This window comes from Zosterops lateralis (genome assembly GCF_965231275.1).
Source record: "Zosterops lateralis genome assembly, chromosome: 1".
In the NCBI taxonomy this organism is placed as follows: Eukaryota; Metazoa; Chordata; class Aves; order Passeriformes; family Zosteropidae; genus Zosterops; species Zosterops lateralis.
Genome location: NC_139762.1, coordinates 140,169,114 through 140,457,471, shown reverse-complemented (window position 1 = coordinate 140,457,471; position 288,358 = coordinate 140,169,114). Strand labels below are relative to the sequence as shown.

At 40.4% G+C, this 288,358-nt stretch overlaps 4 protein-coding genes across 10 annotated transcripts in view; 1 reads left to right on the top strand and 3 right to left on the bottom strand.

Annotated features, from left to right (window-relative positions):
• The window catches only part of EFR3A (EFR3 homolog A), a 79,730-nt gene extending 33,637 nt beyond the window's left edge, over positions 1–46,093 (top strand). For 2 of the 6 annotated variants that reach the window (XM_083875030.1, XM_083875035.1), the window contains 19 exons: positions 614–735; positions 3,773–3,922; positions 8,390–8,527; positions 13,977–14,055; positions 15,074–15,209; positions 16,416–16,580; positions 18,736–18,850; positions 20,704–20,755; positions 23,915–24,087; positions 24,509–24,584; positions 27,215–27,376; positions 28,614–28,745; positions 29,229–29,296; positions 30,495–30,622; positions 36,835–36,923; positions 40,012–40,060; positions 41,131–41,234; positions 41,840–41,889; positions 44,916–46,093. In XM_083875030.1, coding sequence (XP_083731156.1) covers positions 614–735; positions 3,773–3,922; positions 8,390–8,527; positions 13,977–14,055; positions 15,074–15,209; positions 16,416–16,580; positions 18,736–18,850; positions 20,704–20,755; positions 23,915–24,087; positions 24,509–24,584; positions 27,215–27,376; positions 28,614–28,745; positions 29,229–29,296; positions 30,495–30,622; positions 36,835–36,923; positions 40,012–40,060; positions 41,131–41,234; positions 41,840–41,889; positions 44,916–45,033 — 2,106 coding nt within the window. In that variant the 3' untranslated portion in view covers positions 45,034–46,093. Of the gene's footprint in view, positions 1–613; positions 736–3,772; positions 3,923–8,389; positions 8,528–13,976; positions 14,056–15,073; positions 15,210–16,415; positions 16,581–18,735; positions 18,851–20,703; positions 20,756–23,914; positions 24,088–24,508; positions 24,585–27,214; positions 27,377–28,613; positions 28,746–29,228; positions 29,297–30,494; positions 30,623–36,834; positions 36,924–40,011; positions 40,061–41,130; positions 41,235–41,839; positions 41,890–43,073 lie in introns of all 6 variants that reach the window. The other 4 variants (XM_083875034.1, XM_083875031.1, XM_083875033.1 and 1 more) reach the window with 4 other exon arrangements.
• Positions 46,094–49,476: 3,383 nt separating this feature from the next.
• Positions 49,477–71,570, bottom strand: OC90 (otoconin 90; the record flags this gene model as incomplete). Its single annotated transcript, XM_083861000.1, has 11 exons — positions 49,477–49,787; positions 50,262–50,368; positions 51,382–51,556; positions 53,134–53,223; positions 53,576–53,725; positions 60,434–60,562; positions 61,969–62,081; positions 64,673–64,847; positions 65,100–65,159; positions 65,344–65,409; positions 71,336–71,570. 11 exons carry the CDS (start codon positions 71,568–71,570, stop codon positions 49,477–49,479), a joined length of 1,611 nt encoding a protein of 536 aa, XP_083717126.1.
• A 1,442-nt stretch (positions 71,571–73,012) lies between these two features.
• On the bottom strand, positions 73,013–85,398 carry HHLA1 (HHLA1 neighbor of OC90). The gene is made up of 14 exons (XM_083860868.1): positions 85,295–85,398; positions 84,328–84,387; positions 83,169–83,249; positions 82,624–82,707; positions 82,441–82,524; positions 81,015–81,098; positions 80,397–80,453; positions 80,203–80,289; positions 79,339–79,431; positions 78,087–78,284; positions 77,482–77,553; positions 74,071–74,227; positions 73,305–73,387; positions 73,013–73,087 (listed from the first exon to the last, which is right to left on the bottom strand). Exons 1-14 carry the CDS (start codon positions 85,371–85,373, stop codon positions 73,044–73,046), a joined length of 1,263 nt encoding a protein of 420 aa, XP_083716994.1. The 5' UTR covers positions 85,374–85,398; the 3' UTR covers positions 73,013–73,043.
• Positions 85,399–100,299: 14,901 nt separating this feature from the next.
• On the bottom strand, positions 100,300–287,103 carry KCNQ3 (potassium voltage-gated channel subfamily Q member 3; the record flags this gene model as incomplete). Of its 2 annotated transcripts, XM_083870771.1 has the most annotated exons (16): positions 100,300–101,632; positions 102,508–102,592; positions 104,269–104,367; positions 106,151–106,282; positions 108,622–108,724; positions 109,788–109,975; positions 117,173–117,229; positions 120,904–120,930; positions 122,128–122,222; positions 123,607–123,702; positions 124,567–124,677; positions 126,030–126,185; positions 128,114–128,286; positions 130,015–130,141; positions 131,903–131,993; positions 286,775–287,103. In XM_083870771.1, the coding sequence occupies 16 exons, from the start codon at positions 287,101–287,103 to the stop codon at positions 100,895–100,897; spliced, it is 2,607 nt and encodes an 868-aa protein (XP_083726897.1). In that variant the 3' UTR covers positions 100,300–100,894. The 2 variants fall into 2 exon arrangements, with proteins under 2 accessions (XP_083726897.1, XP_083726898.1); XM_083870772.1 differs by lacking the exon at positions 117,173–117,229.
• Positions 287,104–288,358: the final 1,255 nt, after the last annotated feature.

Here is a 288,358-nt window from a genome sequence, read left to right as displayed (position 1 = left end):
CCTGGTAATGATGGGGTTGTGTTTGACTGATTGGGCTGAGAGAGGGTGTGGCAGGGTGAGTGTCAGGCTCTCCTCTCAGGCTGTGATAGGACAAGAGGAAATGGGCTCAAGTTGTGTCAAGGGAGGTTTAGACTGGATATTAGGGAAAATTTCTTCTCTGAAGGAGTTAACAGCATTGGAACAGGCTGCCTGGGGAAGTGGCTGAGTCACTGTCCCTGGAGTTACATAAAATGGGGTTTAATGGTGGACTTGGCAGTGTTAGGGAAATGGATGGACCTGATGATCCTAAGGGTCTTTCCCAACCTAAATGATTCTGCCTTTTGATGACACTCACTGTTCAAGGGGTAGATGTTTCCATATTATATTATGTATGTTGTATTTCATGCAGTTTCATCCTTCCATAGCCATCTAAATGAAGTTCTTGTGGAAAGACTTTAAAAAGCAAACCCTCCTATTCAGATTTTTCTTCTCTGAAGTTCTAAAGTCTTGTCAAAATTGGGTTCTAACCTTAATGCATTTACTTCATGTTACTTGTTAAATGAAGCTTATTACTCGTTATTCTATTTTAGGAAATTGGTATTAAAAGCTTTTTTTAACGTATTACATTTTCCAGTTTGTCAAATTTGCCAACATTGAAGAGGACACACCTTCATATCACCGACGCTATGACTTCTTTGTGTCCCGGTTCAGTGCCATGTGTCATTCCTGTGACCCTGATCCAGAAATACAAAATGGGTAAGTGTCATTCTGCAGGAATTACTGAAAACTGTTGACACATTAATACTGTCCATAATACAGCTTTTATGAAGGTGTTTAGAGGAGTAGTTCATTCCATATGAAGAAAATTATGGTCTGACTTTTTGAGTAGCACCACATATTGCAAATTTTAGGTAAATAGAACTCCTAGGATATTTAGGTGTAGTTTTACCTTAAAAGTGCATGTAAGATTGTGTGGATTCTCTCCACAAAGGCACCACTTACTACTGTAAATGCACAAGTGCATAACTTACTTGAGATATTAATGAGGTTACTTAGATATCTTGGTTTAGGAGGACAGGTATCTGCCAGAGCAAGCTGGAGTTTCCCTTGGAATGGAGAATGTAAACCCCCACTTTCCAAATTATTATAATTTTGCTTTCAGGCGAAGATTTGGGAATAGGAATAACAGTTCTAGGACTATTAAGAATACAAATGCAGTAGTACAAAAAACAAGCAAACAAAAGAAACAAAAATCCTAGAAACCCTGACAGAGTCAGAAATACAGCCTGACACTGTGTTGGGCCAGGGTATTGGAAGCAGTCCAAAGTAAGTCCTCCTGGAGTGGCAGAAGTGGTCCTGTTGGAGCAGAGATGGTCCTGTAGAAAGAGTCCGATAATGATAAGATGGGTCCAGTCTTCCTTTGGGAATCCAGTGGACAACCAGAATGCCTGGTGTTCTTGGGTCTCAGTTTTTATTTTGGTAGGAACTGGTTGTCTCCCCCCAGTGGGTGGGGCATCTCCTAATGGGATGATGTAATGTGTCATGTCCTTGGTGACCTTTAATGGCCCATTAGCAGGAGATATCACCCAGAGGGAGAACGGGTTGTGGAAAAGATAAAGAACATTGTTACACCTGGTCTTAACAGCTGGCCCATTAACTGAAGGCACCCGCCCTTCCCCCTGGAGTTACAAGAGCTAAAGAAAACAGCTCCTCAGCTGGTTTCAACAGATGGAATAGAATAAATGTTTTTTTGGTTACATAACCCAAGACATTATATGAAAAGCAAAAGCATATATTAAGTCTGCTCTTTGAGAATTACTCATTAAACTGTGTTTTCTTTGATGTCTGAAGTATGCTCATGTGTGCAAAACTCAAGAGCCTCCATGAGCAGGAATTCTATTTTTTCCCATTCTTACATAAGTGCCGCAGTTTGTTTTCCTGTGGCTCCTCCTTGGGAGGATTGAGTCCTCCCAAGTTCTGGTAGTTTGTACATCCCTCTTCTCTCCTGCTTTGTGTGTAATCCTATTGAAACTTTCTCAAAAGATGTAGCATGAAATTGGATTCATATTGAATGTGCAAGACTTTGTTCAGAAATAATTATAATACAAGCAGCTACAGATTTAGGTATTTACCAATTGCAATCTAAACAAAAATAATTACAGAACTTGGTTACCTCTATAGTTCATCTTAGAAATGTTTTAATTCAGTCAATTTGACTGAGCAAGGGCTAGTTAAGTGTTGTCCATACTGAATCAAGATTTTAAAAATGAGGGATGGATTTTAATAGACATAATTAAAAATTTTAATGAGACTTGTGCTTATTTCATTTTATAGCTGTACCAGCTTCTACTTGTTTTCAGGAAGTAAATTCTCATCCTACCATTTATTACAGTAGATAATTTGCTATTATCACTTCAAAAAATAACATTTTGCTATTCATGCACAGATTCTCCTGCAAACTATTTTTATTTATTAAAAAAATTACAATAGTTAGTAGCTAGACTAAGTCTTTTTTTGAACTTAGGGTTTTTTTATTATTATTTCATTGTTGTTGATTAGTTCTCAGTTGATTTCATTCAGATGGTTTTAGAAGGAAAGTGGTGGTTCTTTTAGTCCATTAGGCTTAAGTTGACAGAATTATCTTTTGCTTTTCATTTTGTGAATCTTTTAGAAATCTTTAAAGATTTTTTTCTGACTAATCTGACTAGTCTTAATTACTACTTTTAATGACACAATCACATAGCTGTGCTAGATATTACTTCAGCTGTGTTGTGGTAACTTTTCTTCAGCTCTGGAATAGGCTAAGATTGTGCAAAGTTTCAGCTGATGGGTGATAAATTAGGTATAGTTGATGGTGTTATAAATGCAACGGCAAAAATCGGATTAACAAAGAAACAATTTATTAATAAAACAATCCCAATCACCGATAAAGAGAGAAAACCACAAATAGGATTTGCAGCGCAGCGCTGGGTGGATGAGGGGACCGTACTCTAAGGCACGGTTTTCCCAAATCCACACAGAGCAGGTCGCAGCTCGAGGTTTTATAGGGGTTTTCATGTCCCGAGGCGGAACAGGTGCCCAGGATAGTCCAAATAGTCCAAATAATTTTCGGATGGGCTTCCTGGATTTGTCGGACTCTGCAGACCCTATTCCGGGAAGATCCTTTCACACGCGGATGGAGCTCGCCGGCCCATGTTTATTTCAATGTGTATTCCTCGGCGGAGAATTCTCTTTTTCGTTTGGAGAGGAATTTCTCTGTCTGGGTGCGATGCCGATTCTTATCTGGGTTGGCTAGTGTCTTTGTTCATCCTGATGGCTCCAGTCCTGTTCTTTTGTCCCAGGACTGGGGACGGTGGAAACCTGGCTGGGCAAAAGTTTCTACGGACTATACCCTTTTCACATTTTATATTAACACAAATCTAACATATATTGCTATATTCTTTTATCACTAATTTTTACCCAATGCCACATTTATCACAATGGGGTTTATCCATGGGACTTTGGTCAGAGGCAATGTACAAAGTTTGAGTCTGCATTAAGTAGTGTCAGCTTTGTCCTTACAGGCCATCTTCTATTCAGTTGTTTGTTTTGTCACCTTCCTTACTGTTTTTGAAGGTGTCCAGAGAAAACATGGGCAACCTTAATGGCTGGCCAGTTTTCCCAGTTGCTGCTAGTGAGAACCTACTGGACTTCCTTCCACACTACTGAATTACTGCTGCCCAGTAGATCCAGAGCTCTTCTGGGGGGTGCTGTGTTCTCAGGATCCTCAGTAATTGCTCTTTTCCTTCCTCAGGATCCGAATGGCTGGAATCAGGGGCATTCAGGGAGTGGTTCGAAAAGCCGTTAATGACGAGCTTCGGGCAACGATATGGGAACCTCAGCACATGGACAAGATAGTGCCATCATTGCTTTTCAACATGCACAAAATAGAAGATGTTGACAGGTAATTGTGTTCCTTGTCACTGGTGTGGTTTTTTAAGCAATCTCCAGGCTAAGTTTTTATGATGCATATTCTTTTCTTTTTAGTGGAAGCAACAACTCGCCTTCTAGCTAAGGCTCCTTGAAATTGATAGTATAGGTCTGGATAATGGTTCTTAATGTTTCTTGTCTTAATATCTTTTCAACTACTTTTTTCACTTGCTTGAGATTCTGTTGCCCCAAAAGTTGTTCCAGAAGTTACGTATCCTTATTTTGATGTGATAAAAATTGTAAACTCTGTGTTTTATTGGATCAGATGCAGAGATGAGTAAGCAAAGGCTTTTAGGTGACTCAAATGATTTTGCTGTTTAGATTTGTTAAAAATTGAGGGTTTGATTCCTTTAGCCATTAGTAAGAACTGCTTGTCCTCACTGAAACAGTACTCAGAGTGAGGAATTAGAGTTTTATTTATATATAGACCTCTTTTCTTCTTTGCTTTCAGTGACTCCTAGGCATATTACTTGCCATGTTTGCAAAAGGATATTCAAAAAGATCTCTGTGACAATTAAGGTTGAGGAGATGCCAATCACCTTACAATTGAAAAGTCACTCTTTTTTTGGTCCATGATTAAACACTGTGTGGGTGTAAAAACTGTTTATTGGTAGTGCTGGGAAATTTCCATGAAACCAACTTCAGCAGTGTGATCAAATTAAATATTCATTCTGTGTCCAATTCTGGCTGCTTCAAAACTTTCCTGCTTAGAGGCTCAGCAGCCTTCCTATAACAACAAGCTTTTCATGCTTTCACTCAGCTTCCTAGATCTGTCAGTTTCCCTTTTTTGGTTTGAGTTTTGGCATTTGTTTTTCAATTCCTCAGCTTTATTTTTGTTCTGTTACTTTTGACTGCCAGTACCTGTCTCATCTCTAAAACAATTTTTCAGACTAAATAACTAAAATCAATAATTGTCTCTGTCCATGCCTTATCTATTTACTGCATATAACTAAGGGCCCACACAATATGTACAGAAATATCCACTTGAATTTTCCATCTGAAGAGTCATCTGAGTGAGAGAGAATGGTTTCTGAAGCTGCTGTTTGAGCAAGGAGAGTCTGGTTTGCCTTTGCTCACTCTTACAGGGCTTCTATCTGCAGGTGAGCCCTTTCCTTTGATACTCTTTACAGTGCCCTCAGGCATCCACTTTGCTTTTAACTTAAATTAACTACTGTTAGAGAAACTGACTGAAGTAGGGTTTGGATTAACCACTTAAAGTGGATCAGTTTCTATGTACTGCAGGAGTGTTTTTTATCATCTATGGAGCAAGGCAGTAGTAGTGGTAGTGTAGAAAAACAAATATGTCAAAAAGCAACTTTCATTTCTGAACTGTTGTGCTTGAAACATGTCCTATAATGCACATTGAATATGAAAAAAAAGACTAATGATTTTCCAAGTGGTGAGTAGTGGCCTTTGATGATGTGCATATGACAGAAAAGCTGAAAACAGTGTTTGTAAATTGTTACCTGCTGTCTTAAATAATGTTACAGACAATTTCTCGTTTTATTTTATGTGTGACTTCATATTTGTGGAGCAGAGAGACATCTTGAAGAGTAGGAGTAAGAAGCATATTGTTCTGGCAGATGGAGTCAAAGCATTATTTGAGAAAGAGCAGAAATTCCAGAAACTACTCCCAATTTAAGTCCATAGAAGAAAAACCATTTTTGGTTAAAGCTGAAGTACCTGTAGGTACTTACCTTAAAAGTCAGTGTAATTTTAGCTTGTGGCACTTTACAGCTAAATTCAAGATTATTTTGAGTGCATACCAGGTGAGACACTTCTTAGAGTTAAGAATTTACTATTTAAATAATATTTTAAAAATATGATTGTATTTGTGGATGCCGTTATTTGTTCATATATCTGTGTGCGCATTCTAGTTACGTTCCTATGTGTTTATCTATTTATGTGCATCTGCAAAATAGGGAAGGGATGTAGGAAATTGGTAATGCCCTTACTTTGTGGCATATTGTTCATAACTGTGGAGCTAAACCTGCCAGCCTTATTTCAGGCAGAGGGGACACTCTAGCACTTAATGTAAACTTGACTTCAAATCCTGCTGGTACATCTCTAATGTTCATACAAATTCTGTTTTAGAGGAAGGTTAGATTTATTTCTTTCTCAGGCTGAGTGAATCATAGTCAAACTCTCCTGTACCTCCTCTGCTCAAAAGTGGTGGTGAAGTCTTACTTTATGTGTCCTGTCATATCTTTGGATTTTGTGGCATTTAAGAAGTCTCATGCTTTAGCTGCTGACTTGCTGTGAGCTAGTTGAAGTTTGTGATGAGGTATTTGCTATGGAAACTGCTGTACTTCAACACATCCTCCTTCCAGTTCCTTGTTGCCACTTGTGATAGAGATTGCCCACAAAAAAGCCAGTAGAGCAGCTAGAGGGAGTTGTCCCTGCCCATTTCATTGTAAAGCACGGTTTTCAGTCCCCTTGTGGTAGTACAAAAGGTCTGGATGCAGAGGGATACTACTGTTCTTTCTTAACTGTTGCAGTTGGATATCTCAGAGGTTTTCTGATATTTCTGTAAAAACCAAGTCAGTGAAACAAAATGAGTATGAGTTACTCATTTGAATCTAGAATCTTAAGAGGCTGTACAAAGCTTTCCTATAAAACTAAGGAGAGTATTCAATATTCATTGTCTATTATCTGACAAAGCCAAGGAAAATTTACTGAGAAACACTTTGAGGTAGGTGCTGTTGAAGTTCAAATAAAATGTTATTCCTACAGACAACACAAGATAATTTTAGACATTCTGATGCAAAGAGTAACATTTTATACTAGCAAGATTGATCTATAAAAGGACTCCCAAGCAGTGCTGAGAAGTCACCTTCTGTAGGTTTGCATATACAAGCACTTAAAACATAACTTATTTTACTTCATTTTAACTGGAATTCTTTCAGACAGACTTAGCTCTGGGTGCTATGCAGCCTGATTTCTTCTTTCCTCCCCCCACACCCACCTTTGCAATGCTGGTGTATTTTAGGGAATCTATGTCAAAGCAGCAATGGAAATGACAGTCCTACACTATCTCTTGTACCTTCTCTGTGCTGAGAAGGGTGCCCATCTTCCTAGATCAGAATCCAGGCAGTGCAGGGGAAGGAAAAAAGGGGGAAGTTGGGTGGCACAGCAGTTGGATAAAGCTGGAGTTTTGTGGTACTCATGGTGGATTATATACAAGTTGTCATGCCTTTTAAAATTCTAATCATGCTGCACTTGTAAAACTATTTCTCCTTATCTATATCAGGGTTCAGGAGGCTCTTCTGTTGGTAAAATCTGACAAGCTAGCACTGTTGTGGTAACTCAAACACTGATGTTTCCAGAAGCAACAGGATTTTCATATTGACAGTTTTGGATTGCAGTAGTATTGAAACACTAGAAAGTCTTTTGCCATCAAAAGATATATTACAACTATGATGTTAACATGTTCATTTGACTAGTGATATTTCAATTTTCAACTTTCTGTGATGCTCTAAAGCTTTTATGATGCTTAACTGAACTGAATGCTCTTGGTTGACACTTTCAAACATATTTAACACACGAGCTTGCACTGCAGAACTGAAATTATGTTTAAGGGTTTCGGGTACTGGTTTCCGCATCTAAAATTAAAGATGCATCATGTTAATGTAAGTGGATGAATCCTCACTTAAGTTCTTATAATGTGTTTTGTGAGAGGAAAAAAAGATTGCTACTTGCAGGTCCAGTGACTCTTGGTAAGTAATGGAGGTACCCTGGGGGAGCTTTTGTTCTCTTTGTGAAACCTGTGTTCACCACAGTGCCCACAGCCAAGGGCTCAGCAGTGCCCTGTCCATGGTAATGGTGGAAGACACTCAGGTAGAAGGTGACAACTTCTGCACTATCTGTTTAGAGGTTACTGTGTGGGTGGTAATGTTCTGATCAGTTCATGCAGACTTTTTTTTTCAACTCACAAGCCATCTGTTTGTGCAGAAGTACTGGAGTTTCATTTAATGCTTTTCATTTCATTTAAAGTTTCATGGAGTTTCATTTAAAGTCCATACCCACACAGTATGGACTCAGTAGAGGGCAGGTGATTGAGATCATTACTCTGAACAATATTATTAAGATCATGTCTAATTTTTTTAGTGGTTTTGCAGCCTTCATTCATTATTAGCAACACATAGTGTTTTGTCAAAATGTGATAGGTAACAAGTTAACTGGATATTAGCAGCTTTTGTGTTTGCCATAGAAATATTTATTAATACAATGGTCAGTACTGAGTGAACAGATGGTACTCTATGGTCCTGCTATAAGAGAATAAAATATTTTATTCAGAATTCTGGTTTGATGCATCTTTGAAATACAGTTCTTGCCTAGTTCAAGAGTGTGACTCATGAATGTTTTAATCCAAGAGTGGATACAGTACAGAAAAATGGAATATTAGTCAATGATATAATCAATGCATTTTGTCTTATTTCAGCAGAATAGGCCCCCCATCCTCTCCTGCAGCAGGAGTGAAAGAAGAAAATCCTTCTGTGCTGGCTGAAAATTGTTTCAGGGAACTGCTGGGACGAGCAACGTATGGAAATATGAATAATGCTGTCAGACCCGTTTTTGCGTAAGTTGAAAATTCATGGAAGATCCTAAGAGATTTTCTTTATTTCCTCCTCAATACTGTTGCATTAAATTTCTTCCTACTTTTCAGCTCAAAAGTTTCCATTCACATTTCTTAAAAAAATTGTCCCTCTTTTAAACCTCTGCTGCCTGTCTGTAAACTTGAAGGCAGTTATAAAGGAATGCATGTCCTGCTTTACTGATTTTTAGAAGTGAAATACAGTAATTCATATGAGTTGTTGCTTCAGCTGGCCTTTTGTTTTTTCAATGCGAAACTTCATCCAAGCTATTAATGTCCCATAGATGAGCATTACAGTCAGTGGAGAATCAAACCAAGTAAAATACAAGTAGCACAAAGAAATACAGTGCCCCATAAAGTTACAATTTATGTTTTCCTGCCACTTTATTCCAGGACCTGTTTCAATATTCTTTGAGGAATATCTTTAACAGCTCATTTAGGAGTAAGTGACAGATATGCACACGGTATGCACATAATGCACAAAAACACACAGTACAAATTATACCTCATCAGGTATAATATAGTAACACTCAGTGATACAACTTTCAAACCCTGGCTTTTCCTGGTCATGAGGAGAGACCTGCTTACTTCTTCCTGTAGATTTTTCAAAGTATATCCTTGGTACAGGATTACCTTCTCTCAGATGGCCTAGTTTTTCCCACCTAGCTTAAGTATTTTATTTATGCACTGAAAGACCTTCAAGCTACCAAAAGCCATTTTCAAGTTACTAGTCTTAAGAACAGAAATTACAAAGATAGAGTTGGTGTTAAAGGCAGAAAACTTTTGTAACACATTATTTATCCTGAAGAAGCATTGACTACTAAGCAGTGTACCACTCCCTTATTTTCTGTATGTGTCTGTTATACCATCCTGATAGGAGTTTCTGTTGCAAAATTGAGTGTTAAAAAAAACCTCATTCTTTCCTAGATTTAAAGTTTTCATCTCTCCAAAATACCTGTGATCACAGTGAACACCTAGGTACTAAACACTTTGGATGGACTACTTTGGTGCTATGTTGCAGTTGGTTTCTTACCACTTCTCAATTCTTTTGGGGAGTTTATCTCAAAACTTTTATCATCATTTGCAGTGATTTCAGTCTTTTGAATCATTTTAGTATCTGGGAAGTTTCCTACTAATAATTCCTGATAACACAGACGGGAGGTAGTGCTTGGTTTGGGTTTTGAGAATGATCATAGCTGCTTTTCCTGTGGCTAATTTACATCTCTAAAGTATTATTTCCAGCCTATTTTCATGTCTTACATGCTATGATTGTGAGGAGCCAGTTGACTCTGTGCACCTCAGCTTGACACATGCTGCATTTATGCACCAAAATGAGTAGATAATGACCAGTTACTCAGAATATGTTATCTCCTCTATGAATAGAGATTCTTTGTTGTCACTGTTTTTGTATTCCACTTTGAGGACAAATTGCCAAATGTGTCTTTTTAGAAATGACTGCTGTAAAGGTTTAGTATTTTTGAAGAACAAGAGATGCAGAAAATGCAATTTCAAGCTCGTTTTCCTAAACAAAATGGGAGTGCTCTATCTAATCAGCTTCACTTTGTGAATGACAGAACAGTTAGAATGAAAGTTCGAGATAGTCTATTGTCCTTTATCAGATTGAAAAAGCTGACTTAGCTTCTGACTGGAAAACAGTTTCTTTGAACAATGTTCAGCTATTTCACAACTTTTAATGAAACTCTGGAAATACAGATAAGGCCTCTTATTACAATGCTGACATAAAGGTGCAGATTCAGTTCCCCACCTGAAGGTTTGCTTCCTGTGGCACTGCAATATCAGGCAACATGCTGCCACTTCTTTGCAAAACTGAGAGAGCAGTGCTGCTTGCATCATGAGGCAGGGTTTATTCAGTGATAGAGGGGTTTAAATATAAGGAAGATAGTAGAAATCTGAATTCAGTCTCCTGGTATAGGTTTGAATTGATACTAATTTTCCTTGCCTTAGCAGAAAATCTCCATGGTTATAGGTGTCTACATACAGTAGCTAGAAACTCTCAAGTAATAATTTGTAATAAAATCTTACAGATCAATCTCACTAATTGTTTAATGAAAGTAAAAAAATGTTACATGAACATTACATGAAAAAGATTTTTATGTTGTGTCAACAGTCAGAAGGTGTTGAGACATACTTAGCTTGGATTTGCAATGGTGAATAGATTAGACAGATTCAGAGAGATCCAGAAATCTGCTGAAGCTTCCCAAGTGTAACAAGTGCATTTCCATTCTTGTCAGCTACCACATCAGTTGTGCAGGGGTTTGGAATATTAACAGACTGGTGTTCAATATTCTTTCAGCAAACATGATGCATGAGCAGAATATTTTATGTATTCCCATACATGGATGCCTCAGTTTTGCTTTCTGATCCTTGGTATCAATTTATCATCTATTACTTACAGGATTACTTGCATGTATGGCACAGAGAAAGAATTCAGGGGTCATTAGTGGCTCTCTCCCCAGAAACTTGCATTATTGCTTTTGCTATGCCTTTGAAACTGAGAGACCTAATTGTGCACATTTGCTACATATATGCACCAGATCTCAGTGGAAGGCAGAGTTTGGCATTTGTTAATCCAGCAATAGAACGTTTTGCAATCTTTATTAGATATTCTTTATTGGAAGAAATGTTATTTGGAAAAAAAAAAAAGAGGAGTTAATTGATTTTAACTGAAGTAAATGCACCATACCAAAAATACCCTTTACTGTCTTTTGCAAAAACAAAACTACATTGAATACACTTGTTATGATTGGTAAAATACGTCACCTACAGGAATCTAGTCCTGCTGTCCTCGGGAGGAAAATTCCAGTATACAAAGTATGCTGCCCATTGAGCTGTTACACAAAGTCCACTTGTTTAACCAAGTCTGTTGTCTTCCCCCAGCTGACTCCCAGCAGATCATCTACCTGAAGCAGCTAATACTTGGCCTTCCTGGCACAATAAAACTGCATGTCTTGTTTAGAGAGGAAATTTTTGGTTGTGGTTTGTTTGTTGGTTTGTTTGTTTGTTTGTTGGTTTGGTGTGTGTGTGAGGGGTTTTTTGTTGTTGTTTTTGTTTGGGTTTTTTGGTTTTGTTTTGTTTTTTGTTAACATGGTATGGGATGCAGTTGACCTGCATAATGGATAATCTGCCTGAATGGATCTTTGGGGCACATGAATAGGAACTGTCAAGGTGTTGTGGTTTGAAAGCAAAACAAATGAGAGGTTCCAAGTCAGAGATATAATTTAATAAGAAGAAAGGTAAAAAGGTAAAAATAAAATAAAATAAATGCAATAACAAAAAGGATCACTGACAGAGTCAGAATACAACCTGAGCAGGATGGTGGAAGCAGTCCAGGTGAAGTGCTCTTCCTGAAGCAGTGATCCTGTAGAAAGGTCTGGAAGCTCTGGTCCTCTGGGAATCCAGTGGGTAAGGGCTGCTTGTACTGTCCCACATACCAGCTTATATCCAGGTGAGAAGGCTTGGCTCCTCCCCCTGGGCAGAGCATCTCACAATAGGATGAGTGTGAAATGTGTCCTTGATGGCCCATTAACAGAGATAACCCCTGGAGGGAGTTACCTGTGACTCATAGGCCAGGTGTTAATGGGCCATTAGCAGAAGACACTCCAAAGGCCATTAGCAGAAGAGGCAGGGGGCTTGGGAAAACACTGCCCCACCTGGTTTCAACAGTTCATGAAGATGGTGATAGAATAAATACTTTGTGTACATCCTACACTGCAACCCAGGACTCAAGGGTAACAGAGAACATATACAGCCCTGAAAGATGAAAGGATCAGTTCCAATCAGGAGGAGATAGTGGAGACTATGATTTTCCATTTGATGAGGCAAATAAAATATATCAGCTAAAATAAGCTATCATGTACAAGATGTGATGGACTGTACTGAAATGATATTAAAAGAGGAAGAAGACATGAATAAATACGTTATGAGCCACAAAGCCTTGAAGGATTTAAAGATGTAATTTTGTTTGGTTTTCTGTCCCAAGGCAGGATTAAATACACCTGTGCACAGGAAAGGCAGCTATCCCCAACAGGTACTCAAGTTGGATATTTAGTAATGCAAATCTGCTGCTTTATTGGCAGGCAAACGCCTTTAAAATTCCTGAAATTCTTTCCTCTAGGGATTTCTGTTAAAGGTATGTGGTGTGTCAAAATGGCAGAACCTTTTTTTAATCTCTGCAATGGAGTGCAAGATTATGTAGGGCACAGGAAATGCTTTGTCATCTGGTTTAATCAACCGTGAAGGAAATCTGTGTATGTGGGTGACTGGGCTGGGAGCAGCTAGCCCAGTGAGGGAATTGAGATCTCCAGATTCTGGGTAGAGTAAGTTACAGCATCCACCCAGTCCTGTGTTCACAGTGCTGACTTCATTCACCTCTAGGGCTTTCCTGTTTGTTGTTTCAAGCAACTTTATATGTTTCCTAAGTTCTTTGAGAAAAGGGAGAGCAGTAATGATTCTGTAGCTGAGATACCTGTTTAGGAGCAGAACTTAAATTCCATTTCTGTTACAAAGTTTTTTTGTCGATTTGGCATGATTGCTGTTCATTGATGAATTTGTTTTTGGATTTGTTTTGATTTTTTTAAAACCTAAATCATACCAATTAAAATGCATCCAAAATTACCTTTTCTTCAGTCTTCTAGACTGAAAAACACAGTTATTTTTATCATGTTTTTTTGGGGACTCAGATCTCCTTTTTGCAAAAATCTGTGTGCCCTATTCATAGCTGTCAACATTTCTGCTTAAGCAGAATTCTTTGTATTTGCTTGAAACTCTGATGCATTTCCTTCATTTGTGGTTCCTATTCCATTTAAAGAGAAACTGATGCATTTATTATTTGGATTTTGATTTGATATTTCTTGCGGTAAGTGTTGAAATACTTCAGAGCATAAAGGCACATACAGACAAAGAGCAGCTCTTTTTTGTTTTCCATATATTTTATTTATGAAACCACCATGAAAGCAAAAATATTTCTTAGAGTTTCTGTTCTGGATGGAGCATTCAGCCCTAATTATTTTGCAGCTTGTAATTCAAAACAACTTATTTATCTTCTATAGAGTAGAAATTTTCAAGGTGTTAAAACCTTCAGCAGATCTCTTCCATGTAAATAAGCATCTAATGTCATAGCACTCTGTGTGGAAACAGTATATCCTTAAATATGTATGTTTGGTGTAACTAGGTTCCTTAAATTTCTGGAACAGGAATTTCTGTTCAGCCAAATGTTTTGTGATCACATCCTAAACCTAGAAAATAAGTGCTTCTGTGAAGTTCTAAATTTCTCACCTAGTTCCTCAGTCATTGTGTAGAAGTTTTATGTAAATAAATAATCCCTTTGAGGCGAATTTTGAGAAGATTCTTAAGATATCATTTATTATATCTGCAGAATGTAATTATTTCATTATGTCTTAATTTTTGCTTACAGGCATTTGGACCATCACAGACTATGGGATCCTAATGAATTTGCTGTTTCCTGCTTTAAAATCATCATGTATTCTATACAGGTAGGATTGTTTCATGGATTTTTTTTCCTTGCATACATGTTTTGAGCACATGAGAGAAGTTTCAATGCTCATCTCACCATGCTAGTGGCAGACAGTAGATGAAGTCAAAGAATCCAAAAGATCCAAGGGAAAGTAGTGGGGTGGTCCTTCTCCAGAACAAGGAGCAGGGTAACCATGCTGGTGTGACATTGTGCTTGACAAGGAAATCTCTCAGGTTGGTTATTTCTGTGTGCCAATACAGCTGTGCTGCTTTTGCAACCCAAGAAACCACCTGTAACTGTTGTGTTGAGGATTTTTAATAGTGGACAGCCTGTATTGTGGCCTTAAGCTGAAGAAGGGAAGGTAGAGATTGGATATTAGGAAGAAATTTTTAGAGTAGTGAAGCTCTGCAACAGGTTGTACAGGGAAGCTGTGGCTGCCCTGTCCCTCGAAATGTTCAAGGCCAGGTTGAACAGGGCTCTGAGCAGCCTAGTCTGCTGGAAGGTGGCCCTGCCCCTGGCAGGGGGCTTGGAATGAGCTGATCTTTAAGGTACCTCACAACTCAAGCCATTTTGTGATTCTGTGATTGTCTGTTGTAAACATCAAGGGTTTGTTTTTTTTTTTTTGTCTTTGATTGCATCAAACACAGATAGATGCCCAGAAGATAAAAGTGTAAAATTCTGGGTTTGTGGGAGAAAGCTGATTTTTCTCAGCATTTACATCAATGGTGCCGAATTCTTTGAACTGAAGTTAGCTGAGTGAAGGACCACTTCATGCTTTGTCTGTGCTTGTAGATGTTCCTGGATATTTTAAGACCCTAAGCTTTTGTACACTGGGCTGGCTGAATAAACCTGTATAGCTTCATCACTTATGGCAGTTTTTTGAATCCATATTTAGTCGTGAATTGATTGTCATTTTGATAAATTTCTGAATGAAAATGTTGCAGAATGGGAACATAGTCTTGACCACAGTTCAGTGGAGTATGAGCTTATTCTTGTTAAAGTCACAGATGAAGATTTTCTGTCTGGTTTTTTAACAGGCACAATATTCTCATCATGTAATACAAGAAATCCTGGGACACCTTGATGTCCGCAAAAGGGATTCACCACGAGTTCGTGCTGGCATTATTCAGGTTCTCCTGGAAGCAGTTGCAATAGCAGCTAAAGGATCAATAGGTAAATTGTATTAAATTAAAAGCATCAGGACAAAGGATAAATTTGCAAAGTGGTGCTTATTTTCACTTTGGTTTCAGACTGATTGAAAACATTTTGAGAAGGTTTTATATATTATTTTCTTTTTCTTTTGTGCTGATAAAATGCTTGCACTCTTACTTGGTTTACAGTTACTCCAAGCATATGTACTTGGTTTTTGACTCTTATATAATCCTTTGCATTGAAAAAATGAGTAGAAAAAAATTTTAAAGGCAGGTATTCCTGTTTGGAAAGAAATCATAAAGTCTGAGAGAACTGTGTGTCACTGCAAAATGTCAAGAGCACTGTCGCTTTGTGATACAGCTGTGACCTGAGTATTGCAGGAGTAGAATGACCTTTGAGAAATTTTACCTTATTGACTGTGAAGCAGCTGAAATAAGGTGAAACATGTCATTTAATATTAGGATGGATCCTTGAAATAAGAGTAGTTATGAAGAGATGTCCAGTCTAGTGCTCTGTTCCTGATGTTCTTTGGTGTCCAGCTGAAATACTGTTTTGCTTCATTAGCTTAACTCTGAACCTATCCTTCCTCTTGATATAAGATCCACTTGTATACACAGACTTGTGAAATCTTCTGCCATAGGATGAAAAGAACTCATCACTTGATCTAATGTATAGAACTGAATTTTAGTAGCAGGTTTTGAAATAACTGAAGTTCAGGGGCAAGTACCTGCAGTTTAATCCATTACTAATGCTTAATTTCAGCAACCACTCCTATTTTGTATCTGAAACTTGTGTGGTGAATCAACTCTGGGCCCATTTTCATTCACCTTTTTCCACAGGATAGGGACAATGTAGAAAGAAGATGAGAAGTTCCATGGATCAAGATAAACACAGTTTGATGGAAATTGATGGATGAAGCAAAAGTTGCATGAACAGGGAAAAATCAGATTACCTCCATCCTGGCCAGACCCAGTAGTGGGTCATAATGGATTATGCATATATGCCTGATTGTATTTCCTGATTCCAAGTTAATTTCTAAAATATCAAGGTGTAGGCATACCTCAGAAGTCTATCTCTAAATGTGATGCTTCAAACACTATATTTCACTTGGTTCTCTTCATCATCTTACTCTCATTACTTGTAAAAATGGATTGAGAAGCCCAGTTTTTATTTTCTTCAGACATCTCCCCCTTGACAGGTGCTATCACTGTTACTTGTTGTTTCCAGGCCCAACAGTTCTGGAGGTTTTTAACACCTTGTTGAAGCACCTGCGCATCAGCGTTGACTTTGAGCTGGGTGACAGACGCAGTTCAGTAGGAAGTGGCACTTTAAGCACCAGCTCCAAGGAGAGTGATGAGAGGATTGTCCAGAATGCAATTATTCAAACAATTGGTGAGTAATACAATTGACACAGGCTCACTTAAAATTCCTCCCCTTTTCCCTATTCCCCAATGAAATGATATTGGACCAGCTTGAATCATGAAGGAATACTACCGATTGTGGTTTCTCTGATTGTGTTTGCCTCTCATTCTCAGTCTTGCTTTATGTGTTTAATTTCTGAAAGGTTTTTCTTTCAAATGTTAACTGAACACATTGCCAGAAACCTTATGAAAACTAAAAATGCTGGTGGACTTAAAATTAATTTTAATTATATTATTTTGTGGCCCTTGAAATGTAGAAATCTCTACCTTTGGTACAGAACTTCTAATAGTTCTTTTATGAAAATCACTGCAAACAGTTGTATGCAGTAATACCTATTTTAGTAGGTACTACTTTAAAATTGATAGAAATGAATATTAGACATAGTAGCAACAATGACACCTAATGGCCAGCTGTGCTACCCTCACTTAACTGAAGTATTTCAATACACAGCACTGGAAATGATTTTCTTAATAGTGTCTCTCCCTTTCTCAGATTTTCCCTTTATGATAGTGATGTTATATATTGGGGTGCATTTATGATATGTGATCCTTTTCTTAAAGAACAAGGGGGATGTAGCTTAAATGTTCTTCACTGATCTGTACCTTCACTTGCTTTGAAACTTTTTAGAGCAGTAACAAGTATGCAGATTTTTTCTCATGACTTCAGTAAAGCTCCCAAGTTAAACTGTTAAACCCTTACCAAAAAAAATTCCAGAAACCCCACATACCAACCTTTTAAAGTGAAGCTTCTCTCTACTGAAGTTAACATTATACTATTGCACAGTAATAAAATAGAATATCTGGAGTTGGAAGGGACACGTTAAGGATCATTGAGTCCAACTGTCTGCTCCTCCCAGAACTGCTTCAACCTAAACCATGTGCCTGGGAGCATTGTCCAGATACTGCTTGAGCTCTGCCAGGCTTGATACTGTGATCACTTCCCTGGGAACCTGATCTAGTGGCCAGCCTTCTTTTCAGTGAAGAACCTTTTCCTAATGTCCCGTCTGAGCTTCCCCTGATGCAATTCCATCCCATTTCCTCACGTCCTGTCACTGGTCATCAGAGAGAGATCAGCTCCTCCTGTTTCACTGCTCCTCCTGAAGGTATTTGATGTTCTTAGATCAAAGCACAGACTTGAGGAGGGGCTGCAGCAGTGCAGATGGGACAGTCACATCCTCAACCAACTGGTGATGCTGTGCTTGGTTCACCACAGGGCACAGTTGGCTCTTTTGGCTGTCAGGGCACACTTGATTCACACTGGGCTTGCCATTAACCCCTAATCTCTTTCCATGGGGAATTTTGGGAATAATGGTGTTATCTCAGTTCCCTGGGAGCACTGCCACAGCTGTGCCCACTGTGCGACTGTGCTGCTGTCAGAGCAGGGCCTGTTCCCACTGGAGCTGTGTCTGGGCAGGTGCAGAGCTGGGAGAGGACAGGGTCTTCTGCCAGTGGAAACCATTTCTCCCTAGTTGAGCCGGTGGAGCTGCAGTGCCCTTCCTGCCAACTGATGCTAGCACTCCCTAAGAGACGCTTTGAAGGCATGGGAGGTGTGTTTTGTGCCTGACATTTCTCCTGGCCCTGCCCAGGTTCCCTCAGCATTGTGGCTCTTTCTGCTGCTGTTAGGTTCCCCTGGTCCAGGAACCCTCCATGTAGCCTCCCTGTGCTGGAGTGCTCCTCTTCCCATGGTGCTGGCACAGAAGCTGCTCACTTCGTCACTCCCCAAGAGCAGCAACAGTCATAAAATACTTGTATGCCTCTGGGATTTCTGTCCCCTTACTTGTAGTATTTATTGGAGACTTAACAGACAAAAATAACAATACTGTGTGCCATGAGAAACACTTCCAATTCTTCACTTAAAAAACTCTAGATATTTAATTTTTAAATTGTATATTTGGAGGAGGGTAAAATTAGAAGGTTTTAGTATTCAAAGATGAAAGTGAGTATCATGAAAAAGACTCACTAAAATCATTCAGCAAAAATAAATATGAGATTATGCCCTAAAACAAGTCATACGTTTATTCTTCATCTATTTTGACCTGTTAATATATTCCTTGTATTTTAAAGGTTCTGTTATAAAGAGAAGTGCCCTATATCACTTTTTCTTCTTTGATTCCATTCTGTTTTAGGATTTTTTGGAAGCAATCTCCCAGATTACCAGAGATCAGAGATTATGATGTTCATTATGAGCAAAGTACCTGTTTTGGGGACAACTTCAAAATCACTGGATCCCAGTAACCTTGGGTTTGTATATTCCTACATTTTTAAATTTCTAATTAAAAACCTAGATTTTAAAATCCTGATAAATTAGTAAGTGAAAACATTAAGAAAAGTGAAATGCAAACTCTCACTCCTTAGAGGCTGTATTAAATACTATGCCAAACTAAGGCAGGCTCAGTGTCAGCAATATGAAATCAACCTACAGACCATTATGTTACTGATAAAAATTACCTGATTGGAAGGCAGTTTATTTTTCACTAAACATTCTTTTTCTCTATATCTGTACAATTTTTTCTGAAACTATGTACTTTATGGTTGTTAGTTCTATAACTTTTTATACGTGAGTTGTGAGAATGAGAGGAATTCAGTTATAAATACATTTTTTCAAATAGCTGCATAATTTACAAACTATTTCAAGGGGTTTTTGTTGTTGTTGTTGTTTTTTTTAAATTTTGTACAAGTTGACTTCTGTTGAAGAAATAACTGCAGAAATTCCAGTGAATTTGGGGTTTTCCCTATGTATTTTGAAATAGGAAAAAGCTGTAAGTGGGCAGACTTAATAAACCCACAATTTGAAAGTTCCCCTATGCTGAGTACTTTTCCATGTAACAGGAATAATTTTGTTTAAAAGACTGCATTTCGTCAGTATGGGGGAGTCACTGAAAAGGCTGCAGCTTTCTTTCCAGATGTGCACAGACACTTTGCTCCACATAAGTGATCCCCTACTAGATTAAATAGGAAGTCCTAGTCATTCTCCAGCTTCTTGATAGCTTTTCATACAGTATCCCTGCAGCATGGGATGCTATTCCATGGAAGATACAAATCTGTGCCAGGCAGTTATCACTGGTTATGGAGGTATTTCAAGAACAAATCCATATGAAATTCTCTACTTGGATTAACAGTTGGGGGTGGTGGTGTGTTTTTTAACTGTATAGTTTTCCATTTATGAGATTCTGTGTAAACATGTGCCTGAGCAGTGTGTAAGTATGATGTGCATATGTCACTCTGAGCAAAGAAGGCTTTCTGATTGCTGATAAAGTCTTGCATTACTTAGAATTTTTGTTTCAGCTACCCAAGACATTTGAATGATACAAACAGGCAGGATTGTAGGCCATTAAGGTAGAGGTTTCCACTGTTATGTAGAGGCCAACTTCGGTGAAGAAGGTTAAGCTTCCTTTGCACTATTTAATGGACAAAATGGCTTGTAGCTTTTTTACTTTCCTGAAAGAATCTCTTTGAATGGAGCAATTTATTCCAAGTGCACTTTTATCTCCTAAAATCTTTCAAGAATGGTGACTGTATACCTTTAGCTATTTGGCTACTTTTAGTATCTGCAGGAGGGAAATGAGAACAGATTATAAACAGGTCAAGTAGTGTTTCATGTACCTTCCTGTGATATGAAAGCTGAGGAGTCTTTCAGTGCTTCTTACTGATTTTGCCAATAACATTTTCCAGTCTCACAGTTTTGGGGTCTGACTTAGAGAAGAAATGTTCACATTTCTTAAAAGACTCAATTGCATTTTAATCCAGAAGAAATTTTCAGTGCTGATGCTTGTGAAAATAACATCAAGCTCATGATGATCAAACATTTTAGAGATTTCTGATTTCTAAAGATTTATATCTGCTTCACATATACAATTTATTTTTTTCTTCAACTGCATGTGCTCTAGCTTTTAAGCCTTTCTGTAAATGTGTCTTTCAAAAACATTTTGTTATTGCAGCTCCATTGGAGATATTTTCCTTTATCTGTGATCATCCAGCATCCGTTTCAAGACTGCTGTATTCACTTGTCAAAAATGAGAATAATGTTTACAGTAGAATAATATTTCAAAGATATGCAAGAAAACCTAATTTGCCTTTTTTTTCCCCAATTGCAGAGATCTGGGAACCAGGAGGATTCAAATCATGTTATTGAGATCTTTACTTATGGTAAGCCTACTGTGATCAGCATACTATGTTATAAACACACTGTGGTTCCCTTTATGTATATATTTACATATAAAAGTACAGTATAACAACACTGGATTATGAAAATAAACATACATTCTTATTGCATGGACCTGTAATGCTATTGTGTAATATTGTGAAAGCATTTTTCCAACTTAAATTACAAACAGCACAAGAAATACGCCTCCACCTCTTAGAGCACTTCAGTGAATGTCAGTTATAATTGGATCTGCAGATCCAAAAGAACATCCTGAGTAAGTTGAGTTCTGCCAGCAATACTGGCAACATCAAAGTGAAATCACTTTTATCTCTGAGCCTGGAAAAGTGGTATTTAGTAGAATGGCCAATATTTTTAAAACCATAGGAATGGATACCTCAGACACTTGTTCTTTTCTTCCTAATGTTTCCCAAGTTTCTTGTAAAGTCTGATTTAATCTTTTATCACAAATACGTTTTTCAACTGTAAATCTTCAGAGTATTTCTGGAAACAGACCCAGATGGTAAAAATCAGAAAGTGGGTAGTAAAGGAGGTTCTTGCCAGTAGAATCCTGGCCTGTTTTGTTGCAGAAGCTGAAAATTGTTTAGTGACTCAAACAGAGGAATGATTTCACAAACCAAAACAGAAGAATGTCCTCCTGGAAAATGAGTTTCTATCCCTGCTTTGACATGAAACTCTCGTATGGGGTTAGGCCAATAGGCTAAGCCATTCTTGGCTTGTCCAGGTCTGAAATATTAGACTCTGGTTTGCAAAGGAGCTGGGCATTCAGAGTTGCAACTTCAGGATAGAAAACTTGTTAGGAAGGCCCTCAGGTGGTCATTTTGCATATTGCCTTCATTAAACGTAGACTCAGGTATGTCTAAACTGTTCCTGAAAATATTCATCTCACAAGTATTAAAATTCCATTAAAACAGGTAATGATTGTAATGATTTTGAGTGCTACATAGCCTGTGAGTATACTTTAAGGGAGTCAGAGTGTACATGTGCTAGGGATTTAACATTTTGGACACTGAATTTTGGTTTGCATCCCTTTTAGAATATGGAAATAAAATCCCATCATGGCACAAGGGTGTAAAAGTCATTTTTCTGATGCTTAATAAATTAGTCATTGATAAATATTATGGAAAAAATCCAGCATTGTACATCATATATTCTATACAAAAGAATAATATTTCATAAGATAATTAGTCTGTTGTCATACATACACAGGCAGACAAGTTAATGCTGTATAGGCAGTTGAAATCTGGCACTTCATTAAAAGTGTGCACTTAGATTTGCAGCCTTGCTGCTTGTGATATCAGTGATTTTCCATTTTCAGAATGATTGATCAGCTATTTCCTGTTCCCTGGTGCTCCTGTGAACCCCTCAGTTGAGCTGTGGGCACTGTGCTCACTCCGTGTCCTAGAGGCACCAGGGACCACCCAGTCACTCACTCTGCCCCAGGGGGATGGGGAGAGAACCAGTGTTACAGTTCTGGTTTCTTTATCTCTGCCAAGGTCAGGATGAAAGACACAGGAAACATAGATTGGAGTTTGGACTTGGATATTTATTATATCTTACCTATTTACAGTATTTACAGACTCATGAACCATGAGCTTCACTAGCAAGCTAGAGAAATGAGGTAAAATTCTAGCTTCTAGCTAGAGTGCTTCTAGCTCTTTCCAAGGTTACTTAAGTGATAATTACCCAATACCAAGGTGACACCTCTATTATTTATACTTTTGACCCAATAATGAACACACAAGGCCTGCAGTGTGGACCTTTTTCACCCAAATTACACAAAACTGCCTAAACCTGTGAGGAAGAAGGAAGAAGAAGGTGAAGCTTCTAGACTTAGACAACACCCAAAATCCTCAATCTTAACTCACATGTATTACTATATATGAAAATCTTAAATTTCTAGCATTCCAACAAACCAAGACAGTACCAGTGAGAAAAGTGGGTTGAGATGAAGACAGTTTAGTAAGTAAAAAAAGGAAACCAAGAAACAAAAAAAGAAGTAATAATAAAATAAAACAAAACCCCCACCTAAAAAAAGAAAACCCAGTTGCTCACCACAAGCCAACTGATAGCCAGCCAGCCAGTCCCTGAGCAGTGGCAGCCCTCACAAACTGCCTCCTGTTCTGACACAGTTTAGTTTGAGATATCCCTCTGGAGGTGTGTAAGCCCCACTCAGCAGTAGCCAGGTTGTCACTGTGTTACCAGCACTGGTTTGGTCACAAAGCCAGAACACTGTAGCACATCTGCTGCTATCAAGAATATGACCTATCCCAGCCAAAATTAGTACAACACAGTCCACATGTAAAATCTGTAAGAGTATGGAATATACATAAAGAAGATACAATTATTATGTAAGTCTTAGATGAAAATACTATTGTATTTGGAATATTTTTGCTCCTCTCATTCTCAACAAGTTATATATGCTTAATAATATATTTTGAGATTGTAGTATTCTGTAACCACCATTTTAAGGGATGGTAAATTTTAAATATTTCCAAATACTGTAGATGTTCAGCTAATTAAAATTTGAATTAATAGTTAGGTAGAAGTTTTTATTCTTTGTGTACCTGCAGAGTTGGCTTTGATTAAAAGTAATTGAATGAGACAGATCAGATGTAGTATTAATTTTTAAAATAATGCTATGGTACCAGATTTCTGAGAAAGTGATATTTGCTTACTTCATGTTTTGCAATAAAGTAGTGTCCATAAATCTTTAAAGGGTACATATAGGCCCTGATTTCTCATTTTTTATTTCACGTGAGCTTGCTCTACCATATGGGAACAGCTCATAACCTGAAATGGAAAAATCTCTATTGTAATTATTGACTATCATCTATCATCCTCAATTTATGCCCTGCAACTTTTCATGGGCCATATTAAAAAAAAAAAATCATAAATCATACCTTTATTTTTTGATTTGAAGTGCATCTGAAAAATCCTTTTAGCATGAGGAACCTAATTTGAAAATGTATGCTAAAGTCCTTCCAAATTCATACTGAGGTCAGGAATTTTCAAAATTAATACAATGCTTCAATTTGAATCCACCTTGCAGATGCCAAAGCAAATCCACTAAAAAGTGTCTGGTGCAGTTAATTTTTATAATGCAGTAATGACACATTAATTTTATTTCCAACAATGAACAGGTGACTTCAGGATACAAAGGCACAACGATAAGTAATGCACTTCCTGCCCCCTTTCTGGACCCATTGCTGTCTCCTTCCCTCATGGAGGACTCTGAGCTGAGGCAGCTGGTCCTGGAAATCCTGCACAACCTCATTGATCGACACGACAACAGAGCCAAGCTGAGAGGGATAAGGTAGTGCTTTTTATTTATTGCCTACTTGAAATTCCAGTTCATTACCTGGATGACAAGCACTGTTGATTTTTAAATGTTTTTACTAATATGAATTATTAATGTATTGTTTTGGTAACTGCACAGTGCTCGGTATCATTTATTCATTGCAAGTGTTTTACAGGTAAGCCTCAGAGCACAGTACCTTAAAAAACTATTACAAATATCATAGTTTAGCTGTGTAGAAGACAGAATTTTATTTTTTTATTTTATGTAGATAAAAAATTACATGATTGTCATAATTATCTTTCTGGTTCTCCCTCTTCAACTAAAATTTGAATATCCTTGTTAAGCATGGATGTAATTAAAATGAGAATTGGGTCAAGATCTGTTTGAATAGTTCCTGTTGTTTTTCCTTTCTAAAACATGTTTCTTTCATTTGTAGAATAATACCAGATGTTTCTGATCTAAAGATAAAACGAGACAAGATTTCAAGGCAAGATGTGAGCTTCATGAAAAAGGTAATAGGATGAAACATCACTTTTCTCTCTGGAAATAACTGAACCAGTGGTTTTGCTTTTCTTCTACAGCTGTGGTTTTGCAACAAGTCACAAAGATCAGTTTCAAATTATTGTAATCAAGTTACAGTGATTTCAGTGTTGAAGTGCTCTAGATACTTGATAAATTATTCCATGCAATAAAATTTTGATTTATGTCTTCAGTTAAAACCTTTATATGCATGAAATTAGAACAGCATTTGTCAAAACCATGATTCTGGAAAGATCCCCCTGTTGTTAGATCCCTATGCAGCATTTTATTTTTGCTCAGTAGCAGTTTTTCACTTGTATGGCTTTTATTTTTGCTGTATTTTTAGACAATTTGGTATTTAGAAATCTTTTTATAGTTGTGGTACAAGGACTTCTGTCTTGTTTTTGGTAAAGGTGTCTAAGAAAGAAAGTTAACTTTGTACAAAACAGTTATCTTCCTAAAAGATTGTTTTCACAGGACTTTGTACCAGATATACATATACCTTTCTACCAGGTATACATATATATGACTTCTCAGTAGATATAGTTCTAAAGAAAACCAGATTTTTTTAGATGATACTTACATGGAGTGAAAGTGCTTACAGTAGAAATGCATAAAGCTGTTTCTGCGCTTTGTCATTCCTGACTGTGGTTTATCTGTGTAGGTATGTAAACAAACAACAGAAAATAGTGAAGTAGGCCAAAATACTGCATATATAATAATATGCAAAGTAGAGTTGTACAGCATTCAAATAATACTGCAAGATAAATGTTCTTGCTAAGTTAGTCCAGTTAATATTCTTTCCAGTACATGTACAACTGCAATAATACAGTTATAAAAAGTAGTCCAATGTTGGTAATTATTAGTAATGCGTCTTTTAAATTTTGAATTAAATTTTAGTTCATTAATTTAATATTTATGATTTAAAGTAGTTTGTTAAGATGCATTTTGCTAGATTAAAATTGTAGCTGGCAAAATAAATATTTGAATTGTTAATATCGATCCGAAAAAAAGGGTAGAAGAGGAAAAGAGATTGTTCACAGGTAAAGAAAAGATCATACAGGTTTCTAAAAAATATATTAACCCTGGGAAATGAAGTAAGTCAACGATTATCTGTGTGGTACTCTTTCAGGTGCATATCATAGGTGTAATGTTACTCACCTGGTGTAGGTGTGCAGGTTACCAGCCTGTTCTTCCCAGGTGCTCTGCATAATCAAAGGAAAGGGATGAGGCATCTCCAGAAGTTCATTAATATCAGGACAACCATTAAGGCTGGTTTGATTTTACATGGGGATCCTGAGGCAATTGTGTATCATACCCAGGTGGAATGGAACCAAACATAGGCACCAAACTCTTCATTCTCAGACCACTTGCTCAGTGTATATCTACCCTTACTTTGAAGGGAAATATTTAACTTCTTGCATTTTCCAGTCTTCTAGAAAGATATATATTAAGAAAATCCACATAATTTATTTTCCTATTTGAGTGCAATTCTTTATCAGTGGGATAAAAAATTAATTACTTTTATTTTCCAAATATCCTGGGTCTTGAAACAGCTAAACTTTATTTTGTAGTAGCTTCTGTGCTTTTCTAATAACAAAGCTCTGTTTCCCTCTTTTCTAAATACAGAATGTATTTGAACAACTCTTTGATTTTAGAAGTAATGAAAAGACCAACAATGTCATCATTATTTCTTAAGCAAATATGTCCTATTTGAAAAAGGGAGGTTGAAAATCACTTTTTTTCCTCCTTCCAGAGCTGAATTAATATGTCCAGAGTCAGTCTTTAGATCTTGAAAATCATTTGTGTCAGCTGTTACAGACTTCTATCCTCCACAGATTAAGAATGCTGGGGTGGTACTGAGCTCTGTGTTCCATACAACACCTGCTGCTTATCCTGTGTTTCTTGTGATGGCATTCTTCTTTTGTGTTGAGGTGATAGTTTCTTTACAGAGATTTGGTTAGGCACAGTCTTACAAGGAGAAGAAGGTCACTTTTGAAGTAGAGAGTATTTCATTAAATGACATGTGTTCTTCACTAGAGCTGCAGCCTCCCTACACATGTTAGTAAATGATCCCTGCTCACCTTCTCAAACACCTTCTAGCAGGATTTTTTCTTGGTTTGCTGTTTGAGGAGAGTTGCTTAAACAAATTTGATGTCTTCACAAGGGTAAGACTTGGAGTTCACCAGTTACTCAAAGGTTCTTGAGAACATTTCAGGATTACGTTTTAGTTTCTCCTTTTCATAAATGGGCAAATATTTTTTTCTAATGTTTCAATAGGAAATGAATTTCAACATCTGATACTGTGCAGTAATCATGCAATTCTCTGTATCATCTTCTCTATCTGTACATTTGTGCATAAAATAGAACAGTGCCATATTTATAAAGAAGCTGTTGTTAGAAATTTGAGGTCTACTTGATTAATCATGTATTTGTTGGTGTATATATGTATACACATGTATTTTATCCATTTTATTTTTTAAAATTCTCTATTTCAATTGATCTGACATCAAAGTTGGCCCTGTTTGGAGTAGAGAGTTGGACTAGAGGACCTTCAAATATCCTTTCTAACCTAAATTAGTCTATTATTTTATACCCATTTCTCCTTTTATGTCTTTTATAGCATGGTCAGCAGTTGTACAGACACATCTACTTAGGCTGCAAAGAAGAAGACAACGTCCAGAAAAATTTTGAACTCCTGTTTACATCGCTAGCTCTTACCACGATTGAACTGGCCAATGAAGAAGTGGTTATTGACCTCATTCGATTGGCTATTGCCTTGCAGGTATGGCTTGGGCTGGGTTCATTGACAGACAATTTATGTGTGTAATTGGAGAAACTTGGGGGGTTTGGATATTCAGCTTCAAATTGGAAATCTCATCATTCTGTCTGAACTTGATTGGTCACTAAGGAAGTGCACTTTGTATGTGCCACTTACTGATGGGGAAACTTCATCTGATCAGTTTTGGAACAAACTTCCACAGCATGTGCTGTTCAGGAAAAACAGCAGATGTGGAAATTTGTTGAAACATTTCTTAGCATCACTGATACTCATTAGCAGATTGCCAGAGTGTTCTTTCAACCCATGATCTTGTGTTCTGTATAAAATGTATGGACCTGTCTGCACACAGGATGAAAAATATATAATATATATGTATATAATATTCTGTATTCTAATCTGTATAATTGGTTGGTTGGGAATAGTTACTAAACCAGGCTATTTAATCTTACCTTAGAGTAAAATTCTGTTAGTGTCTTAGGCTTTATTCTTTAACATTTCCTTAATAAGTTCAAATATTAACTCACACTTGCATACAGTCCTCAGGGAAACTGGATAAATTACTAAGTCTATCTGTGTTTAAATCAAAAATAAAGTAGTGCTAACATGTGCCCTGGAAATCTGATGAAATCAGGCCTGGTATTCCCAGTTCACTGTGTCATTAACCTTATTCCCAAATATACAGCTGCATTATAAAGCATCTGAAATGCAGTGTGCATCCTTAATTTTAAAATATGTCATTGAACCAAATCCTTACTTGATAGAAATTACATTAGGAGTTTTACCAGAGCAAAAATAATGCAATCTGCATAAACATAGAAGTGTTAATATGCATTAAATAATTCCCTCTGTTGTGCTGTATCTGATTCACACTGGTGATCTTTATTATCAAACTGCTGTTTCTGATTTTCCTGAGAAAATGTTATGATCAACAGGTGGTCAGGACAAGAGACAACCAGTCATTAACCTGTACTTCCTGTCTGAGAAACAAAATTTTGAGTTGAGTAAATTTATTTCTCTTTATAATGGTTGAATCTTTTAAGGTCTCTAACTTCAGATCAATAAATTCCTACTTCAGGAGTGAGCTAAAAGATTAGAATTTTATGATGAGAGATACCAAATGCTAAGTAACAGCAAATAAACATGGTATGTCAGGTAGTGTCGCCAATGATAATTTTGACTTCTGTATATTCAGGAGAGCCTGCTAACTTTGGAAAACATAATTCTACCTTTTATATTTCAGGACATTGCCATCATCAATGAGGATAATCTCCCAATGTTTAATCGTTGTGGTGTCATGGCATTGGTTGCAGCATATCTAAACTTCCTGAGTCAGATGATTGCAGTTCCCGCCTTTTGTCAGCATGTCAGCAAGGTAACACGTGGTTAAATAATTCAGGTCATTTAGAATAATACACAGTCTACAGTAAAATCAGTAAATAACTTGTGTCAGGTACTTGCTTGTGATGTTGATCTCCCATATTTGTGTCTACTGACCTTTTTCTTGATCTTCAGTCTCTCATGGTATTATATGCTGACTCAAAATTATAAACAAAATAATCTCTCAAGGTATAGCATTTTTATTTTGCGTATGGTACCATATATAAAGGGCCAAGTCTCCATCTGGTATAGGACTTTACAGCCCTACTGTCTTTAGTAAAACAGTATTGACGTGCACAAGACCATGAGAACCAGATTTTTAGTCTAAACAGTGAGAGCCACAGTCTCCTTCCCTGGTTAAAAAAAAATCTCAGTTGTCTTATTTGTGTTGAGGTGGATGTTAACAAAGGTTAGTTATTGAAGAAAACAGCTATGGAACTACTCCATTTGTACTATTTGACTTGGGGGTTTTTTTCAGGTCATTGAAACCAGAAGTGTGGAAGCAGCTTATTTTCTACCAGAAACAATTTTCAAAGACAAATGCGAGTAAGTAGATACAAAATGGGAATTAGTGGACAGTGAAATCCACTGATCATTAAAATCATACATCATTGAAAAATGTTCCATATGTAAAAAAAAAAAATCAGAGGCTTTATGGTGTTCTGGACAGTCAAGAGAAACCCAAGCATTAAAAGCATGTACACTTACAGATTAAAAAAATCAGGTTTCAGACTTTTTTATTATAGTCAGAGGCATTTATGCACAATAATATACTCAGTGTGCTAACACAGCAAAATAAATTTTCACTGAATCACAGAATGGGTGAGGCTGGAAGGGATCTCAGGTCATCTGGTCCAAGCTCCCCGCTTAAGCAGGGTCACCTACAACAGGCTGTGCACAACCACATCCAGATGCTTTGGAATATCTCCAAGGATGGAGATTCCACAACCTCTCTGGGTAACCTGCGGCAGTGGTTGATCACGTTCACCTTGGCACAAAAAAGTGTTTCTTGATGTTCAAACAAAACCTTCTGTGTGTCAGTTTGTGCTCATTGCCTCTGGTTCTGTCACAAAGCTGCACTGAGAGGTGCCTAGTCCTGAGGCCTTTCCATCCTCCTTCCCTTAAGGGAGCTGTAACACACCTTTGAGATTCACCTCCTCCCCATGCTGAACTGGCCCAGCTCTCTCAGTCTTCATTGAAGAGGTGCTCCAGCCTCATAATCTGCCTGTGGTGGGCTCCCTGCATGTCCTGGCTAGCCCAGTCCTGACTCAGAACTCCAGGTGTGGCCTTCTGGAGCTGAATAAAGGGCAACAAGGATCTCCTCCCTCAACCTCCTGATGTGCTCCTCCTGATGCAGCCCAGCATACCCTCAGTCTTTTTTGCCACAAGAGCACACTGCTGGCAAAGGACAAATATTACAATTAATAAATTATTATTAGTATTACTGTTGCTATGCAGGATTTTTTAAATTATTATTTAACAGAGATCATATTCTCTCAAGATGTAGCAGAATAAGAGTATATTTCAGATAAACAAGAAGTGTTAAAGTAATCTAAAATACTGCAAAGGTTTTCAATGGACTAATTTTAGGTGTATATTCATTCCTGAAAAACTGACTAAGCTTTATTTCCATCAAATCATTACCATTGATGCTTCTTGGTTGCTCACAGGCATTAGAAAAATATTTTACTTAACCAACAAATATCTATTGGTAGACAATAACTTCAAATATATGTTTTGACAGTCTTCCAAAATCCTTAGAGAAGGATGAAAAAGATTTATTTTTCCTGACGAACAAGATTGCAGAATCATTAGGAGGCAGTGGATACAACGTGGAAAGATTGTCAGTTCCATATGTGCCCCAGGTAACAGGTAAGTGGTGATTAGTAGCAACACCATTTTGTATCAGTTATTAAGAATGTTTTCCTGATGTGTTGTGTGCCAATGAAATGTAATGTTACTGCTTGCCAACAAAACCTGATCAGATCATTTTGTCTACTCAAGGTGTTGGTTTTTTTTTCTCATTAGCTACTGTATTATTGCTAAGAAGTTTCAACTATTTGTCCTTTTAAGATTTTTTTTACCTTAAAAAATGGAAGTGAGGCAGAAACTCCTAGAAGCCACTTTGACTCTTTTTAATGAAGTCTTTGCTTCAAAAGAATAGCTGTGCTGATTTGATCTAGAAAATGCGGAAGGAATAGACAAGTCATCTTAATTTACCCTTTTCATGTAAACATTGGTTGAAAGATACTTCATATGGTCTTGTGCTGCCTTAGTTAAATTCTCAATGAGCAGATGTTAATTTAAGCAAGAATGAGATGTTTTCCTCTCTTAGATACCTATGCAAGCTTAGTGTCAGGTAACAGTGTGTGATGGTTTCAGCTCAAAACCAGGCAGATACACCAATTCCTGTAGTGGTTTCAAGTTTGCCTATTTCTGTTTCCCAGCCAATGCACCAATTAGCATAGTGGTTTGAGTGCTCAGTAGAATTATTTATTCTTTTTCTGCTGTGAGATAGGATTAGGAGAAAAGCAAAGCAGGCTTAAGACTTAAAAGGGTGTAAAGAGAGGTTTATTAACAAAACTACCAGAGAAAAAAAATTATAAGAATCAGAATAAGCCTTTCAAAACACTCCCCTCTCCTCCAACAACTTCTTTTTTTTTCTTACTGACAACGTATAAAGACAACACTTGGAACCTTAGGTCAGTTTCTCACATATAAAATAGTCTTTCATCAGTTCTTGTAGAGAGAGAAGTCTCCTTTTGTCTGCTATGGAAACTTCCCCACAAGAAAGAAGAGTTCTCTTGTGGCTTCTAATTCTCACAAAGCAGCTGCCCAAGAATCTGCAGTTGTGAAGTCCCTCCCATATCACACAGCCTTCCCACAGCTGTATTGAGCCATGTAAACTCATGTGGTACCATTTTAAAGATCAGTTAAAAGGCAAAGGTTTTTTTCATCTCTAGGAACAGAAATATTTTCTCATTTTGGGGGGAGATCATCTTCATCTCATTTCTCTCTCTGTTCAAGCTTCTCATAAAATCACAGCTGTTTCAGTATTTACTTAGTCCACCACAAATGCCTTTGCTTATATCTGTAATCTGAACATTTTTTTCATCTCCCCATACATATTTTCCATTACTTAAAAGATATTTTAGCATATTACAGTCCATTACCATGGCTTCATGGAAGAATTTCAGCCTAAAACCAAGGCATCTTCTCACTCTCTTTCCATCTAAGACTAAACTCCTCTTTCACTCACTTTGTTATCTTTATATTGTCTCTCTACATGTATATTTATATTGTCTCTCTGCGTAAGAGAGATTAGTGCTTTGCAAGTTTAATCTATCAAGGAAAGAGTTTATATCCCAGGTCTGCAGAGGGTCATGATGGTCTTTTTCCGGGGCAGTGGCTGAAGGTGGTAAAATGAGGCTGTGCTGGGGCTGGGGCAGGGGCAGGATCTCGGGGGTTCTGTCTGCTCTCAGTTCTCAGCTGCAGAGCCGCCCTTGTCCCAGCCCGGTGATCTCTGGCGTGGCTGCCTCCTCCTCCTCAGCCAGGTGCCTGGGCAGCGCAGGCCGGACCTATTTATAGTGAAGGAATCCTCAAAAGCTGCGCTGGGAGGGCCTGGAGCTGTTTGTACTGAAGAACCCTCCAAGAGCCGCTCTCGGGGGGGCTTCCCCCCCTTTGATCTACCTGGCAACCGCTTCAGCCCCAGCCCAGCCCTCCCGGGGCCGCCATGGGGGCCCAGCACAGCGGCAGGATGGGCACAGCGGCTGGGCCCGAGCCTGAGCCCGCCGGGACGGGGCTCTCCCTCCTCCCCGGCCACAACACGGCACCCGGCAGCATCCCTGAGAAGGGGTCTGGCCCTAACCTGGGACCCGGCAGTCTTCCCGGGAAGGGGCCCGGTCCCAAGCCGGGCGCCGGCCCCCACGGTAAGGAGGGAGCCGGACCCGCTTGTTACCTCTTCTCACTCCAGAAGAAAAGAGAACTTCTTCTCTGTGTTCCTCTGGTTTTAACTTGCGAGTTCACAGAGATGTGTCACCTTTCTAGTGGCTTCACCAGATGTCAGTATTTAACCCTAATAGCTGATTGGTTTTGTCAGAAGTTTTCTTCAAAATAAATCACTTCCGTGCAAAACCAGCACACAGTGGAAATAAAGTGTTGCCTGAGGAAGGTTTGAGAGTTCATGCTGGACAGACTGAGTCAATAATGTGACAAGGATTAGCTAGTATGTGACATTTGTGTGCTCTTGGCTTTTTAATGCATTTTCAACAGCCAATTGAGCAATTTACTAAAAAAAATTGAAGAATTGATTCTTAACCATGTATATTTTGTGGCTGTATATAACTGGTTGCTATTGTAAGAGACATGGGGATACCCCAGCCCAAGGCATGGCCTTTTTAAAGTATCTAGCATCTGTATTCTCTAGCTCACACATAGAAAGAACCAAAGTGAATGCCAGATATGTTGCTCTTGCAGTCTGGTTCAGAAACATTGCTGCCCGCTCTTGAGTATCTCTTTTGGATAGTTACTGTGGGAGGAATCAAGTTCTCCAGAAAACAGGTGTGGTTTTGTCCCACATGCAAGCAGACACATGAGTGAAATGTTCCAGCACAGCCACGGTGTGTTTTTTGTTGCTGGTTGTTTTCTTCTAAAAAGGATAATGTTCCTATACTTCTTCTGTCATCTAAAAAAACAGTTAATGTTACATTTTACCATTGGCAGAAGAGGTGGGCAGCAAGTGAGGAAATGTTACAGGCTTTGAGTGAATGACAGTGGAGTGAGGAAGATAGCCTGGCTTGAAATTTATGTTAAGCCTCTTTTAGAAACTCAGATATATTTGTACCCAAATGCCCTCACTAAAGTTTTCTCGTATACTTTGCTAAAAATGCATCCCCACACAGGAAGAGACGTAAGTTCTGACATCAGCATTAATTGAGTTTAGCTGAAAGTGTGTGATTATCTGCCTCTGCAGGTGATGAGAAATTGCCAAATTTAATCCGGAGTCTTAGCATATGTGAATCAGATGGCTTTGGGGATTTTGTAATTTTTTTATAAAGAAGAGCAACCAAAACTTGTTCCTTGTTGCCATAGCTAGTTAAGTTCATTAATCTCTGATCCTGTGGGATATCGAGTTCCCCAAGCTTTTCATTTAACTAAATCAAGACCAAGTGAATATTTTGGAATTCTTAAGCTTTTCACTTTTACTGCAGTGAAATCTTGGATTTCTGCTATTAATGTTAGAATGTTAGAATGTAGTGTTTCAAAAAAGATCATTAATCTTTATTAAAAAAAATCCATTTTTTGTATATTCCTGTGAAACCAAGGGTTGAATCCAAAAAGCCAGTAAATATTTCATCCTATCTATTTCTGCTATTTCCAGATATCAGTGATATGATGCTTAACATTGACTTAAAGACATAATTTTGTGGTCTTGTCTTTGTTTCATGTCTTGATACTTTTAACAACTAGAAAGACATTCATTTTTGTGAAGTTTTATACTTTTCTTACTTGAGGGAGGGAGAAAACAATTTAAAAGACTTTCAATATTTTTTTGTCTATACATATATATATATATTTAATTCAACTCTATTCCCATCAGGCAAAAAACCTCATAAATGCAAACACAAGTCGAAAGGTAAAAATGAGCTGTAGGTCAGCCTGCTCTCCTGCCTGTGGTGTCTCCCTATAGGATGTGCAGTCAAAACTTGCTTTTAGAAGGCCTAAAGACCTTTAGGCCAGAAACTGTGTTGTATTTAGTGGATTTAGTGTTTCCTTATGCTTTTTTTGTTTGTTTGTTTCTCTCCTTGACATGCCTGTAGCAATGTTAGCTGCTGTGGGGTTTGCTGTTGTGTTTACTCATGGTTTTCTACTCTACCAAATGGTAGTTTCCTGTTTTGTTTTCCTGAGCAGGCGGTAGAGCCATAGGTATCATTTTTGTGATGGTACTAATTACCTCCTTGAGTGACATGACAAAAACCTGTAGAAAGTTGGAAGAAGCTCTCAGTTGTTCAAAGGTGATTCATCTTAGTCACTCACCATTCAGGATAATGACTGCACAAGGAATAGAGTCCCTCAACCAGAAAATGAGGCACCTTAAAGGGCATCTTGTTCCAAGCCCCATTCAACCTGGCCTTGAAAGCTGCCGGGGATGGGGCAGCCACAGCTTCTTTGGGCAACCTGTACCAGTGCCTCACCACCCTCATGGGAAAGAATTTCTTCCTGATAACTAATCTAAATCTACCCTCTTTTAGTTTAAAGCCATTGTCCCTTGTCAGAAGTGATGAATCCTGCATCAGTCAGTGAGGTCACACCCAGAGCTCTCCCATTGCCCCTGGGCAGTGGGGCCAGGGCTTCTGGGACAGCCTTGGCAGGAGCTGAGGCAGTGGTCTTGGGGCTCTATCACTGTCCTCAAGCCCCTGGGCTCTCTCATGTGTGTGCATGAACACTGTATCTTAAAAGAGAAAATATAGTAATTCTCGCAAATTTTTTTACCCATTTAATATGTTGAAATTAAAGATAAATGGGCATATTGCATATGCAAGTGTAGTGGAGCATCCATTACAAAAATGAATTCTATCCAAAGTAGCGCCTAAAATGTATTTCCTGGTGTTTATGTGTCAGTTATAGAGAGAGCAGCAAGATGGCAGCAGAGATGTGATTTTGTTGGGTGTTTTCTCCTGGGGCTGAGGAGCTTTCATGAGATTTAGAATGTACTGGGTCATGTTCCAGTGAGCCATCAGGGATTATAAATTCAGTAAATCCTTCAGAATGCCATTTCAAATGCTCAGGGTCTCTGACAATCTGGCAAATATTAGTAAAATTCAGGTGCTTTTCACTAATCTTGTTCTTTCACTGCCTCTTGATCTTAAAATGACATTTCATTTATGTGACTTCTGAAAGTTATTTCTTGGTTTTTAAAAGCTGAGCATGTTCAGCTCTGCTGGAATGAGTTCTGTTTGTTCATGCTCAATATTTGCACTGCAAAAGCTCTTTGCTTGGCTAGAAGTGGTTTAAACAAAAGTTGCAGAAGAACCAGCATAAATTACTTTGTCATGGGAGAGTTTTACAGTCCTTCTCCTTTTTTTAGTATCAAGTGCCTGTAGCTGTTTCTAACTGTGCAGTGCAAGTCATCAAATAATGATAGCAAGGTCCAAATGGCTTGATCATGTCTAAAATCTAAAATGTGACATTGCAATTCATGGTTTTATAAATGAGATACACAAAAGTCAGGCCACTCAAGTGTCTGTTTATCAGAGGATCCTCGTGAAAAGTCTTAAAATGTATTTTTACTTTTCATTAAATCTTTTGTTAATCTATTAAATGTCAAAAATGAGAAGACACTGGTGATGCATTGTCCTAGGACTGCAGTCACAGGAGATTCCATCAACTGATGGATCATTTGATCATAATCTCCTTATGCATTAATTAAATTGTTATGCTTCTTTAAGTATCAGCACAGTTGGTCTTATTCTGACAACTTTTTAGGCCAGCTGGACCTGCTAAAATATTTGTAGGAAGTGAGAAATGGAGAGAATTTTTTTCACCCAGTAAATTTTTAGACTTGCTGAATATGGTACTTGTAGCAACAAGAATAAAGAAGGATTGTTGTTCATTTCCATTCAGAAATCTTTGTTTCTTCTGTCAATGAATCATCTTCCAAGAAGCTCTTAAATACCTCAAAATTAAGACCTTAATTTCAATTTGTTTGTGAAATTCCAATTTCATAACCAAAAAACAAGTTCAGGCTTTTGTAAAGGATTTTACAGTTATGTGTCATCATGTGCTAGGTTATTTATTATTCATTTGAATAAGACTTCAATTTTTAAAATTCTGGACTTTCAAGGGGAAGTTGAAAATATTTGAAATGAGAGGAGGGAGGGCCTATAAAAAGTTGTTTTTCCTCATATTTAGTAATTTAAAGCAGTAACTCTAAATGTATAATTTTTCACAATTCAGATGATAAAATAGATGATCTTGAGTTAAACAGGCATATGGAAATTAATCTGCATCTGATGAGTAGAAATTTGACTGATCATGTTTTGAGAGTGTTATGCAAAAAGTGCGATAATTTCTCCTTCTGCTAGATGAGGACAGACTCTCCAGGAGGAAGAGTATGGTGGACACAGTGTCGATTCAGGTGGATATTCTGTCTGGAAATGGCACAGAGGATAAGGTATGAGAACCACAGATTATTTTAAAGCAGCATCTTGAGTGGACGGAAGTGGGTATATGCAAGTGAAGTTTTCCCAGGAAGTTGGATATCTGATTATTCTAGCAATGTTAAATACTTCAAGGGGTTGATTTTTTAAGTTACATGTTTGCAGAAATCTGTTGTCACGGACACTGGTGATCTTATTGTATAAAAGAGTCAAGTATTTTGTCTCTACAGTTTTTACAGATAGCACTGCAGATTATGGTGTAGCAATACAGTTGTTTACATGCTGAACAACTGATATTTTATGAGTAAATATTCTAAAATGTTTTCTTTGCCTTCTGAGGGATACAGTGAATTTCTGTATCCCTGTATCATTTGAAGTATTAGAGAGACTTATTTAACAACCTGGGGCTGTGTGATACAAGCCTAGAGAAACAGAAGCCTGGTGGGAGACCTGCAGTCTCTGAGTGGGACAGGTGAAGACTGGGCAGGCTGTGGGCACTAGTGACACTGTTCCCCTCCAGAAGAGTTTGGCATGCAGCATGTTAAAGTCACAGGAAGGATAAAGTAGTAACAGAAAGTTCATATGTAGGGTACAGGAGCTGATGCTAATTATCCCTTTGGAAGGCTGCATTATAATTAAAATTATCCCACATCGACTGATGCTTCATTTGAAGTATTTCTTAAAATAAATTTCTACTTCTACTGAATATTTTGCAAGGTTCTGCTGATTTTTATTAACTATATTCTGCTGGCTGCAATGGAGATTAGCTGTTGAAATTGAGGTGTTTGTACCTCAGATGAGGTACAGATGATTTCTGCATTTGAGAACTTCAAGCACAAACTGCCTGGAGACATGAAGCAAAATGTGTGGACTGAGTCAAGCTGAGTGTTAGTTAAAAAAATCAGTATTAAGCTATAGCAAAGGAGCAAGCTTTACTTTAGACAGAAATGATGTATTTTATTATTATTATTACTATTACTATTCCTTTCTGCTTTGTGCTGATGATCAGATGATCTTCAGTGTTCATTTCTTGCTTAGGTGCTTTAACAAGGATACAGATAAAAGTTCATGAGAAAGAATAAAAAAGTGTTTGAGAAATAAGTGAGACAATCAGATCTTTAGATTTCTGAAGCAGGTAAATGCTCTTCACAGGACTGAGGCTGTTTGACTTTAGTATTCTTTTTTAAAATCACACATTATATGTGGTTACATATAATTGAGCAACTTCCTTGAAAGTAGAATGAAATGAGAGAAGTTGCAATTTCAGATTTCCAGTTTTTATGCTGATATTGAAATGGACCTTTTTGAAATGGATGTAGTGGTTGTAGACAAAATCTTTCTATGGGTTCTCAGCTGACTGTGGTCCTTACGTGGTCCAGTGTCTTGGATAATTGATTACTTTTTATCTCTTAAAAACAAGAATTTTATTAATCAGGAACACAGGAAGCAAATATCCTCCTTTACTTGCTTTATGAGGTTTGTTTACAAGGCAAAGGAGAAAACAGTATTTTCCAGTTAGCTGACTGCGTCTTCATACCTCTACATGAAATCTGGTTTTCTTGCTGTGTAGATTAGTCAGTATAGCAATCCATAAACATTAGTAGACTTAAACTGCAAAAAAACAAGCGTAATCTTTATGATTGAGAGGATTACCTCCTTAATTAATGGAAGTTTTAGGACATAATGATGAATGGTATAATGTCTGCCCTGAGATAGAAGAGTGTTTATCCATAAAATAGCTGTTATTATAAACAATACAAATGAAGTTCTTCTGTCAGTGGATGCAAAATTTTTTGTACTGCCAAGTCTAACCTGTTCAGGAAGGTGAGTTATTCCATAGTTATCTCCATTTGTAAGATGAAAGTACTTGGAAATGCAGGTAATGCCTCTGTGATGTTAATAACCATGTATAATGCTGGATAATATCAGGAACTCATATGGAGGTTAACTAGTACTATGAAAGGCAGCCATAAATAATTAACATCTACCAAATGTGAGTTGTATATAAAGTGATTTCAGAACCTGAATACTCTTGATCTGTAGCCATATCCATGAATATTTGAAAAAAAAAGGTGTTTCACTGTTTATTTATTAATTTTATTTATTCAGAGGTAGAGAATACATGCTTATTAAATAAAACCTGTTAGAAAAATATCATTTACAGCTGCAGCTTATGAAATAGCTGCTTCCTTTTTATATGAGAGTTACTTCCTTTTCCCTTAACAGTAGTTCAAGCTAATGAATTAAGAAAGAGTTAGTGTTTATCAGGAAAAATAATAACGCTGCCTGTTGGAAGGATTGAAGTGGGGAAGTTCAAGCCAAGAAAACCGTGTTATGTTCAGGTGAAGACTGTTATGCCATTTAAGAATTCTCCCCTAGTGCCATAAGGGTGGCTTCACTATAAATATATTTACTGGTATAGAAACTAGTCTATAATGAATTGAAACACTTTGGTAATATTGCATCCTCATGCAATTCCTGGTGAAGTACATCTGCAGCAGAAAATAGATATTCATATCAGTAGATGAACAAATTTTCTCAGGGCATCAGACGTAGCTTGTTATGAAGAGCCCTTTAATTCCAGTGTTTATGATGTAAGCACCAAATTCTTTGGATCCATCATGGTACAAAGTTAGTCTAAAGCAGTAACCATTTTCCACTCTGCACTCCACTGTCATCTCCTATTTTAGCATCACATTGCTGGCAGCTCAGTGACTCTCAGGAAGCAGTTGATGTTACTGGCAAAAGCTCTCTAAATCCAGTACTGTCATTTTACAGTATAGAAACACTGCGGCTTATTCCTGACCTAAAGGACTCTTCTGCCAAAATCCAAATCCATTTATAAAGTATTGTTGCCCTAGAGCATCTTGACTGCAATTTGGAAAGTGTTCCTTGATCTCATTTGATAAAAATTTCCTCACTAATTTCTTAGTGAATTAGTGATCTGTTGCCTGCCACAGAAAGTCCAAATAAAGATATTAGAGACTTGTAAGGCAGAAAAGTTCTGGCTGTTTTGGCCTTCTGTGTTTATCATATTCCTTCATTTTTAGAAGCTTATATGTTATATGTGATGATTAAGGAGTTTTATTTCTATGTGTTTAGATTGATAATACTGAAGAAATAACCTTTGAAGCTTTGAAGAAAGCCATTGGTAAGATTTATTACAGTTTGTGTTTGTGCAGCATAGTTCTTGATTACTATGGAATTGCTGAAGAAAAAGGAGAGGCCAGAATAACATAAAATGTTACTTTTGTTGCTTTTCAGCTAGTAAATTTATTTAGAACTTCAGTTATTTATTTCTAAATCTCTGAAATTGTATCTTGATAATGTTAGTGAATTCATTTTCAGAAGTTAATGGGATTGAATGAAAAGCATCTGGAAATGCCTGTCATCTATTACATTTGCTATACAGACAAAGCTATAAATGTGAGATATTCAAGTTACACTGAGTGCTTACTTATGGAGTAACTTGAGCATTTTTTATGTATTAAGATTTTCAGATCTTCAGTGCATTCAAAAAATAGGTTGTTAATTACACATTGTGGATTTTAAAATGCTAAGATTTTTTAAAAGAATATTTTTCTGACAAGTGACCTGGCTATGAGAACACAGAATTATCCAGATTCCTTATTTCATAATACTATAAGTAATTGCTAATTAATGCTTTGCGGTCTACCAAAATCCTGTTTAAAATATGGATTAAATCGATGTTTAGAACAGTAGACACATTCTAAACATGAATTTAATCTGAAAGTATTCCAAGTGTGCCTAATCCCTGAGGTGCTTAAATTCATTAGATGCTGTAAAGTCCCAGCTGCTTTGTAAGTTCAGTTAGCTCATGGAGGTTGAACTGGCTTTTCCCAAACTGTGTTAGAAAACTCTGGCCACCTGTCAGCATGACACTGGGAGATTCTTGTTTCCTCTGGAATCTGAACCTGTGTGCAGTAAGCAAGAACTGCAGGCAGTAAAGCAAAAGGGAGCCTGAATGTTGTAATTAAAGACTTAGTGAGAAAGGGGGAAAATTGGGTCCTCAAACCATCTCCTTGAAATATTATCTGCCTTTTACTTTAGGAGCAATGCCCGATGACAGCTCACTTGAGAATGGTTGCATCCCTTCAAGCACAATCCTTGTTCGCTTCTGCAGTGCGCATTTGATATCTCTTGTACTTCATAGGCAAAGATTGCATTTGTCCTTATTTTCCTTCCCATTATTCTTTTAAGATAACAATGGACTTGAAGAACAGGAGAAGGAAAAAAGGCGTCTTGTGATTGAAAAGTTCCAGAAGGCTCCGTTTGAAGAAATTGCAGCTCAATGTGAAACCAAAGTGAGTTTCTGCAAAATGTTGGCACTGAGAGTATCAGTGTAGGCATTAGTGGGCTGTGCTGACTGAAGGTGATTTCAGTTGATGTGTCACTGCTGCTTTTACTTCTTTAGAAGTTCAGTTCTTTGTTTTGTCTACACTGATATCAATGCTGGGAGATTCCAGTAATATGAAGTGTGGTTTTGTTTTTTCCAAGACCATTTGGAAGGTAATGGATAACTGGTACATTCTTCACCTTAATATTTTCCTTGCTGTCTTTGAAATCCAGGTTCATAGTCCGTTCCTGTTTCATTCTGGGATAACTGGAACAGCATTTAACCCACTATGTATTTTAAATAACTAAATGTATTTCAGGTTTGTTAAACTCCTGTCTGCAAAAGAAGAATTTGTTGTATAATCCTTGGCGCTCAAGGACAGGCTCACTTCATCTCAAATACATCTTTAAGGCTCAGAATCCTTGCAGCAGTGAGAAAGGAAATTAAGAAATGTTGCCTAGATTTACATGTGGCAGTGTGGAACACACTCACATGAGTATGGCCTGGCACACCCATTGTAGCTCAGTTCAATATCTGGGAGGTAATAATTCAATTTTAATTTTTTTCCTCTAGGCAAATATGCTTCACGATAGACTGGCACAGATACTGGAACTCACCATCCGGTAAGCCTTAAGCAAAAAGAATATTGTAATTGAAAAATTACTTATAAAACAATTGTGGCTATTTTGAGATGGTTATGTCATAGTGTTCTCAAACACATGTAATAGGAAGAAAATAATTGCCTTAACTGAATGTTGTGGTTTAATCCTGATAGGCCCCATGTAGCCACTGGCTTAACCCTCCTCAGCAGGATGAGGAAGAGAATTAGAGGGGTAAAAGTGAGAAAAACCATGTGTTGAGACAAGAAAAATTTAATAGGTAAAGCAAAAATCACACATACTAGCAAAGCAATATAAGAAACTCATTCACTTCCCATAGGCAGGCAGGAGTTCAGCCATCTGCAGCTAAGCAGGGCTTTTTGGGGAGGCAAATCACGCCGAGTGTCTGGTTTTTCCTACTTCTTCCCTTAAAGCGGTTACTGCTTACAGTGACACTGTATGATATGGGGTATCCTATGGGTCAGCTGGGGTCAGCTGTCCCATCTGTGTCCCCTCCCAACTTCCTGGCCCCCTGCAGCCTGGCAGTGTGAGGAGCAGAAAAGACCTTGACTCTGTGTAAGCTCTGCTCAGCGGTAACAAAGACATCCCTGAGTTACCAACGCTGTTTCCAGGACAAATCCAAAACACAGCCCTATACCAGCTACTGTAAAAAAAAAAAAAAAAAAAATCCAAAGCCAAAACCAGCACAATGAAAAATAATACTTTTCATCCCTTCAGTTTTCTTATTACTTTGAATCTTCTTGATCATGGAGAATATCCAGAAGCCATGTCATTGTGTCTTACAGTATCTCTGTGTCTATCAATAGTATTGCAGCATACTGCAAGATTATGAGAAAGTAATTGGGTTTTGAGCACCTCAAGTAGTACATGGTGTTATTATAGAGAGTTGTGCACATCATTATGGAGGAAAATTGTATTTATTAGCAGTAAGATGCATTTTGATAGTTCTGTAATATCAGGGAAATCGATGATATAGACGAGAATATAAAAATCCTCAGGGCATGATAATTTTGTTAGAATTTCAGGACTAGGATAAAATGCTGTTGGTATTTTATGATATGCTGTTGGTATATATATGTATATATGGGGGGGTAGTTTACTCTTGTTTCTCGCCTGTGTGTGTAAAGTTATAAAAAAGCAATCCATATAACTATAAATTCTGTATATTGGTTGTGCTTCTCACACAGTCCTCCGCCTAGCCCCTCAGGAACGATGACCATTACTTCTGGACATGCTCATTACCATTCTGTTCCAGTCTATGAGATGAAGTTTCCAGATCTTTGTGTGTATTAAGTGTCTTCTGAAGTCTGCTGGACATTATTTAGAGTAGAGTACAATAGAAAGAACAAGATGAGTTTTCAAATTTTATTGTTTATTGTATCTAACTTTAATATAATGATGGACATGAACCAAATACAGATTACTTTAGCCAAATTCATGAAGCTGTCTTGAATTGTTTTATTCTGTAATATATTTTGAGTTAAGTTTTTCACAGACCATGTTTCTTCATTTTCCTATTTGAGTACATGTAAAAGTCAAATTTAAAATTTGTCTTGCCACATAGGTAAATATTTCAGTTACTGTAGGAATTTGTATAGCTTCAAATTCCTTTAATTTGTGATATTGTAACTGAAAAACCTATTAAAGCCTTTTTTTTTGTTTGGGTTTTTTTGTTGGTTTGGTTGTTTGTTTATTTTTATTTTTATTTTTTGGTTTGTTGGTTGGTTGTGTTTTTTTTACTCCTCCCCACCTCAGTTCTATGTCAAACTAGAATGCTTTTGACTTGCTTCATCTCATTCAATGTAACCAGTGGAGCACTACCTGAGTTCCCTCTTGTTCATGCTGTCATAGCTACTCAACTTATTTGGTTTGGAGTAGATGGAAAAAACCAATAGCTTACACGTGTTCAAATACAGTGAATGAATTAATGGACACTTGTTAAGTATATTTTGATGCATCACATAACATGCTTTTTAGATAGATACATCCAGTATATGTCCTGTGTTTCTTGCTAAAAGTTTAATGTCAAGCTTTGCATAAGAGAGGAAAAATCTCCTCTTGATGCACGGAATTGTGCAATATATTTCATGTCTTAAGATGTATGGTTTACAAACTGTACTTTTGAAAACACTGTAGTATTTTACTGTCTGCTTTAGTATAAATACAGGAGAGATATATTTAGTATAGCGGAAAATAAACTGAGGGCATTTTGAATCATAAATACTGAAACTATATTCTATGAGACATTTCTCTGTAGTTTATAACAGCTTTTTAGTGATATTTTAGAAAATGAAAGAAAACTCAAACCATTTAGAGATCAAGAATTTATTACATATATTTTCAAGCAAAAGCATTTTTAGAGATGCATCTCTGTGTTTGTTTTTGTTTCATTTCTCAAACCTTTAAGGTAACTTTCATAGGTTTATGTATCTGAGCATATACTATTCAAATGTAAATAAAGTAAAACTGATAGAGTAAATCATGGACATTTGGTTATAATTGTCAAGATTCTTTGACTCGCTAAATCATTAGCAAAAAAAGAAAACAGCATTTATTGATGCCATGAATAGTAAGTTTAAAGTCCCTTAATCTGTCTGAATCTGACTGGGGCAGTGCAAATATGAACAAATGCTCTCAAATATCTATAATAAATGTAGACATTTAGTTGAATGATTTGGATGAACAGTGAACATGAACAGTAACCTAACTTCAGTTAACCCTGCTTTGAGCAGGAACTTGGTTTAGATGACTTTCAGAAGTCCCAATCTAAATTAATTTTTGATTGCATAACTTAAGATCTAAAGGATTATTAGCCCTGCCAATTTGCTGACTGGAGCATTTGGAAACCCACTGTAAAAAGGATTTAAAATTTTTTGAACCGTAGAACAGTATTCTACTGGACTTCATTTAAAAGCCTGATGTGGCATGACATCAGAGAAATATCAGCTACTTAAACCTATGAGATGACATGCTGAGACTTTCAGAAGGCATTCACAAAGCTCAAAAGGTAATTGAGACCTTCTTTTCAGTTTAACAGTGCAATCACAGCTGTTAGTGGATGACGAAACAGCCCCTTATCTACAGCATTCCGTTGTGATTTTTACTGCTGCAGCGTATCAGCCTGATCAGACCACAGTCTACACATAAATAGGACTCTTTAGCTTTTAGTTTTCACTTTTTTTTTTTTTTTACTTTTTTTTAAGGTAAGACTATTATTTTTTTGGCCTGTATAAAGAGTGTAATTTTTTAAAAAATTACCAAGGGATACAATGTAAAACACTTACCCACTCTGTCAATTTTTTAAGAATATCACTCAGCACTTTTGTACAAAAAGAAGGAGTCTAAGTAGTAAAGAATGTACTTCTGTTTGCACTTGTGCAGTATGGAGACTGTGCTGTAAATACAGGATTGTTTCTGTGACTGAATTCTGTTGCATGAATGCTGCATGTGAAAAAACTAGATTCAGCATTTCATTTTCTGTTCTGTTGATGAAGTATTTTTCCTTTATGGTGATGGTAGGTTTCCATGTTTCCAATGTTCAGTTTGGGAAATGCAGGTGTTGTGCAGGTGTAGTGAGGGAGTGAAGAGCTTGTAACACTCTGTGTGTTCACATGATTCTTAGTTTCTTCCTTAATGGAAATTCAGGGACTCTGTAAGTTGATCGGTTCACTCTGGCCTTTCTAGACACATGGGAGATGGGAGTGACTGTAAAATGTATTGTTTTGGTAGTTATTGTTATATGAGCCAATGAATGAAACCAAAAGAATTAAGAATGCTGTTTGTTATACAGTACAAAGCTGCTTTGTTTCACTTATCTCCTCATGTTCTTCAGACAAGCTGCAGAACTTAAAAGCTCCTTATGCAAACTGGCCCTGTGTTATCTGCAACACACTGAGCACTGTCTTAATGGTTATAATTGGTACCCAGTTTAAATGTATTCCAGCTGTTGCTTGGGGTTCTCTTTCCTATTATGTCATCTTGGAAAAAATATAGTTTTTGGTAGTGAGTCACTTTAAGATAAATTAAATTCATGGTAATTTTAAAAGGTAGAAATAGCCTGTTGTCCAAAATCAGAGTAGGGCTAATTTGTCTGTTGTTCCAATGGTCATATATTCTGTACTGTACGTAATGAACCAGTTTCAATAAATGTAAGAACACACTGTGCAATCTATATTTAAGCAATAAAATAAACCAGAATTTAAAAAATCATCTTTTTTAAGGTGTCTGTTAATTTTTTATTGCTCACAATTTATATGTCAGTTACTAAGTTTTTAGCATTTAAAATACCCTTTAGTTTACACACCTTTTTTTGTTTGTTTGTTTGTTTGTTTGTTTTCAGATATTACAGCATTGCATCATTATTAAACTACTGCATTTATTTACTATTAAACCTGGACAGGCTTGAAAGGTGGGGCTGTGAGAATCTCATGAGGTTCAACAAGGCCAAGTGCAAGGTCCTGCAGCTGAGGTCAGGGCAATCACAAGCACAAACACAGACTGGGAGAAAAATAGATTAGGAGCAGCCATGGGGAGAGACTTGAGGGTCTTGATGGGTGAGAAACTCAACGTGTCCCAGCAATGTTCTCTGGCAGCCCAGAAACCAGACATGTCCTGGGCTGCACCCAATGCCCCATGGGCAGCAGGTGAGGGAGGGGATTGTCCCCCTCTGCCCTGCCCTCGTGAGACCCCAGCTGAGGTCCTGCATCTAGCTCTGGAGATCCCAAAACAAGAAAGATGTTGGCTTGTCCAGAGGAAGCCACAAAGTTGACAAGGGGCTGGAGCATCTCTGTTGTGGAGACAGACTCAGCTGGGGCTGTTCATCCTAGAGGAACATCCTGGATTTCCCATGGCTCTGGGGAGACCTTTGTAGTACCCGAAGATGATTCAGGAGAGCTGAAGAGGGACTTTGAGCAAGGGCATGCATGATAAGACAAGGAGGAATGGCTTCAAACTGAAAGAGTAGGTTTACATTAAATGTTAGGAAGAAATTCTTTCCTGTGAGGGTGGTGAGGCACTGGAACAGGCTGCCCAGAGAAGCTGTGGATGCCCCATCCCTGGAAGTGTTCATGCCCGGGTTGGAAGAAGTTTTGAACAACCTTGTATAACGAAGGGTGTCCCTGCTCATGGGACAGGCAAAGAATTCAATGCTTAAAAAGTTAAAATATTTGAAATACTTGTAGATTAGTAGTTAATAAATTAGTTGTTTGCTTTTGGGAAATAGCTAGGTTTTGGCCAACTATGCCCCAAATCTGTGAAAAATATTGTATAAAGTGATTATGAGAATGAGAGAAGAAGGAAAAAAGCTATGCTCAATGTTTCTTTTTGATCTGTCATTTTTAAAATTATTTTAGCACTGATCACTGATTATGACTAAATGTAGCTAATCATTACTAGATTATTTAAGACTTCACTTTATCAACACAATTCATGTGGCAGTAATTAGGCACAACCTGGGTGTTAAACTCTTCCTGAAATAAGAGATACTGGGGAAAAAAATCTCAAAGGAATTAATGACAGCATTGCCTGAACAACAACATATTTATTATGTTATTTCTCTTTTATGTGATTGATTATATGATCCATCTGTTTCTCTGCAGTCAGAAAATTCAGCATCATTGAGTGAATGTTTGCATAAACATAAAGGTAGTAATAATTAGCAGAAAGGAATGGGATTTTATTTTAAGGTGGAGTGTTCAGAGCAGCAGCACCACACTTGTCAAAGAGATGATGTTATTGTTACTCTGCAGTGCAATTCATTGGCCTGTTTATAGGCCAGTTTTCCACATTTCAGCTCATTATTTGTCTCACTCTCTCACTGCAATATTTATTTATAAGTTCTGTGAAATGTAAAATAATTTTTCATCCCTATAATAAAAGTTGATAAAAATTGCAGTGTAATGCAGATCTCATCCTCAGCAGAGGACAAAAATGGGCATTTTTCAGTTTTAGCATTTAGCTTCAGTGCTGAGATGTTATTTTTCTGTACAGCATAAAGGGAGAGTTAATTAATACCTTGTCTGAAAATAGAATTTCTCACATCACTTATCTGACCTCTTTTCCTTTCCTTAAAGAAAGTAATTTTGTTCTGTTGGTTTTTTTCACTAGTGCTGATGGTGTAGCCACTGGGATCCAGAGGGATTCATGTGACTGAATAGTTTTGGGGTTTATTTTGGGATTTTGTGTGGTGGGATTTTTGGTTTGTTTGCACTTTGCAGAGGGGGGGGAGCGGTTGGTAGTGTTTGGTTTTTTGTTTGTTTGTTTGTTTGTTCGGGGAGTTTTTGCGCTGTGGTATTCCTTTGCACTTTTAATGTAGGAAAAATACTGAAGGGGCCATATCACCAGAAGTTTATAGAAAATAAACTGCTCATCCAAGAACATTCAGAGGCATTTTCACCTGCTGTTCTCACACTGTTCAGCTCACACAGGATCAGATGCTGGGGTTTGGTGAGCTGCTGCAGGATCTGGAAGAACACAGGCACCATCTCTGCACCCACCATGAGGATACAGTCATTGGTCTGTAGGAATGAACTTTGGTGACAAAGTTCAGCTTGTAGAACAAGATGATGGAGAAGAAATTCATTCCTTTCAGAGCAGCTGAATCACTGGGAAGCTTTTAGCAACTTTTTTTTGTTCTAGGAAGTGTTGGTGAGTTATAGACTCATAGAATGTGTTGGGTTGGGGGGATCTTTAGAGATTTGTCATGGCCTGCTATTACACCTCTCTCCCTTTAAATCTGTTTTAAAGCCTGTCAGTCAGCCCTGATTGCTCTTGCCCATATGGGCAGTCTGAATCTCATCTGACACAAACAGGTCCGGTTTTCTGCTGATCATCCCATTGCCAAAAAACCCCAAATTCTGGCTGTGACCCCAGCCAGGGAGCCAGTCATGGATAGACTGGGTCTGTCCCTGCAAGGATAGGGGAAAAAATGATCTGTGCTCCACATTTCCTTGATTCCAAGGTGCTGAAGTCTCTTTTGATCGCCCTTGGACTGCACATTGTGATTTCATCACCCCCAACGTGGAAGAGCAATAACGAGTAACAGTCCAAGACCTGTACCAGGCTGGGAAGTTTCCTGCTCATGTCCTTAACTTGGGAAGGAAGAGGCTTCACTAAGATCCTGTCCAGCATTTTGGACCCTCAGAAGGGAGGGTCCCTCAGAAGGGAATCACACACAGCTACAGACAGAAATGAAAAGAGGAACTAATTTTCATGTAATTACTTTAGCTTTGCTTCTGGGTGTTTCCTGCTAAACTCAGTAAAGGAAGAATGTCTGCAGTAGGAGTTGAAGTAGTTGCAGGTTGGTTTAATTAAAAGCCTGGAATACTTGGCCACCATCAGCAAGATCCAGTCTGAACCACGTGCACAGTTAACAAAAGTCAGTCTGATCATAACAGTTTCTACATAAAAAATCAAGTGAAATTATATAGAACACTGTCAAGCAGTGATTTAAGGAAATATCCGACCTAGACAGGTGGTACATAGTGCTGACCTTGCTACAGTAAGGAGTTAATACAGCCTAACACCTAATCCTAGTCTATGGTTACATCATTTGAGTGCTGGGATGTGTGAGGCAGCCTTGGGGGTGGGTGGTTATCTGCCCTTGTGTCCCACAGTTCTGGAGTCCCCAATGCGATGCTGTGTCCCTCTCTTAGCTCTTCGGGATCTGCTCTGCAGGGCTCCTTCCTCCTCACTGCTCTCCTCGGAGCTGGAGCCCCCTGTGCCTGTTTCTGTGCCTGTTGGGGGCCTTGCAGCAGGGTCTCCAGGGCAGGAGACCTTCTCCCCTCGGCACTGCTGCCCCTGAGGACGCTTCAGGCTCTCGTTGAAGGAGGCAGAAGCCATGCACTCGGCTGCAGCCTTGTCACAGGCACACAGGAGCTTCTCACACGAGCTCTGCCCAATGCCTGGAAGAGAACTTTCACAATTAATGTTTGAAAGCTGTTTAACTTACTTCATGTATAATTTGCCATGGATAGATGAGCTTTTGAAAATAAAATTTGCAAATCTGCCATGAATTTTAGCCTCCAAAGTCACCATTAATTACCTCAACAAAAGCCTGACACCAAAGTGCTGGGCAGTGGAAGGTTCTACTGGCTTTAGTTGAATTTGTGAAAGTAAATACACAAATGCCTGACTTCTGTCCACAATTATAAAATGTCTCAATGTAATTTTCTCAGCCTGACCTGGTCACATACACAGCAGTGTAATAACCTTTGTCTCAACTAGGAAAAAGTTCAAGTTTATAGATGCTAATTTTTTGTAAGCTAAATATTTTTGTCTCCGTACTCAGCTCTAGCAGCTCTGTCACTGTGTCACTCAGTCTATCATGTTGATACACTGTCATCAGGACATGAGAATTTCCTCTCACACAGGCTTACATTTTGGCATGTGATCAAAACACACAACTTCAGATCTCGAATTTCTTTCTGCATGACATCCAAGTTTCTTAACTTGCTCCAAACAGCAGTGATGAGAGAAGCAGCATCTAAAATAAACAGTAGAAGTAAATGGAAAACACTATTCTTGTATCTCAGAATGCTCACAATTATTTATCTGTCTTTATTGTCAATGCTCATTAAAACTAAAAAAATTAGTTTTCATACCCTGGATTTTTTTTTTCTATGAAGAACAAAAAACAACCCAAGCTGTTCCTACCTTCTTCCTATACTTGTTCCTACTTTCACTTCCCTCTTCCTAATTCCTTTTGTGTCATGTGTTTATGTGTCTTAAAATTAAAACACAACTCTGTTAATTACAGTTGTAACCATGATCTAATCTGCCATGAGAAGTGTCTTCCAGTGTTCAGTTCTTGGCTGGAAAACTGAAAATTGTGTCATGATACCCAGATCATGCCATCATCTAATCCAGTATTTCATGCATGGGCTCTTGTTTGTGTGTGAGTGCAGGAAAAAGGTGTGTGCTCTAGTTAGACCTGATGTGCCCTAACTGTTACCAACTTCCACAGAGGAAGAGATTTTATCTGTAAATACAACACTCCAAGAGGTGCTTTCATTTGTGGAATTCTCTGCATTGCCCCTCGTCATCAGCCGTGCTGGCTTTTGGCTGCAGCTCCAACAGAACTTTGCTCCAGCTCTGCTCCCTTCTGAAGGACAGTGTACCCTGGGTGGATGTCAATTCTTCTCTTCATAAGTCACTTTCCAAGGCACCACTTAGCCAAGTTTCACTGTAACCCTTATCTTCCACCATTTGATGTACTCCTCCTTCTGCTCTGCTTACCTCCCATTGTTCTCCTTATTTTGAGTTAGTAAGTCCTCTCCAAAACATTGACACAACAATAGAAAGTGGTTTAGAGTATTATATATTACAGTATTTTGTGGCTTTTAATTTAAGCAGATTTTTTTTTTACCCAAAATGTGACTTGACTAACTGCTACCTAGCTGTGCAATGCCCCCCAAAAAAGAGATACTGGTTTTCCTTGGTCCATGGGCACCACAGTAACACCCACAATTAGTTAATGGCACATAGAGGAGCCCAGACCTGTCCAGTGCATCGATGGGATCACCTCTTCCCTGTTGGCCACAATAGCAGCCATAGGACTCAAACTCCTCTGGGCATCTCTCAGTCAGGCAGAAGAGCATTTCTCCAAGCTGGGGCAGCTCCCTCTCCACTCCTCCACGTCCTCTCTCTTGCAGAAAGGTCAATCTATCACACACTACAAAGCAAAGTTGTTATTTGACGCATGTTTTCACTGGTTGACGGCTCTCTTATGAGGATAGAAGTGTTTCCAGAGCTATCAGAAACTTTGAAGAACAAAATTTTACCATCTCTAAATTATTACTCCAGTCCATGTATTACAGCTCTTAGAATAGAGCTGACTGAGCAAGACAGCAAAAGGGCGAGGCAGTATTTGAAGGGGAGAGAGATCCCTGTGAAGATAGAGCATACAAGTCAAATTGGGCTGCAGTGAGAATACTTAGCAGTCTTTTGAAATCTTTTCATAAATAAATTTTTATTTTGGAATATTCAAACTCAGCTGAGTATTCAACTGTTTCTGTCTTAGTAATTCAGAGAATACAGTCCTAACCTCTTGTTCTTCCACAGTGATAGCTAGGAAATGACCATGTTTTGCTGAAGGAAATAATATTTTTTTGTTGTTGTTCTCATTTGAAATATAATCCAATTTGAGCTGTGGTGCCCCTAGACCAAATGCAAGAGTGATCTGCTCTTATGGCTATTGTACTGCTGAGGTTTTGGCATCACCAAATCCCAATCCTAATGCCTCTATGGCTCCCTCTACTCAGGCAGAACTGATATTTTGAGAATTATTCATAAGATTTGAAAGAACACAGTGTTCCATATCAGGAAAAAGACATCAAAGGGGCCTCTTCTGGGACTTTGCTGGGGAAAGGATGGAAGGGGCTGATGGCTGGATAGCAGGAGAAGGAGGGAGGGAGGGCTTTTGTTCCCTCTGCATCCTCCTTTCTCCCATGAGTAATCTCATCTTCCCCTCTGCAGCTCTAGACTGTTTCTCTGCTCCTGTCAACTTCCTGTGTTCCCATGTGCCTTCTTGGGTCTTGACTCTTTCATATTAACTCACAGAACAAACCACAGGTTCAGGGAATTGATCTGTGCTCTCTAAAATCTGGTATTTTAAAATCAATTTTTCCAGTTTGGTGAAAAGTGGGTTTGATTCTTCTGCTCTTTTCCAGTTTCAGGGCTGCTTCTCTCTATTGGGAAGCCTAAAAAGATGGATGGGACAGTCCTTGAGTGTGGATTTATAGCAGTGACAGGTCTGAAATGTCTTAGGATCTCTGGGATCTCTGAGCAGAAATTGGAACAGAATCAGAAATGGTGAGAAAAAGCCTGACTGGCAAGACTGTGGCAAAAGGTCACAATGAAGAAGAGCAAGAAAGTTCCTGTTGTTGCAGCTGCTGCTGCTTATAAAACAAAGTAATTTAAAGATGTGATTATATTACTTCCAACAAACAAAAGCAGGGGAAAACATTCCCTGAGCTCATTTTCAATACTGCATTATATGAAAAATGTACTTACAAGGTTATACTAAGTAGTTTTTATAAGTGTTACTGACAGCATATTGGCAGAAGAGGTGAAAGTGATGGAAGCTTTTGTAGGTGTCTCCACCTCCTGTTTTTCTTAATACCAATACATGTGTGCTTATCTAACTGGTTTAAAATAACTATAATATTTTTAAATAATATAGACCCAATTTTAATATAGAGGTTCCTGAATATTTCATCAGATGTAATGGGGAAAAACCCCTTTATTTACCTTTTCTTGCAGGTCCTCTCTCAGACAGTCCCAGGTCCAGAGCTATTCCAAAAGCAGCTGTGCTCAGGCCACCCTTTGCTGGGCTTGTCTCTGAAGAAGACAAATGCATACATTAGATTTGTGCAGGTGGAATAAACTCTTCTTTCAGGACTGTGTCCAAAAAATGCATATTCTAAACTATTATCAACTGCAGTCTTCTAAAATTTATTCATTCTTAGTAGGAGGCTGTTTATTAATGTTTAGTTGAGCTTTCCTGGTCAGTGAGCTGCCCTTTCCAGGCCAGTCAGTGTTGCACATCCTGTATTGTATGCAACCTCCAGATTTAAATAACAAAACAGTTTAATGCTATATGTATATCCATGAAAAATGCTCTTCAGATAGCTGTGAACAGGAATAGGGGAGTGCTCTCAATTAGAAAAGGTGTAATTCCTTTTTCACTTGCCTTTTCCTTTTGTCCTTGCAGGTGTGCCTTCAGGACTCTTGTTGGTGGGGACAGTTTTGACTTGCATCGAGTTACTGTCTCCTGGGAATGAGGCAGGGGAGGTGGTTATCTCTTCCACTGGGACCAAGGCTTCCATAAATCCATCTTCTTCTGAATAAGCAGGAAAAAAGAAAGCAGAAGAAGAAATAGAAAATAAACAGCAAGATTTTAATTTTAGATAGCTGGTGAGAGTAATATCCTCAGGCAGAATGAGTGTGAATTGATGGTCATAGAGAAGGAATATCTAAGGAAAATTGGAAAAGCAGAGTATTCACACTGGTCATTTATACACATCTCTTGCCTTTCAGAAGAAATGACTGTGGTTAACTATGAGCAGTTTAACTGCTGATTTTTTTTTTTTTTTAATTCTCTATGTATTGAGAGAAAGAGCTGGGTCAGGTGCTGAAAGTCATGTTGGTTGTTGCTTAGCTGTATTGAGAGATAAAGTACAGGTGAGATGTCATGAGATGTTATTTTCTGAATAAATTGCTTTAAAAAGTGTCTGTTCAACTGAAATTTCTAAAACTGAGAGTAACATCAATAAAAGGAGAAAATTATTTAACTGATGCAGAGCTGAGTGACTGAAGGGTTTACTGGGTTGTAACCACAAAGAAATATTGAGGGGAAAATAAGTTGACAAATAATTGTTTTCAGGAGATTCTTTATCCTACAAATTGATTAGTATTTGATTTTGGATCTGTTGTTGATTAGGAATGTTTTGTTGAATTTGGAGGTACTTAAAATATTTTTCTTACTTCTTAAACCTTTTTTATATAAACTAATTTGTAAATGAAAACACTTATCAAATAGTTTCATTTTTTCTAAATGTCAATGTGAACAATGTGGCATTTCACAAAATAAACATGTTGAAAATAGCAACGGGCATGTATTTTCATATTTTTAAAGCTTCCCTTTTGAATTCTTTGGCTGAATTTATTAATTAGACTAAACTCAAATTCATTAAACTTGTCACTCTGATCTTCTGGGTTTAGCATGTGTTGAAAATAACCTGTCAGAGGATAAGAGAATAGTTTAAAAGAAATAAAAGCACTGCTAAGAACACAGCAAAGCCCATTAAAGGTGGCAGAAAGGAATCAATAGTCACACACTGGTTTTGATACCTCAGCAAGGTGCACATTTTATGCCACTTTGTTTGGCAGTGGAATGTTGAAAAAATGAAAGTGATTCATGCTGGATGTAGAAAATAAAACCAGAGTCTGGGAAATTCTACACTTAGCTAAGAATAGATATCACAAAAAATCTCCTGGGAGCTGTGCAGACCTGCAGCACAATACACAGATTTTCTGATACATTCAAGTTAATGCAGGAGAGCATTTAGTGATTTTGACCAGTGTTTAGTACAGCAATGCCCAATTCATTGGGGTTGGAGACAGGGATATTGTTCAGAGGGTGTAATCAGAGTCAAAAACTGACTGCTTTCTACTCTCCATATGCAGTTTGCTCTGACATTTTTCTGGTGGATTTCAGCCCACCTGGATAATCCTTTCTACCCAAAAGGGGCCACAGGAAACTTCCAGATCTACCAAGATGCTTCATTTTCAGCTGTACCTACTGGTGAGGCTGTGCTCCAAGCACACCTGTGAAAGCTGGAACAGGTTTTAGACTGGGAGAGAGTTTCATGAAATCATCTATAATAAAGGAGGAGGCAAAATCAAAATGAATGCTTCTGGCAGAAGATGCTGTGAATGTAATTTACAGAAACAACCATTATATCATAAAACCTTATGTGGAGAGGCTTTCAGAAATACTTGGATGAAGAGTGAAAATGAGTGGCTGGAGGCAAGGAACAGCTAATGCTTCTCAGCCAGGTTTTGTTGTTTGTGTATCTGCTATCTGACCCTGATCTAAATTTGATTCTCCAGCAGCCCTGTTGCTACCATGCAGAGTTTTAACTGTGATGCTTTTGGATGAAGAATTGCTGTGTCAGTCAAAGAAAGGAAAACTGAGGGTCACTGACCTTTTGCGGAGAGGATGGGGGGAACAGGAGCTGTGCCTCTGTGGTCCTTTGAGGTAACTGAACAAAAAACAGAGGCATCATGGTAGTTACCTTCCAGCTGAATTTCTTCCATGCATTTCTGAAATTACTTTTACTTAAAGCATTATAAAGCTTAACCAAACAGCCTGGATTTATAAAGATGGTAATTAGGAGAAGCAAAGTGTTTTGCTGAAGGATGTGCAAGTCAGCAGAAGAAATATTATCCAGAAATCCTGTGCTGAAGATTTTCGACTGCAACACCACAGAACTTCATAACAGAAAATCCATCTTGACCTGGAGTCAAGAGTCTCAAATTTGTCAACAAAAGTTTAATGACTCTTACCTCTGGCTTTGGAAGTTGCCAAGACTATGTCATGGGGCTCAAAAGAAAACACTGTTGAAAATAGATAATATAAACTCAGGAAACACATTGCCAGCAGTTATGAACAGTCAGTTTGCTGAAAAGAGCATTTCTGAAAGCAGGAAGATACAGACATATCATGGATAGGCATTTGCCTGTTTTTCTCAGTGGCATATTGATGGTTGTAGACAGATACTGATAAATCAATCTCCCTGCATGAAAATAATGTACCTAGCACTCACACAGGATTCTATGATTCTATGAAAGAAGCAGCATAAATATGACTGAATTGGGAAATTCAGTATTAAGTCCATTTGACAGGCAAATAGACTAAACAGGATTAGGTCTGGAATTCCAGTGTTGTGCACAGAAGGATTCCTTGTGAACACCTTGTGTTTGCCTGCACTGAAAATCAGGTATGGATGGGCAGCCATAGGTCCAAATAGCTCCCTAATGTCTAACTTATTTCTTTACCTGATAAAATTACTTTCATTTGTCAGCTGCCTTTTGATAAATTATAAACATAGTTATCAACTTATCTAAAAAATCATCTCCACTTTTTTTCTGTGTTAGGATGTTGTGATGTGAATTAAAACTAGTTTGCCTTTGAATGAGTTTCTCAGTGATGCTTAGCTTTGGTTTAATGAAGATTCCACTGTTGTTGATGTTGAAGCTTCTTTGGACTTAAACAGGGAGACAACTGGTTAAATAGTAAATGGTTCTCCAAATGTTTTGGTTTTGCTTCAAAGACTGATTAGAATTATTATCTGTGCTGTTTTCAGCTTTCTGAAATACCTAATACCGGTTTTTATTCCTTGGTAATACTTGGAGTCTTATAATGGACTGTGCCTCATTAGGGAACAGGAGTAGCTGTTTTTTCAGGAAGTAAAAGATTGCTACAGAAGTGCAAATACAGGTGCTCTCACTCCTTCAGGAGTTCCATTTTCTATTACAAAGTGTCCCAGAAGCAGATAGAAAAACGTGAACCAACACTGGAACTGCTGCTAGGCCAGAATGAAAAATATGGTAAAAAACTACTTTGATAATACAGGAGCGATATGAAGGAACAGCCAGCACTACATTCAGCATAAAGCCTTTTCAGGCACCTACACTTGTGCATGTGCTGCTATAAAAAAAAAAAAAAAAAAAAAAAAAAAAAAAAAAAAAAAAAAAAAAAAAACCAACCAAACAAAAAAACTACAAATAAATCCACAAACCTTTAAATGTCAGAAACATTGTTTTTTAAAAAAGAAAAAAAAAAATCCATATGGTTTTCATATTCCAGATTCACATTTAGGGCAATGGCACACACAGAGGACACATTAAATCTTGAACTCAGGTTCTCAAAAAAATTCAACTTTTGACATCTCCCCATGCAAGCTGGTCTAGTGGAAAGTGTTCCTGCCCATAGCAGGGGGTTGGAATGAGATAAGGCCCCTTCCAACACAAAACCACTCTGTGAATTTCTGGGTTAAGCAGTGGCCTGGTTGCACATGTCCAGTGCATGCTGCTTGTGTGCTTGGCAGACATGGGGTCTATGAACAGAGAATCATGGAATTGTCAAGACAGGAAGAGACCTTCAGATCACCCAGTCCCACTGTCAGCCCAGCACTGCCCCTGTACCCCTAAACCACTAAACCAACATCACCCAGTGTTCCTGACACCTCCTAAACACCTCCAGGAGTGGTGACTCCACCACCTCTCTGGGCAGCCCATTCCAATGTCTGAGCACCTGAACAGTGAAAACATTCTTTCAATATCTAATCTGACTCTCCCCTGTCTCATCTTAAGGACGTTTCCTCTGATTGTTTCCCTGCAGGCACAGTAGAAGAGACCAACTACACCCACCTCACCACACCCTCCTGTCAGGTGGTTGTAGAGGGCAGTGAGCCCACCCTGAGCCTTCTCTTGAGACTAAACAAACCACCTGCCTCAGCCACTCTTCATCAGACATGTTCTCTAGTCCTCTCATGAGACTTGCTGCCCTTCTCTGGACACACTACAGCACCTCAAGGACCTTTTTAAAATGAGGGACCTAGAACTGAGCACTGCACTCGAGGTGCAGCCTCATGACGCTGAGGGGTGCTCACAGCCCTGCTCCTGCTGGTCACACTATTGCTGACACGGGCCAAGGTGCCATTGTCCTTCTGGGCCACCTGGGCACACGTGGGCTCCTATTGAGGCAACTGTGGACCAGCACTCCCAGTCCATTTTCCAAAAAGCTGTGATGCCACTCCTCCCTTAACAGCAGTGTGGCTTTGCTTGTGATGGAGCCACAAAACAAGAGTTCAGCAGCCAAACTGGGTAATAGTCTAGGGCTGGTCTCACTCTCTACATCATATCTTGGCCCTCTATTACAAGTTGTCCTCTCCCAGAGCTACCAAGGGCTTTGGGTACTTCTGTCCCTGGCCTCTCGTGTTGCAGTGCTCACCATGCAGGCTAGAGAAAAGATTCTCACACTGCAGCACTGAGGTTTTGCAAGTACCCATTCCTCATAAGAAAACCACTGATTGTAGCAAAGAAAAAGAAGACTGTCATGAGAACTACTTGGTCTTGTGGTTTAGAGACTCACCAAGGAGGCTCCAGAGTGAGGAGGTTTCAGCCTGACTCTCTTCCTAAATAAACCACCAAACTGGAGGCTGTTGGCACAAACCATGCTCAGAATTTCCTCGTGCTACTGCTTGACCTTAATTAATTCAGTATTTTTTAAAGACAAGAAATATGTAATTGACTCTGGGTCCAGTGGTTGGCAACCACAGAGAGCACCTCTGCCAAACAGCTCACCTGCTCCAACCTGTGTTCCCAAGGAAAAAAGGCTGTTTTGATGAAAACAGGTTTTTGTTGCAGAGTGCTCATTCTCAGCCCTTGGGAAACTTACTGTAAACACTGGTTAAACATATTAGATGCACAAATTGGAAAATTGCACCTTCCCATTCAATCTTGAATCCATCACCAAAACATTACATCTACTCTTACATCAGTCCTTTTAGAAGGGCAGAAAGGAAGGAAACATCTTGTATTCTCTCAGCTTTTGGAAGCTGAAATCAGGGGTTTTTTTCTCTCTAATTTGCAAACCTTCCTCTGCAGATGCAGTCACAGCTTCTCTTTCCTCAGTCCTTTGTTGAACCAACTCTGAAAAAAAAAAAATTACTCCAGAAACTCATGGCTTAGGGTGCTCCTTAGACTGTATCACAGCATAATATGATCAGAGTCATCAGAAGAGAATTTATTTCTAAATATTATTATAATTACAGGAGTAGTATTAAAATCACTTTTGTATTTATATCTGGATACTAAATTCTACTGAAATATAATCAGGCACCTAAAATTAACAGAGGCGCTCAGTGAACTAAAATTGAATCTGCCTTTATCAGCAGTGATAAAATCAGCATTATTTTCCTGTTGCACCAGACAATTTCCCCTTTATTTTTAGTGTATTGGATCTACCATTCTGTATATTAGGTCCATCTAATCCCAGTGAAAGCTTACTGGTCTTAAAAGAAGACAACTACCTGGCTTTGATGCAAACCTTCCTGGGGCATTTTCTTGTCCCTTGATGCATTCAGGAGGGTGTGCACACATCCAGGGTGTGATACAGGTGTGTGTGTGTGTGTCTTCCTCAGCACTGGAGGCTGTGACTGTGAGCCAAAGTATCAGAAAAGCTAATGCTGCTTTTCCACATCTCCCTCAGCCTGGGACCCCAGAGGTCCTGCCCCTGCCATGCTCTGATTACAATCCATATTGATGAAGTTTTTAATCCAGGCCTGATCCCACGGGGTAGGCATTTGGTCTTGCAAAGCTGTAATTTCAGCTACAGAGCATGGATCAGTGTGTGACCATGGGGATAAACAATTCCCTTCATCCTTAGCAGGGATTTCTTCCTTCCAGAATAGAAACCAAGTAACTGAACAGAGTAAGCCTGGTTTTGCTTTTCAGACAGTTTTTGAATGGTTTAAGGGAAGATTTGGGTTAGCAATATTTTCAGCATTTCCTGCTAGTGACCTCATCAGAGGTATCACTCATACATTCCAAGTAGAAGAAGCTTCCTGAATAAAAAAGTTTCTTCACATCTAACTGGAATTTCCCTGTTGCAGTTGTATTCCTTGCCTCTTGTCCTGTCCCTGTGCACCTCTAGGAAGAGTCTGGCTCCATCTTCTCTTCACATCCCATTCAGTACTTAGAACAGCAAAAAGATCTCCCCTAAACCTTTGTATCTTTCCTCCTGGGCTCCAGCCCCCTTCCCCAGATCAGAAGCCACTCCTGGCCCTCCTCCAGGATAGTAATCAGTCTTCTAGCACCTTCTCTCCTGGTGTTCACCCAAGCAGCAGTAGATGGACGGGACATATGAAACCAGATTTATGGCAGGAAAGCACTCAGCTCCTGCTTCATTCTCCCTGGGTCACATTTGATGCCAGCAGGAAATCTGGCAGGAGGGGGCAGTCGATCAGACCCCTATTATTACCTGTAACTGGAGATGGGCAGGAGGAGACATCCAGCCCATTCAAGGAGGAGTTAATCTGTGCATTCACAAAGCATTCAATGGCATCTTTGTCACAGGTGCAGAGGAACTGTACACAGGGATCCACAGACTCTGGAAATAAAACAAAAATCCAAACAAGGTGCTTTTGAAAAATATTTTTCCACCTTCTGCTTTTTCCTCCCTGAAAGGTTTGTATTTTGTTAGTGCAAACCTATTTATACTGTTCTTTTCCATACAAAACATGGTCAAGTTTCATAGTCCAATTCTTGTTTTAAACATCATTTGATGCAGCCTGGCATGGCTGTCAATAAATTATTTCCTGTTTGGTTGTGTCTGCAGAGTATTGAGGACTACAAAGCCATGCTCTAACTTTTCCATGGAAAACTAATCCAGTTGATATTTCATTTAACATTTCACAGACTTCATTAAAATATTCCTCCTAACTCCAAGAAGTCACAGTCCACAATCCAAGCCTTTCATGTGAGATGTGATTTGCTCCTTATAAAGAATCAGAGAACCTTAGAACAGCTGGGATTGGAAGGTGTGTTAAACCTCATGTCATTCCACCCCCTGGGACACCTTCCATACGACAGGTTGCTCAAAGCCCCATCCAACCCTGGCCTTGAACACTTTCAGGGTTGGGGCACCTACAACTTCTCTGGACAACCTGTGCCAGTGCCTCACCACCCTCAAAGTTAAGAATTTCTTCCTAACAAGGAAGGATGTGAAACAGTTTCCCAGGAAATACTATTTTCCCTCTTCAAAATCTCCTACCTTTCAGAGTTTAAACAAATATTGACTTTTCCTAGCTGTCACACTTCTGTTTTGTGTTTGTGATGGGGACTTTATGGAAGGAGCTTAAAAAGCATTTTTAATGTTTAAATGCACCTGGACTATTCGAGATTTGCCTAAATAGTAAAAAATGGTTTTAATTTGAAACAAGAAATGGAAATTGGATCAGATTGTTATGTAAATAGGACATAAGGGTATTACTTTGGGGATTCTGCTCCTCTTTTCTCCTCAAAACATGTTCTAGCATATACTCTTTTCTGAGAGCCAATACTTGATGAAAAATTATATTAAATGTTATTAGGCTTTAAAGAATCCCACTGCATTCTTGTGGGCCTGTACCAGCAGCATTGCATGGAAAAGTTCCTGTTATGATCTCTGCCCTCACTGGTGATAGTGCTGCAGCTGAGGAGTGTGTGACCCACTGAACAAAAAACTTAATCTCTCAAAGTGCAGAAAAATCAGGCCTTGTTGCCACAAAATAAGGTTGTTTTTCAGGTCTCTCCTCAGCATCTGCTGCATTTCTGAGGTGTGGAGACACCTCAAGCAATGCTTAGTGGTCCTGCAGAGTAAGGGAAACCCCAGGAAGAGGCTGCCTGTTGGAGGAGCTCTGGGAAGTGGAGATGGTTTCTGATTAATTTGTCTGTATCTCTTGGTAAGTAGACTAAAACAAACTTCTGGTCACAGTGAGGCTCCGGTGTTAAGCTCTTTTAGCAGGTCAATCTCACCACAAGTCAGGTTTTTAGTAGAGCAGGTGGCATCTGCAGAGATCTTTGCTGGGTCCCAGGTGCACTCCATCTCCAGCGCCTCCTCGTAGCATTTGCGGTGCTGGAAACAGCATCTTAAAAAGGAAATCACAGAGAGCTCAAACAATTCCATTTCAGCTCAAGGTCAGACTGATGCCAGGTAGCTCTTATGCAAAACTAGAAAAGATGCCAAAGGAGAAAAGGTGTGATCCCCAAACAAAAGAAAGGCTGAGTGGGTCAGAGTGGTGGGATAATCACAGCCACATGCAAAACTGAGTGGTGGGAGCAGGTCTTACCAGACATTTCTGTCCTTCTGTGCTACCCAGGTGCTTGCAAGGGCTTTGCAGACACTTTAAATGAGAAATCCACTACCAGTGCACAAATACTTCCCCTCAGTCCTGTCAGATCACTGACAAGCAAAACCTCACAAGTCAGCTCTGCAGATCTCAGATCCAGTCCTGTCCCAACCTTTGTCACTGCAAATTTGACCAACTACACTGAACCTGGCACCCATGGAGGGTTAATGGCTCTGCAATGTGAATTCATGTGTCTCATTTAGACTATACAAATATATGTAGTTTTATCCTCTATTTCTTGTACTTGGATGCAACAACCGCAATTGAAATGCATCATTTAGCCATGGGAAAGGGCCACAAAATATTTTTCTCACACTGGAGAAAAGCAATTTTCTCCTGCCACTATACAACACAGGCAGTCAGAAACCTTGTGTTTTCCTGCACCCCTGCTGTCCTGCCAACCTCAAACTGCCTGCAGGGCCATTTAAGCTTTGAATAAGAATAAAAAGTCAACTAAATCAACAAGCTCTTCTTCAATCCTCTCCTCTCTTCAGCTCTTTGTGCAGATAAATACAACACCTCTGCATTGACATCAGCTGTAAATGAAATACCAGTAAAACAGTCATCATTTTCCCCAGGTAAAATTGTTACATAGATTAAAGGGTCTTGCTGTTAGATTCAGATTGAAATACCCTCATTTCAGAGAAATGGACTCAAAACACAGCTCTGTTATTGAGTTGCATTTGGCCTGGACAATGCTGAAGGCAAGGACAACACGAGCATCCAGACCCAGCACCTGCTGCCAGGAAGGCTGACATCTGCTCCTTGCCAGAGTTCCTTCTAGGGAGCTTTTCTAGGCTGCACATGCCCTTTTTCACCTCCTATGTTTAGAAAGAATTTCATATCAAATCACTGACTGCATTAATAAATAATGTTCACACTATTTAATTTGTCTTCAAAACCAGAGAAGGTGTCAAAGGAATCAATCTAAAAAAAGTGAGGGCAAATAGCATTCAGCAGAAAGGTCTGATGGCTCCTCTGCACCACAAATCCTACTGTGCCTTGTTCCAGAGATGAGGCAGAAATCTGTGAGCTCCATCAGGAATGGGGTTTTGAACACCTAATGGTGATGTCTCAACACTCTCCTGACTCTACCTGAGGTCTAGTGAGGTGTTAGCATCTAAAAGCTCCTCTAACTGCAAAAGAAATCTAACACAAACTCTCTGTGCCTCTTGTTTGTTCAGAGATTCACAATTACATGAACATTTACTGTAACAGTTAATCTAAAAAATTGCTTTGTTTCCCTTTGCAAGCAGGACATTGTAAGACATGGATTGTCTTCTGAGCCTGCTTCTTTTTCACAAGGTCTGTGGAGGTAGACTTGGCTCCTAATTTAAATATGACAATGAACTACTCTGGGAAATGGGAAATGGATCTCACAGGGACTTTTCAATGCCTTAAAAACCTGCAGTGAGGCATTGAGCCCTTTTGTGTGGAACAGAAATGGCACAAACAAGCCCCAAGATTTGCAAAACTAATTTCTAAGATATAAAATCAGTGAAAAACAATTGCAACACTGTGGGAACTGTCTCTGGGAAAGACACACAAACCACTGGTTTGGAGGCTCCCTTGAATGCAGAGCACATCTCTGTCAGTGGCAAGGCAATAATCAGTCTCTGTTTGCTGCACACGGCAGTAGGAATTCTGTGCTGGTAAGGAAACCTCACCCCAGGGCTGCAAAACAATTTGTAAATACAAACTGGCTTTGTGGATGATTCTCAGGACAAACGTGCTGATGGATGTTTCTGCAGTTTCTGGGTTTGTGCTGCTCTGCATTAAAATGAAGCTGAGTAAAGCAAAAGCCCAGGTGCTCAGCTCTTGAGTATCAATCCATTGAACCAACTCGAGCTCCCATTTCAGGGTGTCATCACAATTGTTCAGAAAACCTTTCACAAAGAAGTTCTGTGGCTCTTTTCCAGTAGCAGGGTTAGATCTCCATTTTCCCAGCCATCCCATGCTGCAGAGTGGATGGATTAATTTCCACCTGTCTATAGGCTTAGCATTTTCTGAGCCATTGCTATCTTCGCTCAGGGAATTAATATATTACATTGCTGTAAAACTAATTTTCTCTGCAGACATGGATGTATCTTGATTCTCTTTGAATTTCCTTTCCCATCTCCTGCCGATTTAATTGAACAACCATTTGATTGTCCTGGCCTGAGATTACATTTTCTCTCAGATGGTGTGGGTCTTACTTACCCCTAAATAAATCTATCTTTCTATTACTATTTTTAAATCATTTATACAGGTGTTAAGCTTTGGATAATCAAAGCATGAGGGCATTTATTACCATTCAGGGAAGAAAAGGACCTCTCACAGATATGACTTACTCATCAGCTTCATCCACAGGGAGCCCTTCCATCTCAAACCGGCAAGAGCAGCCATAGTCTTCAAAATCCCTGGGACAAAACCCAGTGACACACTTCAGTTTGTTCACAAAGTTGAGAAGGGCAGGGAAGTTAGTGAAGATGGACTGTAACCAGGTGAAGTGAGAACCCAGGCAGTCTGGAAAGAGAACAGCCATAAAGCACCTGGTAAGTGGAGGTGAGGCAGGTGTGGGACACACACATTTGCAGGAACATGGAGACCAGGCAAGGCAGTGACATTGGGCAGTGCTTGGCAGCACTGTTTAGTGTTACAGCGGTCTTTGGGGAGATCTGCATCCACAAAAATCCTGTTTCATCTTAGTAAATATATAAAAACAAACCCCACAGGGTTTCTATTCCATGCTCAAGTACAATTGGAACAAGTACATACCAAAAAATAATGCAACACTTTCCACATTTTGAAAGACTCCGTTGAAGAGTGTGTCATTGTCTAAATGAAAAAAATAAACAAAGAAGCTTACTTGTAAAAAAATAAATGACCATAAGTGTCCCCAGATTTCCCCTGGTCTCACTTCAGTGGTTAAACCATTTTGAGATGAGTTCTTAGCTTCTGCAGTACAAGGATTCCCACTGCCATGCAATATTGCAGAAAGTAAAGCTTAAACCTTTCTTACTCAAGATTCTCTCAGGTGTGTTAAGCAGCTCTGGCAGGAATGCTGGCGGCTTCAGTTCTTGGCCACCTACCTCAGCAAATAAATTTGAGAAGAAAAAGGTTTAAAAGTAAAAAAAAAAAGAAAAAGCCAAAAAGCAAAACCCACAAGATCACAATAAACCAGCAACACATATTTCATTATGACACACTGAAAATATTTTGAATATCTTCCTACACAGGTAAGCTGATTTATCAAAACATGAAATACTTGCTCAGCTCTACACTCACCCTGGGAAGCCCAAAATTGGACTGGTATGGACTGGTGTGGACTGGTGTGGACTGGTAATTCACATTCACTTCAGCTCCAAACCCAGTCTCTGTTAAATGAGTATTGCTGCTGAGGATGAGCTAACCCTTGTCTTGCTGTTCTCATCTGAACAGTAACATTTACTGGGACAATTCAGTAGAATTATATAAAATTGGTTTAGTGCCCACCTATGTCTCAAAGATTCTGTAACCCTGTGCTGGAATGTGAAGCAAGGTTATTTGAAGTGATTTGGTTGTTCTGAGTCCATCTTGGTTATTGCCTTATTGCCTCATTGTCTCTCTTCCTATAACTCTTTATATTTTAAGTTAATTTTTTTGTCTTCCTTTTGAAGATGACATTGTGGATTTGGTGTATTTTCAACACTTCCATTTTTTTTTTCTGTTGGACAAGTCCTGAATTAGAGTAAAATCTAATATTTGTTCTCTCCCTTCCCATTTTTTAACCTGTTCTTTTCCTCTGCATGATTTCAAAAGTCAGTATATTACTTTGGATTTATTTAACCTTGGCTTTTTTTAAAAAAAAGTAGTAAGTAAAGGGTATTTACTGTCTCAAGAATCTAAATATTTAAAACCAAAAAAGCCCATAACGTTAAATTCATGGCATCACTTATGTCTCAGAATAACTGGCCTTAGGAAAGCTGTCCTTTCTCTCTGTAAGAACTCTGGAAAAGAGCTGACAAGTTGTCTTGCTCATCTGTTACATTTTCCTGCAATAAATATAGGTGTAAAAGTAAAGCAGAGCAGTGGGGATTTTAGATAGGAGGCTTAACTCTATGTTTAGCAAAAGATTAGGAAAAATAGGATTTGTTTCTCTTTTTTGAGATCATATATAAGTGCTTTCTCAAGATGTCCACAACTTTGGTGGTGTGAACAAGATTTTCATGGTAACAGTCATATGCTCCCAGCAATTAATTTCTCAAGTTCAGTTGCAGAATATGGATACAGGATTGAGTCAGGAAGAGGTGCTTCCTCTTGTGTTATTCTTTTTCCTGAAATACTTGGTCACAATGAGAAGCTATTAAATAAACAGTAATCCATCAAAAGCATCCTTCTCTGCAGCAGGACTAAGGAGAGCAAATTGCTTTCCACAAACCAGAAAAAGTCTCCCAACAAATGCTGGTCTTTTCACAGAACTGAAACAAATCTGTTGAAAGCTTCATGGCCATGAGGAATTCAGCTTCAGGTGAAATAATGGTGCAAAAAAACCAGCATTGAATGCTATATTTGTACACATGCTTGCTAAAGAAAAACTAACCCCTATTTTCTGGCTTAAAGCCTGTATTTCCTCTGCAGTGACAAACATCACCTGGGCCAGGTTCTGCCAAGTGCAACTGGAGCCAGGTTTGGCACACTGCATAACACCATAGCTCAAACTAAGTCTGGAGGAACAGCCACTAATCATTTGGTTCTTTCAGCAAAATATTTGGGATACATGGAAATCCCAATAGAGTTGAAATGCATCAGAGGAGAAAATTGACAAAACCATAATTCAGAGGTACTGGAAGCTGTGATTGCTCCAGTACCTCCACTTGCAATTAGTTCTTCTGAGCAAACTGAACTGTGTACATCCAATTAACACATAAATATTTGAAGCTCCCCTGGATAGGAGTGTCTGCTCAGCATTTTGGTAAATCATTGGCTCTTCTAATCCTCTCATTACAAGGAAAAACTTTTCTAATTGTCACCAAGTCAAGATCGATGAACCAATATTTGCTAACAAGATTGCTTACTTTTGTTTTAATTGGGGGTGGGAGGAACAAGGAGAAAATACTTTCTGGAGTAATTACTCTCTTTTTGTCTTTTGGTATCATGTATTTGGAACTACTGGTCCTATGTCATTGCCTGCAGAGACAGTGAAAGATTTCACTACAAAAATCAATCCTTTAAAACTCAGATGACCCTGGGGATGCCAGCTGGTCTCAGCTATCTCTAAAACCTATTAAAAAATTCCGTAAATTTTGAGAAGACTTTTATGACACATCAGCTCTTGGGTTTTCCCATTGTACACCTCATCCATGGAATTTCTTTTAATGTTAAGTTACATATAGAATTGCTTATGGATTGCATCTGTGACTTTCCTACCTGACAACAGTTTTCTGAAATGTTGGCTAAAAAGAGGCCATCAAAAAAACATAATTCCCCTTCCAGTTGTCTTTTTTAGCCATGGCTCAGTAAAATGTCCTAATGCAGGACACATATATAATGGACACGCTCATTATAATCCTTGGGAAGCAAAAACCTCAACTATGCCAGGAAAAGTCAGTGTGCAGCAAACCCAAACCATTTGATTTATTCAAGGTAATTCACATTAATTCCTCTCAAAGATGCTACTTCATGCACAGATATTTGCTTCAGTCTCAAAGCAGGGATCAGCTGAATAAATCTCACAGAAATATGAATCGATAATCCTCCCCAAATCTAAATGTGGTAACACTTTAAATCTTCATGTTCTGATTGCATTTGCTAGGGGGAAAGAATCTAAACACTTGCACAGGCTTTTAATAAACATTAAAAGGAGGAATTTTTCTTCAAATATTTTGTCATAAAAATGTATGAATGTCCAGATATTTTTAAGTGCATTATCAATATAAATATAAATATAAATATAAATATTTATTTAATAAATAGTGCAGGTATTTTGGCATTTGATGTCACTACAGTGGAAAATGTGAATATTCTTTCTGATTTCTCTCTCTATAGTTGGAGTCTTAAGGTTCAGCCTCATCATTTCAGCCTGTATATTTTGTGTTAGCCCTGTTTCTTTTCTGAACTGCAATGCAAGCAACCCCTCAAAAGAGGAACAACTGGTGAAGTTTATGAAGGTCAGTGCAGAATTTTTCTGTGCCAGGGTCCTGAGTTTTCTCTTCCCTTTAGAAATGTCCCCATGGATTGACCAGAAATGGTGATAGACCTTCTAAGAGTCCTTCTCTTCACTTCACATCATAACCCTTACTTACACTCCTACACAATGCAGAGACTGCAGAAATTTGAGGTGTTTTCCCATCCCTGACTCTGGGAAGTTCATTCACTCATGACAATAAAACCTAAAGAGTTTTATGAAGAAAAACCCTATTCACACTAAAATTCAAAAGAGGAGCTTTAACTTGACATGGGTTACATTTCAAGATGGACTGAATGGTTTGGAAAATTAAGACAATGAAATGTATTTAATGAATAGAATCTCTTTATATAAAACTTATAAATTTGGAGTTTTAATGACTTAAATAATGACAAAATGCTAGCAAAAATAAGTTACAATTTTTTGGTTGTATTTTTCACCCCACTACATGTTTTGCTGCTCCACTACAAGTCCTGAGAAAAATATTTTATAAGAACTTAATAAAGAAATATCTTCAAGTGGATTTAGGTTTTGAACACCAAAATTTGAGGAGAGAGAAGGTGTATTTCTAAGGGGTTGTTACCAAATGCTCATACTTAAAATAGAATTTGGACATAATGTCTAATAACAATAAAATACATTGTCACTTACCACTGGACACCACCATGGACATTGACACCAGCAGAAATACAATCATTTTTTTGTTTAATCCAAAGACAAGAAAAAAGTCACACAGCAGACTGGTGTGCCTGGTAAATTTAAGTAAAATATTAGACAGGATGTTATCTCTTCAGTCTGGAACTGGGAAGACACCAGCTTGGGAATTCATTCTTTTTGTAGCCTGGATCTATTTCTGCTTGATAAAATTCAGTTTTTACCCGTATCATAGTAGATGCACATAGTATAGGAATGATAAGCCTTATATATCCCTATTTTACCAATGTTGTCTAAAAGTCTGACTAACAATATTTATTTTGGTATTGTTTTGAGTCAACAGAATCTATGAAACTGCCATGTAGGAATAAAATGGTGCACTTGCAGTTTCTTTTGTTTTGCAAACAGTTTTCACATCTTCCTTCATCCCACAGAATGTTCAAACAATTCTTATGTTTAAATGATGATATTGTGAAACACTGTGCAAATGAAGAATTATTCTGATATTACATCTATGGAACACAGTTTATCTGGAATCCATTATATTTGTTCCATATCACAAAAATTTATAGTCAAACATTTATTCTAATCTCTGTTGAGACTGGTTTAATATATCATAAACTTTTCTAATGAGAAATATGATGTTATTTGGAGATCTTCAAGAAATGTGTGTAAAAAAATCTTCTAAATGTATTGCACAAATGATAGATTGGTTTTTAACTAGTCACAAATTACTTCAAATTTAGAACAATTTTCCAAGTAAAGTCAGGCATAGGGCTTTTTACAGCCAAATAAATGAACATATATATACATATATCAGTTTTCAAATATGTCCCTACTGATTATTACCTGCTTTTCTGAGCTCAAATATGGAATTCATTTCTATTAGAAAATCTTATAATATTTCATCAGGAAGTAAGATTATAAATCTCAGGAAGTGAGATTATAAATCTAACAGCTCTAAATATTTATGGTCTGTTTTCCCAAATTTCTTGCCTATATTTTTGTCTATTACTTGTAAGTCACAAATAGCTTATTCTACATTGTTTTCTTCCTGCTCCCCTTGTTATAGAGAACATCCAGAAAGACTTACCTTGAGGGATATTATCCCAAAGCAGATGGATGGAACACAAATGAATATCAGCAAAGCTAGTACTAAGTTATTTATACCAACTTGGATATAGACCTCACCCATGTGATCACTTCCTTTATCAAACCCACTTCAACATTTATTAATTAATTCTTCCACGAGATTCCTTAGAGTCATTGTGCCCACAGTGTATCTGGTGATATGGCTCCAGCCATGTAAAGGATCTATACCAAAAAGTCTGTCCTGCAGGTGCTTTCACCATTTAATAACTTTCCCTAATACCCTTGGCTGTAATTAAATAACAGTCATCCCATTGTTATTAATCACTCACAAAATCTCTCAGGCATGTGAATATGGCTTTAATAGCTTAGCAAGAGGTAGTGTTCAGTGATGAAAGATGAGTGAGAGTTTACACAGCTTTAAACACTGGCATTCCTCAGGGCTGGGAAGTCTTCTTTAATCTATCCACGGTGGCTGTGATCCAAGGCTGAGTGAAATCCAGGAGAAGGTTGATTCGGTGAGCTTTGGGAAGGCTGCTTTTCATCAGGAACCTGTGCTTTCTGCCAGGGCCAGGCACAGCTACCCTTCAAAGAGTCCATCAACAGAGGCAAACTGTCCACTGAACTGTAGCATGGAGAAGTGAGAAGTCTAACGATTGGGAATTGTAAAAATACTTACATGAGCAAAAGGCCCTTTGACTCTGTGACCTACAAGGTTTTCAGGAAGGCTTTAGACATGGTCACCTCTTAGATCCTTGTGGAGCAGCTGTTGATATCTGAGCTGGATGCGCCTCGGGAAGTGGGTTAAAAACTGACTGGTGGGGCCCCAAGGGCAGTGGCCAGTGGCAAAAAGTCTCTTGTGAAGCCAGAGGCTGGTGGTGCCTTCCAGCAGTCAGTGCTGGGTCCAGCCCTGCTCAGTGTCTCCATTAATTATCTGGATGATGGGGCAGAATGGACCTTCGAGGGCTGGCAGGTGGCACTGAACTGGGATGAGAGACTGGGATTTCAAAGGGTCACACTTTCTGCCATCCAGAAGGACCTCAGCAGGAACTCCATGAAGCTCAGCAAGAAGTGCCTTGCAAGTCCTGCACCTGGAGCCTCATACCCCAGTATGTGCTGGGGGCCACCCAGCTGGGGAGTAGCTCAGGAGAAAAGGGCCTGGGGTCCTGCTGCACACAGGGTTGAACAGGAGTAAGAGGTGTGCACCTGCAGCAGAGAAAGTTCAGGATCTCCTTGGCTGCATTGGCAAAGTGCTGCCTGCAGATTGAAGGAGGAGCCTTGTCCCTCCACTCTGCACTGGTGAGGCCACACCTGCAGGCCTGTGTCCAGTTCTGGGACATCGGCATAGGACAGACAAGGAAAAACTTGAGACAGTTCAGAGAAGGGGCACAGAGAGGATGAAGGGACTGGGATATCCCTCATGGGCAGAGAGCAAGAGAGCTGGGGCTCTTCACTAGAGGAGACTATTGATGGGCATCTCATCAACCCAATAAACCCCTGAGGGGAGGAGGGTGCAAAGAGGACAGAGCCAGTCTCTGTGCAGTGACCTGACAAGAGGCAATGGTCACAGCTTTAGAGCTGCTGCAACAGGGGGAGATCTCCCACAGCATGGCAGTGCCATGGCCATGTTACAGCACTTCTTGGACTTCACTAAGTTCCTATTGGCCCATTTCTGCAGCCTGTTGAGGTCCTTCTGGATAGAGCATGTCTTATTCCCAGGATATACTCACTGTATCGACATTCCTATTTATTCCATTGGCCTAAATTTGAGAATCTGCTGTAATTGGTGCTTTTCCAAACTATCCTGCTCTTTGACATGACAGAAGTTCTTCTCTCACGCTATTGTGCACAACAGTGAAATGTATTTTGGAAGAGAACTACTGCATCCCACCTCTCCCTGTGGTCAGCATTGCTTATATTGCCACTTTTCTCCTTGGTTTTGCCTTTGAACACTCCCTTTTTCAGTGAAGTATCAATGTGCAGCAGTTATAATGCAAATAAACTTCTTATTTAAAAACAATATTAATGGCTTGGTGACACACTCTGGGTAGATAGTAGCATAATGTTGTCACAGCATAGAAAAATATGGGATCGTGTAATTGATTTGGTTATTCTTTCGTTTTTTTAGAACTGATTTTTAGTTTACCAGACTTGCATATAAAGGACATGAAAGCTGGGTTGGAAGGGGCTCTGAGCAACCTGATCTAGTGGGGTTGGCGGTAAATAATCTTTAAGGTCCCTTGCAACCCAAACCATTCCTATAATTCCATGTTTCTATGAATCCTGGTGAGCTCACACAAATATATCTCAAAATACAAGAGATTCTGTCACTTCTTGAGTTGACACTGCACAACAGGTATTGCTAAAGTAATGGAAATTTTTGATTTAGAACATAATCTGCATGTGTTTAACACCAGAGAGTCCTTCTTGCCTTCAGTATTTCAGGTTGCTTTTAAATTACTTTGCGTTTGTTAATTTTGATTGCTATGTCTCAAATGTCAATAAAATAGAAAGAAACTATTTGCATTCACTAGTCAACCATGTAAATATCCTTTATAAAATAAGATTTTTAAAAGCCTTTAAATGCTTTTATTGCAGTTACATCACTTGTATAAAATACCTCTGGTTTTTACACATTATTTTTACAATGCCTTGGAGGAGAAGACATTTCTAGCTTAACATCTGCTTAATAGTTTGTCTGATTTCAAATATTTGCAAATAACATGTTGCTTTCCGATTTTTACACTGAGAAATCAAAAAGAAAACTAAAACTGGCACCAGTCTTCCACTTGCAGTAAAATTTCTCAGTGTCTCTAAACTGATGTACAGATGTTTTTAAGGCATTTTTGCTTTAATGCTGGAAGAACACAAGAAAATATTAGTTAGAAGAGGTTCTACAAGGAAATATTTAAACATGCATGAGGGTGAAATAATACTTTTTAAAAATCCTTTAAAAATCAGTATGAGATAAAATAGCAATCTGATGAAAGAGAAAATATTCTGTGGATATACAAAAATCTTTGTCATGCCTTCATAATAATGTATGTAGAGATATAAAGTGAAAATGTACTTACTGTGGGAGTAAGCAACTCTTTTGACTCTTTCACAGACATAACTTGCATTTTTCACAAACCAGGAATAGTATTCAACACAGTACCTGAAGATGTAGTTACAGATAGGAGATGCAGTTAAAGATTAGAGGCTTGTTATCTTTCATAAGGAGAGAGACTTTGGACAAGGGCATGTGGTGATAAGATGAGGAGGAATGGCTTCAAATTGAAAGAGGGCAGGTTTAGATTAAATATCAGGCAGAAATTCTTTACTGTGAGGGTGGTGAGACAGTGGCACAGGTTGCCCAGAGAAGCTGTGGATGCCCATCCCTGGAAGTGTTCCAGGTTAGGTTGGATGGGGCTTGGAAGGTGGAAGGTGTCCCTGCCCATGGCAGCAGAATTCCAACTAAATTGTCTTCAGATTCCTTCCATCTCAAACCAATCTATGACTCTATGATAAGCACAGTATATCATGATGCTATTGCTAAGTATGGAAATGAAAAGCTAGATTCCAACCTCAATGATGTCATTAGATGTTTGGAAGAATGTAGCTGAGCTTTTTTCACTTAGCTGGAATACTGAAGTCAGATCAGGCACTGATTGGTGTGCTGGGACACATTTGGGTCTCAGCAAGTGGCCACAGACCCTCCAAAACAATCACTGGTGGTTGAAAATTGTCATTTGGGAAAAAAAGAAAAAAAAAAAAAAAAGAAAAAAAAAAAAAAAAAAAAAAAGCCTGAAGGAGTATTTTAAGGAGACAGAGGGAAGAAAAACTAGTACCAGGTTTTACCTCATGGCTTCCTTTCTGGAATATCTCCTCTGACCAACACAGAGGCACAGCTGAAAGAACCTGCAGAGCTCCATCACACAGGGGTTGATCTTCTGCACTATGACAGTGACAGGAGGGGAGGTCACTCGGGGCTCTCTGAGCATGGCCTGTGGGCACCCTGGGGAAAAAAACACAACCTGAACTAGTCCAAAGGCTTGTCCCACTAAGTCTCTTGCTCTACCTTATCTGAGCTATGGTCTCCAAAGCAAGATCTTCCCTACTCCAACAAATAAGGGATGTCCCTGCAAATGCCATCCTGGGGTTCTGGGAAGGAAGGAAGACAGGGAAGGAAGACAGGGAAGGAAGGAAGGAAGACAGGGAAGGAAGGAAGGAAGGAAGACAGGGAAGGAAGGAAGGAAGGAAGGAAGGAAGGAAGGAAGGAAGGAAGGAAGGAAGGAAGGAAGGAAGGAAGGAAGGAAGGAAGGAAGGAAGGAAGGAAGGAAGGAAGGAAGGAAGGAAGGAAGGAAGGAAGGAAGGAAGGAAGGAAGGAAGGAAGGAAGGAAGGAAGGAAGGGCAAAGCAAGGGCAGCTGTGCTGTGATTGTCAACTGTTTTTTCCATGTGTGTAACTAGCAGCAGGCTTTGGATAAACTGCCTTACCTGCTGAGTATAATCCCCTCAGACAGTGTAATTGCATTTCCAGGTTCACATGTCTCACACACTCTCTAGCTCTGGGCAAAAGCTATGTTATGTGATAGCAGAGGTTATGAAGGTTAAATTTGGACTAATGAAGTTCTGTTGAAATAAGCTTGAGTTATCTAGCACTGACAAGAAATTTAATATAAAATGGCATTCTTGGGCAGGAGGAAAATCAAGGCTCTGCCAGCCTGAAAGAGATTGCTATGAAACTACTTCCCTCCTGGCAAGGCTTGACTGAGATAGCAGGAGTATGTGAGGAGTAAGGCACAGACACTGGCAGCTCCCAAACTCACAGGCTGCTCTGAAAACCAGTTGTTTGTCAAAGGCACTACACAAATATCAGGTGTAATTAGCCAGGGATGGGCAAGAGGGAGACCCATTTCTCTTCACCCCAGCAATTCCACATAAATGGCATTAGGCTTTGTCCACTTAACAGCATTTGACACACCTTGATATTTTCCTACATAGAGTAAATTAAAAGTTAATAATTCCTTGCTTAAGTAAACACATTCCATGTTAATAACCAAGCATCAGAGCATGGGGCAATGAGATTTTAATATAAGTTGTCCCTGAAAAGTAATGTTAAAATTGATGAGAAATAATAAAGTTGATGAATAATTAAAACTTGCTGGAGGCCACCCTCTTATGAATTTCAACCTCCACAGAAGTGAGTCCTCCTATCCTGCCAACCAGATGTTAAATGCTTTACTCAAGTGATGTGTTTTGCCAGCAGAAATTCATTTTTATCTAGCTGCAAATTGAACGATGGCAATTTCAATTTGGAGTCATCTATTTGGGAAAGAGAAGTTAAACAAAAATGCTGAAAGCTAAAGAAATTGATTTGGTTTTCCTTTTTGCCAATCATTTTAATGCTGTATTTGCATAATACTATATTTGTTTAATGATGAAATTACTTTTCAATTAATTTTCTATTTCATTTTTTTGATTGCATAGTATATTCACATCCCATCATTGAAATTTAAATTTTCACCCATTCATAGTAATGCTTTATACCTCTTCTGTAATAAATTTCTACTGGGAAAAGTATTTTTTGTGTTCAGTATGTAGTTCACAAAGATAATTAAAAATAGGAATTTATTTCAGAACTTTCTTTTCTAAGAATCCTCTTTCTTAAGAAATTGAATTATTCAAGAGACTAGAAAAGGCAAGAACCACAGCTCCTGTGCAGAGATTTCCTCTCATGTATTTCAAATTGCCACGCTATTGTCAGGGGCAGTGAAGTGACCAACTTTTGCAGTAAATAGACAGCTCTTTTATTAAATCAATATCACATCCCTGTGACACTGAGATCAAATTTTGCTGCCAGTGAAGAGCATTGTTATGGTTACTGTGAATGATTCAGACTCAAAATATCCTCCCTGTGCACTCTAACATGCACATTGACGTGTTTTATTAGTCAGCACCCAGTTCTGTGATTTAATAAATGAACTACTGGAATAATGAGTTGTCCCTCAGAACAACGTGCATGCCCTTTCTTACTTTGGGATCCCACTGTTGGATTTATATCCCCAAATATGTGATTGTTAGAATCAGGCAGGCAGCCTCTGCCATTGTGGTTTCATAGAGAGGTATTTGGTGACTCCAATTTGCCCATCTCACTGAAATCCATGTTTCCCAGCCTTTTCAAAAGGCTCTCCAGGGTCTGCAGTGCTGCACACCAGAGAAGGACTCTGGTATTTGGAGCACTTTAAACAGAAGTAAGATGAGAGAAGACTAAATCTGATTTCAGAATTAAATAGCATTGTAAGAGCTAAAAAGATGACCATGAAAACCAAAGTTATTTGACCCAGCATTTTAGTTCCTTAGATTCCTCTGGTCTTATCTAAAATATCAATAAAGGATATTGAAGACCCCTGCAGGTTAGGCTGATATGATATCTTTGCACTACCCAGTATCTATTCTTCCCTTAGACAGTCACCACACATAAACACAAGCAGATGAGAACTGAGCATCCATAAAAATCTAGTTGAAGATGATCCTTTCTTAGCTGAGGAAGTAATTTGCAGTATTGTAACTTCAGAACAGTTCTGGAGGTTTCATGTGGCATGAGCTGGTTTCATTGTTATATTTATGATGAGATTTAAAGCATGATATTTTCTTTTGGAATGACTTATAAGAATGAATTCTCCTGTAAACAATCAATGCTAAAATTGCCACACAGAAACCTGTGTTAATTCTATTACCACAATATGACCTATGCTTAGAATTTGCAGTTGTGTACAATTCACAAACAAATGGGAAGCAGTCCCATGGACATTTTGAGTGGTTTACATACCTAAACAGATACAAAAAAAATTAACCATGTATGTTTTTTCTGCTTGGGAATGTTTCTATCTTGCAGTGCTTTCAAATTTTAAAAAAAACATTGCTATTTCTGCTGCATGAGCTGCATTTACTTACTGGTAGCTGAGTAAAGTTTCAGTGTCACACCAGGTCGGTAGGAAGGTGGCATAGACAGAACTGTGGAAGGCAAATCTAGGGGGGAGGGAAAAGAATAGAACTTGCTTTAATACCTTAAAAGAAAAAGTCAGGTTGATTGAAGGAACAGCAGAAAGGAATAAATAAAACTAACCCATAACTGACAATTCATTAATAAACACTTACATAGGCAGTGATGTATAAATATATTATCAGTCATCTATTTCTATATATTACTTTCTATTTCATAAATGTGCCAACTGACACACTTTGTTGCTATCCCAGACCAGTCTTACCTGGCTCTGTTTGCATCAGTTTGCTGGCTTCTTGTGGAGACACTGTCTGCATCCAAATCATGGACATGTCAGCTGTGGGAACACAGAGACACTTCCTGTTATTTATTATTTATCTGTCTACTGAGAAGAATTGCTACGTGTGAGAGCTCAGCAGCCAGAGTCCCTCACCCAGTACTGCCAGTGACATAAAGATGCCAGGATGAAATGGGAAGAACAAAATCTGTACTTGACTGGAATTTGAAAAGCCTGTGGACTAGGGAAGGGCAGGATTTCAAGAAGGCATGTGTAGGGGACACCAAAATGAGAATCTCTATTTTGCTTTTTCACAGATCTGCTTACCAAATTTGGAGGAAAATGTGAAAAAAGATCCAAGTGGCCAGAAGTGTTTGTGGGAAGCAAGATCAAGTTATTCCCCTAAAGATAAGAAACCACAGGATAGAAGTTCTACTGTAGCTGATTTTGACATTTCTGCAATAAAGCAATCAACTCATGGTAACCCAGAGTGGGTCTCCCTGATGGTCTCTCCAACCTCCCCCTCAGAGACACTTGTCGAAGCTCCAGAGCAGTGGGGTGGGGCAGATTCCAGGGCTCCTGGCCATACTCACTGGGGCTGGGCTGTGGGGCTGGCAGTGGGGCCAAGCTCGCCCCAGGGCTCAGAGGGGGTCTGGCCGTGCCCTGAGATCTGGGAGCCTCCACGTGGGGTGATGGAAACCAGGACCCTTTGGCTCCAACTGTCCTTGGCCATGGTGGGAGCTTTGTGGTGAGAATTTCCCCCCCTTTCTGAGCAAGAGGCATCCTGGTAGCTGGAGAAGGTAGAGAGACAGAAAGGACTTCAGCACACTGGGGGTGCTGGTGCCCCATGGCAACACACTGGGATTACATATTATTTAGAATAATATCTAAAATACACCCAGAAAATCCCATCTACCCCTTGAGGGCTTCTCTGGCACTTGAGCAGCCTCTTCTCCGTTGCATTTTAAATACAGAAACACAGGGAGCTCCTGTTTGAAATTTCAGCTGAGAACATTTAATTGTGTGAGTTTTCATAAACAAACAAAAAAAAGAAACCAAAATGTTCCTGCAGGCTTTTGGTTTTTTTCTTCACATAATTTGTGCATAATTTCCTGAACTGCCTCACTACAGTAGAAAGAGAGAAAGGTCTTGTCTGTTTGAAGGGGAGCAGGCAGGTACTGGAGGGCAGATGCTGCAGTTTGAGAACTGGCACCCGTGGCTGTAAGAGATAACAAAGGATGGAATGTGGTTAAGGAAATTTAAAAAATTATAAAAGGCAGTAGGCTGACTACAGGAAATGCAGGCATTTTGTAGGAGAGAGATGCAGCTGCAAGGAGGTATGAAGTCAAGGTCAGAATTTTGATGGATTTCTACTACAAGCAAGGAGGTGAAAGGCTTTGTTTTTTGCCTTCCAAAATGGGGCAGATCAGCATTTTTTCTGTCTTGTAGCCCTGTAGCAAAGTTAAATGTACTAAAGTTTATGAAATGCTCAAGTACAACTGAATGTCATATAAAGAAATAGATAGCGAGTAATATAGGAAAAAATTACCACAGAAAATAAGAGGAAATAATCTTATTTTTTGGTTTGAAACTAACAACCAGTTTTTCTCTTCTTCTCTGCCTCTTTAGGAAACTTATTTTTTCTAGTAAAATGGCTTTTAACAGAGGCTTTTTTATAATCCGGCTCTTCAATGCATTACTGACATCATCTGCTGATTCAGAGAAATTTTATGCTATCCTTTATTTGGAGTTAACATCCCAGTTAATTGTGCAGCAAACATACATGATCACTTGTCAAGATGTTAATCAAAGGGAACACAAACAGGTGTGACAATATTTGCTCACATTTGAGTGTCCCCACATATTCTGCTGAGGAATCCAGTGTCTTGTTTGGGTCTTCCTGCAATTTCACGAAACTTGAGAAGATAGAATCTAGGTCTTTGAGGTGTAAAAACACAAGGTTAGAGAACTCATTGCCCACTACATATTGTGTGAGAAAAAGGAAAGAAATCAGATTCTGCTACCACAGAAGCAGATGTTTTTTCTAATAAAGGGGATTTTGGCCAAGTGTCATCTTGTTTTTGTTGTTTGTTTTTAAAAGGAGAGAAACATCCCACAGCTTTCAGCACACACAACTTGCCACTGATTTCAGTCTCCCTCCATTAATCTGTCATTGAAAATGGAGATGGGGATGGGCAACAATGAAAGGTGAGCACCTGAAGTGCGGCTCAAACTGGCAAAGGAGTTTTGGGTGGAGGAACCACACAGGACAATGACTGACATTCACCTCCACTCTGAAGGTAACTCATGTAAAGGTAAGAGGTCGTTTGTGCTGAAAGATATGGAAGGCACCCAGTTAGATTTAAGAGCACTGGAGACCCTCCCCAGCCCAATGCTGAATTCTTTAAAAGCTCTCAGCCCAGCAGGTTTTGTTTGTTCCTCCACCAGAAGACCTTGTAACAAATAATTTAAAAGTTTGTAAAATTTACTGAAATTTATGATATGATTACAGTATTAAATTTTCAACAATATAACATATTATTCTAACTATAATCAAATACATAATACTATGCAAATATATAAGCAATAATAAAAAATAAAATAACATTTATAGTAGTAGTAATGAGAATGGAGTACTCATTGCAAGAGCTATCTGGACATGATTTTCACTCTGGTTCCTGTTCCTTTCGTTCCCCAGGATGTACTTACCCAGGTCAGATGATGTGTTACTGGAAAATGTGTAATTCATAATAGGAGACTTCTCTAGTATTTCCAAAAAATCAGACAGATTTTTCCCTGCAAATAGAAATGCTTACAAGTATCAAGAAAGGCATGTTTTCAGAATAAATCATCACTGAGGAAAACCAGGGCAATATTTCTGGGTGGAGTGACTTTAATTTTACCTGTCTGCCCTGCCATTACACAGATGTAGATACAATCAGAGTCATTACTCTGACGCACTGAAAGGCAAAAAACCATAAAAGAGATAATTGTTATCAGATTTCCTTACATGGAATTATTTTAAACAGTTGAAAACACAAACAAAAAATGGCATTTGGCTATGGCAGCTGACCAAGTATGTTCCTTCTGATCTAATTTTTTGACAAAAATATCAGACCACCATCAAATCTAAATGTTAGTGTCTTCAGGGAAATAAGTTTCTATCTTAATAAAATTCTAAGTTATAAGTATTTTATATGGAAAAAAAATCTTCAGATAAAATAGCCCATACTTATTCTCTGTGAATCAGAATTGCTCAAAATTCTGCAATAATAATTCTCAAACCCACCAATTTTTAGTAATTAATTATAAAACATTCAAACAACATCACTGGTCATAGAAAGATGTGCATCTCTATATTACACACATACGCATTATATATGTATCTTATTCCATGTGTTGCAGGAAAAATGCTGTTGAGTAAGAGCAACAGGCTTTTATCCACATTTTTATTGTCGTTTTCATGACAGGAGTAAATGAGACAGATAAGACAATGATAAATATTCAAAGGAAATACAAACCTGAGAGAATAGAAGTAGATTTGAAAATTTCTGTGAGATAACTGGTGGAGTTTCCAATGATATCAACAAGTAGAGCTGTAAAATCTAGACAACAAATAAAGTTTGTTATTGAAAACACATATCCCATCATGTATGTCAAGTCAAAACTTCACTTCTATATGTGATGATATTTTAGATATATGCTCATACATGACAAAGTTTAAAATCCTTCAAGGGTTAAAATATTTTGCTGGAGTGATCTGAAGAAACCACAAGAATACTTTCAGAAGTATATTTCAAAGATGACACCCAAAACTACATCAGTGCATCTAAAAGCAAACTTAAGTGGAATTTATCTGCTCAAGAGAACACTTTAAAGTAATGCTTTACTTAGTCTGCTTAAATGTAGAAGGAGATCTAAAGCCTGCAGGCTTTGCCTGCTGTAATTGCCTGTCTGCTGTGTAAGACCTTCCAATAGGCATTGGATTTTTTTTCCTCTGGGATCTGCTTCAGACATACTGATGATTCAGATGTCAGCCCATGAAATGGCTGGGGGTGTTGTGGTGATCCTTTCTAGCAGTAAAAGGTCACTGATCTCACTCAGGGAGTGATGGACCCGAGCCCTGAATTTTTACTGCTTTGGAGAATGCTCCAATTCCCAAAATATTCTGGAATTCCAGCAGAAAGATTAAAGTTTCTCTGTTATTTGCCAACAGTGAACTGGGTAATTTTCCATAAAGGCTTGTGAGATGTGTGGGTCCAGAGAAAGCCATGAAAGCCACTGTGGCTTGTGCAGGGCCACCACGTGTGCCATAGAGGGTTTGGAGTCTGGTCTGTAGCTGCTGATCTACTCTTGATGTCCTACATTAACCTGTCATAGAATCCAAACACTCAGATGCATCCTGAAATGTTAAATTCTGTGAAACCAGAGGTGTGAATGAGGATTTCACATGAAGGATTTGCACAACAGCATATGGTGATTTGTTCAGCAGTTCTATGAAGATGTTAGTCCTTGCTTTTCACTTCTCTTGGGCTCATTGAAGCTGCTGGAGCCCATTGGTGGAGCATCTTTGTCCGTCTCCTGTGGGTTATCTCAGGAGAGAAAAAGTTACCAAGGTGCTATATCACATATTGCTGGTTGTTTCTCCAAATACAAATTGTGCTGCAATTTGTATTCCAAGGAGGAAAGGGAGGCCTTTTGCCAGTCAAACCACACCAGTCACTTGACTGATGGCTCCATCCCAGACTGGCTGGCTGGGTGCAGCCACCTGAGACTGAGGTCATGGAGTTAAGAGCAGCCACTCATCATGAGTTATGCTTGTTGACCTCTGTGTGGTGGTGAAAATCATAAGGATGAAGTCTGCAGAATTCAGACTACAGCCTGCAGCTCCAAAGGAAAAAATTCAGCTTAAGCGCATGCAATTGCCAACCTCGTTTGTGTACCCACCTGTCAAGTCATTTGTCACATTATTCAGACAGTAGCAGTAGTGCAGAGGGAACTTGCCAGGGTCAATATTTTTTGCATTAGAGACTGGAGGGAGAGAGAAAAAAAAAAAAAAAAATCAGTGCCTTGTTGCACAGGCTGTGGGAGAGAAACTGCTCCTGAGCTGAGCAAAACACCAACACTCACTGTTATAAATGGTGACTGACACTTTGTGGAAGGCAAACGAGCTGTAAGAGGTGACACTCAGCAAAGAGAAGAGTTTCTTGGTACCTGCAGAAACACAGGCCCATGCCATTAGTGCTTGGAACAAATTGTGAGAACAACGTGTTTTGACTCTGTTCATTTAGTGTCTAAAGGATTCCCGAGGTGCCAGTATGATACAGCTGCCTCACACTCAGCCTGTTCTCATTTCCACTGAAAGATCATTTGTATTGCTTCTTCCTTTTTATTTTGTTTTTCTTTTAATTGAAATGTACACTGGATTAGAAAGTGCTTTTGAAAGGCATCCCACAAGTCATTATATTGTGTCTATATGAAAACCCGCACTAATTCCAAAATTCTGTGGGGCAGACAGCCATCTGCATTATAAATGCGTGAAGGTAACATTCCTCTAGAAGTAAATCTGGAGGCTGACAGCGCATGTTTACAGCTTCTCCTGCTAACACTTGTATTGCCTTTTCTCCAGCACTGCTGGGCTGGCAGCTGTGACTTGCCCAGCCATGTCCCATTACCTCTGAGAGCAGTGCTCAGCATCCCGTTCACCAGCTCTGTCAGGTTAATAGCAGCCAGGTCCAGGGACTTTGCAGGCAGCTCTGAAAGAAAAGGGGTGCATGAGGGCACAAGGAAACAGCTGTGCATCCACTGCTTATATGTGTTAGAAATCTTCCAGAGAGGGAAAACCAAAAGGAGCAGATTATATACTGGAGCACACCAAAAAAAAAAACACAAAAAAACCAAAAACCACCGATGGGAAAATAAAGTTTCAGGACCACGGAGATGAGTCTAGAAAATAGCAAGTTATAGCAACAGTAGAATGATGGGCCAAAAAATTCAGGTCTACCAGCTGTGCCCTTGAGCATGCCCTTGAGCAGCTGCAGGACCCAGCCAGCCCTGGCATGCTGGTGCCCTCTCCTGCTGGATGATGGGGGTTTGCTGCCAGCAGATCTCACCATGCTGGTCACAAAAGGCAGATAAAGTGCCTAAGAAATATTCCCCCTTCCCCAAACTTATATGAAAATACAGATTTTTGTTTTTCAGCTACATTGATGGCTATACTGCTTGCTACAACAGAATAATTTTGCTGTAGGCAAATCACACTTTTTATCTTAACATGTTTTATTTTTGTTGATGTTGCTTATTTATTTTCCCCAAGTAAAAAATTTCAAAGATTTTTTTTGCTTCCCTCCCACAAAGTCATGCTGAAGCAGAGCAGTACAGTGTCTGTGTGAGGGAGGAAGGTGTGTGAGCATGACAGAGAGAAGAAGAACAGAGCAGGACTGAAAAAGAAGCACAGAAAGCTGAGATGAGAACAAAATTGAGTTTGGGGAGAAATGCAATTTTCCAATGACATCAGCACTATTTATAACCAATGTGAAGCCAAGCTGCACCCCAGGGCTGAAAGCAGTCCACAGTATAGAAAAGAGAAAAGAAAAAACAAACTGGAATGAAGAGCTGAGAAGGAGAGAAAGGACAAAGAGAAGAGTAGATTTTGAGAAGGACAGTTGTTAGCCTGGCCAGGGGGATGGGTTGGGTGGCCTTAACAGCAGGGGTGGGCTGGGGCTCACAGACTCTGCAGGAGCAGGACCCATCTGCTGCCACCTCCATCCCCAACACAGCACCTCCCACTCTCATTTACACCCTGGCTGGGGCTCCTAAAGTGCTGCCTGTTACCTGCAGTAGCCAGCACTGCCACTTGCTTCTCTTTCTTATTTTCTTTCCTTATGCACGAAGCTGAAAAGTGAAGAAAAAGACTGAGAAATTGTTTTCTCTGTTGGGTTTGCCCCTCAATAATCACAATAAAAATATAATAGTAAATATTTGTAGATACCTTTACTAGGCTTGGACACAGAATTTGCTGCAATGTGCAGAGTAAAGTAAGGCCAAATACAAACAAATTTTCCCTTCTCTGTGTGTGTTTGTTATTCAGAGTAGTCGTGCAACTGAGAACTGTCCTCAAGAGCTGTGTTGCAGGAGGAATGTGCTGAAACTGGGCTCAGGAGATTGGACTGGGTTTCTGGGATTCACTCAGTGACCGGCTGAGGTGCACAGCAGTAAATGAGAGATTGCAGGACCAGTTGAAGATTTTTAGGCTTGATATTTAGGTTTCCTATCCCACCAGAGGAGAGCTGAGTGCCTCCCAAGGGTAATCCAAAAGGCTCTCCAAAGGAATCAGTGTAGAAAATCATAAATCATAACCTGCCGTGTTCCTATGAAGCTTCAGCTTCTCAGCCCGTCCAAATTCCCCTTTATATATGTTTATATAAGATAAATACCCAGAGACAGTGTATAATCCAGGGCTTATAAATTGTGATACGGTGTTAATTAGCTGTATTAACAACCCTCAATTAGTCAGAGCTAAATTTGGATTGACAATCTAGGTGGTAGGAGCTCTTCTAACCCTTCTCTCCCTTTCCTTATGAACCTTTCTGATTCCACATTCTTGGCATGGGGTCCAGGAACAGGCAGCACCTGCTCTGCTCTGCTGAATGACACCAGCCCTGCAGCTCCAGCCCATCAGCCTTGCCTGCACAGGGTGAAAGCATCAAACCTGCCACAGAAGTGGGGATGGGGCTCTGGGAGCAGCTGGGAAAGAGGCACCTGGGTTATTCCCTGGGGAGCACCAGACCATTGTCCTTACCTGTGCTGAAAACCAGAAAAAGACATAGAAATCCCAGGCTCATCTTGGCTGCCACATGCCAGCAGAACCCCTGCATCATGGATGCTGACTTCCAGCAGGTTTGGCTGCTCTAGGAGAGAGAAATGCTCTTTTGGTGGTGGGAAAATTCTCAGCATTGAGCAGTTTTGTCCAGCCCTTGTCTCAGAATGGTTTGACCACAGGAGAAATTGGATTTCTGTAGTGCAGAGAAAGATTGGTATTGGAAATGACAAAGAAACAGAGATCCCACAATCAGTACTTCCTCTGTGCCTGTGGGTGCTGTGAGTTTAGCATATGCCTCTTGATTTTTGAGTCTTACCTAACTGGCTTTTTTGGGGACTTGGTAAGGTTGTCAACACAACCCTCTTCTCTGGCAGGATGAACTGTGCCTAAAAGGCATCTGGCACATCAAGTGCCTAAAGCCTTTCCTGTTAAAACAAGATAAAATTTGCTTATGTTTAGTTTCAAACCAGAAATGTCAACTGAGGTTCTCTTCCACAGAAATGTTGCTTTTCTGGTCATTCTTTGTCTTGTATTTCTGTAGTTACTATCACCAGGTTGTGTCCTGTGCTGCCTTGCCTACCTGCTTGGTAATGATTAACAGTGCTTTGCCTTTCAGACCATGAGCTGCTTTCCAGGTTTCAAAGATTTAATTAGATGTGGTTAGAGAGGAGAAAAAAACCCAAACTTTCTTTTAATGTTTTTCCTCCTTTTGCAATATGAGGACATGTCAAATAACTCTGTAGTTGTTAGAAAATGAGGGACTATATGAAAATCAACAAAAAAAAAGTCCAAAAATTTTAATATCCTCCTGGAGCAGCTAATCTTTCAAGTATGCAGTAAATCATGATCTTGAAGATACTGTTTGATTGATTACTGTTTTATCATCATATTTAAAGTATTTTTCATATTGAAGTTACTAGACGATTAACACAGTCAAAAAATGGCTTGTTTGTATATAGTGGTTCTAAAGAGACTCTTCCTTGGGATGGTGAAACAATACTAATTATTTCTGGTTTGGAATTGTCTGTGTTTGCTGGTCTGGTGAGTCAAAAGTGTGTAAGTGCCAGCTCTGCTAATTCAAGCAAAGCTCTAAGAGCTTTCAAGCAATTAATCCTACCTATTCAGGCCATCTGCCCAAACCTTTTCACTCAGTCCCAGGCCTGGACTCATCCACAGTTTCTTCACAGCATGAGCAGAAGAAAAGAACTGAGGCAGAAAAGAACTTCATACTCTATCACCTTTCCATGGAGTAATTATGCATGGACAGAGCCCAGTATCCCATGAACAAGCCTAGCACCAAAAATACTAAACCTGGCTTTTCTTGCAACAGTACTTGGGATCTGGCAAATTGCTAGACTATGGACCATGAAAGTGTTGCTGTCGTGAAAATCACAGGGCCTGAATCCCTGGCAAGGCCATTCCCACTTCCATTCTCTGGTGTTATGAAGCTCCCTGGGACTTGTAAGATAACAGCTTATTATAGGAGTCTGTGGACTCTGTAACTAGGGGAGAGCAGTGTGTTAGCTCAAGCCTGCTCACAGGCTGATGTGATGGGAGCAGTGGAGGTGTAGTTTGCATGGAGATGGGTATAAATCCAATCCACATCTCTGGATTCTGATAATTTTTTTGTTGTCTTTGGTTTGGTTCAATGAAGTAGAGAGGGTTTAGTGAGAGATGCTCCTCAGTGGAGCTGCATATAAGCAACTGGTGTTTTGCAAAGCTGCAGGGAGATGGATGTTGGGGAGAGAAGGCTTTGGGAGGTGGAGAGTTGGGTGATCATGTGAAGAGAGGTTTGTAACTACAAGTGACTTGGAGCAGGGATCTGTGGTGGCTGGTGCCTCTAGAAAATCAAGCCTGTTATTAAAGGGGAACTGTTGGGTTGTGTCTTTGTTGAGGTGAGAAGTGAGGTGATTTGCTGCTTTTTTAATAGAATGTTATGAATTTTGGTTGTGCTATGAGAAGTATCACCTTAGCTCTGCAAAATCTGCATTAGGATAGGTTGTGATTTGTGATGATGGTTTGGTGTTTATGGGTCCCAGACCCTCTGAGCACATTCCCCATGACACAGGAGTGACCAGGCTGCACAGCCAGTGCTGTCCCTGTGCACAGCAACCCAAGGGACATCAGCAGGACACACAGACAACAGAAGTGCTGCCGCTGAAATGTCCCTGAGGTGCAAGGCTGGTCAGCTGGAGGGTCTCTGCAGCCCTGACTGGTGACACCCCACACCTCTGCCCTTCACAAGGATTTTGGCTGCAGGGTGGGTGAAAGACCCAGACCCAGGAGGTGGGAAAAGAGGGGATGCCCTGCCCCATTTTCAATCTGTCCCTACAGATCAATGGCCAATGTTTACCCACCATGAAGAAACTTGATTTCCAGGACCTGTTTTGAGGAGTATGGGCTCTCCTGGGTCACCAGTGAATCACAACTAACACTGACATCCTGGGCAAGTGCATTTCATAGACTGATGTGAAAGCACAACTGTTTTACAAAGGTTCATAAGTAAAAGGGTAGATAGCAGATAATTTCCTATCAGAGATTTAACTTAGTACTGATTTATTTAAACTGGCCAGAGTGGTTCATGGTAGCAGGACAGAGGAAAATAATTTAACAGAGGACTTGGTGTAGCGAGAGCAGGGTCTAGAGAGACCAACCACTTTCCTAAAAGACAGGGGAGAGGCAAGAGGATTAACATATGAAGGGATCATCTATTTTAGGACAGTGAGAAAAGCTGTAAAAGCACAAACAAAATAGAGCAAGATAAATTGTGCTTGGAAGCCTTCCCCACACACTGGGTGAAGCTTTCTTGCTCACCTGAATTGTCGGTTCCCTGCTGTCCTCCCCACTGAGCTGCTCCTCTGTGCTAATCAACACACACAGTTTTCTCCACACACAGTGCTGATTTCCAGCAGGAATTCAGAGAAGGCATTAACCTGGCCATATCACACTACAGACTCAACCAAGCAAAACATCTAATGATAAGGACAACAGGCAAACATGTAAGGATAGATCAGAGTAAGAGAAATCCTGTTCTACTTCTAGCAAAGAAATATTGAGTATTGTTGGAATAAAATGATGGAAAATCCTCCATTCATCAAAGTGCTTGTTTTGCTTGAATGCCAGATTTAGCACTGGCGTGTTCCCTGACCAGCAGAAAATGTTTAAAAAGAAATTGCAGCTAAATCTTATTACTAGGGATATCACTCCAAAATGGACTACTCTTGCTCCTTATCTGGTAGAGACTTTGATCTAAATTTGAAGCATTAGCTTTTAGCTGCTTCCCAAAATCCTTTCCCAGCATTAATTCTTTGAAATTTATACTATCCAATGAACTTTCAAAGCCATGTGTGACAACTATTCCTAGAACTGTTGCCTGAAATATCTTATCTCTCAGTAATGTGAATATTAGCAGTATTAACTCTTGCAAGACGCGTCACATTTGCGTTACCCTGGTTATTCGATATCCAAGTTTTATTTATAAGGGACAAGTCTTTATTACTTTGCAACTGTATCTCTCTTGAAGTGACTCCACTGCGATGACTGAAATACATGTCCAGACTGCAAATATGAAACCCTCATTGTTCTCCAGATCAAAATCACCATTTCCATTTCAGACTAAACCGAGATTCACAGGCACTGAAGGCACAGGTGCCCCACAGCCACAGGCAGGCAGACAAGTCCCACAAACTGACTCAGAAAAGGTTTTCCTTCCAAACATTTATCTGATAAAAGCTGGGGGTCAAGCCTTTGGTTACAAATCCTCCTTCACCTCTGCTGGCTGTAACAATCCTACTCTGTTTATTTTAAGCTGAATGATATTAGTAGAATCTATTTTATTTAGAACTGTTGATCCAGAGTTCCCTGAACTGCTGAATTGGAGATTTTAATCCAGTTCAAATTACTTTTATACACACATGAAGACCTCTTATTAAACCCTTCTCTGTTACTCTAGGTTAGCAGCAATCTTAAACCAATGTGTTTATTAGCTATGCGTCAGTAGAACTCCTTTTAATGTGGCAGGTAACCATGAAGTTTGAATTGTTTTCATTTTTCCTGTGCAAACGTAGTGCATTCCAGTATCAAGCAGTTCCCTCTTGTCTTCACGCTTAACAGAGTGAAACAGAAATTAAGAAAACAAAGAAATAAAAGAGGAAAGTCCTTGAGTACGAATTTCCTTACCTTCATTCAGTTGCAACATCTAAAGGTCATGTCTCATTTCAAGCACACGATCATCCACCAAGTCTAAAGAGATATTTCAAGTTAATGTGAAAATATGCCCGTGTTACGACTGCACGCTTCATTACATTGATACAATTACTTTTTAAGGTCAGATTTATTTGTGTGAGAATGCAATAAAATGCAATAAATATACACTTAATAAAAAATCATTCAGTTTCCTACATTTCCACTGAGCATTAATAGCACAGCTGAAATGGTTTCCTCCAAGTACAAGCAAAAACCACCAAGATCTTGAATAGTTAATATCAACTTACCTGATTTCTCATGGCAAAAATTATTATCTTCAGAGCCTATATAAAACTGGAAGTTATTTCCAGGTCTTAATAAACACTTTGTGAAAAGCTTTGAGCAGACAGGCTTGATAATCTTTCCTTAAAATCCTGTGAAAAGAGTTATCCTAATCCCTGATGGAAAAACTAGAGGTAACACAATTGTAAGCACACAAAGTGCTTGTTGAATCCTGCATGGAAAGGTTCTGTGGCAGGTCAGGTGGGGATTGGAAGCTCTTTTTGGCAGTAGAATTGAATTGTGGATGATTTTTTTTTTCCCCTTTTAAAGGAACAGCTCTGCTTACTGTAATTAGACCAATGCCATCTTTGATGGTGACAATTAGACAAGGGGTGAGCCCCTCTGGTAAAGCTTTAGCCATCCTTCAGTTCATAAAAGGGACATTGTCAAGAGAGCAGAGAGGACACCTGAAGTGTATCTTAAGTGTGGAAACTCAAAAGGAATGAAATGTCAGTTAAAACAGGAAAAAAATGCCTGGAATCATGGTTAAGTGGTGAGGAAGGAAGAGAGGTCTGGGCAAAGCAATGACATAAGGCAGTTTCAGTGATGCTGAGTGATGTTTAGTAATATCCAAGGGAAGATCACTGTTAGAAACAGTTGGCAAAATTCTGCTCCCATTTACTCCAATGGGCTGGAAATAATTCCTCTGAAATCAGTGAGCTCAGATGCAGCACAGTTAAAAGCCAATGATCACCCATTCAGCAATTTTATCACAATCCACCAAATATTTCAACTCCTGAAATCACTCAAAACGTTGTAGCAATTAATAAATGAAATTTAAATGGATTATGAGACAAAAAAATGCTTTAGAGACCATTTTACATGTGTGGTTGAGCTGTGTGTCTGTCTGTCTAACAATCCTGCCTTCACCAAGAACTTCAGATGCTGCAAGGCAACTGCAGCCACATTTAACAGAGGTTAAATGGTAGCTGGTCAATAAGATGCTCACACATCTGTGCACATTCATGCAGAATTTCTCCTTGTTTTTGTTCACTCTGTCTTTCACAAAAAAACATCATATGGTGGGGTGTCACTGCATCTAATATTATTTACTTCTATATGGAATTTACTGTTGTGAAAAAAAAGGAAATTTTTGAGACTTGTGACTGAATGCTGCAGCTGGAGGAATATGGAATCACCTTTTCTTTAACAAGATCTTGCTCTTACTGACTTAATTACTAGTTGCTCAATATCACATCAAGAAGGCTGGGATGAAAGTCCTCTCTGTAACAGCTGACAAAACCAGGTATAGCCAGGAAAATGTGTGCTCTGGGATCAGTTCCAGCCGTTTGATGTTTGCCTATGAGGATAATTAGACTTTCAGCAGGTTTTGCCTCATGCTGTGCTTTACCCTGGGACTCTGTAATTTTAACTTTCCTCAGCTGCTGAGCAATGCTCAGGTGACCCGGGAGGGGGCTTTTGTTCAGCCCCAACTCTGACTCTTGGGGACAATGCTGTGTTCTCACTCAGAACATCCCTCTGAGCAAGTAGCTTTCTCAGGAGTATAGTCTTTACATGCCTCCTTTTTCCAGCATCCCTTTGTGTGGCAGCACTGTGTCCATAACTAGCATCCCAAAACCCAGAACAGGAAAATAAGACATTTTTAGTGTCTCTTAGTAACACAGTATAGACACACAATTCATATAAATTACCTCGTAAATGCATCCATTTGCTGAAGGTTGCACAGGGTAAGGCCCTGCTAATGCAATTTAAATAATCACAAATTCAAGGAAATGCATGTGATTTATCTGTAAGAGGCAGTGTGGTGTGAGGTAAAGATGGAGAAAATGAAGTCTGGCTGTTGGAGCTCTACCTCTCTGTGGGCTGAGAGCACAGAGTGAAAGCAATGCACAACTTCTTCCTTCTGGCTTTTTCTTAGGCCTTGAGACATGATTAAAAGCACACATTTCTCTATAGAAATTGCAGTGTGTGTAAGTGACTGCAAGAGCTTCAGCCATACACTCCAGTGGCATGAGGCAGCTGCCCCCTCCCCACCTGCCCTGTCCTGGTGTGACCAGGTTTGACCACCCTCAGGTATGACCTGGTCAGTGTCCCCAGGTATGACCACCCTCCACCCCGGCTGGGCTATGAACCATCTCTGCCCTAAAAGATGAGCTGTGGCACCTGGAGCTCTGTAGTACCTAAAGCATCTCCCAAACCTGCCTGATTTACCTGGTTAGAAAATATAAATCCAGCTGTGCCTCTTTCTCACCAGATGCTGACATGCAAAAGAGAAGAAAATGCTGTTTTGAAATAAAGTGCAAAGAAGCAAACTTAATCCAAGTTTACTCCAGAGCATTGAAGTTTTAATTTCAGTTATACTTCATTTTACTGTGGCAAACGTTTCCATGAAAACATCTTTGAGTGATTGTTAAACACATTTTGTTTATAAAAGTATCAATTGAGTAAATTTCATTTGTTCTGAAAAAAACTAATTGTACTTCAATATTTTTCTGTTAGTCCTGTACCATTGCAATTTTACAGAACATTTAGTTTATTTTATCAAGATATGTAATAACTATATGAAGGTTTAATTTCAGATTTTACCAATATCCTTCTACTATATTTATTTTTGGCACAGGTTTTATTAAGGACAATTCTCTAAATGTATTACTGTTTCTTTGTCAAACTTTTTTTTTTTTTTTTTCAGAAGAATAACATTTCATCTCCTAAAAGAAAAATTATATAAATAAACAGAATTATTGGATCATTGAATGCAACCATTAGCCCAGCACTGTCAATTCCACCACTAAATCACATCCCCAAGTGCCACAACTACACATTTTTTACATACCTCAAGGAATGGTGATTCCCTGGACACTTCCTGGATATCCTGTTCCAGTGCTTGACAACCCTTCCATTGCAGGAATTGTTCCTAATATCCAATCTAAACCTCCCCTGGCACAGCTTGAGGACATTTCCTCTTGTCCTGTCTCTTCTTACCTGGGAGAAGGGACCGACCGAGCCTCCTTTTGGGCAGATGTAGAGAGTGATGAGGTTCCCCTGAGCCTCCTTATCTACAGGCTGAACATCCCCAGCTCCCTCAGCTGTTCCTGCTCAGATCCTTCCCCAGCTCCTCTGCCCTTCTCTGGACACCCTCCAGCCTCTTGATGTGTTTCTTGTCATGGGGGGCCCAAAACTGGACACAGGATTTGAGGTTTGGCCTCACCAGTGCCCAGCACACAGAGAGAATCACTGCCCTGGTCTTGCTGGTCACACTATTGCTGACACAGGCCAGGTGCCATTGACCTCCTTGGCCACCTGGGCACACTCTGGCTCACGTTCAGCTGCTGTCAGCCAGATCCCAGGGCCTTTCCCACTTGGATCTTTTCAGTCACTCTGTCCCTAGCCTGGAGCACTGCAGGAGGTTGTTTTGACTCAAGTGCAGAACCAATCACTTTGCTTTGTAGAACCACAAATGTATAGTTATATATATAAACATGTACTTATTCCCATCCATAGAATTTCTTTCCCATTTCAGAACATGTATTTAGAACTGCAAATGGTTTCTGTCCTTTATATATTTTTTCTTTATTTTTTCTTATCAATGTTTGAAGATTGCTAAGATTATTACTGACACCACAAGACATCTTGAACAGAATGCACATTAAACTCTACAAACTGTTTTCAGTAAGAATGTTTTGTATATTTACGAGTCTAAAGTAGGGAAGACTTTCTTTTGAAGTGTCTGATATTGTGAAACTTTTTTTGAATTCAAATGCACTCTTGAGGGAGTAAAAGGAGAGAAAGTTTAAAAAAAAAGAGCCATGGAGATTGTGAAAATGTGTAGTGGCAAGAGACATGAAGTCCTAGTGGTTTTCTTATCTGTGTGTGAGTTACAATACATGAGATTTTTACACAATTCTATGCACTGCTCCTTGGAGGTTTCCAAAGATGTTAGTTCGTGATCAAGCACTTGGCGTTTTTAAACATAGATCCTCATAAAGCCTTGATTAGATATCATGAAATTTCAGCAGTCTGGAACTTAGAAAAATATTCAATTACTTACCCAATGATTTAATTTCTGATAGGATATGTGTCAAAGATGTAACTGATCCCATCAAATCTGACAAAGCATACATATTACACCTTCTTTCCTGATCTCTGGTCTGTATGCTGCTGCCCATCTGCACATGGCACAAAGCAGGAGAAAAGCTGTGCTGCTGCCCCCAACCCACTGGGCTGCCAGCCAGTATCTTAGAGGACAATTTCTTTAAATAATGTCTAGCTCTCCTGCTGCTCTCTGCCATGGGACTTGGCTTTCCTGATCCCATCCCTTCTCTGTAGCCCAAGAGGATGTTCTGTGTTCCAAGAGTTAATCAAGCAACCCTTTTACCCTGGCAAGTCTTAAAAATAAAAGCATCCTGCAAAGAAACAGAAGGATACATGGAGAAAATTCCATTCTTGCCACTTTTGCTTGAGCCATACTGGACTAAATTTTTGCCCTTTCTAAACTGCTGACCCTCAGTCTTATTCTGCTTAGGTGGGGGACAATTGTGTAAGAGCCCCAAAGTCTCATAAAGAGGTAAGCACAGGCTGAGAACAGGTATCACACCTTCCTGCCATTTTAGACCCTAGGACAGAATCCATTTCTTAAAAGATCAGCCCTAATGCCTTACTGAAATCCAGTGATTTGTCAGGCTCCAGTCTTTGGGTGACAGCCAAGGGGAAATTTTAATGCAATACCTTTCAGTGCAGGTGAACAAGAGATGAGTGGTTCACCTGTGAAATCCTCAGGTAAATGTCATTGCTGTGCCTGGCAGCTGCAGGGCTCAGTTCATCCCTCCAGTTCAAGCTGGGACAGTCACTGCTACGGCAGGAATGATAATACAGGGTAAAATTATCTCTTAAAGTGAAGACACTTGAGAAAGCCCTGAACCACAAAAGATTCAGAATTCCACAATCTGGTGCATTAGTTTTTAAAAACACAAATTGTCAATCTTTTGAAAAAAATGGAACTTGGCTGTGAAAGCCTGACATTCACCCTATTTCTTATTTAGTTATTACTTTTATTTAAATAGAATAATTTAAACCAAAAAACTCAAAAGCACTACAATTTTTTTATCTACCACAAAAAATTAAAACCCCTTTTTTAGGTTGCATTTCAAGTGCTCAGCAGAGCTGATTCCTTGGTGACAGCCATGAAACTGAAGCCACAGAGAATGCCTTAAAAATACCTCTCTGTGTCCAGCTAAATTTTTGGGAAGAGTTTATGTTTCACCTTTTTCTATTCCTGTCTCATTCAGACACAGGAATACACAGAAATGCAGCAACAGAACCAGGGGTAGAATTCAAGCAAATTCCCTGCAGGGGATATTCTGATCATGCTTGTGCCATTACTGTGTTCTTTCTATATTTTGTTTGCAATTTCATAATACTTTAGCACAATGATGTCTCCAATATGAATGTATTTTCCCCCACTAAATTAAATTTTCAAAGCCACTGAATTATAGCCATTACATGGCCACTAAATCAAAAGATGTCACAAATAATGGGATCTACTCTATGTTGACAGAACTGGCTGTGGAAGCCACATAAAACCTACTTGTTGTTGAGTTTAGTCCTGCCTACATGAAGTCAAAAGCATCTTTTCTAATGTCTCTTCTGGGGGTACATTTGATGATGAATTCTTTGCATATGTGTGAAGATATTAAGATTTAAATGAAAATAAATTCATCCACAACATAATTGAAATTTCTATTTATTAATAAGTGGTGCAGTTTTTAAAGACAGAACATAAAAAAATCAGTTTAAGAAGTATTGTTTGCATAATATATTGAAATAAACATATTAAATTTGTTCAAATATTGGACAGTGCCAGAATAGAAATTACACATACAGTTTAAAAATTACAATAAATAATATTATAAAGAGCACTAAAGGCCACTTGTATAAAAGTTGTGTTCCCTTGTCAGCCAGAATCTGAAAAGCATCTTTGTAGCATGGAGAAGATTTCAGTGAGCAAGGCACAAATACTAGTAATAATAAGATGCCATAACTAGAAAACAAAATGCAGTTAGCTATGTAACCTTCAGTCTCAGCACGTTCTTCTTGATGGAAATAGGATCCCATTATTAGTATTTTGCTTCAGTTAACTTCAGAGGGAAGCTACTCAAAGCTGAGTTGGGAAAGATCAAATCTTACAGCCTGAAAAACCACAAGGAAAAGTGATACCCAGGATCTTCATTCCCAGAGTGCCCAATAAAAACACTAGAAAATGCTCCTTTTTCCTCTGCACCTCTTAAAAAAATCTTCAAATCAAGCACTCACATCCAACTGGGGTCTTGAAAAAGTGACATCCCACCAAATTCATGAGGTGCTGTAGGAAATTTAGGTTTGCAGCTCTTAGGCACCCAGAGCTTAGCGGTGAGGGCTGTGGGGGGCAAGGAATCCAGATCCAGCTCTTCCTCCACATGCTCTGCAGGAATCAAGATGGATTTAATTCTCACCTAAGCAGATGTGACACCTCTGCAGCAGCTGGGCTCCCAGCAGGGATGGGGGTGCTCTTAATCTGCATTTTCTAATGGCTGTAGGCTGTGATCTTGCAAACTGGCTGGACCTTGGTGCTGTGTGAAGGCCACAAGGCAGCTGCCCCCAGGTTTGGGTGGGATTTAGTTTACAGTGCTCGTGGGCCACCATTTGAAGCAGAAAAATTTTAAACTATTTCCACTCTGGACCAGGATAATGCAGCAACATTACAGATAAAAACAGAGCAAATATAGCCAAAGTCTGTTTGGGGACGTTTTAATCAATCTCTCCATGGGTCGAATTCCTTTTTATTTTGATACAAGCCAGATAAATCCAGGGGCAGGGAAAAGCCAAGGCAAGGACAACAGCCATTACCTGACTATATATGTTTGGTTTTTTTTTTTAAGTGCCAGCTCCTTAAGTACAACATAACCCACATTTATCATACCTTCATACTTCAACTAAACATTCACTTTTACCTTAATCAAAAAGTTCCAGTTTGCATCTAAAATCAGGAAGCTTAACTGATAATAAAGCTGCAAAGAGAGGCACACAATGTAAACATAGATTCACCTTTTTGAAAACTTCCAGACATGTGGCATTTTTTAGGGACTGAAAATCACTCTCAAAATGTAGCCAAGAAAAAATGTCTCCAGATCAGTGCTGTCCTTCACAAGGAAATTTATAAATAAAAGCAGATTAGAACCCTGCCCTGCTCCCAGTGCATCGCTGTGAGAAGGTTTCTAACTTACTTCAAGGAGAGCAGAGAAAAGCTCCACAGGTTCAAATTACAAAAAAAACTCAAGGCCTGAAATGAGATGAGAGTCACCAAAGTCATTAATACTTTTTAATGTTAAGCACATGCAAACAAAGTGCTAGTGTCACTCAAGATGCTAGAAAGATCTGACCCAAAGAGAATTGATAACTCTTTAACTGAAACACCATACAGAAGAAGATATAAACCTAATTAATTCCTATCACAAGGACTATTAGTGGCCCAGATGCCTTTCTCAATTGAAATTGTGAATAGGGATTCCTTGGGTGTGGGAACAGGTCTTGACCTTCTTAATGTTACTGGGATCACACATAGTTTATTTTGCTTTGTCCAGTATCTATGGCCAGCACATAAACTGCATTCCAAGGTGGATGCACTGCCTGGACTCACCCTGATTGGAGCCTGATGAAGTTTGTGTGCACACCCCAGGTCTGGGATGGTCTCCAGATCTCACCTTGGTGACACCTTGACATGTATCTGTGGTGAGCACAGACAGCAGAACTGATGGATGCCCTATTTTTAATCCTGATGATGTAAAGGTCAGAGATCTTCTAAGAACAGCACCCTTATGAACAGAGCAGTGACAGATTTCAGCGCTAAGAAGGAAAAATAGATATTAAAATAAGCTAATCATATCTGCCTGTCTCATTTCTTGGATCTCCTTCACAGAACCCGCAGATGTGGGTCCTTAGGACCTTGCTGAGTTTATCACCAGTGCTTTTTAAGAAGAGGCAGATCTTATCTGACATCACTAAATATTTCATGGTGTGGCTACAAATACCTGACCTGACATCTTCAAGATGCATATTGCAAATTGGTGATTTCAGGCCAGAGAAAATACTAACTTCGAGACAGTTCAGCTGCTAAGTGTGCAGAGCATAGAACAGCCCAAATCCTGCTTTCTCTGGGGCTGTACTCTGTGCAGGTGAATATTCATCCAAGTCTCTGCCCTTGCTTGGATTTTCTCTTGGAAAAACATAGCTTTATAAGGAGGCTATTTATGGATTTTCAGCTGGGTTTAATACTGAGAAAAGATTCCTTTTATATAACCTGCCATGGAAGAGAACAGAAACCTGAAGTGAAGGATTTCAGTGGGAATTGGACAGGGAGCTGCATGGCATAGCCCCTGTCAAAGACAGTCACAAACAAATTGATCAGACTGCATGTGCTTTTTGGCTACCCTGATTTTTGATTGCTTAGATCCAGAAAGCATTTAAAGGACCAAACTCAGATAAAATCAGTAGGAATGACAGGCCCTTGACATACAAGAAAACTGAAGCAGGCTTGTCTAGCACACACTTTCATCAACTTCAGGAGTTGTAGCAATGTTAAAATAATTTCTCATTCTTTTCCATTCTCTTGTCATGTGAGGGTTAAATCTCAGAAGTTGCCACAGATATTACTATTTTTGAAATTCTGCAACAGGTACAACAAAGGTACTTCCAAAAATTGCAAAGGCCAAAGAATTCTTCTCAATATGCCAAATTATAACAAATTACACTTTGGCAATTTAGTTTTCATCTTTGCAAATTTAGCCACAAAATTGTGCCAAACACAGATTATCTTTCAGGTCAATGCTGTTTTGTAAATTAAGTAATTACCAAAATTATGCCTCATACCATCATAGTCACTGGCTTCAGAACAGTTCCATGGACTCAGCCCAGTCTTCAAAGGCTGTAACTGGTCTGCAGTATTTAATCCAGTAACAACAGTAATTTGTTCTCCCTGAAGATCCATCCCAGAAAGATGAATCACAATTTAGCTGAAGAATCAGACAAAGTAAGAAGATCCTAATCCTTTAGATGTCTCTTCCAATAGAGAACAAACAATGAAGACGAAGGCAATGCCCACATCTGGGAAAGAACTGAAGGTCCCTGGATGGAATGACTGTTATGAGATGTCAACAATACTGAGAAATTAAACCAAAAGCTTATTATAGTCAGAAAAGCCCAGCAAAAATATGGTCCATTGGAGTGGTTTCTATCCAGGGCTGTGCAAAACCCAGCCAGCACTGGCAAGCCCAGTAAGGTGTCCTTGGCTCTGACTGGACATGCCAAGGATGCTCAGTTGTGCAGCTGCAGTGTCATACAAGCAACTCTATAGAAAGTCCCTCTTCTAACATCTTATTTGGGCCAAATCTTTGCATCCTTGTTGGTGAGTGCCCTGGCCACAGTGGGGAAGTGGTTGTGTGGGGTTGTTCTGGGCATGAGGTGGGGATGAGCCAAGGCAGAGAGGCTGCACCTTGAGTCAGTAGGGGAGAGGTGAGAGCCCTAACACTGACTCTGTGGTCTCTGATCATCTGACACCTAAGCAAGTCACCCTCTGCTCTCTTTGAAGTTGGTAGAAATTTAGTCATTATAGATAACTGAGTTAAAGATGAGAATAATTTCATCCTAAAGCTGATGTGTGCCTTGGTTCCTGTACCCTGTGCTCACTGACTGTACTCCTTTATTTCCCACCAGCTGTATGTACAGCCATCAAGCTGGACATCACTTGGATGCTATTTCATGGACACATTGACTAAAATCTGATTTTCCTGGTCTTCTCCTTTTCAATAATTTCCAACTTCCATTAAAAAATATTTGGCTGAGGCCTAGGGAGCACACTTATCTCTCTGTTGCTCAGGGATACATGACAAAAATGGTGATTCTTTATTCATACATTAATCTTAAATATAGCACACATTCATGGATTTGGAGCACTCCAGAGAAAAGGTAAACAGAGAGAAACAGATCCTGGCAGCATCTCACACTGTAGGACTTGCAGGGAAGAGAACAGCAATTTTCTGCACATCTGAGGAGCTCAAAGCACTTGGCAAATATTACAGAATTGAGCCTTTCAATCTGTGAGCATGTGTGGAAGTGTAACTCCCAATTAACAGATTGGGAAACTGAGGCTGAGTTTTACATTATGCATCTTACTTAGCAGCACCTAAGTCAACAGAATAGTAGAGTGTATAAACCTGGAGTTCCGTACACTGAACAACCTTATTTTTGTAACAAAGAAAATTTTGCCCCCTAAGTAGCAAGTAGACTTAGCAAAAGATTTTCTAAAAAAAAAAGCATTATAATCCTACTTTGAACAATTTTATAAACACTAGTGAAGATTTTCAAAGTAGTTTGAGGGATTTCTATTTACATTTTACAATAAATAAATATATACTTATGATCGATCCCAGGAGGTGGCTTTGATGATTTAAAATTCTATCCTTAATTTCATTTCAACATTGTATTTCAGGGGTAATTATATAAGAGATCACATGAGAAACATTTAGTTCACAAAAACACTTCAATAAAGTCATACTTTAACTCAGCTTTATCCCTGCTTTTGATATTAGAAATTTTTGGCTTGGTTGATTAGAGATTGATTTGGTTAAATTGGAAAATGATTCAGATATTAAGTTTCCACAAAGGGATCTTGTTCCTGAAAATCTTTTTTTATTTTGCTGCTCTGTTAACAAAATGTAGCAAGGACCACTGTATCTTGTCTGTTATCAATTCACCATTGCTGTACCAAAGAGTACCAGATAGATATGTACCATGGAAGAAATCAGCTGTACCATTTATATAGGGCAAAGTCATGCAAACCATGCTCAAAACTAAGCTCCTTAGTTTTGGTAGCATGAAAAAAACTGCATCAGTAAATTGTATGAAATGGTGCAGAATGACTACCACTAATATCACATGCATCTTATGCAGCCATTGGTGTTTTTGAACTAGTTAAGCTTTGGGTGTAGAGTAAGTGAGATATACAAAGTATGCTTACATTACAAGGAGAAGCCAACCAGTGACCACCCCCCACACGCGCTTTCAAACTGGCTTGTTCGACGGGGTCCATATGGAATCCGAAATCCCATCTCCCGTGGAGGACAAAGGCATGGAGCCACTGGGTGTGAAGGGGTCTGTGTCTGTGTCTGTCTCCCCCTCTGCCAGGTAGCGTTTCTCCCTCATCCAGGCCGAGCCCCCGTTGGGGCCAAAGGGGAAGTCGTCCCTCTCCTGGGAGATGCTGAAGCCGCTCGGGGAGCGCTCCAGCTCCTCGTGGTTGACGGAGAGAAGGGACAAGGGAGTGTCGCTGTCTCTCGTCAGGCTCCTCCTCTGCCTCGGAGACACCTTATCTGAGTAAGGGCTTTGCAGGTCCCCTTGGGAGTGGTAGCTAACCTGGGAGTCCATCAATGTAAATATAGGCAAAACCGTTGGCCTTTCTGCATATGAAGTTGAGGAAGGTGCGGCTTGCAGTTTGCCAGAGTTTTGCCCACCTATGGATAAAGGTTGTGAGTGAGCCGTGTGACCCCGCGCTGAGAAACCATAGGGGCTGACTTTGTTGACTGGAACCTGCTGGAAGTTGTAAGGAGTTTCACGAGAACATTGCTCAGTGTATTTATATATTATTGTTTTTAATTCAGAATATTTGTTTTCTTCTCTCTTCTCCCTCGCAGGAGAAGCAGTATCTTTCAAAGGACTTATCTCAGCAACTTGTATCTGCAGCTGCTCCATGTGATGCATATGCATATCAACAAGAAAATCCAGTTTCTTCCCCATGTCATTTACCTGAAAAATACCAATGTCATGATATTGCCTCAAGTCAGTAGTTCAAAAAGAGTCCATGATTCCATAGGTGCACTACCCCTAGCAATGGTGTGCTGCCACGTTTATTGGTCATGGAGATACATACAATAATCATGACCTTTGCCCAGAAACTGGGCTGAAATTGATGTCAGTTTATCCTCTAACTGCTTCAGAATAAGAGGCATCCCTATGAACTGCGCCAAAAAAATTATTAGTCTTGCTGGATATTTAACAGTACAGTATCCAACAGGACTCTATAAAGTTATGACAAAGTTTTGATACCATTGGTAAATAGCTACTACCAAAATACAATATATGGAATTACCTCTGCATGCAGTCCTGCTCTCTAACTGTGAATCACAGAATCATTTAGGTTGGAAAAGACTTTTGAGGTCATTGAGTCCAACCTATGACCTAACACCACCTGATAGTCCCACAGCATCAGGCTTACGTATCAGAACTAGTTTCCTTTCTCTTTTGGATAGGGCCCAAGAGTGGACAGGCATTTTGAGACCAGACCCTGCAGGAAAAGGGCTTGCTCACACCAAACGCCAGATGTGATGGGTGCTGAAATTACAGGAGTGGAAAAGTCCCCACTTCAACACTGTGGTTAGGATCTTCTGCCATACCCAGTGACACTGATTACACAAGTTTCAAAAGGCACATTTCCCATGCAAGTAACTTCTTTCATGAAAAACTAGCAACATAGGTTTTTGATCATTAGAACAAGATCTCTTTGAGTCTTCACCACCAGCAGCACAATTCTGCCTGTCAGCCAGAATCATGCAGAATTTATGTCAGCTCTGTCATTTCTGAACTAGCACCCCAGCCTCTGTCATTGCCATGAAATTACTTACCTGCCTCTCAACTTTAACAAATTTTCCCATCATACTTTGGTCTTCAGTGTCAGCTGTAGATGCTTTGGCTACATATGGTTCATTTCTATGAAGAATTAATAACTCTATTAGTGTCCAATATTTATTTGCATCAAAATAAGCAATTTATATCAGAAAACAGAATTGCCATCTTGTTGGTTTATTCATATAGATCCTTGGAGCCCCTTTAGCTGTTTACACAAACAGGAATGAAAGTCTATTCTTTGTGATGTTAATGTATTCCTAAAAAATATAGATAATCTTGATTTTTTTTCAAGTTTAAGATAAAGATTAAAAAAACCCAGAAGTTCAAAATAAAATTTAAATTGATCCCCAGCTTGTTGGAATAATTTCAGGTTTGTAAAAATTATTGAGATAGTGCATTTAGTGGCTCTACAGATGGCCATGTGTTTTTAAATCTAATTCTTTATGATTAGTGTCTTTGGAGACTGAATCTGAGTTTCATGGCTGAGTGTGGGTTTTTCTCAATTTCATTATATCAAATAGTAAGTGTCAGAGATTGGAAATGCTGAAAAGAGAGAGTCTGGTCTGGAGATTTAAAGCTGATTCCAGAATAAGTCTTCATCTATGCAATTTCCTCCTGCCTGTCATCAGATGGACCAAATTCATTAGGAAAGAAGATGATCTTTAACTAAAGAGCTTGATTTATAAATTTCGTGGGATCTTGCATTCTCATGATCAAGTTAAACCTTTATCAAATGGTTTCCAAACCAATGTCAAAGGATTCAATACTGTCCCATAACAAAGTCAAGAAAAACCATTTCTGAGCACTTGCTCTTTGACATGATTTGGAACAAATATGCTCTAAAACTTTTAACATGGCCAGTTCTTCTCTTTCCTGAAAAAATCCAAAATATAGCTGTGAATAAATAGCACTAGAGCAAAATCTATACCTAAATCATGTCAGATTTTCCACACTGTGTTACTGGTATTATGGGATCATGCAGTTTTTGCAATCTGCTTTCCTCCCCAAATGATCCCTGTCTCTTCCCTATACTTAGGTCTCTGTCTTCACATTTATGTGGATTCAATTTTTTCCCTGTTTGGGATAATGCATTTTCTGTAAGATTGCTTTTGTTCAGAGCAACCATGACAGCTTTGGGGACAGACTGCTGATGGTCTTGTGTGGTTCTTGATGGATATTTATTGACAGATTGATAGTTGTAAACAACAGAAGAAATGTCATTTTTTATTGATTTTTTTTTTCTATGTGGAATGCAGCAATACAATAATATGGTGCAACTTCCACACCCAGAAATCTGTTATTACAATTTATTTTGAGTATCTCTCACCAATGACTGGTTTAAAAGCAGCAGTATTAGAAACATCTGCTTGCCATTTGGTGGGCACTTAAGGAAGATAACTAATTTACTTTCAAACTGTTAGTGATTTTTATTGAGCTTTTAAGTGGGTTTATAAGTTAAATCTTAGAAAATGATCACATCAACAATCAAATGCATGCATTTAATTTAAAACCATATTTTTGAACTGCGGAGAAGCTGAGCTGGACAATTAAGAAGCCATTGTTTAAATTTCCATCACACATTGTTCTTAGGGAAGCTCATTTCTGGTTCTATGTTTATCCACATGTATCTCATGGCAACATATCCTCTCAGTCTCATTACTCCAATAGTGGATGAACAAAGATCATGCTTATTGGAATGAATTAACTTTTTATTTCTGTGTTCGGCTGTGCTAAATACTAGGTATAAAAGAATTCACCTGGGAGACTGTTGTGAAGGGTAAGAAAAAGCTCCTCCCTTTTGGGATTTCTTATGCTTGGGAGTAGATGGAGGTCCAGGTGTAAAAATCATATCTACTCTGAAAAAAAGAAAAATGCAACTGTGTAAGTCCATCTCCAAAGGCTAACACCTGACAGAACATGCTGTGCATCTCTGAAGCAAAGATTCAAAAAGGAAGCACATGTTGATTTTGTAATATATTGAGGGTTGTGATGTGTCTGCTCTCTTTTGGGTCACAATCAATGCACTGAACTGCAATTACCTGCTAGTTTTATGGTAATTAAGTAATGCTCTAGCCCACTGTTTTTAAACTTCAACATTTGAAACACAACTTCCTTTCCTTCAAAGGAACCAAACAGCATGGTTGTCGAAAAATATCCAATAGCAGCTGCTCTTAAAAATATCAGGAGACCCGTCAGATTTTGTGCAGGATGATGAAAATCAGAACTTGGCAAAAGGTAGAATTTCTGACATTTCTAATAAACCAATAGCGTTCCATCAGTTGTTTCTAATTGTCAGCAATATTTTAGTCTTTACTAATTATTCTTTTGGCTGGAAAAACATAACTTTAAATGAGGTTGCATAAGGAAGTCCACTAGATTTTTTTTATTTGGCATAAAAGCAGAAAGATTGTTTGGAATGCTTCAACATGTGTAATTATACACTTTTACTATATCAAATATTCTTTCATTTGTCATATCCAACTGCTCAGGTGCAAGTAAGTCTCTGTTTATTCACTCTTCCCCCCCAAAATGGCCACATACCAATCATCACTAGTCCACAGACAAGTTATCTGTGCTATTGGACAATCCTTGCATGGTTTCACAGTGCCCCACAGAGTTTTGGAAGTGGAACTTGAAAAAGCTCCAGGCAAGGCTCACAAAGCTAGCTACATATTGGCTTGATCCCCAGGCACTGCTGACAGGCATGTTATACACTTGAAAAAGAGACAGCCCAGTGCATGGAAAATCACTTTGAAATAAGAAATTACAAAGTTCAGCAGCAAGTTCAGAGCAAAGCCAAGGTGAGCCCAGGTAAGGTACAAATGTGCAGCAACAGTTGCCCTCCCTCAGCCTGTTCTTGAGAGCAATGAGGGTGTTTGTGAGGTATTTTGCTGTTCAGATCACTGAGGGCCCCAGGGAATGTGCTGAGCAGATACTGAGCACAGGCAGCTCCACACATCTGCACACACATCTGCACACACATCTGCACACACATCTGCACACACATGCACCCAAGCTCACACACATTTACAGCCCCAAGCTCTGACCTGGGCTCAAGGCTCAGGGGATGAGCAGCACAAAGTTTTGTAGATGTGCCTCAGAACCACATTGCAATGAACCACTTCTGTGAGGAAACAGCTGTGGATGCAGATTGCACCTGAACACTCACAGAGGCCTGAAACTCCAACAATTTTTTCATATAGGTCAACTACACTTGAGTGAAACTTTCTGTGCTAATGTATTTTTGCACTTTTAATGGGATGTTTCATTAAGCACAGGTCATCAGAGAATCCAGCCCAAAGAAAAGTCAATGGAGAGCAACTATTGCTTTTATTTCTCATCTGTCAAATGGGGAGAAGCAGAGAAATTTTATCCTGATCAAATAAGGCAATGGTCAAGCAAACTCACAGGATTTTTTAACTCTCATGTTTTTGTTCTAAATCTGAGTCAGTGGTCTCTCCCTGCAGTTATCCCTGCCAGCCACTCACTTGCCTTTTGTCTTTGGGAAAAGGTTTTCTCATGGACCAGCTACCTTGTACAAAGGTGTAGCTTCTGGGTGCCCTTGTACACAAATAGGCCAATTGTTTTTATTTTGCCAGCAAAGCCACATATTTCCCCCATTTACCAGAAGATTCTTACCTTGCCTGAAGGTATTTTATTCTGGAAAGCATATCAAGATGCCCTGCTGAGTATTGCTCTATCACATCCTTTACATCATAAGGCCTCAAAGTCTCCTTGAATTTTTTTTTGTAGAGACGAAACTGTAGTATTCTGCATAATAAACAGAAATATATATATATATATATATATATATATATAAATTCCACTATGAAAATTTCCATCTTAATCAAAATATAGATGAATTCTTTGGGTGTTTGTAGATTGAGCATATTATTTCTAAACAAGGAAATAAAGTATAAACAAAGAATCTATAAAATCATACCATATTTTAAAATTCCTAATAGTTGGCTTTGCATAATTAATAGTCTAAAACAAATGGTCTAAAGCTTCAGAATCACAGTTGGAGCTTGACTTTGAACAACAGAAGTCACAGGAGATTTTGAAGCTATGAAGATGAAGCTGAAGCTGCTTCTTTTATGCTTCAGCCCATTATGAAGCTAATTTATAGGATATGCAATGCTGAATCATTTTTATCTTGGTTTTAATTTTGCACCTGGGAAAGTTTTGGATAGGAAATGCTAATTAGACATAAATGTGGAAGTTAAGAAGTTAGCAGCAGTTCAGGTTGTGAAGAGGCAAAAACTTTTTAGAATTGACTGAAGTATCCTTGAAGAAAACAGCAGTGTCACATTATTGTTGTTGCTGCAATGATAATAATATGATTGGTGTTGTTATTGTTATTGTTATAAAATTACCTAGTAATTAGTAACAGAATACTTATAACAGGGAACACTGCTGGCCAGAGCACTTGAAAAATGTTTGGCATTCTTTTTTTCTTTTAATCCTTTTCTACATTACTTTAAATCTATATATCTGGGTAGATTAAGCAAAAAGAAGAATATATTTAAATAATTAAATCCTTATCTTCACCTGGTTTAGACTATAATTCTGGATGTTTGCTTTCTCAGTAGAGTCTCCAGGTCCTTGTTGGTCTGAACTGGGAAATTGCTGTCATCTGTTAAGATCCTAACTTGCTTTTTTATTCCAGTTTGGTGGGTTTTTAAATGTTTTTAAAGTCTGTATAAACTTTAATTTAGCAAAGATAATTCTATTACAACTTTTTAAGGGCTGCTGATTCTTTAACTCTATTGTTTATAAATATTTCAAGGTTTCAAAATTATTCCTGTGCCTATTTTAGCCAAATTATATCTGGTAACAGCAAAACTACATATTCAAAGGCTTAAATGAAAAAAATAGGGATCACAGTGTTAGCAATTTTAATTTAAAATCTCCTTGGTCATGACCTTGAAATCCATTAAGTGGTTTGGTCTGAAAGAATTAGTCACAATTTATGTTCAGGATCTGGGTACACTACACAAGGAAAAAAAAACATCTTGGCTCCTGATTGAGTTTAAATGGAAATTGCATGAATCAATTAGATTTGGACAGGATGTGGGGAAGAAGTTTTTCAAAAGTTATTATAACATGTTTGAAAGCAAGCAGGTATCAGGGAAAGAAAGGGAATACGGAGGACAGAGATGAAGAAGATTGGGAGGGAAAAAGTCATGGGTAACATGAGCCAAGCCTGTGTCACTTGGCTTTAAGCAGCCTTAAAAAAACCTGGAATTTTTAGAAACTGAAAATTCTCCTGCACCCAATTTAAAAAAGCCATGAGAGCACATATCTTGGCTTTATACATATAAATACATGGTTATACTTTTATTACCATCTTCCCTTAAGTTCTTCTAAGATAAATGTGAGACACTTCAGACTTGCAGTATTTCACCTGGAAGGTGGTAAGTCCTTGGCCCAAAAATTAACAACTTCTGGAATAAACAGCAATTGTAATGAAAGCACAGTATTTTCCCATGGGGGCATTTTTCAAGGGAGGAGAGTAAAAAGTACTGCATCAAAGAGTAACAGAGCATCAGTGAATGAATTCTTCTTGCCTGATGTGCTAAACACATGACCAAGGCTTACTAGGAGTTTTCTAACCCTAGGGAATATCTCTTGTGACATGAAAATAGAGGTGACACGTGTCACAAGCCAAAAAATTCTGAAATGGAGACCTCAGCATGCATTAAAATATGACAGCTGAAAAGTAGGTTGCACACTTATACAATTGTGAATAAAGAGTTGAGTCAGCTCAGTTTTTTGTCAAGCAAAAGTTCCAGTTTCATATAAATATTAGTCACTAAATTGAGAAAGATATATTTATATAACATTTTAACAAGGAACAGTACACAATATTATTTTATAATAAAAACACTGTGGAGTATCTCACAAAGTGACATGGCAAATATTACTGAAAAATTTTCTCCCTTCTGAATACTTTCAACAGACTGAGTAGGGTCTGTCTCATGTTTCTGAAAACATTAGAATTATCTCATCCATTGTATCTAAAAAAAGCAATAGCAGAAACAGTGAATCAACATGTAGCAATATGATAATGTTATTTTCTGAAGCATAATCCTTCAAAAGGCATTTACCTGACAGCTCGGATGGCTGTCTTGAACGTGGGGATCATATCTTCCATAGGGAAATCATTACTGTCACCTCTTTCTTCTGCCATGGGTTCCCCTGTTCCTGCATCTGCAAAGCAGGTCAAAAAACAAGATGTGTGAATATCTCACCACACAATATTTAGAAGGATGTCTGGCTGAATAAAGCACTACAAAAAGTAAGTGCAATTTAATACAGAAATATCTCTTACAGCTTCTTTCACCGGTCAGGTCTCAAAAGGGATGCAACTATTTTGGGGCAGCTGTAAGACACTTTATTGCAGGATCTCCTCTCAGATTCCAGAATTTCTGAAACACTGGGAATTTTTCCTCCTCTCCAATGGATCTTTGTCTGAATTATTTTACATAAAGGCTAAAAAAGGTTGTAGAAGCCACAGGCCAAGTTCTCCTCTTACTGGCACCACCTGGAGCTCATGTACCTTCATGAATGAGGAGATCAAGCTCCTGATGTGGACACCCAGGCTACATCCATGGTAGCATGCCCAGCATCCACTGGTGCCAGCTGGCACAAGAAAGGGGAAATTGTTATTTAAAGACCATTTAGATGTTATGGGCAAGAAGAGGAAAATGTGTGCTCAGGGAAGCTGAGAGGAAAATTCCCTATAATGTTACATGGAGACCCAATGGAAACCTGTGAGGGGAAGCAGGCTCTCTGAGGGGAGAGAGGGAGAGGGAAGAAGATATCAACTCTATAAACAAGGTTTAATGAGATGGCAGTGAGGGTATATTTGAGATGCCTGGACATAGGCTATTGCAGGACTGGATTCAGCCCAGGAGGGAGCTACCTTAGCATTTCATCCTTGTTTTTAAACCAAGCCACAATGGCTTATGTTTTTTGGGGGATATAGACTGACTGCCCAGTGTGCCCACTTTTTCCAGGTCAAATAGGCTGAATAGGCTTTATCGTGAATCAATTGCTGGTCTTAAGAAGGGCTGTTGTTTGATTTCAAGTACTATGCTGTCTGGACTCCAGGACACTTTTTTTCTTGAGCTTCTCCAAAATACTACATAAAACCAGGTACCAGACATGCTTGTCCCAGAAAGTCACAAACCTTCAACAGAATATGCAGAAGAACAAAGTAAAATGGGGAGAACAGGGGGTGCATAGAAAGAAATCAACACAGATGGGCTACCTTCTGAGCTTTGCCAAAAAGCGTACGCTTTCATTCGGAATGCAGTGCGAAAACGCTCCTTATTATTCAAGACAACATTCTTAGGCTCTTTTGAAGGACTTTCTTCAATGGCATCTACATTCAGAGGGGTAAATAGCTTTCCTTTAGTATTGGTACCACGAACCCGATCCAAGAGACCCAGCTTTTGGCTACAAAATAAGCAAAAGTAATCATTTTCTTCCTTTGTACACTATGTAGTTGTTTTCATGATGCTTTAAGTATATAATGGGCTAAATAATTGTTTTATATACAAGGACACTGCTGGGGCTACCATAATTAATCAATGTCTTTGTAAGCAGCAGTTCGGCTCCACAGATAATTAGCTGCTTTTTATGAGCATTTTTTGGTATCAATGTTGAAAATGTTACCAGAGGGTCATGCTCTCCTCTCTATGCAAGGTATCACAATGCTTCAGCTCACATAGCACACCTGAAGCAGTAGTTTTATTATTAAGACAAGAAACAACACTACTGCCATGGGCAGGGATGTCATTCACTAGACCAAGTTGCTCAGAGCTCCATTCAGCTTGGCCTTAAAACACTTCCAAGGATGGAGCATCCACAGTGTCTCTGGGCAACCTGTTCCAGTGGTTCAGTGAGGGATTTCCTCCTAATGTCTAATCTAAACCTGCACTCTTTCAGTTTGAGGCCACTCTTCCTCATCCTGTCACTGCACATCTTGGTTAAAAGTACTTCTCCCATTTTCTTGCAGTCCTCCTTTAGGTACTAGAAGGTGCTCTAAAGTCTCCTCAGAGCCTTCTCTTATCCAAACATAACAGCCTCAGCTCCCTCAGTCAGGAATAAAATAAAGTCAGATGTGCTGTGAACCAAAAAAATCACCAGCAAAACTCTGTCAAGGCTTTGCCAAGCAATGATTAGGGATGTGGTAGGGCAGGATACCCTATTTTCTCTTCACCAGGACCTACAGGAGTTGTAGTGAAGAGACAAGTTTTATTCCTCTTACGATTCCTTGCACTGTCTGTCCTCTTAGAGATTTACTGTCCAAATACATTTGTCCTTCAGTGACCATACAGAGACAGAATTTCATCTATTTGCCATTTTACCAGCGTTATTAACCCTCCTGACAGTCTGATGACTATAATGATCTTAAAGGTAATCACTAATACCACTAAAACAACAACAGGAATAGGAGTTTGCAAGTGAGTTTATCAGCTTATATATGTTCTGAACACTTTGTAGGTGATGGTATAAATATTTGATTTCCTTGTTCACTTTGCTGCTCAAGTATTTGTTAATTGCACATTTGTTAAAAATAAATAAATAAATAAATAAATAAATAAATGAAGGCAAAAATTAGCAGGGCTAAGCCATGGGAAGAAAGCCTGCTTTTTAACACATTCCTGGGCCAGCTCTAGAGAGAGGTAAATTGTGCACACATGAACAAAAGGCAGTTCTGTGTGGGACAACAGATTAAGTTGGGTATGGGGAGGGAAGAAGGTATTATAGCTGGCAGGTTTCTGAGAGCCACAGATGAGAGCAGAGCTGAAGGATGAACAGCCACAGTTACCAGCAGGAAGAGTTAACAGATTTTCAGTGAGGGATCATTGCAGGAGGCTCAGCTGCAGCCACTAAACCTGCTGGCAGGAGAAGCAAGCATGGGGAGGGTCCACTGTGCAAGGACATAGTGGACAAAGATGGACCTTGCAAGTGTGAAAGAAGGACCTATTTCTATCTCAGAGCTCTGTCTGTTGCAGTAGCCCACCACAATGGATGTTATCTGAGCATTGAGCATCACAGCTGTTCCAGGTTTTTGTGCTGCTTCTGTGGTTTTTTTTGTTTTGTTTTACATTAATTACTTGGGTTCTCATCTCTACTGTCTGTTTCTGATTAATATATCTTTGACCCAGGGAGTAATGAAATGTGGTCTTCCCTATCAGAAAAGATCCAAGCACTAAACCTTTAGGTGTAGGAAGTTTTTCCAACCCTTCTGATTTTTCTTTTTGATATGAAAATACATGTGAATGTAATTTCTGCAGCCTAGGAAATCCAGACACTTGGCTTGTCATTGCATGTATGAAATGCATGTGTGTGTGTGTGTGACTACTGAAGTGGCAACTGAGGGGGAGTTGGGTATGGAGACACAGATTTAGTCCTGATATATCAGCATTTCCAAGAGATAAAAGCATGGATTTGAGAGAAGAATTAGAACAGTGTAAATTAATGATATTGATATTACTTAGACTTTGCCCTAATGTAATTTCCTGAAGAATTCATGGCATAGGGGAAAGATGCACAAAGTGCAGACAAATGTGTGGAGTAAAAATTGGGGATTTCTTCCTTCTTTGTAGAAAAACATGAGATGTTGCTTGTTGAAATCTGTGACAAAATATGTTTTGAGCAGTCTCACATTTGGGCTTAAGAACCTGTTATAAGAATGCTTTCCATAGTTCTTGCTTTTGGGGTAGAATCTTGATCTGCTTTGCCCACCAAGGTTCTGTCAACACTGAAGTGAGAGTGGGTGCAGAGTCCCAGCAAGTGATTTCTGTTCTACTGACTTGGGGAGATCCTGCACCCTCCTTTCTGCATCACTTTCACTTCTCTCTTTGACCAAATATTAGAGCAGTACTGCTTTACAAGACAGATATTTCAATTCTCTGTGAAATCTGGATTCTTCAAGCACTCAACTGTCATACATAGGGCAAATACATACAGGAGAAGACAGCTAATGATCAAGTTTGAACAGAGCATGAAATATAAAGGTGAGGAAGTAAAAGTAAATAGAATGATTTGTATGTGAGACTTTTGGGCAGGTAAAGTAGGGAAAATAAATTCTCTTGTCTCATTAATAATAAAATCAAAGTTTAAAGGAACAATTAAGTTTGAGAAGTATGGTCAAGAAAAGTCTAGAATCATGGCACATCACTAAATAGAATTTTAATGCAAGGAAATCCACCAAAAATCTAGTTAAGTGATAACAGAGTAAGCCAGATAATATAATCTGATGGGCCTGAAGGTGTTAGAGAGAGTGAGCTTGTTAGAGTGAGAATTTCTTTAATATAAAGAAAAAAGAGCAATGAGGCATAGACACTCTGGTGGTGATCTTTGCAGACTGAAGGAGACTGTGGAATAAGATACAAGATGGGAGAAAGCAAAGCAGTTTTAGGATGAGGAGATCTGTTCCATGATAATAAAATGACACTGTTTGTTTCTAGGTCTGAAAAAAATGTGCAACAGGCTTGTTGTGGAGATCATCTTTTTCCAGGTAGGGGGATCTATTCTGACGATAGATGATTGATAGATGAATCTCAAGTGAAAGGAAGTCAAGTGGTCACACACTGGCTTTGAGCAATATACTAAATGTCACAAGTCTGAATTAGCAACACTACAGAGAAGCTAGAAGTTCTCAAGAGAGAAATATCTTTAAGGAACAGAATCTGAAAGGCAAAGAAGCAGAAAAATATGTAAGGTAAAAGACTTCTGTTATTTATAAAAAGCCATCAAGTACTACATTAAAATAATATATTTGTCATTGCATGTGGACTCTGTCTGTCTCTCCAGAAACTTGCTTAGTTCTTCAAAATACATATCCAGTTGTCCCAAGGTTTGCCCCTTAAAACTCCTGTTGATAACTGCCTTGCATATCAGAAAAAAAGGAAGTATAAAGTGAGGAGAGGGTCTGTAGCGATTAGATCAGAAAGAAACGTGTCAGTCGATGATGTAAAGTATCCAAAAATATTAATCTAGTGATTTGTTTTTTAAGTATAGGACAGCAATATAAGCAAGATGTGCAGAAATCTGTCACAGAGCTGTGCAAGACTGGGAGTGAGTGAGATTTTATATCCTTCTCATAGATAAAATCAGAACAAAGTATTCCTCTGCATTCAGCACAAAACTCTACTTATTTGCAGTGACATTTTCCACTGCATATGTTGGCACACTCATTTGTGGGGTGAGTTTTTTTCCAAAATTTTTTTTTTCAGTGGGGTGGGACTTAAGGTAGACAATACAAACTGAAAGCATTCCCAGATTTTCTTTTCAGAGAGTTTTGCAGCTAACCCTGCTAATAAGTGTTAATTTAGGAAGAAACTCCAAAGTTCTCCAAAAACTGCTGCTTGAGCATCTTAAGTTTATGAGCTGGAATTCATCTGATCTGCTCTAAGCTGTTAAAAAAAAGTTAAACTTCCTGTCTAAGACTACTCTTTAGACCTATTTCTATAATCAGTGGGAAGTCAGCAACTCTAACCAGTGAGTGGGGAGAGTGTGTTTAATTTTTGGATGACTTTACACTTGGGGAACTTGACTCTTGTCATTGACTATGGAAAGGTCTAGATGGGAAGTCACATAAAAATCAGGTCTCTAGTTTAAGTTAAAGTTACCTGAGCTGAAGCCTTCCTCATTAATTGAATCCTGAAGATTAACCCTTGAAGTAACATTCAGATTCATAACAGTATGTTTATGCAACAAATATAGATAATTGTGTTCATATCCGGCAGCCAGAGCAGTTAAGTCAACAGAAAATAATTCATCAGCTTCACATCAAAATATACAACTGTCTGTTGTATACAAAAGAACCCAAAACCAAACCCAAGCTTCTTTCCAGATAACCACTATCTGTCATCAGGGAAAAAAAAAAATGGACTTTATTCACATTTCCAAGAAATGAAATCTGGATCTGCTGGGGTTTTAGTTTTCATTGATCTTTTTAAAAGTGCTGAGGAGTGGTTTGTTGTCGTGGCACAGTCTCCTCCAGTGAAGCAGCATGCGCAGGGCTCGGTCCCGGGGCACGCAGCATGCGCAGCTCACACCACCCTGCCCCAGGGGCCAGCACAGTGGTTCCCACCCACAGGGACAGGCACTGCTGGACCAGCACAGTGGTTCCCACCCACAGGGACAGGCACTGCTGCTCCTCTTCCTCACTCCTCCTTCTGGTGTTAGCCACTTTTCCTCCCCTGGGAACAGTGGTCCCACTTCGTTTGGCTTCCTTATGGTCAATAAAATACAATTGTCAACTTCCAGCACAGTTCCAGAAGCTGGGCAGATAAATATCCATCCCAAACATGCTGACAAATATGAAGGGTAGTTTCTCTGACTGCTTGGATAAATCACCATCTGTCTTGCATGCTATTGCATCCTCTCTCTCATGGGTTCCAAAACCTGTGTCTTTGAAATGGGACCCAGGAATTCCTTAACCCTGTGGTAGATACAGATCACCAGAAAGGGAGGAAAGTGAAAGCAGTGCAGTTTCTTTCTACTCAAAAAAAAATTCAACTCTTAAATTTTTGTTCCCCCAGAGCAGCAGGAATTATTTTGGACCACTTAAAAGATTCTTTTGGTGGCTTGATATACAAGAGATGTCTGGATTCTGCAGCACGTGTTTTACCCTTGCTCAGAATAAAGAGTGGGAACCACTGAACTAGAAGTATTTTCCAGAAACAGTCATGCAAAGAAATAATGCATTTACATCCCATCATGCAAACCAAATACTCTCCTCTCTATCCTTTTCCTAGTATTGGAGTTTCATAAACAAATAGTATGTGTATGAGGAGAAAAATAGTGAATTCATTCTAAGAGTGAATCAAACAGCCCTCTGCCATGGATTTACCACTTTCACCTAACAAGGACAAATGATAATCAGGAATTTATTCCCTATTTTTCACAGTTTAGAATCACTAGATGTAATTAGTCTCAGGTAACTGGAAGCAGAAGGAAGTAATATTTAATCCAGCATTTTTGTACTTTATCAGCTGAACTTGAATGGGCGAATTTGGCTTTGGAAAACCAAACTTTCTGAATGAGGTTTCCAGAAGTATTCTGTATTCTGCTTTGAATACTTCCCAATAAAAATTGCCAACCAATTAATGTTATGACAGACATGAATTCTGCAGTGAACCTGTTCAACTGACCTCAGACAGTCTGTGAGATTTCTTCGGATAAAACAAAGAACATTCCACACTTCCAAGGTAGTTCTAAACTTTAGCCAATCAACCTTTCCTTTTATTGAGTAGCATTCCTTCCTTCAGAGACGATCTCACAAAAATGTTCTGTCTCAAAATAGTTGATTACAGCTTCTTGAAAACTGAAGGCTTCACTTTGCACCCTGAACCTTGAGGTCTAAATTTGCAAGTTTCTAATGTGTGAAGAGGAAACATCCCTTCTAAGTCAACAAATTTCCACACTCCTTGGTGGTGTACAAACTCACTGGTATTTAAGGGTGGGTATGACTCAAAATCCAGACTCACCTACCATCCAGATTATCTGCCCATAAACATGAGCACAAGCCAAAACCAGCTCAAATTTGGTGATCATCAGAAAAAGAGCCTTTACATACACTAAAGGCCTTTGCTCAGCCCCTTCTTTCATCCACACTTTCTAAAGGGATTTGAGATGGATGAAAATAAATGATGTTACATAAATCCATGGGAAGAATAATCCAAATGGAATTCATTATGAAAACAGGATGGGTATTTTCCACCAATGGATGCAGCCATTGTAGGTAGAAACCGTATAGATACTGACCCACTTTTTGCTTCAAAGTGAACATATCATGTATCAAGCACTAAAAAGCAAATTGAACTACAAAATCGAAGTCTCTTGACTATTTTGCATGGGCCAACCATCAAATGAAAAAATGGAGTGCTTTACTTGCTGCTCTCCAAAAGCTGAAGAGTTCCAGCTAGAAAAGCTGAGTTGCATGTTGATGATTTCGTGTTTGTGGAATGAAGTTGGAATGAGAACAACCAGCTAAAGTTGAATGACAGCAAGGTGTGGAATAGAGTGAAATACTTTGTAATTCAGTCAAAATATTATTTCTAATGATGTGTCTTTAATAGTCCTGAAATACCACAAACTATTTCTGTCTCTTTGCAGGAAGGTAAAATTCTTGTCCCACAGTTCAGCAAGGTATTTATTCATGTCACTAACTTTATTCACTTGTTTTCCATTTGCTGAAACAACCTGCAAATACACATGCAAAGATGTTGTTCCACTAACTCAAGTAACTTGCATGAATTGTGTTGGCAGGGTTGGGACCACATAAGGAACAGTATTTAGCTCTTACAGTGTATTTTTCTCACAGTAAATTTCAAAATTATTTGCAGATTAGGCTAGTTTCATTTCCATTTTATAGGAACAGAGAAAAGCACCTGTTTCTAAGCAGATCATCGGGAGAGCCAGTATAATATCCCATGTTTTCTGAACAGCAGAACAATTAACTATTTGCAAAGTCATGCAACTTTCTTTTTATGCTTAATAACTTTTCTGTCTTACTGTCCCTTACTTTTGATGGTGGATAGTTGAGCTACTGTAGTAAAAACAGAAAGTGCAGGCAGAATGGCATGCAAGAAATATGAAAAGAATAAGGCTCAACTGTTACTTGAATGTATATACCTAAGTTTTCTTGTGAGGCTTGATCCAAAGAATGACTCCCTACTAAACATGACATTACTGTAAAGTGAAGAAAAGTTATTAAGATGAGACGTTAATGATTACCCATGAAAAGCTCTGTGAAAAAGAATGGGAGCCTTTCATTTGTAGTTAATGCAGTGTGAAGATCGGAGTGGCTTTTTTCTCCTTCCTGTTTTGGGCAGATGTATCAGGATGAAATGCTTACAGTGAAATTTTACACCTTGCAAAGTAGGATTTTATTTTCATTTTGTTGTCAGCATTGGAAATACAAAAATGCACCACATTTCATGAATTCTTTCATACTCATGTACTAGGAAGGACAGGTACTGATTATGCCAGTTTAAAAAATGAAATCAACTTTCCAAAGGCACAGAAATATTATTTATCTTGCAGAGATAAGAAAACAGGAGAAAATTACTTTTCTGCAACCATATAATAATAGGTCTAAGAATGAACATGCTCTCCTGATGTCTATTTCTTAAGCTGGACAATGAGGATCAGACCTAGGAGACCCTAGGAGAAAGTTCAAAATTCTTCACTGAAGTTCCTGTACATGCAAGTTTCAACACTGGTCAAAGTCAGTGGAACAGCTGTTAACAACAGCACTCAAAAATCAGGCCCCAATATTCATTCCCAAAATACAGACATAAAAAATTGGCTCAGAATAAAACTATGCCCAGCAAGCAAACACCCATCCTAAATGTAGGTCAGGCTCCCAAATGTTTGCTGAATAGTTTGCTGCACACCAGCAGAAATGAGCATTTTTATCTCTTCCTCAGAAATCTCCCTTCTTGGGAGCTGAGCAGATGAAAAGGCTTTGCAATACAGGGAAAAAAGCAATTGCTGTCTGAGATTTCATGGGGCTGTGAGGTTTAGGCATTGATTAAGAAAAAGCTAGTGGCACCTCTGGCATGAAGTCAGCAAACTCACCATCAGTGAGCCACAGAGAGCACAGCCCTGGTTCCTCCTGGGCTGGGGGACTGTACAGGGCCTATAGCTCCATTAAACAGCAATATCAGAGCTCCCACTTCCCTTCACTGTTTACAGGACAGAGCTGAGCTCCAGTCCAATGTCCTCTTCATCAAATCTCGTATCTTCAGTTTCATTTTAAAGGGAGCGTCAATAAAGCCTTGGATTGCTGCCAAAATTTACTTGATTTTCCACTATGAAAAGTCCTTCCCTGCAGCCTTGCCTTGGGATTCAACTTCTGAAATGGACTTTTCCACTCAGTTTTGACTCCTGTATTCTTCCCAAATGGTTTAAGAACAAGGTTCTGTATCTATCTGTGACTTTGTCATTATGACAGCTTCTGCTTCTCTCCTAATCTAATTCTCTCCTAATCTAGGTAAGATCCTAAAAGGATCTGTCACACACTTAGACTCTAGAACTGTGGAGTTCCTAAAAAGTTTTCACACTACTCAGTAGAAACTCTGCCACTTAAAGCACTTCCCACCCTCAAATTTTGACACAGCCAGGCCCCATTTTTAGTTTATTAAACTGTGAAAACTTTGGACCAATTCTTCTCTTTTTTGTCAACTACCCATCAGACAATGCAATTGATTACTACAGCAGCATTGCTTACTTACTTTCTTATTAAGTGATTAACTGATGGAAGAACCTGGAGACTTATGGGCTGTTCTCCCCATTAGGATCACATTCCCTTATTGCTCATTTATGTCAATACAGTCAAAGCACAAACTTCAGTTTAGTATGAGTAATAATTTCTGTACTAAATCACTGCAGGAGGCAGAAGACTTTTTTTTTTAATTATCTGGTTTGTAAATAAGAGTTTTATGAGACATGGGATGTGGTACTGTCGAAACAACCAGATTTTATAGCTCCATCCCTTTTCTACTGAAGTCAGTGGATGTTCCATCACATGTCTGTTTACCTGGAGGGTTTCCAATCCCTTTAACTGAATGCTTCATTCCATAAACACATTTCTGCTAGCAGGAAGGCTCCCATGCAGGTGTATTGATGATTTAGCTGAGGGTTATTATATATATATAATAAAATAAAACCAAGTTATATCTAGCTAGAATGAGGAGCCTTGGTATTATAGTTTTAAAGATTTTCAGCTGTGAGTCATACTTTTCCATTTTTAATTCAGTGTGTCAACAAAAAATGATTTCACTGGGCTGAAAGCTACAGTAACTCAGGACTGCTGCAGGTGCAGGAGCTTCTTGAACAGGGCTGTGACCAACACTGAACTGCAGCAGTCATTCTCTTACCCAAATTTAATCTGCTGCTGCATCTCAGCCAGAACGTTTTGACTCAAGATATGGAATTACATACTCAGAAGGATTTCAGCTCCTAAGATCTTCCCTACATATTAAAGACCAAAATTCAGCTGTTACCAGCACTGGAGATGTCTAAAATCTCCAGACTTCTGCATTAATGTAACTGAGCTTGCTCATGACTGCTGAGCCTGGGGAGGGCCATGGTTGGAAAGTACTGAAGGTCCATGGGGGTTCATGGACTGGGTACCTCCCACCCAGTCTTCTTCGAGGAGGGAAAGGTGAGCTCATGGTTTTGGAGGCAAGAGGAGGAAGACATCCTTTCCCAATAATTTATCACTAGAGCACTTGCCTGTATTGTAAGAAAACTTGAGATAGGTTTTTCTTCTCTGATAAATGAAGCTTGAACCCCCAAAATTTCTAGGAGAACAGCAAGTGATTTTTTTTTTTTTGTCAACTTCCTTTATTGAAGTTGTCATGTGCTGCATGAAATATTAAAAAAAAAAAAAAATCACAAAACAAAAAGAAAAACATAATGTTTCACCAGGCCAGGGGCAGGAACTCAGACTGCCCTCTGCCTTACAGTTTTCAAATATAGCTACAATTCTTGTTCTTTTTCTCTGCACTGTAAATGAGGATGCAAACTGAAGTAGCTTCAGCACGAGTCTATGGAGCTATTGATCCTTTAATTGCTATTGGATTTCATTCTGGGTGATCCATGGATAGCAGTTTAACATTAAGTTTTGACTTACAATTATTGTATGTGCATTTGACTCTTCTACTTCCCTGAAGAGGGTTATAAATACATCATTTCCATTTGAGACCTTGCAGGTTGACTGACAGGGGCTGCTCTGCTGCAATCTTCAGTGACTGACCAGTGTTGGGATTGATGATTCCTTTATTCTGTTTGCTTGTAAATATCCCAGCATGATGGGGAGCTTTCCCCTTTTTCTTCAGCATGGGTGGCAGGCCCTCAAACCTAATCTGCCAGAGAGATTGACTGTCCTGGTGTTCCATCTTAGACACCCATCTCTGTATTTATTGCCAACAAATCTTTGCATATGATGAACTGTCACTGACTCACACCACGATATTGCTCTGTGCAAGACTGTGGAGCAATAACTGCAACCCAGAGTCTTAAATTCCCCCCAGAACAGCCTGGATGCTAAATCCTGCCTCTGCAGCATGGATCAGGAGAAATCTAGACTGTGATTAGTCATAACAAACAATAAAGCTGTTTACAGACAACCAGCAAGCAGCACTGCCTTTGTACAATTAGCATTTTAGCTGTGTTGTTAAACTAGGAGAAAAAGCAAGCAGTTAGGAAATGGATTTGTTAATCATTTTTAATGATTACTTGTGGTGTTAGTAGTGTGATTTAGTTAACAGCTCATGAATCCACAAAGAACAATTTAGCTTACATCCTCCAACAGCTGTATTAAACCATATATATATATAATAATGACATCTACATACCTGGCAGTACCATCCAATTGCTCTTTCCTTTTATAGAAGAGAGGATGCATTACAAGAAAGCAAGGAGAGAAGAATCACATCATAAATTCAGCATACTTTTAAAATATAGTTTAATAATCTATTGGAAATATCTTATACCTCTTTTGTTCTGTGACCATAACTGACAGAAAAAGCAGAATAAAAGCCATATTGTCAACTAGCCAGAAAGAAAAAAAAAAAAAAAAAGGGTCATATAGATTCCTGAAACCAATCTGTGCTGCTTAGATTGACAATCCCATCTTTGGTGAGAAGTGATCTCCTCTGCCCTCTCTCCCCAGATCTTATTTGTAAAACACCTATTAAATTTCTGGTTGCACTTGAATCACAGAACAACCTACACACAACAATCAAGCTTGAAGTCACAGTAATGAGTCCAGACTCCTCATGAATCTGAGAATTATTCTCTGAAAAACCCTGCAGTCAAGAAATCCCAAAGAAATTACTCTGTAATGGAAAATGTGGGAATAGACAGAGTGAGAAGAGATGAAGAAAAGGGAAGAAATATACTGAGCCTTAATTAAACACTTTTGGTGTTACAGTTTTTTTGTAGAGGTTTTCTTTTTGGAGCACATGAAATTGATTCTAAAAATGTATTGTGACTAAAACAAAAAAGGGTGGGTGTTTGTAACTTGCCCTTTGTGAAACAGAAGTCTTAAACATTTCAAGTCAGTCTTGAGTGAAAACTGGAGCTTCAGTATCAGTGTAGTGAGCACAACTACACAGGGAGACCTCTGAGTTGAGCAGTAGATTAAGGGCACAACAGCAAGGCCAGGAGGAAAGTTTAAATCACTAATTTAGGTACATAATGGCCAATAGCAGCTGATCATCTGTAGCAAAAAGTCTTGGCTTTTCATAGGGCTATATAGCTTAAAAAAAAAAGTTAAAATATAAATAGGAGAAAGATGCCTCTGTGACAGTCAAGGAGAGTGAGGATCAATCCAACAGTCATAAGCATACATTTTATCTGAATGTCTTTATGTATGGAATACTTTCACTGAACTCAGAAGTGGTGACTGAAATTAAACCACTACATCAGAAAAGATTCCCCTTCTTCAGAAGAGTTTTCTGGGAACCATCTCTTACCTAAAAAAGCCTCATTGATATATATATATTTAAAGTCTGTGTTCTCTGTCCTGACTGATACTTTACAGACAATGATGATGGAGAGGTGGACAATGCACTTACCTGAAAAATGGAAATGATACAATTGATTCATAAAACCTCCAGGTAGCAACTAAATCAATCCTGTTGGGGTTAGTAGCATAGTATCTCCAGGCAGCCTAAATTACAAGGGAGAAGAAATAATTAGTGTTAGTTAGATGAAGTTATTTCCCAGCTGACTGAAGCCAGGCTCTTTCAAAGAACATAACAATACACCTGAGTGACTACCTGGAAATTAATTATTAATCAGCCATATCAAATGAATGTCACTATATGGAAAAGCTATTGACACTGAATTTAATTTGGGAGGGCTGTTAAAGGAGGCAGGACATGGAGAGAACCACTAACAGAACATGACATTACATCAGACTAAACTGGTTTTATTGTCCTGTCTGGTATGTCTAAAAGAGCTTCAAGCACTGCTGGACTTGTTCAGTAATTCTGGAAGTACTTATGATAGTTTGCTTCCTAATGTATCATCAAAGAAATTTTGCTGAGCAATTTTCTACTTCAGCAATTAGTTCAAATTAAAATTCTCCAAAAAAGTTCTCCAACCTAAAACCCACTAGATAAATAGGCCACCTGATCAGGGGAGATGGTTTAATTAAAAATTAAATTCCATTAAATTCCATTCACAACTCATGCCTGCAGGCCCCTCTGTTTGTTAAAGTGTGTTTCTAATGAGAACAGCCATGAATTTTAATGCCATTCAGCCTGTTTCTCCTGAGGACTGGTTTGATCCTGAGCACCAGTGTTTCCATTTGTTATCACAGAAACTTTCTCTGTCTCTCTGTGAAAATGCTGTCATTTACTTAACTGCTATCAGGATGTGCTCCATACCTAGTAAGAATAAATGATTTCAAATTTGTCAGCACATGGATTAATGATTTTAAGCTTAATATCCCAAATTCATAACAAAGGCCATAACTGATGTCCAAGTGAGGTCAGGGCTCTCTTCCCATTGAAGAGTGACATCCAGTGACATAACAGAGGATACAGGGTGTGTTTTAGTTTTTAAACCCCACATATCCTATTTATGTTATTTGCCTTGATTGAAATTGTCAGTCTATTATGTTAATTTCTTTGGCTCTTTTCACATCAATAACAACATAATTGTTTGCACAGAAAACCATTTTCTCAAGGGAACTGAAAAAAAAGTCTGTTTTTTGCAAAGAATGTGTTTTCGACAGCTTGTTTTCTGTTATTTTGTGGCAGTGATGCAGAAGCCAGTTGGTTTACAGAAGCCAGTTGGTTTACAGAAGCTAGCAGATGAGATCCTTTCTTCGAAAGACGCTGTTGTTCTGAAAGATATTCTGAGAGTTGAAAGATTCCTCAAAACTGCAAGGGCCTCTGGATTATCCAGTTCAGTGTGAAAAACCAACAAACACCTCCTGCAATTGGAGGTGAGAATTTGGGCAGGGGAGGAGTGGTGGCCCTTGCTAACATGATGCAGCAGTCTCCATGCACAACACTTTTTCAAGGAAGAGGAAATGGGCTGCAAACCTGAATGAGCTCAGCTGCTGGCTTTCTTCTTTTCTCAAAATGCTTTTGACGATGCTGCTCCTGGACCTTCAGTGCCAGCCCTGACCCCAAAATGCCCTGGAAGCAGAGTGGTACAAGATTTTAGACATTTTGTACTCAGAACAAAAGAGATTAATGATGAGAGGATGCAGGTCTGTGGATGGAGATGGAGATGGCTACATGGAATCCTTGTGCAGTTCCCATGCCTTTCCTGCTGCTCCACTCATGTCATGATCCTCTCAAGGACCACAGGCCACACCAAATCATTTAAAGGTCAACAGGTTTCTTGAATGTCTACTGCCTTTCCAAGCTGGAGGTGTCCAGGTGCTGGGTTACTTTCCATTTCCACTGGAATTCTGTTTGCATGATACAAGAGCTGTGCTAAACCATACTTTGGAGCTGGGAATGCAGGACTTTTCATCCTCTGTGACATGCTTTCCAAGTCTGGATCCAGAGGAAAAATATCCTAAAATCTGGGCTTAGGACAGTTTCTGTTGCTATTCAGCCCCAGCTAAGTCAGATTTTGTCTCATTCTTATCTGAGGACGTTGCAGACAAAGGAAATAAAGGGCTGGGTAAGATGGCCAAATTCCAATCATTACAATAGTGAACCCTGAAATCCTTTGAAAATATGTCTTGTGAGAGTTATGTAAATTACCATGTGCCAGTGTACAGTCTCATGAACTGCCTTGTGGTTTCCCAGATTGTTCACTTGCTGGATTAATTTTGTCCTGTGCCAACTAGCCCTGTGATTTGAAGAGTATTGGGGTGGTATATTATTCCCAATAGTGCAAAGAAGAAACAAGTTCCATTTATTGATACAGACCCTTTCAAGTCTCTGGACTTCTTTAAAAGGGATTTGGTTTCAGTGGTGATTTTATTAACTTTACCTTCTTTTTGCAAGTGCTCAGTGCTGTCTGACAGAGGAGGGGAAGGTACTTACTGCAGGAAGAGCAAAGAAAGACACTCCAATGAGAGAGAAGGTGGCTGCAATCAGCCTCCCCTCCCATGTTTTGGGGGTCTTGTCGCCGTATCCAATTGTAGCAAGAGTGATCTGTGGGCAGAAGGACCAGGGCTTGATGTAAGAAAAACAAAGCAAACAGCTCTGGGTAAATGTCACCATGAAAGTTGCACAACTCACTTGGTCCTATGGGTGCTTGTGCACAGCTTTGTGAAATAGGGTCTTGAGGGTGGGCCAGCTAATTTCTGGTGGCATCATAGTCCCAAGGCACTGCATGGAGAATGGCTTTAGTCCCAAAGCAGCTGCCTCTTTCAGATGTGTTTGCTGTAAGTGAACTCCACATGAATCTCCTGCCCACCATCAGTGTGCAGTTGGGAATGGGATTTGGCAGTTAACAGCTGGCAGACCCTTAACAACCGACTCAGAACTAGCTCTACCTGAAGTCCTGGTCCTTTTAAAACAAAGATGTCTTAGTGAAAACTTTCTCCTTTCTGGCACATTTTTTTATTTCCAACTGTGTATATTTTCTCACCACTGAGTCTATACCTAAGTGTCCTGGATATAAAAGGACATGGAAACATCCAGGTGTTCTATGCAACACTTGGTATCTTTTGACTACTAATAGGGGGAGGGGAGTAGCTTATATTTATGAGTGAACGACATTAAATAAAAATATGCTGCAGAATTTAAGTTACAGCATGACATAGACTTCCTTGACTATCAGTAACAAAGCAACTTGGATTCTGGAATAGCAGGAATATTCTGTGATTGAATGAGTAATGATGCAAACCAATACTCCTCTCTTCATCAGAAGACTCAAGAATAGATGTATCAAAGGCCCCTCTTGTTCAGCATCCTACCACCAATGGCCTTCCCTGATCTCTGGGGAATCCATGTAAGACAGGAGAATTATTAAGTTAACCTTTCCAGAAATATTTTTTTACTTCTTCCATCTGAACCCAGAGACATCTTCAGTCCCTGGCTCCATAAGAACCAAAACACCATGAGTGTCTACCTCAGCTGCCCAAATGCTTGATGCTCTTTGTTAACCCAGCAAAACTATCCATTGGCAAGCTCTGGTTCTGCCATTTTCTGTAAGATGCAGTTCCCACAGGCAGGACAGTGCTGGGATGACAGCTCAGTCTCCCATAGTGCAGTCACACTTGAAGAGATGCTCCTCTAAAGGAGAAACTCTCCAGACACAGGAACACAGTTTGATTTCTGAAGGAGGTTTAAGCACCTAAGGGCCTTTGTTTGAAAATCAACATGGTTGTAGGTTCTGCTAATTGGTTCTGTTAATTGGGGCACCCCTACTTTGGTAATGTTACTGGGTAATGTGCCTTTCACACAAATATAGCAGCACTTGCACTGTAATTCCTAAAACTTTATCCTTCTTTGATATGAAGCTTTTAAGAAAGGTATAAGTTATTTTTGGAGTCACTTACCAGCCCCCACCACAGTGCATCTGCATAGGTTTCAAACTCCTCTTTCATCTCCACCCCATTAGCATCTTTTTCAGGAACATCTTTTTCAACCAGATAAACAAGAAACGAGGATAAGATGAGTGTCAGGAACCCGATGTACCAAGCAGTAATGAGTTCCTGCAAAAGAAACAGATGAATATGGAGGGGCTGAAAGAAGCCTCAATATCCACAATGGCAGAGTAAACATCAGGAGGAGAGAGAAGCACAGAAGGTACTGCTGGGTTTGGTCACATTCATGACCAGCCCTGCTCAGCAGTTAGTGGGAAATAATGCAGAGATTTATAGGAATTGGCCCTTACACAGAATCTTCTTTAGAAGCCTGGAGGAATCTGCAGTTGTAGTTCTGCATAAAGCTGGGCTAAGGTCTTAGCTGCACCCAGTTTAGCTGCAGGGCTCTGACCCTGACCGTGACTCTTTCCTTCTGCCCCTGTTGGTCAGTCTTGGCAAGCAAATCAACAGCTCTGCCCCCTCCCTACCTCCAGAGAGCCAAGGCTGCAGGATGCACTTCCATCTCTTCAGCCTTATCAAAGCAGATCTCATCATGAATGATGTTTTCAAAATGAATTTATGCAATAGGAACAGACCTTGAAAATATTCTGTGTGCAAACAAAGCCTGAACTTTGCTGTTTTAGAGAGAATGACTAAAGTGGAGTGAGTGTCTAATCTCACTGAGGTAGGGGCATGCAGCCACCCCAGTTAAAATCCCAGCAATGTCTGGAAAAAGGCAGAAACATTTTTTTTAAGGTCTTCAAAAGTGAGTAAAAAAAATCAATATTCCAAATCACTCTATGTGGACTTTATTTGGACACAAAAAACAAGAAATGTTGTGGCTGAGAAGTTTGTGCCTGAATCTTGAGACAAGTGAACAATATTCTTGGCTAATTTCTGGTGTGCAGTCACAGAAGGAAATTGTTAGCAAAATTGTTTTGTTATTGTCTCCAGTAAAGCAAAGTTCTCACAACCCCTTCTTATCTCCCTCAGTCAGCTGAGGTCTAAAAGTGCATGGTGGGGAACTAAACAAGTAATATTTGAATTAAATCCCACACAATGAAGCCTTTGACAATTTCTAAACCATGTTTTTGGTGTATATAGACTTCTTCCATGATCTGTTTCCTGAGAAACATTTTTGACATAAGTGTTTATCTGCCACCTGTCTTGCAGCAAGTTTATTTGAGAAAGAAGCAGAAGTTGGTAAGAAATGAGGCATGGTGGGCATCCCCATCAGCCCCTACACAGAACCAAAGTCTAAATATGCTATGCCAGCTGGCATTTTAACTTTCAAAACCCCCTAAAATGTCAGTATTGTCACTCATGAGTAAGAAAAAGCAGTATGTATTGGAGTATATGTAATTTTTCTACATCCTGTGCAGATGAGAAATCTCATCTAGAGGAATTTTAAACAGATAGTTTTTAACTTGTAACAACGTTTTGTGAAAATGCAAGAACACAAGTACCTGTCTGGTGCAAGACAGGGTGTGCCTGACTACAGCAAAAAGTTATAACAAGCAAAGATGACTTTTAGAAATTTTTGCCTGGGCTCCCACTGTGTCCGTCTCTGTATTGTCTGACCTAAGCTTCCAAAGAGAAATTTCACTAGTAGTTCCCTCATAAATCACAATTCTGTGCACATTTCTCAGGCTAATCAGCCTCTTCCCATCCCTTCAGAGTCCTGCTCCATCTGTTGGCCGGACAAGTCTGAGCAGCCACTGCAAACATGTTGCAACTTCACAGGTGTTTTTGTCAAAGTTTTCAGCATCCTTCACTATAAACGGGATGCTTCCATTCAGAGTAAAGGCAAAATTCCTGTTGTAACTATGGGAATAAACATGCTCTCACTTCCCAGCACCACTATGGAGCACAGAAAGGTAAAAACAAGGGGCAGAAATGGTTCCGAGAATGGAAAGCGGAATAAAGCTGCAAGAACAAAACTGCATTTTGAACCGGTGAACATAACCCCAAATCACTGCTGGATCTGTGCATCCTCTCCCTTTCCTTTTAACCTTTCTCCCAAAGACCCAGCCGAGCCCTGCAAGCTCCTCACTTACTTTGCTATGTGCACAAATAGCTGATCCTAAAAGTTTCCAGGTGCCGCCCCGCCTGTCCATGCGGAGCATCCGTAGGATCTGCAGGAACCGGAGGCTCCTGAGAGACGTTGCCAGAACATTGCCCTGGTTCCCAACAGCAACCACTGGCACTGAAGCAATCAGCACAAAGATATCTGCAAGGCAAAAAAGAACAAAGCCTGCCAACAGAAGTGGCCCCATCACCTGCTTCTTAATCCCATCTGGTTGTGCTGCAAATTTCCCTGGGCGAGTTTCGATGCTGCCTGAAAATGCCTTCTCTTGCCAATTAATCAGATATCTGCACCTGCCACACAGTCAGTATCAGGCACAGAACCTCCTGGAAAGCCTTGGCATCTATTTACAGATCAATGCACTGGACTTGAGACACTGAGCTTGCTTAGGGAAGCATGGAAACAGTGTCTAATGCTTACAGAAAATCAGGCTAAACTTCATCTGTGCCACTGGAACACCATAGTGAACAGGTCAGCAGATGAGAAATTCAGATTTGATGGTACAATTTACATTTTATTATTTTGGGTGAGTTTTCCCAGTAAAATCTTGAAGTCAGTACTACTATTTTTTCGTAAATGCTCACAGGACCAATTTGCTGATAACTGTAGAGGTTTGAAATGTGAAAAAATTATTTTTGTTTTGTTTCTTTTCCTTGTTTCCCCCTGCTTTTTGATCCTATATACACATACAAGAAGAAAGTGGTACCAAACAGCTTCAGACATTCTCTGGGCACTCAATCTTTAATTTGTCTTTATATTCTCTTTTAAGCCAAAAAGAGTAGATTTCAGATTTATTCACTTCCAATCATTCTCAAAACAAACTTGTACCAGTGAAAAATGAGAGAATGAGAGATGATTTTAATAAATCCAGGATATCTTCTGTTTTTTACCCAGATATCAATGAAGATTCATACTCAGAAGTGAGATGACACTTCTACTGAGAAGGAATGAGACAGTTTCAATCCCACTTGCTCACACTCTGCTGCCTTCACAAACCCACTAGAAGTAAAAGAAGTATCTGTACAACAGTGGCACCCAAAGGAGCACTACTAAATCGAGGATAGCACAGATGCACAAAGAAAATCTGTCACAATTTTGTCTACCATTTAGATCCATGAGCTGAACAAAAGGAGAGGAAAGAGAGGTTTGTATTCATGCAGCACCATGGCTCCCAGAGTGCTTTGTGTTGTACAGATAAAGAAAAAAAACAAAACAAAAAAACAGTGCTTGGCCTGAAGAAAATCTAAACAAGTGAGGATATCCTAAAATCAGTGAACAAATGGGGATGACAGGTGCTCAAGGCGGAGTGAGCTCCTAAATGTTGGCTGTTTGGTTTGTGGATATAATGAATAGTTGCAGGAGGGTATTCAAACATGGATAATGAGTAATTTTGTGGGTAATTATAGGCAGTGCCTTTCAAGCCTGAAAGACAACATGGGTGAAATCACAAAGATACTTGTTTGCAAATACAGATCAACAATACAATTGTAAAACAAAACACAGTTACGAAAGGGGAAGATGGCACAGAGTTGGGTTCTCAAGTGGTTTCAAACCGAAGGCAGAGAGAGTCTTCCTGAGGATGAGCTTAAGAAAAGTGCAGTGGGGCCCAGGACAAGAAAAATGTATTTGAAGAATAGAAGGATTTTTTTTTTTTTCTCACTGTCTATATAGCCAAGTGTCTCTTAATTACAAATTATTGCTGGCTACATCAAATAATTACTCCAAGCAGGACACAGGTCCTGGCATAAAGGGCAGATCTGAATTCAGTGCTCTTTGCACTGCCAATCACCAGTTCTTTGACATCCCCCAAACTGGCTTAAAAGGAAAAAAGGACATTAATGAGGAAAACAGTAGTAGAGAGCATGTGCCTACCCAGCATGCACAAAGGCTTCCTGGCAAATTTGAGTCTCCCCCTCCATCCTTTGTAGCGACAGCAACAGCCAGCAGCCCAGATCCTTAAGGCAAACTCTGCTCCAAAGATGAAAATGGCAAAAGTCTCCTGTATCAAGACACAAACTACACCGTTAGTCTCACAAGAAGTTTTGCAGTAATTCTGGACACAAGGATACAGCTGAAGGAAATAGATGAGGTGCAAGTGTTGGGATATGTGTAAGTGAGAGGAAAAAAGTGGAGGAGAATTGAGATTGATGACAGAGGCAAGGCAAAGTGGGACATATTTTTCCAGCCTGCTAAGTACCGTGCAGGAAGGATTTGCCCCTGCTGTTGGGTAAATGTGAAGTGCTTACCCTGCCTTAATGGAAGGACAATTACTTCACAGAAAGACCTCCTTCTCCACAAAAAAAATGAGCTGACATACGTGAGGGGTGACTGCAAAGTCCCCAGGGCACTCTGTACCCACCCCCAGGGTCACCCACCAGCAGCTCCTTCATGCAGCCACATCTGTTGAGGCAGGGGCAGGATACAGGACACTCACATGGCCATAATTTTAAAGCAATGATAAAGACATAGATAAGACAAATTTAAGGCATATATTGTTCCCTTAAATTTCTGGTGGACAAAAGAATGGGACTTTGCACCTTGCTCCAGACCCTTTCTAAGCATGGGGAGGGAATGGGGAGCAAAGAGCTTTTCTGAGGTGCTCAGCAGAGATAGACCAAGGGCAGCCTGGGGCACAGGGTTACTTTTCCTCTCTGTGACTTGCTGGCAAGAGGGAAAAGGGGATTTTTCTCCATGCTCATTACCCACAGCTTCCAAAAACTGCTGAGAGCCACATAAAAACAAACACAGGAGAAGGGAAGATAACCTCAGGCTTTTTCAAATGTGAAAGGTGGGCCTAAGCAGGGTAACACAGACCAAAAGCGAGTTTCACACTCCCTGAGGGATGGAAGGTGTTTTTTTATACAGGCACTTTTGAGAAAGAACATGCAAGCGGAATTCACCTTTCATTCCTTTTGGCATTTAGCTCTTGCTCGGATCTATATGTCTCTGGAGGTACAAGGGGAAATGGAAATTGAGGTCTTGGAACTAATTTTGCTGTGCAGTTTCCCTAGGGATACTTTAAACAAGGCCAAGTTAAGCAAGACATTGTGCCCTGTATTTTATGATACCTATAGGAGCAAGGGAAGTTCATTTTTAGGGTCATTTTCATAAAATGTTGAATTTGCCATTTTATATTTAGTAAGGGGTGTTTTTTTGCTATTTTTTAATTCTTCTGCTAAATGGGAGGTCTTACTGAAACAAAGTCTTGAGCATGAACTTCAGCATTTATAGAACAAGCAATCTGGAATGGTTTTTTCTGTGAATATATTTTCTCTCAAATGCACTGCCTGCAGCAATTTCTCTTATGCTGCTATTGGACACCAGCATGAGTCCAACTGAGATGATTTTCCTTGAAAGAAATACCAGGATTAGTAGAATTCTATAGAATGAATCAAAACTGTTGAAAGATTCCCTCAAAAAATAGTTTTCAAGTATGCTTATGTCTGGTATGGTCAAGAGGACATTTACTGACAATCTGATGGAAGGACTGTTAGACAAATGCTGAAAAGCCATTGTTTGAAAGCCTCAGGCCAGGGTCTTTCATTTTCTTATTACTCAGGAGCCTCATTTACTTTTTACTCAGTTGGTGTTGACAATGGATTGAGAACTCTCCAATATGTAAGTGTACAGTCACTGCTCCAGGACCAAGAGCAGAAACCTCACAGCATGCAGAGCTGGGAGTAAGTTTCCATCCCTGCTGATGGGCTGATTTAAATTCCAGGACCTTACCAGGGTGATGCAGCAGCCACAGTTCACTTACCAGCAAGAGGAGCCAGTCTCCAGAAACTGTTTCATACTCCTTGAAAGTTGTCAGGACAGCTAAGATCAAACACCCCAAGACAATCAGAAACCTGGAATGAAATAAAAGGAAAAAAAAAAAAAAAAAAAAAAAAAGGCAGAATTTTAATCCTCTCTGTGTTTGCACTGGGGATGTTGCATGTAAAATTGTGAGTGGAGACTTCCATGGGATGGCTGCTCCCTGTTGGTGAGAATGAGAAGGGTTTTTTAATGAAGATCAGAAGTTTTCAACCAGGTTGGAGCAGGGGGAACTGGCAGCCATGACAAGATCCAGAGTCAGAATGTTCCTGGGACAGACATCTTCAATCAACTCACATTCTTCAAGAATGAAATGAGTGATAGTGCATTTTCAGAAGGGATTGTATGATATGGCAGAGGACTGTATTGCTCCATCCCAAGCTGTGTGCTGCCCAGAATGGCACTGCAGCTCCAGTGCAATGGATCTCCCTGGCACATCCTGAGCCCTGGGAAACAGTGAACGCTTCACTACAAGGCAGCACTGGGACAAACCTTCCCTTGAAAACTGCATTGCATTTCTATTTTTTTCCTTCTTCTCTTTTTGCACTCATTTCTATGCAGATGAAAAGATGAAAAGGTTTGAAAGAGTAACGAGAGAGGGTAAATTTCTCTCTCCAGTAAACAAAGCGTGTCTAAAATCCCCACTCCTGTGTTATTTTCTTTCTGTGAAGCTCTAGAACACAGAGATTTGACTAAAAATTTAACTACCACTGCTGGCAAATCCAATTCAGTCTAATTGATCTGCTTTGCAAAACTATTCCCAGGTTCAAGCTATTCAAAATCTTTTATAGAAGTGATTACTGTGAAGCAAAGAGGGGCAAGCTCATATTCTGGTACTTCATGTACCCAGATCATGGGCATTTTTCTGTATTTCCAAAACTTGATCCACAGGAACAGAGGGGCAGATGGCCATGGAAATATTTTGAGTTTAATGAATAAATCAGAAAGAAGTCTTTGTAAAAGCTCTGGATCCCCTGTTTTTATAGTTAGGGTACATCAAAGAAATGATAGGCATTGGGTACTGAAATCACACAGGGAAAAAAAGCTTGTGAAGAATCAAGCTGTGTTTATGTCTACTACCTGTTTTGAATTTTAATCTGGTTCCTGTAGTGTGATTTCATCTCTTGCTGAGTAAAACTCCACTTTGTTTCACTGGGTGAAATGAGCAGAGCCAGAGCCTGCAGAGGAGGCAGTGACAAGGGACTCAGCTCAGCTCAGCAACATGTGTCTTCTAACCCGCCTTGGGTTTTCATTTCCTTCATGTCTGAGAAAACCTAGGGCTAAGGAATGGCATTCTGAGAATGAAGAAATTATTTGCAGCTGGAGCGAAAGGACAGAGGTGAGCTCCAGATAGCTCCTGCTGGGGAGGGGAATTTCCTCCAAGCAGAGTCCACTAGCACCCTGTATGCGAGGAAAAAACAAAGTGAAATGCTTCATAGCAAACCCTGAAGGATTCATTTACCTTGGCTTTTCTGAAAGTTGCTGTTCTTAGAACAGAAGTAAATGTGTTTGCTCATGCTAAATAATTTCGGATTTCTTCGGCAAGTTTCACCTTTTCCCACTCCCCGTCCCTGCTCTAGAGCATGGGTTATGTAGTTGGTAGGAAACAGACCAAAATATGTCTTTTTACATCTATCTATAACCACATTCCTGCTACTCAAGACATTTAGCAGTTCACTTAGCAATTTTGTGGTGCTCCTGCCATACCCTTGAGCTTTGCTACACCATATGTTCTTCTCCTCACCTTGCAGTTACAAAACTAGTGGCTCCCCGGCTTCCCAAGACCCATGATCCAGTTTTCCTAAACCTCCAAGAGCAAACAGGTGAAAACTAAACAATGTCAACATGATTCCTTTGATTAATTATAAGCCACCTATGTTCTGCCACACTACAGCCTTTAGAGTGGTACCATCCCCACGCTCCATTTAAAGCCTTGAGCAGCTGCTGCTTGGTACTTCCCATGACAGCCACTTCTTTATACCGTGTGAAAATTCGGTCACCCATCAGCTCATAAGTATCATTTTAATGATTTAATGAAAGGTGAAACACACTGAAAGCAGTCCAAGGAAATCACATCATTGCATTACATCACAAGCTACTTAGACTAAAGACATGAATTTACGATATAATTTTAAGAAACACCGCTGTCAGTTAAAGATGACGTACAGACATTTGTCCAAAAGGAAGACAGAAGATAAGTTAGTAGTGAAATCATCTTCTTTTTTTTTGCCTAAAAATGCCTGCGGTTTTACCACTAGAGGGTACCGGTGCTCCACAGAGCGAGGTGTTTACAGCTCCCTCCTTTGGAAACAGACTCAAAGCAGGGGATGTTCACGTGATCGCAGCCACGTATTTCATATAAGGAAAGGGGTCTTACAGTGATGAAAGAGTTTGGTCAATAAAAATCCCAGATGTTGACCCCAAGGGAGGACTGGTCAGTGCTGTTAGGGGTGCTGCTTGTTCAGTCCCTCCTTGGGGCACAGAGCACGCTGCAAGTCCCAGCCCCAAGTGAGAGCCCTCCCATGAGAAGAATAGATCATGCAGGACAAACCACCCACTAAAAGCAGGGTGACAGGGTCATACGGAAGATCGCGAGTCATTGTGAATATTCTTGAGGGTCAATCTGAGAAGAGATTGTGGCCTGAAGCCCTCACTGCAAGAAGTGCATGGAAGCACCTCAGAGGTGCCATTGCTGGGTGGGAAGTGCAGTTCCCAAAACCAGGGAGCCCACAGAGCCACGCTCCCTCCCACAGGACACTGGAGTATGAAGGGATTAAAAGCCTGTGGTAGTAGCCATAACCACAACCCCTCCTGGAAGGGTTGGCTTTCCTCCTGCTGCACCATATCCCAAGGATAAACACCACCTGCAAACACCCACAAGTTAATCAACTCCCATCTCCTCAGCATCTGCAATAATTATGACTGCAGCTCAGAGCACGCCATCAATTTTAATCTGCATTGATGCTGTGTAACCCAGCCTCTTCTGGTCTGGATCTTGGTGGGTTTGAAGCCTGCAAGTCTTCTTGTGTCCTCTTTCTATGGAAGATGTCACTCAGATTCCACCCTTCCTACATCAGTCTCCCTTGCTCAGCAAGGATGATAAGAAGTTTCATCTTCCCCTTGCTGCTACTGCCCATGTTGTGGGCACACCTGTGCCCATATGGTGGCCGTGCAAACATAAAGAGAGTTGGCAACAGGACAATGCCTGAGTCTAAACTGCCTGATTTCATTTTGTACAGGCAGCAGTGTGGGCTGAGTGGTTGAGTCTGGCTGTAAAATCGTAACAGGAAAATCACGGGGTAAGAAACTGCTGAAATCACAGAGGATGAGCAGGAGGAAAACTCCCACTGACCTGGGGAATCAAGGGACAGAAGGGGAGGAAATCTGAAATTTACTCACATAATGATTCATGAGACATAGAGCACTAAGGGTTAGAAGAAAGAAGCAGGGTGAAAATCAAGGTTTAAAATGAAAACTGAGTCCTATTAAGTCAAAGCTTTCTGTTAAACAGTGTTTCAGCAGGCAGCATTCCAGACTTCAAGAATGTATATCACATATGTAAATGAGAATGTGTTCTTCAGCATTTTAGAATAATTTTTGCCATTATTTTACATTATTTTTCACAGCATATTAAGTGGTTCCTATTTGTACCCTTATTTGTACCCTTTATGACTTAAAAATCTGATTTGTTTGTTGTATACATAATTTCCAGACCACCAAACGGCAGTGCTTGTTTGTCACTGTCACAAATAATATATTGTTCAGGTCAATATATTTTCTTAGTTTTAGAAATTACAGGTTTAATACTCATATTTTCTAACTGCACTACTTCAGTGAATTAAAAAGAAAAAGTAATGCATGATCATGAATCTCTAGAATGTCTAATGTTTCTTGTATGAACATCACAGACTGTTTTGTTTGGTAAATCATTACTTATTTTAATACTCCCCATTCTTTGAGTTTTTCCTCTATATCTGTTTTCATTTGAAGCCAACAGAATGCAGATCTAGCTGAGAACCTTTATGTGTTCTATATATATGTCTGCTCATCATGCTTCCTGTTCACCATCCCTTCGTTCAAAATTGTAGGAGCAGATCCTGTCAGAATTTGCCTGTAATCTATTCCAAAACAGCTTCCCTATGAAACTGTTTTAAGCACTAGATCTGCCATAGGCAGGCCAAACTACATTTGCACCTGGTAACATTTTGACAAATTTTTGTGCAGTGGGATAAAATGTTAAGTCTCAGTGAGGTTTAGTTAACAGAGAGGAAAGTGTGCTTCTAGTGCTCAGCTCAGGTTGATGTAAAGCAAATAGGTCAAGCTGGTCAGGATCACCCACAGAGGATATTTCTTCTCTTTAACTGTAAGGACAGGCTGATGATGAGCTCTTATGGAGAGGTTTACTGTGTAAATTAGCTGAATGACACCCCTTATGTTTACCCCTGGTTTGGATATAATTATGAACACCACCTCTTCATAATGTTTATGTATTTTTTCTACTGAATTAATTAGCCAGCCAGCCATAGCAGTCCTACATGACTTTTTTTTTTTTTTTTTTTTTTTTTCTGAAATCCCTTGCTGTAAATTTAGGTATCACATCTACATATGGTCAAGGATCCTGGTTACAAAATTATAATCCAGGCTTTGGGTAAGAAAGCCTGGAGTCTCTGACTGAACAGTTACTAGTAACAAATCAACCCAGTCCAACAGTGCACAGATTTCTTTTTGCTCTCTCATCTTCAATACCACTTCTTGCAAGACATTGAGACTTTTCTGTCTCCAAATGTTCTCATGAATCTTAGATTTTTCTGCTTTACTTCATTTTGTATTTTATTTTTTTCCCTTAAAGCTTGTGCTCTGGTTTCATTATGCTCTGCCACCTGGTAAATGCTAATGGAATTCTCTAAGATTGTGATAAGTAAGGAAAATCTGGCAGTGTTCTGCTAAATTTGTGGTTTAGAGTATCCAAAGCAATATGGTTCTAAACCATGATTCCCACACAGTTTCCCAAATTTCATATTGGAACAACCTAATTTTCTTCAGCTATTGGCTTTTACCCATAAGGATTAAAAATGCATCTTTTCTCACAGTTCTTTCAGTTTCTCTATATTCCTACCCACCATCTTTTTCTCTTCTTCCAAACTTCATTTTTCACAGAACATCTGCAGTATCTTGCACTGATCTCTTTATGGTTGCTAATGAGAAACTTGAGTCAGGGTTTTTAACACTAAAAAAAAAAAAAATTACATTACCAAATATTTGAGAACAGCTCTTCAGAGAGAAGGGAATGCATGCCTGATTTCCACAGACTCAGGAATACTCACTGTTTAATATGTAGATTCTTGAATCTCTGCACTTCCAAGCAATAGGCCAGAGATCAGTACTGAGATTAGAGTGACAGGAAAAATCCAAATATTTTGTGGGGCTACAAAAGGGCAGGGAATGCAGGGAAAAGCACTGAGAAACTTAGTGGAAGTCCTGGAAGAGAAGAGAAAAAGCAACAAGTCCTGCAGAAGGGACATTCTAAGGTTCCTCTTTCTTTGCATCCATGGATTTCCCTGAGTGCACACACACAGCTCCATGTACAAATTTCTGTCCCAGTGCCATTATACATCAAGGCCAGGGCAGAAATGCCAAGCTCAGTAAGCTGTATTGCACTCTTGCTCTGCTGCAATGGCAGAGGCAGAAAAATGTCCTCCATTGATGCTGAAGGAAATCCTAGGATGAAAGGAAAGATCCCTGAAAGAGTCCTGGTCTAACTGGCACACAAGCTGACCTGGCAGATGATGAGGTGGCAGCCCAGAATGACACTTGTCCATTGGTGACAGAAGTGACAGACATTGTCCCTGGTACAGCAGGAAGCTGAGGCAGAAAAGCCCAAACCTGTACTCATGCCAGGTTTTTATGGTCTTGGGCTCTCATTGGCAGGAATGCCTCTGAATGGGCTTCACTGCTGTTTCCATGAATCTGGAAAGCTTTTAAAACCAAGACCTGGAAGAGGAAAGCTGTGTTTCATAGCAGGGCATTTAGGGTGTAAAAGAACAGCTTTTGTATCAGATGGTTCCTCTTTCCTCTCCTCTATGTACTAGACAAACCAGGTTAAAGCTCCCTTGTTTTGGTGTGGTGTTTTTTTTTTTTTTTTTTTTTGTTTGGTGGTTTTTTTTTTTTTTTTTTTTTTTTTTTTTTTTTGGTTGTTTGTTTTGGTTTGGTTTTTTTTGTTTGTTTGTTGGGTTTTTTTTTTTTTGGTTTTTTTTTGTTTTTTTTTTTCAGGCTCAGTCCTAAAAATCTTTTTCTTCTGAGCCCTGTTGACCACCATTGCCATTTTTCAAAGGGTGTCTGGTATGCTGGTACATTTTGGGTCAGCAGTGTCAGACAGCACAGACACCATCAATCTGTATTTTCTGCTTAAGGGCACATTTCAGAAGAATGAGCCGACAACATTTCCCAGGTTTACTGGTATGAGACTGCAAAACAGCCCAGCGCACTACATTTCCCTGCTTGTTTTTTCTCAGCTTAGAAGACAAGAGTCGTATACCAAGATCCTATTTTCCTCCTGGGACAAGTGTTAAAAGTGCTCCAAAATTCTTGGCACATGTAAGTTACTGGGAGAACCCAAGGCATCTTCTCACATGGGTGACTGAGTGGGGAACAGATGGCAGAAACAAAGGAGAGGCAAAGACAGCATTAGCTATCAAGGGGTTAGATGTCTCCTTGAATAAGGGTGGCAAAGCTTCTGACTTGCAACTAAATATCCTGAACTGCTTCATTAGTGGTTTTAAATTCTATTTTTATATTTAAGTGAAGGACATCAGACTGAACTATTGTTTTGGGGCTTTTATCTGCCATGGCCAGAATGCCTATCCATGGGCTTATCTCTGGCTGGCAGCAGCTGCTGATTGAGTTGACACAGACAGACTGTGGAACATGGTGAGCCATGCAGTGCAGCAGAGCAGGGAGAGCACGGAGCAAAACCGCATCACTCAGCAGCCCCAGCTGCAAAAATCAAAAATCAAATGAGTTTCAGAAATGCTTATGTCAGGGCTTTCTCCAAAAGACATTAAAAAATTTGCACAAAGCCATTTGAAGGTAAACTTTAGGATTGTTACATTGGTTTCTGCTAAATTTTGTGGAATGAAAATGCTGGACCTTTGAAAGCCAGCCTGTAAGTGAGTAGTCAAGTGCCCAGACTTCAGCAAAATCTGTAAAGAAGTTAATTTAGTTGATAGAAAAAGACTAAGGTAAGACTAGCAATCATCCATATCAATTGTTACACATCTGGAGAAAAATTTCTAGGAAGCTACCTTTTAAATGTCACCAACACTGCTGTGCCCAGAGGGACAAAAGATCTAGGAGTCTACTTCCAAACATGACAAAATCTCAGGGGTAACAAGATTTAGGATGTCTCATAGGCACACACACTGATCTCCCCCACAAACCCTTCCTTGTTTCTTTAGAAAGGGGAGGGGTGGGTTATACCCTCTGAATAAAGTTTTAGAAATCTCAAAAAAATGCAGACGAGAGTAACTTTTGAAGCCACAGTTGTAACTTCTGCCTTGATTGAACACAGTGTTGTGGTATTTTCTCCCTTCCCAGTTGAAATCAATAAAGATCAAAAGACTGTAGCAGATAGAGAAAACAAACAGAAAAACCCAGTCAAAGAGCCCACCCACTCATCCTTCCACCTGACCAAACACCCTTTACTTGTAGGCACACACACCAAATATAGTAGGTCCTCCAAAGGTGACATAACTGAAAGTGAATTTCTAATATGTCCAGAAAAAGCCTCTGTAGTCTCTAATACAGAGTTACTAGGTAGGAAATTGATAATAATAATTTGGTGGTCAGACAGATTCTTACAATGAACTGAAAAGAGAATCTTTGCTCTTAATTCAAGACTTCAACCCATTTGGGAGTATTGATAGTTGGGTTTTTTTCCTATTTTTGACCATACATTGCAAACCTCATACTTTCAAAAATGCCAATAATTCCAATCCAATATAGCACTTCAGCCATGTGGGACTGCCAATTGAAAAAACAATTTCCAGCTGAAACTGTGCTTCTGAAACTCATCACATAGTCGCCCTTACGTGAGAACATGACCACTTTCTACAAGGATCTCAGTTCTCTCTTGGAGTGGGACCCTCAGAAGAAAATCTGCATGGTGCCATTCCTGATGGACTTTTTACCCTGGTCAAAGATTTGCAGCAGTGCAAGGAAGAGATGCATGGCTCCATACGACCTGCATCTCACAACACTGCCAGTACTCCAGGTTCAGGTAACATTCCATTATGGGCAGTGAAGGGTGTCCTGATAATGCAGCTCCTGTGGAGCCAGACATATGGCTCAGTTCTCTCAGATTAGCATGGATCTCTGGATTTTCTGGCATTGACTCCACAGTGAGCTCTATCAATTTGCACCTGAGGTGGTCACAGTTTTGCTTGTGACACAGGGCACTTCACTTAGTCTTTCCCAGCTAAAAGCATGAAGTATTGCAGCTATAATGGAAGATACATCTTTTCCACATAGTTTTTAATCACTGCCTGACCTGGAGGAAAACAGACAATGGTCTCAGATCTTTGCTTTGAACCATCCAGTTGTTAGAGTATTTTTAAATCCAGAAAGACTTTCTGTATTTTTTTCTGTAATTTAAGAGTTCAGAGTCATTACTGCAACTTAGATTATTTAACACTGCACATCAGCTTTTCTTAACAATCTGATCTGTAGGCCATGATCCATTCACAGATCCAGTGGTGCTGCAAAACAAACTCATGTCAGTCAGGGAAGGATTTCTTACTGTGCAGAATGCAAAGAGCTGCCCTCACTTTACCCACAGGGAGAGAAGAAGACGAGAAAGGATCTGTGCTAAAAGATGCAAGGGCTAAACTTCATGTCACAGGAGCTGTGAATAAAAAAGAGGATTGGTGGTGTATAGGAATGCTTTTTCTTGGAATACACAGATTGACAGAGGCAAAATACTCTGTTAATAGACCAAATTTCACTGGAAAATAAACCAGATTTTTAGTCCAGTTTGTTTTGATGCTGTTCCCATAAAACTTTTTTTGCACCACTCTTCACCTTTCCTTTTGTTCCACAGCAGGTTGTAGTTTGGCATTTATGATCAGTCAGACCACAAGGATTCACAGATCTGTCTCATTTCCAGAATAATACCCAAAAAAATGGAGTTAGCTGGAAGCCAGAGGAAGGCAACTGAATGCAGAATATTCTGAAGTATCTCCCTAGAATAGAACTGGGAATGTCTCAGAGTCTCTAGATTATCTCAGATAAAATAGCCATTTTTTAACATATCAGTGTAGGAGCCTTATCTCAGTCTGATCCCAAGGGATGAGCTTTTATCCAGTAATGATGGACACCACAATCCAACTCCACTCTCTTGCTGCTTCTCCATGGGGAAGCAGATGTTCCTCCCCTAGGTTCTGTTGCATACTTCCAGCCCTATATGGAGTGCATATGGTGGACGTGACCCAAGCCCCAAATTTTTTGTGTTTTTGAAGGAAATGGCTCCATTACACCAACCAAGAGTAGTGTCAAAGTCCTGGCCCTGAGCACAGTGTCACATGGAAGAAAATCCCTTTGGGATGGGAGCCTGAGTGCAGTCTCCCAACCACACCTTCCCCAGATGGCCAAATGCTTGATGGCCTTTCTCTCAGTGCAGAAATTAAACCACTCCCTGTAACTCAGCCTCACACCAATCAAACCACTGCCACAGGTCTTCTGTCTTTTAATATCTGCCTTTCAAAATGTATTTGAGGCTTTCTCTTCTCTAGTAGTTCTATATGAACACTAGGAAGGTTTTTTTTTAATATCTACTTGTTGAGAAGATAAAAGAGGGACAAAAAGTGGATTTTGACCCTAAAATGTCCCATGACAAGATATGGGGTCTGGATATAAATGTGAGGGAAATGATCAGTCATTTAAAGGCAAATCCCTTTATAATAATGTTTTTTTCAACATCTTGCCTTTAAACTGATGAGAATATGTCAATAACTTTCAAGTGTTTCAGCAAAGATGCCTACAGAAGCTGTGTTATATGGAATTTCTGTAAGATTTCCCTATCCATAGGAAAAAGATGGTGCTGATGGAGCATTGAGGCCAACACAGCAACAGCTGAAGTGTGGGGTGCAGATAGGTTATTTGTGCTCCTTTCCCATCTCCAGTTCACATTCATTAGCAAATGATGAGTTGTGTTAGCATGGCAAATGGATCACAGCCTCACTGGTGGTGAACTTTGGATAAGCTCTTTGGAGGTCATTGTATCCTCAGGACTCTAATTTACACCACAGAATGGTATCATTAGCACACAGTATTTTTACCTATGTAAATCTGATGTTTTAAAGTATTTCTGTTGGTTTGCGTTACGATAAACGATTAATCAGCATTCAAAATTCAGAAGGGTCATCTGTAAGCATGTAACATTTCATTTGATGCCTGAAGTTGAAGCCTTTGGAGGAGGTTATCAGTCTTTTCCAGACCTGTCCAATTTTATTCCTGAAATGTTTCACCAGCATCTGCAACAATGCTTCTCAACACAATGTATGATGGCCCTTTTGCTCAACTGACTTGTTAATGTCTCAGATTGTATTATCCCTGTTTAACGTGACAGATTCAAACAATGACAACTCTATCAAAGCCTCAGGGAAAAATGGCAATATGGAAGGAGTTATTTTTGTTTTAATTTGAAGAAAGAAATCTATTGAGTTGAATAAGTAATTTGGAATGGCAGAGATTTCAGCATATATAAAGTACATTTAGAAAAATAAATTTAGAAAAAAATGCAATAATGAGAAGTCCTGCATGCAGAATACAATCCAGCTAAGCAGTTAAGTCTGTGCTAAGACACCCTGTTAGGACTAACCATGAATATTTTGTGTCTCCTAGATGAAACAGCTGGTTTTACAGAAGGAAAGTTGTCTGTAATAGAAGACTACTGGGCACAGTGAGACACAGTCTTGACATAACTTTCGTATTCTTACTTAACATCCATGTGAACAGGAATTTCTATTCTTAATTCAAGCTTTGCCACCTTCTCCTGTTGTGGTATCAGTGCAGATAGTGGCTGGAATTTCAACATAATCATGAATCCATAAGGGTGGAGAGTTAAATCTATCTTCAGGTAGAGCATGACAGATGTGACCAGCCAGACAGCCAGTAAAGCTCACCCAGTGAGCTCAACAACCCCCAGAGCTCCACCAGCTACATTAGTGGGACAGGAGACACTTAAATCATCTGTACACACAAAGATATTTGGGTGTCCAAATTCAATATTCAAATCATGTCTTGAATCTCATCCCATGCAGGTGAACAGAAACAAAGTCTGGAGCAGAAAGTAACAATATTGGTGCTCTGATCACCAGGTTTGCAGTGCCTCTGCCAATTCTAAATACTGGGGTGATGGAGAAGGTTTGCATCAGGCATGTAGAGCTTTTTTTCTTATCTGTAAAATTAAGACTGTTGCAGAGGAATGAATTTCAGGCCTAGGTTTTTATTGACATCCCAGACAACCATGATGGTTGACACAGTTTTCTAAAGGGTGTGAAAAGTCAGGTTTTTCTCCCTTCCAGGGATAGGGTGTTACACTTGCCATGTAGCTACAGAAAACACTACTAAGTGAGCACCAGGCTGTAACCATTTCCTGTGTGAAAGACCTACTGACTCAGACAGTCCCTCCAGTACCTCAGTTCTGTGATTAAATAGGAATCTTAGCCATGGCTATCTACAGCACTGGCTATACATTTGTATTTGGTATAATGTGGCTTGAAGTTGTTCTCAACACTGGTTAATTTTTTATCTCATAGGCTCTAACTGTTTCAGGTGTGTTTTCTGAGTGGTCTTGATCAAGATGTTCTTGACTGATTGTGTATTGATTGTTCTATTGCTTACCAGCAGCAGTAGTCCCAAAAAGCTTCAGAATTTGGGTCTATACTCAAAGTAGTCCATATTCTTTTTAAACAGGAAATTAAGGAGCCAGTCCAAGGCAGTCCATTGGGGGACCAAGAATTAATAATGAATTGTTCTTAGAAATACGTCCCCGTACCATTTTTACACTCGAGTGTGGATAACTTCTACTGTTTTTCCACAGAAAAAACAAGTATAAAAATAAGAGTTTCCAAAGGAAAAAAGCTTCGTTATTATTAAATTAAAATTTAAAAAACCCAACTACTGAAATGCTGGTAACATTATAAGGCCTGGTAAATACTAATTTTCAAGTCATTTGAATTCTGAGGATGCCATAGTAAGTCTAATGATAAAGCTAATTACCCACAAGAACAAAATTTGAAAGGGTTTCATGGTGAATGCTTCACATTGAATTACCAGCACTATTTTGGTCACTGTAACATTTTTAAAAAAGCACATGGTTGTACTCAGATGCTTGTGAAGTTATTAGACACATCTCAAGGTGCCTGCTTTAGGTGTACACTAAAGAGATGTAATGTGGCTGTGGATATGTGGCTGTGTTTATCTAACACAAGTGATTCAACATCCCCACAATAGAAAGCAGTAATTAAGTTCTGCACACATCATTACTGGAGTTATGGGGCAGGCTAAGAAATATTTCACTCTTCAGACTCCTGAGGGAACTTACGCTCCTTCTTCCAGCATGGATCATTATGTTCTTTCCTTCACAGGACAGAAGAGTACAAAAGTGCGTGAAATGCTTCAAGCACAAGTATTGTTTTGCCAGGAATTTTGAGTCACTGTCTTTATCCAAGAAATGTCACACTGTGCACAAAAGCAGGAGCAGCTTTTTCCTTTGAGCCTGCCCAATAGAAATTAATAGTGCAGTCATAATTTTGTGCATTCTGTTGCATCTTTCAACCTTGCTCCACTGCCTAAACTCACAACAGTTTTATTCTTCCTGTAATTATTTAACATGAGGAAGTTTTTTACGTTGGAAAATACAGTAATAATAGAAATGTTTTCTCACCTTCAGAAAGTAGTTCGGGTTTTTCTGTTCTATTTATTTGAATATGTTTATTTGTTTATTTGTTTATTTGTTTATTTATTTATTTAAATCTGTTTGTTTATTTCCAGCACAGTCTTTTATTAGTCTCCTATTTTACAGAGCAGAGAATAAATTGCACATGTCTGTCTCTTCATCCTTTATTACAGCATTAACCTTTCCATTATCTGCTCAAAAGCAGGGTTTAAATTGCAGCCATTAGATCCAGCAATGACTTCATTGGCTAATTTAGCAGCAATCCCAATCAGTCAGTTGATGGCCCACAGATCCAAACTTCATGAGTTAGATGATAAAAGAAGAAAAAACAAGAAATAACAGCTAAAACCAGATTGAATTCGGGGGTTGTTGGCTCCTCTCCACTTGCTTTTATGGTACAGCAAGTTAGCTAGATTGGAGTCGCACAATGCTCCTAATTGATAAGGTAGCTGTGCATCAGATCAGAGATTTTTTTGCATGCATGAATTTCCATAATTACCTCCATTCAGCTGGGAACACATAAAGTATAGATTAATTTTCTAGGATTCACACATAAAAATCCACATTTATTTCATAGGTATATATGAAACATATCACTATGCTTTTAGGAGCTACCAGTTCCTATATTAGTCAGCATGCATTGGTGTGGTTTGTATGTTTCTGCCTGCCCCCTCAGGTTCTCCTCTCCCCTTCGTCCACTCCACCTGCAAGAAGACAAGTTCTTTGTCCCCATTTGGTACACAATGGGAAGTGAGAAAATTTGAAATATTAAACTGGAAAGATTCAGATAACCTTAGCTCTACCCCACCCTCAGCCTTGTGGGCTGGATCTCATCACCTTGGCAATACGGAGTTCAGGGAGAGATCAGGCCAAGTGACTCTATTGCCCTATTTTCACCAAGCTGTCAAATTTACATTGACATCCCTCTAGTTACTCTGTGATGGGATTTCAATCCCAGTGAGTAAAAAATAAATTAACTGTTCATCCCTGATTACAAGTTTGTGCAAACACACCCTTAAAACCTTACCTTAAAGCTGGAGAACCAGATGTAGTAAAACAGAAAGCCATACTATTACAGTTACTTGTTAGTACCTCTAACTTAATTGTGTTTCAGTATAAGAGTTTCAGAATCAATGAGTCTATCAAGGGCATTAAAACAAATGTAGCTGAAGTGGAATGGGTTAATATTTCATACTAAGAAACAATTAATTATTATGAGGGCACAAAATTCTGTGTTTTCACAGTTAATCTGCTCCCATTATCATTGCAGCCTGGTTAAAGAAGGCTCAGGTATTTCTACATCCCACTGAAACCTGTTCCATATCTGTATTTTTTGTTTCTTAGAAGCAATGCATATATAAAGGCCACCATTTACAGAAAGTAATGAGCAGAAGTGCAATAAAATCGAGGAAGTCTTTGATGCACAGGATGACACACTTCTTACATCTTTCGCAGTCTGATTTAAACCAAGCACCAGATTTGGCATCAGGGAGGGATATATCTTAATTTCACTCTGGCATCAAGCACTGGCTTAAGCCTGGGTATGTTCTTTTCTATTTCCTAGACCATAATGCATTGTCCATTTCTTAGGTTAATCTGGGAGTTATTATAGTAAGAAATAGTTCATGTCTCACTCTTGAAACATTTGGTCTTCAGTACAGGCTTTTTTTTTCACTGTTTCAGGCTCATTGTAGAGGTAACTGTCATAGTTCTGGTGAATACAGTGCATAAGTAGATTGTCTCTGGCATCATCTGTAGAAAATACTTAAGTAACTGCATGCAACTGAAGCTGTTGGTCCTTGTAGCTTCTTCAGTGAAACATAGGACCTACAACTTAATATCCTGGACCCTGACTATGAAGGGTTAGAGGCTGTAATAGAGGTCAAAGGGGTTCTAAGTCCTGCACATGCAGTGGAAGACCATTTAAGTAAATCCAGAAAGATCAGAGAATTGTAGAAAATGCTGAGTTGGAAAGGACTCATCAGCATCACAGAATCCAGCTCCTGGTCTTGCACAGGGCACCATGAGAATCACACCATGTGCCTGAGAGAATTGTCCCAGTGCTTCTTGAACTCTGCCAGGCTTGGTGCTGTTATCACTTCCCTCGGGAGCCTGTTCCAGTGACCAACCACCCTCTGGGTGAAGAATCTTTTCCTATTATCCAGCTTAAACCTCCCCTGGCACAGCCTCATTTACTCAGGCCATTCACTCCGGTCCTGTCACTTGGGTCACCAGAGAGAAGTGGTCAGTGTCTGCCCCTCCTTTTCCCCTCATGAGGAACTTGTAACTACAATGAGGTCTCCCCTCAGACTCCTCCAGGAGGTGATCTCAGCTATATCTTTTATGGTTTCACCTCAAGGCCCTTCATCACCTCATGGCATCCTCTGATGCTCTCTAATAGCTTAATATGTTTGGTTTTTTTTTTATTGTGGTGACCAAAACTGCACACAAGACTTGAGGTGAAGCTCCAGTGCAGAGCAGAGCAGGACAATCCCCTCCCTTGCCCAGCTGGAGACAGATGCTGTGCCTGATGTCCCCAAGAACAGGGATGTCTCTCCTGGTTGCCAGGGCACTGTTGGCTTGTGTTCAACTTTCTGTAAACCAGGACCTCCAGGTCCCTTCCCACAGCTCTGCTCTCTAGCCTCTCATTCCCCAGTCTGTTCACATCACCAGGGGTGCCTTGTCCCAGGTGCAGTGTTGTAGTCCAGAGCATCCCTCTGGGCACCCTGGATGGTCACAGACCTTGGCAGAGAGGCCTGGGACCCGAGAAAGAGGGTCTGGGGTCTGTGCAGGGGGGTTTGCCTGGCACAGAGCCCAGGAAGATACAGGCTTTGATTTTGGTCCATGTGAAAAACTTCCAAGCAGAGAAGAATTTCAAGTCACAAATGTGTAACAGAGTGTAGTTATCACCAGGTAGAAAGTTTTGTAGTTTTGGGATTTTTAGAATGTAGGTGCAAGGGGACAAGATGGAGGAATTAGGGTGGAACCTTGAGTTCTTCTTCTTCTCCCCTGGCATCATTTTCTGCAGTGACGTGGGCACAAAGTAGTTTGACAGGATTGGGTCAAAGTAGAAATGACCCTTCTTGTATAAGTATTAGGCATTGGCACAGAATTGTAAATAAGAGACACGTAGTTATCTGAATAAAAGCAGAGACCTCCCATCATAGGGGGAGTCACATCATGTCCGAGCTGCTGTGAACACCTTGGCTGGGCACAAAGAATTTGTAGGATAAGAACTAATAAACGTGAGAAACCAAGAAAACCGAGACCTTGAGACTCCACTTCATTCTCGTGCCGAGCACAGACCCAGACTCAAAGCCTTCAGAGGTCAAAGAGAGCAGAGACAGAAAAAGACCCACTCGAACCACAAGCCTGAAATCTCAGGTCAGAGAGAAACTAAAGCCTGAGAGTGCAGCATCCAGAAACTGCTCTTGCTAAACTTCATTTGGTGGGTGATTGCCCGTGTCTCTGATTTGTTGAGGTCTCTTTGTCCTCAGAGGAATCTACAGCTCCTTCCAATTCAGTACTATCAAACTTACTCAATATAACTTCAGGTCCAAGATGCACATCTGTCTCCTTATGCTATCTTCCTACAATCTGTACAATTTTGCTGACCAGCTCTTCTCCCCAGTTCCTGGAACCGATGTAAGAAACTGATGTGAGAGCACAGGATGTAAGTGAAAAGTACTAAATAAAGGAAGCAGACATCAGTAACTTCATTTTCCTCCTGTCAGGTTTAAAATAATTTTTGATGAATAGGGAGAACATCTTTTCATGTGAGCTAAAAATATTACAGGAAATTAAATAGGGTTGTGAAGATGTTAAATCTGGAAAGTGTATTCAATCATTATAACATCAGTTTTAGCTCTGATTTGAGCTCAAAACCTCAAACTAAACTTAACTCTGGAGCCCTCACAGCATCTCTGGAGTGTATTCTGGTTGCTATATTTATAGACAGTGTTATATGAATGTTCTCTCTTTATGTGCAGCTATTCAGGAGGTATTGAGGCAGTGAGTAGTACTCCGGAACACATCTGCTTGATTTACCAGCATTATGGAGTCAGGAAGGTTTAATTTAGCAGCTTTAACTGCATACATTGTTCACAGGGCTTGGATGCAAGCAACCAGAAATTATTTAATTATTTCTAAACATGAATACCAAATTGCTTTAGGGGAAGTTTGTATGTGGGAGTGAGCATGTGCATGTGTATTCTGAATTTATTTTCTGGCAACTAAACATCCTAGAGACATTGGTTTGCTATTTCAAGGAGAGATGAAATCTAAACTACCTTGATCCTCATCCCTATCCTAAAGAGAATTTCCCAGAATTCTTGAGGAAATCTGGCAAATCAAATTATTACTTGATTTTCTTAAGTGTTTTTACTCTTAAGCCAAAAAAGGCAAAAGAACACCTGTGCTTTGGGAAATGAAACCTAGAAAGAAACATCTGGGAAACTTAAGAAAGAGTATGAAAGAAAATTAAGAGCTTGATTTTATGCTTATAGAAATTACTGGCAAAACTCTTGGTGACTTTAATAGTGAAAAGGCCAGAGCTCAAAGCATGAGCCCAAGAAGGGAAGAAAAGAACAGGGCAATGATGAAAGACAGAAGCACAGAGAAATGGTGACAGTCAGAGAGCAAAGCCCAAAGCCAAACTCTTTCATGTGAAAATCTCCACACTTCAATGACCTAAGCACATTTGATGTCTGGTAATTTCCATCTTTGGGGAAGATGGCCACAAACCTATTGTCACTGTGCACTGAACTCAAGATGTTCAAAGTTGATGATTATTCTTCTTTCAAGTTTTCTTCTATTTTTATTTTTTTTCAGCCTATCTGCTGTCAGCTCAGGAATTTTTACTCCACCAATTCTGAGTGCCTATGTCTCTGGTGATTGGGCAAAGTCTTAAAGAGAGACCTTACAACTGTCAGAAAACCCTTTTCATTGTAATGGCTTGGAATTTAGGCAATAAATTGAGGTGCCTTTAGCTAATGCTGTAGTTTTATGTTTTCAAACAGAACAGGAGAAACCTACTAGAGCAATGAAAGGCTCAGGGAAGGGAAGCAGACAGGATTTAGCTATGGTTTTATTAGAAGAATTATTTTTTGAATTTTACAGTGTCTGTTCCAAAGGCCTGGGGCTTTAATCCTGCACAGATTTTACCATGCAATCTGTGCTGGATGCTGCACCATGATACATCATTCCCTGTTTGCAGCACAAATTCTTTTCCAATTGAGATTTCTGAAAACTTTGAAAAACATAAAGCATATGATTCAGCTCCATTGATCAGCTGAACTACACCAAGCTGCAGAGCTTGTGAGGATGTAATCTTTTGGGGGAGTTAAATTTTAACAGACTGCTGGGGATATTTTTGGTTTGTCATGTGCAATCTGCCTGTAATCTCATTGGTACCCACTGAGAAGTCAGAAAGGATGATGTCTGTGCTAGAGCTGCTGGTGAAAGGTTATTCTTAATTTTGATCTGGCAGGCGAGTTATCAGCCATCATGAATGACAAGATTCCTTCTCCCACTCAGCCAGTGATGATGAGCAGACTTTAAAATCCACTGTCTTAAGAAGGCATAATTACAGAGCCATTTCAAAGTCAAGGTTAAAAACCTAAGATGCTTCATTGCTCCTTTGGAGGAGAACATAAAATAGCACTGTACACTTTTCTCCCTGCCTCCATTAACTAATTCTCTGAAAAAAATCAGCAGTTGTTGTTCTAGGAGGCAACTGACAGCTAAAGACTAGAAAGAATATTTTGCTTTAAACTGGAGAGAGAAAATTGTTAGAAAAATAAGAGGTTTCAGGCTATTTTTGGTAAAATCAAGCTCTGGATCAAACTGTCTGGCAACACAGTGTAGGTTTTACCACGAAGCAACAATGAAGGAGGCCACTAACTGCTGAAAAGAGCTACTTATAAGTGGATGAAACTTTATGTTAATTTAAAATGTGGTGATTCAATAATTAATTAAAATGCAATAATTCAATAAACAATGGGGATCATTTCATGAGTTTGTGGGACAGCATCCCACCACGAACTAATGGAGTAAAGTTTTCCATCAGTTATCAGAGCTGATTTGAAATTGTGTCTGTTTTCAAAGCTAGAGCAAACTAAGGGAAAAATAAACAACAAAATTATTTCTAAAGTAAAACCCTCCATTCACCCCCAAGGATATGTTAAAGAGAGGATCATTTGATCTAATCATATAATGTGAGCAAATCCCTGAATAACAGCTGCAGCATGAGGGGGGCATCAGTGTTAACTCTCCAGCATGGGCACCAACATCTGATGATCAGCACTCATGAAAAGCACTTTGTTGCACATGCAAAACCCAGTTGCTAAGGGGACCTGAAAACTATTTAAAGCCAGAAAGTGGCAGGCATCCTTATGCAAGCTCTGTGTTATTCTGTCTCTGCAATCCTCTTCAATGCAAGTATTTGTGGTGAGAAGTTTCAAGCTGAGTAAGCTCTCTATTGTCTTGCAGGTAATGCTGGAAGAAAGGAAGAAGAGTGGTGTACAGCCAGTAGATGGGTCTACACTCAGAGTGAGCCCCTCGTTTTTGTAGAGCCTGATGCCAAAATGAAACAATTGCATTTATTCAACATGTCCACATTCAAAATATCCAAACCCTACTGCTGATGAAGACATACATGTGCTGCTGCTTTCCACAGACTGACAGAAGGTTGCTTCACCCGCCTGATGTTTGCTTGCTGATGACAAGGAAGAGACCTCAAGCAGGTCATCCCACACAAATACAGACCAGAAGCTTTACAGTTACACTTTTCTATCTTATGAGATATTTTCCACACAATTGAATATAAAATAATTCAAAGAAGCTGCTTGACGCTAATCACATTTCTTAAAATTCTGAATTTTTTTTTTTTTTTTTTTTTTTTTTTTTTTTTTTTTTCTTTTTTTTTTTTTTTCTTTCTGGTGTCAGTCTGATGTCTGACTGGAAGCATACTTAAAAGCACTGTGCCTCAGTAATTTATTCTAGCAGACAGAGAGCTGAGGGGTAACTTCATGCACAGCCTCTAAGTGCAGTCTGGCAGTGGTCTTGTGATTCCCACAATTCTGAAACACTCCACAGAGGCAGGATCCAAAATAAGGGAGGTAACATTTCTATTATGAGGTTTCTATTGGAGCTGTGTTAGCAGTAGCCCAGTAAATTAACTCTGCTATCTTCACAATTCTCCTGGGTGATGTCAGACCACACCTAGAGCTGCTTTCCCCTGAGTTACACAGGTTACCACAGCATGCAGCACAAATCCAGAGTTTGGCTGAAGGAGATAAATTTACAAAGATTACAGGTCCAATATTTTCTGGAAATTTCAAGGATCCCTTGTGCTAACAAAACTTTAATTAAGGGAGGATTGTTGAGACACTGCTGAACTGTGAGGCTACTACTGAAAATTCATTAAGAAAATAAATGCCTGTTCAGTGCCATTAAGAAACAATGTCTTGGTAATTTCCTTTGCAGGGCATATTATTGAGTCTGGAACAGGTTTACAATCTTGGAATAATAATTACCTTTCACTAATGTTATCAATACCAAACACACACTGGTGGGCTTTCACAGAGCAAGTGGTCTCTTTATGCAACCTAAACTGAAGCCATCCATTGCTTTCCCACGTTTCCACCTTAGTCTGTGATTGCAGCCAAAGTCTGACAGCCAAAAGCAGGAATTGAGTAGGAGATGAATGTTATTTGGTGACAACCATGGTGGATTTATTAACTCTGCTGATAATAGCTCATTAATCACAAATGAAATCCTGCCATAGAGCAGCCACTGGCTCACAGCACAAGGAGGAAGTGTATGCACAGGAAGGGAAATGACCCCTCTCCCCCTGCTCCCTCCCCAAATGTCACCTGGCCCAAATGGTGTACACCAACACAGCCCATTTGGATGATCACAGCTCCTGTCCCACTTCCAGGAGCACTTATCCTCCCAAGAAATGGGGTAAAATCATCTCTGGGACACGTGACATGGCAGTCAGACAGAGCAGAAAGATCTCCTTGGGCAGAAGTTCATTTCTCCAGAGCTGTGAGTATGTAAAGGGGAACACTGACAACAACATCACAGGTAATTTCATCACAAGAAAAGTTCAGTTACTTTTGGTTATGTGGGATCACATCAAAAACAGCCACCCTTGGGTGCCAAAGTGTTCTGAGCCTGATCTTTCCCCACCCCACCAAAGTGATTTTGGCACAATGAATACAGAGGTAAAACAACTTCAACTAGTGTACAGTGGCTGCTGTGACCTTGCTGGAGGAATGAGATCAGTTTCTGCCTCCCTGAAAGCTGTGACTTCTCCCTCTCCTCTTCTCCATGACAGTCTGGGACCCACTTTCATCAGTCTCCAAGCCCCCATGAGCTCCAGTCCATAGCCAAGGTTTTAACACAGCAGGGCAGGATGACCTTTGCAAGGTGATAGCCTACATTTTTAATCTTGTTCCTCTGGATGTTTTCTCTTCAATTCCTCATTACTTGTTGTGTTTCTCTAGCGGTCTCCTAGCCTGACTCTGTTGGTGGGTTTCTCTAAATCCCTTTAGCCTTGGCTTTGTCCAGAAGCTGCAGAGCATAAAACATTACATCCCATCACAACCACAACCCAGAAGTGATGACAGCTCTAGAGAGCATCTCAGCCTGTAAACCTATATCTGGCATTTAGGATTCATTTTATGTTATCTTTACACTGCAGACCAAGCAGCAATTTTAATACATGAGTAAACACACAGATTCAACACACCAAAGGAGAAAACATTCTCCTGGGATGTACACAAAAGACAGTTTAATGTTGGTTTTTTTTTTTTTTCTTTTTTTCCCTCTAAGGCTTTTCAGTGCCAAAAGACCTTAAAATTTATCTTGTAACTGCCCACTGCTTTTTTTTTTTCTTAATCTTTTGCTTGTGCCATCCCACCCTGAGGACACACTGTACACTACAAAGAGATACAGAGTTTTTCCTAGAAAAAAAAACCAAAACAAACCCAAACAAAATATTTTGCTGGGGAAAAAAAAACAAACCAAGAAGATTTCTCTCCAGCAACTCCTTTCTCATCTTAGCAAAACATTGCTACCACTTTGAAACCATCTAAATGAATCCTTCCTAGTCTTCTTTAAATATTTATCCATTTACCTTTCATTTTAATATACAGCCTTCTGGCTCTGAGAGATTAAACACTTAAAAGGATGAAGTCTGCCCTCACATACCAGTTCTTTTGGGATAACCACCCTTCCAATCCCATTGGGAAAGATACACCACTGTGGTTTCTGGTGGACTGATTCAGACCCTCGAATGTGCAAGTTCCCTCCCTCCTCAGGTTGCAGCATTTTATTGACTTTTGGTGGTTAGCTGAACAGGCTGAATATCTGTGCATCTCACTGAAAGCTAAATCCAAGAATATAGAGTGAGTGAAGGTCTAATACATTAATAAATAATAGCTGTGCAGAGGAAAGTAGGAATTCAACACCTTCTTGCAATCACTCACAAGGGTAAAAGCAGTGCCACCAGGATGACAGGCTGCAGAGCCAAGGGCACAAAGGCACAAAGAAATGACCAGTGCTGCCCAATGACAGAAACTCACCCTTAGTTTAATGAAATTTTATGGCTGAAACAGGTGTTTTAAAGGCATTTTTGTTGTCTTATGTGTCTCTCGAGGGGGCTCCAGAAGTGTGTTAATGATAAGATAGCATGAGCCAAGTAAATGTCAAAGTGAAATGCTTAGGAGTTGTCACTTGCAGGGGTGGATTGCCTCCAAGAGATGATACAGCTGGACCTGCCTTGGCTCCTGCAGGCAGTGCCTGGTGCTATGTGAGATTGGCAAAACCAAGAGTCCCCAAACCAGACCGCTAAAAATAGAACTGCAACTATCCTCCAAATCCATTCCTAGCACTGTAAAGGCCAAAGGCTTTGAAATGATGAAATTCCTTTCCAGTCTCAGCACTACTTTCTGTCTCAGCCATCTGTTACTCTCCTGCTTATCCCAGGGAGTTGTGCCAGATGCCTGTGCTGCACAGCTCCCCACTGAAGGGCTGCAGGCCAGGGAATGGCCTGTGCTGGAGCAGGGAGAAGGGAGAGGCAGCAGGAGCAGCCCAGAGGGGCTGCGAGACCAACTACAGCCCCATCCTCAAGGTGGGGGAAGTGCGGCTGCTATGACTGGTAAACCAATTTATACATTCTGGATTTTTTTTTTTTTTTTTTTTTTTTTTTTTTTTTGTTACTTAATCCAAAGTTTAAAAAAAGATCAAAAAGGGAAGCAACAAAAAAAAAGAAACCATATTATTTGGACACCCATTCTAGAGGATTTGATTTGCTCTGGGGCAGCCTCACCTCTGGTATTGGGCACCACAATATGAATACATTGAGCAATTAGAGAGTAGCCAAAGGGAGCCATAAGGCCAGTGAAGGAGGGACCACATGAAAGATGTGGAGGGGAATCTGTATGAGGAGCAGTTGAGGTCACTTGGATTGTTACTCCTGGAGAAGAGGAGACTGAGGGGAGATCTCACTGCAGTTGCAACTTCTTCATGAGGGAAAAAGGAGAGGCAGGCACTGATCTCTTCTCTCTGGTGGCCAGTGACAGGACCCAAGGGAATGGCCTGAAGCTGTCCCAAGGGAGATTTAGGTTGGATATTAGAAGAAGGTTCTTCCACCCAGAGGGTGTTTGGGCACTGCAACAGGCTCCTGAGGGAAGTGGTCACAGCACCGAGCTTGATAGAGTACAAGAAGTGCTTGGACAATGCTCTCAGGGACATGGTGACACTCTTGGGGTGCCCTGTGCAAGGCCAGGAGCTGGATTCTGTGATGCTGATGAGTCCCTTCCAACTCAGCATATTCAATTATTCTGTGATTCTATCTGATTTTTGATGAACAGTTAGTGTTGTTCACATGCTACTGACCACTGTCACTGTGTTCTTCACCTTAAAAAAAAAATATTTCATTGTTTTCACTGTAACCCAATTACACCCCATGTCAGAGCAGAGCAAAAGCAAATGTGATTTTGGCTTTGAGCCTGCCAACATCGTTCAGTGCTTCAGTGATTTTATTTCCCCTAAGTCAGCAGTATTTAAATTTGTCTGTACATAATTCCTTGTCGCTTATTCATATCTCAACAGCTGGATTGTGGCACTGTGCCCTCCATTGTATCAGTGTAGGCTGAGCAGCACAGAGGCCCTGTGCCTCAGAGACCAGCCACTGATTTATAGCTCACTCGCGCAGAATTTATTTTGGGATGACACACAGTGGAAGATCCATTGCCAGTGGCCATCTGACAGGAGCAGGAAAGCAGCCACTGCCTAGTGCTTATGTGGGACAGCAAAAACTCCACTTACACTGAGAAAAAACCTGGTAGATGAAGGTGACTTTAATGTAGCCAAAATTCAGACCAGAGTTCTAAACAATGGCTTAAGCCAAAGCAATCAGTGCACCACTGTATGACAGGTATCAGCTGGGAAGGGTAAATGGTCATGCATCCATAGCCCTCTGCACCTGGGAAATAAACCATTCTAGCTCAGAGCAGGAACTTCTGAACCATGGTACCATTAGTGATTTCAGCCATAGCTTTGGCTTTGGTAATAGCTTTGCCTAGGCTGGCAATTAGGGTAATTATCTTTGTTGTTCTCTGGATTAGACAGTGTCTTTATTGTCAGTCTACAGGGTAATATCTCAGCAGATTAATCTGAATTTTTAACATACATGTATGTAAAACTTCCCTGTAGCCACCAAAGGAAAGTTGTCCAGTGTGTCAGTAAAGGATTTCTGGTTCTTAATTCTACTACAGATGCACTTCCTTAGCCTCCATTTACTCATCTGTGAAATGGAAATTCTATGATTTAACTACATTTCAGACCAGTGAAATGATTGTAATTTCAGCAACTTGAAATCAGGAAACATAACAATATTATTGTTGCTGTTAACAATGCAGGATAAACAAAAACAAAACTAAAATTCCCTACACTTTTTCCTAACTGGAGGACTGTGGCACCAGAAATTAAGAAGTTGCTGGAAAAAGGAGTCCTGCTTATTCCCCTTCCATACTGAACTCACACACTGTTTAAAATCATTCATCAGCCCAGAGGAATCCTCTTCACAGCACCTGTAGGAGCTCTCTGGGGTATTCCCAGCATCTAAGCATATGGGCTGAGAGTGTGTTTGTGCTGCAGCTCCTGAGGGCAGCAGGCACAGAGACAAGGGGAGCTGAGACTCAGCACCATCTGTAGCAAACACTGCTCAGGCAACTCCCCAGTTTCCTCTTCCTGTGTATATTCAGCAGCAGCAGCAGAATAGCATCCTCTGGGTACCACTTTCCAATTCCCATTCTGACTCACTGCCTGACCCCAGCCAGTTAACCTCACTTTGCCATTTTGTGCCTGAGTGTTAAAAGAATGCAGCAGTTACCCTCCTCATCTCAAGCTTTGGTAATTAGTACTTGTGAACTGCTTTGGGATCCTTAGACAAAAGGAGCTAAAGGATCAATATTAATATTTGTGAGAAAACCAAACCTAGAACATAATGCATGCAAGCTGAATGCAGCACTTTGCTGGACACTGGGCTTATTTCTCTTCACTTTTTACAGGAGCATGATTGCAACAGCATCCTTGAGGGGTTATGTCATTTAACGAGAATTATACTTGGCAGTGGTTGCATTTTTTACAAAAAAGAAATGATTACCTTGATATTAATGGTACCCCAAATGTTGCCCAAATTATTGCATGCGACATTTTGCAGAGGCACCTGGACAGCTTGACATCCCTGAAATATATAATCCCTTAGCTTCTTCCCCATCCTTTACAGTAAGTCTTTCCTTCTTTGATCCGAAACACTATTAGTCAACTTCTTATTGTGTTAAGAAAAGTCCTATTTTCACAAGACTTTGTGCAGTGTTCAGTGCTGCTTAATGACTGATTGCAAGGTATGGACAATTACCTAGAGGGCTAATTACATACATTATGATTCCAGCTTTATAGGGCAAATTTCTGCTTGACTGCAGGAGAACCATGTCTCCTTGAGTGTCTCTTTTTATAAGAGAAGCCAACAGGAATGTATCAGAGATTTCTTTCAATAAATCAGTCAATAAAGAGAGATCTGTAAGAGTTGCTTGCTGGAGTCAGAGGGCAGACAGAGAGTTATGCTCCTGTTGGCTTCAAGGAGCACTGTGAGCTTCAGAGAATTGTCTCTCTGCCCTCCACCACGGCTGCAGTACTACAGCTGCTAGGTACAAACACCTGGCTATTTGCCTTTGCAGATTTCCTTTGTAGCTGGGCTTGTGCCCAGCCAACCTTCCTTAAACAGGCTAGGAGCAAAGAAGGTGTCAAACATCAAAAATAGGCTTTTGTAAGTAGGAAAAAAACCCTGTGAACTCATCAGACTGAGACATGACTCCATGGGCTTTTTACAGTCTGGTCACATTCTCCAATTGGTCTGGTGATTTGTACTTAATCACAGCCATTCTCCTTTGCTTCCCATTCCACTCCCCTCTCTGGCCCCGGGATGAAATCACAGGCTAAGCCTGTGATGATGACAGCCAATGACATAGTTATAGGGAGTATTTTGGTCTGACTGTAATGATGGCAGATCTTCATTTTTGCTGCAGGATCAAACAGGAGAAACTGAGCAGGGTACAGGAGGGAAAACTTATATATTTTAAGGAAACCAGCTCTTTTATATCATGTTAGATGATAAATGTTGAAAATACAGAAAAATTAGAGGGAAACACTAGGGAGAAAGACATTTCTGAGTGTGGGGTATAATGTGTTTTGGGGATTTATGGGAAGCTAGAGCCCATTCCCCCATTCCTCCAGGCAGTCTTTTTCAATCTAATTAAGCATAAAGAAAAGTACATGCAACTTCAGGATGATGTAACGCATCTGCGTAACTGAGCACTGCATTGTGAAAGAGCATTCAGTGCACTGTTATGGATATTTGATGGAACCATTGCCACTATTAATATTCACTAAGGATTCCTAGAATTAACTATAATTACTGAGGGAAAGGGCCTGAATATGGCTGAGCACAGCTCAAAGAAAACATCTGTTCAGTGCTCTGTGCTGGGCAACCACAAGGAGGGTGTTAGGCTGCATTAGGAAAGGACAAGGCCACAAAATATGAAAAGAAGCAATATAAAGAGAGCTGAAATAATGAATGGCATCCGATTAAAGCGCAGTTATGAATTCTACTGCTGACCCCTAGAGAGAGGAAACATGCAGAGTATTCATCCAGAGTTACCTGACTCTGTATGATTCTAGAGGATCTTGTAAATCAAGACCAGTGTCTATTTTTATCCCAGAAAAATTCCCAGAATTTTGGTAATAAGGAGGAAATGTATCTTGTGAACAAACTGATGTCACCATGTAGCTGTTTTGAAAAACTCAGACCCCTAAAAGTAAACACCTCACACAAAGGAGGAGTGTGAGAGATTGCGGAATGTTCTTTAATTTATTACAAGGAACCACACAGCAACACTTTTTGATTCATTAACAGATTAGGTCACAGCAATGTTAAAAATGCTGGAAAGGGGACTGATGAACTTCCCATTATCTAGTTTGCTGTTTATTCTGGCCCTGCACCAAACAAAACTCCCTTTCTAGGATGGAAGGCAAGTCTACTGGTTCTGGCTGAATAATTACATCTTTTTAGGATTTCTGGTGGCTTGGATGCATAACAGGTCTAACAGTCTCAGGAGGCCTCACCTACACATCTGTGACATCTACCAATGCCCAAAGCATTCTAGAGTGACATGGTTTAGCCCTGTATTCCTGCTTCTAAACTGGTTGGGAAATTTCTTAACCTTGATGGTCCTGGGATTTTCCAATCTGACAGGTTATGGGATTAAAAGACCAGTGAGCAGTGAGTCAAATTACAGAAAAACAAAACCACTGAGGGAAATAAATCCTTTGGGTCATTACATCCCTCCTACCATAGGATGTCACATAATCCTGTGCAAAAGCAGGTCAGGCTGCATCTCCATTGCTGTGATCATCTCTCCTCTTACTCCTCAGCTAGTCATAATCCTTATTGTGTTCAGCCTAAAATAATCATGAGTGATACATTCACACTGGGTTCTGCCAGCACTGTCCTCTCTGCTAACAATTGTGTTTGCCTCCCCAGTGATCACACACTGATGTATTGATGGACAACATATATTTCTGCAGCCTCCACTTTGTTGAAGTTAAACAAGCTGACTCACTGTGTCTCCTCATAAGAAAATAATCTCCTGGTTTTGTCATTATCCCCTGGTCCACCTCTGCATCTGATCTAGATTAAACTTCTCTGCTCTGAATATGGCCAGATTCTCACACAGATATGGACTGTCGCTTTCTCAGTCTCTATCTCTCTGGAAATTTTTTTAATGAAGTTGGGCATCTTTTCCAAGTGCCTGCAGGGCTCTGACAAGCAAAGCTGATTTTCTGACCTGCCTTTTGTTCAATTTCTGCAAGTTCTCCCTGGACCTCCAATAAAAAAAACATGTTTGCAGTGGTTTAGATCTCAGTATCTCAGCAATACTTCCCCTCCCCAGGACAAAAACTTCTGACGTATCCTAAAAGTACATTTACTCTTTCATAGCCACACAACATTTTCTGTTTACCTGTCTTTTAAGAGAAAGGAACTCCTAAAGCTCTGTCTGCTCCTAAGGCTGGGGTGCCAGCTGGTGTCTGCACACACCATTTGACCATTTCTCACCATTTGACTACAGGTAACATGCTGGCTATTCCTCTAACCCTTTGATAGATTTACTGAAAACATTCATATGACCATCAATATGCCAGTTTTTCAGGACAAAGAGTATGATGTTCTCCCAGATGTCTCTCTTAGTGTTCTTTGAATTTTGTTTCCAATATTAAGTCTGATAGCTTCTTCTATCATGCTTTTATTTTGTATTTCCTTTTGGCTTTTTGTGGCTCTGTGCTCAGTAATTCAGTAAGAAATTGGAATTTGGTGCAAAAAGATACTGACAGAGAAATGGGATAAGAACCTGGTGTTTTCAGCCAATAATAATATGTAAAAAGAGAATATTATTCTGGTACCTCAAAGCTGATGGGTTATTTCAAGACTTGTGAGGAAGCATAATTGTCATCTTGTATCTGTTCCAAATTGGAACAGATCATCAGTAATAATCCAGTGATGAAGAGAGCCACAGAACTGTGGCCTTTGGAGTGCGTTAGAAATTAATTTTAATTAAACTTTTCCTCAGGGACAGTTCTGGTTCCCTTGGATCTAAGATGGGGTCGAGAGTCAGGATTTGTAGTCCCTGTTTCAGTTTCTGAGAGTGAATCAAGCATTCTCTGAAAACCCTGTGAGCCCAAAGTACCAATTTAGAAGCAAAATAAATTATCTAAGGTATTCAAATTATTAAATGAATTTTGGTTATAAAAGACAAAACAGATTTATTTCCTGTTTACTTCTTTTATACTGGGAGTACTGGATATTCCTTCACAGAATTTAGTGAAAAATGAAATATTCTTTCTAATAAAGATGCTCTGAAAAAAAAACCAAAATTCACTGAATTCTTCCATGGATGAAGAATGACATTGTGAGCCTTCTTGTCATTATAGGAGCTGATTATACTGCTGGTCCGAAGGATCCTTTCTTCATTAAAAAATGAAGGAATTCAAGTATGAGAACATGTAAGTTTCCAGTGAAGGGTGAACCAGAAATGTAATATACTCACAGAACAGTACATTCAGTACTGTTCTGTGAAACCTGTTTAGCAGTGTTCAGAAAGAGCAAAAACTTAAAGTTGCTTTTTACCCATCTTCCCCAGTACATAAAGGAGAGCAGCTCTGTTGTATTTCAACAATTAGATGGCTCTGTTCAACCAAAATGTTTTATATTTGTTGACATATCTTTGAAACGCAGTGTACACACCTTCCACAGGGAGGAGCATTTCATTGGGAGGTTCTCCCATTTTGCCTTCTGTGCTGGTTTCAGCTGCAGTGGAGTTAATTTTCTTCACAGTGGCTGGTGTGGGGCTGTGTTTTGGGTTTGTGCTGAGCACAGGGTTGACACTAAAGTGATGTTTTTGTTATTGCTGAGCAGGTGCTACACAGATCCAAAGCCTTTTCTGCTTTTCCTGTGTCCATTCTGGTGAGGAAGGTGGGGATCAGGGGAGGTTGGGAGGGCACACAGCCAGGACAGGTGACCCCAACTGCCCAGAGGGAAATTCCAGACCACGTGACACCATGATCAGTATATAAAGTGAGGGGAAGGAAGAGGAAGGGGAGACATTTGGAGTGATGACATTTGTCTCCCCAAATCACCATTCTATGTGATGGGGGCCCTGCTCTCCTGGAGATGGCTGCCTGTGGGAAGAGAGACAATTCATTCCTTGGTTTTCTGGGATTTTTTTTGTGTGCTTGGCTTTTGCCTTCCCTTTTAATCTGTCTTTATCAAGCCTGTGAGTTTTCCAGCTTTTACCCTTCTGACTCTCTCCCCAGTGCTGCTGGTGGGGGAGTGAGCAAGTGGCTGTGTGGGGCTGGGCCGTTGGCTGGGGTTACACCACAGAGACTTCTCAGCCTTCTTCCCACCTCCTTCCTTAATAGGAACAGACTTCTGTGCAGGCTTGAGGTTCAAACCACATCTCTGAGCCTGCCCACAGTATTCTCAATTGTTGCTGTGATTTATCCAATTGATAATATCCGCTTTCATTTTGGGAAGGAAAGCTGAATGGGGTTAGATTGCTCAGGATAACTGAAGTGTCTTTTCTAGTGTGGGTCATTTTGACAGAAACAGGACAGGAATTTATCCCACATATTTTTCCACCAGCCCTGCAAGCATGGTAATTTCCAGGTCAAGGAGGGAGGGAGGAATTCAGTTGAGGTGGGGGAAAAGCCATTAACCTCCTTATCTGCTACATCTCCTTACAATGTGTGTTGTCTGCAATTTGAGAAGCCAAAAACTTTTTCCCTTACCATTTTTCAGGTAAGCTGCATGACCTATCTAAATACACAAGAGTCTGGAAAAGAGATGTCATGGAAGTGTCCACCAGCTGAAACTAGTGGTCCATCCAGGTGTTCTTTTTCCAGAAATAGAGTAGGAGCTGTGCAGGAGCAATACTAAGAGTGTAATGTTTCTTAGTCTGCTCTCTGCACCCTTCCAACACACACAGCTGCTGTATTAGCAACGTTGGATCTCTCCACTCTGAGGAGCAAAACACAATCTGAGCATGAAAACTGGAGAATTGATCAAACTGAGAGTGGGAAGGGAAAAAAGTGGCACATGCAAAAGTTTTCTGAGAAGAGAAAAAGATCAATAGATAGTAGGGGCAATGTTGTAATGTCAATGGAGATAGGAGGTGACCTAGAGCAGAGACTCATGTTTTGGGCCATGGTCCTGATGAAGAAACAAGGGTTTACAATCCCAGGAATGAGTGGTTTGGGCTGCATAAGCTGTGCCACAGAGATTGCATAGTAGCCTACACATTTTTCCTGGCCTCCAAGTTTCTCCCGAAACAGGAACAAGATGCAAACAGCCTATGGTGGTGGAGGTGGCTCTCTGCTTTGCCTCTGGAGAGAGGCCAAGCTTTGCACATGTTTCAATTCAGTCTAAATGCCAGCAGATAAAGTTGTCAAGTGTTTGGAGGTTGGCATCCATGGTTGAAGAGATTGTCTAGGATGTTGTCTAGAAGCTAAAAGAGGAAAACTGAACAGTTGCACAATGTTCAAGCATGGCCACAGCATAAGTCTCCTGTGTTGTGACAGCACTAAAACAGGAGAACTGGCAGTGAGGAGGAGCCCATGAAAGTCACTCATCACTGTTTACCTGTTCACAGTAGTAGCCCAGCTGTTATGAGAGCTGTAAGTAAGAAAATGATCAATCTTTCTTTGAAATAATAATCCCAAACAAAATAAAAATATCAACTTAGGGTTACTCTCAGACTTAACACAGGCTGTGCTCCTGTGTATACACCTATGTGTAGGCAAGGTGCCTACACTTCCCCTTATCATCACTGGAGATCTAGGGCTTGGTTTATTTACACAGACAGGGTGCTGTAATGGAAGATTTTCTCTGTGTCCTACTTAGGATCTCATACTGATACTTTGGGTCATCTCAAATGTCACCAGTTGTTTACACATGGACAATAAATTGAAATAAAATTCTCCCCCCTCCTCTAAAGTCCTGTGTCCCCCTGCCCCAATCCAGTCCTCCCAAAATGAAAGAAAAACAAAACCAAAAAGTCCTTGAGCAATGCATTTCCTCATTCATAAAATGAAGACAATATATTGACATCTTGCACCCATTTTTTGTTTCAAGTTCAGGCAACCTCAGTCTCCTGAAGGTTGGGAAATTGAGTGTTTAGTAGTTGCTCACATAACCTTAAGTGATGGATGCCTTGAAAGTACAGATGGTGCCATTCTGGCTAAGATCTGCACAGATACAAGGTATAATTGTATGTGTGTGTTGTGCATGAGCTGTTAATCAAGTTCTGGAGATTAAATTCTTCTATTCTTGCTTTCTCATCCAGTGTCTAGTTTCTGTTTTTAAAGGATGCCTCAGACTCAAGTTTCTTTTCAAGAAAGCTTAAAAATATCTTCTACCCAGAAGTGCCAGTTTTCTTTCTGTAAACAATAATTTGATTACATTATTTCTTGAGCAGGCCATAGCATGCCATTCTGACCCCCTTTCACATTATTGTCCTCATATAAATACATCCACAGCTCATTTGTTCAAATCCCACTGTTTACAATCCCAGCAGGAGCTGGAAAATAATGAGTTTGATCACACAGTAAGGTAAGGAGGCTAGCCTAGCTAACAGAGAGACTTTCTAAGTACAATGCTTCCATTAAGCCCCTAATGACATTCTCAATTGAATGTTTTTAAGCCAGAGCATAAATATAGCAGCAGCAGGCCTTTGCTTGCTGGAAACAGGGTTTTCTCACAATATTCACTTAACTTCCCATGTGATGTAAGTTAGGATTCTGTTTCCTGCCTAGTGGGGTCCTAAGACCTGCAAAGAGAGGAGTTAACACTGAGAGAGCTCATCAGAGTCAGTGAAATGCCTGAGCTTGTTAGCTGAGCTGGCTTTGGAGAGAAACAGGTGCCTCCACAGGAAGAGTCAGCGGATCTGAGATGTTCCTCACAGGGTGAAATGAATTGCTGTATTGCAGCAATTTTAATTTGGAAGCCTCAAATTAATTCAAACTCACAACAGCCCCCTGGTGTGCAGCTGAGAAGTGGTTTCTTTGAAAACAGAAACAGAGGAAAAAGAAAGTTAAGCTGCTTGTCTTGGACATCTTGTGAGTCACCAGCAGCCAGCAATGGATTTGACAAGTCTTGGCTCCCCACTGCAGTGATGTGAGCACTCTTTGGATATAAATCCTCCCCTTTGGAAACACAAAGGTCCTGGCAGGCAGTTAAATGAGTTTCTGCTGATTGGTGAGGCTCCCCATGATGGCAGTAGGGACTCCCTGGGCTCCCTCTGTCTGGTCAGGGGGGATCTGGGTGGGGAGGGTGGACCAAGTATTCAGCTGTGCAGCTGGAAACAGTGCTGGGATTGCACAGAAAGAGGCTGATTTCCCATTACATGAAGGGGTTTTCCACTGATCTGACAGGATAAAAGATGGTTAACGCAGAGTGGAAGGGGCCCTGTGTAATGTTCAGTGTCAGAGCCTGGGCTTCAAACACCCCTCTGCAACTGCTCCCCAGTTCCAGATTTAGGCTCTGCCTAACACAGATATTGCAGGTATAGAAAAGAGCCAAAGGTGATCACTCTGTACACCCACTGAGACTGTCTCAGAAAACACAGTATTTATTTGTTGCACACATTTCAACTGCTGCAGGCAACTGTGCACCCACAATCCCCGTGAAACCCAGCTCAGGGCTGGGGAGAATCTCTGCAAAGGAATTAACTGATTGCTGGATAGAGCTGAGTGAGGCTGCATGCAGGGACAAGGGCAAAGGAAGGGAAATCCTACTTAAGGTTGTCCCAAAACACTAATCATGCAGCTATTCTTTTGGATTGTCAGTCAAGAGACAATTTATTCTGGATAATCTAAAATGAACCTTGTAGGTCTCAATAGCTTGGAGAAGCAATTCTTCTGAGAAATTGCAACAGTATAACATAATATTCAGCATTTTTCTAAAGCCCCAGCTCCTTGAGTTATATGATTACACAAGAATCTCTGCTTTGGGCAAAATAAAGAGAAAAAAATGATCTGTTGATATGACAGCTATACAGAAAAATCTGAGAGAATCAGGCACAAAGGCTCCAACTTCAGGAAACTGGTAACTTTGCTTAGGTTTAGATTTTAAATTCAGAAGGATTTCGAATCTGTAGCCCTAAAGTTAACCAGCATTTTACCCACTCCCAGGGGCTAGGGTGGAAAGGAGGTAAGCAATGATTCTGCCATCTCCTGGTGTGGCAAACATCTGCAGTGAAATGATCTCGGGTTTTGTTCTGGGGGGATTTTTTTATTTTTGGGGAGGTGGTGTTCCTTTAAACCTGTCTATGCAAAGAGCCTGAGACCTTTTCTCAAGAGCAAATACTATTAAATTGCAGTGCCTTAGACAAACAGTTGGGACACTGGTGGCCTGATCCAATAAGTGTTGGACAGTTTTGCATGCACAGGCATGACTAAAACCTGTGTGCTTTAATTATATAATGCTTCTCTGTTTGAATTGCAAATACTTTTTATTCTGGATGCTTGTGCCTTTACCTGATGAAGAATTTGTCACTTCCAGACTTGGCATATTCATGCAGCTTTTCTGTGTTTTGTAAACAAATCCCTTGTTTGTAAAGCTCTTAAAAAAATTCAATCTAAATATTTTTGCTAAGTTATTTATGGCTGCACCAGATACAGCCGTGTGAAATGTGGCTTCTGATGCCACCTGTGCCCTATGAAATGCATTGTCCATAAATCATTTTAAGCTCCACTGGAATGAAAATTCCTACATAAGCAAAAGATGGTATTTCAGAGCTTTGAGTTCAAATTCATTAATGAACTTCTCTCAATTTACTGTGGAGAAGGAAGTAGGATTTTTTTTTCCCTTTTTTTTACTGGCTATATAAAATGACAGGAAAGTCTTAGAGAGGTTCAAAAGTTTAATTCCACTAACTGTCTACAGCCCAGGTACTTTGTTATTCCTTTGATCTAAAATTGTATTAACACTGAACAGATTTCCTCTGAAGTTTACTACACCGCACATTTGACCATAATGACCTTCCAAACCTCCTGATGTTTTTTCTTGTAATAATTCCTTCTTTCCTGGTAGCTTCCAACTATTTTACTTTTTGAAGGTCCAATTTTATTTTCAGGGGCATAGCTATTGTACAGGGATTTAGTACCTCAATTTGCTTTTCCTAGTTCTTTTTCATACTTTCCTCTTCTTACAAGTAACCCTGAGGGTTTGCAAACCCCCAGGCTGGAAACTGCAGTTCTGCATTCAAAATAAAACAATTTTTCCTTCTGCACAGGCTGCTGAGTGACACAAAGGGAGAGAAAGACATGGGAAGAGAGAAATGGGAGGAAAGGGAGGAAGAGGAGAAGGGAAAGGGAGGAAGAAGGCAAGAAAAGATGGGAGGGAGGGAGGGAGGGAGGGAGGGAGGGAAGGAAGGAAGGAAGGAAGGAAGGAAGGAAGGAAGGAAGGAAGGAAGGAAGGAAGGAAGGAAGGAAGGAAGGAAGGAAGGAAGGAAGGAAGGAAGGAAGGAAGGAAGGAAGGAAGGAAGGAAGGAAGGAAGGAAGGAAGGAAGGAAGGAAGGAAGGAAGGAAGGAAGGAAGGAAGGAAGGAAGGAAGGAAGGAAGTCCCAGCCCAATATATTTTATGAGGTACTGGGACACTGTACTGCCAAACAATGTTATTTTAATTAGACCTTTAATGAATAAGCCTGAAGAAATTTTGCAGTAATTTAATTCCATAGTGTTTCTGAGGTTCATTTACTTCATTTGAGGCAGATCTTCAAATTAATTTGCTCTGGGTAAATTCTTACTGTGCTTTTCTAACCTCCTATCCCACCCTTGTGAGTTTGGTTCTGCTTTGAATCAATTCTGAATTGTCTTTACTTAAAAAAAAAACCCAAACAAATTAAAAAGGAGAAAATCAAAAAGGGAGAAGAATAGGTCTGGAGCACAGGTTTCTGCAAGACAGACGTTATTTCTTATGTAAAAAACACTTTCCCAGCTGGGACAAGAGGCAGGAAAGACAGGAGTATATTGAGAGAGTTTTCCTTGCCACGAGCCTCATTACAGTTCAAGGAGAGAAACCAAGAGAGATTATCCCTGGAGTGTTCCATTGTGTTAGACGTGCACAAAAGTGCTAACACATGGAGCCTCACACTGTTACCCATGAAAAACCAGAGAAATAAACATTTTCTGGTCATGCCAGATGATTAGGACCTATTTCAAAAGCAAACTCACTCATGCCACATGGATCTCAGGAGCAGTGTCGTGGTGCTTTTTGTCTTCTGAGCAGATTGTCTCATTTCATTAAATAAAATTGTTTGGGAAACATCCCAGGAGTTGGGAAAAACCCTGTCATTAAAAGAATTCACCTTGGATGGCTTGGCTGTGCAAGAAAAGCTGTGACAATTATGTAGTGATTTGCTACAAATACTCCAAGAATTAGGCTGCAGTCATTTCCCTGTCCCAGTACAAGGGCTGTACTGTTTAAAAATGTGTAAGAAATTGTACAACATATAACGAAGGGCAGTGAAAGCAAAACTACACAGTGCCAGAATGACATCTCCAGTCAGAAATGAAGGTCGAGGCTGCACTGGCAGAGTTTAAGCAAGGATGCTCAAAGGGACTTTTGAAACAAACTCTGATTCTTTGCTTGTAGGGTGGGTATGTAGGTACACTGGGAACACAGGATGGGTGAGATCAGCTGGGCCTGTACTCCGTCTTTGCAATTGCAGGTAATTCTGGAAACATTTTATCTGGAAGTGCCCACAAAACCTCACTCAAGTCTTCTTGGGAGACCACAGCAATGTAAATGTACAAAGGATCAAAAATGACCAGAACTACACAATGAAGGAGAAGAGAACGGGAGAGGTCAAGGAAATCATTCCTTCAATTGCAAAAACACTCAAGTGAAAATACCCTCTCCTTCCAGGATGTGGATTGCAATCTAAACAACAGAAGAGAAAAAAAAAAAACAGCACCCAAGGTTTTGATCATCAAAAATAGAAAAAAAAAATCCTCCAAACCGTATGCGTGATAGTCATTTTTAACCCGTGTTGAATGAATAAAACTCTGAAACAAGACATGTAGCACCTGTAGGAGCAGCAGTATGGTTCTGGCCATCAGCCCATCTCTTGCCATAGCCAATCTCTGTAGTTTCACATAATGGTGATAATCAATTTTTTCTATGAAGGCAAATGACATGCCAAGTATGTGAGACCAAGGGTGAAAGATATCCATAGGACTTGTCATAGGCAACCAGCCAGATATGGGTATGGAACAAAATAAATGTTGTAAATAAAATAAAAGCTGGTTGAGACTCAGTTGTCTGAGGACTATTCACAGCACTGGGCTGCATCCTGACCGTGATTTGTATAAATGGATTCTGGTGATGGCAGGACCTTTGCCAGTACAAGATGCAGACTGTGCCAACACTGGGCAATGGAAAGAGCAAAAGAAAATCAATAAACCTCCCAGTTTCCTGCAAATTCTCAATGTATACCAGAACAAGCAAGATGCAGGATAACCCCAGTCCTTACTCTATTATCAAATAATGCAGCCTTGTTTTCACTAACAAATCTGCTTAGTGGCAATTAGTCTGATTTGACCTTGGTAAGAAAGCTGTTCATTACCACAGAACTCGCGTATTCAAGCAGCCAAAATAGATTTTTAAAACCTCTTCAGCTGAAGTGTTTTGCTGTACCAAGACACAGAGCAAGGATACTGCCATCCATCAGAACACCAGACAATGCTGAAAAATTTTCACTATTAACACTTTGTGTTCTCTCCTGCAGAAATTCAGGAACTCTGAGGCAGAAAAAAGCCAAAGGTAATGACCTCTCAACCCTGAAAAATGAACTCCAGAAGCCTGGAAAAAAGTCAGTCATTCTCAGGGTGCAACACATGGCAGTCAAATTCAGTAAAGTGCAGTGAAAAGGAACAGGTTCTCAAAGATACTTCAAACTTCTATAATTCAAAACATTCTTGAGCACAAGACACCCAGGAATATGCAGACAACACTCTAGTATCAGCAAGATGGAGAAAATCAACTTCCATACAGTAGAAGAGTGAAAAGGGGTGAAGTTTTAGTAAGTATTTAGGAATGGTAGTTTTGTGATTATAGAATAAAGAAGAAATTCTGCTGCTGTGGGTTCAGGTGTCATTTTACCAAAGATATCTTGTCTCTTTGGCCATTTACATGGCTGAAACACTGGCTCAATTTACCTGCTTTCCTGCAGGCATACTCAGCAGTTTGGGTATGTGCCTGAGTTAACTTCAAGGATACGCTTAGGATTGTACAAGAATTTAAGATCTCTGCTAATTAGGAAAAGGCTGAGACATGCAATTAAGTGCTTTGCTGAATCATCCTTAACACGTTCAAATTACCTTGCTGGAAGAGGGTTTTAAGAAAATTTTTCACTCTCATGAGGAAAAGGCACATCTGATGGGTAAGGATTTGAGGTACAGTGGTGCTGGGTCATACTGGTAAGCTGGTCCTAATCTGGTAGGTTGCCTCAAAATCACTAATTTTCCTTGGCTCTTCTAACAGTGAATGAAGACACAAGAAGTGCTTTGTGGGGTATATTCTGCCCATTTACTGGGGAACCTGCCCACTTTTTGCTCATTCTTGCAGACTCTAGAGGTATCTTTATCTCTCCTCTGACTAATAAAGAGAGCTCAAAGCAAAATAGTTCTTTCCATACCCACCTTCTAAGCTTTAATTTAGAGAGAATAAATTCTGGCTGAACAGGCAAGAAGATAAACAAACTTATCCACCATCTCACATTTTGTCAGACATGATCTGCTTGTGATTAGCAGACTGTCTATTGCCTTTTTCGTTGAACTAACTCTGGTATAATCAACAGCCAGTTTAAATTCCTTATTTCTCAGTGGCGCTTGATTACTCCCTAATTTCCCCCCTCTCCCGCCCATCAAATCACTCCTTTTCTTCAGGCTTTCCATACATATGTGTATTTTTATAGCTTTCTCCTCGTTTACCCATCATTTCACAAGTGAGTAAAACAGGAATTCTTTTTCAGATCAACTTCTGTAATACGCAAAAGCATTTCCAAAGCAAGTCGTTTACTCCAAGGGCAAAACCCTGCTAAAATCACTTAGGAAAGAACACATCTGTAGGGTGAACATGGAATCTGGTACAGGAACAATCAATGTACCTTTAGAGAGACATGTCACTGGGATGGGAGGACAAATCCAAGAAGAGAAAACTTCTACTTGAGAAAAAAGCTTTTTAAGGTCTGTGGAGGGTATTTCAGAAGAAAAGGATCTGGCAGAAGGAATAATTGTCACTTGTAAGCTATGAGCAAAGAAACTTCTGTCATATCTGGTGATCCAGTGTCCAACAACAGGAACAGTTCTACATTAGGCTTACCAGGTGTGTATCCAGCAATACAAGCCCCAAAGATCTACCCCTTTGATGTTTCAGAGAATCACAAAATGTGTCAGGTTGGAAGGGACAACATCTGGTCCAACCTCCCTGCTCACAGCACATGGTCCAGGATTGTGTCCAGGCAGTTCTGGAATATCTCCAGTGAGGGGAACTCCACACCCTCCTCTGGTCAATCTGTTGCAATGCACAGTCATCCACACAGTAAACATGTTCTTACTCATATTCATGTGGAATTTTCTGTGCATCAGTTTCTGCCCTCTTGTCTGATTGCTTGGCATCACCCAGGGCAGCAAATACTAAAGAGATTTTACTGGCTAATAATTCTGTAAATTAAGGCTACTTCTGTTCTTTTTGAAACTAATTAGTGTTATTCTTAGTGGTTGGACCACGGAGGCCATTGGCCTGATTCCCAAAAGAGTAATTTCTTCCCTGCATAACCCTAAAAATTATTTTGGTAGAGATACATAGATTGTGTTATGACAGAGAGAATGACAGCAAACATCTGCCCATCAGCAGAGATGTCCAATACCAGGAATATACAGGTACCAATCTGCTTCATAGACAGTGACCATCTCTGTCACTGCTAAGGACAAATCAAAAATAGTTTCTGTGATGCTAAGCTTTCCTTCAGGCATAACACTGCCAAAGCAACATCTGGGCTGATCTTATACCTGCTTTTGGGGTAGGAGGATGCAAGCTGGAGCTCTGACAGCCAGGACTTTTCACAAGCCTATAAAAAGCTCAGTTAAGCAACTGCAATGGGTTCTGTAAAAGAAGCATTTTGAAACTGAAGTAGACAATGCCCAGATGTGAAGAGCCTACATAAATCTGTCAAAAGCCCCTAAAGTACTAATTTTGTGAATATTAATTTCACTTACTTTCACATAGGTGTTTGATCTTTCTCTCTACTTCTAAATGAATCAACTTTTGTAGCAATCATATAGAAAGAAAAAAATGCTAACTCATGGCTCGAGGTAAAGAGGAAGCATCTCTGCTTTGTTGCATCTTCTCAGCTATCACCAGTGATCATGATAATTCACTAGAGAAATGAAAACTATTTGAAAACTTGGAGCAGGGAGAAGTGATGAAGCACCAAATGGGACATCAACTACATTAAGAGATGGAACTGTAAAATAAGCCTTCCTAGACAGGAACTATAAAGAACTGATTTGATAACAAATTATTTGCCCATGTGAAATATTTCTTCCAGAATGAAATTTTATAACTGAACACTCCCTTGGAAAATTTCACCGTACTAAATAAGAACAAAAAAGTGCTGATCCTCTCCTCGCTGTCTCACTCCAGTCTCTCTCTCTAGCTCTCCAAACATCTGAACTGTTCATATTCACTAATGCTTTTTGACTCCTCTGCTAAGGTAGTTATAAGGTACTAGCCTTATTTCACTGAAGAAGAACTGAACCATAAAGTAGATTAAGTGAGACACCTGAGAGTGCACAGAACTTTGCCTCACAGGTTCATTTGATAGATATCCAGCAAAACCTGAACTGAGAATTAATCCTAGATGTCCTGAATCCAATTTACCAGAATAAATTTTATCAAAACTTCTACTGGGACTTCAGGACTGAGGGATAGTCACATTCCATTTATCTGTCTGTAAGGCAGATGCAAGTCCAGGGCAATGCCTTGGCAATAGAAAAAATGCCACTGTCATCAGTGCTTGAATGTGGTAGATCTGATCAACCTGGCCCTGCTCTAAATTCTTTTCAGAAAATACTGTTAATCACTAAAGGAATATAAGTTACTCTCTATGGCATAAAAGACCTCTGCTTATTTAAGTGAAAAGTGCTTTGGGTATGACTAGAACAACTGCATAAAATATTACAGCAACAAAATCAGTCATAACTCCCAAGAAAACTCAGGCAGAACAATTGGTTATGTGACACCTGTGCTTGCACTAGGGTGCTGGATTGACCTGTGACAGTTACTCTCAAAGGAGGAAATCCTAGTCTTCATGCTAAGGAGTTAAATCCACAAGGAAAATCCCTCCTTGTGGCCCTGGGAGCCTCCTGCTGCAGCCTGGCTCTTACCCAAGGTGTTAGAGAGGTGTTAGAGCTACTCAGACCTTTGCCAGAGCACAGCAACCCTAGGTATCCTTCTGCAAATCCACAAGGAGTAGCCAGGGCTCACTACCCAGGGATAATATTCCATCCCTAAATCCCACAGTTTAGTGCAGTAAACAGGTAGATCATTTAGCCTGGAGCAAAAACAGCCTTAGCAACTGCCTAGCAACACTACTGCAGAGCAAGGCAGGAGCTGCAGGTTATCTGATGCAGTAACTCACAAGGAAGAGCCAGCCCCAGCCAGAGCTCAGCAGCTCTAGAGCACAGACTGAGTCTCAGCCTTGCCTCCCTCTGCCCTAGAAAGGTAGGAACTTTCTGTCAATAAAGCAATGAACACTCAAAATAGATTAAAACCTTTCCTTAAAGATCTGCTTGTTTCAGTCTTCAGCCTCAGCAGGTTGATAAACTTGCCAGGTAGACAAATTAGCAGTTAAGTCAAAGGTTACTGCTCACCCCCAAGACTGAGAGGGTTTTTTAATCTTCAGAACATACCATCATGGTTTTGATTTTTCTTTCTTGTTTACCAAAATGACTGATGGATTGTGGAACTGTCATGGCCATTTCAAATTCCTCACTGAAACCTTGCATAGTTGGAACTCTCCCCCCCTTGCAGTTTATAGCTTCCATGGTTGCTTTATTAACACTGCTGCAAAAGAGAAATATGGCTTGGGCAGTATATTGGTGCCCATTAGTATTGCAGACTCAATGTTATGCATCACACTGTAATGCCTCTGATACCACAGACAAAATGGTTACAGGGTGAACGAGGCTATTAACTCCAGGAACTGTGAGCAGTTTAAATTCAAAGGCTGCTCCACCTTAAAAAAACAGTCTTTCTTGCAAACCTTAAGTTAGAGCGTTCCAGGTGGCAAATCTTTCATATGAAAAGCAGACTAAAAAAGAAACAAACTTAGAAATTGAAGAAAAGTGTTCACTTCGGCTGTCCAGCTGTGAGGTCTTTTTGTGTAACTGAAATTCTTTGTGAAAGAATGGAATGGAATGGAATGGAATGGAATGGAATGGAATGGAACGGAATAGAATGGAGTAGATAGAATGGTTCAGTTGAAAGAGGACTTACAATACCCATCTAGTCCAACTGCTTGACCAGAAGTAAAGCGTATTAACTCCATTTTATTAACTCCATTGTCCAAATATCTCTTAAAGAGTGATGAGCCTGGGGTATTGTCCACCTCTCTAGAAAGTTTGTTCCAGTGTTTGACCACACCTCAGTAAACAAATACTTTCCAATATCAACACTGAGCCTCTGTTGATGCAGTTTTGGATCATTCCCACATGTCCTATCACTGAACACCAGAGAGAAGTACCTCCCATTCCCTTTAGAGAACCACAAGGTCACCCCTCAGCTTCCTCTTCTCCAAACCAGATAAGCCCAGAGCCCTCAGCTGCTCCTCACAAGACATCACATCCAGCCCTCTCACTGGCTTTGCTGCCCTCCTTGGGACAATTCCAGGACCTTCACATCCTCCCTAAGTGGTGGGGCCCAGCCCTGCACACAGGGCTCCAAGGCTGAGCACAGTGAGAGAACCACCTCTGCTGCCTGTCTGGTCGTGCTGGGTTTGGTGCAGCCCAGGATGGGGTTTGCCCTTTTGCCTGCCATATTTTTGGAAAACTGAATGTAGTTATAAATAAATCCATGAGGTAATGACTAACAGTTCATCTTCTTTTACTCAACATCAGCTTTGAAATTTTGGTTTTAGAACTAAATTGGCAGGATGCCAATGTGACAGTAGGGTCATTTGAATTATAGATACAAGACTGTAATAATTCACTTTTACATTACTACCTACTGAAATACTTTGATGCAATTTCACGCCATCTCTGCCTTCCCTTCTTTGCCTATTTTTTTTTCTTTTCCATAATAAATATGTTTTGAAAGAACATGCTTTTAATTCCAAGTTAGCTCATGCTAATGGGTTTTTAAAGCACAAATCTGTTGTCATTCAAATGGCGAACTCCAGAAACACTTGTCAAGAATCAGAATCATAACATCTGTCTTAAAAAGCTCTTCACAGGAACAGCTGGGATTTTACATCATATCATGGTGAAGGACTCCATTGGCTTCTCTAAGAGCCTTGGTTTCCACTTGGATGATTGTTGGAGCATGGGTAGATTTTTGCAGATATCACTCTGGAGGTTTTTCTGGGTGTTTGTTTGTGTGCTCATTTGCAGACTAAATCTCCCTCAAAGCCCCATAAAATAGCAAATTTAAATTGACACTTTTGTTTAATTGCTCAGTGCAGTTTAAGCAGTGAAAAACAAGTCTGAGCAGATAATTTATCCCTGATAAAATCCACTGTAATTGACTTCCATTTTTTTTCTCAACAAATGTAGGAATTAAGCACCCACTGGTCTGCATGGAAGGCACAATGTCCATCAGGATATTTAGTCCAGTTCCCACAGTGACACACAACCATGTAACAGAAATGAAACACAAAAAACCTGCCCTTTATGTCATCCTGAAATATAACTCCCACAGCCTGTACAGGATTTGTTTTTGGATGGCAGTCTCCAGACCTTATTTCATTTATCAGTTTAATGCAGATATTTCTAGTTTCAATTGCTTTCTGTAGAAATTATTTCTTCCAAACCCCACCATATGCAAAGGCACGAGTGACTTTTCACTGTACATCCAAGTACTGGAATGAATCTGTCAAACATTTCTGTTTTAATCTAAACTACATTACATTGGAACATAAGCTGTCAAAAGCTGAAAGTGGTGAAACCTATTTAACAGAGTTGAATGCAAAATGTTTTTCCTGCTTTATAGAAAATGAAGAATATAACATCAATACTTGCAATTTTTAGATCATCCCTTACTCTTTTCACATTTGGATCTGAAATGCTTTTCGCTTTCTTAAAACTGCACAGATGCTAATGCTCAGTATTTCACATCCCCACCAGGATCTCTCTGTTTTGCCTTGTCTTGGTAACCCCATTCTGATAGAAGGTATCAGGCAATATCCATCTACTCATAACTAGAATAATTCCTTGTATGATTCTGCCTTGAATAGAGCAAAGTAATGGAAGATTTAATAATTGCTGGCAGCAGAGTTTGCAATTTCTGTAACCACCAAGCTTGCCTTATAAAATCCCTAATTTAAAATACAATTCTTGCAGACTTTTGTATATATTTAATTCTTGGATTGCTTTTCCTAAATACCAAACTGCCAGGTAGTTTTCACCAGAGTGTTATTTGGAAGCAATGATAAGGATTAACCAAGCTTAGCTCATATTGTGGGTGAAAAGGGCTGTGGATGTAGCAATGTGTGAGGAGGAAGATAAAGTGCTTATCTAAAAATCACAACTGTAAATGCTGCAATCTCAGTCCTTTAAAAACTGCAATACCAAATTGTTCTTTCAGAAGCACAGGTAGTTCACTGATGGTATTTCCCTTTAACACCTAAATCAGAAATTATAATAATTCTTTATGCTATTTAAGGACTCTGCACTGTTGTTTTCTCACCTCTTCTTATAGAAAGGAGGCAAGTTATAGCACAACCTGAGACCTCCAGATCTGTCTCTTCTCTTAGGCCCAGCATGAACTAAGTCTTAAATCATGGAATTTACTAAAAGAGCTGAAGAAACTAAAATGAGCACCTTCAGCACTCATTGCAGAGAAGCAGACAGGCCTGTGGCAGTCCCATGAGTTTGTAGGGATGAAAGAGGCTGCTCCCATCCTCCCACTTGGGAAATCAGAGTCTGTACTTGTTGGATAAGCACAAACTAAGAGAAGAGCAGGATCAGAACTCACTGTTAAAACACACTTGTTTGCTGTCTTGCTCCAGTGGGGCAGGGACTCAGTGGGAAAAAGTATTTAATACTTGAGTAGGTTGGACTCTCGGTCCTGCTCCTGCCTTGGTATGACAAAATCCAGTGTAAATCTAGACAGGATTTAACTATAAAGCTGCACCTTATAAAAGTGCATCCCTCGTGTTACCAAAGAAAACAAACAGCATGGTGAGTGAATGAAAAGCCAGAGAAAACAACATATATGAGACAAAAAACGTGGAATGAAAATCAGGAAAAGATCTGCTGTGCTGTGAATCAGACTCATATTTAACCAGTGCACTCTGAACAGGTAGTTGGTAGTTAGTCTGTACGAGATAAAATATGATAAGGAATACATCTGTGAAGAGCATAGAAATGGCTAAAGGACAGACAATTCTGATGTCAGCAAGCTGTTGATTTATGTCCCTATGAACTGGCATAGCTACCAGACATACTGACTCCAGATTTTGCTGCTCCCAGAACTGCAGAGACAACAAACATCATCACAGGCTTCTCTGCATAATGGAAAGGAATTTTTTCTTTTTAAGTCATGAGTGATTATTGATACTTTTATCTTAAAAAAGTATCAATTTTAACTTGATCCTATTAAAACTTTTAGAAATGCCTTCTAAAATAACCCAAAAATTTTGTTTCCAGGTTTTTTTTTGTTTTGTTTTTGTTTTTGTTTTTGTTTTTGTTTTTTTGGTTTTTTTTTTGTTTGTTTGTTGGTTTGGTTTGGGTTGGGTTTTTTGTTTGGTTTTGTTTGGGTTTTTTGGTGGGTTTTTTTTGTTTGTTTGGTTGGTTGGTTGGTTAGTTTTAATATGAGTGCATTTTTAAGTAACTTAACATGCTGAATCATTAGATTTGCACCTGAAACTGGAATCTTTCTGTTCTTCATTCTAACTCTGGAATACAGAGCGAAAATGACACATGATTATAATTTTAATTCTTCCATAGAGATACATGTTTGTGCTTCTTTCTTCAATGTTAATAAATTAATATTTTTAAATATTGCCCTATTTTAAAATGTATATTGCAACATTAAGGGAGAACATTGGATTTATAATAACACAAACTAGGAAAAAATAATCCTTAATAACAAAACTGCCAGTTTCTTTAGTAAATAAATACCAGAATGTGGGCTCAAAAGACCAGACATTGTTCTAGCAGCAGCGTCACAGTATATAAGGAAGAATATTCAACCAACAGTCCAGTTCTCTGGGTCCTTTTTATCAATGAACTTTCACTGATAAACTTTCTCTGAATGCAGGTTTCCAAAGGCTCTGGGATAAATTAATTAGTTTCCTTTGTCTTATTCTAAAACTCATTTAAATATATGGTAAGAGTTCCATTTATTCTAGGGCACATTGAGCCTGACCCTATGTCATTTAAAAATTGGCTTTTCTGCAGACTGCTTCTAACATGCTGATATTCTGAGCCAACCACAGCCCTAGGGTGGTGGCAAGGCATGTTGCCAATGCAAAGAAGTTGTCCTGATTTTCTCACTGGGCTGCTAAAATACATGGAAATATTGTTCCTGCTGTGATGGTTAAAAAGGATTCCCCTATGATCTGCTTTCCAGGCTGTGAAATGCTGGAGCCATGGCTTTATGTTTCTGTTCTTTCACCTTTGATTGTGTCATTCTCATGTGGTTTGTCCCCACTGCAAGACTGGGATAGGAATGAAGTCATGTCATGCACTACTTCAGGCTCAGGCCATATATTGCCATGAATGATGTTCACCTGTTTGGAAATTCAAAGTGATTTGTAGATTTTGGCACTAAATCAAGGATTATTTTTTAATCCCAGAACCTCTGTGCTCACTAGGAAACAGCCAGTAAAAACTGGGCATGCTACAGCATTAAAGCACAGTGTCACTGGGGGGAAAAAACCCAGCAGAACAAAGGGCTGGGAAGGCTTTTATATTCATCCCTAGTTACAACAATCTCAGATGATTTTTCTGTCCTGTCCTGTTGCCTCTGCCCTGACACTTCAAAATTAGACTCTCCCCTTTGTCAGTGGTCAGCCAGCTCTTGCTGGTTTTAGCAAATATATTTTCTTTTGAAATCCAGTCTGTCTTGCAGCTACACAGTGCAATATGCAGTACATCTGGCTCTGCCTGTGCAGCTCCTCAGATCCTCCCTTGTAAAAAGACACCTACACAGCTTCCAGCCCCCTCACTCCACTGCTGAGCAAGTCTTTCTCACAGCCACCTACACCACTTTCAATGCTCTGACCTCACACCACTTTTCTTCCCTTTTGTGCAGCACTGAGTTTGATCAATACTTCCACTCTTCTCTGTCTGCTATGGAGGTTCCCTAAAACTATCAAGTTAGTTTGGCTTTTTTGGATGTTTGTTTTGCCTAACCTACTCATGGTACTTGTATTAACTGCCTTTAGACACTCCATCTTATCCAAATTAGTAACAACACTAAAGGCCAGTAGTAGTTACTAATTTCTGATGTTTCCATTCCCTGGCATTTAAAATAAAACCTCCTAGACTTTCTGTACTGCAGAGGGATGCCTCCAGACCCAAATTAGCACAGGCATGTCTACAAACAGTCACACAACCACTAAGATTAGAAAAGACCTCCAAGATTGTTCAGTCCAACCTTTGACCACCACCACTGTGCCCACTAAACCACTCTGCAAAGTGCCATGTCTGCTCATTCTTAGGGCACTTCCAGGGATGGTGACTCCACCACTGCCCTGGGCAGCCTGTTCCAATGCTTAACCACTCTTATAGTGAAGAAATTCTTCTTAATATCCAGCCTGAACCTCCTCTGGTGCAATTTGAGGCTATTTCTCTTTATCCTACTTCCAGTTGCCTGAGAAGAAGAGGGTGACCCCCACCTTACCACACTCTTTAGGAAAACAAGACCCAAAGGCAAAGCTTACACAGCTCAGCCCAAGAGCCTCTATACCATACAGGGCACTGGCAGCAGACAGAAATTATTATAAAGCAGAAAGAATCATAGGTTTTTATCCTTTCCCACAGGGACTTGAAATCAGTGGGTAGAATGGGGATGTAGTGTAATATTCCTCAGCAGAGGAAAGGAAATAAAGAGGAATATTGATACTGTAAAGTTTACTTCAACTATCAAGGTGAACAGTTATTGCAGAAAGAACCCTGAAGAAGCAAAGATTCCCTCTCCTGTAGCTTGCCTTTCTGTCTGGCCTTGCAACAGCATTTCTTATACTCTGCATATAAAAGATGATCCAGGCCCATTAAAGAATTAATGTTCAATTCTCCTTAACAGGATAACTCTGGTCATTTCAATGTCAAGGCTTAATTTTTTTTGGCAGTGATTTGATCTGGAACATCCAGATAATGTTTATCTACAGCAAATGGATTTTTTTTTTTTTGAAAGAATGAGAAAGTTTTCAACAAGCATATAAGTGAGAGGTCAGTCAGATTAAATAGTTATTTCTGTCTGTGTATTTAAATATTATTGTTCTTTTCTCATCTGTTCTCTCTGCCAGGTGTGAGGACAGAAAGCTTTCTGCCTGAAGAAGTAATATATATGGAAAAAAAGAGATCTGTGACGTTTGGAAAATCCTTTGGCAGTGAATGTGAGTAGGCCTAAAAAAGGCCAAGTTTAGATGTATTTTTAAAGACAAAATTGGCTGAAATCAGCTCCATTGGCTTCACTTCAAACTCTTCAGGCAGATTCCTCGTAGCATGAAGCCCCTTAGAGAGTCCTGGAATTTTGCTTAGAGACTTTTCTGATGTCTCTATTTCCAGACTCTAAATGTTTTGATGTGATTGGGTAGGGCTGGTCCATCAGGCAATCACTGCAGGGCACTGTAATGATTTTTGTTGTGTTTAAAAGTTGCTACTTCAGCTGGAAAGCAGCACATCTTCCACCAGCCTTCTAAGAAGCAGGATGTTAATACCCCAGGTAATTCAAAGGCAGCTCAGGTATTTCCAGTGCCATGCTGTAGTCTCCTCTATCACTTAGTGTGGACTTTCCCTTGGTGTTCTTGTGTTTAGTAAAGCCCATGCTGGGCACCATGGAAAAATAAGCAACCTTATGTCTCTAGGGATACTGGCATTGTGAAAACTCATTTCTGATGCTGGAATTCCTAGAGAGCTTTCAAAAGCTTGAAGAATGTTTCATTTATTGGGATTCAGATTCTAAATCATGCCTGCTGCTGTAAAAGTGATACATGTTTAAGCTCCAGAGTGTTCATGTGGAGCTTTTTTAATATTTCTATTTAATTATTTGCTTGCTTGCCTGGACCAATTTCTTTTCTCTTAATAAGAACAAAATGAAGTTAAAGTCTATGCATTATTAAATTTAATAGGAAGTTACAATTGAATTATAAAATAGTAGATACTTCTCTTATTTATTATGATGTACTGGTCTCTCTCTTTCACTCACAATGGATCTTCTTTTTCTGCTTGTAAGATATAGGGGAAATGGCCTAATAAGCTGTCTTTTACAGCTGAGATTTCCACAGCAAACTTCAGATGTCTGAATGCCCTCATCCCATTCAATTTAATGAGGACTGAGAATCAAATCCCTTAAGTGACAAGGAAAACTTCAGAAGGGAGGGAGGATATTCCAGCAGCCAGGGCCTTGTGTGCTGAGGCTGCCTGGTCCATGGGGAACTCCCTCTGTGCCTCCAGACTTCACCTTCCTTTCCCTCTGCAAAGTGGGCAATGCACTCAGTCACCTCCGGTGGGGACAGAAGGGCTGGGTGGGGATGAAAACATTCCAGACAGAATTTTTGGACTGCACAGAGGCAGGGCTGTGCACCTAACACATGAAAGCACCAAATTTCAGAACTTTTTCCTTGCCTTGACACTGCAGTCTTGTCATTTCATAAATGTCAACGTGATGGAGCCTGCATTGTTTGATACAAGAAACCTCCCTGAGCAAAGGAGATGAAAACAATGATTCAGGTAGAAACAATGATAAGAAAAAGAAGCTGTTTGGGGTAAGAGATCATCCTCTCCAAATGACTGGGGAAAAAAAGTGTATTTTGGCCATGAAAATTTTAGGCTACAGAATACCTAACAATGATCTGGCAGCAGCTCTCATACAGCCTTACAAAACAGGTCATGGAGTCAAAAACATGGGGCATGCCTATGATTTGGAGTGCAAAAAGTGCAGTATCAAATTATTCAGTATAAAAACCAAGGTCTCTTTCAGTCCCATTGTACTGAAACTCCTTCTTCCAGAGTAAAGGACATTTTATAACCATAGTTATGTCTCTTATGTAACTGCAATGTGATTGAGAGAAGTGGAGTAAGTGTGCATTGGTTTCCAAGGCATAGTGGAACTAACTGAGGACATAAGAAAGAAAGAAAGAAAAGAGAAAAAGGAAATGTTAATAATGAGAAAAATGCAAGAGGGCTTCTAAAGCTGGGCAGAAAGTTTTGACTGGAAATAATACACAAATATCTCAATATGAAGGAGGGGCATAGATCACTAACATAGGTGGACTGGATTTCCCTCTGCAGAAAGACCGATCTCTTTCTGCCTCTGTAGAAAGTTTCAGAGGATCCTTTCAGATCTTGAAATTCACACCTGTGCATATGAGGAAAAATATAGTAATGATAGAGTAACTCTTATTTAATTTTTTCTCTTATCTTCTCCAAGGAATACAGAGATTCAAAGTGATGCTAGATTAATGGATGTAACATTAATTTAACAGTGTCTCATAAATTAGAAAATAAAAAAAAAAATAGACGAGATTAAAAATGTAACTGCTATGAATCTGGAATGAAATTGGTTTTCCACTAAACTTGAGAAAACGAGGAGGAGATAAAAAAGGGAAGGGGAGGGGAGGGATCATGGCTCAGTTACCTGATCCATAAGGGGAGATGGAGCAAGTAGATATGACTAGAAACCAAAATTAGCTTGTGAACTAGGGCAGATTCAAGCCTTCACTAAGATATAAATGGCAAAGATCAAACTTTGATACAGCAGTGCAAAGCTCTGACATTGTGTGCCTGCAAACTCTGAGATTTGGATCACAGAGTGTTCTGTAGCATCCTGAATTTACCTGACACAGATATGCTACTCTTCCTGAAAGACCTGACTCTGGTCCCTGCTTCTTCTCAGAGCAACCTCACAACCTTCAACAAGTATTAGCCTTGTCATAAAATTCTTCTTCTCTGAATTTATTTCCAGGATTAAGGACTGTAAATCCACTGCAGTAGGGAATGTTTGGCTCATGCTCAGCAATAGATATAGATGTTTTCCCATGTAGGTAATTTGAGCTGGATCTGCTCCAGGTCAGTAGTGGCCAAAGGTAAATGTAGTTTCATTACAAAAATCTAAAGTGGACCTCAATAAAACTTTAAATGAGCAATTACTATTTCACCTAATTTCTTTATGTTAAGTCTAAAATGTCTTGAAAATGCCATGGTACAGAGGTTATTATCTTAAAGACCAACCCTCATTTATCCAGGGTAATGGTGGGTTCAGATAATTGCATTAACAGAAGGAACTGGTGATAGGGATACAAGTTGCAAAGGCATCCATTTGGCTCTGCACAGAGTCAGGCTGGGTCCTGCAGGGCTCATTAGCTCTCAGCTGCAGCTCTGCAAGATTTGGGTTATTCCTTGTAAAGCCACTGGTCACTCCAGCCCCCTGCAGTCCCAAAGAATGGTGAAGGGTGTATGTACCACTGCACAAATGTACAGAGCCTGGTCCTTTGCAATGTCACCCTGCTTTCCCAGAGGAAGAAACACTGGGAAGGCAGTGCAGAAGGACCTCTGCTGCTCAGCATTTGACCTGTCTCTGTACAAACCCAGCCTGGATGAAGCACTGGAGATCGTCTTGTTCTCCCTCACATGTGCAGGTGCCTGCAGCAGACCCTGCAAGGAGTATGGCTGTCCTTGGGCAGGCTGAGGGACCTGGCAAGGGACTGTCATTGCCAACATCACTGATGAGCAGCCCAGGGAGGTGACCCTGGAAGGGGCATTTGGCCATATGACGGCAGCAGAATGTGATTTAGTGACCACAAACCCATTTGCAATGGATGAACCACTGCCACCATCACTCTTAGCAACAGTTTTTCTCCCTAGCTGGTCCACAAAAGTTGTTTTGATGGCAGAAAGGCATCCAGTTTTCACCAACATTTATTGATTATCATATTTCCAAAAGTGGACAGGCCTCCCATCTTGAGATGTGAACAGCATGGCACAAGGAAGGGAGTCTGTGTGGTTCAGTGCTCTCCTACCTTAATCCACAACCCCTGGCTGCTGACAAGATAGGCCATTACAGCTCCTTTAGAGCTCTTCAGTGTGCCTGTGCCAGTTCCTTATCCATGGATCATTGATATGATGGAGCATAACAGCAGCCTCAGAGCCCCTTATATTTTCACTTGTCAGACTGAATACAGGGAGATGCTCAGCAGCAGAAAGTCACTGTAGTGCTACTTTTATGCATGTTCATGAAACCTTTATAATCTTTCATAAGAGAAAGGTACAAAATACACTGCTCTAGATTCTTCTAATTGCAAAGGCCAAATTACCAAGTATAATGGAGTAAAATTATTTCATTTTTGTCTCATTTCTGAGCTAAAATGTTACAATTACAAGACCATCAGAGATTCAAAATACTATTTTTGTTCCTTGTCTTGATGTCTCATTAGAAAATACATTTTTAAAGGCTGCTAACCATTGCTATGCACCATTACAACTTTCCTGACAGATCTCACTTCTATGCACATTATTGTTTAGAGATGAAGAGTTACAAAATAGAATCCAGACGGGCATTTGAACAGCATCCTGTCCAAGATGCAGCTTAAAAGGGCAGCAGCCAGAGCAATAAATTAAATCATGCTTGCTTCCACATTAAAAATTTCTGCAGTAAATTTCAGATCTCTACACTGCTCTTCACATGTGCAACAGAGGAATGGGTAAAAGTTGTCAGCTCTGTTATGAAATGAGTGGCAAGGTGAAATCTGATTTATGACCTGGCAGGTAACAACAAAAAATTCTAAGCAGGGTTTTATTGTGAAAACGTTGATGGGGTTGCCTTGTTTCTGGCTAAAAGAAAAGAGTCTTCCCTACTTTTCTTCCACTTAAAAAAGTTCAGAAGGGGAAGGCTGTAGCTTTTTCCTCAGCAGACAGAAATTGAAATGGAGAACTTTTATGGAGGTCAAGATGACTGCACAAGCTCAATGAAATGAACTCAGCCACCACCAGTGTCTGATTCACTTTAGCTTATTTCTCTTGTGGCTGAGCTTGTCCCTTAGGATGACAGTCTTGATGACAATATCTTGAGAGCCACTCCAAAATAATTTAAAGCGATATATAATTATTGTGGGGCTGAAAGCTCCCAGTTTACAAAGCAATAGCAGCTGTATGAGTTCTGGCTCATCTAACAGGATGATAGCTCTGCAAGCTCCTCCAGCCTCTTTTGCAAGCTTACCCACTGGATCACAAAACAATTCATTTGGGCTCCACAGGATCTGGGGCTCAGCTGTGCCTGAGGAACTGCAGGATTTCTCCAAGGACAAGGAGCTGGCAGTCAGTGCTGCCAAAACAAGCAGTGAAAGGCACAGGATGGGCACTAGCAGGGTGTGTTGGGAGCAGCCAGAAGGCACAGCACAGGCTCCTTGCACTATGGAAAACCTGGTGTTGGAATGATCAGCTCAGTGAGGGGAGATTGCTCAGTCTCTCACTTTGCTGAGGGGATTGTCACACTCCAGAGGCTTTGCCAGACATTCACAAGTGGTTCAGGCCAACAGCAAGATCCAGACATTCACCTTTATGCGCCTCTGGATGTACGGTTCACCAACACTGCCAACTACACCATGTGCTTAATGCCAGAATTTGGATCCATCTCAGTATGTGCCACACAGTCCATTAGAAAACAACAACCTTTGGCCACCATGTCTTTAATCAGGCTTCAGTTCCCTGATGGAGTTTGGAATTCTCTGGATTCTCTTCTTTGTGATAATGCGAGAAGCACAAATTACTGGAGATGTGCTTTGAAGTGGTGGTGATAAATAGTGATTACTTTTGTGGCCCCTACCTAATTAACTCTGAAAATTGTTTTGTTATTGCTTGACTTTATCTATTCTCTCCCTCAAAACTCTCTTCCAATATATACCTAACAAACCTTCCTCCATGCATGTACATTACTCAAATAAGTTTTAACAAGTACTCAGTATTGGAAAGTTAAGAGGTGACTACTGATTAATAAGCAAACAGATGGCTTTTCTCCAGAAGTTAGATCCAGAATTACATAACTTTGGAAGAGAAGCAGATTTAATGATCATGCAAATTATTAGAACTGGAAAACTAATCACCACAAAAGCCCACTCACTTGTTAAAGGTTTCAGAAAACTCAATGAAGTCTTGTTCCCATATCCTGTTTCTGTACTCTAAGCTGATTTTCATGTTTTGCTAACATTCATCTGTGGTAGCTCTGAGCTGTGGAGGAGAACACCTCCAGGCTCAGGAAGCCATACATGCTGCACTTGCTAAATCTGACTCCCTGTACTGTCACTGGCCAAAACAATGGGGGTCCAATCACTGCCTTCAGCAGGAGCAAAGCCATCCTGGTTGGATTTGTCTTACACAAAAAGCAAACCCAAACTACACAGTCAGCCTTACAATGTAAGAAATCCCAGTCTGTAAACACAGTTACGTATCTCTGATCTTTAAATATCATAGGATAAAAACAGTAAGATTTTTTTTTTTAATCTATTTGGTTATTTTGATTCACAGAATTGCTGTCCAAGGCAGGTGCCTCACAACCACAGAGCTCAGTGTGGTCTGTCTGGGCTGTGCCTGCATGGATGGAAGGGATTGTGCCATCGTATGCAAAAAATGCCTGTGCCTGTGTCACTGTTTCCAATCACTGACAAAACAACACAGTTCCTACCTGTACCCTGTAATTCAAGGGAAAGCCCCCTATTATGCTGGTGAGACCTCACATTGATGGGGAAAATGTCAGGGTAAAATAACAGTGAAGCTCTTTGATGCTCTTCAATGAGCTATAATTACCACATTGTCTAGAAAAGCAGATCAATTAACAGAGATACATGCATGGGGGATTATTGTGGTAAAGAACACTCTCCTTCTAATGACTTTCTACTGAAATTTTTACTCAGAGGGCATTTTAAACATAATAAATGCTGGGCAAAGAGAGCACTGCAGGTAAGGTTCAGCTGCGTTACTGATTTTTGAAAGAAAATTTTATATTACTGAAGCATTTAGGAACAATTCATGCAGAGATAATAAATGCTTAATGACTGTCAATAAATTGTTGGTCAGTGGTTATCACAGTTAAGAATCTAAGAGGTCCACAGGAATGTGATGGGATTGTACCAGGCATAAAATACAGCTACTTCTATTATGAATATGCTTTTAACACCTCTTTATTTTTATTTAACCTTTTTCGATTATTTATAAAGATGGACAGAATATTAATTAAAAAAAATAAAAACAAAAACAAAAAAACTATTGGATCCTGTTGGATCTACTGTAAAGGTACAATGTTTTTGAACTCCTGCCATTCACTTCTAGCCACAGAGAAAGTCCAGAGGCCAGAGTCACACCAGTGATGTACTGGTCTGGTGTGTCAGGAAGAAGGGCAGCTGAAGCAGACACTGGTTATTAATTCTCTGATGAACTTTTCAGTTTGCTTTTGCCTGTTTACATCTGTAGTCCCTCAAGAGCAGTCCAAGATATTCCTACCTGCCTCTGCAGCATTATGGTCCTCTCTACAAGCCACTTTCTCCTCCCTGCACATTCCACCCTCCTTCCTTGCAGGCGAAGTCACAGCCACCCTCCACTATTGCAAGGATGGATTCACAATCAATCCCCACCAAAGCAATACATCCAGGGCTACCACATTCTTTCATGGCTGGGAAGCACCATTCCATGGTCATTGTCAGCCTTTATTTAGCTATAAAAGTGATTCACTCTCTCTGCTATGCTGCTGACCTTTTCAGAATTACACCCACAGCTCACCCTGAAGCCAATAAACTCTTGGTGCAAAGGGAAATAAACCTGCCTTAGCCTATTGCAGGACTTTCTAATTATTTCTGAAATGTCTTTGCTCTTACAGCAGATTTTGGGGCGGGGGGGGGGGGGGAGGGGGGGGGTCACTGTGCAATGCAGTTGACACACACAAAAGATCCTCCCCATGTCTGTGAGAGCTAAAGTCTGTTCTGGAACAGGCTGACAATGTCAGGTTCATTACTGAGGTCAGGGAAATGCAGATGCCATTTCTCCACATAACAGGTTCACAATTCCTACAGCCTCACTGCTGGGAAATACAAACACAGCAAATACAGACACAAGATCTCCCAGCTTTGTTACACCTGAGCTTTTGCCCAGATCCCTAGCACTGAATCAGAACCCAAGCCAATGGAGCCAGCAGGGACCAAGTGTAGGAAACTTAGGAAAAGGCAAATTGGATCCTAAACTCTGCTGATGTCACTGACCAGCTCTTTCCCTGGATACAATGAGGAGCAGGGACATTTGCTCAGGTATAGGTGTTGTAGATAACCACCTTACTCAAGTGAATTTCACTCTTGTTTACTATCAATGGAATAGAAAAAGAGAATTCCCACTCCAATTTCAGCCTGCTTAGAAAGGTCGTGTTGACTTCTGAAGTTTAATTGCCCAGTGCTGTATAAAATGCTGCCATTTCATGAGCTCTACACTGGGCAATGGTTTCATAAGTGTTTTATACCTGCAGAGCCCCATAAAACCTGAAGCAAAGATTTTTAGCTGTATTTTTCTTCTTTTTCTTTGCAACAGTAGTGTTTGTTGTAACAAAAGCTAATTAAGAAAAGAAAAGATATTGTTAGGAAGATTCAATTTTTAACAGAGCAGGCAACATACTGGTTAACAAAAGTCAGTCCAAAAATCATGCAATTGCTAAAGCCTTTTCCTTAGTTGCCTATAAAGATAGGTGTTCATTCCATCCCCTCCAGTCACTGATATACCTGTAGCTGGATGTAGCTTATTTTGAGGTGACTCCAAATTTACCCAGTACACACAGTGACAGTCCTGCAAGACTGGGACAGAAGTAAATTTTGTTTAGCTCCTGTCTGAATGACCAACCATGCCAATTTTAAAACATCTGGTTTTTTGCCTCCTGCAGGTCATAGACAATAGTTTCCAAACTATTTTCAGACAAATTGAGCCATGTTCCCTATATTCCTTTGTTAAAGACTCTGTACTATTTTGTTGGAATGAAAAATTGCACAAAATGACTGACCATAAGTCAGGAACTGTAATAATTTCATGTTCTAGTGCATGATCCCCCTTATGTGGTGCTGAAGAGATGTATTGGCTGGTGTTATCTGCTGTGTACAGGAAAGCCAAAAATGAAAGCTGGGACTGAGAGGAAAACAGTCCTGCTTCCGCTGCCTGTCATGCTTATGGGCAGGAGAGAGGGATCAGTCCTACAGCACTCCAGGTTTCAATAACCCTCCTCTGCATGGATGTCAGAGGTAGTTTTCTACTCACATAAGAAAAGTCTCCCTTTGAGGTGAGAAGGTTATTATTGAGAAGATCTGGGCAGACATTCACTGTTTCTGACTCCATCTCCCCGTTGTGAAGGAAATCTCTGTTCCCAGGGCAGTCGGATGTCCTCAGTTTCTCAAGGACTTTATTTCCTTTAGGATCCCACTTGGGATTCCATTTGATCTGTCTTGAGATCCAGAAAGCCTGAGTGGCATTCCCAGTGGTTTTAGTCACTCTGGGTGTAGGTGGCCACTGCAGGACTGTCACCCTAGAGAGAAAAAGGCTCACACCAGTATGGGAGGAAGGGAACAGATACAGGAATTAACCTGGGTAGCTTTAAGCACTCATCTACATAATGTGAAATAAGCCTCTTGTCACTTTAGGCTCTCTTATCAGCCCATACCATCCATTTGGGTTGGTTTTAGTTCCTTCACACTCTGGCAAAGACCACAAAGAAAACATAGATGGACTCTCAGTTTCACTGACTCTCAGTGTTTCAGTTGGGGTGATTTAGGCTTGAGACACATGGCAGGAGCTTAGAAATACACCTCTCCAAGTTCAGTTCCTGACCCATGAGAACCTTACCCTGTGTTTTTTTAAATGAGAGCTGAATGTGGCCCAGGCAAGGACTCTTGAAAGGTAAAGCAAACAGCTGGAAATCATTTCACCAAAGCTTTATTGCTAAAAGGCTCTATTACTGGCCTGAGCTCAAGATTATGGGTGCATTATTCTTGCCAGTCAGAGATTGTCTGTTCAAAACAGTCAAAACTGAAGATAAAGCAGATCTGGGGAAAATATTAAGTTTTTTTCCTGATACTTATTTGGTTTTTCAGCCTTTCTGTCCCTTCCCACTAGGAAGTGACTAAAAGGCAGATCCATGAACACAGCCTCTAATGAACCTGTGGGAGTGACAAGAGACGGCAAGATAATTAAACTCCATGGCCTGCTTGAACTAGAACCTGCTTATCAGGTCGTTAATTTGGCCAATACTCAGTCTTGTGTTAGTTTAGTTACATTAAGTTAAATGTAGGTAAAAGTCTGGCTGGGAGTGGGTGTCTGGCTCATGGTGTCAGCCATCCCATGGCAATGCCCAGCAGAGCTAACATTGGGTGAGACACCAAAAACTTCAGCAGAGACTGGCTCCCTACACAGCCTCATTCAGCCTCTGAGCTGCCCCCACTGACAACAGGGTTTTCCTCAGTCCAGGCAGAGTGCAGGCAACACCTGCAGCTGTATGTCCTCAACTCTCTTGGAAAGGACTAACATGACAGTCACAAGAAACCAAAGGGTGAATAACCAGTGGGAAACCAGCCTGTGAGACACAACAGAACTGTACTTCATGGATCATCCTGCTTAGACATAAAACAAAAGTAAATAGAAAATGAAATTTAATGGAAAACAAATGCATGTTCCTTAAAGCTTTCAGCCCTTTTCAGAATTATTTACTGAATTTCCCATATACAGGGAAACCCTTGGGCTGCCTGTGATATTTTGCCACCTTAATGGGCTGTCAAGTTCCACTGATGAACATGCATCAAGCTGTTCTACCATCCCTGTGTTACAGCACTGTGGAATCCGAGTGAAATGAGGCTGGAGGGGGCACACAGCTGGCAGTCCCAGGCTGGAATCTATTCTGGATAGACAGCTGTCAAATGCTACACCTCCTGAAAGAGACCTTTCCTTGCCTCCCACATTCTTTTGCTTAATTAGCTAGATTCACTGCTAAAAACATTCTTCTAATTCCCAAATGAAATCTTCTCTTTGAGGTATTTCCTCATTGCATCACATCCCACATGGAATGAACATGGAGAACAGATGATTTTTGCAGAGATTTGTTGTATATTGACCCCTGTTTCTTGACACCTCTCAGTCTTCCCCAGACTGAGCAACCCCAGTCCTGTCCACCTTCCAAGGAATGTCTTCAGCACAGTGTCTCTAACTGACACATAAATCTTCCCTGGGCTTTCCCCAGATAGCCCAAACTCTGTTTCCATGTGGTGCTCACCAAACCTCAGACTGAGGTCTTGCTCAGAATGATGATTTTTGTTCTCCTGTGTCTGCCTTTGCTGTAGAAGCAGGAGATTGGTTACTTAGTCAAGACCAGCTTTGCACTCACTGCAATTTCCAGAACTTCTCCTGCAGCTCTGTTGTTTTTTTTTTTTTCCACTTTTATTTGCATAATTGAGACTTTCTGTCTAGGGGCTATGTCTGAAACCTTTGCTGCACTGTAATTTCTCTGTTTTCCTAAAAAGTTCTCAGATAACTTCTACTGAATGTCTCCCACCCATGAGCGTGTTTAATCAGACCCCACTTAGTGGTACCAGCAAATTACCTAAGTAGGTTTCCTATTCCAAGATCTAGGGAAAATAATAATAGGCCAGACAGTCCAGTGCAGACTTCCATTCATAATAAACCATTTTTGTAGGTTTCTCCAGGCTATTATGCAGAGGTGTTCAAGCAGTTTTCCTCAAATCAATTATCTCTAGATCTCACATTATTTTATTATAGCACCAGGAGCTTGAGAGTGGTGTCATGCCATGCTTGAAAATTAAAACTTTTCTTTCCCTCCAGGTGCATACAAGGCTCTCCTGTTAATCCATACCCTGCCTAGAAACACAGCCTTTAGTTTCCCATTTTGCCAGACTGACTTCCCAACACCATCTTTCCTTTCCTTCTGTTGTTTGTTTTTGATGTGGGCTGTCAAGTCTTTGGGTTGGTGTTACTCTCTCACCTAGTCAACAAGAAAGTCCTTATTCCTTGACTTAACACTTCCAAAAGAGGAATTATGGAATCATGCTCCCAAATAAGGTGCTTGCACTAAAATCAAATGAGAATCCAGAAAAAAAAAAAAAAAAAAAAAAAAAAAAAGTGTTGATTGAAGGAACCTTTGGGGTTTTTTTTAATATATTATAAGTGGGATAAAGCAGTATAAATACCTGTCCTATACAGAAAACTAAGTTCTTGGCATGGATTTTTTCCTCCTCTTTTTTTTTTTTTTCTCTTTGTGCCCATAGCTGAAATTTTGCCTGTGATTTGAACTCAACCATTCACCCTGGAAAAAAGCCAATGCTGTCTTGGGTGGAAGAGAGTTCAAGAGTAAAGGAACACATTTTTCTCCTCGTAGGTGCCTGTCTAAATGCTGGCTATTTTAAGTTATTATCTTTTTGCAGCAAAGACCTTTATCAATCCAGCCAATGAGGCCTGAGGAGTGACCCAGCCATGCAGACACCAGCTGCCTGCTCCAGGGTGAGCTGAATTACTCTCTGAGCTGCATCAGCTTCACTGACTGCACATCCAGAGACAAGAGGGGGATCCTGAGGCTCAATGGACTTATTTCAGTAGTCCATGTGGGCCTTTATCCAGTGTCATTTGGGATGACCCAGGGTATCTTTGCTTCTCCTTGGAGTGTCTCACAGAGCAGTAAGCTACTGCATCACCTCTCTACATGCTGCCCTACACAGGTAAAAGCTCTCCAGTCTTCCTTCAGTCTGAAGGACCTAAGGTGGGCCAGCTGAACCAGGAAGAGAAAATCCTGTTGCTGGCAGCTCTTCTCTGGGATTTATTTTACATTTCTACACTGACTCAGGGATAGAAAACCAGGCAGAGCTGATGCAGAGATGAAAGAACATGGAATTGCTACCCAGTTTACACCTGTCCCTGCTAAAATGGCTGTAACAAGGTGGGAGAAAAGCCCTGGGTTACATCCAGGTCCCAGACTCCTTGCTCATAAGTTTACCCAGATGCTTCCTTCTTTGATGCACACCTTAAGATATCACCCTGCTGTGTACTGGTCTTGCTTCACTACACAGTGAGACAACTGCACAGAGAAACCTTCTGTATGTGTCATGCATCAACAGAAATTATGAAATCTAATAGGAAGGGGCATCTGAGAAATATGTCAATCACAGAGACCCTTCTCTCCCACTATAAGGCAAGGTGCACTCATGGAAGGCCACTGGCCTTGGGAGCATAAGGGTAACTAATGATGCTGTGTAGGAATGTGAGGAGTCCTGGGTTTCAGCCTCACTCTGCTGATCAGTTCACCTAAATGACTACCTGAAGGTCAAAAAGAAAGGGAAACCCTTAAAAAACCCAGCTTCCAGAAGTACATGTGCTGTGGGAGTCTATGAATAGGTCTCCTGCCAAGATGGCTCTTCACCTGTCACCTTGCCTTGCTTTGACCTTCCCCTTCTGAGATCTGACCTATATTTTTTGCCAAAGGCCAAGCTCTTTGCTTTTAACAGGGGGGTCAGCAATGGTATCTAAAGACCCCTGATACCAGGAAGAAGGCATGTGTCCATTAATCCCATTAATTTGTGCACTAGCCATAGGAGAGAAAGATTGGCTTTGACAAACAAATAGAATGACCCACAGTCTCTGAGGACAGTGTGTGCTAAATAAGCTTCCTCAAATTTTCAAATTTCTTGGAATGATGGCCCAGATTTATGAAGTTATTTCACTGCCTGAGTCCCATTCAAATTCATGGGAGAGCAGAGCAATGGTGCTTTGTGGATCTTGGCCAATGTGCCTGAACTCCAGTCCAGCAGCCAAGGACTAGAGGCAATGGCAAACTTCCCACAAAGATCAGTGGAACAGGCTTCAACAGACTGTCACTGTTAATATCTAATGTTAAGGTAACTCCTCAGCTGAATTTAATCATTCCGGGCTTGTAGAAGTCAGTGGATATTGTACATCTGAAACTAGCAGGGTCTCATCCTATTTCTCTCATTGTTTTGTGAATGTCTCTCATGGTTTTTTGGGGGTTTTTTTAACAGGAGTTGCTGGCAGAGACTACAGAAGTGGTCTGTTGGACTATTCCTGAGAAGAGTGAGATAGGTGGAATAATCTTGGTGCATTTTCCTCATCACAACACATTCCCATGAAAATGGAAATGCCACTAGGTGATCTTTAAGGTCCCTTCCAACTGAAGCAGGAGGATAGCGAGCTACAGAGTCTGAGATACCCTCACATTTGCTGAAGTCTCCAAGACATTAGACATTATTCCCACAGATGTTTTGTAAAAGTGGATAAGTAAGTAAGAAGCTAAAAATTCAGCTAAACATGGTGCCAGGTTGTAGCATGCCTCCCCATCAGTCTCCCTGCAGAAGATTAGGTAATCAGCTTTTAAATATTTTATTTTCTGTGAATTTCAAGCATTTCCTCAGCATGCTGAAATGTGCCAAGGATTGTGGCTTTTGATATTTAAGCCAAAGCCCAATAATCTGTTGACCTGTCAAATATGATATTCCTAGTGTTTAATAATAATTTTTAAAATCCTGTAAAAGTCAGTTCAGAAAATATTCCTGTTAAACAGACACTGGTGACTGCTTTAAATCCTTCTCTTAATGCCTGTGTGGAAGAGAGTAAGAGATAAGACCAAAGCCAACATATCCTTTGAGCACTGTGATCAAAGTACATAAAAGATACTTCAATAGCAGAATTTTGCTGTCAAAATGCAGCTTCTACCCTAAAGCTCTCACAGTGCACACTGCAGAAACTACTGAAGCATTAGTTTCTTTCAGACAGCAGCCTCTTGTGAAGAAACACACCCCAAAACCCCACAAACACTAGCAGAAGTCTCACCAGCCAGTATCAGGGGGTTGTAGATCAGATTGCTTATGGCCTTATTTCACTCTTCATTTAAAATTTTTATAAGGAAGGAATGTGTCACTAGTCCCATCAATAAGAACAGACCTGTCCTGGCACAGTGATGTGCCTACACTCACTTAGAGAAGAATCAGATTGTGTCACAAGTCAATGGTGTTGAGCTGCACCAGCAGTCCCAGGGATTGACTGCACTTTTCAGACCTGAGTTGCAGGACAGATGAACTTCAAAGGACTTCTAAACTGCTGTTCCCATCACCAGTTGTATCTGTGGATATATGCCCACAGGATATGGATATGTGATGGTGACAAATCTTCTCATCTCCCCAACTAAACTGGATTTTTTGGGGTGTGTGATTTTTTTTAAGATCTAAACACATTGGAGCTGAATTCAGGACTAAAGAAATTGGAGTATTTTAAAAGTCTACACTGATAGGCAGCAGAATAATATTTTCAGTTTGCTGAGTCCTCTAGAAAGGATGATAGGCCTTAGGTAACAGTCCCCATCATTGCTGAAATCATGAACACAACCATATGATCCTGTTGAAGAGGTAATTAGGAAGGAAAAATGATAACACAACATAACATTAAAAATGATAACATACAATATGAGCTTGATTAATTGAGGGATGTTGACCAAATTTTGTATTTCAAACTCAGTTAACAAACAAATTTAAATGACCTGTCTATCTGGCAGCAGATGACGTCTTAAATTATTTCCACTTTGATTAATCAAGGTAGCAATTAGTAAAACTGGTGTCTTGTTGAATTAGTAGAGATTTAGAATGAGTTACCTTTGTGTTGGGAAAGTGTTTATGATTAGAGCATTTTGAATAAATTGGAAAAGAAGTTCCTGAGGGATCCAATGAGGGCTAAACTCTATGTCTGTGTACTAGAAAAGCAAATCAAGTCCTAAGCCAAGAACATGGACCAGTGTGCTACTGTCTTCTGCCAAATGCAATAAAGCTTGGACAGAAAAACATCCTAAAACTGTCCACATTTTGAACTGTGGTTACGTTTGAGATCTGTAATGTCCACATGTGTGCCCAGAATAGCCTGAATTGAGGGAGGAAGGCAGGTTAAGAGAGATGTTTGAAGTGTGTTCTTCATTTTGTTTGGTTTCCTTATCTTCATTGTGTGGTGGCTCAGAACTGTCTGGACACTGTTTCTCTCCAGACTGGTTCAGTCTCTCTGCACAGGTGGTGTGTGACATTCCAGCCCCCAGAGAGGAGCCTTGCCCTTGGCTCAGCAGACAACCACATTGCTGTCCAACAAGAAACCTGGCTTAGAGTACATGGTCGATGGACACGTAGGACCTTCCCCTAAAATAAGGGCTCTAAAACATGAGCATTTGCTTTCCTCCAGCATATCAGTGCTGTTAGTGTCAAGATGGAAAACAAAAAGACAATAAGATTAATGCTCCTTATAATGTCTAGCTGAGGGGAGAATAAGGTTGTTTATCTCTGAGAGCAGCACACCAAAAAGAAAGCACCCCTGTGAGCAGTGCACCAGTTTTAAACTTCTTGCCTTTTCTCATGCTGTTTGAAGTCCCTGAGAGGGAAGAACAGGGCAAAATTAATAAGGAAATGCTGATCATTCTCCATTTTGGCTAGGGGTGTTCCTTCACACCCGGTCTTGTTTTTCTGGTGCTTTCAGGTCCCAGACTTCATTCAGCACCTCTTGAAGTGATTCAAGCACAGTCCAACCAGCCAACCCTCAATCACTGCAACACTTTAAACACCTCTCACATCTACCTTGCCCACTGGTAGAGGGAGACTTCTGAAGCACTCTGACAAGTTTCCAGTGCTGAGTACCATGACCTTGAGCTCCCACCCTCATCCAGCCCTTTCTGTGACACAACTGAGCCTCCTGGCTCCTCAGTCTTGGTCACTGAACTCAAAGTCACCTCACTTTGTCTTAACTCTAGCAGGAGGTTGTAAAGCTGCTCTGGAATAAGACATGGCCCATAAGAATAGATGAATAATCAATAATCCCTTGCTGTTCAATGGAATAAAATCAACAAGGGGGGGGGGGGGGGGGTGGGGTGGGTTTGGAAGCCTTCTTCTGTCTGCCAATCACAGAGCAAAGTCCCTCAGTGACCAAAAAGGCATTAATGATGTGTTCAACTCAGCAGGAGCCACTTAGCAGTTCCTCTCTGTGATCTGTACTTTGGTTGCTCCTCCAGTTTGTCCTTTTGATAGTCTCTCAGGGTTTTCATCAGTAGAAGTTCAGAGATGCTGCTGCCATTAGACAGCTGTTTTCTTCAGACAGTTCCTGAGGATCCACTAGCTACATCTACAGGAGTCTACAAAAGGACCGGGACTCATTAGCTGCCCCTCGTGTAAGAACTTAAAGAGCACAGTTGACTGTCTCAAACACCATCAAGGACACAGAAGGAACCTGGCATAAGACAAGCAGGAACTTGAGATAAGCACAGAAGGGAGAAAATTCTGACAGTGAGATGCAAATTCCAGGCCTGGGGAAGCGGAGATCTGGTGAGTGCATCCTGTCTAACATATCCAGATAGAAATTCCCACTGTGGCAAATTGTGGGAAAGGAATCAACTGCTCCTATACATATCACCCCAAGTTATAAGAACAGCTTCTATAACCATCCCAGCAAAACCCATATCCTGAACTGCATAAAGGTGGTAGCCTCAGAATAACGACTTTGGGACCCTCACCACTAGAAAGCCCAGGGTGAAGAAGGACTAATGGGATGCTGCTGGATCCATGCATGGGGACAATATTTTGCTTGATTTCTCTCGCTCTCTTCTCTTTTCTATCTCTTTCCATCTCTTTATCTCACACTCATAGTAAAAAAAAAATCCATATTGTTTTAGTGTATGGTCCTGTTTGCACTTTAACTGGGGCTGAGGCATCTCTCACTAATGCGACCTTGGCATAGCATTGCATGGTTACAGCACTGCATTACAGGCTGCTCAGAGAGGGTGTGGAGTGTCTCTCTCTCTCCAGAGATATTCCAGAACTGTCTGGACACAATCCTGTGCCATGTGCTCTGGGCTGCACAAGGTGACCCACTGCACTTCCTTCCAACCGTGCCCATCCTGGGATTCTGTGATTCTATGCCCTACATGGTCATTTCTCTCCCCCCCTGCCACAGGCTGGCCTCATCCCTGCTCCTTCTTGGGAATCATGCTTGCCTGTACTGTCCTGGAGGTGTGGTCCTTGAGGAACCTGCCCTGGTCACAACCATCCCGAGGAGCAAGGTAATGCTGCACAGTCTGGACAGTTCTTGCACCCATGTCATACCCTGGTTTAGTTTATTAGTTCAGATATTATTACTTATTCCAGCTTAAGCTACTGAGGGCAGGATTCTCTAGGCTTAATGTCTAGGATAAGATTTAAACACTTTTCTACTTACCATAAACTTCCAATATGTCAACATATTTTTGTATTTCCTGCATCATAGATAAGTCCATGGATATGATCACAAAAATAACCATGGGATGTACAAGTGAATACAGCAGAAAACTGTGAAATGATCTCTTATATTTCCATTTCAGAACAAACGTCCAGCAACATTATTTTTTAAATTTTTTAAAGTTTTTCAAATGCTGACATATCAGTACTTGAAAACTTCATTCTGTATGAGGGTCAAGAAAGTTATTTCTCCATTGCTCTGTGATAAAACTTGCCAGAACATTAGAATATTTTTCCATATATTCAAGATTCACTGGCCTTCTGGACCCTCACAATTCTGTTAGTGAAAATATGAGCATCACCACTTACTTGAGGTGAGATAAGAAAGTTGTGTGCAAGAAAGAGAGAGAGCTCCTGTTCTCTGAAGGGACATTTCTCAGATCTACAGCTTCTTACTGAACATTCCCCTTGCTGTAAATGGTGCTGTTGCATCCAAAATAACAGCAATTTCATTGGCGGTCAACTGTCAGGCACACAAATACTGACAAGCTTTGGTCAAACTGATGTTGTCAAGTAAGTTCTCCTTGAAATAGGTAATAAGAGACCAGCCACACTGGCTCAGAGCATGTGTGCAAATAGGGAACAAGAGTTTGATATTGTACTTGGATTTCATACAGGCGCAGGGAATATCACATGGCCACAGGCAGCTAATGAGATAAGGGACTATATTCAAGACTTCAGAACAGCAGTGAGAATGACAGTCAATATGAAAGGTTTTAGTCGATTTACTAAAGGCTTATTCATGTCAGAGGATCAGGTTCCCAGCGTACACTTGCAGAGAATGCTGAAGACAACCACCATGTAAAACATGTAATAAAAATGAGAGTATAATAAAAAATAATAGAAAAGAGGTTCTTTCTAGCTTAATCAGGAGAAATGTTCCATCCTTAGCTGTGATGTCAGATCAGGTTTTTATTCCCACATTGAGTCAGAAGAGAGCAGTCAGACAGGTACATCTGTCCCACACTCCTCCTCATGAACCTGAGCATAATTCACTGCTGAGGAACAGCCCAGCATGCTGTGCCTCAGATTTATGCACTAGGTAAAACTACAAGGTAGAAACAACACCATGAAATCACTTCACATCTAGATATATTTGTGCCCTTTCCTGGGTTTGTGTTTTATGGCTGTTGATTTTGATCTTCCCAAAGGACATCAGCCAGATGGGGCTGTGGATGTCTGTAGTGTCACAACCCTTTACATCTGACCCAAAGTGAAGTGTAGTGAAGTCAGTGACAGATTTTCTTTCTTTCCTGTGGCACTGGATCAGGTTTTTGAAACTCAGACTTGCCATGGGAGAGAAGAGCCTTTACAGGTGACTACCCCTGAATGGAAAACACATCGCTTTTACCTTTCTGATTTTAGAAGTAGCTGAACAAGTTTTTTCAATCTAAAATGATGCTTTCACCTCAGAAACTTGGAGACAGAGACACCCTTATATATACAGTCTGACCAGGACATGCCAGCCTGGGGCAGTGATGCATTAGTCACAAGTATTAACATCTCCATTGCTGCAAAAAGCAGAGGGATGGCTCAGGAAGTTTGAAATCTTATTACTTCTAAGTCAGCAGCAGATTTCACTGATTGTGAATCATTCTTGTTTGTCCATGTGGTTGGATTCTGCCTGCAGCTTGTTTTCTTGTGAAATCTGGTGATTGAAGGAGGACAATCTCAGGTTTGGGAAGGTTGAAGATGGAAGTGCCAAGTCACATCAGCATTATTACTCTTTGATTCCAGTGGTGCCTTCATTACAGACTACAATCACCAAATTGCTAAAATTTACAGGACTGATAGTTTGGTTCAGAGCTATGCTGGCCCTCAGGAGAATGAGGAAGCAGAGAATGAAGGGGAGGAGGAAAGCAGTGCAAATATTTAATTACAAAATATTGCCAGATTTTGAAATTTCTTCTTTGGAAAGACAGCATCCCTCTTTTTTTCTTTTTTTTTTTTTCCTGCAGGCAATAGCTAGAAAGAGCCTTTGACCTCAAATAAAACTACATTTAGGGAAGAAAAAGTAAGAGAAGATAAGAATTATTTCTGTTGCACTTATTTGAGTTGTAAGCAGTTTCCTTGGACAGAGTAAAAACAGGATGCACACAGGGGAGAGAAAAGAACAGCAAAGATAAAACCTGCCATTTCTGATTTTGGTGCTAACTCTTGTAAACATACTCACTGTAGGAGACAGACAGACACAACATACTTTCAGGCCACCTGGAGACCTGGCAAACTTATGTCATTGTGGTGCTCTTTAGAACATTGCTATTTAGCTGCCTTTTTGGTGATGAGTTCACAGCCAAATGTTCTCTGAGCATGATCCATTTTTAAGCACATGGCAAGAAAAAATGGGGAAGAGAAAAAGTAAGTGTGGAAACGGAAAGAAAAGATAAGATAGAGATTGTATAACCTTGAATTGGTTAAGCTTTAAGCTTTAGCAAAAGCCAATTCACAAAGAAGGAAAAAAAGCTAAATGGATTTCTTCACATCCAATTTGCCCAGTCATCTCTCAAAGTGAATATATGAAAGTTCAGCAACATCAATGATTTTTGGAGTTCAGCAGATGGCAGGAATGACTCTGATCCTTTTCACTCTTCTTTAATGTCAAAAAAATTAGCCCAAAAATCCTTGTTAGGTGAGGCACTGGAACAGCTTGCCCAGGAATGCTGGAATGTCCCATCCAAGAAGTGTTCACAGCCAGGCTGGATGGGGCCCTGGGTAACCTCATCTCATGGGTGGCATCCCTTTCCATGGTAGGGGGGTTGGAACTAAATGATCTTATAGGCTCCTCTCAACCCAAAATATTCTATGTTTCCATGATTCGGTGAAAAAATGTTGTGAGTTCCATTGACGCATCTTCTTCTTTGTTAGTTAGGCCTAATTCCCAATACACCAGTTTAATCTGCTGATTTCCAGCTCTACATTTCTCTTGTTTACAAACAGGGTCTCAGCACTGTCTCTGATTGGCATCCATAGACCTTTCATTTCCATTGACCCTCTTCCATCATCACAGATAATCTGTCTTTAGCTCTTGCTGACATTTGAACAATCTCTTGGCATCAATCTGAATCCATCTGTATTTACCTTGGGTGATGTTAAATTTAGACCTTTACAGAAGCATTCTGTTCTACCTTCCTCCAAGGTCTAGGAAACCATCTGAACCCTATGGTATCATTTTCTATATGAAAATTTGGGATATATACAGAAGTCCTACCTGCTCCAGGAATTATGGTAGGGAGCAGAAGAGGGATAGCAAGAAAAGACAGATTTCAAATCTCTTCTGAAGTATCTGTTCTCATCAGGAAGCAGACGGTTCACAATCTGGCTGTAGTCTTGAAGATCAACTTGATTTAGTCTGGTTTGGTATCTAATTTAAGACACCGCGGTTCTATCCCTGAAAAAACCCTCTGGAAAAATCTGTTTGACCCTGCAAGCTTTGGATACCTCCTTGTTTCTTGCTGTTATGAGATAATCATCCCAGGGAACAGTTTGCATACCTTAATAATGGGTGAAGTCCCTTAGATCCAGATCACAGCTCAAACCCGAGCTGAGGCCAGGGATTGACTTTTAAATATCTTTTTGTTTAATTAATCTCACAGGAACTTGCCCTTCCCAAGACTCCTCAGATCCAAGGTGAGAGAGGTGATCTGGATCTTCTGAGACAAGAAAAAAGCAGTTTGGGTTTGGAAGCTGCTCCTGAGCTGCCCCAGGAAGTCTGCCACCAAGTGACCCCAGCCATGAGATCTCCATCTCCAGCACAGCTGGTCTCTCCTGCCAGTTGGTCAATAAATCCATGACCACTATTAAAAGGATAGAGGGACCCGCAGTCAGGCACAGGATGACTGAAACTCCTGCCTGTCTTATGGCATAAAGCTGGTGAGTGAAAAGGTGCATTGGGTTCAAGTGTGGGTTTCTGATATTATGGGGTCATACTCTCATCACCAATATTGCTTCAGTATTGAAATATTTTACCAATGTTAAGGAGAAATACTATGTTCCTTATAAAAAAAAAAAAAAAAAAACAAACCAAACCAAACCAAACCAAACCAAAAAAAACAAAAACAAAAACAAAAAAAAAAAAAAAAAAAAAAAAAAAAAAAAAAAAAAAAAAAACAAAACAAAACAAAAAAAAAAAAAAAAAAAAAAAAAAAAAAACTTCTCACAATAGTTCAGGGGATTTTCAACTCATTTTAGTAATGCTTTAAGAAAATAATTAAAAGCTCAGGGAAGGGGTTCACCATTCTTATTTTGGGATATAATTTTTAGCATATAATTTTCTTTTATGTTCTGTCACTGCACATTTTTCCTGAAATATTTCTATTTTAAATAGCCAAATTATTTCATTGGTGTTATAATTGTCTCTGTTAAGAAATCAACTTTCTTTACTTTTCAGGTACGCAGTGAGGAACAAGTAGATAATGATAGCAAAGGTTATTGAAGATGGAAATGCCAAGGCATATCAGTATTACTGTTTAATTCTATTCATGCACTGGTAAGAGACTATACACCTTAGATTACTAAAATTTCCTTGAGTCTCAACAAAAATGGTTTCCACCTGTTTGTTCCTCCCTTGTAAGGATGGAATCTTGCTCTAGAAGCTGTTTCAATATATTATGTTAGGTACTAGTTCTCAGTTTTTGTTGTGTTTGCAGACTGGTGTGGAACTGGTGCAGTTGCCTCTGAAACATTATGTCTAGGTGGGGTCACTGGTGTTCAAGAGAAAGCAGTCCATGCTAAAGTGAGTCATAGACCAAAGGCATGGAGAAAAGAATGGAGGCTCATCTAACAAGAGAGTATTAGGTAAAAATCTGGTCAGTTTTGCTAAATTCACAGTTTTGAATTCATCAGGGAAGTAAATAGTGGAGAGCAAGATGAAGTGTTCAAGCCATAAACCAAAACTCATAAAAGCTAGGGGAAATAAGAGCATATAGATAAAGATTATTAAATATCAAGTACTTCCCTAACTAACATTCATTTTGGACTTGTGACTTAAATCTTTTCAGACTGAGCTTGATATCTTCAATTAAGTGTTTGTAAAAAATGACAGCACTGGTATTGGCCTTGGGTAATTCTCTTTGGCCCCTCCAATCCATAAATGTAATCCTTATTCTGAGAAGGACTGAATGAGATGGACAAGAAGATGTAGGAAAGAGGCAGACATAAGGAGAATCCGTCAATAAATATGCTAAATTTGCAAGTGAAATGATCCCCACACACATGCACCAAATGCCAGCCTTTTAGATGTAATTGGAGATCTGAAAGTCAAATTGTGACCTTTCTGCCTAGTTCCCCTTCACTAAGAATAAAGATATTTGTGATCAGAATTTAGCTGTTTTGAAGGGTATTTCTGGTAGTAATGCATGTGGCTGAATATCATTGCTTCCTTTATTGAGAGACAAGTTCACTCTGTGAAAATCAGACTCAAAATGTGGCAGACAAGAAATGTGCCTGAATCACACAGAAAAGCCAGATCTAATGACTCACAAAATACTATATTCACCCAGATCCCTGGGTTCTTCTTTTGTGTCTACAGCCACTTATTGTGTGATTTATGTTCAAATCCACTACAAGGTAGCTCAGAAAGGCAATACGGGTCAAATCAGAGGCTCAGATGATTCAAGGCAGAGGCACCTAGCAGAGAGCAGGGGATGGAAAACAGTCTGATTAGCTCTGCCCCGTGATGTGAATTCACTGCTGAACATCCTGACACATCCTTGCTACAGAAATGCCCCCAATGATGCCTCCATGTGTTACCTACACAGCAGCTTTACCGATGACTAAAGTTGTCCTACATGACCTAATACAGATTTTTCAAATGCAGACTCCATGAACCTAAGTTGAAACTACTAATCAGAGACAGAGAAAAAAAATTACTGAAATAGAAAGAGGGCAGGATGGGTCACAAGAAGTAAATTAAAAGAATGATCTCAGTGCTGCCTATAAAGTGTTCTAGTAATAAATTAATCAACTGCATGATAAAAATCTCTAGGGAATTCTGTTAATAAACTAGGCAAAATCTAACTTTGAATGTCTTTCATAGAGCAATTTCCCAGGTTAGTATGTAGGTCAAATGACACACTGAAGCTCAGCATTCACAAGAATGGCGAAATGAATCATACAGCATCTCCAGGCTCTTTTAGTCAATAATCCATTAATGGGGAGAAGCTATGTTTGATTCATAGCTACAGACAACTGGGGGCCTGATTCTGCTGTCATTGGAAGCATGGCACATAACTCACAGAAAGTTGAAGGAAAATGCAGCAGCTGACGCCTCTGTGAGATAATGTCTGCAAGGAAAGTGGAAAGCTGTAGTTCTTCCTGAAATTGTCAATCACAGACAAAGAAAAAAAAAAATTTAAACATATTTCTGGCGCTTCCAAAAGACAAAATTCTGAAAGCCATGAAACATCTGGCCTCTCAGTATGGTTTGACAATAACTTCACTTCCAGAAAAAAACATGGACCATTTCTCAATATCAATAAACCTCAGGGTTTGGATGAGATGCAGGTAAAGATGGACAGGTTGGTTATCATTAACAGGAAGATAAAATAAATTTTACCAACACATCTTAGCTATTTCAACTAAAGAAAAAAAAAATGATCAAAGCAAACAACAAGTCAAAAAGACCCAACAACAAAAAAAAACCCTAAACCATATTATTATTATTATTATTAAATAATGACATCCATTATTGCTTTGTTCTTCTCAGGGAATTGTAGGAAATTTTTATTTTCAAGTTTTAGAAGGATAATGTAGGGTAGATACTTGATGACTTTTATAGTTGTGGAAAACAGACTTGGAATTTAGGTAGCTAAACTGGTCTATATTCATTCTATCTCAATCCCAGATTCAGGGGAATTTGTTTTCCAGTGTGGTCCAAATTTATATGTCTAGGGACATGGTAAAAAAAATGACCTTCAGAAAGTTTGGAGGTGTATGCAAGTCTTCAGATTCCTTACATACTTTTCAAATGATTCTATGGGGAGAATAACAGAAAATAGGACAGCAAAGATCTTTAAAGGATCATCTTGTGTACACTCAGGCACCAACATCCACTCTTATCCAAACTTCTTCCAACTACAGCATTAGGGTGTAAAATATATAATTTAGATGAGTCAGCTGCTCCTGCTAGGCTACTTTACCTTCCAAAGCAATCCTCCCAAGGTCCTCACCTTCAGTTGAACTTTAAAATAATAACTCAACATATTTACTGAATTTAAAATGTCTTACTGAAATGTTTTTGCACGTTGAATTCTCCTCATTTCAGAACAGAGGACATGAACCTCATGTACTTTTATACAGACTATAAAAACTCTAAACAGCAAACTTGGAAAGGACCTGTGAGAAACCAAAGCAGCATTATTGACACTACTCAGAACTTAAACAGAATAAGGAACTCCACATCAAGGTTTTGTATATTAATCCTTTTATCCCTGTCTTTACTTTCTCACTGAAGAGAGACAGATATTTGTGGAAGAATTCTCATTTAGACCTTGCAGATGAGACAAAAAAAAAAAAAACAAACAAAAACCAACAAACTAACTATCCAGGCAATAAAGCAACGAGTTTGTCTTCACAGGATTTGCAACTAAATTATATTTTCAACCTGAAATAGGCATCAATACACACAAAACATAAAGCTTAAAGATTTCTTCAAAGCCCAGCAAATAAAAAAAGAAGTAATAAAGGATAAAAAAAAATAAATAAACCCCAAAACCACTTTTAAAATAAATCTCCATCTTTCAATGCAGATTTCCACAGTCTCCCTTGCCTGCATTGCTGTTTGGATGGACATCAGTGGCTGTATTTCCTTTCAAACAAGGAGGCTGTTGATAGGTCACACGGCCCCCCACAGTAAGAGTGCCCTATTTTCTGACTACAAAACCTGCTGCTATTCACCTGTCCTGGGGCAGCCAAAAATCTACGGTTCAGTAGTCCTGGTGCCTGCTGTGTCTGCCCTACTTTGTGGTATCAGGGTATGCTGTTACCAACCTCATCTACTGTGATTCAAAGGAATAATGTCAGCACCTTTCGTTTCTAACCACAGTGCCAGCAGCATCTCTGGGATCTGACTGAGATTCCCTTAACAGCTCTTGGATCATACTTGAATCCTTACTATAGCAAAGGTTTTCTTTCAGTACCAGGTCCTGATCCTTTGTTATTGAAAGAGATTTTCTTTTCTCTCTCTGCATTTCCAGACCCCTGAATGAAATTAAACTTCCTAGGCAAAATTAGATACCCAGTAGCCTTAAAATCAAGGGGTAATGAATACTATATTTGTGATGTAAAAATGAAAAAAAATCATGGGTTTATGTTCTCAGGTCTTGATGTTTGCATGCACTATGACAACCATTCTATCTCTCTATGAGAAAATGGCAATCCAAACTTTTTCACTACTGAGTGATCAACGTTTTTCTTGATAAAAACTTTAGATCAATTGTGAGATAACATTTCTCTTAATGCACAAGAAGATCAGTAGTTGGGAATGTCTGTATCTGAGCAAGTCACCAGAGGCTTCCTTGTAGTCAGTCAGAGACCTAACCAGGGTGTTCAGTGGAATTTAGGATGAGATTCAGTAAATTATTATTATTATTCATACAAACTATGAGTTATAGGAATAATCTCCACACAGGCTGAGATGATCTCAAGCAAAACTCAGATGATTGTCACATTCTACTTCCCTTGACTATAACAAAAGCCTCAATTAAATCTTCAAAGCAGATCATAAATACCTAATGATTTTGTCAAGCAAGTTTACCCTGGATATCTAATAGTCTCCTTGTACACCATTAATTGCATCTCATGGAGAAAGGCATCTCCAGAAGTGAATATGTTTAACTGTGTTAGACCCCTGTCCTGAGATCACAGCCCTCTAAAAGCACTGGCCTTTCTCCAGGCTTATTCCAGGGGCCTAAATGAGCTGTGCACAGTGGGGACCTACCCATCGATAGGGCTGAAGAGGGGGGAGATGAGATCTGATGTTCTGTGACTTTAATGGAAAAAGACATCAAATGGGGTAAAAATAATGCAGTTAACAAACAGTTATGCACAGTCAATCAGCCATAGTGTAGTTCCAACTCCAAGATATGCTGGTTCCTCAATAAATAAACTGTGCCAAGTTTTTCCATTATCATTCCTCTTTTCTTTTTAATTCTGGTGGTCACCCTATTTTCAAATGATCACTGAACTGAGCAGCTTCTAGTGTCAACACTGTGATTCAATGTCTGCCTTCTTAAAATAATGAGAGGGGCATGGACAGCTAGAAAATCTGGAAATAGACTCTCTTGGCTCATCTCTTTGCAGAAAAAGACTTCACACTCCTCTCTCCTTGCCCAGTATATATGCAAGCCTCTCTTCAGGCTTCTTAACATTGCTGCCTGCTCTGGCAGTTCTGTCTGTCTGCCATTCTGCTCTGAATTTAAAACAGGAGACAACCATGGCGAATCATAACAACCTCAGTCCTACCAAAGGCAAAAGAATTAGTACACAGCCAATACTGCATTTCCAAGAGCTGTTTTCACAGGTTGAGAATGGAAAAGATTATGCAATGATATCCTTTTATTTTGTATGAAGAACTAAAACAGGATTTTCAGGCTTTGTTTCAGCTTATCTCATATTTAGTTCCAAAATCCATACTCTGTTATTGCTGCTTTTCTAACCTGAATGACAGTAAGTACTTGTAATGTCTCACATCTAGTAGGTGCACAATACTTCCATCTAATTAGTCTGCAAAGTTTGCACAAGAAACTTCATAGAATCACAGAATGTTTTGGGTTGGAAGGGACCTTAAAAATCACTCAGTTCTAAATTTCTGCCATGGACAGGGACACCTTCCACTAGACCAGCTTGATGAAAACCCCATCCAGCCTGGCCTTGAACACTGTCAGGGATGTGGCAAAGGGATTCTGTTATGGAAACCGAGGATTTCAAACAACATGGAAGAAATAAGGGCCCAGCTTGGCATGGTGTTGAAAGGTGCTGGATGTGGTTTCCTGACTCTCTGTTCCAAGCTCAGATCAGAGCAGGCAGCTCTGCACACCCACGGAGAGAGCCAGAGAGTAAAACAGCGCTGTGGCAGCTTCTCCCTGCACAGCAACAGGAGCACCAGCTAGCCTGGCACAGCAGCTATTGGGGAGCTTGGCATGCTGCTCTGGAGAGCAGACTGTGTGGGAGCATCTGTCCCTGAAAGCAGGCGAGAAGAAATGAGAATGAGGATAATGCAGACACGCTCTTGGACGGAGCAGAGAATCCTACTGATGCAAGCACAGGCATGAACAAAGGGTCATTCTGCTCCATCCCTTGTAATCCAATCAGTTAATATCCCTTTTTAATTAGCTACAATCAAGTTAGCATAATGAGTGCCTTGTCTGTTTACAAGCTTCATCTGTCCTTTTCCACTCTTGCATCCAAATCTGCAGTGCAGTTGTGGCTGGGTTTTGATGATATTTGCTGAACAGCTTGACCGAGGGCTGTCCCAAACTTCCCATTAACCTCAGGGGCACTGAAATGCATCATTCTTAACTATTAGCAATTAATGGAGAATATCCTGCTATTCCTACTTTTACCCTCCAACGAAAATCCCCCCCTTTTCAGCAGGAATATTTTTGTATTGTCAATAATCTGATCTAATGCATCAGGGTTAAGAGAGCTTTGCACATCCCCTGTACCTGTGCACAAGTAGAAGTATGAAGGACAGTCAAGAGCATTGAGGGGACAGCCAAGAAGAGAAGCTGTCCTTGACACCTAATGTGTCCCTTACATTTATTTGTACATAAAAGGCATTAAATATACAATACATTTACAAGACTTAAAAGACATTTGTAACCATAGTCCGGGACAAAGTCTGCTTTATAAGAATTTGCTATGGTTTCTCACATTAATGCAACAAAATAATTCTTTCATTTCACAGCTCATGATTCTCTGTCAGATTATTGCACAGACTGCTTTTTTTTACTGCTCAGTGGCTTTTAATTGGTGTACATTGTAGGAAAGGAAATATCAATTCAAGAATGACTTAGAAATGCAAAATAACTAGGTTATTATCCTATTTTACAGTAAGCCTTCTTTTAATAGCCACTCATTTCTGCTGTTCAAGCAGACTCTGAAAAGGGATTTTGTCCTTCAGCCAGAATAAAAGACATCTTGATGCTAAAAATAAAAGAAATGGGAATCACTTTCCGGAGCTGGAATCCTCCCCTGCAAGAAGCCTCTGACAGCACTGAGGCTGGCAGAGGAGCATTGTGATGGAACAAAGGCAACAACAGCCCCAAGACATCTCCCCTGCACAGCAGGAGAAAAAAATTGATAAGGGTCTGTATTTCTTAGAAAACATCCAGTGATGCTGTGTCTGCTCTCAGACTCACTAAAATAAGGCAAACTTTTCCATCAGCTTCAGCAAGCTTGGCCAAGGATTTTCCAATCACTGCCTGTAAGCTGTTAGCACTGTCCAGCTACAGAAGTACAAATGGGGCCAAAGTAATGTTCTGGGGGTTGAAAAGTGAAGCTAATTAAAACAACAAACTGCCAGAATTTGTCCTTTACTTTTCACTTTCCCTGTTCTCTCTTTTGTTTTATTGTTTTCCCCCTGTTTTCCTGAGGAGATCGTATCTGCTGCTGAAATAAATCAGAACAACTCCTGGCTTCAACAACACGGTATTGGTGTGCAGTATCTCAAGGTCTGGTACATACAAAATTTAACATTCCTATTGTAAGAAATATTTACCTACAGAGAGTCTGCACCTGCCCAAAGAAAATTAATAAAATAAGAAAATCCTCCCTGTAAAGTATATCTTCAAAGCTTTTTAAAATCTAGCTAAAAACCCCCTGCTTTATGTCACTGCTCAGCCACCCAGTGCACAGCAGCTAATTAAAATGTGCAGCTCCAGCTAGGAAGTTTATTCTGACTCCTGGCTATAACTGGCAGGCTTCAGCCTGCCTAGATAAAGGGTGATGGGGACATGCAATGTCAGCCAGCTCCCTCTCCTCTGCTTTGTTCTTTTTCCTGCACTCATCAGCAGCCAACCTGCAAAGAAGGGCTGAAAGAAAGGCTGCAGCTACCCAGTCGTTCCCTTTTCACACAGGGCACAGCCCTCCTGATCCTTGGCACTTGGCCTAACAAGCCAGCCTAGTTCAGATCAGGGAAAACTAGTTTAATTAGGTGATGCAAGAAAGCCAGAGAGGGATTCTTTACATGAGCATGTAGTTACAGGACAAGGGGCAATGGCTTCAAATCGAAAGAGAATAGGTTTAGATCAGATGTTAGGAAGAAATTCTTTCCTTTGAGGGTGGTGAGGAACTTGAACAGGTTGCCCAGAGAAGCTGTGGATGCCCCATCCTTGGAAGTGTCCAAAGCCAGGCTGGATGAGGCTTTGATCAGTCTGGTCTAGTGGAAGGTGTCCCTGCCATGGCAAGGAGGTTGGAATTGGGTGATCTTTAAAGTCCCTTCCAACCCAAAAGATTCTGGGGTTCTATGAATGATATTTCCAGGGGAAAGAACCTACTGAGGACCAGGTACTTGTCTGTGTTGGCTGGCATTGGAGCATGAATGGAGGAGAAAACTCCCTCTATCAAACCAATGACATGAAGCTTTAAAAGGTGAACCTACTTCTAGCCAGGCATCTCTGGGAGCCAGTATGACCACAATGAACCCAACTGCTGGGTCTAAACTCAGCAGCTGATAGAAGCTGCTGCCCAGCAAGGGCTCACTCCCATTGTGTGATTGATGATGGGCAAAGAACATCACCAGTCTCAGAGGTATCTTGTACAGGGACACACCACTTATAAAATGCCTGGTCTTTAATTTCTCTGCAGTCTTCTCTGAGGTAAACAGAGCTGGAAACAGCAGAAGCACAGAAAGGTCTTTCTCTGAGATGCTCTTCACTTCAGCCACGGCTGGGCTGCCTGTGCAGGAACGCACATTCCTGCTGGTGCCCTGAAGTGCAGGTGAAAAACAGGGTCACTGCTGTGTTTCACAAGCACCCACAGCACGACAAGAAGTGCTCAGCTGCCATTGTAGAGTTTAATGAAAGAACCTATGTAACATAATTACACAGCAAGGACAATACATCCCCTCCTGTCTTTCAGGATTAATTGTAAAACACAGGCAAACTGTAACTCATGACTAATACAGCATTATTTACAAATATCTCATTGTTAATCCTGAACTCTGCAATTACAAAATGCTCATTACTATCTGGGAAGTTCCTACTTTTTCCTCACACTGACAGTAACTTACAGGCTATGGACTGCTTTATGCCTACTCAAGGTGGATATGTCCACTTGATTCTTAAATTGAACTTGCCATTAGCATCACTTTGTAGTTTGAGTTTTCATAAGGGATTTTCGATGGTTTGTTAATATTTATTTAAATGTAGTTGTTGCAGAGATATCAGTTCAGATAAAATGTTGCCAAAGTAAATCTAAAAGCATGGGGTAACTCGGACAAATACAGAAATACATCAAGACACTCCGAGTCACACTGAATGAAGGAAGATAGAAATTAGCTCAGAAAAAAAGAATTATCTGAATCCACAAGAAAAAACTAATCTACATTTTAGTGAGATGTCTGCCCTGGTTCTTCTCTAAGGAACTCTGAAGTTCCCTAATCCCTTTCTTGGCAACTCTTCTATGCTGGTATGCTGTTAGCACACTGCAGGGACACAGATTTCCATGATGCAATTTGCTTGTTTTTCCTTAGTCCTCCACTTTGTTTAACTTTGCCTATATGCTTCCCATGGAAATCTCAGCTTTGCTGACAGAATTATTAACAGTGGTGAGGGCTGATGGGGAGTCTCAAGCAGAGTAAACACAAACACATCCTGGTGTAGCACAGTGTTTGTTATTGCATGTGTCGTGATAAAACTTTATGGAAAGAAAAAGAAATGTTCCACTTCTTATAAAGCCAGTCTCATGGGAAGCAAACTATTCCATCAAGAAGTTCTAAGGGAATATGGTAAATAAGCTTTTTGGCCCTAATGAACTGATTTTTATTACCACTCATGTCCAGAAATGTATATGACACAAGAGCAAGATTTACGGTCAAAGCATTCAGCAGTCAAGAAAATACCAAAAATGGAACAGCCATGTAACTTTCCATTCCTTTTTATTAATTCCTCATGGGTACTGTGAAAGTCTTTAATGACCTAAGCACAGACAAGTTTTCCACTGGGCCCCTACCCCATTCATTGCACATCAGACACAATGGGCACTGACCAGGTACATATTCAAAACTCCAACTCAATGCCCCTGTTCAATGGCAACTCTACACCATTTTTGTCATGACTTATTCAAACTCTGCAGTTTCAATTCATTGGCGACTTTTTTTCTGAGTGCATCATGATTGTCCTTAAGTGTTTCGAGAGGGATCTGTTTTCATTAGAAAAGAATTTTATTATTCAAGAATATTAATATCCTCATTTGAAATATAAGGAACTGATTTGAGAGACATACTGTTAAACACCCCATTAGCTTTGAGAGCCCAGCATGTTATTATGCCCAAGGATTGATCTTTCTGGATATTTAACATTTTTGCAGCACCTCTGTCCACATTTTGTTACACAGACACTCATGGACAGAGTGTTTGTTGAAGAGAAGAACAGTTTTTTGGGATCTTGACCCAGGACAGCACATGTGAGGAGTCAAATCTCTCAGACAGAGTTTCTTGTTGCCACTGGTGATGGGAATCTATTGTGAATATCTTTGCAATGACATCTTCATCTGGATTGGGTAAGGCTCTTCTTCTCAGTTCCCATATTCCTGCTGGCCTACAGCTTCATGCAAACACCCCAGCAAACAATTTATCATTACTTATATATCATAATGTTATATAAGACATTTACAAAATAAATACACTAAAAGGACTGGCCCATATAATCAATTCTGCACTTGCAAGAATAATTTCAGTTTACTATTTACTAGTGCCTTATCTAAGCATAATTTGATCACTTCCAGGAATCTCCTGTCTTGCCTCTCCTGCCACCCAGGAACATTGAATGACAGCCAATTATAACAAAAAACTTGATTTTCATACATTTAACTCACCAGTAACTTCAGGTCCATAAATCTTGTCACCAGTTCCCACAGATTTCAGCTGAAGATCCCAGTGCTTGACCTTTCTTCTTCTGAACCTCAAGCCCCAAACGTTACATACCTCATGAAAGAAGACCCCTTTGGTCAAATTACAATTTGCCACTCTTAAATAAAGATATAATTCAAGGCTCAGTGAGAATCAGGTTTGTGCAGGTGGCCCTCTGGTTAACCAGGTAACCTTGTTATACAACTTAATTATTTTACAACCTTTCCTAACACCCAGCCCTCCCAGGGGTGAGACAGAGCTCCTTTCCCTCTTCCTCTGCACTGTGTTGGTAACAAAATAAGAGGTCCTGGGAACACTAACAATTGTCATTCTGCTTTGGAGTATTTACAATCAAATAGCAGTGTCAAAGATCAGGAACCAAGAGGCCTCTTCTCTGGCACTTAGTAGCCTGGGGAACAGGCTGAATGCAAATCACTACGACACAGCAGAGGAAGCAGAGGAAGGACAAATTTTAACATAATTTGAACCTGTGGGAGAATTCATCTCCTCAGTCTCCAGGGGGGCCACAGAAATTAAGATCTCAGATCTTTGACAGATTCAAATTTTTTAGAGATGAAACACCCCAACAGGAGCCAAGTACCACAGCTGACACCTGCCTTTCAAGGCAGGAAAGCCTCCTTCTGTGATCTGCTTCTTTAGAAAACTTCTCAGGGTGACACATAACAAAGTACCCTCATTCTGTGGGCTTAATCTTTTTCACATTTGCAGCTGACAAGGGCAGAGCTCCTCACAAACTCACTCAGGAGAAAAGAATATTTAGCACTTGAATAGCTGCTTACCTTTCCCTCTGCATAATTGCATATAGTGGAATCTGGATCACTACAAACTGTTTGTTTAAGCACACAGAACCTTGGGCTCAGCTCCCTGCTTTTCCACAGCCTTCCATGCATGACATTGAGAAGTTTCCCAGGCTCAAAACTTTCAAGTTAGTTAAGAATCTCATAGTTTGAATGACTGCTTTCCTCTGGATCCCATCTCACCTTTGAAGATCAAGGCTTTACCCACTCTACTTCAGCTTCCTCTCAAAGATAAAGGCACTGTTTCCTGATCTTAAGGCAGGTTAGGGAAAATAAATGCACCATGACTGGTAGCATGCTTGGTAAGCTAACAGACAGCCAGCAGACTGAGGGAGTTCTGCATATTATTTTTAACAAGCATTTTATTTTACATGTATGCATTACTGCCCAAGATGTCTGAGTAAATTGGAAAAAAAAAAAAAAAAAAAAAAAAAAAAAAAAAAAAAAAAAAAAAAATTAAATTAGCAACTATCAATTGCTGGAAAAACAAGGGGGTGTAGTTCATGGAATGGTATTTGCTGTCCTTCACAGTCTGCTCTTCCCAAGCTTTCTGCAGGGATCTGGGGATTGTTTTACCACAGCTGCCCTGTGGTGAAAATTCTATAGTGTTGATGGATGCTCTGCAGGCACATGGACCCTGTGGGACATGCAAAAGAGGGAAGAATATGTCACTACAAACTCTCATGCATTGAAATAGAGTTTCCTTGACTTACTGGGATTTATGAGAATTCATTGGGGCATTTATGGTTGGCAATAGCCAAATCCACACACAGCTGTGTGCCCCTTTCCTTGTTATTCAATTTTTCATGGGTGAAAAGGAAATTATTTGTTTTGAAGAGGCTGTCACAGGATAAAAAGGACTTTTAGTCACCAAGTGAAGACAGACCATGGCTGAAAAGTGCACAGAGACAGAGACAGTGTCTGAGATGGAGGGATCCTGTGATGAAGCACAAACATCATGAACCCAGACCTGGTGTCTTCAGGCTACAAGAGAGTGAGTGCAAGGTGAGCTGCCCTCTTAGACAAGGACAATACATTTGCACAGCATCAAATGAAAATTAGAAATGAAGGTTAATGTGGCATTTTGCATTTTTCCATGTTAAAACCTTTCTCCTACAGGTCTAGGTTGTCCTCAGTTTTTCATGATAGGAGCTGTTGTGAATTGTTGGAATGTACTGTTCCCATGGCAGGGGGTCCTGCTCTCCAGTATGGAGTCAGGTACTACTTTAATTAACAGCAGTGGTCACTGTGACTGCCAAAAGAGGAGAAGGCCAGCTCAGAGCACCATTTACCATAAAAATGCATTAGACCTCAGGAAATGAGACCACAAGTACATAATACTTTATGGACAGATGCTCCTAAGCAGACAGCTCCCCTGACCAGGGGAGATTAATTTAATGCATGTACATGGCACTCCCCTTTTAAAGCATCACTCATATGAGCACAGTGCTCTTCTCTATTCTTTTGACTTTGTGCCAGAGGGAGAGGACAGCCAAGTTGCCCAACTTTAAGAAAAATAGACCTTCAAACACACTATCACCAGATTTCTCCACTAACATGTTTTGTAGCAGGGCTGGTAAACCTTAAACCCATGGGCCAATTTGTGTTTTAATTCATACAGAAATTGCCCTGTGACAAACTCAGTATTAACTCATTTATCATCTTTTTTTTCTGCTCAGCTCACCAGCTACAGCTTTATTTGCCTCCTAAATGCTGAACTATAGATAGCTTGAGAGGCAGAATTTGAAATGAAAAATGAATGCACCTTACACACTTAGCACCTTGAGCAGTGATCTTGTCAAGCTTTACAAACTAAGCAGAATTGGGTTAGACCTGCACTGAAAGGAGAGCTATGAAGAGGAGAGGCAAGAGAAAGCAGAAGGTGACATTCAGCTTTACTTTCACCAGGACTGCAGGGAGAAGGTTCCCTTGTGTAGCCTTGGTGGGTGTTGAAGAAAAGCCATCAGCTGGAGCATGTTAATCTTATTAACTTTGGCTTGAAGGCATTAGAGGAAAGTTTTGCCTTGATGGTGTCTATGATTCCATGGTTTGTTTGGTTTTTTTACCAGATCATGGATTCACATTGCGTCCTCCTTTTGCAGTATTTGCAGTCAGCCTTGCAGCTTCTGAAGAAGGAAGCAGGAGGAGTCATGTCTATGGCAGAGACCAGTACTGTCCAAGCATCTTGGAATCACAGAATTATTTGGGTTGGAAGGGACATTTCAATTCCCAGTCTAAAAAGTCCAAACCTCCCTGCAAAGTGCAGGGACATGTTTCACTAGACGGATTGCCCAGAGCCCCATCCAACCTGACCTTGAACATTTTCAGAAATGAAGCATCCATCACCTCTCTGGGCAACCTCTTCCAGGGTTTCATCATTGTAAGAAACATCTTCCTTTTATCTAAGCTAAGTTCACCCTCCTTCCATCTAAACCCATTACCCCTTGGCCTATTTAATGCAGCAGACCCTGCTAAAAAGTTTGTTCCCATCTCTGCAATTGTGTGCCTGTTTTCTGATAAAATAAATTAATAATACAGCTGCTGCAAAGGTGAGACACTAGGAACCCACTAGGCTTAAAAAATAAATGAGCTTGAGGCAAGGAAAAAAGCAAAAAGAAAGAAAAATAAGTACTGTAAAAATGCTGTGATGTCTGCAAGCATATACAAGACTGAAAAGAAAAATGTACTATTTTTGGACAATTATCTTTTCTAATCTATTTATATTTTTAATATTTAGATTTTTTTTTACATCGAAATCAGCCTCTTTGCTGTCATTATCATTCTCACATCTTAGTCCAATTCCCTCTGCCCTTTTCACCTTCATTTCATTTCAACCTTCTTCCAACACTATAGAGATGGGAGAGAAAACCTTAAAGACAGAAATTCCCACAAGATTCCTAATTGCTGATGTCTAGAATGAGGAAGAAGAACTAAATGAGTTTCTTCAGTGAGGAAAACTTGTGATGGGAATCAACCTGCTGAAATTGTATTGCACAATTCCAAAATTCTCAAACCTGTCAGTGTCCAGGAATCAGACAGGTTGCATGTGCCAAAAGCCAGATCACTAACTCTGACAATCAGACTCCTCTTCTCTTGTAAGAATAACCCCAAGACTTTTATCTGGTAGGCACTTTGTCATGACTGTTTGGGTACTCTCCACCAACCAGTTCAGCATCAGAAGGTGCTCTTTTATTTCTTTAGAGTTTTGTTGCTGTTAGAAATTAAACTTCAAATTGTAGGGATTTTTCACTCATTGTGCAATGAACTTTCATGCCTATTAATGCTATGCCATGAAAGCAGGTTTTCCCATAATTTCCTGCTCTTCTTTATGATTAATTTCCTCTGCTAATCAGCAGAAAAAACAACAAAACATCTTTACAAGGGAAGAGCTCTGAAAGGCTAAAACCTCAAAAGTCCCCAGCTTTCACTTGAAGCGCTATGCCATCCCCAAAGTCTCGTTTCCATTTCCACAAAACTCAAGAGGTCTTTAAATCCCCTGTTGTAATCCATACCAAGCTGACCTCCTTGGCATGCAAACTCTTACATAACAAGAAAATGCTACTGCACGCAAAATTAAAAAGGATGGATGGTCTCAGTAAAAGACATGACTCCCACTTCTTACCAGCTCCCTCAGCAAATCAAGTTATGTCACTGAGGTAACTTTTCAGCATTTGCCACTAGCAGGAACAGCAAAGTCCTCAGAGAGCTGATCTGACATAACAGCTGACACAAAACACATGGGACAATTCATCACAATAAAAAACTGCACACAGGTAAATTGCTTTCTCAAACGTCTTGGGACAGTCCTCAGAATAGCACAGAACTCAAGAGAGAAAAAAAAATGCTGAAATACAGACATTGAATCATTGCCTCTCCCATCTCAGAAATTTGTAATAGAGCAAACAAGGGAATCCCTCAGTGCACCTCACCCCAGTGAAGGCACTTATGAAAGTTTGCAAATGCTGAGCTTTTTGGCTAAAGAGTGAACCTCAGCAAAAAGAAGGACATTAATTTTTAGAGGTGCAGTGAGTTGAATGGGACACAGAGGTGTGAGGGGTGCTATGGGAAGCAGCAAGAGAAGATTTCTGGGTGGCAAAGGCAGGAGGGAGCCTGAAGAAAGGGAATGGGACCATCCCAGCTATTCGCTTAAGCAGCTTTCCCCACAGCAGCAAATTCATCCATTTTACCCCAGAGCTGCTGCTGAAGCACTTCATGGTGGGGAGACCCCAGACAATGCTGTGAACTTTCTTAGAACCCAACAGTGCTGTTAAAATACCATATATTTTATCTTGACACAACTGCTCCCCTGTGTAAGAGATGCTGACACCATCATGGGAGGCACAGAAAAGTATCTGATGGCACAATGAGCCCAGAGAGAGAAAGGGAAAGAACGAAGTAATTGCTTTGTAAGCTGTTAAATGCAGCCTTTGCAGAGTATAGGGTTTCCTGGGTGAATACTTGTCATTTTTCAGTTTTTACCATCCAGATGTTGGAAAAACATAAATATATTTTAAAAAATTAATAATTTTGACTTGACAAAACATGGTTTTGAACAAATACAAATTCTTCTCAGGTATGCTTTGTCCCTATCATTTGACTTGGCAGATAATTACAAACTAAGCCCTCTTGCCTACAGATTTGCATCTTAATGGTGAAATTTTGAAGAGCTCTTTGCCTTTTTTTATTATTATCTTTCAAAGCAATCTCAAAGAATCAGATCCTTGTCCATTGAATACAATATATATCTAAAATCTGATTCCACTTTGGAGATCTCAGCCATTTTTTTTTTTTTATTATCATTATTTTTGTCAGGATTGTGGTATTTTACAGTTATAAGTCTGTAATTTTCTTCTGGACACAAGTCAGATTTTCTTGTAACTGTGGTTATCTCCTTAGTACACAAGATATACTGAGATAACAGATGTTTATATATTTTTAAAAGAAAAACAATTGGTTTTGGAAAGGGATCAATTTGGTTTGGGTTTACCTATGAAATACCTAAAATAATTACGTGGAGTAACAAATTTGGCTTATGGGATATGGCTTGAAGTACAGAGAAAAGGGAGGGGAAATTTGTGCCATGTTGAGTCCAGGTAACATCCCAATTCATAGAACTGTAGAATCGTTTTGTTCTATCCGTCAAGCTGATGAAACAAAATAGAATAAAACAAAAACCCCAACAGATTCAGGGAGGTACCAGGTGACTTTTTCAAAACAATCACTGTACATGGTATGGAAGAAAATCCCTGAGAAAGCCTGGTATGAGCCAAGCACGGATTGGAACCAGGTCACTTCTGCTGTCAGTGAACAAAGGCCTTGAATGAAAGCTCTTGGTAGCACAAGGTCAGATCCTCACTAAGCAACAGTGTGTCCTGCAAATATCAGGCATTTTGTACAGCTCAGAGAAGACCTGCAAACCACTTTGCAAAACACAGATGAAGCCCCATCATGTTCAAAAGGGCAATCAGTGGAATCCAAAGAGGAAAAAGCTGTTGAGATCTGGAGTTTCTTGGCAGTGGTCACACATTACCATCAGTCAGGAGTTCTCTGCTATATCATGACTGGTTTCCTGAACCCTTTGGAAGCAGGAACTGTGAAGATTCATGCTCTTACCCTACCATGTTTCTCCTCCAATGAAGCCTTTCCATACAAACTTTGGGAGACATGCAGGACAGGCTCTTGCATTCACTGCACACCCACCACAACACCAAGTCTGCCTTTGCAGACCAGTGGGAATCCCCAGCATCTCCAGAAGAGGTCACACAGCCTTCACTGCTGAACTGCTCCCAGAACCACAGAATATTCTGGGTTTGAAGGGACTCACAAGGATCATCAAGTCCAGCTCTTACAGAGATCAACCCTCAACCATGGCATTATATACACCATGCTCTAACCAACTGCTAATCGAACAAAAGCTATTTAATTTAATCTCTTAATCAATACTTCAGAAATACAAAACTCCAGTTAACTAACCAACATAGGGAGGGTTTACAGAAGCACTAAGTTTTAAATATGAATATTAAACAACTAGTCTCTTCCTTGAATCAGAATTTAGACCCCAGTCCCTCAAAAGATGAAATTTACAGTTTGTCCCCTCGTTCAATGGACTTGAAGTGTCCTTTGAATAATTAACAAATCAGGATGAATTTAACTATATTTCTGTCAGTTTTGTTTTCAAACCAATGGATAATAATTTTGGCCATCTATTAGACACTGTAGTGTCAGAGTATTACTCACAGCTATTATGTAGCATGGCATTACAGATGACTTTTCAGTGCACAAAACACTGACTTTGCTTCTACCAACCCCCTCCTGGGGCAGGAGCTGGGGACACCTGGGGGCAGCCAAAAGCACAAACATGACCAGCCAACACAGCAGACTTTAAGCTGCACTAATTCACTCCCCACATCTCCCAAGGCTGTGCCTCAAGCTTGGTTGTTTGATTAGCCTGAGACCACATGGAAATTTTGTCACACAAAACAGGACAGGCAGCAGGGCTTCCCTGGCTGGTGACAGCAGTCCGCTCTTGAGATCATCCATTTCAAAGGAAACCTGGACAAAGGCAATGCTGGCAACTCCAGTGAATATAAAACATTACAGAGAGGTCACCAAGAGCCCCATTATTCACACTTCTCCCCTAGCTGCTACCTCTTCCCTCTAAATATTCAGTTCAGTACCCAGATGCATCCTTGACAGTCTGAATCCAAACCAGGACCAATGCAACAGAAAACAGAATACAAATCTCTAAATATATTTGTTCAAACTAATTAATTCCCTTTTGTGTCCTTGACATTGAGATAGAGGGGAAGAAAATGTGTCATTTGATGACACATTACTTTTCCCCATCTCCATCCATCTTCCCCACTGCTTATTCAATAGTTACATGACTTGAATTCATCACGTCAAGTGTACACCAAAATTGAATTAAAACAATTTGAGTCAGAAAGCATACAGATGCTCATATGTTTTCCATAGCTGAGGACATCCTGTTAGAGTCGCACAGCTGCAAATTTTGAAACATTTAAAAAGAAAATGGCTTTACACGGAGGAAGGAAAGAGAGGAAAAATGCCTGATTTTAAACACAATTCATGTTCTACATTATGATGTTTGGTGTATTTTTTAAGTTTTAGAAAGGAGAATGCTGGGTAGAAAGGAGGAAAATTCCATTAGTGTCTTGAGGAAGGGTTTTTAAAATGCTCTACAAAGCACTTTAGCACTGAAAAGCATTCTTCTAGACACGTTTTGCAGAGACAAATTAGACACATCCTTAGTCCACTGAGAATTTAAAATAGAATTAAGGAACATATGTTTACAGAGGCTTTAACAAAGGGATTTCTAACCAAATGTGGGTAACAAAAAAAACCCAAAAAAAAAAAAAAAAAACCCAAAAAAAAAAAAAAAAAAAACCCAAAAAAAAAAAAAAAAAAAAAAAAAAAAACCACACAAAAAAAACCCAGCACAAGAATCAGATTATCAGCAGATGCAAATTGGTGGTGAGACTCCAACCATGAATTTCTGATCAATTTCAGTTGTCATTTTTACAGGTATTCGAGTGAGAGAGGGACAGATAACTTTGATCTACTGTTTATTTAATGGCATGAGAAGCTGACCAAAGACAGAACTCAGAAGAATATACTAAGCAGAAGAATACCAGGGAAATGGACCTGACAGTAAATAATATTTGCAATCAAGTCCTCCTCCCCATAACTCCACAGCTCTATAACAGAGAGACACAGCAGTAGTTATCATGATGCAGGATTTGCCTCAATGGGCTTTACTTTGAGCCTTCTCTCCTTCAGGGAAAACAGGAATGCCACTTTTTTATTTTGCATGTTCAAGCCTTTTCCTCAGTATTGTGCCTGTGATCAAGGGTGTCATTTACTTCTATCATTTCCAAGATGCTGACATATTATAATCATCTAAGCTTCTTATTCATTTAGTATTGCATACAGTTAAATAGCAGAGTATCAAAGCATTCTTCTTGCATAATTTCTGATTTGTGCTACACAGAATCACTGTCAGGAGAATGCAGGTGAAAATCTTAGCTTTGCCAGAAACAATGGCTCTTTTGCCCTTGTTTTCAGAGGCAGCACAAGAGAAAAGGTGGAAAAACTTCATTTCAGCTCTCTGCAGGAAAACTGCTGTGGAGTTATGCTGTCTTTCATTATATTTGTCAGTGTGTTTCCTTTTCACAGGCTGCAAGCAAAGGAAAAGACTAAGAAACGGAACAGGCTGGGAACCTGTGGGAGTCCCCAGCCCTTCGATCCTTTCTACACTTCCAGCCATCCAAACAGCTGGTTGAATACCAGCTCACTTCCAGGAGAAAATGGGTATTCAACCAGCTGAGTCTTTTGTCCACATCTTTGTTCTTTCCAGGCAAACAGGAGCAGGGAGAGATGTGTTCTTTTCACTCATCCATGGCAACAGAAAGATAAAAGTGTCCAAAACACTGCTGAAGGCAGCTTCTCCTTCCTACAACCACAAATTGGGGCACAGTGATCTTCTCTAAGGAAATGACATCACCATATGTGCTTTTAAAGAGAACTTTTCTTTTTAGGATCCAGCTGATTTACGTGATTACTCATCTGCAGGGAGTATGGCCCCTGTGAAGCAACCTGTGGGACCCACCTGGAGCAGATGTTGTGTGTCCATTCCAGTTGACAGAGCTCCCTTGGTCCCAGAGGATCTGGCCTTGGCAGTGACAAAAGAGAGCACACCCCACTGACACAGCAACTTTGGATGTCACAAGGCCTTTGGAAATAAGACTGGACCATTCACACCAAAACCTCCTCTTCTGGAAAATGCATCACAGGGTATTTAGTGAGTGTGTATCTCCAGGACAAGGATGTCTGGCACCACAAGACAAGAACAAATGCAAGACTCAGCAGTCTTGTACAGCTGACACATATTAAATAATCAGCCTGACCTGCAAATACACCCAGGATTAATCCCTGATGGCATTTTTATCCGAGTTCTAACTTGGCTTGGTATCAATTAATTCGGGACATATAACAAGATCACAGCAGGAGATGAAATGGCTGCATCTTCACATGCCCCAATTCTTAACTATTGAGTTTTCTAATTAAAAGATGCATAAATAAAGAAGACATCCAAGAGCTTCTAAGTTCTTTTAATTAGAACATACAAAGAAAGCCACACAAGAGCATCCAGAGAACTTACAGCAATACTAACCAAATGTGGATTCATTAAACAGTTGCTTACAGCAACTCTCCCTCTATTCATACAGATTAGGATAAAAATTATCATTGTCTGTAAGGGAGAATTATGGCAGTAACTATCTTAAACTGAATTATCTGAAAGCAAGCACCTAGTTCCTTATGTGTGTGCCTTCATAAAGAAGGGTTTGCTTTCCATAGTGTAGAGAAGAATCACTTGGATAAAATGAGACAGAACATGTCCCCTGAAATGTCCTGGGTCATTTCACTGGCCTTGAGAAAGCCCAGAGCAGATTCCAGAATCTTAGGTCCCCTTTACACTCCATCTCATTTCCCCTGTACGATTATCTTTGACATCTCAGGGCCTCCCATATTCTACACTCGTGTTTAGGCAACTGAATCATTTCCATCAAACAGCACTGCATGCTTGGGCAATGCTGATAACTCCAAAATTCTAGGGAGTCAATACTGGATCCTGACCAAAGATATTGATTACTGCAGACTTTCCAAAGTAAACCAAATTACATATACATTCCAATTTAGTGACAAAGGAAATCTATAATGTCCCCAACAAACATAGTTCATTCCAAAATAGTGTTATACTTCTCAAAGTACACTTATGGTCTCAATTTGAGGAACTACTTCATTTACTTGCCTGGAAATAAAACAGCTGATCTTGAAAAAGCTCTGTGATGTCATAAGTTGCAGGGAGATAGTGAAAGGCTGAACAACTTCCAGCTGCCTTTTCCAACAAATTAGAAGGAATAACATAAAACCAGCAAGTTATAAAAGATAAAGAAAAAATGAGATCATTCATTACATGCCATGTTTATAAGTGACTGTAGACTGTAGATAGAATCAATTATGTAATGGGAGAGAAAACAGATGGACTTATTAAAAAAAAAAAAAAAAAAAAAAAAAAAAAAAAAATCCAGAAATTACTGAGCCAAAAGTCTTAGAAAACACTGGGGAAAGATCAGGATATAGTTATCCTTAATCTCTTCCTTTGCATCCATTTCGGGTAAGGATTGCAAAGAAGATCTTGAGCTTGTAAATATTTTCTGATAATGAACACGCTTAGATTAGCAAAGTGCAAGTGTAGTAAATGCTGCAAGTGATCTCTGGAAACAAAGAAATACTGATGACAGTAATGACCTAAATGCCTCCTTATTTCCCTTCTCAGTTATTACTCTACACAATCTATATCACAGGCTGCAAAATCAGTAGGATTGCAAAAGACCTAAGACTTCCTAGTGTAAGGAAATACTGTCCAAATGAAATTTTTCCCCTTGACAGGTGTCTAAGTTGTAGGCAAACTTCTTGACATTTTTGTGACCTCACAGGTGAGATTGGTGAGATTCTACACACTGTCTTATTTCACAGGTGACAGTAGAAGGACTATGGGACAGGGCTGCAGCTGGGAATGAGCCTTGACCAATGGGGCTCCTCTGAAATGTCTTTTGCTGTCAGCCTGCTGCAGGGCTGTCCACAGAGCAGGGAGAGCATGGCACTGTGCTCCCAAATCAGGGGACAGAGATGTGGAAAAGAATTTGAGTCTCCTGCCCATCACCTGGGATTTGGCTGGTCCATGGCTCATTTTTATTCAAATCCCTTGCTTTTCCAGGAGGACAAACAAATCCCATCCCAATAAAAAGGAAAGGATTAGGAACTGGTTACATCATGGAGACATGTTGCTAGGTATTTCATAGTCTCTGGGACACACAGGAAGCCACAGGAATTTTGAATTTCTAAGTTTCCCTGAAATAAGCAGTTCTCACGATAATCCAACCTCCTCATCAAGGGACTATGAATAGTTTAATTTATTTGCCTGTGCGAACACCACGCTTGTCCAATGCAACTTCCATTTCTACCCTTTCATGTACACTCTCAGATCTACATGATCCCTCTGCTAGTGCTCAACTGGTCAAACCTTTGACACACCTAAGGGAAAATTAATTCCCACAAGCCAAAGTGAACAAGCTCCTGCTCTACCCATCCTCAGAGCTGGACTCTAATCCCCAGAGGAAAAGGCTACAGAGAGCAGTGTTTAAGCTGCAGGAGTCAATCACCCAATTTGTGCTTCTGCAGCACCCAACACAATGGGCAATCCCATTTCTACTCATTCCTATGTGCAGCACTGTAATAGAAATAAATAATAATAATAATATTGCAGCACTGAGCTTGCTGTTCCCTGCCATTGCTTAATAAATTTTCATTATTGTATTAAGGAAATCCAAGTGTGTGTATGTTCTGTAATTAGTAATCTCTTTGCCATGTAGCATAGCTAGTCCTTACACTCTCCTCGGGGATACAGATATTAGCAGGGGAGCTTACAAATGCATTCCCCTTTAAAGGCAGACTCTATATGTTTCACTTCTTTTAATTATCCTCATTTTTAAATATATTAAATAACAGTACTTTTCACATCTGGCCCTCCTATAATTTTATCTAACAGCTCCCCACACCCTCAAAAGGGAAATCTTTCACTTTAATTGCATATTACAGCTTATTTTCGGAGAGGCAGACAGCTATTTATTAATTGAGCTATTTCCTCTCAAAGACAAAGCAGTCCAGCATTCACTGAGTTAAGTGTAGGGTAGCTGCTGCCACTGCCTGTGACACATTTAGTTTCCCAGAAATCTATATTTTTCAAATTCCCCTGAGTAAGCCTAGAGCCTCTCTACCAGCATTAGCCTGATGATGGAGAACAGGATTGCTGGTACAAAAAAAAGTCATGTTTGGTCTCTGATTTCTACTCCTGTAGCTCCCACAGCTAAGCTTATCATCACTGCCAGTGAGATATATGCCTATTTATCAGTAAGAAAAAAAGAGAGTCTGACAACATTGGAAAACCTGGTGTGCTATAAAATACCTGGCAATGCAGAGCATGATTATGGATGCAAGCAACTCCTAAAAATCCCATAGCTCTTAACAAAGGGTTCCTTACCTAGACAGATGAAATAGGTTTTTCCCAAGACAACCAACATCTATATTCAAGGAAAGAAATTAATTCTGCTTATTTTGACTAAAGAGAGAGGAGGGAAGAGGGAAGTGAAGAGCAGCCAGGAAAAGAGACACTAGATAAAAGGAACAAAACCCCTGGTAAGAAAATCGCCTCATTAGGTGTCATAGGCTTTATTGGTACATGTATGATGTCTGTACCTGAAACTCCTGCCAATAATTCTGCAGTACTCAGAGTTTTGTACATTATTGACTGATTTCCTGACAGGTGACATCAACCATCTATGACCCCATGAGGCCACTCTGCCCAGGTGTGTTTCTTACAGCCTCTTCGAAAGAACTGGCTGAACTGGGTGTCAGTCAGAAGCTCCTGACTTGAAGGAGAAATGCCAAAAGACCAAAGAAGCACCACAGGCTGATGTGATGAGGCCAAGTGACAAAAAAATGTTCTTAACAAGAGTAGGTGTTTCCCTGCACACTGCCACAAGGTCATGAGTCATTTCTAGGCAAAACCAGACACTGCTGAAGCCAAGAATCATCTCTGTCCTTAAACCTGTGCAATCCTTCTCAGTGGCTTCCCTAAGCTTTTGCACTTGCTTTTGAGCAGGCTTGGCCATGACAGTGTATTGCCCTTGAGGAATTAATACCTGCTCTGCTACCAAAAATGAGCAGCTGTTCTTCCACAAGGAGGGATTGCCAGCAAAGGATTTTCCAGCATGTCCCACTAAAATTACTTTTGGCAGGAAAATGAAAAGCTTTCACAATGGAGCCACTTTAAAGGGATGCCTGCACCAATTTCAACAGAAACAAAACATTTGATTTAAATAAAAAAAGGCAGAGAGAGGCACCACAAAGAGATGGGATTATAAGCCCCTCCAGCAGCCAGGCTCTCTCTGGCCTCTCCAGTTTCTTGTGGGAATTGTTCCACTTTGCATAATCACTGATAACCTAGAGAAGAGAGGGAGAGATGCTGTACATTTGCCACCATGGCCTCTTTTGTTCTGTTCCCCATCAACCCCAGGTGTTGTCACACCATCTCTGACATGATTCCACAGTTCCCACATGTAGATTAGGGCAGTTTTCACCCTCCTTTTGTGGTTCTTTCTCATCTAGGAAAGTAAAGCTTCCAGGTCAGGTCCCTGGTTTGAACCAGACAGAGCAGGAAGGACAATTTCAGGTCCTGTCTCCCATCATTCCCGCATGACCTGAGAAAACTCCCTCCCTAAAAAGCTCCTTTAGTTGTCATAAGAGGCAGGGAAGTCTGGCTTCCCACAGAACTTTCCGAGTCAGAAATCACTTCTGTAATAGTTTTAGTTTCTCCTAGAATTATGTTAGCAATTAGATTTCAATCCAGTCTGACTTCAGAATCACGGTGTCCTTTCCAATATTTTGTAATTTTGCATGAATACAACCACCTGTCTTACTCTAGTAACAGCCACTATTTCTCTTTATTTAACAAATTGCATGAAATTTAAACAGTTTCTTGATTTCTTTTCTCCTCATGACAGAAAAAACATCTCAAAAAACAAGAATTTTCTTTAAAAATCTTCTAGTGTTGACCAATGATGTTACAGCCTTTTTTCTGGGAAGGATTGCTCATCAAGAGGCATTGGTATGAAAGGGCTCTGAGCTATGGCTCCCCCTCTTAGCTTAGATCTCTGGTGTATGGACAACACAGTAAATCAAAGGTCTCCTAGAAAAGCTGAATTTACTGAACATTCAGTGCACGTTGTTTGCATTATACATGCAACAGTAGTCCTGTTTTGACCTCAGGAGCAAAAAAATGATTGGTTAACCTTATCCTTCAGAGTATTCTGGAGTGAGGCAGAGAGCAGACAGAGAAATTAACAGCTTCAGTGGTGGTAACCAGTTCCTCATTTCCCTTTTCTCATGTTGCCAGATATAAAATTATCACATGGTAGAGATGGGACTAAAAATATCTGGCTGGATGTAGAGAATCACTCTTTAAATACAGTATTTTGCTGCTGCACAACTTTTCTCATGGGACACTTCCTCACCCTTTAACCAGATTGTCTGCTGTCCGTTGCAACAACACTGCTCCAAGCAAACCAGAGAACAGCCCCATCACACCAAAGCTCACAGACATTTCCCTAAAACCTGCCAAAAATCTTCCCTTCAGTAACTGCAGCTCATTACAGATAATTATAGCACCTTATACCATCCTCTGTAATCCCCCTTCCTTCTTGCTGTTTACACTTCTCAGGAATGTGTGGGTTGCCCACAGCAAGAACTTCACTCTGGCTCATTAATATTTAAAACCTCCAGCAAAAATGTTTGCAAGGTTATCTTTCTTTTAAGCCAACCTAATGTATGAATTTTTCTGTGTGCTTGGATATTGCAATAATTCAAAAATACAGACACTGGCTGGAAAAGGGAAGACTACAATAAATGGAATAGAAAGAGTTTCCAGCACTCCTAAAATGAAGCAAAGGTTTTCTGTGGTTTTATTTCTGAATTAGCTGGAGTGATTGCTATCTTAAAACTTAGGATAAAAGCACATCAGTGCATTCTGGTCTGTGTTATAGGTTTGCTGTGGTCAAGTTGTATTCATTATGAAGAATTAAGTCTAAATTGTGATATACTGATCATTTCATAAAAAGACATTCTTTCTGCTCTGTTCATCCTCTGTGTGTTTCCTAATCTGGTGCAGTCATAAATGACTGTTGTTTTAGTTATGCAGTTTGCTAGCAAGGATATTCTGGAACAAAAGAAAAGCCCCACTGAACACTCTACAGGAGACACCCAAATTCTCTGTTTCAAGCTCTCCCATCAAAAATTAAAAAGAATTCTGAAACAAGAAGCTTTTTTCCATACAGATACTGTCCTGCTTTCCATAAATCCTTGAATGCCTTATGCCACACAGGTGTTGAGCTGTAACATGAGAGTGCAATGAGACACCCACACAGAGCAGACCTATGCCAGCAGCTACAGCTGCCAGATGCCCACAGCTCATCAGATGTTGCTCGCTGGGGCAGTAGTAAAAGGAAGGAGAAAGTTTCCACATTTGCCAAGGAAATCAAACTGAGTGAAGCAAATAAACTGGGTCAGCCAAGAAAAGAAACAAGCACATGAAGGTCAGCCATGGTCTACAGGATGGTGAAGAGGTGTGTTATCTCTTCAGTCAGCCACAGCCAAAACCCTTCTAGCCTGGACACCGCTGGTCTGCAGCTGGATTGCACGAGCTGCTGATCTGCTTGTCCATCATGGTAAAAAGGAGTCTTATTTTTGGAGACCACAATTCAGCAGTTCAGCTTTGACTCTAATTTGCTGCATTTGCAGCAGGCTTTTGTAAAAATATGGTCTTTCTTAAAATGTGGAAAAGAGGGATTATTTTTCTAATTTAAATAGACACCAGGCAAGGTGTGTGGAGGAGTGGAATAAATAATACCAAGGACTCAATTCCTTTACCCACATATGGGTGTCAGGTGCCACTGGAGATGTCCAAGGGAGATCATTCGATCTAGAGAGCTGCAGGAGTGGCTGATTGAAGGACAGGATCAGGGTCTTCCAAAGAGGGAAACTGGGGGCAGCCACAATGCCCTAAAGCTTCTCTCATGGTCCATTATTGCTGAAAATTATGCTGAGGGAGGAGATCACCCCATCTATCTATAAATGTCTCTATCTGAGCAAATTGCCTTGGCTTTTTTCTTTTTTTTTTTTTAAGACTGTGAAGAGAAGCAGGTGCATGTAGATCACAGCTTTCACAGCTTCTCTGCCCTATTTTAGGCTGAGAGAAATATTCCCCCAAAAGACCTGTTTCTCTTCATTGATTAGATGGGAAGCTCAGATGTGGGGTAGCCAAGCTAAAACTGGAATTTCTCAACTGCAAGAACATAATGTCATCTGAGCAGTGTTTGCCAGGGATGGCTATAAAGGTGAAGGCTCCTTTCTATGTTCCCCTTCTAGCTGAAGAAAGGCTTGTGGAGCCACAAGTTCAAGGTGCCACACTTGTCAGAGTAGATGCCTGCCTTTGCAGAGACGAATCCTGTCTTTGCATTTGCTCAGATGAACATTGCCTAAGGCTTGGGCTAAGCCTGGGGCAAGAAAAAAGTACTAAAGAGGAATAAAGATTTGCCAGGGAAAATGAGAAGTGCTGCTGGAGTGTCTGAGGGCCAGCATTATAAATTAAAGGAGTGAGTTCACACTCTGTAGTTCTAAGTGGTACATGAGCTCACCTCACCCACACCATTTAGGGTGGGAAATCCAGAGGAAGCTTATGGGAGGGAAAAAAAGGACAGGAAAAAAAAAAAGAGAGGAAATTCACATGCAAAGTGGAGTTTGGCTGCTCCTAAATGTCTGTGTTCTCACCCTTTCAAAGGTTTGGGTCAAAGTTCAGAGTAAATCAGCTTTTTAAATGAATTATTTAGTGCTTACAAAATAGTAAAACATCCCACAGCATTAACTTAGCAGTGATTAATGTTCTATAAAAGATTTTTTCATGTATGGATATCTCATGCAGTATTTATCATGGCCCCACAAGTTGCTGGGTCATCACTTTTATGATGAACCTCCAGAGTCTCTCATCTCAGATGGGTATAAATCAGGAGTACTGTGAAAAGAAGGGTCATAATCTATCCCTCCTCTGTGTGGGAGGGTTACAATGTTATTAAAATATTAAGTGTGTAATATTTCACAGTCGAGAACTTGGAAAATTAGTCTTGAGTCGTCTTCATCAAGAATTTAGTGAAGAGATGAGGAAGTGTCCATTTCACTCACAAAGAAAAGGAATGAATTTCTTTTCATTAGAGCTCCTAGCCTGGAGTGTTCCTGCATTCTTACTATGGAGATTTAGTTAGAGAAGTTTAAACTGAAGCTCAGTAATTACCTGCACACACTCTCCTGGTGTATTTCAGGGCTTACTAGAGAGGAGAAACATAACACTCCTCCTTCAACATGACTCCTGAGCAAAAGAAATCAATGTATAGAGACACATGTGAAACTCACATCACACTTTCTAGTTGGGGGATTCCATGGAAAACTTGCAGTTGTACCATGTCTCAGTTTCCCTACCTGTTGTACGAGAAAACACAGAAAAAAAATCGTGGTCTAGGGTTCATTGCATAACTTCTCATGGCCTTCTGTCACCTGGATATAAGGTGACTTTTTTTTTCTTGTAAATATAACTTTCTGAGACACTTAATATTCAAACTTTCTCTATTTTTCAACTAAAGGGATTCTTATATGTCAGAAGAGTGAGAAACTCTGAAACTATTAGCCTTGATACAGTTCAGGGAGCCAGGTAAGAACATCTACAATTAGATCATTTCTCAGTGCAGTGTTAATTCAGTTCAGTTCAGAGAATGATGCAGATTTATCCACTCACCATTCCAAAAAGTGGGCTGGGAGCACGTGTCGAAAATTTGCCTTGGCCTCCTAGTTATATATAAGATGAACTGTGTTGTAAAAGGATTTCCTGTGACTTCTTCCCTTATAAATCAATTTTATGAACAGTTTGCCTGCCAAACTCAGATCAGCAGCAGGAGAAGAAGGTATTTAGAGCTAGAGGGAGTCACTTGGTCATGGCTGTTACCAGCTCTCAGGTTAAAAGGAGCAGTGATGCTCCTTCCTTCCACCCTCACTGAGGCATCCTGCCTCTCTTCCTTGATTTCTCCAGTACGACTGTCAAAGGAGGGGACAAGGCTGTCATTTCATGGAGCTGCTGCCTGGACAAGTCAGGGCCTGCCCTGCAGCTCTTCCTCCATCTGTTCCTGGCTGAGGCTGTGGGGTGTGAGAGCTCAGGTGCCACCTGGGGCTCCAGCTCCAGGCTGAGATTCCCCAACGGAAACATCTCCAGCAGAGAGCAACGTGCAGAAACCCAGCACAGCTGAGGGGGGCTGGAAGGGCTTCAGCTCACCCACTCTGGTGTCTGCCAGTCCCACAGAGATGCTCCTGGGCATTTCATGTACCTCTAGGGGCTTGTGTGTAGACAAATTCAGATCTGGGTCTGTCTATTCAGTATGAGAGTGTAGACATCAAGAGCACACTATAGACATCCAAATGTCTACTTTTGAAGATGAATCATAGCCCTGGGGCTCAGTTTACAGGCCTAAATATAGGCTGCTAGTGCCATCTAGATGCTCTGAAGTATCTGAGGAGCTTTGACCATGCCACATCCTTCTGAAAAGGCTGAGCTAGATATCCCAAGGTAGTTCTGGTGGCTCAGAGAGATGAATGATGTCCCCAGCATGTTTGGTCAGGGGAGTCAGCACCAAAGCCAGTTGCAGAGCTCTTCCTAAGTTTTCTGTTAGAGGGATTTGAGCCCTTTCATGTTTTAGGCACTATGAATTTGGTTACATGTATTCATATATCAAGAAGATAGATGAGCCTCGCTTCATTTATTCTCCACAGAAGTTGAAAGCACTAGGCTGTGCACAACAGGTTGGTAAAAATGAACTATTTCTTTTGGATGAAAAAAAGAAAAAATACCTTCATTAGAAATCAAAAAGGTTTCCAAAAAATGTTAAACTAATAACATCTCTTTTCCCTCATCATGTCTCTTTCCTTTGTCTCGCCCTTTCTTTTTCAGTGATGAAAAGGAACCAAAAAGAACAGGAAACAGATGCTGGGATCACAGGAGAAAGCACAGAGCTGCTGATAAAATGGGGGAGGAGGGGGGAACTGTGGGAAGCAAATGCTTCTTTAAACTCTTCAGATCAATCACAACAACAAAAATTTCCTTCCAGAGTCCACTGAATTCACAGCAGTGACTTCAACTGTCTGCTTGCTTTGTGAAAATATTTTTTTCAATAAACTTTCAGCTACTTTAAGGCTCAGCTAAAACAACATTCAGACAAATTGATCTCTACCAACCACCTAAACGTGATTTCCAGTGTCAAAGGCAGCTCTACCTTTTGCTACAGAAATTCTTTTGGCTACAATTCTTATTTATGGACATTGCAGCAAACCAGACAGGGGCTGTCCATTAAATAGGCTGTTCCCAAATAATGAGTTTCACAGTCATGGCAGCACAGGTGCCATTTGTAGGTTGTCAGCCACTGGTCCACAAAGCACTCATGACTTTATAGTCAATGAGCTGTATCAGGCTACTTTCTCCAGCTTAGTACCAAGAGTTCTCTACCTCCCTTTGGTATCTTCAAGGAAAAAGCGTGTCCTTGAATATATCACAAATACATCAATAGGTGAAGCTCACTTAAAGTTCTTAACAATGACAACAAGGAAAATAATTTAAAGCCATTGTTGAAGCTTTCCACCAACTGGCAAGAACAAAAACAGTATCAAGCCACTGTGCACGTATCCAAAGCCAGGATATTCACTTTTTTTTTTTTTGCAAACTTCATTTTCTTCTAGTTTGTCACAGGTAAGTGTCCATACTCCAACGTTTCTATGCTGCAAATGCCCATTGCAGTTGGCATGTCTGCTCTCTGATCTGAGGGAACATGGATGTGAGGGAGGTTAAGGACCTGCTACCACATCCTCTGGTTTCTTAGTGATCTCTGATAACAGAACCTGCACTCTCAAAACTTGGTCTTTGTTTCTAGCCTCTCTTCAAAGGCATCTGATCAGAGGTCACTATGCAATTAATTAGTCACTAAAAAGGGGAAGGTACCTCAATATACACTGAAACATACAAGGGGCAATATATATAAATAATAGAATCCTAATGAAAAATGAACCTGGGAGTGCCAGAAAAAGCTGATGCTACATCCCATTGGCAATAAGCACAAGCCAAGACAGAAATATATAAATGAAGTTGTTGGCTATGTGTTGCTTCAGAAAATGCCACATTCCCTTACGAAGATTTCTCCTCAGAGTCATTAGTTTTCCCTTTGCAAGAAAATGAATGATAGGGCAGACTGAAAAACATTGTGTTCCATTCAAGAACAAGTGGTTAGAATTTCTGATTAGGCTCGGTGAAGGGGAGAAATGAACATCTCTGTGCTGACATGTGGAGGGCTGCTGCTAAGTTAAGGAAGGAAGAACACAGCCCATAGCTTCTTCTTGGGGTTTAGCAAGTCTTGGTCCAGAGAGAAAAAAAAAAAAACTGAGACCACAATAATCAAAATCATTTAATCCAGATCCAGGCAGGGAATGAAGCAGTGCATTTGCAGGAGCATTTTTTACCTAATTCATGCTGAAGTTTCCAGAATCTGTGTCCATGTGCTTCCCCAAGCTCCATAGTCTTGAGCCCACAAATAAGAATCGCCTTGTTGATCCGACTGCACTTAGTATTGACTCCTAAAAGTTTAGTTCTTCTGATGTGTTTTGAAAAACTGGTATTTAGTGAGGGTTAAATTGCATTTCGTGTCCTTTCTTTCAGGAATTAGTTAATTGACAGATTATTAGTATTTACTGCTCATTATTTGGGAACTATTTTCTTAGTGGCACTCCCTGGTTATAACATAAGGGCTTCTATAGCTAACCATGCAACTGCCTTCGACACTGGAAATCACATCCATGACTTCTGATTTGTCTCAAACAAGCAAAGAATTTCGGACTCAGATCTCATGTCCCTCTGTCTGATTTCCCAGTATCACATAGCATGGCCAATAAATCTCTTTGAAAATTTTTAGTTAAAAAAAAAAAAAAAAAAAAAAAAAAAAACCACAACAAGATAAGAATCACTACTCAGAGAAATAACTTTCATATTATGAAAAAAACCCCAAAGTTTCTCAAGTAAAGGTACTATTAAACAAAGGCAATGAATCTAAAGGGAAACATTGTGTCTTGATCTCTGCATAATGAATTCGTTCTTTGTTCAAAAATCCTCTGTCCTGCAAAGATTTTAATTCTCAGTAAGAGAGCTGAGTTTGTATAATACTGAATTTAAAACCTATAAAATCAGATGTTCCCTGATGTACTTCTACATGTTATCCAAAATCAGGTTATAGTTGGCTGTGAAAATACAGCAATGTGACAAAACCTGCACTATATTATGCCATATTAATCCCTCTGGGAGAAAATAAATATTCTACTGCTGTTAAATTGGATCTTATTAATGGAAATAAAAACAACCAATAAAACATTCTCAGTCATGCACACAACTTAAGAACTCTTTGAATTCACTAATGAAAAAGAGTAGAATATCATGATATAACTAATGCTTCAATTAATTTTTTTTTAAACTATGGAGAGTAAGCTCAACAGAGCCTCTGAAAGTCTTCTACCTCAGAAGTAATATTTGTCTCTGGTCTCAGTGTACATGTAAATGCCTCAGGATATTTGTGCTAGCCAGGACGAGAAAAGAACAGGGTTTGGCAGGAATTCCTTGAGACAGCACAGCACAAGGAGTCAACAGATGATTGTCTCCTACTCACTGTTTTCTGCCACCTACATCTGCTCATGAGAACTACCTGCTTCTTCCAAAGAGACTGAGGTGCAGCTGCCAGGAAGTTTTATGCCAAAATCTTATTTTTAATGTCAAATTGGATTTCAATCTACCAAGGAGCCATTTCTTCCCATTTGTTCCCAATTTCTGTTACTTTGGGACTGAAAAGTTTTCAGGTTTGGAGAAAAAAAAAAGTTTCTTTTGGTGGGTAGAAGTCACTATTCTGGTTGTTTTAATAAAATAGACTCTGAACCAGTCAGGAGACTCTGGTGACAGTGTGATCTTGTCTGCACCACTCACTGTCATGAGTCCCCACATACTGACTGGGGCCCAAAGATGTAAAAGAAAAGTTATACCAAACAAATCAATGAAAGACTCACTCACAGAATAACCAGGTCTTTTGATTCCAGTTCCTTTCCAGATCACTTTTGTCCTAATAATCTTCCAGATTCCCTAATAAGCATAGCAGTGCTTATGTGTGGGCATTTGAAGATTCTGCTGTCTAAACTGACATTATAATATAATCCCATGGTTGGAGCACTAATACTCTTAATTAGCTTCTAGAAAGTAACTCTTATCTGTAGCAAGCCCATTTGCATGATTTAAGGTCAGGCTCTCTCTAACAAGACCACCACCCACAGCTGCACAGACTGAAAACTTGCTTTTGATATTGTATTTTCTCAAAGTTCATAACCCTAATCATTCTAATAAATATGATTTGTGCCCAGATCATCAATTTATTTTTCTGCAGGATGCTTCTTCTGCTTTTATGCTGTTCTGGTTTTATTTGTTGAAGTTACTTTGGAGCAAAGGTCCAACATAAATAAATAAGATGAAATGCAGTGCTCCTCTCTTATTAGATTTTTGGGCCTCTGGAAGTCAAAAAATGAAATTATATTATTATTACATTGCTTATCTTTCTAATGGTTTATTAAGCCAAGCGAAGGAATACATTGAAACAAACTTCTCTTGATGTTTAGACATGTCCTGCAACAAAGGCAATATAACCTAAAGACTCTGAAAATCACCTCAATGGAACTGCTTACCTCAGTAATCTAGGACAGCTGCCAGGGAAAGGTTCTGCTTAACTTCAGTTCTCACTTTCCCTTCACCTCCCTGCTTTGACTATTGGTCACGTTTGGCTTGTGAGATTCCCTGAGACAGTGGCTGTTTTATTTTCTGCACTCTTTTTACACTGACCAGGGGATAAGGTCTTTACCCTTGAGAAAGGTCACTAGGCACTACTGCAATGAATTCAAGCAGCACTGCCAATCATCCTAAAGTCATTTTCCTCTCTGCCATAGGCTGCTCTTCCTGTCTCTAATTTGAAAATAGGAACAGAGGGTAATGTAATAAAGCTGCCTGTATGAAACATCTTACGTGCCTTGCAAGGACTGATGGAAGTTGATTCCACATTTCCATTTTTTTCTCATGTTGGCCTTGTTCCCATGTTGGGGATGGCAAGCTATCTTTGTGGTACATCCTTTCCCAGAAGGGTTTTCTCAGGTTTCTGTCTCAGCTGACTTGGAAAAGAACTCAACAGGTGAGGTCAGGGATTAAAATCCTTTTGGAAAGTTATCCAGAATAGATTTCATAGAATCACAGAATGGGTTGGGTTGGAAAGAACTTTAAAGACCATCTAGTTCCAAGCCCCTGCCTTCCACTAAACCAGGCTGCTCAAGTGCCCATCCAACCTGGCCTTAAACACTTCCAGGGATGGGCCACTTGAGTTTCTGCAGCTGCAAATAAATGTTTGTGTGGTCACAGCATTTGCACCCAGTTCACCTGCACTAAAATGGAGACTTCAGCACAGTGATTTCTCTTAGACCTCAAGAAATGTCACTGCAGACAAACACAGAACTATTTTATGCCACAACCTTGCCCAAGGCTCTTACATAGTCCAGAAAAACAATAGTGTTTCATTCTCCTGTTGGAAGCAGAGTCTGACTGCTCCAATGCCCTGGACTGCAAGTCCAGGAATGCAATAACTGATTTTATGGTGTGCTCTGCACAGATGGGGATTATAAAGAGTTAGAGGGAGCCAAGTGTGCAGCTCCCTCCACTGTAAATGCACCTTCTTAATTTACCCTTTCAGGCATATCTCAGCCTTGTAGAGGTTTCTGTGGAGGAGAAATGGGAGGCAGGTCCTGCTTTTGCATAAGAGCATCAACTTTAGAAGTCATAGATAAGAACACACAGGTGAGACTAAGAAATATCTGAATTAACATTTTGAAGAGAATGAAATGCAGCAAAGGCCTAATGTTTACAGCTAAATGCTCTTCCCTGCACTTAAGGCAAAATTCCAATTTCATTGCAAGCTGTGGAGAAATTAATTTTATGTGGAGTTAAGATTTCGCTCCTATTTCTTTTCTCCAATGTCTTCACACAAAAACAGAAATCAAATCCAAATGGTCCTTATTTGAGGGAAAGGCATCTCAGTTTTGAGATTCTGGAAAGGCCTCACTACCAAATTTTGTACACACATCCTGAGACAAAGTTTGTTAGAAAATTCCATAGAATTTTTTTTCCATTTAACCGTGGCCATTAAACAAAAACATAACAGTAAATTAAAGTACAGCCCTCGTTAAAGCACATGAGTTTAGATATATGCCTAAATATAAAATCAAATTGCAATCTGCAGCTCAAAATATTACTTATCATGTTTTGTAGGGCAGGAACAAACAGCCACCAAGAATGGTGACCCTGGTGCCCCGTAATGTACAATTGCAAAGCAGCAAGTGGTCTCTGCCCTGCAAAAAAAACATAGAATTATTTTCATATTCACTTTCCTGAATCCAGAAAATAAAAATTGAAGTAAACACACCAAGTCTTAGTAAAGAAAATAAAATCATGTTGCAGGGGGTAACTCCTGCACAGAACAGTATTACAGTTCTTTTCTATGACTCCCCAAATTAGCCTGAATCTCTGCTGCTTTAGCAAGATGCTGCAATTTAGAAATTTATTCAATAATTGCACATGCACAAGCCTTCATTTCCCTCCCCTGTGCTCATGCATTATGATGAAGCCTTTAATTATAAGTGAACATATATTATTATTTTTACAGGTTTCACAACTCAATGCACAGAGAGAATGAGGCACACTGGGTAAACCCCTGAATACATTTCCTCCTGGCTGCACCCTGCATCTGCACTGAGTATAACCTTGCTGCACACTTCAAAACCCTGCTGGGAAATAAGACCATTGGTTTCCTCACTCCCAATGTGACAAGCCCCTGCACACTTCACAGACACACACAAATTCCTTTCCATAAATCTGCTGTGACATCAGAGCAGGCCTGGATTTATTTTATTGAGGGAGGAACCGAGGCCGGGAGGACTGGATCAAAAGAACAATTTAATTTTTGACATCTCAGAAATAAGGACACCATATTTCATTTTTCCATTCTCAAGGTTTTTATCAGTCCACAGCACAGCTCTCTTTGGCTTTGGCTGCAGCTAGAAGTGATGAGCACTTCTGACTTGCACAGTGCTGTCCCATTTCCTCCCACATAAACACCCACTCCTCCTCCTCCTCCTCTTCCTCCTCCTCCTCCTCCTCCTCCTCCTCCTCCTCCTCCTCCCCCCTGGGGCATCAAGGAGAAAAGTAAGGCAACTCTCCTCTTCCAGCCTCCTGACATTCCTTGGGAAGAAATTTTCTCTAGGGAAGTCCAGCCAAGACCCTTCACCTTAAGCAGAATCAGAGCTGGGAGAATCTGGGAAGACAGCTGCCAAATTCCAAGGACTATCTTGTAACAGACCAGAATTTTCCAGAGTTCATATTTTCTTGACATATGGAAACTTCTACTGGAACATCAAATTAAATACCCTAGACATAAAGGCAATACTTCTTACCAGTGCTAAACCCATAATCATAAAATGTGATGTTTCACTGTGGCATCCCTTTTTAGCATGAACAAAAAATATGTCCTGATTTCATTTTCTGAAATAGCTTGTTGTTTTTGTTGAAAATTTTAAAAGGCTAGTATCAGATTTTCAGATGGGGATAATGGTGAAAATTTTGCCAGTCCTGTCTAATTATTGCTCATGACAGACATCAGTACCAGTCCTGCCTTATCTGATGCAGAAGGATCTGCCTACTTACTGTCACCAAGGAATGCAAAAGTGCAGCAATTTTTTTTATTCCTTCTTAAAAAAACCCAGACTCTTCTATTCATTGAGTCTTTTGTTTCTCCTACTACCTGCCAAGAGACAGGAGAACAGCTGAGAGCTAAAGTTTCAAGGCAGCAGAAACTTAAGGAGGATTTTGCACCAGGACTGAGAGGGCTGTGTGAGCTCCTTGTTCCCACTGCCAGCTCCTGCCTTGCAGCATCCTGGATCCCGTGCACTGCTGGCTGATGCTGCTCCTGCTGATGCAATCACCCCAAAATACAGTGTGTGACTTCCTCTTCAGGCAGTCAGTAGCATCACTTCCAGCTGCCATTTCAGTCAAAGGTGAGTCTCTCCTAAGTCTTGCAGGGAAAGGGGAGTGGGATTAGGAAGGATAGGTTCTCAACCACCTTAAAACCACTAGAAAAGGGAACAGCAAAGGAGTTAACAGTAACATACATGAAAAAATGTTAGCTGCTTGTGGGTTTAGAAGTGTCAGATAACCCATTAAAGTTATCTGCTCTGAGAATCCTGGAATCATTAGGGTTGGAAAAGACCAGTAGCATCAAGTCCAACCATTAGCCATCACTGCCAAATCCACCATTAACCATGTTCCTACAGTGCTACATCTACATGTCTTTGGAACCCTTCCAGGCATGGTGATTTCACTCCTTTCCTGGGTGGCCTGTTCCCATGCTTGACCACCTTTTCAGTGAAAAGTTTAGATAAACTTGTGTGTGGTTGTTTGCAGGCTGCTGTATGTTCATAACATTGTGCTAAGCAAAGGCAACACTCAGAGGACTCTGGCCCCAAGCAGGGTGGGTTTGCCAGTACTTTCCCAGCTAGGCATGACACTGTTGTGCTCACCCTGAGGCAAACAGGAGCTGAGTAAGAGCAGCACTGCACCAAACATGAGCTGAGCAGCTGCTGAGATGGGAACATGAGCAAGGGCTGCTGCACAGCCAGCTTGGGCTGAGCAAACAACTCCCACCTTCCTGCAGTGGGCCAAGGCTTCCCCTGTGGGCTTCACAGAGCTCTTTCCATCAGCACATCTGAAACACTCATGAAACAAAAGCTCAGTCTCCCACCAATGCTGGAGCAGCCAAGACTCACTCAGGGCAAACTGGCAGGGCTCTGGCAGAGCTGAACACTGAGAGCTGCTCTTTCAGGCTGAAGTCAAGAGCACTGGACTGTGATGTACAGCTCCAGTGCTTGGCTGGCAATATTTTTATTGGTTTTTTTCTCTTTGTTAATGAGCCTGAGGACCTTCGGGTTTGCATTAAGGGCTACTCTGTATGAGTACTTAAACACCAACACTCAATTGAACAGAATATCTTAGCAATGAACCTGTGCAACCTAAATTTGTGCAGTGCTCAATCTCCAAAGAACAACCATCACTCATGATTTAAAAGTCATCCTCATGTGCATCCCTTTGCACCACAACTCTCTGAATGTTAATGTTTCAATGGCTCTCCACTTGTGCATCCATTTTTCACATGGGAAGGCAGATGGCACACTCTAGCAAAGGATGGGAGAATATTCAGGGAAAGAACATTCCCTAGATATTAAGAGACAAATAATGCAGTGGAAGGAGACTTGTTAAAAAATAAAGTTGTTGGGGTTTATTTGATGTCAATGTGCCTCCAATGTACTCTAGTTGATATCAGCAGGAACCTTCTGTTTACTCTTATCATCTGCATTATTATTTAGACTAGGACATTTTCACAGGGAGTAAAGAGTGTAGGGTACCCAAAGAGAAAGGGGGGAAAAGGTGTCTGTGCAGCACCCCAGACTTAGTCCTGCATTTTGTAAACTGAGGTTTTTATCTCTACCATCTCAGAACTAACTGTTAGATCTAAGAGTCAGTTATTAGGAAGAGGTGGGAAGAAAAGTCTAATCTGATCTGCTGATTTATTAAAATATGTTAATGCTTTATAGTGTAAATCCTGAACAGGATGTGTGTGGGGGCAGTTGTTTTACACCTGCTCAATGCCCTGTTCGTGACTGAATGAAGCAGGAAGGTAGGCAGTGCAGGGGTAGGGTGGATATTACCTTCACCCAACTGACATACACAATGCTTACACTTACAAAAAGTTCAATGTTCTTGTTCAATTGGTCACTTTCAGAACCTTTATATTGTCAGACAGTTTAGTATCACACTCCAAGCCCTGGTGACCACTACCTGGAACAGAAGTGTGGATGTGACCCTTAAGTTTGGCTCAACTCTGATTTCTGAGGAGCTGTGAGGGAATTGCTTCTCTAGGGCAGATCTCCCTCATCCTGCCTGTGGGCTCCTTCTTCTCTCAGAAACCAAAATTTAATACAATTCTCTCAGCTGCAGTAAGTCGAGGATGCCAAAATAAGATATTAAATGCTGTAAATTACAGATTGACACAGGTAATCAATAAGACAGTGTGTGTGGGCAGAAACTCAGGCAGAAATGCAATCATTCCACCTTACATATCTCTGTCAGGTCCTCCCAAACCACATGGACTTAATACAGCATCAGTGAACTGGCTCACACTGGGAAAGTTTCCCTCCTGCCACCAAAAAAAAGCAGAGTCGAGGTGTTTCAGCTATTTTCTGTTAACTGCTTTTTTCAGCCAAAGATTTCAGAGTGTCTGACCACAGCTTGGAACCCAGTAACAATGGTGATGTCAGCTGGAAACTTATCTTCAGCTGTGGTTTGGTTATCTCTGGGACATCTCAGCTGGGGACTGGTGGGATTCTCCATGACCTGCTTTTAAGGTCTTAAGAGGAAATTTGAGATCCTTTGCTTTGGGAACACTGACACAAGCAAAATAAAACTGATATGGCAGCATTTTATGTTTCCCTCAAAAGTGCTTCCTCAAGTTATCCAAAGAAATTTAAATTCAAGAACATCAGTTTCAGCTAAAAGTAATTTGCAAATCAGCATCTGAAATGCTCAGTAATGAGTCAATAATATTTTTTTGTTTGGTCCAAGAACTCATTACTTTTTGTTTTGATGCTTCCCATTCAAAATGTTCTTAAGCTCTTTCAAAAATTAAAACAAAAACAACAACACAACCAAAAAAACAAAACTTCAAACTGCAACAACAACAACAACAAAATAAATCCAAGAATATAACTTTAACTTCAAGTTCCATTTATAGATAAATACACAAAAACATTGAAATTTGTCATAGTGAACAATTTTGGGTTGGTTGTTTGTCTCAGTTCAGCTACTGATATCACTTGGTATAAGACAAATGAGCATAATACAGGGTTGTTTTTTTTCCTCAGGTAAATGAACTTCATTAATTGACCAAGGAATAGTTAATGAGCCCAGAAAAAGAATTAGCAATTGGCAGAGAAGTAGGTGATGGAGAATTCAAGAATCTCAGAACACACAATCTGTTATTTTCGAATTCTTTTATTTTTCTCATAACACTACTGCTGACACTCAGTTGTGTTTCAGGATACATTTACCCCCTCTCCCAACAAGTGTCACCTAGAAAAGACTCAGCTGTCAGTCTCTGATTAGAAGCTTTCAAGCCATGAGTGGGAAGTGGGGCAGATGTTGCAGTAAGCCTATTTTATTCCTGCACAAACCACTTCTCTGCAACCAACTTGCAGAAAGCTGCTGTTTTCACCTACAGCAGAGAAAGGTTCAAACCAGATTTTACTTCTGGAATGACCTTCAATATGAAATGCTCCATGAAACATTTCTTCTGCTGCATGAAAATTGCTCATTTCAGAAATATCTCCACTACGCCTATCAGTTTTATAAAATTTAACAGAGAGTATTCAGGGTCATGCTGTAAGTGTCCAAATATATGTCCAAAATGGAAAAATGTCTCTGTAACTTGAAATTGCAATTAAAGAGTCTGATGCTGCAGCACAGACAGTTTCTTACCCATGCCAAAGAGATTACTTTAGCACCTTCCATTACATTTTATAATTTCTGATGGCAATGAAAACATAAGGGGATGAACCTTGTTCTGAGATAAATCTGCACTGTGCTGCTTTTGTCACAGCTCCTTGAAAAGCCAGAGCAGCCTGACAGATCAGACATTGGTGAAGAGCAGACACATGTTTTACTGTCTCCTGAGTTTTGGAAATCTTGTGATGTTTTTGCACTTGGAACCTGACTCCTCAAAGCCTGAGAGGTTCCTTTTGAGCTCTTCTGATGGTCCTGAAATGGGATCCCATTTCAAGTGACAGGAATTCTCTTGGACCCTTTTGGATCCAGATCCTGAGAAGCATTCCCAGGAGAGTTAGTGGGCCTATTGAAATAACAATCTTGTTTATGATAATTGAATCTATTTGAATATTTGTGTAATATTTGAGAAAAGGTGAAGTAGACAACTTGTGTTCTCCTGTCATGGACCCAAAAAAATTTTGGGGCTGGAGAAGAAAAGTCAGAGTATAGCAATGCCCTTTTCAACTCCAGGCTTTTTGATGACTACCCACAGCTTTAAGTGGTTGAAGTGGACACATCATAGGCCAAAACTCATGTGATTCATTCAGGAGAACATACAAAGTAGGAAATGGGAAGTTTCTGTTTCCACAGATATTCTCTTGAGGGCACCACAACCAAAAATGCTGTATTGGTCTGTTTAAACACATTCTGGGAGAAACAAAATTTTATCTTAGACACATGAGTTTTTAAGCCTTGAAGGAACTTCAAGGTCGTGCAGGTTCCTCCCCACATACCTTGCTTAAAACACCACCTTCTACCTGGCATTGTGCATGTTATTGTGGAAGAAACATATTTCAAACTGAATTTAAAACCAGTGGACAATCTAGCAGTACCACTTCCACTAAGTTTTTTTCAGTACAAGATATCTTTGTGTCTTTTTTTCATACCAGTTGCCTCAGTTTCTAACCACTGTCTCTCTTTTGCTTTTTCTGCCACAGCAATCAACTCCCAGCAATGTCTTCCCAATGTAGTTTTCCACAAACTACTCTTAAATAAACTTAGGAGCTTAACAAAAATCTTCCCCTAGATAAACTAAATATTTTCATCTTCTGAGGTGTGTTTCTCAAAAAGACATTCTAAAAACCTCAAATATGTCTTGTAATACTTTACCAAACCTTTCTTATTTTTTCAACAAGCTCTTTTAATGTTGGATACAGTACAGTATCCACCAAATTAAGTTACCTCCTGAACATTCTCCTATTCCTACAGTCAGAATCCTATTCTCCCTATTATCTATTGATGGGCTAAGAATTCCCACCAAATGACTCTGAAAGCAATTCACTGGTGGAAGTATTTCACTGCATTCTGCACATGTAATTACCACTATTGTATGACTGGGAGGGAAAGAGTTGTTTAATGAATTCAACAGTATTTATCATATTATATTCACCAAATTAATATTAAACAAGACAGTACTGCATCTAGAATTTATTATTCTCCTTTTGCTCTAAGCCTTAAGCCTTCTAACACAAGATAGAAATCGGTCTGGAAAGTAAACTAACAAATATTCAAGGCTCTGTTAATTGGGCTCCCTGCCTCACTGTCACAGCCAGACAAAATGCTATTTACAGCCAGATGCTAAAAATTAATTGTGTCTGTGGCTGAATGGAAACCAGGAAGGAGCTTCAAATGCCAACAGGAGAACTGAGATACAGAGGTTATCCCATTCATACGTCATACAGCAACAGCCTGGGAAATCTTCTGCATTTCCCACAAACAATCTAATTAAAACAAGAAGAGGGAAAGGCATTTGTCAAAACATGTGCTGGAATTATGCAAATAAATGAGAGAAAACAAACCTCTGTGCTTGCACTCGGGGAAAAAACCCAAAAAGCTGCCTATTTATAGCCACCTCCCCTGGCCTCAGATGCTCTGTGCAAGGACTGCTGCTGGCACAGCTCTCTTCACACTTTGCACCCAGTTTACCCAAGCTTAATAACCCTAAGTGCAATGAGGTTGCAGCTGGAGAGGCAAATCCCTTCCCTGGAAGTGTTCAAGGCCAGGATGGACAGGGTGTTGAGCAGCCTGATCTGAATTTGGGCAGATTGTTGAAACACTGGTAGGGAAGGAAGTGGCTGATCAGGTAAAGGCACCTCAAACAGCAAAGCAGTGAAATTGTGGTGTAGGACATGGAATAGGACAAATTTGGGTAGAGAATCTTGTCCTTTGTAAAATAACTGTAAGATGCTGTGTCCTAAATACAGTTTCATTGTTGGTGACATCAGCAACCGTACTTACCTAAACAGGGATACCTTAACAAACCAAAGGTCTTTATTTCTGGAAAAAAAATATCCTTTTACCAAAAAGCTTCACTATGAAAAAGCAGCCAGCACCTAGCAATCTTAGCACTTGCATGCCATTTAAAAATCACCTGAGAAAATAAAGCAGCCCTTCTTGCATGTTTCTCTGTTTTCTCCCAGCCCAGAGCTACAATATCTTTTTACCACTCTGGCCAGCAATGTACAATTCAATACATCTCCTTAGATTTTCACACAGTTCTTCTGAAGCGTGAGCTGAACTGAAAAGATGGATAAGCACTGAACAAGGTCCCTTTGCAAGTGGTCATAGCCCCAAGCCTGCCAGTGTTCAGAAAGCACTTCGACAACAGTCTTAGATATTTGGTTTAACTTTTATGCTCACCTGCATGGAGTCAGGAGTTAGCTTTGATGACCTTTCTGAGCCTCTTCCCACCCAAGGTGTTCCATAGTGGAAGATGTCTCCCTGTCTATGGCAGGAGGGCTGGAACCAGGTGATCTTTAAGGTCACTTCCAACACAAACAATTCTGTGACTGTATTAAACCCTCCAAGGCTGTTAAAATAGTTTCTCATGTGTCTGACCTGCAGGTGGGAAATGCTCATTATCAAGCGAAGAGCATCCACTGGAGCACTCCAGGATGGAGAACTTTTAACCAGCCCCTTCACCATCCAGCCCTTCACCCAGCAAGACAAATTAGCTGTGGTTTAGCAACAAGGTAATCCCTCTCCCCACCTCTCCCCTCCTCATCCTGCCCCAGGCTGCAGCCTGCAGTAAAACAACCACTGGCTCAGCTGAGCAGCCTGTTATAAAATTGTTGACCGGGAAAACAGAAGAAAGTCAGCTGGCTAAGTGATTGCATAAAAGAATGATTAATGACAATATTTGAGCTATTTTCGTGCAAATGAGGTTATTGGGAAGGACACATGGAAATTAACTTTCTTCACTTACTTACTCCATCTTCAGGAATTGATTATAGCTCTGGAAAGGAGATAAAAGCTGTGAAAACTTATAGATGGTCTTAAAAGAGTGGCCACAAGCCCAAGCCACATACTATGACTGGAGTACTATGACAGGGTAAAAAATCAAGGTGAAGGGTAGACATTCAAAAGGCAAAGCTAGGAAGATTGCTGGGCTGTGTCTCCTGAGGCAATGTTGTAGGGGATATGCTCAGGAGCATATTTCTCTGGGCTAACAGGCCAATCTGAGAACTGCCACTGGCAGCAGGAGCTTAACTGAGAGTAGCAGAGATAGCAACAGCAAGGGGTGCACAAGTGTGGACCCCAGCAAGAGCTGCATCACTCAAACTGAGCCCAGAGGGGACTGGGAGAGGTATGGGCAGCAGCAGGGCATGGGACATGATCTGCTAGGACAGATCCCATTTGAGCCTCAGGCCTGAGGGGTCGAGCAGAAAATGAAACACTTCTGTCCCCCAGCACCCTCAGATCCTTACAGGTCAAACACAGAGCACAGGGATCACACAACTGCCTCCTCCTCTCCAAACAACGCCTGCACCTCACACCCTTGCAGTGCATAGGTTTGACACCACAGAATCAGCAGAAGTGCTTTGCCAATCTGCCACCTGTCCCCAGCATGCAAGGGAAAGGGCCTCAGGAGGACTGTGCTGGGGGAAGGAGAGAAGCAATGCATATGACAAAATATCCAGGAGGTGCCTCCAAGGTGCACCATTTCCCCCACTTCAGCAACTCCATCCAGTGACATCTGAGTGCTGTTTTCACCTCTTCCCATCATCTGTCCAGACATGGGTCCCACCCAGGGACCACTGCAGTACCACCTCCTGAAGAAGAAAATTCACCAGAGGTCAGACCCCAGGCACAGAGGAGAGGAAAATTCTGGTTTATTGTGCAGGGCCTGGAAGAGAAGTGGGACAACACCAACAGGACAGAGATCCAGGGGCCCCAGCAATGGTCATCAATGAGCACTGATATTATCAATGCACAGCAGGACAGAGACTGTTTGCGAATGCAGGAATGACTCAGCCAGAACCACAGCAGAGACTGTGCAGCTGATATATCCTTTGAATAGGAGATAAAAGTCTGGAAAATAAGTCTACAGACCTAACGACAAAGGCAGAATTCAATGCAGACTCTGACTGCAAGAGCAGAAAGCATCCAGAGGAAATTTTGTCATTTGATGGATGCAAAAAAAATAATAATCCAGCCTTTTTTAAACTATGTTCAGAGAGATTTGAAAGAGGAGAGTAGATAGAACATATATCTAGGATTGACCAACAGAAAAAATCAGTAAGCCTGACCTACACTTCAGCTCCTTGGACAACAGACTAAAAGGAATTATTTTATTCTGTAAAGGGAATTATCTGTATCAATAGTGATTTTAAAGTCACATTGAATCAAATCTCAAAAGCATGGAACTGCATCTTCCGTGGACAAAGGAGTAACTGGAAGTGTTGGATAAAAACATTACTGAGATAGAAAATTATCCATATTGACAGATGAGACAAGAAAATAGGAGATCCTAGAAGAAGCACTCATACTTTCACTATCAAAAATAACACCAGAACCTGAAATCTTCCATGAACTTCCATCTAATCCCTGCCCAAAGGTCTTTAACCCAATCTAGTCCCATCTGAAGTATGTGTTTAATCCCAGGCTGCATAAAAAATTCAAATGTCCAAAATCATATCTTTAACTAACAAACTCATATCTGACTGTTTGTGCTATTTGGATTCCATGACGCTTTAAAGAAGATCAACAACACTTAAAGACATCCTCATTTCCTTTATGGACTGGATCTAAGCATGGTTATATCCATTTAAGAGTTTTGCTAACCTAAATCTTTAATCCCTTTGTAATTTGCTACCCACCTCAGGACTGGAGACAATAATGTTTTTCTTCCCTCGTTTGTCTGTCTTGTTAATTGTAGTTTCTTTGGCAGTAAAGCCTTTAGTTGCAATGACAGAATATACCCTGGAGCAAGAATTGTATCATCTTATCTGTTTTAATAATGCATAACAAAAGATTAGTAATAACCTAATTTTAAAAAAGAAAGATCAAACAAACAAAAATATTCTCTAACAAAATTAAACCGTTCTCAAATGTACACTCCCTGTTCTTCAAAACATCAAAACAAAATGGTTTTGAAAATAACATATTCAATCTTCCCAGCAACTATTTCATCTTTTGTTCTCAACAGCAAGAGAAGCATATGTATTTTGTGATTGAATAGGAAAGAAGCTCTAAGATACTAGCCATAAACTGTTTATCTTCTAAATAAATTAGAATCCTCAAATCTACTCCTCTTCTTTTTCTCTATGTATCTCACCAGAATGTGCTACTCCTGTAAGAAGCAACAGCTCTTAAAAAAAAAATACAATGAGAATGCCACATGAACTCTGTAACATACCTGTTGGTAATGCTGACTCATGGTGCATTGAAGCCTGTACATAGCATTTAATAGGCAACATTCAAGGTACCAAAGAGAGCTGTGAATAAAATCGAAAAACTGAAAATCTGCCTGGAAGTTGAATTCAGACGTTCTCAAACTGTACCCAGAATAATATCCCCTGGAAGAATTTCTATATCTCAGTCCCAGCATGGGGAATTCAATCTTCTTTATTTTCAGCATTACATTTCTCCAGTAGATTAACCTTTGGATTAACTTTGATTCAAGTCCAGAAGGTCCTGATTCTCCTTCAGGGAGCCATTAAAACAGGTAACCCTCTTTGGGACAGACACTGAGCCATTTTCACAGCCCCAGTGAGGTGTAGGCCACCAGTGTGGCCAAGCACTCCTCCTGTGCTTGGCCCCCCTTTTCCCTTTCCTCATGCCCATTTTCCCACCTACAAGGAACCCTCTTTTCTTGTAACCCACACCAGCAATGTAGCTCTGTTTGGCCATGGTGAATGAAAAGATATCATGTCCCCAGATAAGCTGGATGATTTCCTTTTTAAAATTGAAACAAAATTGGGTGCTTTTTGGAAGATCACAGTTGAGCATTTCTAGATATAATATAGGGAATTTTGCCACCTCATTCATAATTGTAGTTTCATGGCTCCCAATGGTTTTGGACAAAGCCTCTTTTTCAGCCTCAAGCTATTTTCACCAAGGGTCTCTGCTTTGAAGGTACTTGACTCTGGGATAAAGCTTTCATCCCTGAAATGAGGAGTAGGCCTGATTCTTCCTCTAATATTCTGCTAGTCTGCAAATATTCCTGAAATCTACTGCCCTTTTCAGTCCAGGAGCATTGGCAGGGGTAAACCCTCAGTCCCTGCACTGGTGGAGACATGGTATTAAAGTTTCCTACCCAAGACTAATTTTGACTTAGATTTCATTGCTTCCCAGTGAAAATACACCATTTCCTGACATTCAATGTCAAACTGAGTCAGGCATCAGAGTCATCATTGTTCTACTTAATGCCTCCCACCCAGAATGTTAATTACTCAAGCTATGGAAGAACCCATGCAAAAGAGAACAAAACTGGGGCAGAGAGACTGAAATGTGCAGAAGCTGTTGTTCTTTTCCCTGCAGGTGAACCATCTAAAATCCTTTTCCCCAGTTTCCAACTGCAGCCTGCACAAATAGCCCAAACCCACTGTACCAGCAATTCAGACATCATATTTCATTTTCTAGGAGTAACCTACAACAGCTGGTGTCCTCAGAGGTGGTGCCTGCCAGGATATGAAGCCTAAAAGATCCACTTCCACTCCCACCTGCATCGCATGAGCTTCAAACGACCCAAGTAAAATAATTTTCTCTTTCTGTTAAGACGTTATTCTCTTTGCAAAAGCACTTCCAGAAATCTTGCAAAGGAAGGTTATACAAGAGCTAGAAATTATTATTATTATTACTAGTACTACTACAATTCCTCCAGACAGGCTTCATAGCAGTGCACAATACAGCACTGAGCAGCCAAAAAGAGGTTTTGCACCAAGAAATATCTTTAAAACAAGCTTAGTGATGAATCATTTAATCGTCACATTTTGCTTTACCACCGCACGACTGCACATAGCATAAGAATATTAATTAATTCCCAGACCAGCAGGAGGGGAGGAACTGCCAGTTCAGCTCAACCTTAGGTCTCCTCAGTTACAGCATCTCATCTCCCCCAGGAGAGTTCAGAGGAAGGTATCAGAAATCTCACAGCTACCCAGAACAGAGGAATCCAACCTAAAAGAAATTCCTGTACTAACCTCACGTTATTTGGAAGCTAAAGCTAAAATGGTAAGGCATTGTTCATCACCCAAGGCAGACAAGGCAGCACCTTGTCATGCTGACAGCTAAAGGAGAACAGAGTGCTTAATTATTTGCCGAAGGCACTAGGGCTGTGTTTGCATTGAGGAAACTCCCTACAACGTGACCACATCAGTGAAAAATCTATAATGCAGTCATCTGCATTGGCTCGAGGCAGGGCTTCCACTGCTGCAAACCCCCCTAGAGTCTATTTTTAGATTAAAAGACATCATCTGTATGAGCAAACTGCCTTAGGGGTGGCACAAGCGACAGCTCCCAGTATCAACCACACCAGACCAGTCCTGCTCTTGACCAGCCAGAAACTCAGCAGAACCCAGATCTGAGTGTGACATTTTGATTCAGCTCATATTGCTCATATTGTGATATAACCTATGGTAAAAGCAAACCCCTGCTACAGGGAGAGCATTCCCTTTCCTACTGCTCCTGCTCTTCCTGCTGTGCAGCATTGCAGCAGCGAGCAACAGGCTGGGCTGTGTCATGGGGAAACCCCTCTGCTCTCGTCACAGGTTCATGACTGCCCATGACAAGCAGATGTATCTTTAGCTTCAGCTCAAAGATGTTTGTGAAGCTGTCTAAATAATTCATCTTTAAGAGCTCATGCCAGCCTTTCCAAGGGCACGCTCCATCGAGAGCTGACAGCCAGAAGTCCCCACAGTGCATCAAGCTCATATGGAAAACGTGTGTGGGGACTAAGGCAGCTTGTCATGCTGCACTGCAAACACCAGGCAGAGTGAATAAATTCAAATGCCTGACACAGACCGTTGTCTCATTTTGCTCCTGGTGTCTGCAGTGCTGCTGCTGGGTTGTTATTTGCACAACAAACCCAGCCCTGATGTGCTCAAAGCGCAGGGATCGATAGTGCTCTTTGGCAGGCTCTGCAGTTATGCACAGTAATGAAAGCTAAAAGGGGCTTCCCTGGAAGAGAGAAAGCTATTCTATCAACATTAGGAACCCACTGATTATATGATAATAATTTCTTCACCAAGTCTATAAATGCGTGACAACACAAGAAGGCACTAAACTGCGTGTAAAGATTTCAAATGACAGAGAATCTGCCACACTCTTACTGAGCCCCAGAAAATTCCTCAATCCTTTCCATGGCATGCTACAAAGTGATTACCAGCATATCCTAGATAGTACAACAGCTTGTTGGACAGCATTTTTTTTCAAAGTGAAAAAAAACAGTGAAGATGTTGAATTAATTGATAAAGTCATTTTCTCCAAGCTGACCAAAACCTGGATGAGGTTCACAGTAAAATCCCACCAGTAAACTTAAGAGGGTTGATTTTGAAACCTTTAGCTGCAGCTCCATTTTCTTGTGTGGAGGTTTTGCCTGCCTCATCCCAGGCAGTCCATTTTTATGCACACATTGCCTGCATGGCTACGTGGTAGGGAAACCCCCATCTGCTCCCCTTGGATTTACTCTCAGCCGTGACAAACGACTTTAGCTTCAACTTTCTGCTAGGAGATGCATATAGAAAATGAGGTCAAAAAGGCTCATTTTAAATAATTCATTGTGAAAAATTCTCCCTGTCTTTTCTAAGCCTGTGCAGCCAAGAGGAACCACCAGCTCTCTGGAGCCAGAAGAGCTGATCCGTGTGTTTGCTCTGCTGCCTGTGGCTCTGCTCTCGCTGAGGGACGGCAAAGGCGGCACCACAGCAGGGCTGTGGGAGTGAGGAGATCTGGATTATTCTGTTCCAAGCACCAACTGTCTCCATGTGTCAGCCTGAGAGAGTGAGAAGCATCCATTTGGAGATCAGAAGGGACAGGGTTGGTGCTGGAAAATCTTCACAGTGAAATCCCCAGTCCATGTGGCATGAGAGGCCAGGCTGATTGATAATAGTGGGGGGAGTGCAGGCAAATCTGAGGGGACTGTTAGGATTATCTGCCCTGATTTTGTGGTGTAATGCAGAAATTGACACACAAGTTTTCTGGAATCCAGTCTGTTATTTTTGGTTAAGTGAAAGAGATATTTGCAGTGAAAAGGCTTGCAGGCAGGCAGCATTTGGGCACACCTCCTTGGTTCATCTGTCCTAATAGCTAATCACTCACACTTTGCACACACAGCCTGTTCCTTCAGTCCAAACTGTGTTGACACGACTTTGCTTGTCCCTGTGTTCAAGGGCTTCATCCCCCACAATCATCCCAGTTTTACTGCAGCACAGGTCTTCTCCCCTGACTGGGGGATGTGACACCTGCTGTTGAAAAGCAAAAAAAAAAAAAATCTTCAATTAAAACAAAAACAAAAAAAAAAAAAAAAAAAAAAAAAACAAAAAAAAAAAAAAAAAAAAAAAAAAAAAACAAACCCAAGCAACCAAAAAACCCAATCAACATACCAAAAAAAAAAAAACAACAAAAAAAAAAACCCACAAAAAAAAAAACCTTAAAAAAAAAAAAAAAACAACTCCAAACAAACAAAAACCTCCACTTTTAGTGCAACATGGTAAAAGACAGAGGAAACCCTCATAAAAGGACTTGCTGGGCTGGGAAACACTGGGGCCATAAAATCAAGTGTCTGTAATCTCCAGCAAAGACTCTGTTCATGCTGTCATGTATTTATCTGGTTTCTTGGCTATTTCTGTAGGCTCACTCTCCTTCCAGCTGTGCTTCTCTTTCCAGAGGGACTGATTGACTCTCACTTTTTCCTCAGGCTCCACACACTTTTTACAAGCCTCTTACGTGCCACAACAACCTAATTTCAGTTTATTTGTCCAAGCAAATGGTATGTTTGCAGTTTGGTACTTGACAGCTCTAAACTGGGCAATTGTTTTGGTATCATCTAGTAAGTTATTGGCATCCATTGGGAATATACAAAGGCTCATTCCAAAGTGCCAGCAGCTGCCAGAGTCTCATTACCTCCAGAAACACTCCACATCTTTGTGCCAGTCTCTTATAATTAAGGTATTGACTGCCATTGTTAATCTGATTTTAATAAATTTTAGTACATCTATGTGCTTTCATTTCTGCCTAGATTAGCTTATTTTAAGTACCATGACAGGTAAGTCCTAAATAATAAAAAACAGTGGGTTTCTATTAAACAGATAGATTTCATTATTTTGGGAACACTTCTTGATCACTTTTTGCCTAGAAGAGTATTTTGGAGATCCAGACCTAGAACACGTTGATTACAATGCTGTGCTTAATTATAAACCTACATATAAGTTTGAAGATGTGAGTTCATGACATTTGAGAGAAATCCTCTGGAAAGGAACATCATGTGGAGAGGAACTGTTTAAAAAGGCAGGTAGTGTTAGGACAGGGGGGAATGGCCTCAAACTGAAAGAAAGTAGATTTAGATTACAGATATTAGGAAGGAATTCTTTCCTGTGAGGACGGTGATGCACAGGTTGCCCAGAGAAGCTGTGGCTGCCCCACCCCTGAAGTTTACCAAGGCAGGTTGGGTGGGGCTTGAACAACATGGTCTAGTGGAAGATGTCCCTACCCATGGCAGGGAGGCTGGAACCAGGTGATTTTTAAGGTCCTTTCTAACCTCAACCATTCTGTGTTTCCATGATTTGATGCTCCTAAACTATTAAGACTGAAAGAAGGCAATGCACACATTGAGTGTTTTAGATAGCTGGAATTCAAATACTAATAGCAACATAGACACATAGACTTCTCCTGAGGGATACAGGGGGGTGTAGCATTCTTTTTAATTAATTCAAAATAAACATTTCCTGTAGAAGGTTGTTTTGCAAATGACTTGCAATAAAAGAAAAGTAGAAGCAAAAAAGTTATTCCAGCCATAAATATTAGAAGAAAAAAATGTGGACTCTCAACTTCGCCCAGCACTCCAAAACACTTCCCTACATGGTGTTTATGTTAATTTAGTTATCAGATAATGAGTGGGATCAGTACAATCCACAACAGAAGCTTGACAGGCAAAGGTATCATCAGTCCTGCACTGAACATCATCAGTTGTGGTGGAAATGGACATTAGAAACAGTCTCATAACTGGTTATACTTTGGGAATTGGAGCCTGGTCCTGGAGGGCAGAGAAGGTTCCCAGTGCCATTCATTTTGGTAGCAGCTCAAGAAATTTAACACCTTCTTGGAGGAACGAGACTGTGCATGAAATTGGGCTTTTGCATGAAATTAAGAGTGAAGGAAGGAGGGAGGTAAAGTAATCTTATGACAATGGCCACCCAATGGCCACACAATGGCTTTATCTACTCTCCTGAAACTACGTAAATACCAGTCTGCAGTCAGCTAAATGTATTGCCTGCTCAAGCAGTTTTATAAGCATGAAATTTACTCAGCTGTACCCTAATAGGTCAATTATCTATAAGAACACACTGTCTACACCAGGATTAAGAGCTAAATGTAGGTTTTCTTAAAAATGCATCAAGAAATTAAAAAGCCACATGTCATTATTGTTAATAGCATGAAGACAATGGCTACAGACAACAGAAACAAGTATGCCAGGAGCTGTGTAAAGAGGATAGGGCAGTGTACACCAGAAAAAGCTGAGAATATCCGAAGAGGCAAAAAAATATGGGGAAGGAACAGCAGGCAGCAAGAGAGCTGCAAGGAGAGATGCAAGTGTCATCCAAGGGTCATGAATTGTGTGTCTGTGGGTTTCTATATGGAATGAGTTAAAGAGAGGGTGTGGAAGCTACTGGGAAGGCAAAGGAGAGGCCAAATGATAGAGAGGCAATGCTGATTTAGAAAAGACTAGGAGAAAGGAAATAGGATTACTGGTAAATAGAAAAATTTAAGCAAACTGCTAGTGGAACAGTCAGGAGCTGAGATAAGGACAGTCCACGTTCCAGCACAGAAAGCCTTGAGGAGCAAACAGAGCCATGCAGAGATCAGAGGACCACACTGGCAATTTCTCACCAGCCCACAGACTGGGTGTCCTGGGAGCCTGAGGAGGGTCTGCACAGATCCACTTCTGTTCAGATCCCCCAGGCTCTCACACACTCCCAGGTGCTCCATTCCTGTTGCCTTTTTTGAGCTCTCCAAGTGTCTGAGCCTGGTAACACTTCTGCTTATTTAGCAGTTGCTTTTCCTCCCTCAGCTGTCACATTCCTTTTGTGCCTTCCCAAGGGTGCTTTCCTCAGCTTTCCTTATGTCCTCTCTGTTTTCTTCAGGGAGTCTTAAATCTCCCTGGCACAGCTTCTCTTCTCATCATGGGGAGGTGGGAAGTTCATCACAAGTTACATGTTGCCTTCTGCTCCTGGCAGAACTGCAGGATAAGCTGTGTGCCTGCAATGAAAGTCACCTCTCATCACCAGCATCTCAAACCCCAAAAGGACATTGGGCAAGAAAAATTATCAACATGCCTTCAATAGCTTGTTAAAATGTGTAAGTGCTGGACCCTGAGGAGGTCACTTCGTTTCCTCAGCTTTGCCAGTGCTGCTCTGCCGCAGCACCTCAAACTAGACGTGCTGCCTGTCCACACATGGTTCACACTGCTGGGTGATCACCTGGTGCTCCTGGAGGATGAAATGTAACTTCACCTTCCTCAAATGATCCACAGGAACAGAGTTTCCTGGCTGAGGCAAAAGCCTGGTGCTCAGCTCCTGTTCCAGCAGAATCATCTGTCCTATCCATCGTCCCTTGACTGATTTTTGGCAGAGACAAAGGCTCCCTAAATTACTCAGAGATTTCTCTGCCACGGGGTTGCTAGAATAGGCTAAAATGAGGGTTAGCTTAGACTGCCTATAGAAACAGCACCACAAGGAGCAGGCAATGAGAGCTTGGGTGCAGCACATTGACTGAGCCACTGTGTCTCTGTTCTGCCACCAGCAAAATGAGCCTGGATTTTCTACTGATCTTTCCCCCTTTGTCTTAACTGGGATTGAGTCGGGAGGTTTTGGCACAAGAGTGTGTGTAGCTATGTGCAACACACCTTCAGTCTAAGTTTTTGTTTTCCAGCACCAGAACCTTCTACATCAGGGACCAGCTTCCCAGACAACTCCTGGCCTATATTTCAGCTCAGATATTTGAGGACAAATACCAATCTCAAATGACCTTCAGGAAACACAAACAAGGATGACTAATTGTCATTTTAAGGGAGTCCTAAGATATATAACACTGGGCAAATCGTTATTCATGATGATCAATCATGTGTTGTATGAACACAGTTGTTTAAGTTATTAGTTTGCATATGCATTAGTCCACATTATGTATGGAGAAGTGGTACTTGCAGAGACAAATTAAGCATGCTATACAATGGCTAAATTGTTTAAATAACATGAATGTTTGTCATTTAGTTCCCTGTGTGACAGACTGGGCTGTTAATAATTAGTTTCCTACCTCCAAAAGAGCACATATGTTAATTAATTAATAGTTGCAAAGTACTTTGAAGTTGCAAAGCACCATAAGAAAGCTGTCCATTATTATGTACAGTAAATGTAATTCTAAATTAAATAATTTGCTTATTTGAAATTATTTCCCTCCCCAAATCCCTTAGAATCCCTTATCCATAATATTCATTAGCATCTACAAATAAATATGTGTGTTTAAACATTCATTTGGAGTTTCAGGAGCAGAACTGCTTTTCCACTCCAAGGATAAGACAGAGTGGCATGAACAAATACACACACAAATACAGTTGTGTGAGCTGTCTACCACAGACAGGGCAAAGCAAGTGTTGTACAGGAGCAGAGACTTCAGGGTAAAATTGTGCCAATGTGGAAAAACAGATCTGCGTGTGACTGGAAGTCCTGGGGTAAATTTCTGTGTGACCCTGGACATGTCTCCTGACCTGCAGGTTGGGATTCATCAGATAAATCTCTAAGCCAGAGCCCCAAAAGCAGAGGGGTTGGGGTGCCTGAGCTGTCAGCAGAGTTGATGCTTTGACAGTATCACCCAGCCCAGCATCCCCTGCACATGATGAATTCCTGCTCAGGGTGTCAGTCTCCCTCCTGACACATGCTCCTGTGAAACCAACACTGGGGCTCCACCTCTCCTGTTCTCCCCAAAATCTCAAGGTGTTTCAGATAACAGGTCTGAAGCTTTATCTCATGTCATGTGCCAGTTTTTATCTTTGGACTTCAGGCCTCAAAAGCTCACAGTGTTTAATCCTTTGGTGGTTTGCTGTTGCCTCGCAAGGAAGTGTGTCATCTTCAAATGAATGAATACTAACCTAACATGTCAGAAATTACACCAAATGTGAAGAGTCACACAGGCTACCAAGAGTGAAATAGCTCAGCAGGCTCTCCAGTAACTCCAATTTCCTGCTGCAGCAACACCCAGCAAAGAAAACAAGAACCACCACAAACACCTGTGTGATGCCTGAAAGAGGTGTTTGATGTTCAAGAGGCTGAAAAAAAGGTTTTCAGATTAGAACTTCATGGGTTTCATCTTCTCAGGATTTCCCAGGCATTGAAAAGAGCTAAAAAGCCATGAGCTGCCATGAGAAATAGGCATCTCAAACCTTTTGAAACCTGGGGTAAAGTCTTTTAGCCTGCTGAGCCTCATCTGGGAGGACATGAGTGAAGGTTGTTACCCCACTGAATCCAGAAGCAGCTGCAGCCCCTCACTTCAGGGCTCTGGTATTTCCCTGGTGGAGCACAGTAACAGGGCAGGAGTAAACTCTCCTAAATATGCCATCAACTTCCTGAGCAAAAACAAACAAAACATTTGGGATCATCATTTCACTGACTCAGGAGAACTGGATACTACCTGTTTTCAGCTTCTCTGTCTCACTGGAGAATGAAGAAACCTGATCTATGGGCTTCATATTTATTATAGGTGACCTCTCTTGGGATCCCTTCTTTGAACAAGTGCAAGCAACAATTAAAGTTTCTCAAATATTCTAAAAAAATAACAGGTAATTTCTTGGAAGAGCAAATTTTCTACCTAGCATAGTGCAACTTAATACTAGACCTCATTTTGATGGACAAAGAAAAATCAATTGTGACCTAAAAATGAATGGTTGCTTAGGTACTGAAGATTATGGTGACAATCTGTTTACATTTATTGTGTGCAAACAGAAAACACCAGTGACCAGCAGTATAAGAACTTTTGAAAGGGGTGATTTTGGCCAAACCAGTGAGATTGTCAGCATCACTGACAGGGACACAAATATAAAGGAAGAAATCCTAAAAGAAGACTGTAGTGGGAACTGTTCTCAAATTTCTTGTTGGAGGCTCCAAAAGCCAGAAATCCCCAAGTCATGTCAGTGCTCTACTGGGAAAAAAAAATCTTCTTAAATATTGAAAGAGGATATGGAAATGGCAGTAAGGCATTAATTTTTATATATTTATAGAGTCAGGAAGAAAATTGAAAGGAAATGGCATTTATAATTTACAAAACATTTGACTGATAATAAGGAAATGAAGGGAACAATTAAATGACCAATACAGATAGAAATAATTACAGCAATTTTTTCAGCATGAGCTATTGCTACAGGCACATGGAAAAACTGTTCTTAGGCAAGTAGAAAAAGTAAAAATTTTCAGAGGATAGATATTTTTGTCTATATATCAAACTGAGCAGGAATTTTATACCGAGGGTGGAACAGAAAGATTGCCATCTGTGATGAAAAGGGGATGTGAGGTAGCATTTGCTAAAATTAAACATCTTTTAAAAACAACAGACACATATCTTGCACCAAGATCCTTTAAAAGATGAGGAACTCCTGGTAAAGTTAATTTCAACAAAACTTGGGAAACAAAATTTCAAATGACTGCAGGATTACCAACATCATTTGAATGCTCAAAAATATAGAAGGGATAAACTAGAGAATTACAAACTAACAAAGCTAATGCTGATCCTGGGTAAATAACATAAAACTGAATTCTAGACTACATTACCAAAAAATTGAGGAGAAAATGCAATTAAAACCTCCAGCATGATCTCATCTGAAAAACTGGGTTTTTAAAACCATCCTTTTTGAGGGGGTTAAAGAACAATTTATCAATTAATTATTGTGTTTGTGTTTAAAAACCTGTGAATTAGTACCACACAGCATTTTGACATTAAAATCTTTCAGTTACCTCCAGTGGTTGGGTTACCATGGGCTCAGCAGACAGATGTCAACCAGAGAGATCTTTTAGAAGGTGTTCCCAAGAACTGCTCCTTGGTTTAGCACTTTGGTCACTGACAGATTGCTTTTACCAGGGAAGCCTGAAGTGATGCACAGAGCACGAGGTAGAAAGTAAGGAGAATAAGTCACTACAACAAAATACATCATCTGCCACACCTAAAAAGTCAACTATCAACACAAAAAGGTGATTCAGATGGAAATTGTTCATGGTTTATGGTCATGACATGAATTCTGGCTGCTGTAATAAAAAGGGATGTGTGATTTATAGGAAGGATATCAAAGAAAAGTGAGTAGAGAGACAAATGTGAGAAGAAATGGGTTCCAAATAGACATGGAGGAAAATTGTCCAGCAAAAAAGCAGTGAAATAGAGGTAGATGGTCTAAAGCATCAACACCTCAACATGATTTCTGACTTTTAGGAAAACATTGGACAAATACCTTTCACAAATGACTGAGATGTGTTGGTGTGTTTGGTTCCTATTTTAGCAGTCGACAAGATGACCAGCTAAGGTCCCACCCAAACTTACATTTTGAGGTTATACAGAATTTGGTGGTATCTATCTATATATCTACTCCTGGTATTCAGAAGAACACACACACACACAAAAAAAAAAAAAAAAAAAAAAAAAAAATGGGAGGAGTTCAAGAAAGTGCTGTAAAAATGCAAAAAAACCAGAGGTTTTCTCTGAGTCTTCCTCACAAAGCCCTCCCTCCTCCTTTACAAAGTAGAAAAATCACCCTCCAAGCTTGTTTAATAAAACTAGACTCAAGAGGAGAAAAATGGTTACTTTTTATATGTTTTTTTTTCCCATCCCTGTATCACTACAGTGGCTTTTTAATGCTCCCAAACTCCACATGACATCTAGTGAAGCTCATTAATAACACAGGATAATCATCCACTGGATTCTAAGGAAATTTTAGAAGCTATTAAAAAAAATTAAAATATCCTGGATGCCTATTAGTTACTTAGGTTTTTTTTTTCCTCTACCTTCTCCAGTAAATCACTGGCCCCAAATTCAATACAAAGGGGCCAGTCAATCACAACCATTTTTATCTGCTGCCTTTGTCACCATTTATCTGCACAACTTTAAAAACATAAGCTGTACGAGACAGTGTCAGCTGCTTCCCCTTTGTGCACTGCTCCCATCACCTGTCTCACTGCTCTTGTTAAAGCTTTGATGGAAGCCTTAAGCATTCCTGCAAAATAATTTATGCATTTTTTCCCCACCTCTGCAACTACCTTGTGACAAGCACCAGAAATGACAGAGGAGGCTGCAATTAATGCATTTCCACCATCTGCAACCAATGCTGTAAAACCAGTGCCCAGCCCTGGCACAAATATCCAGTGACAGCTGCTCTACTGACAGAGCAGCTCAGTTGCAATCTGGATGCCTCTGACCATGAATCCAGAGTGAAGCTCAGTCACACCTGAACCTGTGTTTGCAGTTAATTTAGCAATTTGTGGTAAAGGAAGACTATAAATGTGACATCTGTGCCAAGATAATCTGTTTGATTGATCCCTTCCTAATTCTGGGGCTTAGCTTCACTGAACAATCCCATGTATTGAATCCTTCATATGTGAAGTTAAATCAAAATTAAAGGGTAATTTGTCCCATTGGGGTTATCATTTAGAGGAAATACTAATCTGTTATGAAGAATATGGAAAAGTGGAAATCAAGGACAGACATATCTAAGGAGATGTTAAAAGAAATTGATGAAGCAAAGAGCAAAACATCACCAGAATTATACCTGGAGCATCTTCCAACAGTTTGGAGAAATTAATAAGGGAAATTATGAGAATTCATAAGGAGCTCAAAGGGAACTGCTAATCAGAGAGGCAAAGTCACTGACACCCCCTCAGAGGATCAATGCTGCAGCCTGTTTCTGCAAAGCAGCTGAGCCAAGACCTGTGGGCTTTGCTGCTGATGCAGAGGAGGTGTCAGTGAGGCACTGGCCACCAAGGGACTCTCTAGTGCCACCAGCTCTGCTTCCCAGCACTCAGGGAACAGAGCTAGACTGAGATCTCAGGAGCTCCCAGCAGCTGGGCTCCAACACATGCCACAGCCTCCTCCATAGTAACAAAGATGAGCCTTGACATTTCCAATATTCTAAAATATAAAGCAAGAAAAAAAAAGCAATATGCATATTTTTAGGCATTCTTCTTGTCTATATTATTTTTCCTGTAATAAATCATAAGGGTACAAAAAGAACCTGAGTTTAAATTTAAATATTTTCAAGAAACCTTTAAGAGAAGTACATCCAGCATTAAGGTCTCTCATGCTTATAAATAACACAAAATATTATAAAACAAGGTGGCAAAAAATGTGAAGAAATTCCAAAAAGGATCACGAGGTTGTTTTCAGGGTAGTTTTCCTCTTCAAACCACAAATGTTATCTTTTCAGTAAGCTGTTAAGATAGAATATGACTATTCCCTTTAATTATGCTGGGAAAGTGAGGAATGGGGGAAGCAGAAGAGCTGTTTGAACTGAAAGCCAGCATTGGCAAAAGACAGAAATGAATATACACAAGCTGTGCATAAATATAGATATGGATTTGAAAGGTTTTGAGCCACTAAAATAGCAAAAGCCTTGAACAGTCTTCAAATAGCAGCCGTGGGAGCGGAGCAGCGGGATCCGTGTACCCGGCAGTGATGTGCAGATGTGCCCAGGCTCTCTGAGCACTGCTCACTCTTGGGAACTGCCTGCCTACAGAAACATGGGCCTCACTTTGGGTTAATCTGCTGACTATTCCAGCCTTTTTGCTTCCTCCTCAGCCTCCTCTGTGGCCCCTGTGGAGCTCCATTCTCACCTGAGCCCATCATTCCAAACTAGTGCCAGTCCAGTAGTGCACTGCAGTCCTGTTCTGAGCCCAGTACGGACAGATTCTAATTGGCCTTCACAAAGACTATTCACTTAAGGAAAAACCACATTGTGTTCCTGCCTCAGACAGAAGAGAACAGAACTCAGCCCCTGCAAAGACTTCCTTCCTGTCCTGGATTCTTCTATAGGTGCTTGTTTCTTTTCAGAGAAATAAAATTTCCTTCCTCTAAGTTCTTCTGTCATTGGCTTTCCAAGGGAGTCTGAGAGCTATAAAGTGTCTCCTGATGTCCAGGCAGAGATGCTTGAGCACATAAGGGAAGGATCAATTTTATCTCATGGCTGTGCAATGAGCAGCCCACGGCAGTCCCCACTGAGAGGGTGCACTTGTAATACCACAGATATCCCAAATAAATGGGATATTGTCTCACACAATACTTACTGAACAGACTTGTCACTTTTCCCACTTTACTGTATCAGCTATTTCTTCTTTTGCCCTCTTAATCTCACCCACACCATTATATTTTTTTTTAAACTGTGAATCTGTTATGTTTCAAAAAACTACATTTCTGCTCTTCTGGAAAGATACAATAGCAGCAGACTGTCACGGGCAAAATCAGAACTGGGGCTCCAGGAGAAATGAGAAGATTATGATTTCTATATTATCAAAGTTTTATTTTAAAAAAGCAAATTTGAGAGATCTGGAAGTATTCCGTTCCCAGTATTTTGGAAAGCTTGTACATACACTTATATCTCTGCCTGGTAACGTAAACTTTCAAAAGGCAAAAGGAATAAATAAAGAAGATTAACATATATGTAAAAAGCTGCTATAATTGTCACAAAAGGCCCCTTGTGGTTTAGACTGCAAGAAACTCTGCAAGTATCTTGGGATTTGTACTCAAACTGGGAGTGACCACCACTAAGAGATCTTTTTTAAGAGACAGTCAGATTACCTGCAATTCAAAATCGGGTAAACAAATTTATCTAAGTTGCTTTTACAGTGTTTTTGTCTAATGGTGATAAAATAGAGACAATATAGGTCTAAAGGGGTTTTGGTTGGTTAGGTTGGGGATTTTTTCCTAAGTAGGAGCAGATACAAAAGCAAGATTTCTTTGTGAATGGCTTTGCAATTCTTAACTCCTAAACAGGTGTTAAAAACAACATCTATGAAAATTATTTTTGTAGGATTCCTGTGCTTTCTCCAAACATTAAGATACAGGCAATACCAGGAAAAAAAAAAAAAAAAAAAAAAAAAAAGATATATCTTAAAGATTGTGCTTTTCTATTTTAACAAAGACTGTTTTATAACCTGCAGGAAAATGACTATTTGACTGATTTTTACATAATCTGCTTATTTTCAATACCTACCTTTTCAGCTTCCCTGGCTATAAATAGCCCTCACTCACATGCCACAGCAAACCCACAGATTCCTCTCATCTCTACACACTGCAGATACCCCCAGGTGTCTGCAGGAGAGGTCTGTAAATGTTCCCTGAGCTGGCCAAATTTCATGAAGAACATGGAGATGAAGAAGAAGAAGCCACAGTGGAACCATGTGCTCCAAAGGGACGTGATCTCACAGGCACAGGGCTGACTACACCAGACCTCCTCCCTGCTGTTCATCACCTGCTGTGGAGAGATGTTCCACAAAACCATAATTAACATTTAAACCAGCAGTTAAAGTTAAGACCTCCTTAGAAAAGCTGCCCAAACCTGTTTTTCATAAAAACGTTTTTATTGCTTTAAAGGTTTTATTAAAATGCCAACAGACCAATTACACTTGATTGTTTCCAGCACCTACCTGCCTTGGTTATCACTCAGCTCACAACAATGAAAGATGTTTACTCCATTACAGGCTCTCCTCTCCTTCTCTGGAACTGCATTTTTTATTCACTACTGTTCCCCAGGTAAATTTGGAATATCAATCTCTTTTGCTAACAATATACAGCCTTACAATGAATGTAGGTGCTTATATAGGAAAGGATTTGTTCTGTCCAAAACAACATGGCAAGCTCCCTCCCAAACAAAACCCCTCATATTCAAAAAGGGATTGTATCCAGAAAAAAAAATCAGTTTATAGAAAATTCTTTGTTTGAAAAAGCACCAACAACTTTAAGCAGAAAATAAAAATTCTGGTTAGAATATTCCTTGCACTGGATAGGATTACCTAAAGTGGAAACCCTAACCACTCTCTGTAACCACCCATTCAGTTCTTCCTGCCATGGCAACAATGACATTAAATTCCCTGTCCTGTCACACTGCAGAGGCTCATCAGGAAGCTCTTCCCTGGGTCCACTGGAGCCCAGGGCTGCAGGCACAGGAGCATCAGTGACAGACTCCAAGGGTGTGTCACCTCTGAAAGGGACCAAATCCCTGCTTTGGCTCAGCCACTGCATCTCCCTGTCCTGCACAGCCACAGAGGTGCCTGGGAGGTGACTGTAATGCCGAAATATGAACAGCTACAACTTGGAAACACTTCTCCATTTGAGCTGAGAAAGGCTGAGTCTGTGCCCTGCAGCTCTGTGAGTTTACAGGAGTGCCCCTGTCGTTATGAGTGCCAATTCCTGTACCAGTGCATCACACCAGGAGATAAGTTTGATAGTTACTGTCCTTTGAAAGATATCAGCATTCTAGTATAATCCTGGAAAATTCTACCAACAGCATGTTTAGAGTAATGGAAGATAATGGCTTCTTTAATGACATTGTCTCAAAACACCAAAATAGAGAAAAAAAACTGAGACTTCTCTTGTTTATAATATGTGTATTATCCAGCCACATTGTTCAACATCAATAGAGTCATTTGTGAAATCAATGGTGACATTTGAAATGGTTACTCTTCCAAGTTAAAGTCATATGTAGACACTGAGCAGCTTTTTCTGGTACCTCTTCAGTTCTCCAACTCAGAATTGTAGCACAAAAGCTGTCTGTACCTTGGAAATATTTTGGGGTTTTTTGAAGGAAGCTGTTTGGGTTTTTAATAGCTGACTGCTATGAGAAATGACGGAAATCCGAAAGACATTTTATCCATCTCATTTTTAATGTTTTCCAATTGTTGTCTCCAGAATAAGCTCGTTCTTCCACAACCAGCAATTTTCTAGCCAGAGATTTAAATAAATCAGTGAGCAGTGATGTGCCATAGCGGCATTTCTAAAATTAGTTGTGCACTTATAATTCTGATTTCCCACCTCTGCTCTTCCCTGGAGTATTCAGGCTACAGAGCCAAAGGACACAAAAGTGAATGATAAAGACAGGCATAATGTCATATGGCTTTGCCAGAAACATATTTTTGGCATTTATGTACTACAGGGCTCTCTTCAGCCAGTTTATCTTTTAGTTCACTTCATCTTCACCAGAATATTCAGCCAAGTTTGGGCTCAGCTTATGCTACATGGAAGTCACACTGTTTCTCTGAGAGCCTCCAGCTCTCAATTCAGAGCTGCTCACTCATTTTTCTTTCCTTTCCTGTTGTCAGGGATAACCTCCAATGTATTTACAGAAGAGAAAATGATCCTTCTGGAAAATCCTTCTGCAGCTGAATTGAGAGAGCTGATGAGGCTCATAGTTTTTTTTTTCCCTGAGACACCACAAACACCTTCCAGCAGAAAGTGCCCCTTTTTTTGCTAGTGAAGGAAGCTCTTTGGACCCCCCCAAGCCTCATCCAGGATCTATCTCCTGGTATTTCCAGCTAAGGCTGAGGAACTGACATGGAGCAGAGGAGCTCCACTAGGAGCACCCACCATGTTTTTTAAATCACAGCACACTGTCCTTAGGAAAGCTTTACCCATTGAGGGTTGGTGCCAGAGCACAGCCCAAGCACTCCAAGACCATCTTGACAGAGCAACTTAGCCCTGAGTTGTGGTTCCTGCTGTGCTTTCCCTTGCCTCCTGCTGGGAATAGCAGTTTCTCACAGATCTGTGCCAGCCCTTATTGATCGTGTGTCAGATCTTTACTGCACTCACCCCAAACCTATTAGTTGCTGGGCATAAGCTGGAAGAGGCAAAGATGCATGAAGCTGCCTTGCTGACTCTTCTAATAGCTTTTCTTCAAATAAGCTGTTCCTGTAGTATATACAACATTACTGACAGTTTATACTGAGGGCAAACTGTGAGCACTGCTAATGCTTCTTGTTCCATCCCTCTAGATCCACCTGTAAATACCCCTATTACACTAAATGTGTAGGATCTTTGAGCAAAGACCAGTTTTTTATCTGCATTTGCAGTGAGATGACAGACCATAACTAGGTTCTTGCTGTTGTTGCTGCACAAATATATTATTTAAAGTCTGACTTCCCACAAACAGGCTTTCCCTTTTTCTTGCTTGCTCTGCCTTCCCTAATAACTGAAAAATTAGCAAAGTTCATTCATTGACCCTCCAAGCTGCAGTTATCAATGTCATCTCATTGTAACAAGTTTTGAGACTCAAACAACGAAACCACATTTCTCTTTCCAGCCCTTCCAACCCTTCTCTCCTCACAGTCACTTTCCTCCCCAGTTAAAGCAGACACTGTGCAACAAACCCCACTTGTTGAGACAGTGCAGACTGAGAAAGTGAGAGCTGGAAAGGCCAGGAGCATCCAGCCCCTGTGCCAATTCTGCCCCCATTCCCTGCCTGCAGCAGCACCACATACAGGATCCAGAGACAGGAAAACAGGCTTTGCTTTCCAGAGTTGCCAGAAACAAAGCCAACCTCAGCCTGTCTGCATAAATCAACAACACAAACAACATGCATGAGCACTTGCCAGCTGAAAGATCACAACCCACCTCAAGGTTTGTGCATCAGATTTAGCCCATATATCTCCAAAATGCAGCAGCACCTGCCATGAAATGCTATAGCTCAGCAGCTCAGGGTGGCCCAGAAAAGGAATAATACCTCAGTGTTATATGATTCTCTGTTTTTGATTGCCTCCCTAAATCCTAAACAAGCATTTCCATCAGAGAAGGGTCACTGCAGGAAGGGCAGAAATGAGACAGACCACAGGTGGGGGCAGAAGATGCACAGAGGCTGCATTTTTAAAACCTCCTGTCCCCCAGTGTCAATAGGCCAAGGAAAATGAGATGGAACCACTGATTTTAGGTTAAAAGAATCTAATAAATCTACTTAATCTACCAGGAGCTTGGATATGAATCTGAGTGAGATGTGGCTAAAAAACATGGTTTGAGAATAAAATGGATGGGAATCTCCAGATACACAAACCCAACCAACCCCAGCAAAGAGGAGTAATAGTCAAAAATATCCCACCCCATCACAAGCTGTGTAAGAGCAGCCAGCTGCACATGAATGCAGCTGGTAGACTGACCATGTGTGACACAGCAGCCATGGAACATTGCATGTTCTTGAATTAATGCCAGCAAATTTTTACTCCTGTCTCTTCAGCACTATGAGCAGAACAGTCCCCAGGTCCCAAAGTTAGTAGCTCCTTCATCCAGGGTGAGATGAATTGATATTAAAAAAGCTGAATTAGCCCTGAAACAGCCTTTATTTGGTTTGTCTTCTCCCCCTGGGAGTGAAAATAGTAGGATTAGCAACCTTTTGCGTGTCCACAACTTACACTCTCACTGAGCCCCATCTCAGGAACAGTGACACCCTTTCAGGAACAGTGACAGAGCAAAGATCCCTTAAAGAAAGTAATTTAATCTGTGGCATAAGTGAAAACATTGCCAGCGAGGATGTCAGCCTTGCAGATGTATTTTGAACATCATTCAAAGGCCAGTTAGAAGAGACAGTCTCTCAAGTGGTCCCTGACCTTTAACTCCCAGTGTCTTTCCAAAACAACCATGAAGGGCTCAATCCCCAGTAATCAAGAAACATTTATTAATTTTCCACCAGAGATATCATCTTCTCCTATTTACTGGCCCATTTTTTCACACTGTCCTTTTCCCTCTCTGTCCCTTGAGCAAGGAAGGAGCAGTCTGTGGGAACCAGCGCTTTGCTCCTTCCAGTCTTCCCTTGCAGGAGGTTTGTCTCCATGCCATACATGCCAAACTCTGACAATAATACGGAAGCACTGAGACTACTAAGTTGTGGTTATTACAGTAACCACAACTGCTTTCTTGCTAAATTATATTTGCCCCAGGTGGTAGTCACAGTATTTTTCTGTGTCTTGTTATGTACAAATTTGGCCCCAGCTTGGGACAAGGATCCTCTTGGCTCTGTCTGGGCAGTGCAGAGCTCAAGGGATGGCTGGGCAGGGTGAACAGCATCTCTCTGAGGAGGGCAGGTGTGTCCTCATCAGCTTCTCAGGAGAAGACTGGAGATTTTATGGAAGTATTGTAGTGGGACCTACAAGTGCTGGGAGAAGTCTGGGATACTCTGAGATAACAAGGACGCACAGCCTAAAGGGCTTTCATCTCTGGTTGTCCCTGAGGGTGCTTCTGTAGTATTTATAAATACACTACATGTAATTTCTGGGTTAGTAAAAACAGCACTTGCTACATCCAAACAGGAATAGGGGCTGCAGTGACTGTAGTGTGACTACACTATTTCAAACACACATTCACAGGTATGTCAGACATAACCTTTGCCATCACATTCACCTCCTATTCAATTTGACTTCTCACATGACTAGTAATTTCTGCACATTGCTAATAATGTCTTTAATGCTACTAAAAATGATTTGGGGGCTTAAATAGAATGCCATGACAAGAAGATTAATCTCAGACTAAAACCCTGATTTTATGGTAGATTTGCTGACTCATAGAGAGGCCAGTGACTTTCCTCTGCCTCATCTTAAAACAAAACAAAACAAAACAAAACAAAACAAACAAACAAACAAAAAAAAAAGAACAAAAACAAATAAACACCAATCTGCAGGGAACATCCTGTAAATTATATAAAAACAATAACAGAGAATTACAAAAGGTCTTGCACCTTGATACCATGTTGCAGGGTAGGGAATTTTATGAGATACAGAAATAAAGAAACTGAAACTTATTGAAGAGAAGTGTTGGCAGACCATGAGAACAGAGAACAGCTGAAATCATCACTCCATTACGTGCCTTTTCCAGTCCTATGAAATCTCAGGTTCAAGAATGAAGTTTAGTTTTGAGAATGAAATAGTCACCATGCTGAAAATGTTCAAAAATACATAGATGTACCCTTTCATTATATGGTTTAGTGGGCATGGTGGTACTCAGTCAATGAATGACGACCTTGAAGGTCTTTTCCAACCTTAATGACTCTGATTCTAAGCTATTCCTCTTTCATCTTACATTTAACATGCCTAGAAGATGCAGCTTCTTTAGCATCTCTCTTTGGACTTTCTTCAGGTTTGGAGCTGACCCCAGAGCATGCAGGGGAGAGAGGGAGGTTCACTGTTCCAGGACTGCCCCAAATTGCCAGAAAGCACACTATGCTAGGATTTCAGCTCTGAGGGCTCAGCTCTGCACTGGAACAACAAACAAAGCTTCAATCTCCTGCTCTCTGCGTGTCTGGATATAACTCACAGCTCTGTGCTGCCAAGAGCAGATGACAACCATGACACATACAATGGATCCACCTCAGGAATGGCTCAAGCAACAAACAGCTGGTTTGCTCCACCACCTGGGCAAGACTCCCCATCACTGACTGGGTCTTAGGTTTGTTCTCAGCACACCCAGAGCACACAGGGTCTCTCTGTGGAGCAACAGCAACATCAGGTTTCACACTGTAGACACTTTGCAATTACACAAAAATAGGCAACTTGCCTGAAACAGCCACCGCAGCACCAGGTGGGCAATTAAGTCATTTTCTCTGCACAAGCAGCACCTTCATTAAGTGTTTCTAACATGTTGACTTACAAGAGCAGTCTTATTTCCCCTCCTCTTTCTCTTTTACCTCTCACAATGAGCTTATTCCTCTTTCCTCTCATTTTTGCAAGTTTGTTTCCAACATCTCCCTTGCCTCATTCTACAGCTCAGCTGCTGTTTTGTCACCATCAAAGCTGCTGTCTTCTTCCCTGAGCTATTGCTGTCTTCTGTCTTACCTCATTCTGAAAAACATGGGCTTTATTGCTTATTTTTCCCTCTGCCACTTTATTTTTTTTTTTTTTTTTAACCAAGTGGGCTGAAAATCATTCTTTTTTCCCTCTGGACAAGGCAGACATCAGACAGGTCCATCTGTTCTCTTTACAGGATTGGTGGCAAAGAGACTGCATGGGCACCTTAAACTTACATCCCACTCTTCAACAGAGCTGACAGCTGAAGAAATGACCACATTGCAATTGCTTTTTTAAAATAACTGAAGAGATACAGCTAGGTGTTTGCATTCTGAATACAATAACATTGACTTAGAGCCCTTTCTAATAAGAAAAAAAAAAAAAAAACCAAAACACCACGATATGGCAATCATTATTTTGCCATCAATGTAGGGACTACCTTAACCAGAAAAAACAGCAACAATTTCTGAGATCAGTCCCGCAAACCTGTTAAATGTGATTTACCTTCTGAATGTACATGGAACCAGGGGGACATCAGCAGAGGTCACCATAAAGTGAGCTGAAAGGGCATCACAAAAAGATTTAGGTATGAGACTGAATCAGAATTCAGCACTGCAGAAAGTTGGTGATCTTGGTTCCTGCATTTCCATGCTTTGAGAAGGGTGTTTCAGACTTTAGACTGTATGAGATTTTAGCATTTGGCGTAGTCATCTCAAGGCCAAAAAAGTTGGCTTGTTTTATCCTTGTGTCCAGGATACTTCACAAAGTTATTATCCCCACAAGGCCTTCAACAACGTGATCAGGATGAGATTCACCTCAGTATTTGTAATGCAGACTTCTACATCTAAGCCATGTATTGAAGCTCCTCCAGCAGTCAAGGGATATCTATTTATTTGGCACAATTATTGGTAATGGGGGTGTGATAAATCACTGCCTCGTTTACTTCAGGATGAACTCAAGATCAGCAATGCTCTTGTAGCTGTAGTTTATACCAGCATCTGAGGAGACTGAAATGACAGATTTAGACATTTACAGGGAAGACATCTACATTTTGTCTTAAGCATCCCAGCACAATTACTGTAACTGCTACTACTTCTGTTATATTGCATTATGTTAACAATACAGTTAGGGTACAAGTAAAGATCCTTTTCCTGAGTTACCTCATTGCTCATTTGCTTATCTGTTGCTAAATTGGAAAACCAAAAAAACCCCCCCAAACAACAACAACAACAACCAAACAAACACGCAAACAAACAAAAAACCACCACCAAGAAAACAACAATCCCCAAAGCCAACATATTCCTGGCTATATCGTGCAGTCTTCCTTAATCACCAGCCAAGAATATACAAAACCATTGATTTAGCCCATATTTTGCAGCTAGGATACAATTTACAGCTGCCTTCTAGAAAATTCTCCAAGTTTGGTTTAGAAATGACAAGTGGAAAATTGAAAATTTCTTGTGCTAATTCTTTCAGCAGATATCTGATCTGCTACTAGACCTTATGTAGAGCCTGAATTTATCTTGTATCACCTTCCAATCGTGCTATATCATCATTTATGCAATTAAAAAGCCCTCTAGTAAAACAGAAACTCCATCTTCATAGCCTGGAACAAACACTGATGGAAATCTCAGATTAATGCTAATAAACACATTATCTACTTCAAGTTGCTGGGAAATTAACTCATTGTAGAGTAAGTGAAAACAAGCATTGCCAATGAAGACAAATTTCCATCTGCTCAAAATCTCTTTTTTTCACTCATCCTAATGTTTTCTTTAGAGTTACTGTTTCCAGAAAACTACAAGGTATTTATTCCGTAACAGCGGATTTTCCCTATGGTGTCCAACAAAATGTTGCTTTGGAGGTGATTATGTCCTTCCCTGGTCTCTGGGATCAATGTTCTTTTTCATCCCATTTGCTGGGGAATGTGGTGACTCAGGCATTCAGCCCTGGCCATGTGCTCAATTGCTACAGAAAGTTGCTGTCCATTTATTGTCACACCAAGAGCTCCCATCTTTAATTTCTCGGTTATCAACACTGGCAGCAAGTGGAGCTGCACACCAGGACATGGGATTATCATTTTGACTTTGGGAGCAACAGCTGCAGCTGTGATATAGGCTGTGCATGAAGTAACGTGCAGGTCATAGATCAGCCTGTGCTCCTAAACCACTTCCTCCTGCCACTGAGACCAGGGACAGGTGTTAGTTCCATTTGTATCCTTTCTAGGAAGAGAAATGGGTGTCCACCTCCACTTCTTATTCCCTCTTTCTTGAGAGAACAGCTGAGTCACCACAAGGAAGCTGTTACCTCCACAGGTCATCAATAAATCACTCTTTCCCAGCACCATCACCTCCCCTGGGCAAAGAGGGATCAGGAACTGTGACTCACAGGTGTGTGGGCCTGAATCTCAACAGCTCTACGAGCTTCTCCTACAAGGATTCGTTAGTGTGGGGACCCAAAAAGCCTTGCCCAAAGTCACAGGTGGCTCACTGGAAGGACCTTACCCTGGATGCCATATTCCCTGGCATCAGGGAGCTGTGCAACCAAACAAGAAACACTAATGGCATTGAAACACAAGGTGATTCAGAGATAATTCTTGCACCTAAAATACCTTCCTCCATATGGATAAAGAAATTCTTGACGAGTCCGTACTCTGGGGGAACAGATGCAGTTTTAATACTGACATAGGTGAAATGTCAAAATCAAATAAGTTAAAAAGAAAGGGGTACAAAAAAGTAAATACAGCTATGTATGAATAAGAGACAACTTGACATGTCACCTCCATCAACCTGCTATCAGCACTTAGGCAGAGGGAGTTTAAGTCAGATTCAACTCTGCTGTCCCAGTCACGTAATGCAGGCAAGGCAGAGCTGGATCCAGTGATTGGTGCTGTCCTTCAGTAGTGAGGTGATAGATGCCACCAAGGAAAAGAGGGAAGATGGGATTGAGTGAGAGACAGGAAGAAAGAGATGAGAAAGTGAGAAGGAGTTGTAGAGCTGAGACTGAATGAGTCTTCTGAATGATGAAATATTGGTGGAAACAGTAAAATTACAACACCTGTTAAAGGAAAAAAAGAAAAAAAGTCATTGGGAGAAATTTCCTACCCTCAGTGAACCCTACTGATTAATGAAAACTATACCCAGCATTTCCCTGTGTCAGTACTCCAAACACAGACAACACTGGTTTGAGTTAGCCTAGAGACACATAACTGCTTTTGTAGCTAAATATGAATATTGTTTGGTCTGCAGCGGGCTCACCTGCCCAGCATCTCTGTCTAGATGTTACACCTCACTTCTGTTTGTGCACACCAAGGATTAAATGGAGTGGAGAGGAAGAAAACTCTCCATGACTCTGGGCCCAGGAGTCTGCACATAATGTGAAACTCATTAAACAACATATTCTGTGAAAAGCAACCAAATTTGTTTCCCACAATATAATGGAGTTCAAATCTTGGATATACACATAACTCAGCTGGATACAGCCCCAAACAACCTGATTTGAGTTTGAAGTTAACCTTGCTCTGTGGACTGGAGACCTCTAAAACCTTCCAAATTAAATGGTTTTATGGTTGCAGTTCTCAGCTTCCTCCTACAGCGCCAATATCAGACACAACTTACACCAAGAAATGTGCAGAAAGAGACCCCTTCACTTGCACAACTTCCCCAGCTTATCTGCACTGGATTTGTTACCCAATTAACTGGATTTATGAGGGAGGAAAGATTTTTTTTCTCATCTTTGAGGAACAAAGAGGGGAGGAAAGCCTTCCATGTCTGAATGAAGCACTCCCAACATGAAGGAAACAGACTGTGACCACCATGGTGTGAACACTGGCAGCTCTGGGGTAGGTTGGTGCTCACTTGTTATTCTGCCAGGGGATCTCCATCTCTCCTATTTACCTCACCCCTCAAGCTGTCTTACACTTCTGGGAAGACAAGTGTGTTGTGTGCAAGACCTTGGTCCTGGCCTCTGGTACCAGCAGAATATCCATAAAAATAAAATGATTTTGTATTGGGTCCAGAACAAGCCTGTGGTGCAGCAGCCAAATCCAATTGTTCTTCTGACTGTAATAGATTTACTCTACATTTGCACTGACATGACTAAAAGAGGTTGCTGGCTCAGTATTTCTGCAAAAAACAAGTAAAATACAAACTAGCAGCTGTTAAAGGAATACACCGTCACCCAAATACACCTCTTTATGTCAGGCCATTTGCATGCATCCAGATTTCACAGAGTTTTCCAACGATTTTCAGTATCAGGTTCAATTATGCTGGTTTCCTGCTTCAGCCGGTGTATGAAAGTAAGCATCTCCTTGAAAATACTGAGTGGTGCTTACATCTCTGCAGTCTCCAATTTTGTACAGAAAACTGTAGCACTTAAAAAACTGTCTGGGCTCAGGAATGACCCTCATGATCACGCTCATTCACACCAGGTCATTCGACTTGACCTTCCACACTTGTGACAGGCTTTAGGAGGACAATGTTGAAGCTACCCTCAAAATGTTTTCTGATCCCTAAAAGACACCTAGAAAACAGTGATGCCTGTTCAATGATTTGGAGAGGTAATTCTGAGTGATGTAGTGAAGAGGAGGAATGCAAATGGACAGACATTCAGGAATAGGAAGAAGGAGGACTGATGCTGGCAAACTCCCAGCAGAGCAGCTCCTGTGCCCAGGTAAATACAAAAGACAAAGGGAAAACAGTCAATCACAGCCTTAGATTTGAAGCCCAGTACAACAAGTAGTTACGTCTGGGTTTGAACATGACCTCAACATCAACTGCAATTACCATCATAAATCAAAAGCAAATTTATGTGAGGGCTCAGGGAGATAAAGCCCAAGGCAAAACAGAGAACAAAAGGAAGGTGCTAAGTTAAACTCAAGAATCCCAACTAGAGAAAGATCTTAAAATACTGAAATATTATTTTCTTTGGCATAATGTCAGGGATGACTGTAGGCTTGTCACGGCCTGGGATAATAAGTAGTAACATATATAAAGCTCTTGAAAAAAGAGAATTAATTAGAATTGAGCCTAATATTAAGAAAAGTCTACGTAATAAGAAGAATCATATTCCTCTTGCCTTCAGAGGTACAACTCATTTGTCTGAAAGTGGCTTTTACTGCAGGCATTTAGCAAAGATCAGCTGCTGCTGATGCTTCAGTGAAGCTGAAGCTGTGATTGATCTCCGTGTAAAGCAGACCCTCACATCTGGTTGGATGAATTCCACCCTAAAATCTATTGATTGCATTGACTGAATCTCCACTGACTATAAAGAGAAACTAAATACCTACTGCACATATACTGTACTTGAACATATTTACATTTAGCTGTCCTAATGTGACTTTGATCCTTGCCCCTCAGGTCAGGCAGAAAGTTTCCCATTCCTCAGGTGTTTTCAGTGCAAATATCTAAATTTAAATTAGTTCCATGAGGTCTTCTTTGTAGTCAGGGAAGTTTCAGGTGCTGCAAGACATGATTAATCTCACCCATTTTGAAATTGTCTTTAGAGTGAGATTAATTGCACTCCAGAAAGTTCCATTTCCTGTTTTTCTTCAGCAGCTATAGAAGAATTCCAGGCAGCTACCTCTGATAATGTGCTAGATGGATGAGTCCCATTGTGGAAAGAGTGACACTCAAGGCCTGAGGAAGAGCAAGGAAATGCAGTTTGTGGAAGTAATACAACACTGAAGAGAGCAGTGTATTTGACACTGTACTATTTGATAGCACCATATTCTGAGAGCAGGAATTGCCATGAGCCAGCCTACGCCAGAGCCCACCTCTGCACCCAGGACCTGACAAGGTAATGGAGCAACATCTACAATAATGACTTGAGACACGATCAGGAGAAATAGTCAAATATCAGCAGCCACACAACTAGGAATATCTTCACATTTTACACAAGAAGTTTGGTAATGAATGATCAGTAGACTCTTCCTCCTGGATTTCTATGACGAAAATGTATTTTTTTTTTTTTTTAATATGCCAGGATGTGGAGGTGAAGTGTTGAAACCTCCATGGGAGTTTGATCAGCACAAGCAGTGTTGAAACCGAAAAGGCAAAAGCCATGGCAAAGTCCCGTGAACAGGAAGGAGAAAGGATGTAGAATGTAAAATATGTTATTGAACACACACCTAGGATGAAACCTGTATTATTTCAGTGGAGCAGAATTTCTTGGGCCTTTGTTGAAGTGAAAAGTCTTATCCCAAGGGTAATGGTTTGGAACTAAAAGCATCAACTTAGATTAAATATAAGGAAGATTTTTTTTTTTACAATGAGGGTGACAAAACACTGGCACAGGTTGCCCAGATAGCTGGTGGATACCCCATCCCCAGAAACACTCAAGACCAGGTTGGATGGGGCTTTGAGCAACCTGCTGAAACTGAAGGTGTCCTTGCCCACAGCAGTGATGTTGGACTAGACCTTTTAAGGTCTCCTCCAACTTAAATTATTCTAAGACTCTATCCCAAAAAGTGGCTTTTTGCATAGACCCCGGAGGAAAACTTCAAAGTGGTAAGATCTCACCTATAAGAATTATGTCTGTTTCATTAACCCAAAGATGCTCATGCCAGCTCTCTGTCCCTGAGGCCAGCTGGCATGATTGGTGTCCACATCACTGACCTCACCTGCCTCCAGAGCAGGGAGCCTCACCCAGACTCCTACTGCAAGGTCTGTGGCAGCACTTGGTCTGTGCTCAGTCCCTCAGTCATCTCAGACAAAACCACCACCCAGCAGTGTTGTGCCATCAGTCAGTGTGTGTCACTGCTTGGGATCGTCCCTGGCACACCTTTGACAATTAGCCAAGACATGGCTAATGACTGCTCTGGGCTTGAGCATGGCTGCTGTCAGAGCTGCAGAGCAAGGCTGGTCCTGGGCACAGAAGGTGCCTGAGGTGTGATCAGGCAGCCTCAGCTGCGTGCATTGAAATTCTCCCAGCACATCTCACAGGAGCAACAGTGTTAGCAAAGGTAGAAGAGCAAATTCCAGTTCGTGTAATTACCTTCCTAAACTAATTCCCCTGCAATTTCAATCAGCTGCTCTTGACATTCCCTCCTCAGGGTGTAATCCCTCCTCATAAACACTCTGAGCCTGCATGGAGAGTCATGAGGGGAGCAAAGATAAGCAGAGCTGATGCTGCACTGCTGAGAACTGGTGGGCAGCTCCCCACCAGGAGCTTTGGGGATTTCACTATCAGTTCCTCAACAGCTGCACTTGCTCCTCCTCCATCCCCACTGAAAACAGAAAATTTTACACTCTCAATTTACAGCCCTGTAAAGAGTCTTCTGGTTTATGATTAACATCTCTGTTGTTGACCTAAAGTTAGGTATAGCCCAACACTAATGGTTCCTATAAAACATAGAAGAACTAAGACCTGGATGGTTTGGGATATTTAAGCTTTCAGCATTACTTTATCTCTACTCCAGTGGTGGATGGCACCAGGAACAATTAATTAGTTTGTTGTTTGAGGTACACACCATATCAAAAGCATCAAAACTCTGAGACTGAGACTATTAAATGCACATCACAGAACTATATAGATAAACATAGCCTGAAACTCAGGTTTGAACAAAAAGAAATGAGGAAATATTTGCAGTTTTGACACAGGTGCAAAATCTCATAAAATCCTTGGTTTAATATTAGTTCAGATGACTGGGAGAAATTATATGACATTAAAAACTGGATCCAGAGCTATAAATTATAATAAATTACATTGTATTAAACAGGAAGCAGGAAAGTTGTTTTGTGAAATTCTAAATGGTGTTTGTTAGTTCTGACCTGTTTCCTTAATAATCTAGAAAACAAACTGAATTGAATGTTAGCAAAATTGTGAGGTACTAATGTAGAAGGTGATCCAAACACTATTGAGGACATAATAAAATAAATATAAAGGCACTTAAGATTAAAAAAAAGCACCACTGGATAGTCAACATGACAATCGCAAACTAACATGGGCTGCCAAAGGAATGCAAAGCACATTCATGCAGATCTCAACCACAGCTCTGAAAACACAGGGACAAGCAAGATCCAAGTATTTATGAAATGAAATAAAGTGTGGAAAGCCAAAGGAAGTAAAAGACAACAGCAACCCAGAAAGGATGAGGGTTCCTTCTCTGTCACTGCCATACAATGGATCTCTGCGGCTCCACCGCCACGGACCAGCAACTGAGAAAAATCAAAGTGGGAAAGACTTTGGCAAGATTAATCATGAGGGAGAGGGGAGTGAGAGCAAATGCCATCTCAAGAGACACTTGGATGCATTTCATGTCAGGGTCTCAGCATCTCTGCAGACTGAGATTTAGCAGAGTTACAGATATTACACCTTCACCTCTGCATGGTTTGCACCACTGAGGATGACAAGGTTGTATCCTGGTGACTACAACCAGAGGTGGTTATTCAGCTGTGGAAAGCTTAAAGATGTGTGACGGATCCTGTGAAGAACTTGAGCTTAGAAGGATCCCACCAGGCCTGAGTAGGACAATGAGCTGGTTGTACAGAAGAACATGATTGTACCTTATGCTGCTTTCCACCAAATCCCAGTCACACTGTTCTGCTTTGGATTACTTCAGTGTTGCCTTGGAAAGGTTCCTCCTGACTTCAGTGGCCCCTTTCACTTGCTCCAAGTTAAACACACGTTTGTGCAATTTGCTCACTTAAGACTGGAGAAAGCAATTTACATATTTCCAGACTGGAAGTTCTCCAAAAGTGCCTTTTTCCAAGTAGGTTACCAAAACCTAAATATCCTGGGGCATGTCCCTTTCTTCACAGAAAATGCTAAGTTTCTCAGCTACCATCCTAAGACAGAAGGCAGCATACACTTAACAGCTCTTGTGGAGCTTATTCCCTGCAAAGCTATTAATATTTTAGTTATCCCATTTAATACAGCATCTGCCAGAAGCAATAGCAGATGCATGGCTCCATTCTTTCCATAAAGTTTCATGCAGAAGAGATATGGCATTCCTAAATACAAAAAGGGAATATAATGTTATTAAATACAAGAATAAACATTATTATTTATTTATACCATGCAAGGCTGATCATGGTAGTACCCAGCCACCTGGCTGTGTCTAAGGTCACCAGTCTTTTATGTTTATAAACAACATATAAATTATCTTAATGCTCACTTGATCAATTTTGATCAGAAAGTTTCTTCTGGCTATTAAATCAAATTCCTCAAGTTCAGACCTTGTCCTTGTATGTGCATGCCATTGTCTGACCTTCCACAAATGGACAAAGGATTTTTTGACAGTCAAGGGATACAGAATTATGTTATACATACATGCACAGGTTTGTATGTTGGGTATGCCTATAAATAAAAATCATTCAATCAAGTGATATTCGAAGACAGGGACTACCAAAAAAAGAAATATGCTGGTTGAGTGGATTCTGAGGTGATCTCTGGAAGAAGTAGGAATGGCTGGGTCATGTTCATGTTCACCTGCACACAAAAAAGCACACAGTGATATATGACTGGTATCATATGTATTATTTTTTAATTGAGCTGTTAAGACACACAGTCTTTAGTTACTATTTTTTCCACTAAATTTGTTTTGAGTGTTCCTATGTTTTAGAGCAAAATGAGCAAAACAAGCTTAGAAAGCCTCTCCCTGCTCATTTTTGTACCATTTCCTTAATCTCCCTTTCACATTAAAACAAGAAGCCAAGCTCAGGTGTCCTGTTCACCCAGAAGTGTGCAGACCCTGCTGCACCCCATCATGATCCATTATTTGCAACAAGAAGCAAACAGAGGCATGTGAAGAGGCTGGGATGCCTTTTTTTATGAAGTGATGCCTCTGACCAGAGTCCAGGCTGGAGAAACTGAGATAAATCCTAGGCTTTCCCACTGACAGTGTCTCCAGAACTGCTGGGGTGGCAGTGAGATGCTGCTGTTCCTCACACCAAGTCTCTCAAAAGAGAAGAAAAATGTGATTTTCTGGCTGCTGTGGTGGCTTTTCTATATCATTGCTTGTCAAACTGATTAAATCTGGGACTGTTAAGTTTTACAGACCTAACACCAGGGACTATGACTTCTATTTGCACTGAAAGAACAACTGCTGAGTGTTTGCTGGCACTGGCAGTGCTGCTGCCCCCAGACACACTGGACCCTTCCTTAGGCATCCCTGACCTCTGTGGATTCCCATGCCCATCCAGATGAGGCTGCTCTGAGCTGGGGACTGAAGCTGGAGCAGGGTGCTCAGGGACCTGCAGCCTCAGGGGCCAGGGGGACACTGAGGCACACCCTGTGCACCATGCAGCCCCACAAGTGCCTGCAGCTCCCACGAGGCATGGAGCAGGCATGAGCAGCACCAAAACTTGGCAAGTGGTGGAATAGTCATGGCAACGTGGAACGCAGGGCAAAGCAACCCAATCTGGGGGTACCCACTATGGAGTGGGACTTGCTCTCAGCACTGATGCCCAAGCATGAAGATTTGAGGCTGCAGGTGAACATTTGTTCCCACCTAAGGGCCTGGTCCATAATTTCAAAGGAAGTTTGGATGCTTAAACAAGCATTGGGCACCTGTGAGCTGCCAAAGGGACTGCAGAGCTGGAGCTGGGGATCACCAGCCATTCATTACCCAGGCACTTGGCTTCCCCAGGCTGTGCTGCCCCTTCTGATTCCCCCCAGCATATCCCAGCTTTCCTGTCGTGCCAGCTGATGCCAGCAGCTGAGCTGCAGTCACATCCTCCCAAACCACAGGCAGTCCCAGGGCGGCTCCGCAAGCCCCGGTGGAGCTGTGAGAGCAGAGGTGTGTGGTAAGGTCTCCAATGACTAAGACTTCATTAGTTTTTACAAAGTATACTGCAGAATATTTATCCATGCATTATGATGAATTAGCATAAATAATTAAAGCAGAACTCATATTGGCACACACATAAGCAAAGGGCACTTGCTAATGGACCAGGCTTGCTCTGCTGCTCCAGGGACTCACTTAAATACAAGTCCATGCCAAACAAGCCAAGAAAGAATTCATATTTGTCCCTCTTTTTACCTCAAACTTTCTCTCTCATCTCCCTCCAGATGGCTCACAGAGACTGGGGGGTGAGCACATCTTATGGGGCATCTCCGGAAGGGTGAAAAGGAAAATAATGGAAATGCTCCAGACCTTCAACCTGCTCCCCAAATCTCATGACACTCTTTTCTGCAAACAACCCACCTACAGTCAGTCATGCAAGAGGTGCTTGCCGGTGCTTCCCAGAAACGCTGTTGATTTGATGGATCGCATGACTCTGCCTCTTCTTTTTATTCCAGGTATTAAGCAGTACTGAAAGAAGATTGCGTGGCAAATAGAGAAGGGTTCTTTAATGTTCCCCATGGCTTTCCCCTTGCCACAGCAGCAGGTACATCGTGGTGATCTACACCAGCAGAGTGTAGGTGATACTGCACACTTCACCAGAAAGAAATATCTAATCCCAAACCTTTTCCTAGTCTTATTTTTCCATTAAAAGTAAAGGCTGTAGTTCTCTCAGAAGATGATATGAAAATGAGAATATCTCCTAGTTACCTCTCCTTCATCCTTTCTTTAAGTCAAGTTAAAAATTTTCCACAAATTGCAATTCCAAACAATCTGTATTATGTTACCTTTCTGGGCTCTGTCCTTTGTCCACCAAATATTTTGTGCCTGCGACTAAAAAAACACTGGAAAAATAGAAATCTTACTTGCTTCGGTTTTTCATTCTACTCATTAATGTTTCTGTGAATGAATAAAGCATTTGGATGGTTTGTGGAGGCGGACAGGTCTTGAGTCTGTCTCCCTGGCCACAGCAAACATCTCACAAGGCACAACTGCAGGGGTTTCCTACAATATATTGCACTGCCTAACACAAAGGGAAATGCAGAACATTATGGGAACATCAGCTGTACCTACAGTGACATGAGCTCAGAAAAGAACAGGGCTACGTTGTAGCCTGACCTGCAACCCCCAAGAGACATTTCCAAATTAAATATCTCAAAAATATCTCAAAATCTTATGTTGTTTTATTCTATTCTGAAAATGTTCAACTAGAGTTTAGGTTTACAGACGTGAAATTTGTCATGGGAAAACAATTTTTTCTTACCAAGCAGGACCCCTAAGACATTGCCATATTGCCAAGAATGCAATGAACCCTGGTGACCCAGCAAAGGGCAAGATCATGGTTGATAGATAAATCTTTTGTCTAGTATAGCTACCAGAGAACAAATGTTTTCAGATGGTGAAGGAAACAGAGCCAGCTTCTTTAGGGACCAAATCCCCAAGGATAGGCTTGGACAAACTCGCTTGTGCAGAACAAAGAAGGAAGAATCACAAGGAAAGTATCTCACAACACTTTCTCCTAATTACTGCCATTGAAAGCTGAATGCTAAAATTGCCATCAGGAATTGCTCCCTTTCTCAACTGCATCTCAGTCCCCAGGGCTTGGCAGGGCCTGATCCCATTTATGAGTTCTCCTTGAATTACTTCATTAGCCTGAATCATTTCAGAACACCCAGCACCAACTAAAGTGAGTGTTTACGAGAGGCAGCGCTGGAGCCTTTTTTATGTGCACATTCCAGCAGTGAGAACCACGCAGGATCACGACCCCTCTGCAGCCATATGTGCATCTCTGTAGGATTTAACGAGATCCCATCTGTACCACCCATTCAAAAGCCATGACATCCAAAACATTCACAGAGACCTTGTTAAAGCCCCTTCCTGCCCCTCACACAACACCCTCAGCATGTCGTGAAAAGTTGCAACCCTCTTCCATCAGCAGCTGCCTGCCTCCCAAACCCTGGGGTATACACAATATTGGAGTGCTTTACATCATCTCTTTGTTGAATGCTTGGATCTATAAGGAATTCATGATATCCAGCCATGTAATCCCTCTTGCTGTTTATTCTCTAGTTATTTGTATTTGACAGTAACAATCTTACTGATTAATTTTGGGTGCATGGCACTTACTGCAAAGTTACTCAGAAGATGAGACAAAGAGTAACGTGCCATTGAGATAACATAAATGGGACTTCCCTTGAAAATTAAAACAGGATCAAATATTTAGATTTTATGGGAAGACTGGCAATCTCTCGCCTTCCCAAGGAAAAGTGTGAACTGTTCTAGTGTGAAAAGAAGCACTGGGAGATTGCTGGGATGGAGCTACACTGTGTCACAGCAGCACCTCCAAATGAGATAGACTCCTTTAAAGAAGGAAAAAAGGTTAGAAGACAATTCATTTGAAAGCAAGAATAAAGACTTTGGGTATCAACTTAGATGCTGCTTCCCCACAGCTCCTGCTCTCGAGCAGGTCTTCCTTCTCCAGTGGCAGGAACAAACTCTGAAGTCTGTCAGATAGATCTCAGCACACTCTTCCACCTCTCTCAGCAGATTCCTTTTGTAGGGTTGGATCCTACAGTGGGGTAAGACCCCACAGCTTCAACTGAGTTCAGAAAGAGCTGAGACTGAACAGAAACTCAGTGGGGCCAACTTGGACAGCAAGATATTCTGTATGTGCTGGGAAGGGTTGGCGTGTCTGTGCCGGGCTGACAGACTTGTGTGTTTTACTTCCTTTAAGGGTAAGGACTTCTAGAAGTGTTTTGCTTTGTTTCATTTTCATTAATATTGAATTTGGCACTGATGGTTTTAACAAGACTTACTGACTTTTGTGAGTCAGGCTGACATTTCAGTTTTGCAGGACTGAGTAGTCATCAAAGAGCAGTTGACCACACAGTGCCAGGTCCACTTCTAAGAAGGATCAAACCTTACAAACATCATGATTTTTTGCCCATTCTGTGACCCATATTGCATAAGTATCTTAAGGTCAAGCACCCATCTAGAGAGTTATCTAAAATGAATGCTGTAACTTGGAAATTCTTATACCACTGCAAATAACTGTGAATCTCTCAGCTCACCTGAGCCTCTCCAGATACATCACTGTCCTGTTGCTTATATCCAGACACGAGCCTGGACACAGATTTGACCCAGCTGCCACAGAGGGGTGCAAACTGCCTGGAATGCTCTGCTGTGCGCTAAAGCCTCGCTGATGTGTGTGGGTTGGCCAAGGCAGGATGAAAGGGGTGCCCCTCTGTCCAGTCCTGACTCTCTCCAGCCAGAAGCATCATTATGCAATACTGAACACAACTTAACAGCGAGCACCAGACCAAAGAGCCTTCTCAGCAAAACACACTTCAAGGGCTGTCACTCCCTGCCTGCTAACACAAGTTTTCCTGTGACAAAAAGAGGTAAAAGAACCAAAAAAGTGTCACTGTTTCCACAGTTTCAAATTTTAAGCTGGAAAACAGCACCTGAGTCCCAAGATAAACTTTACAAATAGACACTGAAAAGAGGGGAGCAGCAATGGGTAAGTGGTGCACAGGCAGCGCTCCAGTAGTGAAGGCTGCCTTTTAATTCTTGCTCAGCTCTAAATCACTGCAAACATCAATAACAACGTGCCTGAAAGTAAAATCACAGCCCTACATTCAAGTTGTTTATTTGCAGGTGCAAGGACCATGCCAACGATCAGGACTTCCTGAGATGCAAATCCAGGCTCAAACCAGGCAGGCTAGAGAGCTTTGTTTGTCTTGGCAAACAAACCAATTTCAAAAATCACTGTCTAAATCCTCTGTCACATAGAGCTCTGCACACCTTATAGTGCCAAAGAAAAACAGTACCAGCACGAACACTGATAAACCCCTGGGTTTTCAAACACATCCACAACACTCAAACACACGTTAATTTCACTACGACTCTGCCAATTCCATCCTGTGATGTTTGCAGATCAATCTCCTCCATACTCTTTATGAAAACTTACGGCAATGGAATTTTTTAGGAATGCAAACCACTTGTCATTCCCTTGACTTGTCACCTACGGGCCATAAAATGAGTTTATTTCCTCTCGGCTCACTTGTGCCCAGTGTAACTTTCTGTCTGCAGTGCTCGGGTTTCATGCACCGCGGGGCGACGCTGATCGGACCGAACACCCGATGGTTTTGCACTTGATGCTTTTAGCTACGGAAGGGATCGGTTCCCTGGCTTTAACAGCGAGCTGAACCTCACGCTCCAGCCTGAGCTGAACTGGCCGCGTTCCCCTCAAGCACTTGGAGCCTTAAAACCGCTCAGAGCTTGTTCTTTTTGGCATCGCTCTTTCCAGTGCCTCAGACACACACACAGGCTCGGGAACGCCGCTCCGAGGCAACGTGGAGGAGCGGGCAAGACACAAACACACACAGAGTTAAAAGCAGCCGCCCCTTTCGGAAAACCCGACGACCTGCGGAAAATGAAGCCGCTGGGCAGCACAGCCCGTACCAGCCCCTGGCTCCTCGCACAGCCCGGCAGCGGAGCGACCCCCGGAGCGCCTCACGCCGAGAATGATAAAGCAAAAGGCCGTCCCCGGCTCACCCCCCCGGGGCAGCCCCGCTCCGCGCTCCCCGTACTCACACGAAGGCGTGATAGAGCAGCGCCCAGCCGCGGGGTCGTTCCAGGGCGTCGTAGATCAAAGTTTGGATGCGGCGGTACCTGGCGTGGTTCCGCTTCACCGGGCGGCTCAGGGGGGTCTTGGCCAGCAGCCCCAGCCCCGGCGGGCTCCGCTTGCCGCCCTCCTCCTTCCCGCCGCCCTCCAGCAGCAGCGTCCCGTCGCGGTCGCCGCCGGTGCCCAGGGCCAGCGAGCCCTGCTCGGGGTCTCCGCCGGCCGCTCGCCGCCCCGCCGCCTCCGCCGCCCCGCCGGCCGCGCTACCGCCCGCCGCGCCGCGCCGCGCCTTCAGCCCCATGCTGCCGGCCGCCGGGGCCCGCGGGAGGCCGGGAGCTGCTGCGGATCGGCGGCGGCGGCAGCCCCGGGAGCCCCAGGGCCATGATCCGAGCTCCCCGCCCCTCCCCCCAAAAAATGACTTCTCTATATATTTATATATATATTCATCTGTGAGTGTGTGTATGTATATATATATGTATATATATATGTGTGTGTGTGTGGAGGGCGGGGGTAAGGAGCGGCGGGCAGGGGGAGGCGGTCACATCCCCGGCAGGTCAGCCCGCGGCGCGCACCTGGGGCCGGAGCGAGGGAGGGGAATCATCGCCTTGGAGCGAGTTTATTTACCAGCCCGATGCCCGAGCCCCTTCCTCCTCCTCCCCCCCCAACCCCCCCACCCCCCCGCCTCCTCTTCCTCCTCCCTCCCAGCTCCTGCCTCCCCCCAGCCTCACGTTAGGGAGTGGCCCATTGTATGCAGCCAGCAAATAGCCGGGCGCCCGCCCCCCGCTCCCCCAGCCCCGGCTGTCGAGTCATCCGCGGTGTGGGGGACACCGGCACTGCCCCCCCCGACACGGCACTGCCCCCCCCTTGTCCCCCCGCTCCCCGGTTCCCACCCCCCGGCAGCCGCCGCCGGCGCCGAGCGGGGAGATCCCGGCGGAAGGGGAGACCCCGCTCGGCTCCCGGGGATCCCCCTGCAGCATCACAGCCCCCCTCCCCCGCTGCGGCTGCAGGGACGGAGGGAGAGGAGGGGAGGGCATTCCCGGCCCCCGGCGGGGGGCTGCTCCCACCGCCGCAGCAGGAAGGAGCGGAGGATGGGGATGAAGGATGCCGGGAGAGGCGGCTGGAGGCGCTGGATGCCGCTGCCCATCGCTCCCAGCCCAGCCGGAGCCTCCGCCCGCGGCCGGGCAGCCCCAGCCCCGCCGGGAGCGCCCTTTGCGCGGCTCTCCCGCGGGAGATGCTGCTCCCGTCCCCTCCCGGGGGGCTCCTGCAGGGATATCCCGAGCCGATCCCTGCCCGCCCCGACCCCCGGGACACGGGAACTGCCCACGGGAACTGCCCTCCCCGCTGTGCCCTGTGAACCCGCACCCTGCTCCGGTCTGCCGGACCTAAAACCTGACGGGATGTGATCGACAGCCCCGCACCCTTTTCCTTCCAGCTTCTTAGCTGTGAGGAAGAAGGGAAGAGACAAGCTTTGTGTGCCTTACACTTTTGCTGCCCTCGGATTTCTTCCACAGCGCACTAGAAACATCACCTCTGGGCGCTGCTCTCGTGTAAAAACC

What these genes read in the sequence shown, in the direction of transcription:
- HHLA1 (XM_083860868.1), bottom strand. Translation starts at nt 85,373, where the DNA reads ATGATGCAGGGGTTCTGCTGGCATGTGGCAGCCAAGATGAGCCTGGGA. An exon ending in GCTGAGCACTGCTCTCAGAG is followed by an intron (nt 82,708 to 83,168) that starts GTAATGGGACAT and finishes GTGTTTCTGCAG; the next exon opens with GTACCAAGAAACTCTTCTCT. An exon ending in ATCTACTTCTATTCTCTCAG is followed by an intron (nt 80,454 to 81,014) that starts GTTTGTATTTCC and finishes TTTGCCTTTCAG; the next exon opens with TGCGTCAGAGTAATGACTCT.